At 35.8% G+C, this 248,345-nt stretch overlaps 5 protein-coding genes and 1 long non-coding RNA gene across 16 annotated transcripts; 5 read left to right on the top strand and 1 right to left on the bottom strand.

Moving 5' to 3' along the window:
- Positions 1-42,514: 42,514 nt before the first annotated feature.
- Positions 42,515-175,766, top strand: LOC106057104 (cysteinyl leukotriene receptor 1-like). 9 transcript variants are annotated; one of them, XM_056024171.1, is made up of 5 exons: positions 67,027-67,440; positions 76,526-76,754; positions 124,331-124,473; positions 172,692-173,114; positions 174,213-175,766. In XM_056024171.1, the coding sequence occupies exons 4-5, from the start codon at positions 172,902-172,904 to the stop codon at positions 175,290-175,292; spliced, it is 1,293 nt and encodes a 430-aa protein (XP_055880146.1). In that variant the 5' UTR covers positions 67,027-67,440; positions 76,526-76,754; positions 124,331-124,473; positions 172,692-172,901; the 3' UTR covers positions 175,293-175,766. The 9 variants fall into 9 exon arrangements, with proteins under 9 accessions (XP_055880142.1, XP_055880146.1, XP_055880139.1 ...); XM_056024167.1 differs by lacking the exons at positions 67,027-67,440; positions 124,331-124,473 and adding an exon at positions 42,515-42,650; XM_056024164.1 differs by lacking the exon at positions 124,331-124,473.
- On the top strand, positions 120,002-132,559 carry LOC129925057 (uncharacterized). Its single transcript, XM_056023391.1, has 3 exons — positions 120,002-120,038; positions 129,911-130,960; positions 132,468-132,559. The coding sequence occupies exons 1-3, from the start codon at positions 120,002-120,004 to the stop codon at positions 132,557-132,559; spliced, it is 1,179 nt and encodes a 392-aa protein (XP_055879366.1).
- Positions 175,767-188,682: 12,916 nt separating the features above from the next.
- On the bottom strand, positions 188,683-205,571 carry LOC106057105 (GRIP and coiled-coil domain-containing protein 1-like). Of its 2 annotated transcripts, XR_008776995.1 has the most exons (12): positions 205,454-205,571; positions 204,953-205,115; positions 203,829-204,010; positions 202,910-203,035; positions 202,589-202,678; positions 201,314-201,442; positions 200,684-200,881; positions 199,365-199,546; positions 199,049-199,242; positions 196,991-197,130; positions 191,200-195,778; positions 188,683-188,805 (listed from the first exon to the last, which is right to left on the bottom strand). XR_008776995.1 is itself a non-coding variant. In XM_056024161.1 (11 exons), exons 2-11 carry the CDS (start codon positions 205,035-205,037, stop codon positions 194,954-194,956), a joined length of 2,151 nt encoding a protein of 716 aa, XP_055880136.1. In that variant the 5' UTR covers positions 205,038-205,115; positions 205,454-205,571; the 3' UTR covers positions 191,167-194,953. The 2 variants fall into 2 exon arrangements, 1 of the variants encoding a protein (XP_055880136.1); XM_056024161.1 differs by lacking the exon at positions 188,683-188,805 and having other exon boundaries at positions 191,167-195,778.
- Positions 202,967-205,511, top strand: LOC106057107 (uncharacterized). Its single transcript, XR_001215796.2, has 3 exons — positions 202,967-203,067; positions 204,766-204,931; positions 205,448-205,511. It is a non-coding gene; the product is annotated as an uncharacterized LOC106057107 (long non-coding RNA).
- Positions 205,572-207,674: 2,103 nt separating the features above from the next.
- Positions 207,675-223,930, top strand: LOC106057106 (5'-3' exonuclease PLD3-like). Its single transcript, XM_056024162.1, has 11 exons — positions 207,675-207,806; positions 209,574-209,716; positions 210,758-210,941; positions 211,280-211,385; positions 211,475-211,608; positions 212,627-212,695; positions 213,572-213,703; positions 213,926-214,065; positions 214,883-215,051; positions 221,279-221,381; positions 222,040-223,930. Exons 2-11 carry the CDS (start codon positions 209,580-209,582, stop codon positions 222,189-222,191), a joined length of 1,326 nt encoding a protein of 441 aa, XP_055880137.1. The 5' UTR covers positions 207,675-207,806; positions 209,574-209,579; the 3' UTR covers positions 222,192-223,930.
- Positions 223,931-224,064: 134 nt separating this feature from the next.
- On the top strand, positions 224,065-246,371 carry LOC106057108 (5'-3' exonuclease PLD3-like). Of its 2 annotated transcripts, XM_056024163.1 has the most exons (11): positions 224,065-225,082; positions 225,756-225,908; positions 226,675-226,858; positions 227,462-227,567; positions 228,463-228,596; positions 229,383-229,451; positions 229,604-229,738; positions 235,437-235,576; positions 238,517-238,685; positions 238,913-239,015; positions 242,752-246,371. In XM_056024163.1, exons 2-11 carry the CDS (start codon positions 225,778-225,780, stop codon positions 242,904-242,906), a joined length of 1,326 nt encoding a protein of 441 aa, XP_055880138.1. In that variant the 5' UTR covers positions 224,065-225,082; positions 225,756-225,777; the 3' UTR covers positions 242,907-246,371. The 2 variants fall into 2 exon arrangements, with proteins under 2 accessions (XP_055880138.1, XP_013069627.2); XM_013214173.2 differs by having other exon boundaries at positions 224,065-225,908.
- Positions 246,372-248,345: the final 1,974 nt, after the last annotated feature.

The following is a 248,345-nucleotide window of genomic DNA, read 5'->3' as shown; positions in this document are numbered from 1 at the left end:
TTATCAGGAATATAACGGGTATAGCCAAAAAAACATGCACATTTAATTCTTTAGAAATATTGAAACACGTGAGGTTTTTTTTTTAACTTCACCGAAGAACGCTGTTTTGGACCCGTAAGGTTTTGTAACTTTAATGGATATTCACAGATAGTTAGCTTTTTGGTGTAACCGGTGCACTGAATGTAGGGAGTGCTTAGGAACTTGTAGTTTAAAATGTTTACGATATTTTACTTTTTGCACTTTTGAGCACAGTAAATTCAAAATTCTTAGATGTGTAACTTGCTGCGAAAACTAATTTATTGTTTACTTGACATAGTGATCTTTCAGTATGGCGTCCTTGACATTGTTGAAATGTTGAACCAACAGTTAAAAAGTAGAGTCTTTCGTATCTAATAAGTTTTTATAATCTTTTTTTTTTTTAATTGATCTACTTTTGATTTATTCAATAGGTGGATGCTGTGTGTACTAAAAAAAAAAAAAGTTCCATACACAAAGTACATAGAATGGCGACGGCGTATCCCTTCGTGGTGGGATGGGAAAGGTATAAGATAATTGCATTGGCGGCGTCTTTTTTTACGTTTCAATGAACCAATAGGAGGAAATGTCTACTCCCCATTCAGGAAACTCTCAGCGGGCTTCACGGATGTGAATGGAATTGGATCTCCAGATGTCCAATGACAAGTTGTTTACGCTTGCTTTTAAACATCTTTTTTTTTTGTTCTTTATCTTTTCGCTTTTACTTTCTTTGAAATGTTGCACTAATAGATTTATACAAGAGAAGAAGTCAGCTTCATAATGGAAGCAACTTAAAGAAATTCACAAAGAAGGCGGCATTCTGCTTGGACTTGTTGTACTTTGAGATTATTTACACCTTCGTGTAGGTTTGATCCTGTAAACGTGAGCTATTATATGTTAAAGTTGGCTTTTAATATCGAGTAATAAATTGTTGGCCAAAAGTTACTTAAATCGCTCTTTGAATAGATAGATGAATAGTGTCACACAACATCCATGGCATGAACCTGGGAACTTTACACTGCTTAGTAAATGGTGAACATAGCGTCGCTATGATATCACGGAGAAATCCTTCGTGGGGCTCGGCCTTCACGCTGGAAAGGCAGGAGGGACCGGGCTTGTTGAAAGAGTCGTCAACTTTCCAGAAACGGTTTTGATAAAAGGATAATCTAGATGGGGGTCCTCCAAACAGAGGGGTTAGTGAAGAACTAAACTATCATTCCTGGCTTCTGGGTATAATCTTTTTCTATGACCGAGAGTCATGGCTCATTTTAACTCTAAATTGACACCAAGTCACCATTAATTGATCATTAGACCGGATCTTTATGTCTGAGAAGAATAATAATAATACTAGGATTGATTGATACATTGTTAGTTCTAAGCAAACACGTTCAATCCCCAAAAGAACACGAAAGTATACATCCAAGAGACTAGACACATTGGGGTCAAAGATCCCCAACCTTTTAAAACTCGGAGAAAGAAATAATGCTGCTTCTCTGGCCCGGACTCTCAGATAGAACCACGGTAGATCATCAGATGAGTAATTAGTCTCCATTTACAAATTGCCAAAAGTCTGGGAAGACACAATGGCACGTGCCGGCGTATTGACACAAAATCACATGAGTGCAATTATGGAAAGGGACTAACAGAAGACTTCTTAACCCTTGAAACCCTGGGTTACTGGCCCTTGGATCTCCATTCTCCTAATCGACTGTAAAGACAAATGTCGTATTAATTTTTCTTTTCAATCTTAAAATGTAGAAATAAAAATGTCAGGGGCACAGTTCCTCCTCACCACAAGAGGCGCCACAGGTATTGATCCTAGGGAAAAGTCCAAGATCGAACTTTCATTCTTGGCTTTTTAAAAATATATTTTAGGTAGGGGCAGGGGAGAAAATGGAAAGGAGAAGGTGGAGGGGGTGAGCTTACAAACCATTAGTGGTGAAACATGGCCTATAGAAAAGTTTACAGAAGACATAAAAAAAAATCCAGTCTCGTTTAACCCAAAACGTCTAGGTTAATTATAGTCACGGAACTATTTTTATTATTAAAGATAGCTACTCAAAGCAGTGACTTTTGATTTTAAATATATTATTATTATTATTATTTTATTATATATATATATATATATATATATATATTGGGCTTAGCCAGGATCTTTTTCCCTCCCCCGTCAATATCTATACTATAAAGTAGAATGTAAGGCGTATGTATGTATGTATGTATGTATGTATGTATGTATGTATGTATGTATGTATGTATGTATGTATGTATGTATGTATGTATGTATGTATGTATGTTTGGAATAGAAATAAAAACCGCTTGACCAATCCTTATAAAACTTGGCAGAAATGTTCCTTGTTTTTACTTATACAGTAATGTATGTATTGTAGCCCTAAAAAAACTTAAGACCCTCAAACAAAATAAAGTTCTCCGACTAATTTAAAGCTATAGTATTTATGGATCTAGGCTTTGTTTACAATGTTGACATGAGAAAAGATCGAAAGGATTTAAATCTAGATATAATTTTCACAAATACACTTGGCGCAGATAGTTTTTTACTTTGACACATGAAAATACAAAAGAAGGTCCATTGATTTCATTATATAATAAAATTAACCTTTAAATTTGTGTTTCTTAAGCATATTTTACATAAATTAGTTCCTTATATCTGTGATTACAGATTTCCTGACAAACATTCTTTTATTAGACAATACCGTAATGTAACACATCTTTCCATTCCTAGGTCTAAAACTCTAATTCAACTTTAAGATGATATAACTTCTCTTCGCACAGATAGTTTTATACTTTAACACATGAACATACTAATTATAGTCCTTTCATTTCATATTTTGATCAAATTAGCATTCAATATAATATATAAATAATATATAAATATTGCTGGACTTATCTTCTTATCTTATAAAATATAGACGTCATCTTCCAAAAAAAGATTATTATGTCCTACGCGTGTTCCTAGGTCAATCTAGCCATGCATTTTAAGCAATGACTTAAATTCTGCCAAGTCATTGGTTTTGCTGGCTGGTTCAGGCAACCCATTTTATGCTCTAATAGCACTAATGAAGAAGAAGCGTTTGTACAAATTTTTCCTAGCATATGGAACGAGGAATGTGTCTTTATCTTTGTGTCTTTCTGAGTATTTTATTAGGTTTTGTTTTTGTATTTGAAGATTATGGTTCAGTGTTTTATGTATGATTGGTACTTCACTTTTAAGTCTTCTATCCTAAAGTCTCTCTAAATTTAGTGATTTTACTAAAGGTGTTACTCTAGTCAAATGTGAATATTCGTTTGTTATGAATCTCACTGCTCTACTGTGTGTCTGTTCTAGTTTCTTATTGTTTTCTTGAGTTGAGGGGTCCCAAACAGAGGATGCATACATTGCTTATTCTATTATTGGTCTAACCAACGTTAAATAACATTTTTAGTTTTATGTTCTTATTTGATTTGTAGAAATTTTTTAAAATAAATCTTAATGCTTTGTTTGATTTTTAAATATTTTCACCAATGTGGGGATTCCTTGACAGTTTTACCTTTACTATAACACCTAGGTATTTTGCGTTTTTAGTCTGTGTTACTGGGAGACTTAATGGTAAGTACATTAGGCCTATACCTATACCAAAAGTGGTAAGTAGATTAGGCCTATACCTATACCACACAAACATTTCTAAGCGTTGTGACAAAAGAATTTTCTAAACTAGTACTAACCGTTTCTTGAATACATAAACAAATGACGTCATACTACTTACAATATTCAATGCGTTTAAGTTTGAGATCCGCCGTCATTAGTAAACTGGAAACCATCAGTAAACCATCAGTAAACCATCAGTAAACCATCAGCCTCCCAGTAAAATTAAAACTTATCTTTCTTAGTATTCATCGTGCTCCTATTTGGTTATGAAAGCTGGACACTGATCGCTGTGTCTAAAGTCTAAAAGAAGAATTCAAGACTGTAAGAGTAATGCTACAGAAAAATTCTAGATATCAGATACCAGGAAGAGATGAGTGTGAACTTTCATACATTAACACTCCGGCGCCTAAACAAAAAGAACTCCTCAATAATGTGAAGAGACGAAAGCTGAGCTGATTTTTTCGTATTGTAAGACATGACTCACTGTTGAAAGTCATCCTCCAAGGTCCAGCAGAGTGAGCACGAAGAAGGTCGTCCAAAGAACAGCTGGCTGGACAACTAAAAGAATGGACAGGCCTCTCTCTTGATATTCTGCAGCTGCTGACTGGGACAAAAAGGGGAGGGATTTGGTTATACGAATCACGACGAAAGTCAAGGGACAGTTGAATTGAAATAGGAGATTATAGCACACAAATGAATGACGTCATCCTTTTTGTGTTGTTGTAAACTAGCTTTAACGTTAGGCTAATTGAGCACCGTTCTCTCTTAGTGTGAGTGCTAGCATGGAGTCAAGAATATTCAGTGTACTTCTTTTTTTTTATGGTTATTGGTTTATTAGTTGATAGCAAGTTGATGGTTGACTACACAGGCCGGAAATAGAAGCTAAGAGCAGGTCAGCAAACTTGCCAGTATCAAGATTGGAAACCAAAAAATAAATGCGATAGAATGAGATGGTACTACAGATAGGTCGGACTGGTCTCTCAGGCCAGATCAATGTAATCGAATTTAGGTCACGATGACCCTTACTCTGGGCATTTCACACATAAGTAGACAACGCGATATGTATGTGTGTATTTGTGTCTTGATTGTGTGTGTGTGTGTCTATTTGTGTGTGTGGGGGGAAGAGATAAAATACAATGCGTACAAAGAAGTTTTTTGAAGTTAGAAAATAGTTAAACTTCAGTTATGTGGTGACCGAGTGAGTTGTAATTTGCAGCTCTGTGGAGCTGACTTTAAAGATGAATGAACGATTTACTACTTCACTGTGGCCCAAGAGGTGTGGAAAACATGTTCTTCCGTCCACCATTTAATGATACATCATTCGTTAGATGTTTATAGTAGTATGTTATGCTATATCCTTTGAAACACTTTTGTATTCTCCCACTAGCCAGACTCTCCAGTCCTGAAGCTTTTGATGATGAATGAATTCCAAGAAATTTCTGTTCTTTTAAAACAAACTGCAAAAAAAAATGGTTATTAAATGATAAAAGAAGTAAAAGTAACCCATTACATTAAACATTGACATAGTGCTACCTAAAGCCTTGCGTTGTATGTAACTTTTCATGCAACGCTTCTGTCAACTTTTTCTATTTGTATGTGTGGAATCTTGCACACGTTATTCCTTCGAAGATTATGGATGAGTCAGTATTTCACGTGACCACGCAAAACCAGTTACGACCTCGTATATGTAGTTTGCGAAACTTATGTAGACAAAGCCGTTGTCCGCCGAAGGTCTAAATGCATACGCTGGCAATACTACCACACTGGCGGATCCAGGGGGGGGTCGTAGGGGCGATCGCCCCCCCCCCCCCCCCACTCGGCCGCTCGATTCTATTACTAATGTTAATAATATATACTTATTATTTATATTTCAACCTTTTTTTACATTATTTCGCCCCCCCTCTTCTAGTATGTTGGCCGATTTGGTAGGGTCGGGAGGGGCGATGGCATCAATCCGCCCCCCCCCAACCTTAAACTTTCGAGTGGGGGGGAGCGGTCCTATTTATTTGTAGAACTCACAGCTTGCTAACAGAATCAATTAAGTATATATATGATTAAAACGTGTTATTGGTATTTTAACCGGTCTTTATATTATGTCGTTCACCTGTTGGCCGGGGAGGAGCGAATACCTCTACTGCCCTTCCCATCTAAACCCTTTTAGTGGGGGGGGGGGGGGCGGTCCTACTTTTATGGAGAAATCATAGTATGTGAACAAAATTAGTCGAATATCTATATAATATAAACAGGTGGAAGTGCGATACATGCAATCACCTTCCCCCCATCGGACAAACCAATACTTTTTCTTTTTGTATTATAGTAAGAAATTACAAAATTTTAAAAATCTGTCACTAATATAATTTATATATGCTATAAAGTAAATTATTATATCGAGTCGCCCAACCCCTATTCTTTAATGCAAAATGCAATCTTTAGCAGAAATTATAAAAAGGAGCGAGGATTAATCGTTTTCATTTTACCGCCCTTCCCTTTTCCAGACAGAGTTTGTGTAATTTCACATGAATTTATCATAACTATTTTAAGAAAGACTTTGCTTTGGAAAAGTTATAATTCAAACGAAATTTTTCAATATAACAGTCACGGTTGAGATGAGTTCAAAAGCCAGATAATCTTTTCCTAGTCGACTTTTTCCAACCTTTACTCTATCTCACATTTTTCTAGTTAAATAAATTTAGGACTATAACTCACAATTTATGCTTAAGTTTTATTGAATATTATTTATCGAATAACTTTTTTTTCGGCGGCTATCCTCAAAGCCTTAATCTAAATATGTGGGGTATCTTATCTTTTCAAGGAACAAATCGGTTTTATTTGCAATGTATTAAAGGACTATAAATTCATATTAGAATATTTTTTCACATTTTTCAAAAGGTCCTTTATAATAGAATGAATAATGAGCTGTAGGTTAGGAGAATGCGTTACTGCAGTGAAGAATGCCAGAAAAAGCTTTTAGCGTCGAGGTTTCACCCCGAACCCCACTAATAAATAATGAGCTGAAGATGTCAGGAGAATGCGTTTCAGCCGTGAAAAATGCAAGAAAACGCTTTTGGCGTCGGGGCTTCGCCTCAGAACCCCACTGATAAATAATGAGCTGTAGATGTCAGGAGAATGCGTCGTTTCTGCAGTGAAAAATGCAAGACAACGCTTGTGGGTGTCTGGGCTTCGCCCCGAACCCCATTGAGGATGGCTGCCTGGTCGTGCGGTTTGTGCGCTGGACTGTCGTTCGGATTCATCGACGGTCGAGGGTTCAAACCCTGCCCGCTCCCATCCCCCGTCGTCCTGCGGGAGGTTTGGACTAGGAAGTAAACTATCTTCAACTCTGAAGGAACATCCGAAACATGTAAAACATTTTACAAACAAAGGAGGAAACTTACAGCGCTCTCCCAGACCTCCAAGCTTGCAAGAGAAATTCTTCAACATGACTGTTTTTTTTTTCCTTTTTTTTTTTTGTCGCCGAAGATTGAGAAACAGTCTTATTTTATTATCATATATCGAATATATATATATAATGTATATAGTATAAAGCATATAAGCTGTACGCACGTTTATGCATAGGGTTAGGGTCAAAGTTCTGGATCCGCCAGTGTGGCCACACTTTGTAATCAGTGTATCTACAATAAAGAAATGCCCTTGTACCTTAGCGAACTGATCACTCCATATGTCCCCTTGAGAGCCCTGCGCTCAATAGGCTCAACGCCTCTGGTGGTGCCACGTTTCTACCACAAAAGCTACGGTCTGCGGGCTTTTTCATTGCACGGACTAAAGGTTTGGAAGTCACTCCCCATTGATCTCAGACAAACAACATGCTTCACTACATTCAATTAGAACATTAAGACCTATCTGTTTAAAACTTTTTTAGATTTGTCATTTTAGCTCTGGTGATCTAAATTAAATATATAGGTCTATGGTCTGTCCATTATCAATCTTTTCATTTTCTTTCTGATTACTGTCTTTCTGTTGGTCGTCTGTCTAGTATGTTTGTCTTCTAAATCTTATGAATCACAGACGGTCCTTCAAAAGAGAAGTTACATACGTCCATTGCGTATTCTCGTGTCCTGGAGTGCGTGCTAGAATTGTTCAGTATTAGGGACCTAGTGATTTTGAGCCTAGTGTTCGGTCTATCTGTCTTACTATCAGTCTGCCAGTCCATTGTCTGTATTTATCTGTTTGTCTATCAATCGTCTGTAAGTCTTCTGTCAATATGTCTGTTTGTCAATTGTCTGTATGTCTTCTATCAGTCTGTTCATCGTCTGTATGTCTTCTATCTGTCTGTCTATCTGTCTGTCAGGTTATCGTCTGTCTGTCCATCTGTCTGTCAGTCCTTCGTCTGTATGTCTTCTATCTGCCTATCTGTCTGTCTAATCATCGTCTGTATGTCTTCTATCTGTCTTTATCGTCTGTATGTCTTCTATCTGTCTTTCTGTCCATCGTCTGTTTGTCTTTTGTCTGTCTATATGTCTGTCTATCGTCTGCATGTGTTCGATCTGTTTGTCTATCTGTCTGTCAATCGTCTGTATGTGTTCTATCTGTCTGTCTATCTGTCTGTCTATCTGTCTGTCAATCGTTTGTATTTTTTCTATCAGTCTGTCTGTCCATCGTCTGTATGTCTTCTATCTGTCTGTCTGTCAGTTTATCGTCTATATTTCTTCTATCTGTCTGTCTGTCTATCTATCTGTCTGTCTATCGTCTGTATGTGTTCTATCTATCTGTCTGTCTATCGTCTGTATGTGTTCTATCTATCTGTCTGTCTATCGTCTGTATGTGTTCTATCTATCTGTCTGTCTATCGTCTGTATGTGTTCTATCTATCTGTCTGTCTATCGTCTGTATGTGTTCTATCTATCTGTCTATCGTCTGTATGTGTTCTATCTATCTGTCTGTCTATCGTCTGTATGTGTTCTATCTATCTGTCTGTCTATCGTCTGTATGTGTTCTATCTGTCTGTCTATCCGTCTTTCTATCGTCTGTATGTCTCCTATCTTTCTGTCTTTTCATTGTCTATCTATCTACTATCTGTCTTTCATTTATTTGTCTGTCTGTGTGGTCATCACTTGTGTCTATCGTCGGTCTTTTTTTTTCTTTCTTCACTGTCCTAAAATTCTATCTGCCCTAAGTCTGAATAATGTTGTTGTGTATATGTTTGAGGTGCATGCGTCTGCGCTGTCTGCATCTGGTCTCTGTTTTGTCTTATGATTGCTACGTAGAATTGAGAGATGTCGTTGTAGTATACGGGTGGTGAATGTCAGTGTTGCCCGTCCCCCCTACACTTGACATTAATGTTTGGACTCAAATAGATTCGCGAGAACCTCCGAGAAAACGTTCATGAAATTAGAATGCTTCAAATTAACATTCACATTCTTCTCTGCCCAACCCTATGGTTAGTCACTTAGTGCGCTAAATAGGCCTAGCGAAAACTTTCTAGGTATATCGAGTAGGAGGTTTAGTGACACGATACACTGCATAGATTTTGTTCCCTTTGTCAGCGAAAACAAGATTACAAAGAGAGTTTGTGTTGACACACAAACTCAGAGGCGGCCCACGTGGGAGAATAACCCCTGTCGGATCCGCATATTCTCAAGGAATATTCAAGACGTGGATTTCGTTTTGATTGTTAAAAGTAATAATGTTTCAAAGATTCTTTTGGCGTTTTAAAAAAAATAATTTTTTAATGTAAAATCTCCCGCTGGTCGACGGAGGATGGCATCAAGCAGGGTATGAAACCGAGACCGTAGAGATAATCAGTCCTGCGCGCTTCTCAAGGGTTCATAGACAATGATGCACCGAGTGATTTCTTTTAGCATTTGATTTGATGAGCTAGTTAGACTTAATATATATTGTTGTAACTCTAGGTTAGGCACTCAACGAATAGGCATGCAACTCAACACAGTTTAACAGGAAATAAAGACAGGTGTTTATTCACTAGGACAAACACATAGCATCCTTCAGTTTCCTCAGAGTCTTTCTACTAATTTACCAGTCCTTTAGACAGCAACCCGAATGTGGACCAACGACAGCCTTCCCCGCTTCGCTCCAGGTCCCTTATGCAACCTTCAGGCAGCACCAAAAGCTGGCTTCTTAGTTTCCAAACATTCAGACTCTTCACAATCCCTGATGCACTGTTATTCTCTCTCTCCTAGTGTCTTCCTGTTTACGTTCACTAGTGCGCTAGTGCGCACCTCAAGCACTGGTGCAAGGCAGGGTTACAACACTACCCCCACCTTAGTCTTTTCGTCCCGAAAAGAAATATGTTCACGGTTGATCAATGCAGGTGGAGGTCGGTCAGTGGGAGTCACAGATTGCATGGAGCGTGCTCCCCACAAAGCGATCCACACTACTCTCTGCAGGTGCCGTTTTCTCCTTCTCCAGTTGACCAAGTTTCTTTCGACACGATGTCGCAAACGTGGCCTCTCCATCCTGGCGGTTGTCGCTGGCGTCAGCCACCTGACACATCGAGTGGTATTGACAGCTCTTGTTGTTGTTAATGCAGTTGATTCAGAACTGCGCTTCATCAGACCCTTTCTAAGGATGACTCGTGAAAGAGCTGTAGACCCACATGAAGCCACGCTGTTTAACAAACTGTCAGCCTCAGCCGTCTCAGGGAGAATTGTCTGTAAGGCACCTTTACAACTTTTCAGGTGCAAAAGTCCGTCAGCTGCAGGGTTCCTCTGACCACCTTCAGAGCCTCTCTCGCTGGTGAAAACAGAAATATCGAAGTCCACTGGTTTCAGACCCTGTTGATGGGTTTCTTGACATTTGCACTCCCTTCGTGAAGCACCGCATGTACAGTTGTTGCTTACCGCCTGAATGCAGCAATCAAAATTCAAGTTCCCCTCGTAGGCACTGGCAGATCGACAGGGGTCCATAAGGTCCAAAGTGACAGGCTCTAACGCAGGCTCAAAGTTTTCCTGCTCCGTCCAGGTCGTTGCTGCACTCAAAGCTGTTACATCAAAAGTTTCAGTCGCGTAGCAGACGTCTTCTATTGCTTCGACTGTCTCTTTCTGTTCATCTGCGTTTTTCTTGTTAAGATTGACGCATTCTTTGTAACTATCAGTACAGCCACAGTCTTGAATGAGTAACGGTTCATTGTTGTTGAATGATGTTAGATTCCTCTCTCTTACAGGATTGATCTGGCCTTGCACGTTACGTATCAGTTTGTCCATAGAATGATTCATCGAATCCTGGAAGGTACAAAGTTCACTTCTTAACCAGTTCTGCATGGTGTTCAGCACCTCACCAATATCTGGTTCTATCTCAAACAGGTATATTTCCGGATCCTCCCCTTCATCAACAAGAGCCTGCCAAAGACTGGCTCTCATTTTTTCTTTGGCACAGAAGATCCTCAGCTCCCTGGCTCGGAGCTCCTCTTTTAACTGTTTACAGCTAAGTTCATCTAGCTTCCTCAGCGTTGTCATTGTTTCCTTTCGTTGAGCTGCCTAGATCCCACTTCTGATACCAATTGTTGTAACTCTAGGTTAGGCACTCAACGAATAGGCATGCAACTCAACACAGTGTAACAGGAAATAAAGACAGGTGTTTATTCACTAGGACAAACACATAGCATCCTTCAGTTTCCTCAGAGTCTTTCTACTAATTTACCAGTCCTTTAGACAGCAACCCGAATGTGGACCAACGACAGCCTTCCCCGCTTCGCTCCAGGTCCCTTATGCAACCTTCAGGCAGCACCAAAAGCTGGCTTCTTAGTTTCCAAACATTCAGACTCTTCACAATCCCTGATGCACTGTTATTCTCTCTCTCCTAGTGTCTTCCTGTTTACGTTCACTAGTGCGCTAGTGCGCACCTCAAGCACTGGTGCAAGGCAGGGTTACAACAATATAAATATAAAAGGATTTTTTTGTTTTTTCTGTCAGTGTGTCTGTCCGTTATGTTAATAGCGAGAAAAAAAAAGCCTAAAAGCTATTGAAAATCTGATTTAAATTTAATTTCCCTTCGGAAACATCGCATTAGTTTTAAGTTTCTATAATAGATTGTTCCGGATGTTTATATATTTATAGTGAGCGAAAATAAGAATTCCAGATTAATCAAATGCCATTAATTAAATTTGTGGGATGGTCTGTTATGAAAATTAGATGTACCATAGCCTTATGGAGATTTTATCAAACCATACTTTGGTGTTCGGAAGTTGTTTTCCTTAAAAATCGGAGCATAATATTAAGGATAATTTGATTTTCTAACGTTTTAGCTAGAAAGTTAAATGTAGTGTAAGAGAGAAGTGCAATTTTACATAAATAGAGTTGAACTATTTTTCTTAAAAAATCCGGAACAACCAATGAGAAAATTATTTGTTTTATTTATTAGAAGAGGGATTTCAAACATTTATTAGCGTTATTAGATTTTTCATATAAAATTCGGATCATTTTTGGCGACGATTTGTAAGAAAATTAAGGTAATGTAGGTTGATTTCTTTTTTAAAACAAAATCCGGAACATTCTTTACCGATTAAACAACTTTTATTATGTTTCTGCAAGAAAATTAACTGTAAAATAAGTCTAAAAACTGATTTTCAATAATCGTTTCTAGTAAATTACTTTCTTATTTTAAAATCCTGAATAACTTATTGTCGATATTTTTGAAAAAAAATTAAATTATTTGACATAAATTTGTTTTAAGTTAAAAATTCGGAACAATTAATATTGATAAATAAACTATAGTGACGTAGTGTCAAAGAAAATAAGTGTAATATTAGTCAATTATGGGATTTCAAACAAACATTTGACATAATTTATTTTTTATAAAACAATATCCGAAAAAAAACTTTCTAGTTAATGAAATAATAATTAGCAGTCTTAAAGTCTAGTATTATTGAAAAATAATAATTAGCAGTCTTAAAGTCTAGTTTCTTTCGTAAAACAATAGACATTTAGGGACTATTTTCTTCTTCTTTTAACCCTAAACTCTAAACGTATCCAATAAATAGTTCGATATTTCCGATCAACTTTGGATATGGTACATAACGAGTTTTATATCCAAAAAATGAGACACATTGGAGAGATCGATAATAAGTCCTATAGATGAGTTGAAGTGAGCAGTGGTTTTAAGACCAAGGAGTTAGGCATATACATATTTGAGACTGAGTCAACAAAACGCTAGCTGTAGCATTCCTTCTCTCCCGCCTTGACTACTACAACGCCGTGCTAGCAGGCTTACCTGATGATGAAATGGCCAAATTGAAGCGAGTTCAGAACAACGCTGCACGAAAAGTCCTACGGAAAACATTCTGCTACTACTCTCTTGCGCACACTCCATTGGCTTCCTGGGAAAGCAAAAATTGATTACAAGGTGGCCACACTTTGTAATCAGTGTATCTACAATAAAGAAAAGCCCTTGTACCTTAGCGAACTGATCACTCCATATGTCCCTCAGAGAGCCCTGCGCTCAATAGGCTCAACGCCTCTGGTGGTGCCACGTTTCTACCACAAAAGCTTCGGTCTGCGGGCTTTTCCATTGCACGGACTAAAGGTTTGGAAGTCAGTCCCCATTGATCTCAGACAAACAACATGCTTCACTACATTCCAGTAGAACATTAAGACCTATCTGTTTAAAACTTTTTTTACATTAGATTGTCATTTTAGCTCTGGTGATTATGTTTGTAATATTTGTGATGTTATCACAGCACATTGAGTTTACATCATGTTTTTTAACAGCGCTCTATTAATTAAATTATTTTTTTATTGTTAATAAGTGTGTCTAACGAATTAAAAATAATAGTAATAGACAAAGCAAAAGAAAAACAAAACAAGAGAATATCTTGGGGGTCAATGTCTCGACAAAATTGTGAACCAAAAATATAATTCCCCTTGTCAGCATAACTACTGCTTAAGTCATTAACTTAACCATCTCACCGTATCGTTCTTCTAGTGTCAAGACTTTGTAGTGCATTATTAGATGCCCCAATCTTCCTCCAGCTGGTAATTTTATTACGAAACCTTACAACTTTCTCTCTCTATCCCCAAGGGTTCTCTCTCGAAACAGATTTTGTCCACTCTCGACCACATCAGTAGCCCCCAGACACAACTTATAGAGGAATTCTTCAAAAACAAAAATTATTTGCTTCAAAACTCGTTAAATATTTCTTCTCCCATCCCCTTTCAACAAAAAATAAAACCATATATATTTAAAGGCTTCCCTTTTAAAGTCTGGAACTATCTCGGCCAAGCTAAAATTCCAGTCTCACAATGGAAACCTAACGCAGCATGTTATGAGATTGTCTTTTATGTGGAACGTTTGAATTATAATAGTACATGTACTACTCTTCATACATTATCTGATCATTACAGAATATGTTTTTTGTGTGTTTCCTCTAAAACAACATATAAGTTTATTTTTTGTAAGAAGTTCAAAGGTGTATATATATCGGTAAGTGATTGGGAGCTTAGGCTAACAGGCGTTGAACTGAAATGATAACATTTTGATTTAAGCTTTTTTTTATTTGTTAATCACGGTAATCTGCCGATCTTTTTTTTTATTAGAGTTTTAAATTTTTCAAGATTCTGTTTAAATTCAACAAGAGAGAAAAATAAGACAAAGTGATATGTAGAAATGTGAAGGGCGACATGTGAGAACCATAGAAAAAAGATTTTAAAAAAAAGTACAGAACAAATAAAACGAAAAGGAACACATTACAGAGGCGTCCCTCATCAAATTCACCAATGGACGAGAAATATATTCAAGCCATATTCTTGTTTTGATCGTTAAAAGAAATGTTAAAAATTGGCGTTATTTTTCGCATAAACAGTGCAACACGTCGTCTTTGATAAGACTCTTCTAACTCTTCTGGAATAAGTAGAGTAGCGTTAAGTGATCACCTAAGCTCAGCATGTTGGTGACACCTAGTGAGGTAGCTTATGGTGTCACCCCTCCCCACCAACTTTCTTGAAATATGTTCCAATTTTTTTTTGTTTAACCAATACAGTGATCTGATTACCTACTTTTATTGATTTTTACTCAAATATGAAATCCCAATGTTTATCGCATTTATTAAATGTTATTGCAAATTTTACAATAATATCTAATTAATATTATAAACAGACTTAAAATCATATGAACAGGTTTCTTTTGTTATACTTTAAATGGTATAACGTTGTGCTGTATCATTTACACTTACGCTACCATCTAGATCTGTCAAGGCATATTTGGGCATATATCTAAATATTTTATAATTATCGTTTCGCCATGTGTCTGCTTTTACCAAGTTATAATTTTTCCAACTTGGTTGTCACCCCTAAAATGGTGTCGACCGGTGCGGACCCCACCCTCATCCCCCCTTCCCATGACGCCACTGCTCCAAGATACCTACTTCTTCCCAACAATTTCGATTAATATATTGGAGTAGACGTAGTAAGAAATTAAATATATGAGCCCGCACAACTGAACAAGTTTCCCTTGCGAACAGCATCGGCTAATACACTATTACCCACTAGTAGGCATACATATAACCAAATTCTGCTGGAAGTTTCTGTGGACAGTTCAGAACCATACTTACCTACCATTCAAAAGCTGAACTGGGTCGGACACCAATCCCGCATGGGGTATGTTTGCATACCAAAGGTTATTTCATCTTTGGCAAGCTCAAAGGATGAAGGTAAAACAGAGTTGCCCCTGAAGCGCTTTAAAGGCTCTATTCCGCACTTCGGTGGGTGACATATGAAAGCGACAGCTGGAGAGCTCTCACAAAGGTCTTGGAACACTCATTGAAGACCCAAAGAAAAGCCCTTGCGACTGACGCAGAGACGACAAGAAAACTGAAATAGTCAAAAAATAATTAAGAATTGAAATCACAATGCCATTGCAAACGAATGAAATGGGAACGACTTCCGTTTCGGATTTACAAGAATGTAAATTTATGTGTTATGAAAAATATGATAAACTTTCTTTTGTTAGTCTACTGACCCAGAAGAAATATCTAAGATAAAACCATACAACTAAAATAGGCTAAACTATTTAATTCAATCAAAATTTTCCATGAGACGATTCTTTTTGCGGACATTAGGTGATATCTGGGTTACTCGAAGTTATTGACCGACATATGACCACAGCTTCTAGAATCGAAGTTCCGTGATTCAGCTGATATTCGCACCAAGGCTTCCATTTGAAATTCTGTGTTTATATATATAAATTTATTGGTATTTTGGGTTTTTGGATTCCCAATGATAGGTCACGGTGTTCATTCGGGCACGCCTTAAGTTTCGAGAAAGTACCGTATTTTGTCATAACAAAATCATGACAAAACACATGAAAAACGAAGACTGACTACAATTTTGAAATATGTTGGAACATGTGCATATGTTTAGTGTCTGTTGGTCTTTGGTTCCGCTACATTACAATGTGTGTAACATTAACCAAGTATGACGTTGTCAGTTAAATGAAAAGTTTATGAATAACATACGCTAGTGTATTTGTGCATTTCAACAATTTTTTCACAAGTTACATCCTGTGCATTTATTATTTTCTCATTGGTAGAGCCCTCTACGCAGTCCTGACCCTTTCCATATACATTATGCCTTTGATTTATAAAAATAGTTGGTCTATTTTTGCATAAAGAATGTTCATCGACTCTCTCTCTTCTATACATATAATTATCTTCATGGCTCAACAGTCTGGACACCACCAAGAAGTCATAGAAAGATCACTCTTTTATTTCTGACTAGAGTTACCCCACATTGATTTAGAGGCGAAAAAAAAGGGGGGGGGGAGAGAACATGTTATCTACTCTGTATTGACCCGTCACTAAATAGCTGGGCCGGACCTAACCATTATGGGGCACTATGTGAAACGGATTGCGCGGGGCTAAGTTTGAGTAGAGATACGGATAATAAGTGAAAATTAAGAGTTTGTATTAGAAAATAAATTTGTCTTTGCGATTTATTCATTCTTTACTACGCACAGAATTACTTTAGGAGCCTTGCGTGTAGCGAAAACATACAGTACATTACCAAATATTTCAATCTATCTACCAGAATTGTTGACCTCAAGTAATCCTTCATTAGTTTGAGGCTGAGAGGCTTCTTTCAACAGATTCCACAATTACGGGTATAGCATAATGCTGTTTTTTTTTTAATCGCGCTTAGGATAGGCGTTTTCCATATTGAATGACACCCCAAAATGACAATTTTTGTCTAAATATTTCAGGAGTTTTGTGAGTTTTCAAAAGATTTTAATAATTTCTGAGATTTCCAGGACTTTTTCGTGTATTTTGCAATTTCGGGAGATTTCCAGGCGCTCCTGGTAAATCAGGGGGCCGCGGGAAATCTGTTATAAGTTGTAAGATGGTTTGAGTTAATAATTTATACCTAGAATTAGCGCGAGTCCTATGAAAGTGAAGGGCCCACTGCGGTGGCATAGGTTGCAGTGGCCTAAGGCCGGCTTTGCTACGGCGTGGGTCGAATAATGTATATATAATTCTCTTCCTGGCCCAACCATGCAGGACACCACCAAAACTCATAGAAAGCTAACTCTTTTATTTCTGCAAGTCGGACTAGAGTTACCGCACGTAAATTTCGCGGCGAAAAAAATAGAGGAAAATAAAAAGGGGACAAGTAATCTTCTATATATTCACCAGCCACTAAATAGCAGGGCCGGACTTAATCATTGCGGGTCCTATGCGAAACGGATTGCGCGTGCCCAGTTTGGGTAGTAGTAGTAATTCTTCATTAGTTTGAGGCAGGCTCGAGAAGCTTCTTTCAACAGATTCCAAATTACGTGTATTGTATAATGCAGTTGTTTTTTTTTAATCGCGCGTGGGATTTGCGTTTTCCATTTTGAATGACATCCCAAAATGACAATTTTTGTCTTTATTTCAGGAGATTTTTATGAGTTTTCAAAAGATTTTAATAATATCTTGAGATTTCCAGAACTGTTTCGTATATTTTGCAATTTCAAATTTCCAGGAGCTCCTGGTAATTCAAGAGGCCTCGGAAAATCTGTTATAAGTTATAAAATGGTTTAATTTAATAATTTATACCTAGAATTAGCGCAGAACCTATAAAAGTGCGAGGACCACTTAGGTTGCATAGGTTGCAGTGGCCTAAGGCCGGCTATAACCTAATAATTATTACACAATTATTTCTTTTACCTAACCAGACAAGAATCAATGAAAAACATAATAAAACCAGGTAATTAACTATTGGTAAATAATTGTCCTGTCCCCTTTATTGGTTGTAGATAGAAAAGTTTGTAAATAACTATAAAATCTATTTCCATAAGCGGCTCCCTGGCCCAGGGGCGTAACTAGGGATTTGGGGGCCCGGGGGGATTGACCTCTTTGGGGGCCCCTTGCATTTTGACATTCGACATATGACATGAGATAATGTACGCAAAAATAAATAAGCCCCAAATCAAATTGGTTCAGTATATCAGTAAACTTAACAAAAAGTAATCATCAAGACTCTTTTAATGAATAATACCGTTGTTTATTAGTTAAATAATGCACAAGTGACAAATCTAAATTGATATCGCTTCACGTCGTGCATTCTGTGCAGCAAAGACATCTATAACATCAACTACATCGATACTTTCTAGTATTTGTGACTTCACTGACATTAAAGCCATAATAAGCCTTTCTTGCGTCATTGTGCTCCTGACATAGTTTTTGATGAACTTGAGCTTTGAGAATGATCTCTCACATGACGTAATGGAAGTAGCCTGAGTTAGCAGTATTCGGAGGAGGTTGCAAAGTTTGAGCACACGTAATTCCCATATGAAGCCTGTTTCCTCAATATGACATCATTGAAAAAGCGATTTTCCATTTATTTCATCATACAAACAGGAAAAGTAGGACAGTTTGTCACAAGCGTGTCTTCATCTAACAGGTGTCTTGGTTTAAGAAGAAACCCAAAGGTATCCATTTTCTTTCCAGCCTTTGGAATCTGCCCTTCATCTCCATATGAAATCTGTCCAGCACTTCTGTCGCAACACGTTTGAATTGCAGTTCTTTTGACAGTCCTACATTAGAACTCAACTTCCAATCAAGTCTTTTCTTTCTTCTGGTTGTTTTGATTACAGGGAATCCATAGTATTCACTACCTTCTTTTGCTTTTTCGATGGATTTTTGGTTTTTGTCAGTTTCTCATCATTTTGCAGAAAGCATGAAAGGGTACTAATTTCTTTAGCAGCTTCCCGTATATGCAGTCCAGACTTTTGTAGCTTCTTCCGAACTATATTAATTGGGCGCAGGAGCTTTGACCAGAATTCAAGATAGGCAAAAAATTCTTAATTTTCCACTGCATGAAGAAGATTCTGTGCTATTATATGGTACCGGTATTACGTCATTGTTTGTTGTTTATGTTTTGTGCGAAAGCAAAAGGATTCAGAGCATACAAAAGTGGGAAAGATCCATATCTCGTTATGCTCGAGTATAGAAATACTTCGATAAGTGGACTGCCGTATTCACCATCAGAACTGCTGACGAGTAGAAGACTCAGGGAATCATTCCAACTGATCACAAACTATTGAAACCATCGGTAGCTGAAAATGCAGAGACATTACTCAACGAACGACAGATGAAAAGCTAAGTGAAATACGATGCAAAAGCAAGACTACCTAAAGATTATTCTGTCGGAGAGTTCGTCTAGGTCAAACATGGCAGAAAGCAGTTGTCATAAAAAACATTCAGCACCCAGATCTTACATTATAAAGACAAACGATGGAAAAACATACAGAAGAAATCAACGCTTTTTGAACAAGAGTTTCGATGAAGACATCTCTGGGTACTATGATACCGATGAAGACAATGAACTGCAAACTGTTGGAACAAACGAAACAGACAGTTATAGACCAACGTCTAGAGAACTTGTTGTGCCAGTCAAGACAACCAGAAATGGACGAATTGTTAAAGTTCCTAGTAGACAGGGCCGGCCTTAGGCCACTACAGCCTATGCGGTCGCAGTGGGCGCCGCGCTTTCATAGGCCCCGCGCTAATTCCAAGTGTACATTATTAAATTAAACCATTATAACGTATGTAAAATAACAGGGTTTTCGCGACCTCCTGATTTTCCAGGGCCTCCAGGAAATCTCATGAAAAGGCAAAATATAGCCTACGATAAAGTCCTGAAATTTTTTTAAATTTATTCAAATCTCCTGAAGAATAGACGAAATTGACATTTTGGGGTGCCAATATATAAAAAGTGGCATTGCAAGCTTTCATTTGATAAAAATGTATTGCAAAGACGAAAGTAGGCCTATTTTCTAATTCAAAAAAAAAAAATACCCAGACTAGGCCCCGCGCGATCCGTTTCGCATAGGGCCCAGCAAATGCTAGGGCCGGCCCTGCTAGTAGATATCACTCTTAAAAACTTTAAAAGGAAGGGTGTGATAATAACTTCAAAAGGAAGGATGTGCTAATATTATATGATATTACGTCATTATTTTTTGTTTATGTTTTGTGCGAAAGCAAAAGAATTAGATGGAAATAAAAAGGGAGTTTCTATTGGATTGAGGAAGATGAATAAAGGGGTAATAACTCGAGTGTGAAGTTTAATTCTGAAATTATAGACGCCAAACCCGAATAATGGACAATTTTAGCATTATTAAGAATAACTTTTAGATCTGTTATACTCGATTCTGTAAATTTTGCTTCAATGTTAATTAGTGTAGCCATATAATACTCGCCATTTAGATCTATTATTAGTAAAGGTAACAAGATACCTGGAATTCGCTGTATATCATGCAGTTTTATTCGTGGCAACAAAGTTTAAAATGTAAGACTTACTATTTTTAAAAACTTTGATCTCTGTGGGAAAAAATATTTTTAAAATGTCAACAGTCAACGTACTGATAGACCTAGATCTAGGTTTAGTCTTTGTGATAAATTTAATCCATAAATTTTGAAAAAAAGGACACCCGTTGACACTATTTGTCAATCAAATATATTAATTTATGTATTTACAAATAAATTTCGGAAACCCATTTGGGGGCCCCCCCAAGGTGGGGGCCCGGGGGGATTTTAAAATTCTCCCCCCCATCCCCCCCCCTTAGTTACGCCACTGCCCTGGCCCAGTAGTAGTTACGTATTGGCTTGAGGAGGCTGAATTCTGGTCGCTCACTTTTTTGTTTCTTTTAAATACATCTAAAAAGCGATAACCCAGATACATCCTTCTTTCGTATCCTAACCCCTTTCGAACTGATCCAGAAAATGATATGATCATATATAGCACTGAGAACGCTGAAAGCATGATATTGCTATAAACAAAAACAAATTGGTAAAAAAAAAAATCTAACCGCACAGATTTATTATTGTTAGTCTACATCAGTGATGCCCAAAATACGGCCCGCGGGCCACATCCGGCCCGCGACAAGCTTTTACCCGGCCCGCCTGACTTTTTCTCTGATGGATTGGTACCACGACCTTTAACATTCTTTGCTTTTATGAAAAGGGAATTAAGAATCTACCAGAACCATTGAACGGATTTTTACTTTTATTTGTGAAACATTATAATAAGTCACAACCGGTACGTGACGTTTTGGCGCCGCCGTTTAGGCGACGGGACGTTTTGGCGCGAGCCGTTTTGGCGACGGGACGTTTTGGCGCGAGATATCATTTGACGATAATTTAATAAGCACGTAGCTTTTTTTAAATGAACCCTTGGATTCCAGCGACTTAGGCAAATAACCATGGTGTCTATGTATACTTAACTTAAAGTATTTTGAGAAACATGGTACATGTATTATATTTTTACTTATCATTAGCAAGTGTTTGGTATGTATAGCTGGAGATACCTTACAGTCATTAAATAAACCAATGTTAATGTAAACAAATAATTGCATCAATTTTTAGTCTATCATCGTTTAATTTATTTATTTTTTTATTTTTTTTTATTTTAAAGTAATATCTTAAAAAACTTTTTTGAAAATAAAAGTGTGCCTCTTAATAAACACACATACACAAGCCAAAATGTTTATTAAAGAAACGGATGTGAAAAACAAACACACATTTACATTTAGTACGTGAAAAATATGTCTTAACACAAACACTCATGCAAAACATAGAAATGAATAATTCTTTTATATGAAATAATACAAAACGTACATAATGTATTTCGCGCCAAAACGTCCCGTCGCCAAAACGGCTTGCGCCAAAACGACCTTCGCGCCAAAACGGCGGGGCCAAAACGGCGGCGCCAAAACGGCGGCGCCAAAACGTCCTGCTTCGGTCACAACATTTGTTTTATGTAGACATCTGGCTGTTTCAAAAAATACAACATATAGATCTAGAAACAGCATAAAAAAAAAACAAATATGGTGGCATTTTTGGTTTGCGTCACGAATAAAAGATATTTAAACTGCGCTTAGAGATTGGAGGATCCATGGGAATATTTACCAAAAAGAGACGAGAAAATGGACTAGAGGTAAACCTAGCTACACTGTTGCTCACAATTTAAAACAGAAACGAAGCCATTTTCCGAATAAAAAAATAGATTAAAGATAAGCCTCAAATATCAATGTAAGTACTAGATCCACGGGTTTCAATTAAAATAGTTTCAGGTCAATTTCATTTTTTTTTTTTACCTTTTTTTTGATCATGTCGCCCGCGACACGAGTGTCGGAAATTAAAATGGCCCGTAGGTTGAATTAGGTTGGACATCACTGGTCTACATGCATTACAAATTTAATAACATGATTGGTCCCAACTGATTGATACAATTACACTTAATATAAGGTTTTTTTTTTTTTGTTTGTTTGTTGTTTTTTTTGCTTCATATTATGTAATTTTTTTTTTTCTTGTTGTAAATATTCCATCATAGTAAGTAACTCTGATGTGCCTTCACTATTTTTAGGAACAAGGGAGCTAATCACAGACATTCCATAAACATATAGTGAGCTATGATGTTAAACAACACACCTAAATAAAGAGAGATAAATCCATAAGCAGACGCCAATAAGCAGAATACATATATCAGTTCAGTTCTGTTTCAATTAAGAAAATGTCAAGGCCAGTTCCTTTTTCTTTTTCAAGGATACGCTCACTCTGTCTACTAGCTTCTCTCTTCTTTTTATTGCTTGGCTTTTCCAATTAATTAATACTTGCTTGGCTCATTAAGGGTTACTTAAGTAAGAACAATATACTTAACTCTAACTCCAGCTGTATTGCATAACGATAATACTTTACTATTTAATAATGCACACAATTATATCACTTTCAAGAAATAATACAAAACACCAGTCCAGGAAGCAACTAACCAACCTTCCTGGATTGGGTACAGGACCTCACTGATTAACACACTCTCTCGCACATTCAACGAAGACTAAACCATTCAGTTCATAACACGTGCAAGACTATTCACATTCATAACCTAGGACTACATTAAACAAGGGGATATGACTATCATACCAAAATATCAAGGTAACATATTCACACTCGCCATGCCATGCCTTCCCCCTGAGATGTATATAATTTTTCATTACACCCAATCTCTTCATGTTTTTTTTTTTTGGTGGACGTCTTTTGTACTTAAGAATTGGATCTTTCTGAAGGAACGACATTGGACACCCCTTCCTGAGCAGCTAGGGTTTTTTCAGGGAGCTTTATTCCCAGCGGGGTCTCGGACGGAGTCCCGGGAGCCATGCATTATTTCCTGTATTTGAGACGTTAAGGGATGTATATTCTGAGGTGTCTATAGTGCTACTCTTTTAAAAATTGTAGGTGAATTATTTGTACTATTGTTTCCTATGAGCGACAGAATGAAGTAAAAATAAATTTGTAAAATTATTTAAGTTAGGGTTGAACCTCAAATGGCTGAAGTTTTTCTTTATTTTATTTTATTAATTCTGTGGCTTGAATTCTCTCAGATTTATTTTATGAATGGGTTCAAGCGACTAGCAGAAAAAAAAACTAATTGCTAGGCTCAAATGGCAACTCAACGCTTTTTTTTTTTGTTTCTTTTGAGCTTTGGCTTTGTAAATATTGCATTACCGCCCTTTAAATCAATGTATTTCCTTTAGAATTTCTTTCCGTCCATTCTTCAGTTTGATGGTCGTAAAATGTTAATATTGGAGTCAGATGTTTTAATTGAAGTTTCGGGATTAATACCAGAGTGGCTACAGCATAATAGTGACAGGTAGATCGCACAGAGCATCGCTATACAAGGAAGTGCCGGTAAGAGTTTTAGATTTCAAAGTCAAGTTTCTTTTTTTTTTATCTACAAAATTAATTGCGCTTGAAAAAAAAAGAAAAACAAGTCTTCATCAATGCTTCGGTAGTAAACTTTTTTTTTTCGAAATTTTAGTTTCAATGTAAGTGTCTCGTGTATGTGTGTGTGTCGTGTGTGTATGTGTGACCTTATTTCGTAGCATACCTGTAAGTAATAGTCTGCAATCTGTTGAAACACATCCCTTACAAGCTTCATTTCCTGCTACACATTTTGTTTTGTTTAGTTTAAAAATTGTTTTAATGCATAGTCGCTTCTAGCATTTTTAGCTGGGCAAGTCCTACACTAAAATAGTAATGATGATCAAATGATTTGTTTGTGATATGTGTTCAAGCGAGCTCAAGCCTCTCTTAAAGACACGCATCCAAGTAAACTTGAAAAGTCCCTAAGCTATTTGAGATATAGAGACTTTTATTTATTAGTTCTGATATTATATGTCAGTGCTCAGTATTTGTGTGTGTGTGTCGGGGGGGGGGGGGCTATAGCTTGTGTTGCCTAAATGTAAATACGGTCCTGCATGCACCTTGAAACAAGGAGAGCTCGATCTAGTTGAATAATAAAGATTTGAAGTAAGGCTACCTGGTATTGTTTGAGACAAGATTACTTGGTTGTGAGTGGAACTAGGCTTCCTGTTTTACGCTTTGGGCTACATTGGTTGTAAGTAGATTTGCTACCTAGATAATGGAATAGCTAGTAGCAAGGCTACCTTGATTGTGAGTGGAGTCGTAAAGCTTTCTCAGCCCATCGTGTTGACATCGACACATCAAATTAAGCGAGGAACTTTATTTTTAAACAGTTTTTATTTTATTCTATTTGGCACAAATCACAATAGCTAAAAAAGCAGTCAAAATTACAAACAATAACAATATAAAAAATACATTAATAATAATGAAAGTGGTAATAACAAAATTCTAATATATAAAGTAGAATGTAATGAGTATGTATGTATGTATGTATGTATGTATGTATGTATGTATGTATGTATGTATGTATGTATGTATGTATGTATGTATGTATGTATGTCCCGCATAAAAATCAACACCGTTTGAACAATCATGACTAAGCTTGGCCTCCTTAGATTAGGGTGCAGACCTCTATGTTTAACGCACCTTCCACAACTGGAGTACCTTATAAATAATTTTTAAAAATCCTAAATTTATCTATATTAAATTTTTTTTTTAAACAAATCGGGTAAATCGTTTTCACAATATTTTGTGTTTGATATCAATATGTTGACTAAACTGGTAAACACGTTTTAACACTCTGCTTTTATTTTCAAGGCGAAATATTTTCAAAAATTCGCCATGTTTAACATACATCTAAATCCATTCTATTAGATCAGTGATACCTAAAGTAAGGCCCGATTGCCGCATGTCATATCCAGGTAGTTATTAATAAATTATAATTTTAAAAAATTATAATAAAAATAATTAACATCAGTACCGTAATTATAACATCACTTAATTCACAGTGACATGATTATCAAAGCAGCTAACTGCGCTCCGTGGTTTCAACACAGCAACACAAGATAGAAGTAAAATAATTACAGTGGTAATAAAGTTATATATTAAAATAATAATTACTAATTCTATAGTTTGTTGTAACTACTCCATACCTTCAAAAATAATAATAATAATAATTTTTGAATATATTTAGGTTTTTCAGCAATTTTATAGATCTAGAATTTAACAATTCAGTTTATTTTTCAACGTTCGGCCTGGAATAATAATAACTTTTTTTGTTAATCTTTTTCTGTATAATTTAACATGTATACACAGCCTCAACAATGAGAAGACATCCCCTATTTTCTGAATACAAAATGGACAGATTCTGTCTTCAAAAGTTCATTCTATTGTGACGACCGAGCCTCATTTGTTGGTCTAATTGTGCTTAAATGTAGGGCATCAAAGGATTGTTTATCTTTGCACTGCGTATTTGTCTGAACATATTTACAGACTTATCTATGAATGTATGTCTTCTGGATAAAGAGAGAGAAAGAAAAAGAATTGTTTTATTTTTTAAAAATGTCAGTACGGATATCTTACTTGTACGTATTCAAGTATCTCTGCACAATGTTGAATTTGTTAACAATGTGTATTATTAATTAATTACGTCTGTCTGTCTGTCTGTGTGGTACAAATTATGTACACGTTTTTTTCCTCCCAATTCCCATTCTTGGATCAAGTTTAAATTTTGCACGATTATTTAAAGTTAATGACAATAAAAGAAGGCAATTAATAAATTAATTACTAATGATTAATTAATTTTGTCTTATATAGAAAAAGGGAGTATCAAGAGAAATGGCAGTGATTTTTGCGTTTCTTTCCTTAGATAAGAATTTTTTAAAAATTATTTACAAAGCTGATATCAACTCATTCTGTCTGTCTGTCTGTATCGTACAAAATGTGTACACGTTATTTCTCCCACATCCAATCGCGGATTAAGCTGAAATTTTGCACTATTATTTCTTTCACCTGACAACACAATAATCAATACAAAAATTAACCAATTAGCTAATTAACTACTGGTAATTAATTATTTTCTTTGGTATCTTGAACAAGGGAAAGAAATCTTACTTGACAGATGTGGTGGTATAAGTTGAATTAGTCCCATTGAGAACTCTTGGGCCCTAAGTAAACCTTTTTTGATGCATTAAAAAAAACATTACCTAAGATATCCCCTTCATCCCTCTCCCAACTGGTCCAGACAAGTGATAAAATCGTAGCCATTGAGAAAGCAAAAACAATTGGTACAAATATTTCTCTATTGTACAGTTGTATTATGTCTTGGTCAATCGGATATATAATTACATGACTAATCCAAATTAATTGATACAATTACATTTATATAAGCTTTGGTTTTTTTTTTAAAGAATTTTTTTATAGTTCAGATAGCCTACTCAGATGTAATTTAGCTTGTCAGATCAACAACAAAAGGGCGATTCCATTTATCAAGATTTTTGCTACAGATTTGTTAAGATAACATTGTTTATTCTTTAGATAGAGCCAGTGAGTAAACAGAAGAGCGTTGTTTTGGTATTAGTTTCGCTGTTCTTAAATACTATCTTTTTAATGTGCTCGTTTACCAATACATCACATTGTGAGAAGAGAAAGATAACTCTATTTAGATAAGCACTTGTTGAAGCATTAATTTGTCTCCCTTGGCAATGGAATGGTCCATGGGGTCCTCACCTTTTAACAAAAAATCTGGTAGAAATTAAAGCCGGGATTGTAGCTCAAATGTCTTGATTTGGCATCCAGAAGATATAACTACTGCTTGGTTCTAGCTTGCGGAATATACAGAAACACCATTGTTTAATTGTGTAAACGTGTTCGTAAGATCTGACAATTTGATGATATTGTTAGTCACTGCACTCTGGGACAGATCACAAATGAGTTACAAAGTTCGCTAAGGCGCATGACTTGATAAAAGGGAGGAAGGGAGGTCGCTCTTCTATCAATGAAAACTTACGATTATTTATTTAAATAATAATATGCACAAAGGAGTTTTAAAAAGAGATAGCTATTGAAGAAAAAGAGAGGAAAGGAGAGTGAATGGACTTGCTTGTAAGAGAGAAAGAGAGAGAGAGAGAGAGAGAGAGAGAGGAAGGGTGAGAAAGGCGGAGGAGATGGTAAAATCTGGCTGATCATGTTCATCTAAAAAAGAATTACTTCAAGCCAAATCAAGTTATCGTTCTTTGACATGCAGACGCGATAACAAAGAGGTGAGTTCTTTTATTTCTTGCTTGGGGAGAGGGTGGGGCAATGCCCCCCAGGCGTGGAACTCACATTGCATTTTTCAATTTAAAAAATATATCTATATCCCTGCATCACGAAAAGAGAACTTCATCCTCCACCCCACCGCCACCCACACAGGGAGGTCTCTGGGGAACTTTTCACTAAATGTCGGTGTGACACAAGAACATCTAAGTATCTAATGATGCTTTATATAACAATCCCAGGTAACACGTTTTTAACTATTGGATTTGAATTACACTGGAACATTGGAGCAGGAAGATATTTGGCTGTTACCCATCAATATTTAGAGATGTATCACCTAGCGATAAAAATGAAAGTTGCTAAGTAAGTGAATCTTATAAGATTATATGGATTCTAGTGACCCGCCTTAAAAACTTTATGTTCAAAAGTGTCTGGGGCCGCGGGGAAAGGCCTCCATTGTCATGGGGCTCTGGGAAGTGTGCTTAATTAAAAACAATAAATTATTGAAATAATTTAGTTTTGGAGATATTAGGTCTAGGGCATTCTAACGCCACCATAGACCAGCGTGCATTACAGATCGGAAACAGGTAACACACAGGTAGTATACAATTGATAAAAGAATCATTTTTTGTCAACAAGATAAAATAGTTTAATGTAATTAGAATGAAAGGGGGAGGGAGTATACAAAGTGAGGAGTATAATCATACAACCTAAAGTAATATACAAAGTAATTTTAGATAAATGAAATGTTTAACTCATCATATTGACAGCTGGCTGTACAAATGTGTGAAGGCCCTTAGGTTCCTTGGATCAGTCGTTGTGTCAGAAGCTTATCCCTCTGCCTTGGTGCTGTAGACTGTTTTAGTCTGCTAGCATGAGCATCAGCTTAAGAGGTGCCAGCTCCAGCTGAAATGCTGCAGTTGGATTGAGAGTAGCCCGGCCTCTGTTCGGTGTCCTCGAAGAGGGAGTGACACGGCAGAGAGGATCAAAATCAATGATGATCAGGCAAGCTGTAAGTGCTGAGAATTGACTTCAGATGTGGAGCTTAGTACTCAGTGTTCGCAAGCTTTTGGGCTGTGACAGGGCTAAAAAAAACTTCACTGACAAACATGAGTATAATAGGTAGGTTAAAGTAAAGTGTCCCTTTCAGACTTATCACTATATAGGGCAGATTATGTAACAGTCCTGTATTTCTATGGCCAACGGTTAACAAGAGTGTTATCTGGCTAACAAAACGACCAACCGCTTTACTAACACTTTATTAACAGGCGCCCATTACAGTTGGTTAGACTTATATCTATAGGCGCCCTTATTGTCACGAAATTAAAAATCCCAGTCTTCACCAAAATTTTAATCCCGGGCACTCGGTTCGAAAGCCAAGCGCTTTAGCACTTAGCCACCATGTCACCATGAGTATTATGGTTGTCCTTTAAAGGTTAAATGTTTGCGTTTGATAAAAAACTACAACTAAATCCGATTATCTCATCATTGTGTTTTTAAAGAGATTCGTAGTGCTCACTTACATGGGGATTCATTCCAGAGATGTAAAGAAACATAACATAGTATTTATGTACAAAATATGCATTAAAATGAATCAATCTATGACAGCTGTACTGCATGTTCCTCCCTATACTTCTATGAACCATGACTAACGACAAAAATAGATCTCATTAGAACGATATACATATTCAACGAATCCACTTTCCATCAGATTCACTTCATTCTCTCCTAAACATTGCTGTATTTACTTGTTTGGACATTCACGATATACAAGAGTTATAAAAGTAAAGCTCCCCTTTTGGACCTTTCAATCTATAGGGCAGATGATGTTAAAGTCATCTGTTTCTTTGGCCTACGGTTAATGAGCAGGGCCTGAACTAAAGTCAGATACTTATTAGAATTTGGTACTCAGGAGCGTCCTAAAAATAACAAAACTCTAAATCCCATTCTACACCGAGATTCGAACCCAGGACCTCAGGTTCAGAAGCCAAACGCTTAATCACTCAGCCAAAAAAAAAGAGTTATAGACAGCATGTTTATAAAGTTCAGATGAACATTAAGCCACATCCATATTTTAAGGACTTTAAATACTGATAAAGATTTATAGATGTGATCTTATTTAAATCTCTATATCTAAATGTCAATGTCTTTTTTTTTTTTAATGTATGTTCGATGTGTATCCAAGTAATAACACTTCACAAATATCCTCAATGAGCTGGGAAGGGGCGAAGAGGGAATGAGGCAGCCATTGAGATACGGAAACAAATCAAAATACCTTCAGAGGCTTGAGGCTAGTAGCCAGTAGTCAATAATTTAAAGGCAATCAACTTGAAAAGTTTACAGATGGAGAGTACAGTAAAGCTTTTACCAGAGTTATAATGTGCACATTACTTTGTAGTCTTTTTTTTTTATTTATAATACCTCTTATCAGCTTGCAAATTCTTCATGGGTTTACAAAACAACAACAAAAAAACAAAGGAAAAACAAAGGAAAAAATACCTGGAGCCTGGACACGATTTTCCTAGAAATTTGACAGTAGATGTACATCTTTGAGAAAAGAATCCTAGCTGATTTGCCACACGGGGTAAACTATGGTTTGATCATTATAATTTCTTGTACCTGATAAAACAAGAACAAATAAAAAAAAGATCAGTTAATTAACTAAATTAGCCTAACCACTGTGCTAGCGAAGTGCTTATGAAAAGAGAAGGCCATATATTTTTGTCAAGGTCAAACTTGTAAGCGACAAAGTATAAAGGAGACTAGTTCAAATTATACCTCCACATCAGTCAAGTACAATTTCCTTCCCTTTTTCGATAAGAAAAACTACAAATTACCAATAATTAATTCACTACTCGTTTTTTTTTTAATTGTGTCTTTTGTCAGGCAAAAGAAATAATTTTGAAAATTTTTTATTGATCCAATAATGAGTGTAGGAGAAACAACGTGTTTTTTACTAGACAGACAGACAGACAGACAGACTGAGGGAAATGGTATATGTCATGACAGTATAAACCTATAAAGTAGAGAGTATAAGGAAAAATGGAATAAATTAAAATGTAGGTCAATATGTTTGTTTTATTCTAAACTTTGTCTCATTTATTTCTTATTTATATTAATTAAGCATGAGCTCAGCACGGCACTACTTTGAATAAAAATGGAACTTTTAAGTATAACTGTAAGAAAAACCTTTTCTGTGAGACAAATGAAGTCTGAAAGTAAACCCCGAAAAAAACAATGAGATTTAAAAAAAACAAGATTACAAAGAGAGTTTGTGTTACACAAACTCAGAGGCGGCCCCCGTCGAAGTCGGATCCCTGTCGGATCTGCATATTCGCAAATAATATTCAAGAGGTGATTTAATTTTGATGTAAAATGTTTTACACGTTTCAGATGTTCCTTCAGAGTTGAAGATAATTACTTCCTAGTCCAAACCCCCCGCAGGACGACGGGGGATGGGAGCGGGCAGGGTTTGAACCCTGGGCCATCCATAAATCTGAACAAAAGTCCAGCGCGCAAACCGCACGACCAGGCAGCCATCCGATGGTCAAAAGTAATAATGTTTCAAAGATTCATTTGCCGTAAATTTAAATTTAAATTTAATAAAAAAATAGTAGATTAGTTTTAGTATATTAAAACATTACAATATTGATCAAAACGTTTGGAAATGAAAATCTACACTTTTTTTTTACACTTTAAGTTTAGAAATTGAAATTCTACATCTTAATCTAGTCTATTTTAGTCTAAACTAGATCTAGAAATTCTAGATCTAGACTCTAAAATAATTTTAATTAGAATATAAATCCAGATCTAGATATACTGTAATAAAAATCTAGATCTAGTTTAAAAAATCTAGATTAGATCTAAATCAAGATATCATTCCTTTTTTAAACGCGAGTCACATAACGAGGCTTAATAAATATTACTATACCGAGTTCTTTTTTCATTTCATTTGAAGAATTAATTCCATATAACGTCAGAGGGAAAAAAAAACACTACGTCACACGGCCTAGCTAGACTAAAAATCGCCTTCATCTATAAGAGCCATTTATCCGAGTGTTCATAGACATTGGTGCACCGAGTGCGTTCTTTTAGCATTTCATTTAAAGAATTCATTCCATATGACGTCAAAGGAAAAAAAAAACACTACGTCACAAGGCCTAGCTAGGCTAAAAATCACCTTTATCAACACGAGCCATTTCTCGAGTGTTCATAGACATTGGTGCACCGAGTTGCGTTCTTTTAGCATTTCATTTAAAGAATTCATTCCATGTGACGTCAAAGGAAAAAAAAAACACTACGTCACACGGCTTAGTTAGACTAAAATATGTTTTCATTAATACAAGCAATTTTTTCGAGGGTTAATAGACATTGGTGCACCGAGTGCGTTCTTTTAACATTACATTTAAAGAGTCCATTCATATGACGTCAAAGAAAAAAAATTCCATTACCTCACAATAGGCTAGTACCGGTACCATAAAAAAAATGTCTTTATTTACACGAGATATTTAACGAGGGTTCATAGACATTGGTGCACTGAGTTCTAATAGATATTATTTAAAAAGGATCAAAGCCACATTGTTTTTGCGTTTTGTCTGTCAGTCGGTCTGTCCGTTATCTTGATATAAAAAAAACAACTAAAAGTTATTAAAAATTGATTAACCTTTTTTTTTTACGTTTCAAAACATCGCAATAATTTTTAGGTATGAACACAATTGAAAAGTTTATATAATAGATTGTTCCGGATGTTTGTATAAATAGTAAAAGAAAAAGAGAATTTCAGATAAATGTAATACCGTTAATTAAATTTTTTGGATGGTCTCGTATAAAAATTAGATGTACTACAGCCACGTGGAGAGATTTTCATACCTAACTTTGATGTTTGGATTCTGTTTTCCTTAAAAATCGGAACATAATATTAACGATAATTAGATTTTTTAATGTTTTAGGTAGAAAGTTAAATGTACTGTAAGAGAGTAGTGAGTTAAAATATTTTTCATAAAAATCCGTAAAAACATTATTTCGTAAATGAGAAGATTATTTGTTTATTAATTAGAAGAGGGAGTTCAAACAATTATTTGGCGTTAGTAGATTTTTAAATAAATTCGGAAATTTCTGGCGACGATTTGTAAGAAACAAAATCCGGAACTTTCTTTATCGATTACAAAACTTCTATGTTATGTTTTACAAGAAAATTAAATGTCTAAAAAGTAATTTTCAGTAATCAATTCTAGTAAATTACTTTTTTTAAAAGCCTTATGCGATTTCAAACAATCATTAGGCATAATTCATGTTTTATAAAACAATATCCGGAACATTTTTACACTTAATGAAATATAAGTCAGTATAGAGATTTTGATTTAGCATTAATATGCTATTTACATAAAAAACGGAACAACATATTATTGATAATGTGTTTTTGCAACGTTTAAGCATGGAAATGGAATGTAATATAAGTTAGAAGAGCAAACAAACATTTGTTGGCGTTGATTAGTTTTGCACAAAAAAATCCGGAACAATTAATTTTAGATACTTAAAACTATTGAGATGTTATGGGAGGAACATTAAAGGGTAAATCAGATTTTCAATAGCTTTTAGAGTTCTAGTTTTTTAAATCTAATCGTGACGGACAGACCGACCAACAGACAAAACGCACAAAAATAAGCTTCTTTTATTCGGATGGGGGCACTAAACAAAAAATAAATAAAATCTGATTTTTAAAAAAAGTTTAAGGAATTGGTTTAGCACCTGATCATGTTGCGACGTTACGCTACTGCACGAAAATCGCTGCATAAAAAGTCCATTAAAAAAATGTGCGTGATATTTACATACAAAGTGCATTATTAGCCTTTATAAACAAACAGAAATGTTTTCTTTTAATTTTAGCAGCTAGTTGACCAGAAAAAACGTCTTTAACTATTATTTATATTTGTTGTAAACATTTCCTGTACATTTTTAAAATATATTTGACTTAGTGATACTAAAAATACACAAAAATTGTCCATCTTTGTTAGCATATTGTAACATTGCCTCCCTTACATTTACGTAATTGTTTTAGAATTGGTGTATTTTTATGAAAAAATCGCTTGCATAATTAATTTTATAAATTAAACGGTTTGCTTTTAGAAAACCAAAAGTAGCCGTTGCACCTAAACTTTTCAAGCCGCATTTAATGATGAAATAATATTTTTCATATCTCTTCTAGTTTTCGAGATCTGAGTGTGACAGACGGACAGACGGACAGACGGACAGACGGACATTTTGCACAAACCTAATAGCGGCTTTTTCCCCTTACGGGGGCCGCTAAAAAGTGTTCAGTGCAATACTAGGCTACTTTCTTCTGTGTAAAAAAACAACTAGCAACTATATTTTCTGATTACGTCACTTTTATACTTTTTCTTTGTAAACTTTATAGACGGAATCTATATTACAAAGTAGAATGTGAGGTGTATGTATGTATGTATGTTACTTATAAACATCAAAACCGCTTGTCCAATCTTCATCAAACTTGGCAGGAATGTTTCTTGGGTACAAACTTAGACCTTAGTGTATGTATTGTAGCCCTAAAACAAACTTAGGACCCTAAAAAAAATAAAGTTGTCCGACTCTATTACAGCTATAGTATTTTATGGATCTAGGCCATGTCTACAATGTTGACATGAGAAAAAGTCGAAAGGATTTAGACCTAGATCTAATTTTAAGAAATACACTTTGCGCAGATAGTTTTTTACTTTAACACTTGAAAATACAAAAGAAGTCCATTGATTTCATTGTAAAATAAAATTAACCTTCAAATTTGTGTTTCAGAACCATATTTTTACATAAATTAGTTCCTTATATCTGTGACTACAGATTTCCTGACGAACATTCTATCATTAGACAATACCGTAATGAATCGCATACTAAAAATTAATTCGTTTAATTGTTTACTTTATAATCCCATCACTAGATCTAAAACTCTAATTCAACTCTAAGATGATAAAACTTCTCTTTGCACTGATAGTTTTATACTTCAACTCATGAACATACTGATTATAGTCCATTCATTTCATCTTTTGATCTAATAAACATTTAAATTTGGTTTTCTAAAGCATTTTTAAGAGACTACATTCGTTTACGAAAGCTACGAAGCCGAGTTGAGATAGGCCTAGATCTATATTCATTCATGAATCGCATACTAAAAAATATTTCGTTTAATTGTTCACTTTAATTTATCATTCATTCACATTCATTTCACAAAGCTATCGCTCTTTTCGTTTGTAATAGATATGTATGTATCGGCTTGTGGTAAACCCATTTTCGCAAAAATAATTTTATTTTCGTAGCGAAAGAGAAAAAACTTGAAAGGATCATTAGCTATGTTTAACATACATCTAAATCCAATCCACTAGATTAGTAAACACAAACTTAGACCCGCAGACCGCGGGTAATGTCAGGCTAGTAACCTATAAAAAACAAATGAGGTTTTAATTAACCTTTTTTGAGTTTATTTATTTATTCAATTTTGATTCTAGACACATGTTTCTGACGTAATTCACACTTTGGTCTTTTACACTTTGGTCTTCCTATTTTACCTTTCATACTTATGTTTTTCACTCTTTGGTCTTTCATATTTAGCCTTCCATAAATTTTGCCTAAAATCTTTTTTTTCATACTTTTTGAGGCATTAAATTATTCAATTTACGTGTTCTGTCAATCAAAAACATTTTTACTTGTTATTAACTATAAAAGCTAAAGTTGAAATGAAGGAATTTTACTACCCACAGCCCAAATTGACAAGAGGTACATCCGCCAAAAAAAAATAGCAACGAAACGAAAATACCATATATATATATATATATATATATATATATATATATATATATATATATATATATATATATATATATAAATGAATATATACACACGTTTTAATCGATACAGTGGAACTCAGCAAATTACATCCACAAGGGTTACCAAGGAAAGCTACCTCCAAAAATAGTGAAAACTGGAAAAGATTTTAAATCCCTCCCCCGGTACACAAAGACTGAAGATCCCAGCTTGACCTGCATATCTACGTGACGTACTCCTCTTTCGTAATCCCTTGTCACGAAGTGCTTTTTAGGATTGATCAACTAATCTAGATGCCAGTTATCATTCTATGAATCTAATTTATTTTACAGTTATTACTTTCCTTGTCACGAGCACCACATTCTACGAAACTTTCTTTAGTTGTTTTGAGATTATTAGCGCCACAGCAGTTTTTCATTTTAATTACTTTTTTTTAAATTCTGAGCACTAAAACTATGTTAACTCCCAGACACCTGACCAGCCAGATCTGACCGCATTTAAAACAACCGTAAGTCACATAACATTCACAAAAAAAAAATCTTGGACTTATCGATTTCAAACATACATTCTTTATGAAATAATACAAACGGTACACCTTTATACTAGGGATTTCAAAACATTCCAGCTTCATAATAATAATAATAATAATAAAGAGAAATATGGGAACCTAGGGTTGGAGATTAGCGTTTATGGAATTTATCTAAAATAGCAATATGCCCCAATGTTATATCAATCGAGGGGATAATGACAACTAACATCACAGACCCTTAACATTCCTAGGAACATTCTCGTTGCCTGTCAAAGGGCGGCACTGCTGCAGACCTGCCACATCACCAGAAAATTCTTCAGGGGACACTGATAAAGGGAGACTACAATGAATATTGTTTCTCGTTAAAGAAACCCGACCCTGGCAGTGCAGAAGAATGAATACTTGTTCGTTTCTAACATATTAATGTATGTTAGTGGAGACGATCTCAGGATTTGGTATTGTCATTCATGAAAACTAATTAAGAAACCATGTGAAACTTTATAGTTGAGAACTAAAAAAAAAACAGAAGCACTCTCGAATCTCTATCTACAGACCAAAATAGTTGTCAAAAACATGCCAAACTCATGACAGATAATTCAGATACGAATTATTGGAATACTACCGTCACCAAAATTGTGCTTTAAGAAAAAAAGCAATATTTCCCCATTTCAGACCTTGCGATCAATTGGGCAGGTGATAGCTATCTGTTTCTGCCCACGGTTAACAAGGGTGTCATGGTGATGTGACCAGTACAACGCCTTTACTTTTCCCTAGCTAATGCCAGGTACCCATTAGAGCTGGGTGGACTCAGCAGCGACTTAAGGATCCCAAAATTAAAAATTTCAGTCTTCACTAGAATATGAGCCGGGGCCCTTCGGTTTGGAAGCCAGGCGCTTTACAACTCAGCCACCGCACCTGCATATAGTGTTAAAAGGAATTAATATACAATCTGGTGTGATACTTGAAGACACTCTTACAAGGAACATTAAATATCGTTGATTGATTACAAAAATATACTTAATATCTTCTGTTGACAAAATATATTCTTTTTATTCAAAATCGTATCAGCCTTTTTTATTCTCGAAAGGATCCATATTAAATTTACATTCCTGATTAACCTCTACAATACACACAATCCACATCCGAACAACTTAAGAGATTGAGCAGTCTACAGACTTGACTTGAAAATACAGAATATACATTTTTCTAGGGGTTATGGTTGTGTTAGTGTTAGGGTTCGAAAATTTAGAGGTTACGTTGGTCTACAATTTTGTACTAGAATAAACATTTAAAACTCATAATGGAGATCGATCTTCATTATTTGTAGCTTTCTAATCTTATAAATTACAGATGCTAATTAAAAAAAGAAGATAGTTGCGTCCTACGCATTTTATATGTAAATCTTTTTCAATGCGTTGGACTGTTAATGTATACAGTATTTTGTACATGACTAAATCAGTGACATGAACAGGTCCGTAAAATCAGGTTTCAAGCTCAATTTTTCGTTACAACTTTGTCTGTCAGTGTGGTGAAATATTTGTACATGTTATTTCTCCCACACCCAATCTTGAACAAGGGAAAGAAATCTTACTTGACAGATGTGATGGTATTAGTTGAGGAATCTTGAGCCCCGAGAGAACATTTGTTTATGCATTTAGAAATGAATCATGTAAACCTTCACCAAGATACCCCCTTCTTCCCTTTGCCTTTCACTGGCCCAGACTAAATCTAAACAAAACATTTAGGAAAAATATTTCTATTGCCGAGGTTTATATGTCTAGGTGTATCGTTCATATAATGACATGACTGATCCAAACTAATTGATACAATTACACCTAATAGACGCTTTGTTTTTTTAAAGTATTTTTATGTTTTTCCTGTTTATTTATCAATAGCAGAAAACAATCTCCTATTAGTTGTGCCCACGAGTTCAGTTCTCCTACAAATAACTTGGGACCCACTGAAAAGTCAATAATCACTTGTTATTCAAAATTTAATTTGAAGTTAACTAATCTTAGGAAGAAGCAAGTTTTGCACAGTTAAAAAAATTGTCTAGTGTAGACGTTTTGACTCCTTTGCGGGATTTGCAAAGAAGAGGGCAAATCTTGAAGGTAATCAGTAAGTTCTTTTGCCTATTATGTATTATATATTAGAACTTTTTTTGTTGAAAACCTCAGCTTTTTGCTTGTCATCCAGCAGTTGTATTGGGTATCCTGGGATCTAGGCTACTTTTCAACTCTTTTTTATGACCTTGAAAGTAAAGACCACTAATGTGTTTATTGTTTAGAATTATTTTCCCCAATTGATATCTAACAACTAAAACTTATTTTTATAAGGGACAAGCAGGATATGATCCGCGTCCTGCCGCCTGCGGGCCTTAGTTTGGGTATTACTGATCTGATTACTGGAGTTAGATCTGGTCAAACATGGCGAAAGTGCCCTTAACACTTTTTATACAGTTTTGCCACGAGAATGAAGTTGTGGGGGCGATAGGTTTACCCGTTTAGCCGACGTATTGATATCAAATATACAATTATGTAAAAACGGGTTAACCTTATTTCTTTAAAAGTTTCGTTCTTTAATAGAAATAAATTTAGTTTTCCTTTTTAGTGATATAGAAGGTCACAATGTTGTGGAAGGGACATTAAACATACACTATTGTTCCCGCCAGGATCTAAGGAACATTAATGCCAAGTGTTATATCAAGATTGGTTACATCGTTGTCGTTTCCATTCAGGACATACCTATGCCTTGTTATCAATTATGGATGTAGTGATATTAATTTTCAAAATAGAATAAAATGTATATAATTAGCATTTAATTTTTAAAAATATAATTTTTAAACTGGTGCTAAGTTTTTGCATAATTTGTCATAATGCGATAGTTACATTTTGTTAACAGTCCATGATATCGAAAAGGCTCTATTAATTTTGTGTTGTTTGCACGTTCGCTCGTTCGGTAGTCGATCTTTTTCATCCGCCATATTTCTTCATGATGTCTTTTAAAATGTTGTAACAAATTTCTATTTTAGCAAACTAAAGTAACAGTCTTATATCTTAGAGTTTTATATTTACAAACTCAATTCAATAAAATTAATAATCCAGCGATGTACAAATTCATACCAAACAACAATCCATTGTACAAATGGCATATGTGGGCTGAAGGTAAAGGCGCTTTACAGCTCAGCCACCGCACCTCCATATAGTGTTTTAAACCCTTGAAACATTCGTGTAATGTTTTTCTACTTCCCAAATTCCAACATTCCGGCGTAGACACTTAGGAATTAGTAGCAAATATACACATTTTTACAATACCTCTATTCAAGTCATGGATGGAGGAACCTGGACGCTGATCTTAAAAACGGCTCTAACGATTTTTCTAGAAATATTATAGTTTATGTATATTTTCACTGAGAAAAGAATTACTAGCTTGCTGGCCACTTGGCCTCGTGGGGAAAATTCTAGTGCAACCGTTATAATGTTTCAAAGTAAAATAAATAAATAAATGTTAATTTGGCTTGAAAACTAGAAGTGAGATTAATATCAGTTTTGAAAGAACTATCGCGTTCTTGAAAGGAGTATTGCGTTCGGAAATTTCCGAAGGTAAGGTATTATAGATTCAAAAGTTTAATAAATTAATTTTCAGAAAAATTTTGCGCATCGTCTTCAAAGCCTATCGTTGGAATTCTTCAATAAAAAAAAGCATGGCGTAGTCAGCATAGTGTATCGCTAGCTTAGTTGTTTATTCAATTAAAAGTTGATTTAAGTTTATTGAAAGATTATTTAAGCTTTGCTTTATTACAACTATATTCTAGATCCAGTTAGCTCTAGATCTAGATATCCATACTATGAAAGTACCAATACATAATTGCACAAGTTTGCATTGCCCGCTGGCCGAACGGGTAACATCCTTCATTCAAGCAGCACACAGTATCACAAGCACGGTTATGATAAACGGTTTACACCAAACATTGTTCTAAATTCATTGTTTTAATATTTTATTATATTTCAAATTGTATAATGGAAGTATTGTCAGTATACAAAATTTATTTATAAATGTCTTATTGTTAAACTCATTTATAAACAAAAACATTTTGTATAAGCCTTCACTAAAACTTCTCTCAGCCTGCTGTCGTTATGTCCCATTTTCTTTCAAGATGGATTTGTTCTAAATGTTGATCTATGTTTCTTTATGGGCGAGGTTCTCATGATTGGAAGGGGGGGGGGGTTAATCATGGGGTTTAAATCCGATTTGAACTCAAGGCGTAGTAAGCACTATACTGTCGTCAACATTGTTTTGTTTTTCGTTTGAATCCTGCCTCACCCACCAGTCGTCATGCCAAAGGTTGGGGCTAAGGTATTAACACCATTTTTAACTTTTAAAACAAGAAAGAAAAACATTAAAATATACTATACGCCCCCCACTTCCATCTTCTTGCTTTACGCCCCCTACTTCTACCTTCTCGCCATACATCCCCCACTTCCATCTTCTCGCTTTACGCCCCGACTTCCATCTTCTCACTATACGCCCCCCACTTCCATCTTCTCGCCATACGCCCCCCACTTCCATCTTCTCGCTATACGCCCCCCACTTCCATCTTCTCGCTATACGCCCCCCACTTCCATCTTCTCGCCATACGCCCCCCACTTCCATCTTCTCGCTTTACGCCCCCCACTTCAGTCTTCTCGCTATACGCCCCCCACTTCCATCTTCTCGCTATACGCCCCCCCCACTTCCATCTTCTCGCTATACGCCCCCCCCCCCCCACTTCCATCTTCTCGCTATACGCCCCCCCCCACTTCCATCTTCTCGCTTTACGCCCCCCCCCCACTTCCATCTTCTCGCTATATGCCCCCCACTTCGATCTTCTCGCTTTACGCCCCCCACTTCCATCTTCTCGCTTTACGCCCCCCACTTCCATCTTCTCGCTATATGCCCCCCACTTCCATCTTCTCGCTATACGCCCCCCCCACTTCCATCTTCTCGCTTTACGCCTCCCACTTCCATCTTCTCGCTTTACGCCCCCCCCCACTTCAGTCTTCTCACTATATGCCCCCCACTTCCATCTTCTCGCTTTACGCCCCCCTCTTCCATCTTCTCGCTTTACGCCCCCCCCACTTCCATCTTCTCACTATATGCCCCCCACTTCCATCTTCTCGCTTTACGCCCCCCACTTCCATCTTCTTGCTTTATGCCCCCCACTTCCATCTTCTCGCTAAATGCCCCCACTTCCATCTTCTCGCTATACGCCCCCCCCCCACTTCCATCTTCTCGCTATACGCCCCCTTCTTCCATCTTCTCGCTTTATGCCCCCCACTTCCATCTTCTCGCTAAATGCCCCCACTTCCATCTTCTCACTATATGCCCCCCACTTCCATCTTCTCGCTATACGCCCCCCACTTCCATCTTCTCGCTTTACGCCCCCCCCCCCACTTCCATCTTCTCACTATATGCCCCCCACTTCCATCTTCTCGCTATACGCCCCCACTTCCATCTTCTCGCTATACGCCCCCACTTCCATCTTCTCGCTTTACGCCCCCCACTTCCATCTTCTCGCTTTACACCCCCCACTTCCATCTTCTCTCTTTACGCCCCCCCCACTTCCATCTTCTCGCTTTACGCTCCCCCCACTTCCATCTTCTCGCTTTACGCCCCCCACTTCCATCTTCTCGCTATACGCCCCCACTTCCATCTTCTCGCTTTACGCCCCCCCCCACTTCAGTCTTCTCACTATATGCCCCCCACTTCCATCTTCTCGCTATACGCCCCCCCCCCACTTCCATCTTCTCGCTTTACGCCCCCCACTTCCATCTTCTCGCTATATGCCCCCCACTTCCATCTTCTCGCTTTACGCCCCCCACTTCCATCTTCTCGCTATATGCCCCCCACTTCCATCTTCTCGCTATACGCCCCCCCCCACTTCAGTCTTCTCACTATATGCCCCCCACTTCCATCTTCTCGCTATACGCCCCCCCCCCACTTCAGTCTTCTCACTATATGCCCCCCCCCACTTCCATCTTCTCGCTATACGCCCCCCCCCCCACTTCCATCTTCTCGCTTTACGCCCCCCCCACTTCAGTCTTCTCACTATATGCCCCCCACTTCAGTCTTCTCACTATATGCCCCCCACTTCAGTCTTCTCACTATATGCCCCCCACTTCAGTCTTCTCACTATATGCCCCCCACTTCCATCTTCTCGCTATACGCCCCCCCCCACTTCCATCTTCTCACTATATGCCCCCCCCCCCCATTTCTATTTTCTTTGCGTCTTTACGTATTCTTCAATCGATATGAAAATCTCCTCCGACTTTCCAAACAATTCGCACCTGGCTTCAAAGAAATTTTGTTGCTGTATAATTTTAATTCCTAAAATAATGTTGGACATAAATGTCGAAACTAAAACAAATCAAAGAAAAAATTAAGTAGTAGGAATGTTATTACTTGACCGAAATGTTTGGATTATAAATTTTGAAAATGAAATATTTTGATTGAGTAACGTTTGAGTGAGAAAGTGGGCGACACAGTTGATAGTTCTTCCACCTCCTCCCCTCTTTCTCCTGCATACTGGACATTAGAGCAACCCAGCAATCGCCGCTCGCTGTAGGGCAAGGGGAGCTCATTCGTCCGTAGTCTCAGAGGAATAATAACAACTTTGAAAAAAAAAAGAACACCAGAGTTATCTCAAGACAAAGTGATTGCAGTGTTAGCCTGGGATTCTTGTATTTCTCTTTTACGGTAAAACTATATAAATATTTATTTTTTTTGTAATTTAAACAATATAGCTATTACATCACTCTGAACCCTACTGTTTTGTTTTAAAACCCCAAGATGCGACCCCAACCCTCATGGTATTGAGTTTCACATCTCATCCACTTGACCATTTTCTGAAAGTTCACGTTAATTATAGTTTTGACCTAATTAGCCATTACGATCACGCTTAGTGACAAAACATTGTTGTACTATTTTTTCATTGTGTATTAAAAATGGTTTATAAATGTGCATAAAGTATGTATTTGAAATATAGATGAGGACTAGCCAATGCATCTAATTCAAGCACGATAATGATAGCATCAGAACGTTATCTCGTTCTTCAAACCTTGTTAAAAAGTTTTAGAAGTTGATAGAATATGCCCAAGTCATCCTGATTGATAAAGTCTATAAAATATGTACGTACAATAGGCATACATGTAGTCTATTTTTAAACCAAAAGAACTCGCTCAAGGACAGACAGACTGACACACAAATATCTCAGCACAAAAATATTGTTGTTTTTTTATTTGCTAAAAAAAAAGGAGGGGGCATCTTACAAAATTTTTTTATGAGATTGTTGTCTTAATGGCGGGCAAAGAGTTAGTTAATATCCATAGAATCGAATACAGTCAAATTTGGTTCATTTATGGACATAAGGATGTAATCGCTTTGGTCCTAATAAAGTTTTTTTTCGATTTAACCGAATTCAATTGTATAATAGGATTCGTTTTGGTACTTTAGGATTCGACCCGAGTAATCAGGTGGCCCGATTAATCGGTTCTCCAATTAATTGGATTCGACTGTATGATAAGTTTGTTTAGGTATTTTAGAATGAATTCGATTTGAATAAGCAACTGATCCAATTGACCGATGGTTCGATTAACATCTGCCTACATTTTAAAGGCAATTATAAAGAAAATAAAAGAAACCCTGCGTTTTTTAAATTCTTTTGGTATCCAAGTAAAAGGAAAGCACTGATATTGCTTGAGTAATCGCCTGTGATATTGGTTCGGTATGTTAGGTCTTAGATATGTTTTCGGTATGTTAGGTCTTAGATATGTGTTCGGTATGTTAGGTCTTAGATATGTGTTCGGTATGTTAGGTCTTAGATATGTGTTCGGTATGTTAGGTCTTAGATGTGTATGAAAACTTTCACTAAGTAGGAAATGCACTTTTGTGAACATTTGTGAATATTTCTGAACTACAATACGAGATTCTGGTGTCTAGAAAAGCATTGACGACTTTTCAGCTGACAGTTTGGCAACAACGTAATTTGAGCCCAGGCTGCAATGAAACTTTCTGGATTTGGCCGGTCTTAAGATTTTCTTCTTAAGTCTTAGTCAAATGCTATCTTTTCACTTTTGCATGTAAAAAACACTTGCAGACCTTGCGATCTATAAGGCAGATGACACGGTCATTTGTTTCTATGGCCGACTGTTAACGAGAAATCATGTAGCCATCACAACGACCAACCGCCTTTACTTTCAGAGAATAGTGTCTGTTACCCTTTAGAATTGAGGTGTCCTAAAAAATCCCGAAACTTAAAATCTTAGTCTTCATCTAGATTCGCTTGACCACTCACCCAACACGCACCAGTCTTCATCTAGATTCGATTGACCACTCACCCAACACGCGCCAGTCTTCCTCTAGATTCGCTTGACCACTCACCCAACACGCCCCCTACTTGTACATTGAGTTGCATTGCAATCATTCTCCCAACGTCTTCAATCATTAACTATAAATCGCTTTCCAAAATGTAAGTAGTAGTAGTTCATACAGTTTGAAGTATCGCTTTTTACAAACATTATGGCAGGAAGAAGTCAGAGCTTGGAAGCTTTCTTGTACATTATTATTATTATTATTATATAGAACAAAGGTTTTAAATAACAAAACGTGCATCAGGCGATTGACCAGTTCATCAATTCCTTGACCTTTATTGCTATCAATTTATTTATTTAACTAAGGATGTTTTATCATTGTGTATAGTCTACTAAGAAATTAACTTTCGTTTATGAATTTTTAATTCGAAAAAAAAAAAAAGCGTAATAGGAAAATATACATGAATTTTCTAATAGAAGGAAAAATCTAATCTTCTGGGAAAACTACTAAAAAAAAACGTTTAATTCTTTTTTGAGAGTTAGTAAACACCATTTCGTGGAAGGCGGGGCCTGGTCGTGTTTGAAACACTTTGAACTGTCGTCTCAAGGGTCCCGGGTTTGACCTATGCCCTCCGCATTCCCCTCCCCCCGCCCTCCTGTGAGAAGGTTAGGATGTAATAATCTTCAATTCTGAAGGAACCTCCGAAACATGTCAAACAAACAGAATCTGAAAACATTTGTTGACTGCTGGACTTACAACCTGCTCATTTGTGCATTGAAATGAAAGTTGAAAGAAGATTCCACGAAAGAAGATTAACTTGATAGAGACATTTTACAACAAATCTTTGCACTTTTTAGAGAATGCTCTTTTTCTTTCTATAAAATATTTTTTTATATCCAAAATTAAGAGAGCAAGTGTTTCTTTTTTTTTTTTTTTTTATTATAATAGAAGTTGCAAAAAAAAAAGGCTAAAGCCAGAAATTATTACAGTGTTTTTAGCTGTGTCCAAAAATGTTTTGCGTCATAGGGTTTAATTTGGAAAAGTAACCATAATGACCTCATTAAAACATGAAAGCGGCAACAGTTAGTTGAACTTTTCGTTTTCTATCGTCACAGATTATCAGTTTGTTTTGGCTTCTGCTTGATTAATAATGTATCATTTCAAATTATTTTTTTTTAAAGTATATATATATTTCAAAAGTTAATGAAGAAAATGACCCTAATCCTACAAATTGACATTAATTGTGTACATGATTTACTCCTTTTTAGCGGCCCCCGAAAGGGGAGTAACCGCAATTATTTTTGTGTGGTCTGTCTGTTCGTCCGTCCGTCCGTCCTCAAAAATGTCTTTGTATCCTTTATTTTTAAACTTATAATTGACAACGAAATGTTAGATTTGGAATGTTAGAGTGAAAGGGAAATAGCATTATACCTGAGCAGGGATGCTATACTTTGTACAGATGGCACTTATTATTTAACATTATAGAATTTAGATTTGGTTGTAATGTGCTTGGTTAGAACTATGAAATATTTCAATATATTCAGTAACAGACTAGAAAGGCGTGTGACTTCATCTTATGAGACAAGGGGGGAAAACGAGAACAAAAAAGTTAGAGCGAGAAATAATGAACGAAAGCAAAAAGTTAAGAACTAGATCCAATCCACGTATTCAAACATCTGGGATGGAGGCCTCAAGGAAACTCAACTCTTCTCAGTATTACAATGTGTGTAGTCTCTCCTGATCTGACTTTATTGGAAGAGTGACCTATGTGGTCATTTCTCTATAGACAATGGTATTAAGCCGATGTGTGCACTTGCCTAACGATTTCCTTACTATTCTTTGGAGCAATGAGTCCCGCACCCACGGCACCGTATTGAAGTTACGATAATTACTCTCATAAACCAAAGAGATGTTTTTAAAACCAACAATACTAATGTCACACATAGCGTGATACCATGAGTACAACAATATTTCTTAATTCTCTATCTCTTTAAAACATTATCTTTTTCATTTATATTTCTATGTGTTCATGGCCGGGGCAGATTTATAGGGATTGGTATAATTAGTGCTGAACTTTGACCTTTTATTTGTATTGATACACTGCCAGTGAGGTAATTGGTGTGAAAGCAGCCAATATTGGCTCCATTGAACATTTCTCTTCATTCTATCTGGCACAAACTGCTGTTTAGTGTACATTGTAATGTTAAAACATATAAGAATAAAAGAATACTGTGTAAATTGTAATATTGTATTGTTAAAACATATAAAAATGAAAGAATACTGTGTAGCATATTATGTTTCACTCATCAGTTCGATTTGTATTGCCAACTACTGTATTCTTAGAAAAGACCCTCTTCGGATTTATATCACATTATGACGTAAGGCTATTAGACTTTCTACTGTTCTTAGATAAAAGGCTTTCTTTCCCGAACACCTCAGGCAACCACATGAAATTCTTTAACTATGCTTAAAAAAACAACAACACAAAAGTCTTTGCTGAGACAAGCTACAGGATCCTCTAACGCAGCGGTCCTCAATCTTTTATCTTTAATTACCCCTTACCGTTGATCTTAACTTTTCAAAGTACAAGTTTTTTCCCAATAACATTTACCACTTAAGACACATTGTCTGCTAGTCTTAATTCCCTTATCCAGAATTCACACTGGGTATCAGGCCTGGTTCTTTGGAATCATCCACTCCAGGTGGTAAGCGGCTCCAGTTTGAGAAGCGCTGCTGTTGTGTTTAAATAAAATTATCCCTGACTATTGTATTAGACTGAGTGACTTTCTGAGTGAGTTCAATTAAGTCTCCACTAAAAGCCTTGTCGTTTTGACATTTTATAATTGTATTAGTCCATCTCCTACGGTGCTGTGTGTAGCTTTTAGTTCAGTATAAACTATGTAGAGACGAATATGTTTTTAAAGGCACATCTACATGTGTTATTACTGATGATATAGAACACGAGTGTAACATAGGAAATCATTTGGTTTGAAATATTCTTTAAAGAAATAAAATTAAAGAAAAATTAAAATATTCATAAATATCCCTCCCCTACCCCAGCACAAGAGTTGATTATAGGTTAATCGTATATTTTTTTATGCGCTCTGGACTGTCGTTCGGTCGCCTCGATGGTTCCGGGTTCATACCCTGCACGATAGCATCCCGCGTCGTCTTGAGGGAAGTTTGGGCTAGGAGGAAATTATTTTTAATTTTGAAGGAACATCAGAAACATGTGAGAGATTTTACACAGTTTTACAAGCATACCTTTTAAAGGATCAATTGTTGTTGTTTTTTTATGATCAGTATGGTATAGAGTAACGATTGTTATATAAACAGTTATTCATATGTTGCTCTGACATCAAGAAAATACTTATTTTCTGGCGATGTTCCTAAAATAAAAACAAACATAACACATACAGAAATCTCATACAATTACGTCAACCAATATTCACATTTGACTAGAGCAGTGATGCCCAAAATACGGCCCTCGGGCCAGATCCGGCCCGCGATGTGGTTCCATCCGGCCCGCCGAAATGTCGACACAAAGTGTAGACAACACCATCGAAAAAAAAAAGCGGACTTATGTATCTTTACCTACGTTAGGGCCCTTAATTTTTCTTTAATTGATTGGTACCATGACCTTTAACATTAGTGTGTTTATGAAATGAGAATCTACCAGAAAAAGAGAACGGGTCTTACTTTTTTTTTGTGGATCATGATAATTAGCCTACATATGTGATCTATAAAAAAAAAGGTGGCTGTTTCCAAAAAGAACAAAATATAAACGTCATTATGAAAGAAATATTCTTGGTTTGAGCCGCGATTAAAAAGATTGTTAGACTACGCCTAGATATTGGAGGATTGTTGGAAATATTTACCAAAAAACGACAAGAAAATGAGTCGACGTCAAAGCTAGCTACAATGTTGTTCTTTTTTAAGTACAGAAATTAAGCCATTTTCTGACGCGTGAAAAAAAATCACTTCAGATATCCAGTTCCTTAATGTAAGTACTAGATCCACAGTTTTTCTAATCTAATTGTTTCAAATTCAGGTAAATTTCATTTTTTTTATGTGTACATTTTCGTTCATGTGGCCCGCAACACGAGTGTCAGAAATTAAAATGGCCCGCAGGTCGAATTAGGTTGGGCATCACTGGACTAGAGTAACCCACCAGTAAAATCACTAAATTTAGAAAGCCTTCAGGACAGAAGACTCAAAAGTAAAGTAGCAATATACATAAAACACTGAACCATAATCTTCAAATACAAAAACAAAATTTAATAAAATACTCTGAAAGACACAAAGATAAAGGCACATTCCTCGTCCCATATGCTAGGACAAATTTGTACAAATGCTCCTTCTTTCCTAGTGCTATCAGAGCATGGAATGGGTTGCCTGAGCTAGCAAGGAAAACCAGTGACTTGGCAGAATTTAAGTCATTGGTTAATATGCATGACTGAATGCATGACGTGTAGGACGTAATCATCTTCTTTTTTGAAGTAACGTCTGTATTATATAAGAAGAAGAAGAAGAAAATGTGCTTCTTTTTAAACTGATTATTTTGTTAGATATAGGTATAACCACGATTTAAATAGAATAAATGTTTATGCTGCACATCGTGTAGATCTATATCTTGTAAATCTGTTGACAAACAAAAAGTTGGTAAAGACGTTGAACATGTATGAGACATCTTCTGGATTTATGGATATTATAGATTTATCTCAGAATTCCTTGTGAAATCATCTTGTCATATATTTTTTGGATTTATCTGATCGTGAAAAATTCTCATATTAAAAAGGGATCTGAGCCAATTATGCATCCTTGGAATCTGACTGATCTTAGATTTATCAATACTTTTTTTTAATTCTTGTCTGACTCTATTATTAGTTTGTGTTTGTGTGTAATGTCTGTGTGTGTATGTTTGTGTGTGAAGTGCCTAAGTGTCACATGACCGTTTTTCCTTAAAGCAGCAAACATCATTAAAACATTACACGTCTGCCGCTTATCTGCTCCTGCAATTATCCCTAATGCTTGACACTCCTTAAAATCAAAATTGACAAAGTGTGAGAGAAGAATCAAATTAAAATTTGAAGTGTTCTAATCTGCGCTAGGAAAAAAAATAATTCTAAGCCAATGTATTTAGTGATGTCAGGTAGGCCTGAGTTCAAATCCCAAGCCCTGTCGTCACTACTTAGTATAGTTCTAAAAACAAGTGCAGGGACCAGACAATCATCTCTATCCACCCACCCCCACACACACCATTTTTTCGAAACTCCGTGCAAACAAGGCCAGTCAGTTGCATGTAAAAGTATATTTTTACTTGGTTAAAAAATTCAAATTGAGGGGGGGGGGCATTTTAACATAAAAAAATTATCAAAACACAAAAGTTTTTGATGTTTATAGGAAAACCGGTGAGAGAACTTTAAACTTAAATTTGGCACTGTTTTACTTGTGACTAAGCCCAGATGTGTTAATGCTTTAGTCCTCTGTTAGTGGGTTGTAGGGGTCCTGTTAATTTAGTCCTCTGTTAGTGGGTTGTAGGGGTCCTGTTAATGCTTTAGTCCTCCTGTTAGTGGGTTGTAGGGGTCCTGTTAATACTTAACTCCTCCTGTTAGTGGGTTGTAGGGGTCCTGTTAATGCTTTAGTCCTCCTGTTAGTGGGTTGTAGGGGTCCTGTTAATACTTAACTCCTCCTGTTAGTGGGTTGTAGGGGTCCTGTTTCAGTTCCCGTCCTAGCTAGAGGATCTGAGAACGATGTGAGATCCCTCAACGTAGTCTGGACCCTATCTGTAGCTAAGTAATAGTCTGCATGTTGAGCAGCCGACAGAACATCGCTGAGAATCAGTGTAATGAGCATAAGATATGCAAGTTGTGAGGTTTGAACTGTTAAATGCTGAATTCAGTTTCCTAGCATACATATAATTTACAAAGCTTGTATTATCTCACTTTGCGCATACTTCCCAGTGTAATACAAAATTTGTACACATTTTGCTCCCGCCTCCCATTCTTGGATCAAGTTGAAACTTTACACAATTATACATAATCATAATCATGATTAGACATGAAACAACCAATTAGCTAATCAATTTAAGGTATTTCATTAAATTTGTTTTATATAGAAAATGGGAGTTAGCCTTGTTGACTTCAGATATGGCAGGGATTATGCGGCCCTTCCCCTTATATGCTTTGCTTTAACTTTTTAAAAACATTTCCTTGTTTGAAAGTGGTTTGAGATTAATTCTAGGTCCCATTTCACTATTGCGCGATTTTAGCCGAGTACAGGCAGTTTTATTGTAACTTTTACCTGTGGCGGCCCCCCACATCCTAAGAAATATTTCGTTTAATAAATATTAGCCAACAGACCTTTTCTTTTGTTTCTGCATAATAATCGTCTCCATAAAGATGTACAACAGAAGAATTTACTATATTATTCTGTCACGTGAAATTTGCAAAGAATCCCGTTAGCGGAGACGCTGTGAAATGTTTTTCTTCCTGAAGTATACATTATAAAATGTCCTTCTTAGAAGGTGACACAACATCCTTTACTTAAAATATTCTAAATATATTTTATTTTTATGTCATTTTAATTTGTTAATAATATTGAACCATGGTGTGATAATTAATATAAAGCTCAAAGTACCCCCCCCCCCTCATTGAAAAATAAATTTACTGGCTTCGTTTCCCCTTTCTTTTGTCGCGCTCACCCCCTTTAAAAGACGTGGTGCGCCCCACAGTTTAAGAAACGCTGGTGTACCATGTGTGGCGACGCCTCTTAAACCTTTTACTTCATTAGAAGACCTCCCCCCCCCCCTTTTCCCAGAGACACAGACCGACACACTATTATGCGGGACGAAGCTTACTGAAGTGTAGCCCTAAGCACTCTTGGCTTAGTCTATCGCTTTACTTTGGCATGACTGTATCTCTTATTATTTAAAGAACAATCCTTAAGGTCCTGTGCAACATGTGCATGCCTTCAGTTCGAGAATGTCTATGCTAAAGCATGTCGCGTATGGTTGTATTATACCTCCCCCAACCCATGATGTAATTAAAATATTTCTATACATTAATTTTTTCTTAAGAGAAGTAATAATTTTTACATAATACAAATTCGTATTCATTTGATCAATTAAGTCGACATTTGTTTGAGATAGTTGGTCTAGTAGCCTCAAAAATACATTATTGGAATGGATTTCATAGATCTAGGTGTTTACTTGCAGTTTGAGAGACGCTCTTTGAAGTCGATATAAATACATAGGCCAAAAAATATATCCAAAGTGATAAATAATCCAGAGGCTAATCAAAGAAAATGTGTTCGCTTTGTTTCAATTCATTGTTTTTCTTGTTTGTATCAAGCTTATATGAAGTCCTCTGACTGTCTGTCTGTCTGTCTGTCTGATCCAAATCTTGAACACGATATTTCTCCCTTCTTTCCATTCTCGGATCAAGATGACAACAGGGAATCAATAAAACTTTTTAACCTATTAATTAATCAATTTGTCATAATTATTTAATTATCTTTCATATGAAAAATATACAAAATCAGCGAAGGCCGACCTGTGAAAATAATCCCAATAATGTAGAGAATTAGGTCGTTCTTTAACATTTGTAAACAACAATAGACTAATAAAACTTTCTATTTTAATAAATAAATACTTGAAAAGCTCAGTCGCAAAATACGTCGCACTTCTATCTTAGAGCCTAAAGTTCGAATTCTGACTCAACTTTTTTTTATTTTACTCACTTGTCTCTCAAGTTCGATTCATTAAGACTTTATTACATGATTGATTCCAAATAAATGATGCCACTTCACTCTATATAGCCAAAGTTCTTAACAAAGTAATTTTTTATTTTCACTTGTTTAGTTTTTCTATTTCATTTCATATTTCCAGTTAGATGTATTAACAATCAATACCTACTTTATGTTCAAATAATAGAATAAACGAAACATTCATATTTTAGTTGTCATTGAAAAACATAAAGAGAGAACAAAAATTCTAAGGTTACAAAGACAGTTTGTGTGGAAACACAAACTCAAAATCGGCCCCCGAAATGGTCCACCCAGGCAGGTAAAAAGGCAGGTAAAAAGGCAGGTTTCAATATTTTCAGAAAGAACGTCAGAATTAAATTCTATCAAAAACAAATGACAGAGAAAAATGGAGAAAAAGCGTTGACAGATCTTGTGTGGTGCCCCAGCGGTCCAGCAGACCAAAGGATAGGAGAAAGTGAATGTGAAGTTAGATGTGAACGTGACCTAACTGATGTTTTATAATGAATATCTAATTGATCTAATTGTTTTGTAAAGGGTCAATCTCTTATTCAAATCCTCAAGATAAGAACATTTCCGTAAAACCCAAAAAAAAAAAATAATAATAATTTCCCTTTGCTTAAGCGTACTGTGTATATAGAATGTGTGGTGGTGCTCCCGAAAGTTTACACGATAATATGAAAAACTACTTATTAATTGTTGTTTTAAATTCTGTCCAACTTATATGTATATTAAATAGATATTTTCTCTTTAAAAATAAATTTAACATTTTTTTTGTAAACGTAGTAGTTAGTGTGATATAACTACTTTAACTTTGCAATAGAAATGTAAAAAAAATAATTTTTAGACAAAAAATCTAAAAATTATTTGCATAAATGTGTTAAAGATTAGCTATATGGTTATCCCCCCTACTAAAGAGCCTTACGTGTTTGTTACTATTAATAGTGAATAGTTGCAAAAGTGTGTATTTTTTATGGAAAAACTGCTTGCATAGGTGATTTAAAATTAGATTTTTCGCTTTCAGAAAAGAAAGAGTAGCCGTGGCATTAGAACTTTAAATGTTCTAAAATATTATTTTTTATGAAAAATCTGCTTGCATAGACAATTTTTTTTTAATTAGATGGTTCAATTTCGGAAAAGAAAAAAAAGTAGCCGTTGCATCAGAACTTTGAATGATCTAAAATATCATATGTCCGACTTTCATTTTCTCTTCTAGTTTCTCAGATCTAAACTGGACGGACGGACGGACAGACAGGCCACACAGAACTAATAGCGCCTTTTCCCCTTTCGGGGGCCGCTAAAAATTGGTGACTAAATTTAGTAATGTTGCAGAGAATGTTACATAATAATGATGGTCATGCAGTTTGCGCGCTGGACTGTGGTTTAAACCCTGCCCGCTCCCATCCCTGTCGTCCTGAGGGAGGTTTGGACTAGGAAGTAAATTATCTTCAACTCTGAAAAAACAATCCGAAATCTGTAATACATTTTACAAACGATTTTACAAGCAAACATAATAATAATAAGGCTTGTCTTTGAGTCAGAAGATTAATAAGTAATTCAGTATTTCCCAGCTGTGACCTATATATTTTGCCACTTTGGATGCAGACAAATGACCGATGGTGGATTTAGATTTTCGTTTCGCCGTCTATATCTGTCCTCGGCAGCGTATTTTCTTTAGCTTTCAAATGTGTATCCCGCGACCTTTGTAAGTGACCTACAGCTGTCTCGCCCTGAAACAAACATAATACGATGGAAGGAAGAAAAAGGCGTAGCCAAGTGGTGGAGTGCCAAATAAAAAAAAGGATAACATATTGTATACAAGTTTTACGGTTTTCCAATGTTCCCTTTTGAACAACAAAACTTGTCGAGCCCCCCTATTCCCCCCTCGATATAGAGCTGAGCCTGTCCAGCTGGCTGACCCTCAGATAAGCAACGGAATAAAAGATTATTGATGCAGGTTGTAAGTTCATTAGACGTACTGCACGTGTCTACGTTCCACTTCTACAGCGTGTCAAGCCATTGACACATTCATTTGTTGTGCTGCTGTTATCCACGTGATCTATCTCAACCCTCACACACACACACACACACGCGTTCTCATAAAAAAAGAGAATCTACAAATTATAAACACGTTTAACGCGACACACACTCATATGGTTTAACACCCAGAAACAGACACACACATCTCACTCTGATGAAGTAAGCATTTTCGGCAGTGTGATGTATACATATAAGCAGATACATGTGCGTTTAATGCTACCCTTTCACATATCCCAAAAGTATGTCTGATTTAATGAGTATCCTTACAAACACGAAAGTGGTAATGTAAATTTAAATAAAGAAAATCAATAATTCAGCGATGTCTAGTTGAAAGTGCGGACACGTAGCCAATAAAGTAACAATAATGACACAGTATGTGTGTCTCAATAGGAAGTCAAATTTCTAGAACGAGACAATAACGCCATGAGAGAAAGTCAAACGAAATCTGTATCCGAAAAAAAGAAACTTAGATTTAATTACATTGTCTGCTATCCTGGTAAAGCGAGGAAAGCCTAAACCTGTGATGGGCAAACTACGGCTCGCGGGGCTACTTCGGTTCCCGGAAGGTTTTAATTCGGCCCGCTACATGTTTGGAAATAATAATTTTAAAAGTACAAACATATTGATATAACTGAACGTTTCTATCTTGTTAACTGAAACTTTACTTTCACAAATCATTCACTTCAAAGATATATAAGAAATTATGGACCTTCTACAACTCAAAAACTTTCAGAAACTCGAGGACGCACTACAACCACAGAACTTGTTACAACGCAAGGACAATGTCTAACCAACTTCCCCGCCTACCCCCCCCCCCCCCTATTTACACCTTTTTAAATCGTCTTTTCTAGAATCGTAGAAACTTCTGTTCCAAATATTTGTCTTAGCTATGACCTTCTAGAAACTGACGTATGCAACTTTTTTTTCCCTGACATATTTCCCAGACTCAGACTGGTACAATATAATGTACACTGCGACTTCTGTGAACTTGTTTTGACCTAACCCTAGATTCTAGAAAGAGGTCAAGTGATTCATGACAAGCCAAAATGTTGTAACAAGAAAAACGTAAGAATAGGAAAAGAAGAATGCTGGGAGACTAAAGGACGCCATATTGAAAGATCACTGTTGCCAACTAAAAATTATAAAAAAATTACTTTATGCTACAAGCTAAATAACTTCAAAATGTGACTCAGCTTAACAAAACTGCACAACATTTATTATATAGTCCACCAATTACTTCCCCTTTCAATATTCCCGTTGCTTTGTACACCGAAACTACCAGAAAGCTTGCTACTCATAGACTTGCCTCCATGTATGAAAATCCACAGTTAATAATTAAAAAAAAATAAATGAGGTTTAGAAAGTTTCGTGTTAATTATCATTTGACTTTGTTAATCATTGTTCATGTTCGTTCTCATTTAGCACATCTAGATTTACGTGAAGGCGATAACTCCTGATTGACAACTAGAGGCTCTGTACTAGATTAACTCAGTAAATAATTGTCTCTTACAATTACAAAATTAACTCTCTCCACCTCATCAAAGTGTCCGTTTGATTTACAATCAAGCAATTGAGAGTTACACTTTAATTATAGTAGTTGTTGGATTTACGTTTTAACATATATATACTCATACATATTATGTTATATATATAAACATATAGGCCTACCTACGCCCACTTATACCTATGTAATGTTATAATGAATGGGAGAATAGTGTGTGTGGGGGGAATATCAAAATCTTCATTATATTATCAGCCAGTGTAGGGTATTTTCATAACTTACTTCATCACAGTTATCTGTTCATTTTTTTAGGTTTGATTTTAAAGAACCGTCTGACGTTCTTCTGGCGATACATTGAGAGAGAAAAAGAAGAGAAAGTGATATGTTCAAAAATGGGGCGGGGCAACATAATGGAGCCCAATTGAAAGTAGGAAGATTCGGAGAGATTTTGATCTAAATAAACAAAGTCAGCAATAGCAAGTAGGCAAGAAAGCTTATAGAAATTGTATAATAATAATTGCTTTGGGTTACGAAGGGAACCGCTTAGAAATTTGATTAGTTATCTTTTAGTAATCTTTTAAGATACAGAGTGTAACGACTCTCACTACCCAGCACGACACTACCAGCTCGAAGAACTTGACAACTCCGGGCTCTGATGTAAGGCAATACGTTAATGTTCAATAAATCACAGTAAAAACTTTACAATTGGCAACAAGTAACATTGACAGTGCCAATGTTCTGCTGTGGATATCTGTACCGCTGTATAAACTCTGTACTATTGTAACAAGAACTCTACTGGCTCCTCTCTATTTTGTTGAGCTCTGTCGTACCGTATTGAATCGTAAATTTGGAAGTTGAGACTGACTCGACTCTGATACCTGCGCTCTTTATAGAGGGTCCCTAATGGCCTTCTAGAACAGGGCGGAACATCACTCGATCCTTCTGGGTGGTCACCTAACTATATCCGACGTGACTGGTCTGAGTACTGTTCACTTTAGATGTTTCTTGAACCTTGGCCAGTCATCGCGGTTGACTGTCGCCACTCGTCACGGTTGATCTATCTTCTAGCACTGGCCTGATACGATTTGTATCTGCTAAATACACACACACACTACAATCCCTATCCGCACTGATTGCGCACCACCACCAGAGTTATAACAATAGTTTATCAATACTTCCGTTATCTTTACATCGGATAAATCGGAGACTCCAGCCCACCAACCCACAATGTTGATGCCAAGTCTAGAGTTGATCTTTCTACGGCTGTTTTTTTTTGTTGTTTTTAGTTCGTTCACAATCCACGATGTAGACCACTTCCGTCATCCAGGGTTTCAGTGGGTCAAGCAATAACTTTCTGTGCTGGCGCCCGGTCTCTTCTTGTACGAACCTCCGACTTTGCTCAGAGAAAAGTTGTCAATGGCTGCCGTTTCCCTCTCTCCCCAGTATCGGCATGTCCTCCTATGGGGGGAGTACAATTTGCACAACCCTTCCTGGAAACCCGTAAACCCCCAAGTTGATTTCATGACCATTGATTAAGTAATGATCGATTTCGTAATGATTGATTTTATAATGACTTCTGTATTATTGATTCCACAGTGATTGATTTTATAATTGATTTTTTTTTGTGTGATCTATCTCAAATTTATTTCATTTCATAAAGATTGATTTTGTATGATTTCCTAATGCATGCTTGGTAATGATTTATTTCGAATTGATTGCTTTCATACTGAATGATTGTGTAGTTTGTAGCCTTGTATTTGAACACCACGCTGCAATGTCTTGTGCAGCCACCTTCTAGGATAAACGGATGCTAGACATTTAGCTCCTATTCTGGCAGGTTATCTAGCTAAATCTCTCCAAAAATCTATCCATTATTTCTGGATGTGACGTAATGCGCAAACATAATCTGTCTGCGTGTTGCGCATCAAAGGCGTACACCTAGACAACAACCAAAAAAAAATGCATTGATCAGGATTTTTGCATCAACGATCCCTCTCAAAGATAGCGTGACACCGATCTCCCTGGACAAAACAGTTCTTCGCCCTCTCAATTCCCCACCCCTCATATGCACACAACTGCCGGCGAATGTATGCAAGTGGGCAGGATTGGCTCTGGGGCCTTAATCACAAGACGGCCTGTTAATCATTACCGCATATCGAATACTTGATTCCATTTTTTTATATGTAATCTTCAATAAGGATTCCATTACAATGGCGGATACGTGTTTTTTTTTCCCTTTATATCCGGAAGTTGTATTCATTCTCGTTGCCTCTTAGGGAACATTCGTTTTTTTTTTTTTTTTTGTATGACATTTGCTTAAATGCAAGAGAGAAAAATATGTAGTTGATCTTTATACGCTGTGTTTAACGCATTTATTATACAGGGCTTGAGGTTAGAGCAATGAAGTTGTGGAATGTAAAATACAGATAAATTTTTTTTTATAAAGTCCAGCATTAGGAACTTGTGGGGAAAAAAAGAACATTTTTGAATTTTTTTTTCATAACTTCTGTGGCAAGAAAGAAATTAATTTTACTCGCAGTAATCTAGATCCATGTGTTATGGCATTTCGGGTTGAACATTTACATTTACAATATCTGGTTTGAGAAAGGAAAAGTGTTGTGTACATTTAGGATGACAGATTAGAAGAGAAGTCGTAGTTAGGTACAAGCAAGAGGCATCAAACTCTAAGAGAAATATGTTTGAGTATGTTTTATGTAATATGCGTGTCTATGTCTATTATATAATAAGCGTTATTTATGTTTAAGGATCGTAGCGGCTGAGTGGTAAAGCGCTCGAAGGTCTCGGGTTCGAATCCTAGGATTTTGAATTTCGGGATGATTATTGGGAAACTTTAGCAACCACACAAGAATGGATGCCTGACATAAGTTGTGGAAAGTAAAGGCGGTTGACACCTTTGTTAACAAACAAAAACAGATTTACATACTCGGTCCCATTATGCCCCAATAGATTCCAATGTTTGAAAAGGAATTATTCATACCTAACTAATAAACATAAATCTGACAACTTATGATTGTTTTGGTAGTGTTTCTACTATCTGATGATTGTTGGTACTGTCTCTACTATCTTATGATTGATGTTGGTACTTTCTCTACTATCTTATGATTGATTGTTGGTACTGTCTCTACTATCTTATGATTGATTGTTGGTACTGTCTCTACTATCTTATGATTGATGTTGGTACTTTCTCTACTATCTTATGATTGATTGTTGGTACTTTTTCTACTATCTTATGATTGATTGTTGGTACTTTCTCTACTATCTTATGATTGATGTTGGTACTTTCTCTACTATCTTATGATTGATTGTTGGTACTTTCTCTACTATCTTATGATTGATGTTGGTACTTTCTCTACTATCTTATGATTGATGTTGGTACTTTCTCTACTATCATATGATTGATTGTTGGTACTTTCTCTACTATCTTATGATTGATGTTGGTACTTTCTCTACTATCTTATGATTGATGTTGGTACTTTCTCTACTATCATATGATTGATTGTTGGTACTTTCTCTACTATCTTATGATTGATTGTTGGTACTGTCTCTTCTATATTCTATACAGTCGTTTTTTTTCCATCTTAGAAGATAGTCGAAATAAAATAGTACTTCAGATGCTAAAGACTTCATGCAGTAACACCCCCCCCCCCTCCAATCCGTTTTGAAGTCGGCTGGCCTTCCATTTGATACTGTAAATATAAAACAGTGTTTCAGAAACTTTGTTCCTGAATAGAAATTCAACGAACTACTGGAATAATTAACTAGTAGGCCACCACAAGAATTAATCTCTCAAAAAATTAGCAAAGTGTTCCGCTAAATGCTCAGAATGTGTGAAGTGTTCCGTTAAAAAAAAGTTTGGGAAACACTGATATAAAAGATGTAGGTCAGGTCCTGATGCGACTTGACCAGAGTTGTAATGTTATACAAACACGCTTGTTTAAAGGTACAGGGTGTGAGTACTATTTTTCACTATATGAATATATCCACGTCTTCTGAAAATTATGTGATGGGGGAGGAACTTCATTTATTATCCACTAATCGTGTTCTGGGCTACAAAATAGTTCACTTTAGTTTTTCGTTAAAAAATTTAAAACTTCGTCTCATTTTTAGCGGCCTCCGAAAGAGGAAAAGACGCTATTAGTTTTGTGTGGCCTGTCTGTCTGTCCGTCCGTCCCGTTTAGATCTCCGAAACTAGAAGAAAAAATGAAATTTGGACATCATGATACTTGATTCAAAGTTCTGATGCAACGGCTACTTTTTTCTTTTCCGAAAGTGAACCATCTAATTTTGAAAATTATCTCTGCAAGCAGATTTTTTCAAAAAAAAAAATACAACACTTTTCAATGAAAAACTTCAGTTGAGGTAAGTTTTTTAAAATGGTCACAGACTTTTTCAATAATAAATCAAGCTTCATTCATAGATTCTCGAAATGGTACAAAAAAATTACATCTAAGGTCACAATGGAAAAAGCATCAAAGGAACATTATAAAATAGATTTTCTAGATTTAGACTTAGATCTATTTCTAGATCTAGACCTAGATCTAGTTCCAGATCTAGACCTAGACTTAGATCTTGAATCTAGATTTAGTTTGTATGACAAATGACAATAGAGATCTATTAATTTTGATTATCATGTAGCTAGATCACTACGTAAAGTAATCTAAGTCAAGAATTTGTTTTTCGTGTTACCAATGTATCTAATTTTCTAAGAAGAATAAATCTAGTGTCTCTTTATTACATGTAACATGTTATTAATTTTGAATGTATGGATAAGGTTAATAATTATTTTTAAAAAATATAAGTGTACGATAAATAAATATATGAAGATGTTGTGGCAGAGGGGTAAAGCACTTGGAACCGAAAGTCTCGTGTTCAAATCCTGGTGAAGACTCTCGGTGGACCACTTCGGGGGCCGATTTTGAGTTTGTGTTTCGACACAAACTGTCTTTGTAACTTTGTTTTATTAAGTGAAGTTTTCTTTTAACTTTAATATTATACGTCAAAACGACGTCGCCTAAAAGTCGCGTATTTGCTTGATGCCTACTGCACGGTTTTGACAGGGCGTCAGAAAAATAATAAAATTGAAGTTTTCACCTTGAATTGGATTTTTTAAGTGTCCAATCAAAATATTAAACATATTTTATTTCAAATGTCGTAAGTTTTATCTGAAACGTTGACAATGAACTTGTTTGTGATTGGTTTATCTCATGGCTTTACGACTGCAAACTGACTAGTTGGAAAGCTCTTTAGTCACGTGGCCCAGAGTGCGCCCGGACTACGACAAATCGAGTCTATTTGCAAATTACTGCTGTTCCACTTCGCGCTACACCTCCCACAATTTAAAAAAATATTGCAATAAAGGAAATGTATCGGACTGCTATTGAATTTATTACCAAATATGTAATTACTTTCTCAATGTTTTATAAACTTAAATAATTTTTTTGAGCTCAACAGTAACTAGACCATCATATAACCTACATATAGGCCTACATGATTTGCATTTGTCTGATTTTGGTAGGAATTGTTGTAGTATGATTATCGAGCTGTTTTTGTGTTTACGAGAGAGACAGGGGGGGGGATAACATAAAGCGATACATTAAGAGAGAGATAATGTGAGAGAAAGGGAGAGTGAGGCAGAAAATGAGAAAAAAATAAGAATGAAAGAGAAAATGAGAGAGAGAGAGAATAGAAAATTAAGAGAGAATGAGAGAGAGAGAGAGAGGGGATAGAAGATTAAGAGAGAATGAGAGAAAAAGTGAGAAAGAAGGAGAGATTGTGAGAGATAAATTGAGTGAGAAAGAGAGATATTGAGAGAAAGAAAAAATGAGAGAGAGAATGTGAGATTTAGAAAGAGAAAATAAGAGCGAAATAGGGTGAGAAAAAAAAAAGAGAAACTGGTAGATTGGCAGAGAGAAAGTGAGAGAGAATGAGACAGAGAAATAAAAAGAAAGGAGAGAGAGGGAGCCAGAGAGGATGAGAGAAAGTGAATAAGAGAACGTCAATGAGAGAGTAAAGGATAGAGAATGTGAGAGAGAATGAGAGACAGAGGGTTGTTAGCTATTGTTTACAATGTAGTTTGTTCACAATACTTTTTTTGTCATGCCATCAGAGAAAAAAATAAATAAAGGTCAACCATTTTCCGTGACACGCAACTCTTTCTTAATAACATGTCTGTGTCTTGCTGAGTTCTTTATTAAACTCGAGTTTCTTGTCAGGCAACACCGCCAATACAATAGGACTCCTACAACACCAACGTAAGCACGGGAAAACTTTGTAGGGAATGTTGACCTGATTAACACTTAGGAAATAAAAGATGGCGATTATGTTACTTATAGCAACCTAAGACTCCTGGCAGTCGTTGTTTATGCACTTTATCGTCTCTAAGGATGTTCAAAGACCAGTATCTGGTTCCGGTTTCTCAATGAAGTATGCAGCTTTGAAGGACATTCTCGGCCCTATTTCTTATGACACTCCACATGGGCAGATTTCACTAGTTCCAATTTTCAGCCCCTGATGTGCCCTGTTAGGATGCGAAAGATTATTCATTGATGATTTCGGGATAATCTGTCTCATTGTCAGGCTTACATCGTCAAAGCTAGTATCACTTTGGGAAAATCCGATTCCACCAACACCTCCACGTTTCATCGGCTACTTTCGTTTTCTGGTTTTATCTTTGGTAGGCAAGTGAGCGGAAGTGTACACTCTTAGATCTATTACGCAAAAAAAAAAAAAAGAAACATACTTAACTTGACCTTTTTTTGTCCGTTTACTTTGTCTAGTTCTCATTTTTATTGCGTAGACTTTTTGTAGGCATTCTTGAACCAACATGTGACCAGGGATATCTCATAATGCAACTAAGTCGAGTTATCAAAACTCTATTTATTGCATGCCGCAGGCATAACAATGCCGTAACAAACGTACCAGTGCAGACCAAATCTTGCGATGTAATAAAAGCCGGAAGAACATCTCATTTTTTTGTGGGTTCATATTTTAGTGTCCCCAGATTTTATCTATTGACTCCAGGGACATCGTCTGACTAGGACATTTTACACCATCCAAATATCATTCTCCAAACTCTTTCTCTTCTTTATTTTATGACTATCTCGAGCAAATAGATTGCAATAGGATTCTAGATTTAAGCTCTATGGTCGTAGTTCTATATCTCAAAGAACCAGAGACGTCACAGACGTTCTAGGCGTAAGACAAAACATCAATCTCTAAAGAAAAGTCACGTTTTAATAAGACGACTTGTGACAAGCCGATCCCAAAAGAAGATCATTAGCTATAAACACTAACGCCCTAAATCTCATTTAATGATGATTAGTCGAAGTCATTTTCAGCGAAACATGAGAATTTTCTTCTTCTTCTTCCCATCCAAACGTACACTGAAGAGACGATGGCTGCCAACTTTGTTTCCTCACCAACGTTACTCCTCCAGTTCTCCAGCCCCTGATCTAGAGACTTAATGGAGGCGCTTTTATGGCGCTGAAATCGGCAGTAGAAATTATCAATAACACACGTCTGCTATGACGTTTGATGGTGGTTGTTTCCCTTGGACAACTGATTTATTTACTGTTCTAAATGCGACTCTGGCAATAAGATATGTATCTAGACGGGAAATCGAGAACTCGCTTCTTAGATGGGATAGAAATAGATGTTAGAGGTATAAGGGCATATTTTCATATTACAACAGGCCCAAAAGAGCTGTCTACAAGAGTTTTAACTCCTTGACTAATATTTCTAAATATTTTATGCTTATATATTAGAGGGAAAGTGAGAGGTCATCAAACATAAATTCACTTTATCGTATTAAATTTTTAAAATTTGATAAAAATCTATTTTACAAATATTAAGTTCCAGGTTTGAAGAGATTCAAAACCCCAAGAATATATCATTCTATAAGTGTTACAAGACTTTGTTATAATTGTATGAGTGAAGAGATTGACTTTTAATTATTAACTTCATTCACATTAACTGTAAAGTGTTCATTAAGTCATTATTATATAGGATTACGTGAAACAAGTAAACAGAAATGATTTTGAATAGTATTGATATAAAACTAGTTTCTGTACATTTTTTTTCAAACCTAAAACCAAGTATTAGATACTTTAGCTGTGTATTGTTCGAATTCGCTCATTGACATTCAATGTCCTAATATACAATCAAAGTTGAAGCATGAAGTTGAACAACGGAATGAGCTGATGTATAGCTCCAGCTGTGACAACTTTGATCCTGCCTGAGGAGTGAAAAGAAGGGGGCGTGGAGGCCGACAGAATACGATACAAATAAATAGAATGCTGCATTTGAAGCGCAACGCCATTTCTTAGAGCCGAGCTGACACGCCTGACTGATCAGGATGTTCGGGACATTGGCTCTGACATGTTATCTATTAAATATATATATATATATATTATAAAGTAGAATGTGTGGTGTATGTATGTATGTATGTTACTTATAGACATCAAAACCGCTTGACCAATCTTGATAAAACTAGGCAGGAATGTTCCTTGGGTACCAACTTAGACCGTAGTGTATGTATTGTAGCCCCAAAACAAACTTAAGACCCTCAAAAAAAAAAAGTTGTCCGACTCTATTACATCTATAGTATTTTATGGATCTAGGCCATGTCTACAATGTTGACATGAGAAAAGATAGAAAGGATTTAGACCTAGATCTAATTTTAAGAAATACACTTTGCGCAGATAGTTTTTTACCTTGACACATGAAAATACAAAAGAAGATCCATTGATTTCATTATATAATAAAATTAACCTTCAATTTTGTGTTTCAAAAGCATTTTTTACATAAATTAGTTCCTGACATCTGTGACTACAGATTTCCTGACGAACATTCTTTCATTAGACAATACCGTAATGAATCGCGTACTAAAAATTAATTCGTTTAATTGTTTACTTTATAATCCCATCCCTAGATCTAAAACTCTAATTCAACTCTAAGATGATAAAACTTCTCTTCGCACAGATAGTTTTATACTTAAACACATAAATATATTAATTAAAGTCCATTCATTTCATATTTTGATCAAATAAACATTCAAATTTGGTTTTCTAAAGCTAGGCCTACATTCGTTTACGAAAGCTGCGAAGCCGAGTTGAGATAGGCCTAGATCTATATTCATTCATGAATCGCGTACTAAAAATCATTTCGTTTAATTGTTCACTTTATAATCCCATCCCTAGATCTAAAACTCTAATCCAACTCTAAGAGGATAAAACTTCTCTTCGCACAGATAGTTTTATACTTTAACACATAAATATATTAATTAAAGTCCATTCATTTCATATTTTGATCAAATAAACATTCAAATTTGGTTTTCTAAAGCTACATTCGTTTACGAAAGCTGCGAAGCCGAGTTGAGATAGGCCTAGAGCTATATTCATTCATGACTCGCGTACTAAAAATTATTTCGTTTAATTGTTCACTTTATAATCCCATTTATTTAACAAAGCTATCGCTCTTTTCGTTTTTAATAGATAAGAATGTATCGACTTCGGGTAAACCATTTTCGCAAAACTAATTTTATTTTCGTAGCGAAAGAGAAATAACGTGAAAGGATCATTAGCTACGTTTAACATACATCTAAATCCAATCCACTAGATTATTCAAAAGCAAATGTTTTAATTTTAAAAAAAATGGATTTAAGCCTATTAGCTATTTTTACATTGACACATTCGCTTTACTTATTACATTATTATTTCGTTTAATTGTTTACAAAACACTCTCAGTGACTATATCGACAGTAATGCGCAAATAAAGACCCGCGGGTCGCGGGTAACATATGTCTAGTATATATATATATATATGTAATGTAAAGTCACGATTAGGAAATTGGCGCGACGAAAAGTTATTTGTTTTATCAAAAGGGTAAAGGTTTTGAAGTTTGCCTTAGCAACAGTGACTAGTAAAAACAAGGATTGGAAATATAACGAAAGTAAACACAGAAGACTTTTGGCAGCTTTAGAGAGAGGTCGGCTTTCGTTTCTGGAGTAGACATTTAACTTTCCGACATTCGATGGTTCCCTTCATTACGTATGCACATTCTTGTTCTACATCGTTCATCAGCGCCGAGCACCTTAGTAGTGTTGACCTTTCACCTGTGTTATTGGTTGTTTGAGTGTTACCTTCGGGGGAGAGCAGCGAATAAGTGCTACTAAAATTAACGGGCCCAAAATAGGAGAGCGTTTAAGTGTCGGGGCGCATTATGAAGCGGGTTTTTCCAAGTCAAGTCAAAAGTCTATCTGGGAGAAAATACGATGCGCGTTGCGTTCCTGAGATCGAAAAAAAAAGAGAAGAAATAGAGGACAGACCGTAAAATTTCATTGTAACAGATACTGCAATTAACGAGATAAACAAATAAGTTGGGTTGATCGTTAAAATATGGCTTGTTGCTTTTCCGGTCATTATAAACAATATAAAGCCTAGGAACAAATCAACAGGATTAGCCGGTGTATACTATTAGTATAAATTGTAAGCGAAACTAAAAATAAATGTAAACCATATTACTACATGGTGTAATCTTTAAAAGGGAAATAGCTCTAAAATTATCTACACATTTTCAGAAACAGGAAGATGTTATATTATTAAATGATAAAAAATAAAATAATTAATAAAAATAATAAAGTAAGCCATTTTAAAATACTTAAGTAGATAAAATTATGATATGTTTGATTTTAGATTGGTATGTTGTTATTTAATGTTACTGTATAGTTCAACATGTTACGATACATGAATTTGTACTATGAGTTGCGATTGCACTGCATCCGATTACACAGTACCACCTTAAAGCATGAGGAGATAACAAAAGGTGAACTCCTTAAAGATTATCCTTACTAGTTGTACTTTTATATACATACCCAACGCTGTCCTATTTGGTGCATATCGATTCACTACATCTCAATAGAGGAGAAATAGAAAATAGAGGAGAAATAGAAAATAGAGGAGAAATGGGAAATAGAGGAGAAGTAGAAAATAGAGGAGAAGTAGAGAAGAAAGAAAACATATGAGAAATCTAAGAGAAAGAGAAAACCTACGAGAAGAGAATGGGAAAGAGAACACACAGGACAGAGACCAGATAGACACAGGGACTCATATAGATAAATATATCATCGACTTTTGACGCGACCTAAGCGCGATGGGTAATGATTGATTTATTCAATCTACTCAGACATGAGTCACAGACCTCCTCCAACCGCCACCACCCCTAAAACCTTTGTTACCGTCACACCCTCCAGCCCACTTCTGCAACCTGCTGTGTTTCCAATCCCTAGTTCCAATTAGCGACACGTATCATTAAGCACCGCGTAAACCCCTGACAATGTCAGCGAGGCCCGAAGGAGGGGGAAAAAAAAAGGGGGGGGGGGGAGAACTAAATGCGAGACGGTGTCATCTTTTTTTCCCCCATAAAACATGTCGTCTGCATATATAATAGGCTTTGGCATGATGGTATACATTTGAACATCCATTGCTTCGGGTGTCTTGAGCTATTGTGCTCGCTCGGTCATTGGCTTAGATTGATCCTTCTTGCGGCTTCTAATAGTCGCCCGAGGAGATGAGAGAAGTATTGGCAAGGTTTAAGACTTCCGTCACCTACAGTTCTAATGTTACTCCAAAAACCCGGAAAATGTGAAGAATTTCCCTAGCCTTACTGCAACACCGAAGTGAATTTGACATATGGATTACTGCAATGTTATTCAAATTAAATAGTATACAATGTATATTGGTGTCTAAATCAACGTGCTCTAGATCACCAGAATTATAGACCCAGTCGTGGACATGTAAAAGACGGTACAGAGAAAAGCCATTTTTATGATTGCTGCTACAAGCAGAGATAAAGTATGTACACATTTTTACAAAGCTTATATCAACTCTGTCTGTCTGTCTGGTAAAAAAGTGTGTACACGTTATTTCTTCCACACCCATTCTCGGATCAAGCTGAAAATTCGCACAGATATTCCTTGACATAGACAAGACATGAATCAATTTAAAAAACTTACCAATTAGACAATAATGTACTGGTAATTCATTATTTTGTTTAAAAGCTACAAAGGAAACTAATGCTTTAGTATATGGCTAAATTTGTTGGGTTTAGACTCCTTAAATAAATGTTAACGCTTTTTCTCCCTCAGGCATTCTCCGATCATGTTGACACTGTTATGCCACGATTAGGAAATAATTATTTGTTTCGGAAATAGGGGACGTTTTGACTTTGAGACAATGACGTGACTAGTAAAACTAGTGACTAGTAAAAACAAGACTAGATTTTAGGCAGAGTGAAATATCAGCCGATGTAAACAGACTACTTCCAGGACGCATTAGAGTTAGGAATCCTTCTATAAACGTAGAGTTACATGACTTCGACGGATCTTTCATTGCTATTAAACTTGTTCGACATCCAGTATCAGTGTCGACTAGCTTGTATTGTTTGTTCGGGCCTTTCGCCGTTGTTATTGGATGACGTATTACGTTGAGTGTTACCTCCATTAGGTTCATTTGAATTCGATACCGCGGAAGCTCCTACATACTTCTTTAGCCATGTGGTCAGCACAGCGACGATCCACCTTTACTTTCCCCTACTAAAGTCAGGTACCCATTAAAGTTGGCTGGACTCAGTGGAGCACTAAAATCCTGATATTCAAAATCCCTGAGATGCGAACCAAGGACCACAGATTTGGAATCCGCTTAAACGCTCAGCCACCGCGCCCCCCAACTTTACTTCTAACATGGTCAGATTAGTAGGTAGACTACATGACTTCACAAAACTTATTGGCTAAATGGCTAAAAACTAACTTATTTGTTGCATGACTTTCCACTGACTTAAACAAATGACTAGAAACTTATTTAATTTCATCAAGTCATTTCATTGACTAAACTCTCATCTCTCATACAATCTTACTTCCGGCCATACCTAACTCGTGTTCACTATTTACATTCTCACATTCTGTATTCACAAAATTCACTACAGTAAAAGGATGTAACATGATGTAACTATTTCGCCTGTGACAAGGCAACAACGATCTTTCAATTTAGACTATTTGACATTGCTTATTTTATATGTCTAACTAGCAGTACGCACCGGCTGCGCACGTTGATTTTTTCCCAAGCTTTATATATATTGATAATTATGGCCGAACGCACCATTATTTTATTTTTTTTTTGAATCAACCTAACATACATTTCTAGCCCGTGAATTAGTGTATCTGTTGCAATGAAATTTTAAGGCCCGCTTTTTATATTTCTTTCTCTCTCTCTCTCTCTCTCTCTCTCTCTCTCTCTCTCTCTCTCTCTCTCTCTCTTCGCTCTCTTGAACCCCCATTTTGTTTTCTTTTAACTTGCGCATCGTAATTTCTCTGACATAGACGTTTGACTTGATTTGGAAACACACGCTCCATTACATACACGCACTCGTACGACTTAAAAGGTACCAAATTCAATGCGGATACGTACGACAGTTTAAGAGATCTCTTGATCAATGAATGAGTCAGACAGCGCTAGTTTACAACTATATAATAGATTTCAAAATAAACATTTTTTCTTTTTCTTACGTTTTTGTTTAAGCTCCTTTATGGCCTACACATTTCTCCACTCTGCTTTCTCTCCTTTTTTATTCTGCTGTACTTATAATCAACATTAACATTAGTACACATCTACGTCTATTTATGTTGTATTCATCTCGTGCAATTCGAGTAATGACCTGCTCTGTTGGTTTCTGCTGTAACAGACACTTCCAATGATATCAGTAAACCAAAGAGAAGGTTTCTATTACATTGAACTGGTTGCGTTAATTCTTTGTTGTCGCTCAGATTGTGTTTGTGTATGTCTGAAGTTTATTTAGATGTATATCTGCTTACAAAGAATGACGCTAATATATCAAATCTGTTTTCAAATTATCACATGACCTCCATCACGCGTGATGAAGGTGGGTGCTTATGGGAGGTGGGGGGGGGGGGGTTATAAGTAGCTTTAGCAGAGCCTTTTTAATTTGCACTTGAAGACAAAAATAGTGAAAATCTAATGCACAGTGTAGTTTACGTGGATCTGTGAAAAATAGTGTCAAAAAGAGACTGGATTACAAGGATACAAAGAACAGATACAATAGATGTGATTAAGATTATTTTGGGGAATGTTCTTTCATAATCACACGAATGTGTCGAGTGTTAGATAGTCATGGGATCTCCTTCACAGCATGATCATTGAAAGCACGCTAACTCTTCAAGAGTAAACGATATTGTGCAATGTGGAACCTATTCGCTTGCTTCTTGATCGTATTGATGTATCGGATCTAAACGAAAATTTGGTGTTCAGAAATGGATTCAAAATGTGTTTGTGACGCGTTCTCTGTGTTTTAAGTTGATCCGTAATATCACAGACTTTCGGTAGCTTGGGATTTCATAAAGGTGATTATTTTATTTCAATGCTTTCAATTCGATTTCATTTTCCTTTATAGATTTTCTTCGACTGTATAAAACAAAAATGTTGAATATTTTAAAATATATTTTTTTTTATTTAACAACTCTTTTCTGTGGATCCTAATCAGAGAGAGCTCTTTCTACAGTTATCGCATTTGATATATAGAGGATTTTTATTATGGTGTTTCTTAAATGTGTATCCCGTTGCCTTTGTGAGTGACCTTCAGCTGTCTCGTTCTGAGGCCACATGCAACCAGATGCCTCTTCTATGTCAGCTAAGGCAAGTTGGCGCCTAAGTATGTCTCTAAAGCGTTTCCGTGGGGCAACTCTTTTACGTCGACCACCTTTTAGCTCACCAAAAATGACTGCCTTTGGCATACGTTCGTCCCCCATACTGGATACGTGCCCTGCCCAACGTAACTGTTGAACCATTAGAATTCTAATTTTAAGTTTAATTTGGCAACAGTCATCTGTCAATATAGCGTCCTTGACATCTAATTAGTACGAAACTTTTCCCAAAATCTTTCTATTTCATTTTTTTTACATTTAGCGGCCCGCTATTAGTTTTGTGTGAAATGGCTGTCAGTCCGTCCGTCCGTCCCGTTTAGATCTCATAAACTAGAAAAGATAGTGAAAATTCGACATCAAAATATTTTAGAACATTTAAAGTTCTGATTATTTTAGAACATTTAAAGTTCTGATGCCACGGCTACTCTTTCTTTTCTTAAAGCGAAAAATTAATTTTTTAAATCACCTATGCAAGCAGTTTTTCCATAAAAAATACACCCTTTTACAACTATTCACTAATAGTAACAAACACGGGAGGCTCTTTAGTAGGGAAGATATCGAATTACCAAATTGTGAACACATTTATGCAAATGGTTTTAGATATTTGTCAAAAAAAATAATTGTTTTTACATTTGTATTGCTAAGTTATGTAAGTTCTGTCATACAAACTACTACATTTAGACAAAAAAATGTTTACTTTTTTTTTTATAAAGAAAAAAAATCAATTTAGTATGCATATAAGTTGGACATAATTTAAAACTACAATTAATAAGTAGTTTTTCATATTATTGTGTGAACTGCAGAATTCTTACATCGCCATATAACTTAATACAACACTCAACTAATTTTTTTTTGTTTTTAAGGAAATGTTTTTTTTTTTGAAGGTTTGAATAAGAGATGGACCCTTTACAAAACAATTAGATCAATTAGATATTCGTTATAAGACATCATTTAAGGCCAGGTTCACATCTAACTTCACATTTAGTTTCACCTATCCTGTAGTCTGCTGGACCGCTGGGGCACCACACAAGATCTGTCAATCTTCTTTATCCATTCTTCTCTGTCATTTGTCTTTGATAGAATTTTATTATGATGTTCTTTCTGAAAATATTGAAACCTGCCTTTTTACCTGCCTGGGTGGACCACTTCGGGGGCCGATTTTGAGTTTGTGTTTCCACACAAACTGTCTTTGTAACCTTGTTTTCTTTAGTTTTTTTTTTGCTCTATCACTTCCAAATCCTGCCTATGCGTTCTATCCTTCTGAAGATTTGTCTGTTGAATGCCACGGGAACTTTCGGTTCTTTGTCAATAATTGAATATCCTTATAGATGATACTTATTAAAATTACAGGTTTCGACTGTTCACTCAGAATTGAATATTATTACCAACAATCCAGCTGTATGGCGAGGGATGGTGGAGGGCAGGGGTTCAAACATGGGACCATTGAAACGACAGAGCAGAGTGCATACCACAGGACCAGGCAGTCCTTGTGGATAGTGTTCCTTAGTTGCACAACCTTGTTAACTAAATTTCTTAGTTGAACCTTTTTTTCATAGAGAGAGAGACAGAGGGAAACAGAGACAGAGACTAAGAGAGAGAGCGCAAGAGAGAGAAAGAGAGAAAGAGACAGAGAAAAAGAAAGAGAGAAGAGAGAGAGAACGAGAGAAAGATAGAGAGAGAACGAGAAAGAGAGACAGAGAGAAAGACAGAAAGAGGGAGAAACAGAGAGTATATTTATGGTGTTTTTGCCAGAGTTAGATTATTGACCATTTCTTTACTAGTTGATGTTTAATATTAATGGATGCTCGGAACTAATGAGATCATTTGTCAGTTATCGCCATTACCTACACCTGTTGCCTTGTATGGGCATCATTTCTTGAACATTAAATGCATTAGGTGACTCCCTCGTATCTCTAGCTGACACAGTGGCGGGGATGGGGGGGGGGGGGGGGGGGGGGGTTATGGGTGCATGTTACGTGGACAAACTGAACACTTTAGACAGCAGGAGATATACGACTCGTGGAAATGATTTCTGAAGTGAAGATTCTGTTTTCAATGTTCTCTGTAAATTATTGTATGTCCTAGTTAACTTTTGCATTTTCATTCGACCTCGCTCTCTTTTTCTCTCTATCTTTCTCTCTCTCTCTCTCTGTCTCTCTCTCCTTATCTATCTATCTATCTATCTATCTATCTATCTATCTATCTATCTATCTATCTATCTATCTATCTATCTATCTATCTATCTATCTATGTATCTATCTATCTATCTATCTATCTATCTATCTATCTATCTATGTTTTCTCACTCTTGTATCTCTACCGTTGATAGCCTACTGCGCTGTAGAGATCTATTTAACCACACATATATGTTTAGAAAGAAGTCGCAACACAAAACTTTGTCTTTTCTTCAACATATGCATAGGTCAGTGTCACAGAATGGTATTTTACTTAAAGGTTTGCTTGCTGCGACACCTCATTAGCACCTCGTGTCCGTGACCTGTTTAGTTTCACTGTTGAGACTTCAATTATTTACATACGTTTCATCCGGGCATTAATGCGTTTGATGTTTCCATCTGTCCATCGTGTCATGTGGTACAACGTTCACAAAACACAACAAGACCGTGAAATCAATACAACAGCAGCCGAACCTTCCCGGCTTGCATAGCGTCGGGTCTGTGGCTTTGGTTTTTGACTTCCGCCATTGGTTAGCGAGAATGTTAATTGAAATCACGGCATGAAAAAAAAAGGAACTTCTTCTGAGGGATTAACGACTATTGTGTGTGTGAGGTGTGTGCGTGTGTGGGTTGTGTTGGGTACGTGTGTGTATACGTGTGTGTGTGAGAGAGGGTATGTGTTTCATTTGGTTGTTGCTGTAGTTGTTGCGATGGACGCAGAGACATTCGCTCACAAGCTTGAGACTGTCTTCTGGGTTTATACAATAAATGTATTGGTTAGTTGACAAAACGTATATAAGTAAACTATCCAGGGTCAAAGTTGTCCAAGACAAAATGGAGGTGAGTTGTGTCTTCAGTGACACCCAAAATTTCCTAAAAATCAATGAGGTCTCACGAATAGGTAACATGATGCCATAGAAAGTGTTTTACATTAAATTGTAATAACTTGAATACAACCACTACCTGTCAAAGTCATGTCTTTTCTAGTTTACGAGATCTAAGCGGGACGGACAGACAGACCACTCAAAACTCATACATGCCGGCTTTTCCCAATGGCTCTATTAATTCTTGGTAATTATTTTTAATTCTACATTATTGAGAGATAGTTGTAAATGGATACTTCTTCCCCTTAGATAAGCTTTTTATTTAAAAAGTATTTTTACATTAGCTTTTTTTCAATGGCTGAATCGTAATCTGAGCCATTTATTTGTATGCTACAGATTCAAACAAAGTGCTATGTAGTGTTTCAATTGAATGAGTTTGTATGTTGGTGTCATGCCCAGATCTACGGTGAATCAAAAAGTTAATGGAGAGATAAAAGTTCATAGTTTCGCTTTGCACATTTTTTTTTCTAACATGATTTTAAAAAATCCTTATCGATTTTATTTCCAAATAATGCTGCATATTAAAATCAATAATAATTTTAACTGAGTGTTTAAGGTTACAGACAGATTTTTTAAAATTATGTATATATATAAAAGTGGGTATACATACATACATACATATATACACATATATACACATATACACACATATATACACATACATACATACATATATACACATATATACACATATACACACATATATACACATACATACATACATATATACACATATATACACATATACACACATATATACACATACATACATACATATATACACATACATACATACATATATACACATATATACACATATACACATATATATACACATACATACATACATATATACACATACATACATACACACATATATACACATATACACACATATATACACATACATACACATATATACACATACATACATACATATATACACATATATACATACATATATACACATATATACACATACATACATACATATATACACATATATACATACATATATACACATATATACACATACATACATACATATATACACATATATACATACAAATATACACATATATACACATACATACATACATATATACACATATATACATACATATATACACATATATACACATATATACATACATATATACACATATATACACATACATACATACATATATACACATATATACACATACATACACACATATATACACATCTATACCCACTTTTAAAATGAACATTTGACGTTTTAGGCGACCACCCGAAAGAGGAAAAGCCGCTTTTGGTTTCTGTGTCATCTGTCTGCCCGTCTGTCAGTCCATATATCACTTTGAGACCTAAAAAAAACTACTAGAAAATCATTTTAAAATCCGATTCCATGTTATTTTGTAGCTTTGTAAATGTAGATGTGAAGCCTATTCTCTGTGTTCTGAAAGCAAAACTTGTGTGTTTAAATTAAATATGTATCTAGTTTTAACATCATACTTTAAAGACATATTTATATGGTTTTTGCAAATAGTTGTAATATCACACACAGCCGTAACTGAGTACGAAATACAAGAAAATATAAAAATAGTTACACGAAAACCAAAGCTTATATAAAAGGAAAGAACCACACAATTACTACCACATATTGAGAGATTTATTTTTCTATCTAAAAAAATTAAGTAAGTACTGCTAATTAATTAAGTAATTATTTGTTATTGAATCATGTGTTGTCATCGACATTAAATAATTGTGCACAAGTTTCAGCTTGATCCGACAACGGAAAGTGGGAGAACTAACGCGTACAAGATTTGTACCAGACAGACAGAGTTGGTATCAGCTTTGTAATCATGTTGAGTAGCATTTATATATACAGTTGTTGTTTTTAAAGAGATATATGTTCATGCCCAGAGAATTTGTCCTATAGCAATATTCAATTTTTTGTTATGCTGCAATTATTCATTGACAAAAGATATGTGGTACTTTGATACGTGGAACATTGTGAAAGTGTAAACATTGGTATCTTATCTTATATAATACAGACGTTACTTCAAAAAAGAAGATGATTACGTTATGGTATTGTCATGGTTATCCATCAGAACAAAGGAGGAGGGGGCTATAAGGTGTGGGGTATAAACTTTTGTGTTTTATCTGAAACAAGCATATTTCCATGACTAGTTCGACTGCACCAATATAGTTTCAACGAACTGCACCAACTCAATATCAGCCTGCTAATAGGCCATTGCTTCATATCGAAATTTTTTTAATTCTATTTATTAATATTAGTTGTATTATTTTATTCATTTTTTAATATAAAGACAATGATAAAACCTTCTATTATATTCTTAATTGGCCTCGTTTTTTTAAAAATAAGCTGAGATTCAGCTTGGAAGCAATTTCTTCTGGCTGAACGAGAATCTTATGGAGGAACTTTCTTTTCAGATCCTATTCACTTCAGAAAACTGGGTTGGATTTCATTCTAGTTTTAGGGATTTTTTTTTTGTAAACAGAACGATTCAAAACATTAGGGGGGGGGATGATTTTGTCAGATGAATCTTTTCTTCTATTGGTGTACATGAAAACGACTACTTGAAATGTATGGCTTATATATATATATAGGGCTTTTTTTGTAAAAGAAAAATAGGTACCGGTACTCAGTGAATTAGTAATAAACGTTAAAATACAAGAAAAAGGTGCCGGTACGACGTACCAATGCGTACCGTCACAAAAAAGAACTATATAAATATATATAAAGTGAGAGAGAGAGAAAGAGAGAGAGAGAGGGGTATATATATATATATATATATAGAGAGAGAGAGATAATATATATATATATATATATATATATATATATATATATATATATATATATATAGATAGATAGATAGATAGATAGATAGATAGATAGATAGATAGATAGATAGATAGACAGGTAGATAGATAGATAGATAGATAGATAGATAGATAGATAGATAGATAGATAGATAGATAGATAGATAGAGAGATAGAGATAGAGTCATAGATATAGATTGTAAACGGATCGCTTGCTTGACCACTCATTGATGACAATTAGTCAATAAAAAAACTAGTGAAAGAGGAGGACTTCTATAATTGTTTATCCTAATGTTAAATACATTCGAAACTAAAATACTTTATTTCTTATGTTGCAGAGTATTTTCAAAGTTAAATTGTCGGTGTTCATACTTTCTTTACATAGATTTAACGGAAACACCTTGGAATAAAGGATTCAAACAATAATCTTCTAAATAATTAGCAATAAACTCTGATGCTACTAGTGAAACGTTTGTGAACTAGTGAAACGTAGTCAGTGAACTGACTGAGACCATTCAAGTGGAGTAATTTTCTGACAGCCATGTACAATAAGACATTTAGCTGAAGGTAAGGCCTTATACCTTTTTTTTTTTTTTACATATTTTTCACTCCGTCTGTCAGTTACAATGTTTACCCACGTGATTTCTCCCTTTTCCTCTTCTCGGGTCAAGATGAAACTTTGCACAATTATTCATTGTCCCTAACAAAACATGAATAAATGAAACAATTAACCAATTAATTAATTAATCGGTGGTAATTAATTAATTTTGATTAACATAGAAAAAAGGGAAACACATTTTTCATTATATAGATATATTTCTTTAAATGTGCAGTTACTTCTCTTATATAAACTTTGTAATTTTTAAGGCAATTTTTATAATTTCTTAAAACATTTCTATGAGACATTATATTAAGGTTAGAGGCGGAAATGTTTTTAAGAAAAACGTCATTGAGACTAAGAATATATAGAGTAGAATATATAGGTTGCTGTTTGAAATATTCGCCTTATGGGGCGTTTCTCAAGATAAACCCAGTTCAACCACGAAATAAAACCATTTGTCTCTCTCTGCGTGCCTCGTCCCTCTCAGCGCTTTCGCTTTACTCTTTATGTTGATGGACTTGTAATGAATAGTCCATAGTGATCTAACTGATGACATAAAGACTACAGCTAAAAGCCAATTGTTCGCTATTAAAGTACGCGCTACTGATGATGAAGATAATGCTTTGTCTTTTGTCTTACGAAGTTAATATTCAATAACTGTACACATTTAAACAAAGTTTAACACAGTTTATTATAATTAGTGGTATTTATATAATAACGTGTACACACCTTTTACCAGACAGACAGACGGAGTGACTTGATAAAAATGTATCTTAAGTTTCCAGACTTTAAAAGGTGTGCTGAAGTCATTAGAGTCTGAAATAAATTGATTCTGCTTTTGAAGTTACTTAATTTCGTTTCATGATTAAGCTCGGACTACTTTTAAGATTTCTAAAAGTTTCAGCCTCTCTATAGCCTAAGGCGAATGACGTTGCCGGCAAGGATCATAGGCCAAGCATCTCTGAAATATAAACCAATTTCCATAGTTTTAAAAAGGACTGAAAAGGCCGGGAGCCATCTTGGACATGACAACCGTTGTCATTGGTTACAGGGGGAAAATACTCACTAAAGAGTTGTAAATAAGCCTCTTTTAAAATTTATTTTTTTTTGGGGCCACATTTTAAATGACTTTGACCTACACCTGAATTTAGACCAGCATATTTAAGCTACAAATAAAGAGTTATATTTAATGATGTGTAACAATTACAGCTCAATCACCCTTTCATAATAATAATAATAATAACAATAATAATACTAATAATAATAACTGACCTCACAGATACCTTCAAGCCCTTAACATTCCTAGGAACATTCTCGTTGCTGTCAGGGAGCGGTACTGCTGCAGACCTGCCACATCACCTGAGAGGAACTCCTATTGGTAGCAAGGCTGGAAGGGTTAGTCCTCCCGTAGAGCCTTGGCGAGAAACTCTGCTGTTAGGCTGAGTGCCTTTAAGCTTCCATACAGGTAAACTGACTCTGCAGACACACTATCGCGCAAGATATGCGCCACTGTTTCCACCGACTCTCCACAATGTCAGCATCGGGCACCAAAGTTTGGCCGGAACCGGGCAAAATAAGCGCCAACAGGGCAGTGACCAGTCCTACACTGAGCAATAATGGATCGCTTCGGCCTTTTAAGCCTCCACCATAGGTCGCGGTCCGGGTGACGCAAATGCTGCCAGACTCCACGGGCTTTGTTTGGGCCATCCCAAGATTTCAAACACTTTTCATGTTTTAATGTCGTAACTTGGTGAAGCGTACTTGGGGCCTCGAAAGTGGGTACACATCACCAGAAAATTCCTTAGTGGAACCTGAGGGACTACGATGAATTTTGTTTCCCTTTAACGAGACTTGACCCTGGCTTTGCCAGAGAATGAATACTCGTTCGTTTCTAACATAATAATAATAACAATAATAATAAAATTTGGATAGCACTGTTAACAGAAATAATGTAGGCTCATGACGCTACGATAACATAACAAACATAAACACAAGAGTTAAAATGACAAACTAATCTAAAAATGTAATGAACAGATAGGTCTTAATGCTCTTCTTCAATGTAGTGAAGCAAGATGTTTGAGCTCAATAAGGACTGAGTTCCAACCTTTGGTCCGTGCACTGAAAAATGTCGCAGACCGTAACTTTTGAAGGAGAAACGTGGCACAACTAGAAGTGTCTATGCCAATGGCGGGCAGGGCTCGCTGAGGGACATATGGAGTGATCAGATACGAACCCATTTATTTATTGTTGTAGATGCCTCTTTAACAAAGTGTGGTAACCTTGTAGTCCATTCTAGCATTTACAAGAAGCCCATATACTGAAAATAGTGTACGCAAGAGATACGTTGCAGAACTGTATCTTGTTTGTTGTTCTGAATTCGCTGCAGCTTGGCCATTTGGTCATCGTTGTTGTCTCAACCAACAGTCTCACTAGAGTAACTAGAGTTCTCTTTTCTTTTGTTTTTAAAACTTCGAATTACGATCTAATTTTAATTAACTATGGTTATCACGTGACCGTTCGTTTTGGTGTATGAGGTCCATTTAGAAGCTATGTTGAAATTCTGTTCGCTACGAAGCTGGGTTCTCTGAAACTTTTATCATTCTTAAACTGGTTGTTCTCATTCTGCACGTTCTGAAAATGAACCTTCTCAAACTGGTCTTTCTCAAACGGATCATTCTGAAACAGAACCTTCTCAAACTGATCGATCTGTTTGTCGTTTCATTACAAAGCTGTGAGCTGGCTCACTTGAGTTTAATATTTACTTTGTCTTTTAAATGTAAGTGTTTTTATTGGCTTTTGAAGTTTTGACATTAAGATTTCTCATTACTACTATTGTTATTATCAATATCATTGTTATTATTATTATTATTGGTACCAGTAGTCCTACTACTATTACATTAACTATTAGATGTAGCCTGTGTTTTCTATTATACAGTATTTCATTATTATAATATTCACAAGATCTTGAAAATCAAAAAAACTTGAACATCCCAAAAGGCGTTTCGACTTACTAAAATAGCAACCAATGAACGGACTTAACATGCAGTAATGGGCTTAGCAGGCAATAATGGGCTTAGCATATCAGGCAGTAATAGGCTTAGCATATCAGGCAGTAATGGACTGAACATATCAGGCAGTAATGGACTTAGCAGGCAGTAATGGACTTAACATATCAGGCAGTAATGGACTTAGCAGGCAGCAATGGACTTAACATATCAGGCAGTAATGGACTTAGCAGGCAGTAATGGACTTAGCATATCAGGCAGTAATGGGCTTAGCATATCAGGCAGTAATGGGCTTAGCTTATCAGGCAGTAATGGACTTAATGTATTGTTCTAATTTGGGGCTGAGCGGTGAAGTGCTTGGCTTCCGAACCGAGAGGTCCCAGGTTCGAATCTCGGTGGACTGGGATTTTTCAATTTCGGTATTTTAAGGACGCCTTTGAGTCGTACCTGACTTAATTTGGGGAAAATAAAGGCATTTAGTGGTTTAGCTGGCTACATGACACCCTTGTTAACCGTCTGCCATAGAAACAGATGACGTTTACATCATTTCCCTATATATCTTACTTACGTGTATTGGGATGCAAGCTCTCTCTGTAAGGAACATCCGCAGCCTATTCCCAGCCAGTCCCTACGGATATTACTTCTTTGTTTCCATCTATTTGGCCTCCATGTTATGACTGTCTTTAGCCTCTAAAGAAAAGCCTCGCTAAGCTCAAACGACGTTCAGTGACCACTGTTAATAGTCAAATTGTTATTAGTATGGACTTAGAAATATTTTCAAACGGTTGAAAGTTTATTTGTTAAATACAGATGTAGTACAAAAACATCTAGAGTAAATGGACACGATTTATAACTGCCCCATACCATGAAATGTGTATGCCTGGCAATAAGACAACAGAAGGATTGACTGTGAGAGAAGTCCGCGGTTACTTTAGTATGGAACTTGGGCAGATGAGATTGAAGGGGGTAGTCTAAAGCGAGTTCCCGTTCCATGGATCTACTATTATAAATATGGCACCTAGGAAACGAATTTATGCTACAGAGATACTCTTTCAAACATGTTTCATGCCATTAAGAAGCTATACAAATATCATAAACATTCAATACTGGCGACTTGCCGGTTGACTCGCTAGACAAACACTCTAATAAAACGACAGAGGAGTTAACGTTACAATAAGCTACTCAGTATGTTCAATAAATCACCAACAGTGGCAGAAATGCTCAGAGTGGCATAATGATAAATGTACATTTCTTGTTCCAGATGCTAGGACAAATTTGTACAAATGCTCCTTCTTCCCTAGTGCTATTACAGCATGGAATGGGTCGCCTGAGCCAGCCAGGAAAACCAGTGACTTGGCATTTAAGGCATTAATTAACATGCACGACTAGATTGACCTAGAAATACGCGTAGGAAGTAATCATCTTCTTTCTTTCTTTCTTTTGGTTGAAGTATTTTATAAAACAGTAGCCGCCCCTAGTATATTGCTAAAAGAAATGAACGCGATGAATTGCGTCATTTGTTCGAGATTTTGTTTTAGAAATACTCTTGTAACTATGTAACATTGAATATCCAGCCCAAATTGTTTTACGAGAGTATCTGATTGAATTTCACAGCACGCGCTATGGTTCACAAACAGTATAGATCTTTTTGGTCGATTGAAAATTTCTAATCAATAGAATAGATTTTTGAACGACACGCATGATCGCTGCTTTTCATCGCTCCAAAAAGTAATAATGATTATAAATTAGAATTTTATTAGAAATTTAAAAATCTACTTAGGTTGAAATCATTTTGTGTTTTCTATACGAGTGGAAATGTGAGCAGGTTGCATCTTGCCCCCCCCCCCCCCACGCATACGCACACTTGAAATCAGGTAGGGGAGTTAAATTCTGTGATCTATACTTAATACAAATTTAGCTCCCTTAGGAGAAACTTTTGATCGTATAAAAGAAGACAAAAAAAAGGTCTGATAGAGAGATAAAAGAAATGAGCGCCAGACTAATATCGATCTGTCATTGAGCTATTGCATAGGTATGAACCTAATGACCAACATACTTATCCCAGCAATCAGGCTTGCAAAAGAAGAAAGTCTTCTCTTTCCTCTTCTCTTTCTCTCTCTCTCTCTCTCTCTCTCTCTCTCTCTCTCTCTCTCTCTTGTGTTGTTATGTGAATAAAAACAATCAATTAATGACATTTTTAAAGCAAATATATATTAGTCATGTCATTTAATTATCGGTATTAGGTTATTCCGGATTCTGAGTATAAATATATTGCTATTACATCGGCAAAAAAGGTTATAAGAACTCGTGCGCCAATGCCTATTAACCCTCGTCAACTCTCTTGTGTTGAAAAACAATCATTTTTCCCTCTACCTAGGCCGTGTGACGTAGTGGAAAGTTTTTTTTTTCACTTTGACATCATTCGGAATAATTTTATTAAATGAAATGCCGTAATAACTTGTGCGTCAATGTCTATAATCCTCATTAACTCAATAGTGTTGTAAATGTATTTTCTTTTTAGTCTAACTAGGTTGTGTGACGTAGTGGAATTTTGTTTTCATTTTGACTTTATTCGGAATAGTTTTATGAAATGAAATGCTATAACAACTCTTGCAAAAATCTTTATCAACCCTTGTCGACATTCTCATGTTAAAAAGACATTTTTAGTCTAACTAACTAACCAGTGTGACGTGAAAAGTTTTTTCCTTTTCGTCATTCGGAATTTTATTTATGGTCAGTTGAGGCTCGCCTCTGAGTTTGAGAGATAACACAAACTTTCTTTGTAGTCTTTTTAACAAATATTTTCATATTAATTCTTATTACGATAGAAGTACAATAGAAGTAAATTATTAATATTTTCATAATTATCTTGCCACGTACTGTTTATAGTTTTAAAACAGTTCTATCATCTGGAACCAAATCTCTCACTAACAGGCTTGATACAGTTGTAGCATTGTAAAAATTATTCTAAAGTAACAGGTTTTACAAATAAAAAAAGATAAATAGTAAATGAAACTAGAGGTTTTTAAACAAATATTACAACTAATTTTTAAAGTATTAAATTGTTACGTTTGAAACAAATAAGACCATGCTTTTTAACAGATGAAAAATGAAACTATGTGTTTTAAACGAATAAAACTTTTTTTTTAAATAAATAAAACTAGGTTTTTGAAAAAGGACCACAAATGCATATTTATAAGTCTTTAAAAAAAATATCTCAAGCAGTGGATGGTGTCCAAGTGGTTATTGTTGACATTCTGTTTCTCTAGAAATAACTATTTCGCCGCAGGGTGCATGGCTTCTCGAGCTCTCATTCACAAGGAGCTGATAATGATTTAATTGATCATAACACAGTTCATTGATACGCTCCGTGGAGTGCTGCAAGAAGACGCACAAGCAAGGCTCTCCACGCTCCCTGTCATAAGTCATCCGCATTTAGGCCTCGAGAGACAGACTTTAGTCCTACTTGGTATAAGTCTCTCCTGCGTGAGTGATACTGATTCCACTCGGTCTCCCGTTGGATCAGTTTATGAGGGCGTCTGGCGCCTACAAGACATACATTCTCATCAAAATTGAATAACAAAAAAAAGGAGCTTGTTTAAACAACTTTTTACAATCGTGAAATAAATAATGTTGTAAAAAATATTTTTTACGATCTCAGTATTATTTGGCTATTAAATATTACTGTATCATATATTTTTTTTTGTCCAATGTAAATTGTCTGAGTAAATATAAGCTTAAGAAGCTGGAAAAAGAACAATTATTATGTTAGGTAAATACTATGTAGTCAGTAGGCAGGGACGGCCTTAGGCAAGGCAACCTAGGCAGCCGTCTAGAGAATCAGATTGGTGGGGGCCTCGCAAACCCCCCCCCCCTTTTTTTCTCCACGCAGCTAATATATCCTCAGGAAAGGAGTACAAAACTAAAACAATGCTGATATTAGGATCTGGGGGTCAACTTGGGTGTCATTGTTGGGTTTGGTGTTGTTGTTGTTTTCTTTGCTATTTCCGTTGTTTTCTTTGATCTATTGATAATTTTGAAATCGTAAAAATGTAGCAGTTTAGAAAAAGACACTTGATTTTGTAAGAGCCCAACTTTCAACTAAGTAAGTAAGTCAACTTTCATTACGGTGTTAGGTTTAGAAATATTGGAGAGATATCTAGTATAATGTTAGAAGTATTAGTGGATATCTGGTATAATTTTAGACAAGGTTTAGAAATATTGGAGAGATATCTAGTATAATGTTAGAAGTATTAGTGGATATCTGGAATAATTTTAGACATATATATATGTATATAAAGATGTAGCAAAATGTTAGAAATATTGGTGGATATCTGGTATAATTGTGGATATCTGGTATAATTGTGGATATCTGGTATAATTGTGGATATCTTTTATAATTGTGGATATCTGGTATAATGTTTAAAGTATTGGTTGATATCTGACAGGCTATAATTAGAAACATGATGATTGAGTCGTGTTTGGGACGTACGGAGAGGGAAGGAAAGAGAAACAATATAAAATCAGCTGATCCAGCTTAAAATCTCACGCTCAAATTCTGAAGGTTTTTTTATTATAAATATCATAATGAGCTTGATTGAACAAGGTTAAGCGGCAAAGCACTTGGCTTCCTAACCGAGGATTCTCAGGCTCAAATCTCAATGAAAAATGGAATTTTGTCTGGTAAAAAGTTTGTACACTTTATTTCTCCCACACCTAATCTCGGATCAAGCTGAAATTTTGCACAATTATATTTTTTACCTGACAACACAAGAATCAATGAAAAATATTAACCAATTATTTAATGAACTGATGGTAACTAATTATTTTGTTTGGTATCTCCAACAAGAAAAAGAAATTGTACTTGACTGAATAGGTGGTATAAGCTGAATCAGTCCCCTTTATAGGTAGCGCTTTATAGTAAGTTTGTGTGTTTGTGTGTGTATATATATATATACAGATTTATTGTTGTTGGTCTAATGGTCTAGATGGCTGCCTGGTTGTGCGGTTTGCGCGCTGGACTGTCGTTCGGATTTATCGATGGTCGAGGGCTCAAATCCTGCCCGCTCCCATCCTCCGTCGTCCTGCGGGAGGTTTGGACTAGGAAGTAAACTATCTTCAACTCTGAAGGAACATCCGAAACATGTAAAACATTTTACAAAACATTTTAGACCTATTACGAATTGAATGACATGACTGATCTAAACTAATTGTTACAACTACACTTGGTGTTATAAGCTTTCTTCTTTGTTGTTGTTGTCCATTGTATTCATTGTGACTTTCTTAATTTCTAACTAGACATACTTCCTTAATATCAGTTAATATCCAAACGTTTTACATAACAATTACATCATCCAAGTGCATGCAAGTATCATTAGCGGTCCAATGCACGCGTCAATGTGTCCGAAAATTAAAAGTCGATATACGAATTTCGTATGTACCAATATACTTCTTTTTTCCCTTTCCTCAGCTTAAGATTGAGTGGCAGTATGTAACTGTGTGTTGCTTTTAGCGTGTATTTAAAGGTGTGTATGTATGATAGTCTATCGCTGTAAGCTTTCATTATGAGGGGGAGGGGGGGGTTGTAGTAAGCGTGTATGTAAGTTTGTGTGCCCCTGTATTCTACTCTCGTGTGTGTTGATGTAAGCGTGTAGGCTACATATGTATGTGTTGGTACCGTACAAGCGTTTTTTCTACGCTTGTAAGTGTATGATTTTGATAATACGATGGGATGAGCCTATCTGTCTTGTAGTTATTGATGCTTGTCTGACTTGGACAGATTACTCTGCAGATGTCTGAGTTTCTTGTATGGGTGTATTCACCATGGGCGTAGCCAGGGGGGGTTCTTGAGGTTCAACCTCCCCCCCGAAATGAAATTCCCCCCCCGAGGGGGGGGGGGATCGGAATTCAGTAATTGATTTTTTGCTTTGATTTTGTTTATTTTGGGTGACATTTTAATACTATACCATCACTTGCCCCAGCGCAACCAAAGGGTTTTGAGTTTAAAACCCCCTACCAGGGGGGTTTGAGTTCAAAACCCCTATCAGGGGGTTTTGAGTTTAAAACCCCTACCTGTTGGTTTTTAGTTTAAAATCCTACCAGGGGGTTTTGAGTTTAAAATCCTCTACCAGGGGGGTTTGAGTTCAATTGAGTTGAAAACTCTCTACCAGCGGGTTTTGAGTTTAAAACCCCCTACCAGGGTTTTTTTTGCAGTTAAATCCCTCTCTTCTAATTACAAAACAAAACAAAAAAAAAAGGAAACAACTATCCCCAAATTCCAAGAGCACAGTTAAGGAAGATTTTGATTTTATAACCCCCTATTCAATATAAACAAAGCAAATTACACACTCAAAATTCTATGAGAGTAGCCTAAGGGTTTTGAGTTGAACCCCCCCCTCCTCTTCAGTAGGGTTGAAAGCTAAAAAAAATACCTCTTCAATATAAAACAAGATTACAAAGAAGTCGAAGTCGGATCCCTGTCGGATCTGCATATTCGCAAATAATATTCAAGAGGTGATTTAATTTTCATGTTCAAAAGTAATAATGTTTCAAAGATTCATTTGCCGTAAATTTAAATTTAAATTAAATTAAAAATAGTAGATTAGTTTTAGTATATTATAACATTGCAATATTGATCAAAACGTTTGGAAATGAAAATCTACACTTTTTTTTTTACACTTTAAGTTTAGAAATTGAAATTCTACAACTTAATCTAGTCTATTTTAGTCTAAACTAGATCTAGAAATTCTAGATCTAGACTCTAAAATAATTTTAATTAGAATATAAATCCAGATCTAGATATACTGTAATAAAAATCTAGATCTAGTTTAAAAAATCTAGATTAGATCTAAATCAAGATATCATTCCTTTTTTAAACGCAAGTCACATAACGAGGCTTAATAAACATTACTATACCGAGTTCTTTTTTCATTTCATTTGAAGAATTAATTCCATATAACATCAGAGGGAAAAAAAACACTAGGTCATACGGCCTAGCTAGACTAAAAATCGCCTTCATCAATACCAGCCATTTATCGAGTGTTCATAGACTTTGGTGCACCGAGTGCGTTCTTTAAGCATTTCACTTAAAGAATTCATTCCATATGACGTCAAAGGAAAAAAAAACACTACGTCACACGGCCTAGCTAGAATAAAAATCACCTTCATCAATACGAGGCATTTATCGAGTGTTCATAGACATTGGTGCACCGAGTGCGTTCTTTTAGCTTTTCATTTAAAGAATTCATTCCAAATGACGTCAAAGGAAAAAAAAAGACTACGTCACACGGCTTAGACTAAAATATGTTTTCATCAATACGAGCAATTTTTCGAGGGTTAATAGACATTGGTGCACAGAGTGCGTTCTTTTAGCATTACATTCAAAGAGTCCATTCATATGACGTCAAAAGCTAGTATCGGTACTATAACAAAATGTCTTTATTTACACGAGATATTTAACGTAGACATTGTGTTCTAATAGAATTTATTTAAAGAGGATCAAAGCCGCATTGTTTTTGCGTTTTGTCTGTCAGTCGGTCTGTCCGTCATCTTGATATAAAAAAAAACAACAACTAAAAGTTATTAAAAATTGATTAACCTTTATTTTACGTTTCAAAACATCGCAATAATTTTTAGGTATGAACACAATTGAAAAGTTTATATAATAGATTGTTCCGGATGTTTGTATAAATAGTAAAAGAAAAAGAGAATTTCAGATAAATTTAATACCGTTAATTAAATTTTTTGGATGGTCTCGTATAAAAATTAGATGTACTACAGCCATGTGGAGAGATTTTCATACCTTACTTTAGTGTTTGGATTCTGTTTTCCTTAAAAATCGGAACATAATATTAACGATAATTAGATTTTTTTAATGTTTTAGGTAGAAAGTTAAATGTACTGTAAGAGAGAAGTGAGTTAAAATATTTTTCATAAAAATCCGTAAAAACATTATTTCGTAAATGAGAAGATTATTTTTTTATTAATTAGAAGAGGGAGTTCAAACAATTATTTGGCGTTAGTAGATTTTTAAATAAATTCGGAAATTTCTGGCGACGATTTGTAAGAAACAAAATCCGGAACATTCTTTATCGATTACAAAATTTCTATGTTATGTTTCAGCAAGAAAATTAAATGTCTAAAAAGTAATTTTAAGTAATCAATTCCAGTAAATTACTTTTTTTAAAACCCTGAACAACCTATTGTCAATATTTTTAAAATTTGTTTAAAGATGAAAATACGGAACAATTTGATATTGATAACCAAATTATAGTGACGCATTGTCAAATAATATAAGTTTAATATTAGTAAATTATGCGATTTCAAACAATCATTAGGCATAATTCATGTTTTGTAAAACAATATCCGGAACATTTTTACACTTAATGAAATATAAGTCAGTATAGAGATTTTGATTTAGCATTAATATGCTATTTACATAAAAAACGGAACAACACATTATTGATAATGTGTTTTTGCAACGTTTAAGCATGGAAATTGAATGTAATATAAGTTAGAAGAGCAAACAAACATTTATTGGCGTTGATTAGTTTTGCACTAAAAAATCCGGAACAATCAATTTTAGATACTTAAAACTATTGAGATTTTACGGGAGGAACATTAAAGGGTAAATCAGATTTTCAATAGCTTTTAGAGTTCTAGTTTTTTAAATCTAATCGTGACGGACAGACCGACCAACAGACAAAACGCACAAAAATAATCTTCTTTTATTCGGATGGGGGCACTAAACAAAAAATAAATAAAATCTGATTTTTTTAAAAAGTTTAAGGAATTGGTTTAGCACCTGATCATGTTGCGACGTTTCGCTACTGCACGAGAATCGCTGCATAAAAAGTCCATTTTAAAAAAATGTGCGTGATATTTACAAACAAAGTGCATTTTTAGCCTTTATAAACAAACAGAAATGTTTTCTTTTAATTTTAGCAGCTAGTTGACCAGAAAAAACATCTTTAACTATTATTTATATTTGTTGTAAACATTTCCTGTACATTTTAAAAATATATTTGACTTATTGATACTGAAAATACATAAAAATTGTCCATCTTTGTTAGCATATTGTAACATTGCCTCCCTTACATTTACGTAATTGTTTTAGAATTGGTGTATTTTTATGAAAAAATCGCTTGCATAATTAATTTTATAAATTAAACGGTTTGCTTTTAGAAAACCAAAAGTAGCCGTTGCACCTAAACTTTTCAAACCGCATTTAATGATGAAATAATATTTTTCATATCTCTTCTAGTTTTCGAGATCTGAGTGTGACTGACGGACAGACGGACAGACAGACAGACGGACAGACGGGCATTTTGCAAAAAAATCCCCCCACCCACCCCCACCCCCCGAAAAAAAAATCCTGGCTACGTCCATGGTATTCACTGTGACTAACCACCAAGACGTAGATACACACACACAGGTAACAAGTGAAAAGACTAAGTCCAAACTGCTAGACAAATTCAGATGATGATTTAATACAGAAAAAGGTCACAGTCGAGTGTCTGTCGATAAATACATGTTATCCCTAAGAAATCCTAACACCAACTGATTTTCTGTCTCTAAGTAGTCTCTAACCCAACTAAGTCATAACGTCACTAGTCGTAGTTGCCTTCAAATTCCGTCAGTTAAGTTGCGTCTCTATATAAATTAATAATACTAAATGTCTTACATTGACTAAATACATGATTGTACTATCTTATTAAGAAAACACAATATCACCTACATTCCAACGTTTTTTTTTTAATAAAGCTGACTTCCGGTTGAGCCTGACAACATCGTCTTGTGAACATTCTCTGACCAGCGGCCGATATGATAAAGAAAAAAGAAGCACAACGGAGCTATTGACCGCCCTGTTAATTAGCTGTCGGTTTTCAGCCGTGATTCTTATCAGACTGTTGCAACTTTGTTAATTGTGGCGTCTTAGTCTAAGGGGAGATAATCATTTTTCCCATCCGAGCAGACGCATACGGAATTATTAGTCTAATTTAATGACTATAAAATTCTGTATTGCTGGTTGTTTTAGGACATAAGTCAAGAAATAGACAAAAAATTCAATTTTTTAGCTATTTATTTTCAATTCCGAAACATCACGTGACTAAAATTTGGAAGTATTCGTCATAAGAATAGAATAGACCTCATTCACCAATCATAAACAAACAACATTTAGCCACGTGATTCACTATCTCTTCTATACAAGATACTATTTAATTCTTAATATACAATGGCTATCACGTGACAGTTTTTTCCGTTGTTTTATCAATATTACAACGTGACCAAATGTTGTTTGTTTACGATTGGTGAATGAGGTCCATTGAAGTGCCACCCCTCCCCTACACCAGAGCAATAGGAAGCTTTAGCCATACTTAGTATCTGTTTTCATTCCATTACTTTCTTTATCACAAGGGAAGTAAGAGTGTAACACTGAAATGCTCTCTCAAACGGCTCTTCCTAGCATCTTCACCGCCCTTTGACAACGCCGACTGCTTTGGGTTGGTCATGTTCGCGGATGAAGGATTAATAAATCCCGAAAGTTAACTCGCGATTGGCACGAGAAAAAAACTGGTCGCCACCCACCTCCGATATTTGTCTGTGATAAAACGGAACCTCAAAACATTAGACATTGATGTTGATTACTTGAAGACAAAGCCATAGACTGCACCCTGAGGAGAGATATGCTGGCAAAAAAATATGGACAGAAAAAACAACAACATCGGCTTCAGGTCTGGAAGAAAAACTTGCCAAACGAAACTTGACTGGTTTCTCTACCACCAAAGAAAATCTCACTTTAACTTGCGTTGTACGAAAGAATGGACTCTACAGTCACACGAACAAATGATAGACTCTAGTCGTTGTACGACAAAAGAAGTCCAACACCAACACACTAGGATATGATTTCCAAAATAGTCGCTACCAATAATACAAATATCTGCATCTTCATTGCATCTAATGTACATTTTTTTTTTCTAAATCTGTAAAGTGACCGTGAGCTCGGTGGTTCAGTGGTTAAGCACTTGGCTTTCGAACCTGGGGTCCTGGGTTCGAATCTCGATGAATACTGGGATTTCGCATTTCGGGAATTTTAGGGCGCCCCTGAGTCCAACCAACTCTAATGGGTACCTGACTTAAGATGGGGAAAGTAAAGGCGGTTGGTCGTTGGGCTGGCCGAATGACACCCTGCTCGTTTAACGTTGGCCAAAGAAACAGATGACCGTAACATCGTCTGTCTTTTAGATTGCAAGGTCTAAAACTATACATTTTTTACTTTAATAAAGTGACCGCTATCTAAAGAAGCATGACCATTAGACATTTGGATGAGACATGGAATTGAGCCCACCTAACTACCTCACAAACACGCCAACACACATGATACTTCAATATTCTAAAAGTATTTCTATTAGTTCTAGATGAAGAGATTCTAAGATTCAACCCAAAATCTGATGACGTAAAAGAATTGTGAAGCCATAATCGTGGACTTAACTAGGACTTAGGAACTCAACAAACACAGACAGTATTACAAAGTTAATTTCAGAAAGTTGTGCTTGGTTCATGAATCTCATTTCAGTTCCTGCTTTTAGCTCACTCGTTTGTCAGAGTAAAAAAAAAAAAATATTTTGACTACTTTCATTATTGGGACGACTTTGTTTTCATTTGTAATTCTGATACAACATGTCATCCCTTAAACACACTTAACTCAGTCATTTTTACTCTATTATTGGAACATAAAGTAAAAATTAATTTTTTAAATATATATATTACTTTTTTCTATTTCTGCGTGAATTTACAATTTGAACACTGTGGTGCAGTTAAAATCAATAGTAATCAACATAAGAAATTAAACAGTTTGTGTGGAAACACAAACTCAAAGTCGGCCCCCGAAGTGGTCCACCCAGGAAAGTAAAAATGCAGGTATCAATATCTTCAGAAAGAACATCATAATGAAATTCTATCAAAGACAAATGACAGAGAAGAATGGAGAAAGAAGGTTGACAGATCTTGTGTGGTGCCCCAGCGGTCCAGCAGACCAAGAGATATGTGAAAGTGAATATGAAGTGAAATGTGAACCTGGCCTAACTGATGTCTTGTAATGAATATCTAATTGATCTAATTGATCTAATTGTTTTTTAAAGGTCCAATCTCTTATTCAAATCCTAAAAAAAAAAAGAAATAAACATTTCCGTAAAAAAAAAAATCCTTTAGTTAAGTGTTCTATTGTGCTTCCGCCATATTGCAGTTCACGCGATAGTATGAAATACTACTTATTAATTGCTGTTTTAAATAATGTCCAACTTATATGCATACTAAATAGATTTATTTCTCTTTAAAAAAAAGGAAACATTATTTTGGGTAAATGTAGTAATTAGTAGGACAGAACTTACATAACGTAGCAATATAAATGTAAAAAAAAATCTAAAACCATTTGCATAAAGGTGATAAAAATATGGCAATTAGTCATCTCCCCAACTAAAGAGCCTCCCGTGTTTGTTACTATTAATAGTGAATAGTTGTACAAGTGGTGTATTTTTATGAAAAAAACTACTTGCATAAGTGATTTTAAAAATTAGATTTTTCGCTTTTAGAAAAGAAAAAAAGTAGCCATTGCATAGAACTTTGAAAGGACTAAAATATTATGATGTCGGATTTCCATTATCTTTTCTAGTTTACGAGACAGACGGACAGACGGACTGACAGACATTTCACACAAAACTAATTACGTCTTTTCCCTTTTCGGGGGCCTCTAAAAATTGAATGGATACCGAAGTGAATAAATAGAAGAAAAAACAGACTAGATAAACATTATTTAAATTTTCATTTCGAATATAAAACTGATGCTATGGAAAATCGCCTTGATCTTACAGAGACCAAGCCTGTGGACAGCTTAGACCAGTAACTCATTGACAAGTCATTGACGTGACAAAAATGTATTGGCCTAAATATTCCACAGGTTGTGACGTCGCAGGTCAGTATTCGGGCCTTCTATAACGATTGGTCTCAGTCCAGCTCGTCATATTTCTTGACCGATATTTGTTTTGGTCAGCGAATCATTCTGGTCGTAATATTTTGATATTTTCAAACATATCAAGAACTCAAGGCTTGACCTTGACTCGATTGAGCTCATAGATAGAACAGGAATCAAAAACAAAATAAAAAGATTGGAAATATTTTCAGAAATCTTATTTGTTTCGTTTATTGCCGCCATGACATCGTAGATTTGTCTTTTTATTATATCTTTTTTTTTTCGTTTTTTCTCTATTAGGATGACCTCATGATAAAAACCCACGAAAAACCCATGTGTGTGTGTGGGATGGAGAGGGGGAATTAAAGTAACAATTTATTTATTCGTCCTTGGCCTCCAGGAGTATCATTTCTAAGCAGCCAGTTTCGGATCTGATAAGACGTTATCTTGTTGAGGCTTGAGAAAGCTTTAGAAAGACTCTATTTATAGACGATTTGATGCGGGCAATTGTGTTCTTGACAAAACGAGGCCAAGGAAAAGTTTTCATGAAAAGAGATAAATACATAAACTGTTAGGAGGAGGACATTAACGTCAAATATTTCAATCAGTGTAGGATTGGGGGAGAAAATAAATATCCTTAGATTACATTAGTTATGACCAATAAGAGTATGTATGTCATTGTGTCTCTTATTTTATTATGATATTCCGAGAACGTTTATCCTTCATAACATTAAGACAAGATAATTACATACAGTGACGTAGCTAGGGGAGGGGCAGGGGGTCCAAATTCGAAAGTCCTCCCCCCGGGCCGCTACTTGTGCTATCCACGTTGTTACATAAGTTAGTGACCCTGTTGTATGAATTTCACACATTAGACATATATTTATTAAGTACATTATCTCATGACATGTTGTCGAATGTCAAAATGATAATAATAATAATAATAATAATCTTTATTATCCGTAAGGAAATTTGTCTTACAATTTGTGCATTACACCAAACAAAAAACATTATAACTATAAGAAACCAAAGTGTACATTCACACCAGACTCACTCATAATTTACTTGTGACAAAGTTTATACCAGATTGTTCTTATTTAATGATTTGATTGCTAGGGGAACAAAAGAGTGTTTGTGTCTGTCTTTGCTATCGGTGTCTTGTATCACTTTTGTGATGGTAAAATCACAAAATCCTGACACAAAGGGTGATTCTTTATTTCGAGGATCTTGTTAGCTTTTTTATAGATGTTTGTCTCAAACAACTGCCCAAATGGGGTTTGTTTTTTGCCAATGATTTTGCCAGCAACATTTAGGATTCTATAAAGTTTATTCCTATTTTTAATGCTCAGATTGCCATACCAGGCATGTTGTCGAATGTCAAAATGATGCAGCTACCTAAAGAGGCCCTCACAATGCCTAGCTACGCCTCTGATTAAGTACTACCAGTATCTATGTGTCAATCTAGTTGAGACTTAAGCTCTTTTAAGTCATTGGTTTTCCTGGTCGATGTGGGCAACCCGTCCATTCTCTACAGGAAAGAAAGAGCACGTGTAGGAATCTGACTACCAATCTAAAGATCTCTGGTTCAAGTTCTGGTGGTTACAGTTGAAATTTATTATGAATTATAAAATGTATAACGAACTTGAGTCCCTGATTTCACTCAGATCCTACTGGTTACATGCATCTAGACTTATGTAATGACAATAGCAAGACGCGTAGAAGTTGGGTTTAATTGGGTATTTCCTTAGTGACGTGACAGTACATCAAAAAGTAAAAACGGAAATAGGTCAGACGAAGAACGGACGAGAGACGAAGAGACGGCTTGTATTTAAACTTGACGACGTGGACTGTGCCTTTATTTCTGTAATAAAGTGATGTGTATTTAAAAAGGCTGAATTATCTCATTATTTATTGTTTATTCTTTGGTGAGTTGTACTTAAGAAACTCGCAGCTATAATTAACAAAACTTCAAGTAAATAGATTATTTAATATCATCTACACTACATTCAACTAACAACCACCAACACTTACAAAGTCAATCTCATTGTTTCGGCATCACAATATAATAATCAACTATCTGTCACAGAAGCTAAGACTCTAAGAGAAATTTGCATTCAAACATATTTTCCCAAAATTGTTGTTAAAACCTGAAATATAAAGTACGTTATACATAGGCGCGTCATGGCGCGTGTTTAGCAGTTTGCAAAGTGTTTGATCACATCATCGCACAAAGTCTCCAGACAAAGAGACGTCCCAATTGGCATTAGTCTTATACCAAGTCATTACAATGGCATGAGAAGCAAGAAGTGGGAGTGGTTAGGACTTCGCTTTTGGAGGGCAATAAATGTTCCTATAAGTGTGTGCATGAAAAACTGAAACATCATAAACGATAGAGGCAAAAGAGGCCTCGCTACAGAGGAAAGTTGTAACTTTATTGTAACTATATATATTTATTTATATTTCTATATATAATTCTCTTCGTCGCCCAACCATGCGGGACACCACTCACACACGCCAACTCTCTAACCCTCGATAAAAAAAGTCATGGAAAGATAACTCTTTTATTTCTGCAAGTCGGACTAGAGTTACCCCACATAACTTTCGCGGCGACAGAGAGCGAGGCTCAGAAAAAAAAAAGGGTCTGAGGGAGAACAAGAAATCTTTCTGTTTACATTCTATATTTGATTACATTTATTTGTATATTTTTTATACACGTCAATATCTGGCGCTGACAAATCCCTGTTAGATTAGCCTTTGACAGTTAATAAAGCACAGGGCTAAACGTTCAAAAAGATATGCCTATATCTTTCAAAACCTGTTTTCAGGCATGGGCAATTGTATGTTGCTCTCTCCAGAGTTCCTTCTTTTCATTCACTCACAGTCGTTTGCCCAAACCCACCCCATTTGGACAATTGTGTCTTTCAGGAAGTGTTCACCCGTCACTAAATAGCGGCGTATGCTACGCCGTGGGTCGACTAGTATAAATATATGTAAACTCCTTGTTACCAAAGCAGGTGTCAGAGCCGGAGTCTTTGCTAAATAGCGGCCTACCGAAATCACTTTTTTATAGCTACATAATAGCTGCAGAGCTGACATGGTTCAAAAGGCATCAATTAATTTTTATTTCATAGTATTCAGTGCATCAATGCTTAGTGCATTTCTTCATACCAGTGATACCCAAGCTAATTTTACATACAGGCCAGTTAAAGTACCGACACTCTAGTCGCGAGCCACAAAAAAACTAAACGAAATTGGCTTGAAAACAATTTTATTAGAAAATTCTGAATCTGGTACTTACATTAATTAATTCGAATTTTTTTCTTTTTTATGCGTCAGAGAATGGCTTCATCTCTCTACTAAAATGTGAGCAACATTTTAGCTAGCTTTACCACCAACTTATTTTCTTGTCTCTTTTGGTGAATATTCCCATCAATCCTCCAATCTCTAGGCATAGTTAAACAATCTTTTATTCGCGGATCAAAGCGAGAATGCCGTTATATTTGTTTTATGATGGCGTTTATATGTTGTTGTTATTTTTAAAACTGCCACACTTTCTTTGTAACAAACATGTTGACTTGTTATCGTGTTATCGTGTTATCGTGTTCCACAAAATAGAAAATGTCTGTTCACTTTTCCTGGAAGATACTTCATTTAGAGTCCCATTTCATAAACGCTGTTAAGGGTCTTGGTACAAATCCATCAGAGAAAAGCTGAGGGCCCTTACGTAGGAAAAGATGCATTTTACAACCTTTTTTATTTTTTGGAGTGGGATTTTCTACAATGGTACCGACGTTTCGGCGGGCCGGAGGTAACCACATGGCGGGTCGGAGTGGGCCCTCTGGCCTTATTTTGGGCATCACTGCAGTTCATACAGTCTAGTTGCTTAAAATAAAGAAAATGACTGACGAAGTTCTCCCCCTGAAGATCGCGGCGCTTCCCCAGACCCCCATTTTTTTTTTTGGACTGCTCACAACCGTATGGTTTTTATGCAAGATTTTTAGGAGAAATGATTTCAGCCTCTCAAGCCTCCACTCACAGGGATGAATGATAGCTGGGTAGGAGTTGAAATGGGAGACCTCTCTTAATAATGTGATTCTCTTTAAAAGAAGTCAAATCTTCAACACTCTAAATACCGAGTCTGTTGTACATTTTAATTTTGTCAGTAACTTAGTTTATCAAGCACTAAATATTTATATAGCTCTAGTTATTAAGTATCCAACAATTTCAACATAATGGGTTGAAGATTTTTTTTTTCCAAGGGGAGATTACTTTCCCAGTGTTCCGGAAACAATTATTTCCCTTGTCAGTATTTTTCACTTCTTTCTTTACTTGTCTCTTAATTATTTTTTTTTACTTATACTATCTCAATGATATCTGCATTTATTTTTTTTTCTTATTTCCTTTCATCTCTTTCTTCAATTACTCTAATAGGGCTGTAGATTGTTAAGCAGCGTTTTATAAGTTAACATTTGTTGTACATACTATTTTTAGAACTTATAATTTGGTTGGATTGAATACGATTCCTACCATGCATGCAAGTTTAATTTAAAATATTTTTTTTTTTTAAATGTTCTATGATGGTCAAGAATAATACAAACTAAGTGTAACATTTTTTTCCTTTACCAAAATCTATCCGTCCCGATCATTAGACTGACCAAAAAAAAAATACCATTAAATAAGCATTAAAAAATACGTTTTAAAAAACAAAAATTCCTGCAAGGGAAATAGCCGCACAATTACTGCCAAATCTCTCAATAAAGCAGGAATTATCGTCCTTTTATACAAAACACTTAATAAATTACCTTTAATTAATTAATTAATTGGTTTAATTTTTTAAAGATTCGTGTGTTGTCATAAAAAACAATAATTGTGCAGAAAAGTTTCTTTCCGAGAATGTAAAAGGAGAGATCACGTGTTCAAGATTAGTGTCTCATTGTCGAGGACAACACACAAATCAATAAAAATAAACATGTAATTTCATATATATTAGTCATAATTACTTAATTTAGTTTTATGAAGAAAATTTACTAAATTATGTGAGGTATTCTATTTTTTTAATAAGATAAGATAAGAAGATAAACCTTATGTAGAGAATTAGATTGTTGCAAAAAATTTTAAACTAATATTAATCTATAAACCTATTTATATAAGTACTTGAAAGCTTGTTGTATTTCATTAGAATGAAACCTTGTTGTGTTGCATTAGGTATTAAACCTTGTTGTATTTCATTTGTTATGAAACCTTCTTGTATTTCATTTGGTATGAAAATTGTGTCATATTTTTTTCTTCTTTCCGTTCAGTTGCTTGCCATAGAAATACATGTTTTGTTTCCTATAATATTTGTACATACAGTAGGAATTGGATTTTTTAATAGGAATTTATCTACTTCTTTAACTCTTTCTCTCCTAATTGACGATACCATAGTTAATTTGATCTCACTAAATTAAATTAATCTTTGATTAAATAAACTTGACTTTGTGTTCTATAAAAAGAGCCTGCATTCCCCTTTAATTCTAGACCAAATAAAACAGTTTCTGATAACAAACAACAATGTTATTGAAGCTTAATCATAACAAGGTAGTGAAATAGTATTGAGCTAAACTGAAGAAATCCGTCGAAACGTGGACAAATAATTACGGAGAGAAAGAGTTAAAGGAAAATCTTTCTATCAAATCTGTTTCTTGTTGCACTTTGTGTATCGCCCTTAGTGTTAATAACTGAATGCACTGAGTATACATCCTTCAATCAACTCAAACATCACATCACTGTGACATCACACATCAATGACATCGTAATGAATGAATCTGTTAGCACTTCTCTTCCTCCTTCTCGCTTTCAGATTTGAGTCGACCTGGGTTTTTTTTTGTTTGTTTGTTTGTTTGTGTTTGTATGTGGAGTAACGTCGTGCAAACATGGTAACGAGATGACTGTGAAGCAAGTTATTGTCTTAGGATCAAATGTCAACTATGATGCATGATCTCTCTAACTCTCTCTCTCTACCTCTCTCTATCGCTCTCTCTCTCACACACACACACACACACCGTCCCGACGCATCAATGGACGTCACAGTCAGCGCTTATGCTATTCTCAGGGACAGTTAATTACCTTTTTTTTTTCTCTATCGAAGACGACATCAATCAAAGCTAATGTTTTTTTTTTCTTTAGACATCAAATGTCAAAACGACCTTGAACTTTTTTTTCCTTAGTGATTCGTTAGATTAAAAAACAAAGTGTTTGCTGGCTTTCTGTGATTATAAAGATTATGTCAATGTCAACTGCCAAATACTTTTTTCTTTAGTTGTTGACATTTGAAGTTTAATGTCATTTTTAAAAGTTTGCTTGCCTAGGATTCTGATCATTAGGTATTCTGTTCATTAGTGGTGTATGCTTTATTGATGTTTTGTAATTTATTGATTAGCTAAGACACTAAGAGAAAGACTGATTTTTAAATTAGGGAAAGTTTGTTTAATTTCTTGAATCATAACTTGACGATAGTAATCTTTTTGTAATACGGTATCAATTTTATGGACAAGTAAATAACTTTACGGACATTTATTAAAGAGTTTATCCAATAGTCGAAAAAAAATAATTTATTATCTACTAGCCTGACATTACCCGCGGCCTGCGGGTTTAAGTTTGTGTTTACTAATGTAGTGGATTGGATTTAGATGTATGTTAAACTTAGCTAATGATCCTTTCACGTTATTTCTCTTTCGCTACGAAAATAAAATTAGTTTTGCGAAAATGGGTTTACCCGAAGCCGATACATTCATATCTATTAAAAACGAAAAGAGCGATAGCTTTGTTAAATGAATGGGATTATAAAGTGAACAATTAAACGAAATAATTTTTAGTACGCGATTCATGAATGAATATAGATCTAGGCCTATCTCAACTCGGCTTCGCAGCTTTCGTAAACGAATGTAGTCTCTAAAAAATAATGCTTTAGAAAACCAAATTTGAATGTTTATTTGATCAAAATATGAAATGAATGGACTATAATTAGTATGTTCATGTGTTAAAGTATAAAACTATCTGTGCGAAGAGAAGTTTCATCATCTTAGAGTTGAATTAGCGTTTTAGATCTAGGGATGGTATTATAAAGTAAACAGTTAAACGAATTAATATTTAGATCTAGTACGCGATTCATTACGGTATTGTCTAATGAAAGAATGTTCGTCAGGAAATCTGTAGTCACAGATATAAGGAACTAATTTATGTAAAAAATGCTTTTAAAACACAAAATTGAAGGTTAATTTTATTATATAATGAAATCAATGGATCTTCTTTTGTATTTTCATGTGTCAAAGTAAAAAACTATCTGCGCAAAGTGTATTTCTTAAAATTAGGAAAGAGTCTAAATCCTTTCAATCTTTTCTCATGTCAACATTGTAGACATGGCCTAGATCCATAAAATACTATAGCTGTAATAGAGTCGGACAACTTTATTTTTTTTTAGGGTCTTAAGTTTGTTTTAGGGCTACAATACATACACTAAGGTCTAAGTTGGTACCCAAGAAACATTCCTGCCAAGTTTTATCAAGATTGGTCAAGCGATTTTGATGTCTATAAGTAATATACATACACCTCACATTCTACTTCATAGTATAGAAGATATTTAAACACTATCTTGCTTTACTCTGATTCTGCACACGATCTATTTCTGCACACGATCTATCTCTGCACACGATCTACTTCTTCACAAGTTCTACATATATCTCTGCACAAGATCTATTTGCATATGATCTTTTTTTCTGCACACGATCTATTTCTGCACACGATCTATTTGACGCGATCCATGTATGCTAACCAACTACCTCTGCACACGATTTATTTCTGCCCACGATCTATACCTACACATGAGCTTTCTCTGAACACTAACTATCTGCACACAATCTACTTCTGCACAAGATATATCTCTGTACACGATATATCTATATACTGTATTTATTGCATATTTATTTCACTGTCTTTTCTTGCTATTAATTCATGTAATTCAACTAGTGAACATATTCTGTAATATTTTGAAAAGAAATAACAATTAAACAATGTAGTGTATTTTCAAATTGTTTACAAATTATTATTTTTATAACTATATTAAAAAGCTTTTAAATTCATTCTGTGGCACTGCCAGCATCAATTTGTATTTACTAGAATCGAAATTCATTATATTTCTTTTAACAGTCACTGAAAAATTTTCTCTAATTCGTGAAGCGTTCCATATTTTTTACCCGGGTACGCCGCTGTACTGTCTCAACGTGGCACTTGGGTGGAAACGACCATTAGAGGAAGTGGTTAGGCTAAATGAATAGCAAAACAAAACTCCTGTGGGAGTGTCCAAGGGAACACGAGAGCTTACCCATTGCACGGAGTGGAGTTGAAGGAGAGCTCCTACGGCCCTGTCGATAATCCATGCGCCGTTCCTCATGGGACCGTTACACAAATAGCGAGTCCTCCACGGTTAGCTTGGTACAACATAGGAAAATGGTGGAGGTCCCCGGTGCACTCGGCCTTCGGCCATGTCTAGCCTATGCGCCCGGGGGCCAGATGCATCGAAAATAGCAATGCTTTACATAGGCATTGACTTGGGTCTCTTCCAGACAGAACGGTGGTTCACGCAGGTTGTTTTTTTTTTTTTTTTACTGTTTGACGTTGAAACAGGTTTTTTTTCAAACTTAGAGCTCGAAGAGCCTTCGGCTCAGCTCTTAGACTATCAAACGGTCTGCAGCAGTAACGCCCTTTGACAAGCAACGAGACTCTTTTTATGGATTTATGGAATGTTGAGCGCCTTTAAAGTATCTGTGAGGTCAGTTGTCATTATATTATTATTATTATTATTATTATTATTATTAAACATCTCAACACATTAGATTTTAATGAAACGCTATGTTGACAATTTAAGAGTAACCTTCCCTTAATAGATTCCATACTACATTTTATTACTGTAATAAATGGATTAGTTATTTTGCTCGGACACCAGAAATAGAATTTAAGAAAGACACAATATACAATGATTGGAGTCAAATAATGTCATAATTTGAAACATTTCAATTCTTATAGTCAACACACTTTTCCCTTACAAGTGCCAATTTGGGCGGCATTTGGGCCCCTATTAGTGGTGGGCCTGGGCGCAATGAACCCCTTGGCATCATGCTTGCTACGCAACTGCACACTATTTATTTTTTGCACTCAGTCTATTACTGCCACGATCTCTATATTCAAACGATATATTTCTACGATATTTTCATTAGATCTAATTTATAAATCTCTCCGCGGTCTTGAAGGTAATATCAAAGTGAACACGAAAATAAACACATTTGTATCTTTCCTCTGTACATAAAGAGGAGCACAGTCTCATTTTCTGTGGACACGTCAAGTGCTGCAGAGACCAATCTTCGCTGGAAAAGTCAATGAAGGTCTAGACATGAGTCGGTTGGAAGTGATTCAGTATGGTTATCGATAAATCGGAGGCGGTTATGGAACCCTCTAATTAACGAAGGAGTTGAAATAAAAGCCCTAGACTTTACTAAAAGAGGTAATGAGAATAAGAATTTCATTATATGTAAAACAGATTAGAATATACAAACTCCTTCGTTGTTGAAGATGAGCATAATCTTAATTGATATGAGTTTGGAGATGCCTTTGGAGCTTGATCTTAGGATTAACTTTTATATAGATTCACTTTCATTCTTACAACTTGCTCAGAGCGTTATTGTTCACTAGGCCAGTGGGGAGATCTAGAAGAAGGTTGTCTGTGTTGCCTTTAGGCACTCAGTAACATCTGTGTGCGAGTCTGGTTTCGAACTTCGAGGTCTTTGATAGGTAGCCAAGTTAAGCTCAAGCGCACTTAGCCTATAAACCACATATCCAAAATCTTTGCCTTGAAAGTAGCCTAGATGTGTCTATTGGTCCTATTGATGAATAGTCCTGTAAGAGGTCCTGCGTTTTTTTTCTTTTTAAACTTATTTTATATTATTATTATTATTTTGATTTTATTTCTGTCTCGTTGCCTGAAACACAAACACTGACGGCTCCAAAACAGTAGAAATAATCATGGGATAGTTTCTTCCAGTCATGCGCATCCACAGCTTTGAATACTTCCACTGAAAAACGTAAGAAGTGTACAACTATGAAATGCTGCAAGATGAATCACAATCACAGTGAACAAAAGTAATGCTACAAGTAAGGTCACTATATGTAGAAAGAAAAAAAGACTACATAAAAAGAAAATGTGTAAAAAGTTATTAGAGATTTTCAATCGAAAAGTTAGTTACAGTAATTTGCTTTTTTTACTCGCTTTGATTTTTAGGATCCCGTTTACGTTTCTAAGAGAGAAAAAGAAGACGAAATGAGATGGAGAAATGAGGTGACAATATAATGGATCCTAAAGAAACATTAGAGAGAAGGAAAAGAATAAGATCGAGAGAGATTTTGAGATAAATAAACAATGGCAAGGACGCCATATTGAAAGATTGCTGTGCCAACGAGGGCCAAAGAGTCTGGAATTGTGTTGCCAGTCACACCTATGTGACTCGGTACCCAATGCATTATTACAGGGGTGCCATAGCGTTGTTTAATGTTATGTGAAGCCATGATGACAGTGTTGATATTGGGGGGGGGGCATGGTCCAGGGCTTTGCAAAGCCTGTAGTACAGATTTTGAGTCAGTGACCACAACAATCTGTGTTGCCCTCAAATGTCCCTCGCGGAGTTGAGAGTCAATGACTTTTAAGGCTTCACAGACTGCCATGGTCTCCGCATCAAAACTGCAAACATAGTAATGATAATACCAATAGCAACGTATACAATTAAATAACTAGATTGCATATAACAAAGCAAATGTTTAATGAAGTAATGATATGATGAGGCATAAATGACGAATACATATTGGTAGCATTTACAAAGGCAATTACAAGTTATACATTCTATGCAAAAGAACTATAGCACACCTTAATCTCAGTGCCACAGTCAAACAGGGCTCGCCACACCGACACCATGGACGTTAGTCAAATACCATAACAAAGCCTACAAATCAGACTTGACTCCGGCAGATTCCCAAGCCTGCGTCCCTAAACAAGAAAATACGCATTCCTTGAGACCGTCATTACAATATTATATTAATAACGATTTCAAAACTACCCGCGAAGAATAAGGCAAACCAAACAAACTTACCCAACAGTGCGGAAGTAAACACCAAAGTAAACTCCAACCAAAGATCCGCCATCAGCACAACCACAACAGAAGCAAAGAGGCAATGACATCAACAAAGCGCGACCTTAGGAACTAGAGCGCACAAACCATTATGGTGCACAAAAGAGACATCGCACAAGAAGCAACTCTAGATGGGCACGACATCGCGCTCTCGTAGGCGGCACCTGTGGGTCAGTAAAACTCAAGCTTTATGCAACACAAACATTTCTAGAGCATACATATAAGGTATTTTAAAAAATCGACTGTTATTACTGTTAACAATATAAAATCTAATTTTTGATAGCACATTAAGTTTGTTTGTTTTTTTAATCTAAACATGACAGACAAACGAACAGGTATATAGCCCAAAAACAATAACAAAAAAGGAGAATTTTTTCTTCGGAGTTCGCTTAAAAGATTTGATTAACATAAGCAAGCGTACATGTAATAATGTTCTTTAAAAAAAAATAAAACTATGTAAATGATAAGATAAATGTAAATGATAAGATAAGATCTCTGCGTCCACTAAAAACAAATGGACCAGCTCCACTTCCGATCACTTACTCTATTTGTCGGGGGAAATTTGTATTTCGTCCATCGACCCCCGTGTTGATAATATTACCCCAAGGATGACCAGTTATGACCAGACAAGGTTAATCTGGCCTGACTAGTCTCGGCCGTCCACCTGCTACCATCCCTATTTCTGATTGACCCTTATCGGGCTCTAACAGTTCCATTGGACCAGTCGTAGTGAATAGCTAATAAACTGAGTTCTCCAGATGACCGTTACAAAACCGAAAACAGGACTGAATTACAAATAAAACGGTCCCACGCCAGACTGATTATTCGACCAATAAACACGAAAATGTCCAGCTCGGAAAAGTGCAAAGAATCTGCATATGTTCCTTTTTGTATTATAGATTTTCATACATGGCGGTAAATCTATAAATAGCCATCTTTTTGGTGTATCCGGTGTACACAAGTGAAGTGTGGATAACATGTGTGTGTGTTTTAAGTTCTATGATTATTTTTGCGCACTTTCTAGCACTGCAGAGTCGATTTTCTACGACCTGAATATTGTATCACATCTAATGCAGAAAAAGTCCATTAGCTGCCTGGCGTCTAGTTCATATTTATTTTCGTCTTTTTGCGCCTGTCTTTGGCAAGGGATTTTCTTTGGGCCTCAAATGTGTGTCCGGCGAGAGAGCTCTCCAGCTGTCTCTATCAGAGGCTAACTGCTGCCAGCTTTTATCTGTCCCTTGCTGTGACAGCCAAGTCCCTCCACTTTTCCAGGCCAGCAGTTGTTCATACCAGGATATCAAGAGAGAGGACGGTCCATTCTTTTATGTTCTCCAGTCAGCTTTTTTTGGACGACCCTTCTTCGTGCTCCCTCAGTGCTGCAAGCTTCTTTGCTCTTTGCCATTGATGGCAAAATGGCGCCCAAGTTAACCTTAACAGCTCTTCCGGAAGGTACCTCTGTTACGTCGTCTTCCGTTAAGCTCGTCAAAAAAAGATAACAGATGTGACCTAATTAAAGGTCAATCCCTAGTAAAGTATAAATTACATGACCTCGACCATCAACAAAACTAGATATTTTATGTCCTAATAGTAATAATAATAATAAAATAATAAATGTTCCTTGGAACATTCTCGTTGCCTGTCAGAGGGCAGTACTGCTGTAGACCTGCCACATCCCCAGAAAATTCCTCAGTGGAAACTGATAAAGGGACTACGATGAATTTTGTTTCCCTTTAACGAAACTCGACCCTGGCAGCGCCAGAGAATGAATACTCGTTCGTTTCTGATATAATAATAATAATAATAGGCGCCTAACATCTCTAAATCCCTACGTAGATTCAGGTTGCCTGTCTTACTGTATAAGATGCAAGTTTTTAAAATGCGATCAAAACTGCATGCCTCCACCAATGAACTAGTTTCCTTCCTACTCAAATATGACCCCGAGGTGACCCCTCTGAACCTACTTAATGTTGATGTTAATGTCGGTTTGGGTGACTTAGGTCATGTGATTCGCCAATGGGAAGAAAAAACACTCCACGGAAAATTCCCGGCTATATTTGATGGGGACACCATTGACAAGACTGCTTCCTTAGCATGGCTCAAAGCAGGTCATCTCTACCCTGAAACTGAAGGCTTTGTCACAGCAATACAGGACAGAGTAATTAGAACAAAAAATTACGAGAAACATATCCTAAAACTCAATATTGTTGACAAATACCGAAAATGTGGAAATGTGGGTGAGTCAATTGAACATATAATGGCAGGATGTTCAGCCCTATCAGAATCTGCCTACCTAGGTCGCCATAACCAAGTTGCAAAGTTAATATACCAGCACTTGGCTTTGATACATAATTTGATCGGTAAGGATACACCTCCTTATCACAAATACTCGGTTCTAGAGTCTACTGATCATCTGCTGAACTGGGATAGGCCTATTTTGACCGACAAAACGGTAGATTTTAATCGCCCTGATCTGCTGCTCATCGATTAAAAAAAAAAAGAAAAAGCCTCTACCATTATTGACATCTCCCTACCACTGTCTCATAATTTAAGAAAAACTGAGCTGAAAAAACAACGAAAATTTGGGCACCTAGGCTTCGAGATTAAACGTTTATGGAAGTTATCTAAAACAAATATATACCCCATAGTTATATCGAGCGAGAGGATAATAGACCTCACAGATACATTGGCATTCCCAGGAACATTCTCGTTGCCTGTCAGAGGGCGGAATAGCTACAGACCTGCCACATCACCAGAAAATTCCTCAGTGGAAACTAATAAAGGGACTACGATGAATTGTGTTTCCCTTCAACGAACCTCGACCCTGGCAGCGCCAGAGAATGAATACTCGTTCTTTTCTAACATAATAATAATAATAGAAGTGAACTCTTGTGATATCAATCGAAGGCTTCCGCTTTGAGATACTTTTGTATTCACAGTGTTGCAAGAACGAGGCACGTACAAAAAGCTCATTAGAGAAATTGGAAAAGTCTCTCGCCAGCAAAAATTGTTCTATGGGAACGAAAAGACAACAAAAAATCCATTTTGGGATTAGCTTACATTTTGATGTTATAGATACAGCTGTATAAGCCGAGGAACTATTTTAAACTGCGTAAGCTTTTAGAAGTTGAAGCTTTCAAACGAATCGGATTTTCCCAAAGCGTGTGGTGTGTATGAGTGTGTGTGTTTGCCACAGTTTGTTTGAATGTGTATATTCGGGTGTGTTTTCAGAGACATAAGTTAAAAAAAAAACAACGTGAAAGTGAAAAGGAATATTTAAATTAAGACGCATAGTAAGTAGCTGTATGCTGTCAACTAGGTTTTATGTTTACATCTATTGTAATTAACTACAAACATTTTTTTGTCTATGACGTATGGTTATAAACATAGACTATATATAAACGTTAAATAAAGTCTATGGATATGAATAGCTTTTTATTTTGGTAAATCCGGTGTAATGTTGTTTTTTTCAATACAGGAAGTGTTGATCATTATTTATTTGACAAGGTTCGTCATTATTTCTGCCGCACTTTTTAACACTGTAAAATCAAATTGCCTGGCCCTTTCGCTTGTAGCAGAGGCGGCCTACTGTGGAGGTGAATAGGACTAACGTAGAAGATGTCTTATGGGGCTAAAAGGCTATCCAATCAAAATGCAAGAGATTACCGTGTTTCAAATCGGTGGTGAAAATGTCCACTTGGAGCTGAGTGGACTAGGGAGCGTCCTAAAAGTCAGGGCACAACAAGCAAAATAAAATAAAATCTTTAAAAAAAAAGCAGTGCCATATACAAACAAAACTTATTTATAATTAAAGAAGAATGGAACTCATTTTTTTCCTCTTTTTCGATACCAAACTAAGTAATTAAATACCATTACTTGATTAACTCATTGGTTATATTTTTTTTAATTGATTCATGATTTGCTAGGTAAAAAAAAAAATATTGTGTAAAGTTTCATCTGACAATGGTTGTGGGAGAACTAACGTGTACACAATGTATGCCACACAGACAGAATGTGTTGATAAGCTTTGTAACAAAAAGAAATATGGAAAGCATGATTCTTAACTAGAAGCGAGGTCATATAGTTTCAGAAAGACAGTCAGTGCTCCACAACTTACTTAGGCATGTAGCTAGCAGAAGCATTCAAACCGTTGCACTCTCTTGTTTGAGAACCATCCATTGAATACGCAAAGATGACGTTGCTTCACATCTGCCAATACATTAGGGATATAATGTGCGCTGGAGTGTGTGTGTGCTTATATAAATATGGGGGAGCGGGGAGAGGGAAGGACTCCAGGAAAGGAAAGACATTTAGGGGCAGTAACTTATGGGCTGAAAAAAAAACAACAACAACAACCTGAGAGGTTGGGTGAATACAGAAAAGTCTAGATGTTGGCTAAAGTCCCTAAGATTGATTTCAGGAACTACTCTATTTAAGGGTCAGGATTGTGTGTGGTATTAGTATCTGAGTGGGAGTTAGATCTATGGTCCTATTGGTCAGTAATGAGGAATTGATAATTTGTTTCCTTTGGGAAGGATAGTTTTATAAGTCTGGATTTGAATGTGTCTTTAGATTTGGTTTCAATTGTCGGAGTATTGTTTCACTTTTTTCTCTCCGCCTTACTTTCTCCCTCTCTCTCTCTCTCTTTCTCATTCACTCACTTCACCTCTTTCGTTCTCTCTTTCTCTCTTCTCCATTTCTCTCTCTCTTTTGTCTATTTGTGCCTTTTATCTCTCCACTTATCTCTTCTCTCTTTCTCTCTATCTTCACTCTTTCATTCTTATCTCTCCCCCCATCCCATTCACCATGTCTCTCTCTCTCTCTCTCTCTATACTCACTTTTGTCAATGTTATTCTCGCTATTTCTCTCTCTCTATACTCACTTTTGTCAATGTTATTCTCGCTATTTCTCTCTCTCTATACTCACTTTTGTCAATGTTATTCTCGCTATTTCTCTCTCTCTCTCTCTCTCTCTGCCTATCTCTCACATTCACTTTCTTCCTGTCCAATAAAGTAATCTATAACAAATCTATAAATATATTTATAACAAAAGTTATAAACATCCACCACACACCTACAGATTTGTGTTTCTGCATTTTGTTCACTATTTTCTCTCCTTATAAATGCAACTCTTTCTTTCTCTCTCCCTCACTGGTTCTCTCTCTCTCTCTCTCTCTCTCTCATTCATACTCACACACAGCCTCTATGTCTGAGTAGATCTGTGAGTTTCGCTCGATGTCATTGACATAACTTCTCTAAACCACATTTAATACAGTTAATTTGTTTTAAAAAGAGTTGGGTTTATTTTTTCTTGTATTCTCTTGTCTAAATTTCCTTTCCACGTCCACACTGATTGATGTGAGAGTCCAATGTTCAATTTCAAAGAGAATCAACGAAATTTAAAAATCCATCAAAAGAAACGGAAGAAGACAAAAGTAGCTGTAAGTAGCTGTAAGTAGCTGTAAGTAGCTCTGAGTTCATATAATCACCCAATTTATGTAATTGTGACATACTCGTTTCAAAACTAAAACACGTACGTGACCTCGCTTGCTTTTCAGAGCTCTAATCTTTACATAAAATGAAAGCATGGGGGCTAATCTATAAATAGAAAGCTATTTGGTGTATCCGGTCTACAGAATACGGAAGCATTGATAAACTATAAGTTTTTAAAACCCTGGAATAATTTATATGTACTACTTATTGCACAATAGAATCAAATAAAAAAAATCATATTTGTAAACAAAGAGAATATGTCACGTGATAGTATTGTTTACATTTATGGCCTCTTAGATGTTGTTGTTATTGTGAAAATGGTCTAGAAGACTCTAGATCTTTAATAAATAAATAAAATATATTACAATTATTCACTAAATGCCACGAATTGTTCAAGTAGATCTACTGCGACCACGTGACTTAGCTAAAAGTAGGTCAGAGATATGGAACTATCCCATTCAACACTGACAAGGCATGTACATTTTTTTATTCCAGTCAATTTTTGTTTTCTTTGGTAAATTGTATATATATATATATCTATATATACACATACAATGTGGTTTTATTTTTGACAAAAAAAAAAGAAAAAACTTAGATCGTAGGGTGGCGTTATTTCTTGTGACGTTATTTCTTCTGACGTTATTTCTTGTGACGTAAACTGAGCTTAGGGGTGCAGTTTGGTGAAAAGCTTGAACTAAGAGTTTCTGTGTTCGAATCCGTGCTTTTCTGTGCTCTTTTAGTACATCCCTTATCTACCCCCACCCTATCAACATTATTTAATGGTGGTTGTTGTGTAGCTACTGGAGAATTTTGTTACCAGTCGGCCATGAAAACAGATGATCTTTGACTTCACCTGCTCCAAAAACCACGTGGTCAGAAAAGGGAAATTTTTATTTTTTTTTAATTAATTTTTGTTGTACCTTAAATAGAAACTGGATAAGTGTGAGAAAGAAGGAGAGAGATATGAAGAGAGAGAGAGAAAGAGAAAGAGAGATAGAGAGAGAGAAGAGAAATAGAAAAGAGAGAAAGAAATAGGAAAGAGAGAAAGAGAAATATCAAGCAGCGAATCATCAACTAAGGTCTTCAATCTGAACACACTATTTCATGAAGACCTTATTGACGTACTAAAACAGCATGGCCAAGTAGACGTGTAAATTAGCTGAACATGTCCCCAAATAAGAATCTTCTTAATTGAACACATCATAGATGAACGACTCATGTCTCTATAAACTCACTAAACTGAAACAGCACATAATTGATGGAGATAATGTATAGAGATCTAGGCTACGGTGACAAACACAAAAAAAAAGTTTCTATTAGACTTTTTTTACTTCCGACTTTCGGGCTGCAGACGACAGACACTTTAAACAGTGACCAGACGATTGTCGTAGCACAGGAGGAACAATACATTAGAGCAGCATAAAGTCCATGAAATCTCCGTCTGACAAGGTCTTCTTGAAATGGTTCTTTGCCAGTGGTTCTGATCTCATTTCATTGACCCCCCCCCCACACACACACACAAAATGTTCAAAAATAACTTTAGAATTGTGTCTCTATGTATTTTTTTTCTCTTGGAGTTTTTCACACTAAACTAAACAATGGCTGGGACACTAAATTTTACGTCACTGTAACCAACTAAGTAATAAATGCAAAATACTTTTTTAGATAAAAGTTTATACTGAGTGACATTATTTAGAATCAATCACGTAATAAATTTTAACAGATCTTGACAAAATAATACATTTGTGCGATTGGAAATATTTGATTAATTGTTTTATTTTGGCGCAACCTTCTAGCATGTTCAGTGACCTATGGTCCAATCAGTGGACCAGTGCATGTTGGGTGGGGTAGGGTTTCTGTGCTTTTTTTCCCAAAACTTTTCTTTTTCAAGTTGCTGAGTCTGTATCTGAACCCTAGCCACTGAGTTATACAAATACTTATACAAAATAGAAGATCCTAGGGTTATCTTTTGATAGTTTCACATTTTTAGCCTACGACCTAATTCTCTACAAAAAAGGCTCATCTACCTTGGCTAGTAATATCTCATTGACAAAATAAATAATTACTTACGACTAATTGATCAAAGAAGTAGAAAATAATTGTTAACAATTTCAATTTGATCCGAGAATGGGAAGTGTGAGAAATAACGTGCACAAGACTTGTACCAGACACACAGACACAAAGACTTGTACCAGACACACAGACACAACGACTTGTACCAGACACACAGACACAAAGACTTGTACCAGACACACAGACACAACGACTTGTACCAGACACACAGACACAAAGACTTGTACCAGACACACAGACACAACGACTTGTACCAGACACACAGACACAAAGACTTGTTCCAGACACAGACACAAAGACTTGTACCAGACACACAGACACAAAGACTTGAACCAAACACACAGACACAAAGACTTGAACCAAACACACAGACACAAAGACATGTACCAGACACACAGACACAAGACTTGTACCAGACAAACAGATACAAGACTTGTAGTCTCTGATAGTGCACACCTTCTCAGTTTAGTCTCTGATAGTGCACACCTTCTCAGTTTAGTCTCTGATAGTGCACACCTTCTCAGTTTAGTCTCTGATAGTGCACACCTTCTCAGTTTAGTCTCTGATAGTGCACACCTTCTCAGTCTAGTCTCTGATAGTGCACACCTTCTCAGTCTAGTCTCTGATAGTGCACACCTTCTCAGTCTAGTCTCTGATAGTGCACACCTTCTCAGTCTAGTCTCTGATAGTGCACACCTTCTCAGTCTAGTCTCTGATAGTGCACACCTTCTCAGTCTAGTCTCTGATAGTGCACACCTTCTCAGTCTAGTCTCTGATAGTACACACCTTCTCAGTCTAGTCTCTGATAGTGCACACCTTCTCAGTCTAGTCTCTGATAGTGCACACCTTCTCAGTCTAGTCTTCTGCACTAGCTTGGATGGCGGTGTGCATGGCAAGGTTAAACCATTATGTTCCGCTATCAACGAATTGATTCTTCGGTGCTAAAAGACATAAACACAATTGCTCCTATACATTTTACAAAACAGTTCTTATTTACAACACTTCTTTTAGTTTGCACACCGGATACACCAAAAAACAAACAACTAATTATATTTTTTCCGCCATAGTATTTTTTTTTCTAGTTTATAAATTACAGGCAATGTTGAAACTATACAATGTCAAAGGACAAAATGAAAACATGTAAATTGCTTCTAGCCGTGGGGGTGAAAGGCCCGGTTGAGAACCGCTATTTTGAGAAAGTGAGTATCGATTTTAAAATCTCAGGCAGAACGCAACCTATTTTCAACTACTATTGAATGCTTAATATGGTCCCTGGAAGTAACTCTGAAATTGAATGACATCTTGTATTTCTGGCAAGTTATAACTCTTGCCAACCATGTGGGGATTATATGGAGCAACTACTTGAGCTGTACTACTTGATTTCAATCTTGAAAAAGAGAGATAAAAATGCTGAATTTAGACTTTGTAATTCGTAGAACTTTGACCTTTTCGGTCTGAGCTCATAATGGGAAGAACTTGACACTGTTGTAGTTCTTCAATGTTCTTCACCAGAGTTATCCTTCTTAAACTTATTTAAAATGCATCTCTCGGCACAGGAAATAAAGTCAGACTTTTTTGAAAATTTTCTTGTTAGGTTAAGATGTCCTGTCGTCAAAAGACCGAACTGGGACTTGGAATCGCTTCCCACTAATCCAACCCCCTAGACAATGAAAATCACAACCAGCCTGGGCATTCTCCATATATAGGAGGGTTTGTGACAGCTGGTTACTAACTTAGGATCCTCTACTCAGTTCACCAGCTTCTAAAAGTCATGTACGAGAAATGTTTCTCTGACCGCCAACTCACCAACACAAAGAAAAAAATGTCTTAAGCCCCCCCCCCCCCCGCACACTTACTCTCTCTCTCTCTCTCTCTCTCTCTCTCACACACACACACACAAGCTCAGTCTCTTCCAATTTGTTTCTTTGTTTACCCTCCTAGTTTTATAGTTTTGTTTCCTTCTTCCCGAAACAACAAAAGAATTTTTTTTAAAGTAAAAACAAACGAAAAACTGTTGACCATTTTTTTCTAATCATTCTTCCCTGGTCTCCATTTTTACATTCACATTCCTACAAAACATACGTTCATATTTCCAAAGTCTAAGTCTGTGTTCACACTGGCTCGTTGAAACAAATTAAAAATGTTGAAAATCAAAAACCTGTTCGAGGTGTGTTTATGTATGTTTATGTGTGTGTGTGTGTGTGTGTATAAAAGAGTGTAAGCCTGTGCATATAAAAATGTGTGTGTGTGTGTATGTCAAAGTAGATTTAGAACAATAGTGTGCCTTTATTTAGATTATGTACTTTGTAGACAGGGTTTAAATAAAATCAGACACGATTTTAAAAAAAAAACGAGATTACAAAGAGAGTTTGTGTGTCAGACAAACTCAGAGGCGGCCCCGTTGGAGTCGGATCCCTGTCGGATCCGCCTATTCGCAAGGAATATTCAAGACGTGATTTTGTTTTCATTGTCAAAAGTAATAATGTTTCAGAGATTCATTTGGCGTTGTAAAAAAAATTTTTTTTTCGTAAAATATTTTACATATTTTGGATGTTCCTTCAAAGTAAAAGATAATTTACTTCCTGATCCAAATCTCTCGCTGGATGACGGGGGAAGGCAGCGAGGAGGTTATGAAACCGGGACCGTAGAGATAATCAGTCCAGCGCGCTAACTGCACGACCAAGCATTGCTGTTAACTTAATAACAAAATAATAGCCTATTATTGATTAAGAGATATATTACACATTACGGCATGACAACTACCGGATATGTACATATGTCAGACGAGCGATTCTAGATAATCTTTTGGTATTGATTTGTAGTTGAAAAAAAAAAAGAAAAGAACAAATCATCGAGCTTGTATTTCGTCAACGTCTGCTCGATGTCCCAAAATTGTTGCACCGAGTGAGTTCTTTTAGCATTTCGTTTAAAGAATTAAAGAATCAACTCCATATGATGTCAAAGAAAACAAAATTCTGCCTAGTGAGACTAAAATGTCTTTATCAATACGAGCAGGCTATCTAGGGTTCATAGACATTGGTGCACCAAGTTATTTCAGTATTTCATTTAAAGAATTAACTACATATTACGTTAAAGGAAAAAAAAAATCCATTAAGTCACTATGGCCTAGTGAGACTAAAAAAAGTCATCAATACGAGCAGGTTGTCGAGGGTTTATAGACATTGGTGCACTGAGTGAGTTCTTTTTAGCATTTCATTTAAGGAATTAACTCCATATGACGTCAAAGGAAAAAAATCCACTACGTCACACTGCCTAGTTAGTGTCATGGGTGGGTTTTTTCCAGCTCGTGCTTTAGGGGTAGACATAAGTTCCTCGAACTTCTAGGTTCCCCACCTCGACAGTACAAACCAAAGCAAAGAGTAATGGCCTTTAGAACTACGGCTTACTGAACCTCGAATACATGTCATCCAAATGAACAACAATTGTTCAACGTAAACAGTATTAATACAACGATCGATAAGTTAACTTATATAAGTTGAATATCAAGAATGTAAATGCAACAATTTAATGAATAAATAATGTAACATGACCTGACAGGTGAATACGGGTTTGGTAACTAGTATTATACATGATCAAACACAAACAAGCAACTTATTCAAACTAACATAGCACACCTTAATCTCAGTGTCACAACTCGAAGCCCACAACCTAAAACCATAGAGGAAGAACCAAACCATACATCAGGCTTGGCTCTTACAGAGTCCCAAACCTGCGTCCCTAAACAAGAAAAATAAGCATTCCTTAAGATCGCAATTCACAAGATCGTAGGACCAACTAATTTAGAGCTACACCACCACGAAGAATAAAGTAAACTAAACTAACTTACCCAATACTGGGGAAAACAACACCAAAGAAAACAACTCCAACAAAAGACCCGCCATCGGCACTACCACAACAGAAACAAATGACATCAACGAAGCGCGTCCTTAGGAACGCACAAATCATTATATTGCACAAAAGAAAACACTCAGCAAGAAGCAACTCTAGATGCGCACGACAGTGAGACTAAAAATGTCTTTATCAATACGAGCAGGCTCTCGAGGGTTCATAGACTTTAGTGCACCGAGTTATTTAGCATTGTATTTTTAAAAATTAACTACATATTACGTCAAAGGAAAAAAATCCATTACGTCACAATGGACTAGTTAGACTAAATATGTATGTATGCATATCTATGTGCATATATAAGGATTGAAGACGCATTTTTTGTGCGTTTTGTCTGTCAGTCTGTCTGTCCGTCATGTTAATATCTTTAAAAAAAAAAAGACTAAAAGCTATTGAAAATCTGATTAAAATTTAATTTCCCTTCCAAAACATCGCAATAGTTTTAAGTTTCTATAATAAATTGTTCCGGGTGTTTTATATATAGTGAGAAAAAACAAGAATTCCAGATAAATCAAATACCGTTAATTAAATTTTTGGGATAGTCTCGTATGAAAATTAGATGTATCATAGTCTTGTGGAGAGATTTTCAAACCATACTTTGGTGTTAGGAAGTTGTTTTCCTTAAAAATCGGAACATGATATTAACGATAATTAGATTTTCCAACGTTTTAGCTAGAAAATTAAAGGCATTGTAAGAGAGAAGTGCGATTTTACATAAATAAAGTTAAAAAGATTTTCATAAGAAATCCGGAACAACCAATTTTCGTAAATGAGAAGAAGATTATCTGTTTATTTTTTTAGAAGAGGGATTTCAAACAGTTATTTGGCGTTAGTAGATTTTTCATATAAAATTCGGAACATTTTTGGCGACGATTTGTAAGAAAATTAAAGTAATGTAGGTCGATTTCTTTTTCAAAACAAAATCCGGAGCATACTTTACCGATTAAACAACTTTTGTTATGTTTCGGCAAGAAAATTAACTGTAAAATAAGTCTAAAAAGTAATTTTCAATAATCGTTTCTAGTAAATTACTTTCTTATTTTAAAATCCTGAACAACCTATTGTCGATATTTTGGAAAAAATAAAGTCATTTGACATAAATTTGTTTTAAGTTGAAAATACGGAACAATTTGATATTGATAATTCAACTATAGTGACGTATTTTCAGAGAATATAAGTGTAATTTTTGTCAATTATGCGATCTGAAACAATCATTTGACATAGTTTAATTTTTTATAAAACAATATCCGGAACAACTTTATAGTTAATGAAATATAAATCAGTATAGAGATTTTCATTTAGCATTTATATGCTATTTACATTAAAAAACCGGAACAACATATTATTGATCATGTGTTTTTGCAACTTTTAAGCATGGAAATTAAATGTAATATTAGTCAGAAGAGCAAATAAACATTGGTTGGCATTGATTTTTTTTTTCACAAAAACATTCGGAACAATCAATTATGTATACTTTAATTTTTGTTTATACGAACAAGGCAAATTAATCTTTCAGTATTCACAGATACGGCTAAATATGTTTCGTCACCTTAGATAATTGAACACGTTATATCTCCCACACCCATCTTGGATCAAGTTGAAACTTTAAACATGTATTAATTCTACCAAACAAAACAAGAATCAATTAAAAAATTAACCAGATTGTCACTTAATTATTGGTAATCAATTTTTTTTTTATATCGAATACGCAGCTGCTAGCTTGATGGTCTAGGGCTAGAAACCAGGCTATTAATAAAAATATACTTTCAGATTAAAACCTGTACGCCACATGAGTTCTTGACATCAGACCCCACGATTTGGGGTCATTTACACAACTGAACGCATACTACGTCACGTTTATTGCAATTGTGATTACGACTTAAATGTCACAAACTAAGATATTGCTTTACAAAGCTTATAAAATATTCCTCTGTCTGTGTGTCTGTCTGTCTGGATGTAGTTTTTTACACGTGTTGTCCTCCACTTCCCATTCTCGGATCAAGTTGAAAGTTTGCAGTTATTCGGAGTCGAAGACAAAACATGAATCCATTCAAAACTTTATCAATAAATTAATCAATTAGTGGTAATTGTACACATTTATGGAGGAAGAAGAATTACAAACTGGCGCTTCGCAGAAGAGGAACTAGCTGACCTGGTGATGCGCATTGACAAGACTTCCGCAGCATATGGTATGCAAATAAATGCAGAAAAAACACAAATTATGACCAATAGCGAACAGGGCTTTAAAAGAGGCATCAGTATTGGAGGTGAAAATCTGACTAGTGTTAACAGCTTCAAATACCTTGGAGCTAGTGTCTTAGATGAGGGAACGAAACCCGAACTATTGGCCCGAATAGCACAGTCCACTGCCGCCCTTTCTAAACTTACAATAATATAGAAAGACAAAGGCTTAGCCCTCGGCACCAAAATCAGACTGATGCGCTCCTTGGTCATGGCCACATTTTTATATGCTTATGAGTTTTGGATGCTGAATGCAGAGCTAGAGAGGAGGATCCTAGCAATGGAATTGAGATTCTACAGAAGGATCCTTGTTATCACGTTCAAAGACCGCATCACAAACCAAGTGATTAGAGACTGGGTTACTGCAGCGATCGGACCCCATGATGACCTGCTAACTAGAGTGAAAAAACGCAAGCTCAAAATCTATGGCCATATTACAAGATCTTCGGGGCTCGCAAAGACCTTATTTCAGGGAACAATACCAGGAAAAAGAAGAAGAGGCAGACAGAGAAAGCGATGGGAGGACAACATTAAAGAATGGACGGGCCTGCCATTGAAAGAGGTTCTAAACAAGGCAAAAGACAGGGAGGAATGGAGAAATTACGGTCGACGAGTCTTGCTTGGTGCCCCAATGGTCCAACAGACTAAGGGATAGGTAAATGTAATTAATGAATGTTGTTTTATATAGAAAAAGTCGAGATAAACCTTGCAGTATTGAGGGAGATGGCAGTGATAGTGTTATATTTCACTTGTTATGTAAATATATTCAGTAGATTTCGATAACGAAGGCTGGCCTTGTAAACAGGAACTCTAGTCAGCCTGTAATGGACAGGCCAGCAATTAATTACAAGATATAGATGTAGTCTTCGTAGACAAACGAATAATGTCAGGCGATAACAAGCCTCCTCTAGTCTCGATGTCAGGTCTGTGGCTCTTTTCATTGTCGACCTCCTTGCGTGCTAGTACACTACACTAGAGTCATGACATCATTAGTTGGCTTAGAATAAATAATGTACTTGTTTTTGTTTTAATTTGATATACGGGTATATACGGGTATATAACTTAACATTGTACAAGAAAGAGAAAAAAGAACATTGTTCTTGTGATGATTGATGATTGTATTAGTTGTACATTTACCAAATTTAAACGCAAGAATGATGTACATGAAAAATCTTCTGTTCAAAATTAGAATCCTGAACTATATAACAAACCAAAATCTAAATCAACAACAACATCGGAATCTCCCCCCCCCCCTTCTCTCTCACACACACACACACTCTTGCTTTCTTTATGTATGTATTTCTCTTTCCATCTCTCTCTCTTTTCATATTTTTATGTATCTCTTTCTTTCTATTTCTCTTCCAATTTTTCATTCTCTCTGTCTGTCTATCTGTCTGTCTGTCTCTTTCTCTGTCGTCATCCCCACTAACCCCCTTTCGCATCATGAAAACTTTCCCGCTAGGCTGTAACATTTGACCATAGGGAATGGAAATCAAGGGACACAACTTTCCCGTTAGGCTGTAACATTTGACCATAGGGAATGGGAATCAAGGGACACAACTTTCCCGTTAGGCTGTAACATTTGACCATAGGGAAAGGGAATCAAGGGACACAACTTTACCGTTAGGCTGTAACATTTGACCATAGGGAAAGGAAATCAAGGGACACAACTTTCCCGTTAGGCTGTAACATTTGACCATAGGGAAAGGGAATCAAGGGACACAACTTTCCCGCTAGGCTGTAACATTTGACCATAAGGAAAGGGAATCAAGGGACACAACTTTCCCGCTAGGCTGTAACATTTGACCATAGGGAATGGAAATCAAGGGACACAACTTTCCCGCTAGGCTGTAACATTTGACCATAGGGAATGGAAATCAAGGGACACAACTTTCCCGCTAGGCTGTAACATTTGACCATAGGGAATGGAAATCAAGGGACACAACTTTCCCGTTAGGCTGTAACATTTGACCATAGGGAATGGAAATCAAGGGACACAACTTGGGACTGAAGGGAAAAAACATACATGTATTCAACTTTAAAAAAAAGTATTTTAAAAAGTCTGTAAATTTTGTGGTTAGTCCGGAGCATTAGACAAAAAAAATAACACTTCATGAACGATTTTAAATGCTTGAAATGTGAACAAGGTCCTAAAAATTCGAATCAGAAACAGAATCTATACGTCATCTAGTACTAGGATTAGGCCATAAGACCATTGACTGCTGTACTGGCAAGTTAGCCCATTTGTATTTAGTGGTCTTTTGAGTGACAAGGTCAGAGCACATCAACAAAAATTATATCAACATTACATAGCTTAAAATAATGTACACTGGTCAGCCCAAAGACTCAACAGAAAATGGTAAGTGAGCACCATCAATAGAGACTTAATAACTCTTTTTGACATTAAAAGTAACTACTTTTATTATCCCTCTTGTCACACCGTGATTGGAGATTTTCAGAATAAACTAAGCAATGTCAAGGACACTAACAAATGTGTCTATATTGTGTACCCATTAAACGCTACCAATGAAAGAGCTTAAAAAATTTGACTCTGCGGTGTTAAAAAGGTCACGAAAGTTGTAATTTTCCTTTTAAAAACATATACTTATTGTCTTGTATGAAAATAGTCAATTCTAGAAATATTCGAAAGAGGAACGGACTGGGTATAAAAATCGGCCCGGGCCTTTCTATACAATTCGGCCCAGAAATTCTATATTGCATGATGGACATCCAATTCTAGGTCTACCTGTCCTCAAAATCATTCAGTTAAGTTTGATAATGTATTGATAAGTGAACGCATGCATACAAAGAACTCTGTATCTTTATAGGAAACATAGTAGGCCTTATGTTGGTTTTTAATCGCTAAGTGTGTAGGCCCTATAAGGATTTAGCCTTCTAGTAGCACTGTCTACAGTTGAAGGCTATTACATTTATTTCGTAAAATGTTCGATTAAAAAAGTATTACACTGTAGAGTCTATCTGGTAGTATTGTAATCACGACGACCAGAGGGCCTTTTATAAGAGAAATTATAAAACCTTTGTAAGGACACATAATGACAGTGCTGTTTAGTTTGTACCGCGGAAAAAAAAATTAAAAAAATAACTTTAAAAAAATACATTGATAATTTTTTAAGAAAAAAAAAACTTCATGAATTTTTAACTTTATGATTATAATAAGAATGTGGTTCGTTATTAACTGCCCTCCAGACATCTCTAGGGACTGCTAAAGATCCTAAAGTGAAAGTTAAGACACTGTCATGTTGCTCACAGCACTGGCGGATCCAGGGGGGGGGGGGCGGTAGGGGCGATCGCCCCCCCCCCCCCACTCGGCCGACTCCCCCCCCCCCGGAGGGGGGGGCGGGCGATTTTTATTACAGAATTCACACAATTTGTATACGAATTTATTACTAATGTTAAAAATAAATACTAATTATTTATATTTCAACCTATTTTTAGATTATTTCGCCCCCCCCCTCTAGTATGTTGGCCGATTGGTGGGGTCGGGAGGGGTCGATGGTATCAATCCCCCCCCCCATACACTTTCGAGTGGGGGGGGCGGTCCAATTTTTTTGTAGAAATCACAGCTTGCTAATAGAATCAATGTAATATCTATATTGTATAGACTTGTTATTGATTTTTTAACCGATCTTTATATTATGTCGTGCCCTGTTTGCCGATTGGTAGGGGGGGGGCGAATACCTCTACTGCCCTTCCCACCTAAACTCTTTGAGTGGGGGGGGCGGTCCGTTTTTATGGAGAAATCATAGTTTGTGAACAAAATTAGTTGAATTAATATATACATTTTATATTATGTCGCTCCCTTTCTGGTATTTTGGCCGATTCGGTGGGGTGAGGGGGGGGGGGCAATTGCATGTACTGCCCTCCCCACTCTATCTCTCTGAATGCTGGGGGGGGGCGGTCCTATTTTTGTGGAGAATCATAGTTTGTGAACAAAATTAGTTGAATATCTATATAATATAAACTACGTATTGATATGTGACCCATTGTATATTATGTCATACCACAATCTAATCTCAAATTGTATCATTAGTAAATTTAAATGAAAAAGGGTTGTACAATGAGGGAGGGGCGATACATGCAATCGCATTTCCCCCATCATAATTTATATACACTATAAATTAAATTCTTATATTGAGTCGCCCAACCCCTATTCTTTAATGCCAAATGCAATCTTTAGCAGAAATTATTAAAGGAGCGAGGATTAATCGTTTTCACTCTACCGCTCCTCTCATTTCCAGACAGAGTTTATTTAATTTCACATGAATTTATCATAATTATTTTAAGTAAGACTTTGCATTGGAAAAGCTAGAATTCAAACGAAATTTTTCAGTATTAGAGCCATGATTGAGATGAGTTATAAACTCAAATAATGTTTTCATAGTCGCCTTTTACCAACCTTTACTCAATCTGATAATTTTCTAATTAAATAAATTTGGGACTATAATTCACAATTTATACATTGATCGTATTGAATACTATTTATTGAATAATTTTTTTTTTCGGCGGCGATCCCCAAAGCCAAAATCTAAATATGTGGGGTATCTTATCTTTTCAAGGAACAAATCGGTTTTATTTGCAATGTATTAAGGGCCTATAAATTCATATTAAAATAATTTTCAAGTACAACATTATTCAAAAGGTCCTTTTTTAATAGTATGAATAATGAGCTTCGAACTCCATTGATGAATAATGAGCTGTAGATGTCAGGAGAATACGTTTCTGCAGTGAAAAAAGAAGAAAACGCTTTTGGCGTCGGGGCTTCGCCCCGAACTCCATTGATGAATAAAGAGCTGTACTTGTCAGGAGAATGCGTTTCTGCAATGAAGAATGCAAGAAAACGCTTTTGGCGTCGGGGCTTCGCCCCGAAATCCATTGATGAGTAATGAGCTGTAGAAGTCAGGAGAAGGCCCTTCTGCAATGAAGAATGCAAGAAAACGCTTTTGGCGTCGGGGCTTCGCCCCGAACTCCATTGATGAATAAAGAGCTGTACTTGTCAGGAGAATGCGTTTCTGCAATGAAGAATGCAAGAAAACGCTTTTGGCGTCGGGGCTTCGCCCCGAAATCCATTGATGAATAATGAGCTGTAGAAGTCAGGAGAATGCGTTTCTGCAATGAAGAATGCAAGAAAACGCTTTTGGCGTCGGGGCTTCGCCCCGAAATCCATTGATGAATAATGAGCTGTAGAAGTCAGGAGAAGGCCCTTCTGCAATGAAGAATGCAAGAAAACGCTTTTGGCGTCGGGGCTTCGCCCCGAACTCCATTGATGAATAAAGAGCTGTACTTGTCAGGAGAATGAGTTTCTGCAGTGAAGAATACAAGAAAACGCGTTTGGCGTCGGGGCTTCGCCCCGAAATCCATTGATGAATAATGAGCTGTAGAAGTCAGGAGATGTATGTATTTATATGTGTGTGTGTGTGTATGTGTGTGTGTGTACGCACGTTTATGCATAGGGTTAGGGTTTACTGGGCGTTAGGGTTAGGGTTTGGAAAAAAATCGCCCCCCCCCCCACTTCAAAGTTCTGGATCCGCTAGTGTCACAGACCGATAAAATAATGTGAGTGTAAGCTGATCTATTATTTGTGTTATGTTAGCTTAAAGAGGGGGAGTAATTCATGGTTCTTATTTACTCAGAGAAGCTCTGTCAACAGTAGAATTATGCCTTCTCAAAGAGCAGATAATTTGTGGAACATTGAAAGAAAAATGTAATTATGTATATAAGTGTATGTTGTCTTAGAGTTATTCCCCATGGCATGGGAGCTAAGTTTCGTATAGCCGTGTATTACTTCATATGAGCTTGAGTTGAGTGTCTTCTACTTTATATTGTAGCTATCAAAAGTGGAGCAACTGATCACGTGATTACTTGCAACAACTTCATATCGTCGCTGAACGTTCTGGTGCTGCCGGTTTGGCGCGATGGTCACTTTGGCATAGTCCATTTGGGCGGGGGACGATTGGGCGCAAAATGCTTTATCCACCTATGTGCTCATTTTATTACTACTTTAAAAGAATCTATGTTTTGTGTGTGTGTGTTTGTTTTTTAAACGTATTTTTTAATGCAAAGAACAAGAGTTATTTGTTTCCATTAGATTTGGGATTAGATTGTGTGTGTGTGTGTGAGTAATTATTTTTATATCGCTAACATTAGAATGTGTGTGTAGGTTTTAATTTTGTCCAAAAACAAAATGGAAACAATGTTAGGAAAATATCGAGACAATTTTTGTTCACTAGAATGGTTTATTTTTATTTAATTTATAGTAGATCTACCTCCAACTGAGAAAAGGGAAAACAAGACAACTAATGAATGTCCTCCTGTGTGTTTCGAATACCTCACCTATAATTTATGAGCAGGGGTGAAGCTAGGAATTTGCTATCTATTGGGGGCCCGTGGGGCTTGACCTCTTTGGGGGCCCCTGCATTTTGCGTAATGTTTAGTATTTTATGTAAAAAATAATCATTGAGGGCCCTCTCAAGTGGGGGCCCGGGGGGGATTTTCAAATTCTCCTCCCTCCTTCCCCCACCCTAGCTACGCCACTGTTTATGGCGTGGGAAAAGGAAGTCAATGTCATGGTCACAGGTAGAAATCTAAAATTCCACAGCTTGTATGTTTCACATGTTTCTGGTATTCCATCAGGATTGAAGCTATATCACATCCTAGCCCACATCGATAACGAGGGATTGCGGAGGCGAAGGTTTTGAACCCGGGACCATCGAAACGACAGGCACGACAAGCTCATGAAATAGTCAAAATTATTGGAACTATTGTCTCTGGGAGAGGTAGGAGAATGTATACTATTCACTTTAAAGTAAGGTGTATAAAGGATTAAGTATTTGATACAAAAAGTTTTGTGTTTCATACATTTTCTAGACTTTTATTTTCTTTTTAGAATAGGTAGTGAAATAATTTGCATATGCAGCATAGTAAATAAAGAGATGGAGCAATTCTATAATGAGAATGCAAATCTAGAAAATATATATCATTATTAAAAATGACTTTTAAAGAATTCTAAAGCTCATTGATGACTTTTATTTAATAGTGTAGTATTACTGGTGACAATGTCATATCATGTCGTAATATGATCAAAGTAATAGGTCGTACTATGTCCTACTAACTAGTTGTGTTGATAGGGTCTAGCCCATAGACTTAGATCTAGACTGAAAACCGGAAATAAATTCTTATCCACGATTGATCGATTCACAGACCTATATATATATATATAGATAGATTTTTATGTACGTAAATTCTTTTTTCAGGTTTAAGGGGAGTCGCCCAATCAATCTTTCTGTCTTAGAAAAGTAATGATCTTTAGTTTTCAAAGTTTAGAAATAATGCAAAATCATTTGTAGGATATTCATACAAATATATGAAACAAAGCCATTTCCTGTTTGTTTCCATTGAGATAATGTTTCAAAAATCCTATATAGAAATAATTCATGTTGATTTAAATCATCTTATGTACATTTAAATAGATTGATTACCTAGATCTTTATTTGATTGGCGGATACATTGTAATATATTTTTCAAACGTTAAGACAATTAATGACGATCTCATAATAAGGTTCTCACCGTAGAATAGTAGGCCATTCAAGCTAAAATATTGAATCATTAGTTAATTAATCCGTGGGTCTTAACTTGCGTATTGCTGATGTAGTCACCTATATAGTGCAATAGAGACAATTAAAGAAAATAATAATGTTATAAGTAAAGCGCAGGGGCGGACTGGGTATCAAAATCGGTCCGGGCATTACCATATAAACCGGCCCACAAATGGCATGTCATATATTTTCGGTGTTGGGGGGGGGGGAATTTTTACCCCACTCCGCAATTTATATATATATATATATATATATATATATATATATATATATATTTGTGTGTGTATATGTAATTAATCTTCATTACATTCTGATCTTTCATTCTTTCAAACGTTTTTTCTACCCTAGAATACTCTCTTCCTATAATTAGTGGAAAGACCGCCAAAGGGAAGCTAGGGAGTCTGGGGAACGCTGTGAGCTTCCCCAGTGGTGCCCCGGAACCAAGCATTATTTCAGCTATTTTACGCTTTAAAAATGCATATTCTGAGGTATCTACAGTGCAATTAGCCCGCTACTCTTCCGCTAAAAAAATTCAAAAACCAAATCTGCTATTCAGTGGAGTTCAGCGACTGGTAGACAATGGTAAAATGCTTTAGTTTTTGTATTGGAGGGGAAAGGAAACCACAAAACCCCTCATGAAATTTGGTGACTAGTTTGCTTAAGTTGGCTGCACTGGGGCAGTAAGTTAAGTTTCCCTTTCATACAATGAGGTCTGAGGCAAGTGATGGTTTGAAGACCCTCCCCTCCCGGCTACGCCCATTCCATTAAAAGATAAGAGAAAGCAGAACGGTTAGAGAGGCACTTACTTAATGTGAAAAGCTCTTGCTTCCTCCTAGTACATTCTCAAAAACGCGATTTGTATATGAATATACCATGACCCATTATTTAAATTATAAATCTCCTTTCATTAAATATCGGATGTGACAGCGCTATAAAAATTATTGTAATAATTTTCATAATTAATGACTTCATACTAAGCATAAGTTTGCCATTAATTATAATAGTATAAAAATTGATTTAGATCTAGATTTATTTTTAATTAAATAAATATTTTTTGTGTAAGCCTTAAGTGTAGTATTTTTAGATTTATGTTATTAAAAATAAACAAAAAGAAACTTACTATTTCTTTTCCAATCCCAGAATGTAGAGCTTTATACCCATTTTGAGCTGTGAATAAGTTGGGTGGTTTGCAATTTCGCGGCTGTGGGTGATGTGTATGTGTTAAAGTTAATTTCTATTAAGTATTGTAAATTTCATTGGAACCATTAAAAGACGGGGGAGGGAAGGAGCAAAAAAATGGGAGTGCCATCAAAGGCCCATGCCGACCAGCAAAATGATTAGGCCAACCTCGAAGACATCAGAGCAGTCCATGCCGCTCGTGCGGTCTAACGTTTTGCAAATGTTAATACGTACAGTGTAGGCCTATAGTGTATTTTTTAAAATTCTTGTTGAATTTCAAACAAAATTAATTGTAATAAGAATTTTATAAAAAAACAACAACAACAAGAAAACGTGTTCGGGCCTTTGTCTTGATGCTGTCACTTTTTTTTTAAGTTGTCTGCATGGACATTTTTTTTTCTTTGGTCGCGACCAGACCGGCCCATTTGGTACCGGCCCACCGAGCATTTGCCCGTTTGCCCATATAGCCAGTCCGCCCCTGGTAAAGTGAATACATGAATTTATGAATATAAAGATATTATTAATGGAGCTAAAAATAGATAATCGACCTAAATCCAATTTCATAATGAAAACAATGGCTTGTGTGTGTATAGATCTTTATTTCGAAGCGCGCGAAATCGAGAATAGAGTTGCACTCGTGGCGAAAGAATGTATGTAAAAATGTTTTAGAAACACAGATTGGAAGGGTAATTTGATTTAAATATGAAATGAATGGACTTATTTTGGATGTTCATGGATTAAAGTATAAAGTAGATCTTAGAATTAGATCAAGAGTTAATGTTAAGCCTAGGCATCGGATGTTTGTGTGCAAGTGTGGGACCTTCGCTCTGAGCATGCTTGACCTTTCCCTCTTGTCTCATGTTGACATGTCTATTTGGATTCTAAAGTACTTAGGTCAGGACGTCTACATTTGCAGATATAAAGAACACATTGATGTAAAAATGCTTTTGAAACACACTTTTGAAGATTAATTTTATTAAATGATGAAATCAATAGACTATATTTTGTATTTTCATGTGTCAAAGTAAAAAAGTAAAAAAACTATCTTTGTGAAGTGTAGTTCTTAAATTAGATCTAGCACGGGCGTAGCCAGGATTTTTTTTCTGGGAGGGTTTGGGGGGGTGGATTTTTTTCTCCCCCACCCCCCACCCCCACCCCAGCGAAAATTTTTTTAAAAATGTATTTTTATGTGTGTGTGTACATAATCTTTATTACATTCTGACCCTTCATTCTTTCGGAAGAAGTTTAATTTGCCTTAGAATAGGTTTTTCCAGGAGTTAGTGGAAAAGGTGTAGATTCTCCGCCATTACTATCAAGGGGGTCTGGGGGAGCGCCAGGAGCTCCCCGCCGCCAAGCACTATTTCTGGAATTGAAAGCCAACAAAATGCTTATTCTGACGTATCTGCAGTTTTTGTTTCAAAAACCTAATGTGTTTTTCTTACTGACCCTCTCGCGCCGTTCGGTGTGTTTGCCGTCAAGCTGTTTCTATAAAAATCTGTCACTGACTCACTGGTAATGTCTGAAGCCTGCTCTGAGGACCTCCATGAATGTGTGGCGTCAAATTGTACTAGGATGTCATCGCAACTCTTCTTATGCCTAATTCATTTTGTCGGAGAACATGTCCCGCAAACCTCATACGACGCTCTTTCACAATCTCACTAAGGGGTCGACTCCCAGTTCGGCAAAGGATTTCCTTGATTGAGACCCGATCTCTATAACTGACTCCTAAAATCTGTCTTAGCCATCTTTGTTGAGCCACATTTAGTGTTTTTCAATTTCGGCAGATGACTATTCACTGCACTTTATTAATGGAGCCCCGCCACTGGTAGAAATGTGTAACCTCTCTTGAATACGCTCTTGGAATTAAGTGACTGTAGTTTGCTTTAGATTTTATATCGAAAAGGGAACTTTTATCGTCAAAACCCCATTTAGCTACGATAACAGAATTTAGTAACTGTAGTTTGCTTTAGAATAATATTGAAGATAGAGGTTTTCCACCTCAAAACACTCTGTAGGGGGATTTTAAACTCAAAACCATCTGGAAGGATTTTAAACTTTAAAAAAAAAGCCATCTGTAGGAGAGGGGTTTAAACTCAAAACCCCCAATTGGATTGGCTACGCTCAAATAATTTTAGTTTATATTTTCTTTTTTTATATTGAAGAGGTATTTTTTAGCATCAAACCCCTCTGAAGGGGGGTTTAAACTCAAAACCCCTTTTGGCAACGCTCATCGCATTTTGAGTGCGTAATTTGCTTTTTTTCTTACACTGAAGATATATTTTTTAGATTCAAACCCCGCTGGAGGGGGATTAAACTCAAAACCCCTTTCGCTACGCTCATAGATTTTAGAGCGAGTAATTAGCTTTTTTTATATTGAAGAGGTAATTTTTAGCTTCAAACCCTACTGAAGAAACGTCACGGTTCCAGTTAGTACCCAAGGAACATGTAGGCCAAGTTTTATCAAGATTGGTCAAACGGTTGTGATTTCTATCCAGGACATGCACCCATACATACATACATACATACATACGCCTTACTTTATTCTTTATTGTATAAGGCTTGTCTTCGAGTCCGAAGATCTGTGAGGAATGCAGTATTTTTCGTTGCTGGCCAGACCCAACAGTGACCTACATATTTTGCCTCTACCAAGGCAAGCATAATCATTGTCCGCAGGTGGTCGATTTAGATTTTCTTTTCGCCGTCTGCATTTGTCCTCGGCAGCGGATTTTCTTTTGGTCTCAAATGTGTATTCCACGGCTTTTGTGAGTGACCTCCAGTTGTCTCATTTTGAGGCCGCATGCAACCAGGTGCTGATGTCAGCCAAGGCAAGTTGGCGCCTTATCTGGTCTTTTGAAATATTTCCGTGGGGCGCCTCTGTTACGTCGACCACCTTTTAGCTTACCACAAAAGACTGCTATTGGCATACGGGATACGTGCCCTGCCCAGCGTAACTGGAAGTCCGTCTATACTGTCCATACCAGCCTTCGCAAGGACATCGCTGTTTGTAGTGCGGTCTTGTCACCGTATGTTCATGATGGAGCGCAAGCATCTTAGGTGAAAGCGCTCAAGTAGTCTTAGTTTCTTAGGATTAGAACGTAGGTGGGCATCCCAGCCTGGCCAAAATCCTCCACAAGCCATTGCGAGTGACCGTATAGGTTTAGGTACTGCTCTTTGCATTTTTCTTTTAATTGTCGCAGAACAAATATCATGTCAGGTGTGCCTCAACCAGCTCTGAAGCCACATTGGCTCTCAGATAACACTTCGTCCACTAAAGAAAATACGAAAAACATGCATATATGTGACCCTGCCGGACCAAGTAAAACAAAGGACGTTTGGGCCACGAGGCCTTCATCAGCTACAAAAGATACCAACCACGCCCTGTTAACACTAGCAAAAGTCATACTACAACCTGACAAAGAATACCTACTCTTCCTCCTAGATGTCAGCTCCCTTTACACTTCCATTCCACATGCTGACGGCCTTAAAGCCATCCGTTACTTTTTTGATATACCAGAAAACAAACACAAATCTATATCCACTGACATTCTAGTTCGCCTCACGGAGCTTGTACTAAATCTCAACTCCTTCGAGTTTAATGGGCAATTTTTCGACCAAATCAGCGGAGTAGCTATGGGTACGGCATTCGGTCCATCTTATGCTTGCCTATTTATGGGCTTTTTAGAACTCAACATTTGTTCATCCTACACGGGCCCCATGCCCGAATTTTATAGGAGATACATTGATGATGGGCTAGGCATAACATCTCTGACAGAGAATGATCTTATCAAATTTATTGAGTTCACTAACAACTTCAACCCCGCCATTCGTTTCACTTACACCATTTCCAGAACTAGAGTGAACTTCTTAGACATAGAAATAAACGTAACCCAAAATTCTCTGTTTACATCCTGCCATTACAAAGACACTGACAGCCATAACTATCTTCTATACTCGTCATCCCATCCACCATCCTGTAAAGATTCTATCCCCTACTCCCAACTTCTACGTATCCGCCGCCTTTGCCAAGATGACAATGACTTCACGGAAAAAGCAACTGAAATGATAGAGTTTTTCTTGCGTCGTGGCTACCCTCAAGCTATTTTAGACAAAGCCTTATCGCGAGTGGAGAATCTTAAAAGAGAACAAGCTTTCAAGAAAAAAACGACATCTAGCAATGATGAGAGGCCCAAATTGATATTAACCTACCACCCTCACAATGTGAAAGCAAAAAACATCTTTCTCAAAAACCTGAACATTCTCCAAGCCGATGAACATACTCGCGACGTCTTTTCATCCCCACCTCTTGTAGTATTCAGGCGAGACCAAAACCTACAAGACATATTAGTACACACTAAACTCCACAACATTTCAAGTGAACCTGGCACTTGGCCATGTAAGCGACGTAATTGTCAGACCTGCAAACACACACTCGCCACCCCCACCGTCACCTGTCCTAAAATGACCATCAAGATCAGTGGCAAATTTAACTGTAATAGTAGAGGAGTCATATATGCTATAATATGCTCAAGGTGTCAGATGGTTTATATTGGAAATACAGGCAGGACCTTAAAAACACGACTCCAGGAACACCTTAGAGACATCCGTAACTTTGCTACTAAGCCCGTCTCTATCCATTTTAATAACCCACATCATAGGGGTACCACCGACCTCCTCGTCACTGCCATACAACAATGCAACGACAAAAACACCCGTCTGCAGATAGAAAACAAACTTATTTACATGTCAGGCACCCTCCAACCTAACGGGATCAACAACCAGCACACTTTTATTTAATACACGATGGGCACTAACACTACGGTACCCCCTTTCCCCATTCATCTTTGCCTGACATCTCCGCCCCCTTCCGTTTTCCCGCGCTTTTACACCAGCGGAGCTCATTTCTTTTCTGCCTCGATAGAGAACAACATCGGACAGATAAGTTAACTTAAGACTATTTTGTGTTAATTGTTTTTTATTTTTTGTTTGTTTTGTAGCTGATGAAGGCCTCGTGGCCCAAACGTCCTTTGTTTTACTTGGTCCGGCAGGGTCACATATATGCATGTTTTTCGTATTTTCTATACAGTCGTTTACCCCTGCAGCAGTAAATCTTCGTCCACTAAAGAGTGGGTTAGTCGGTCGAGCAATACTCGAGCAAATATCTTTCCTGATACTGACAAAAGTGTAATGCCTCGATAGTTGGAGCAGTTAGACTTGTCACCCTTTTTGTATAGCGATATGATTACGGAATCTCGAAGTTCAGGTGGGACCACGCACGTCGAACAAGTCTATTAGCCACTCGGGTAGGGCGACACCACCCATTTTAAATATTTCTGGCGGAAGTCCATCAGAGCCAGGTGCTTTGTGTTTTTTGTGTTTATGAATTGCTGTTTCAACTTCCTCAAATATATACATATATGTATATATGTATATATTGATTGATTGATTGATTGATTTATATTGTCCCTATCCATTTTCCTTTCTCTTATACTCTCTTACTGTTTTTAATGTTTTTTTTCCTTTGTCTCTCTCCTTTTTCTCTCTCTTTCTCACATTCTCTCTATTCACTCTCCCTCTTTTCTCTCACTATGTCTCTCTTTCCGCTCTCTCTCTCTCTCTCTCTCTCTCTCTCTTTACCTCTGCTCTCAATTTTTTAATTTCTCATTTCCTGACTTTCTCTGTTCCTCTAAGGACAAAAACTAACAATCCCGCTGCTAGTATCAGATTTCATGTTCAGAGGAAAGTAGGTCAAACCAATTTTTTATTTGGTATGGCTTCCATTTTTTTAGGGATGATTTTTAATCTTTTTTTGTAACATCCAGTAAGTCACAAATATATCAGTAACATCCCTGTCTTCTTGTTGTTTCAATCAAACTGTTTTGTTTGTTGATCAAGACAGTTATGTAGATCTTAAAGCCGTGATATGCTCTACATCTCACTACAGACAAGATGTACGAGCTTTTACTTATTTCTCTATTTTGTAATAAAATATTTGCCAGGTTTCTCTGTCAACTTCAAGTGGTTAAATGTTGCGTATACATGGCTGTGTGGTATGCGCTTCAAGCTGTCGTCACGGCGGTTCTGGATTTGAACCATGTCTGCATTCATTCAGAAGATTTGGGCCAGAACCTAACTCAAAAAATATAGAATCAACATTTTGTAAAATTAATACCACCTCAACATCCCTAATAATAGGCAGCATTTACAGACCACCAAATTCTAGTTTAGAATACATGCAGGAACTATGTAATCAGATTACTACACTTAAAGAGACAAATAAAAATGCAGTTTTTTGGATTATGGGTGATTTCAACCTACCTGATATAAATTGGAAAACACTAACCATAGATAAACACCAAAACCTTAAGGACATAAATGAGCTTTTCATAGAAACTTTACACAACCTAAGTTTAGATCAAATCATTAAAAAGCCAACTAGATTAAACAACACATTAGATCTCTTCTTAACCAACAGACCTGGATTAGTAGTTGATTATGATATTATCCCTGGTCTATCAGACCATGAGATAATAAAAATACACAGTCAGATAAAAGCAGTAGCCAATACAAAACCCAATAGAAAAATCTTACTCTGGAATAAATGTAACCTAACACAACTACACCAAGCTGCATTAAACTTTCAACAAACATTCTTATTAGAAAAAGACATTAACCAACCAGTCGATGACCTCTGGAATTTCATTAAAAACCATCTTAAAAGCATTATAGAAAATCATATACCAACTAAATACACATGAAACAAAATAAATAAATGCTGGTTTAATAATAGACTAAAGAAGCTTTGTAAACAGAAGGAAAACCTATATAGAAAATTTAAAGAAACTAATGCAGAAAGAGTTTACAAAAAGTATATAAAAATTAAACACTTAACCCAAAAAGTAAGCAGACAGCTGCAGAGTGAATACATAAACAATGTAATATCTAAAGATAACAACAAAAACCTATGGTCATACATTAAGTCTAAGAAAATGGAAACAACAGGCATAGCGCCATTAAAAGATGAACATAACATAATACATAATGATAATGAAACTAAAGCAAACATTCTAAACAAATACTTTGCATCAGCATTCTCAGCCCCAGGAGACAAAGACATATTACTGAATTTGAACCAAGTAGAAAACATAGAAGATATAGTAGTACAAGAAAATGGAATTCAAAAACTATTAGCCAACACCAAACCAAATAAAGCTTCTGGACCTGATGGTATTCCAGCTACATTACTCAAAGAACTAAGTAATGAGCTAGCCCCAGTGTTCAAAATACTCTTTCAGGCTTCACTTAACCAGGGCAGAGTACCAAAGGACTGGAAAGAAGCTAATGTCACCCCCCTATTTAAAAAAGGAGAAAAATCTGACCCAGGAAACTACAGACCAGTATCACTTACCAGCATCACATGTAAAATCCTAGAACACATAATATGTAGCAACATCATAAACCACTTAGACAAACATAATGTCCTCACACCACACCAACATGGCTTTAGGAAATATAGATCATGTGAAACACAACTAATAGGACTAATTGATGATTTTTCAAAAGGTTTAGATAATAGTGAACAAATAGATGCTATCTTACTAGATTTTTCTAAGGCTTTTGACAAAGTTCACCACCATAGTTTGCTTAAAAAATTAAAATATTTCGGCATTAATGGTCCACTGCATCAGTGGATTAAAGACTTTCTGATAGGGAGAGAACAAACTGTAATAATAAATGGCTCTAAATCAACACCGATAACAGTAAACTCAGGTGTACCTCAAGGAACAGTCTTGGGTCCACTACTATTTTTAATTTACATAAATGATTTACCAAATTGCATTACTTCAGGAACAAAAGTCAGATTATTTGCAGACGATTGCATAATATATAGAACAATAAAAACAACACAAGACACAGATATTTTACAAAGAGAATTAGATGAATTATAGAAATGGGAATCAAATTGGAGCATGTCTTTCCACCCAGAAAAATGTCAGTTGTTAAGAGTACCAAAAAACTAAAACAAATTAATTCCACTTATCTTATTCATGGCAAACCAGTAACACAGACTAAAAACGCAAAATACCTAGGTGTTATAATAAATGAAAAACTGTCATGGAATCCACATATTGATGAAACTACAAAAAAATCAAACAAAGCATTAGGATTTATTAAAAGAAATTTCTATAAATCAAATAAGAAAATAAAACTAAAATGTTATTTAACCTTGGTTAGGCCAATAATAGAATATGCATCCTCTGTTTGGGACCCCTCAACTCAAGAAAACATTAAGAAACTAGAACAGACACAAAATAGAGTAGTGCGATTCATAACAAACGAATATTCACATTTGACTAGAGTAACACCTTTAGTAAAATCACTAAATTTAGAAAGCCTTCAGGACAGAAGGCTAAAAAGTAAAGTAGCAATAATACATAAAACACTGAACCATAATCTTCAAATACAAAAACAAAATTTAATAAAATACTCTGAAAGACACAAAGATAAAGGCACATTCCTCGTCCCATATGCTAGGACAAATTTGTACAAATACTCCTTCTTCCCTAGTGCTATTAGAGCATGGAATGGGTTGCCTGAGCTAGCCAGGAAAACCAGTGACTTGGCAGAATTTAAGTCATTGGTTAATATGCATGACTAAATGCATGACGCGTAGGACGTAATCATCTTCTTTTTTGAAGTAACGTCTGTATTATATAAGATAAGAAGATAAGAACGTCTTGAGTCTTTATTTCTAGAAGCTACTTTAAAACAAATAACATTTTGAATTTCTAAACATATGAGAGATCATAGCTTTTTAACAGCAAACATGAATTTCATCTTGTGTATAGAGACCTCCATATGTAGGTTGTACGCTTTGAAATATATAATAATTTGTCGATTACATAAGGTTTGTAAAATGAGTAAATTAATTGGAAATAACATAGAATTATTTTACTCTATTTCATAAAAGTATAATTGTTAATAAGAAAAATATTCAACTTTATATTTTTATTTAAACTTTTTTTTAGTAGTAATTTATAAAATCATTTCATCATGTATTGAATAGGGTGCTTCATATTCAGATTTGTAAACTATGTCCCTCTATAATATTATCCCATCAAATTGTGGTTTAGATTAGTATAAACAGTATATGAATCATTGGTTTCTAAAAATAGACACAGTTAATACTCTTTTATATTTGAAACACTGAAGCTTTTGATTCTCGTGGAGGTAGACAAGAATTCTCAAAAAACAAGATTATCTTCGAAAGGTGTTAAAACTGAGATTGCACAAATTTAGAATTGAGGAATACCGTGAACGTGAGCACAGAAGTTCAACAGAAAGCTTTTGGAAACATGGAGGAAGTGGCGTGGTTGTTGTGGTTTTCGCTGTTATCTAGAAATATAACATTCAAATAAAAAATAGTCTCTATTTTAGATCAAGACCATGTAAATAGGGTCAACGGCCAGTAAGCATGATGAAACTCCATCAGAGTCAAAATTAGGCCAGGGCTCAGGAGCCAACCTCTCCACCAGACAGGGAGATCAACGACAATCCTGGTCCAGGTCATGGTGATCTACTAGATGGACAAGGTGGGCTTACAGAGATGTTATCGTACCAGCTTTGACCAGTGGAGTGTTAGGTCGTCTAGGCGCCCCACCATCGCCATCATTTTAAACATCCGTACTAAAGATTTTAATGACTAAAACTGTTTTGAAGAAAGAAACATTGCAATATAAAAAATACTTACCATTTGACACCTAATAGTCCATAGGAGGTGCGGTGGCTGAGCGGTAAGGCGCTTGGCTTCCGACCGGGTTCCCGGGTTCGAGTCCTGGTGAAGATTGGGATTTCTCAATTTAGGGATCTTTGGGCACCTCTGAGTCCCCCCCCCCAGCTCTAATGGGTACCTGACATTAGTTGGGGAAACTTAAAGGCGGTTGGTCATTGTGCTGGCCACATGACACCCTCGTTAACAGTAGGCCACAAAAAACAGATGACCTTTACATCATCTGGCTTATAGACCACATGGTCTGAAAGGGGAACTTTACTTTGAGTTCATAGGGCAAAGACAGTACAGAAGTCTGGTGCTAGAAGCATACGGAGTTATTGTGTGTCAGAGCAATTTCCAAATGTCTTGACATTGACACGCAATGTCAGGAACTTCTCTAAGGCGGATGGTCTCACAGGAGAAATGTTCCCAAATTAAAGATACAATTCTAAAACTGACGGACCAGCACGCTGGAACTATTTCAGCCGTCAAGTACTCTACTAGGCGTCATTAACAAATCTTACTGACAGATGAGATACACATGAAAACTTGAGGCTTTACTGTTATTGCTAGACCATTAAGCTAGCATCTGACCTGCAGACTGCCCTCCCAATAATAACGAGAAGAATGCAAAAACATCCTTCAAAAAAATACAAAGCTTACTTAAGGGGAAAACTTCCGCTCTTAGAAATATATTTCTCAATAATGTTGAAGTTTTTTCTTTATTCGATGTTAAACAAAATAATAAATTACCAAAAAAATGTATTAATTGGTCAATCTTTTTATTGATTCATGTTTTGTAAAGTATAGTGAATAATTGTTTGAAGTTTCAACTTGACCTGAGAATATGTCTGGGGAAAACAACGTATATAATTATTAAAGGGAGCCAATTCCGATCTATTGAACTATATCTTTGAATACTTAAGGATTATTTCCCTTGTTGGTATAAAAAAAAAGGTTAGTTACCATTAATAAATTGATTACTTGGTTACTTTTTTATTGATTTATGTGTTGTCTATGTTAATGTCTAATTGTGCAAAGTTTCAACTTGATCCGAGAATGGGTGTGGGAGAAATAACGTGTTCAAACTCTTTACCAGACAGACAGAGTGAGTTGATATAAGATTTGTAATAAACTTATAACTCGCTTATAAAATAAATAAAATGTGTTGTAACATCCTAATGTTAAATCGTATATCTAACCCACACACTGGATTGTGCGTTATACTTAACGGACTGTCATTCCGTTGTCTCAATGATCCCGGGTTCAAACCCTGTCCGCTGCCATCCACCGTCGTCCTGCTGGTCATTTGGGCTAGGAACATCCGAAACATATAAAACATTTACACAAATTAAAATTAAAACTACCCCTAAAACTAACTTGAAAACTTGGGGAAATTTTCATAAAAAAACAACCTCAAAATCTCTTTTAACTCTAAAACTAATCATAGAACTATGTAAAACAAAAACAACTCTCAACACTCATATAATACAAAATATAAAGCAAACATTCAACTTATAAAAGTCAATTGAGAACTGAAACTAAATAAAAGACGCCTATTGAAAAAGTCAAACCCTAAACCTGAATCATGTGGACATTATCCAAATAATATAACTGGAACAAAGTCAAGCTGCACGCCTATTCGTAAATCTAAACTTAAAATTGTAAACATAAGTCATATGGCATCCTTTCAGTAGCGAAGCGACTATGGATTATTTCATGGAAATGAGATGAATGCCTGGGCATTAGCTGTGGTCGGAACGATGTCGCCCACACATCAGTTCCCCCCATTCCACGCAGCTGATGTATCCAAAGGAACGGCAGTGCCGATACAGTGCTACACTCTGGCAGAACCTGCGACGCCGGTGACCCCAATATATATATATATATATAGGAAAGGTACTCACGCTTGGCAAGGCAGAAGAATATTCTGTGCAGTACTGTGCGCTATCAATGGCATAAGCGGAATGGTTATGTGCAATATATCATGTATGGCAGTCACAGAGATAGTCAGAGATAACAGGGTCATTGACAAAGTGAGTGTAAATTGTCTTGCACAGACTTTATTGCATACAATGAATGTGGAGGTATAGTAAAGGTTCCATTGTGGTATTAGGGCAGTTTAAGTGAACTCACTTTCTGTGACTAACATTGTTTAGTTTTTCACTCTATCGCATAATGTTTTCTTTATTTATCTTTATTGCTACGAGAATTACTTTGATAGAAAGGTTATCTGCCTTTGGTTATTTATAACTTTACAAATTAAAAACATGAGAAGATTTAAAAGAAAATGTGTTTTCCTGCATAGATCAGATCAATGATCAGATCATTGAAAACTATTTGACTGTAAATCAGGAAAAGTATGTGTGATCAAGACTGAGGGCTGAACGCTAATTGTGAGATCTGATAGGGGTGCGAGCTCAGAACAGTTTATCGAAAATAGAGCCCACACAATCACGTGATCAAGTGTCAATAAAAGTTGAGCGTTGACGTCACAAGCTATGATTGGAAAGTGAAAAAAAAAGCTAAAAACTACCTGCTTCCTTTGTGTGGACATTTCAAATATGATTTTTTTATATTTTTTTTCCTTTAGACTACTTCAAAGATACAAATGAAATCTTAGCTCCTGAACTGTTTCTAGGCCTATATGTTTTATTTAGTTTAAATAATAGCACACATCTACAATTATTTCGTATGGACAGATTATATGACGAATTTAACTGGACAATAAACTGGCTCTTAATTATAACGTTAACCCGATGTAAAGTGAATGTATCTTAAAAGACTCAGAAAGCTTACTTAACTTTAGTTGCTACGAATCTTGTTTTTAGAATTGTATGCTCTCAAAACTATGTAACATTTGAACTTTAGAATTTTAAAATTTCTCCGTTTTGTGGACCAATCCACGGAAATAGGAGCACGTACGAAAGTCTTTGCTTTTACAAAGCTTATATCAACTCTGTCTGGTAAAAGTGTGTGCACGTTTATTCTCCTGCATCCAAAATCGGATCATGTACAATTATTTCTTTCACCAGACAAAACAAGAATGAATAAAAAAAATTAGCTAATAAACTATTGGTAATTAATTAGTTTTTTTGGTATCAAGAACAAGGGAAAGAAATTGTACTTGGCATAAGATGATATAAGGACGACAGGTGATGGCAGTGTGCAGGGTTCAAACTCTTGACTGTCGCTTTAGCACAGAGCATATACCACACGACCAGACTAAAATGTAAAGAAATCGGTCACAAATTATGAAAGTCGAAACCAACGAATTATTGCAGTTAAAAATGTAGTTTTAAAAACATACTAAGTCGGGAGCATTGGCCTCCCCTACACCTAGGCATATCACAAGAACAGACTAAATAGAAATAAAAAATATGAAACTGGTTTGATGTATGAGTTAGTAATACGACTCAAGTCTAAAAGTTGGCTCCATATACTTTGAGACGTCTGTTGCCTGGGCCTATGACTTTTCACAGGGGCAACAATGGAGGAAGATGGGGGAGGGGGTGGCGTTAAGCTCAGACCATCCACAATCTGATGGAGCAGCGTAGAGTGGAAGTCAAGACTGGGCCCTTGATTGGTAGACACGAATTACGTTACCCACGTAGACCAGAGCTTTGAAGTCACTGACCTCATTTGACTTGCTAATGTGTCCCCCCCCCCTCACACACAGATGTAATCAACGGGCCAGGTCTAAATGTCTCCTGTTACGAAGGTCACGTTGTTCCAGTTGAATGTGTGACACTATTATGTCTTGGTGTGACTATATGTTTGTGTGGACATCTAAGTGTCTGTTCATTTGCTTGCTGCTTTGTTTGTTAGTGTTTCTAATTGATTGTGGTAGCACGGTCTTTGGGTTGTACGCTCCAGATAGTCTACGAAACGTTGTAGGCTGTAGCTCCAGATAGTCTAAGAAACGTTGTAGGCTGTAGCTCCAGATAGTCTAAGAAACGTTGTAGGCTGTAGCTCCAGATAGTGCATGAAAACGTTGTAGGCTGTAGCTCCAGATAGTGCATGAAAACGTTGTAGGCTGTAACTCCAGATAGTCCATGAAAACGTTGTAGGCTTTAGCTCCAGATAGTCCATGAAAACGTTGTAGGCTTTAGCTCCAGATAGTGCATGAAAACGTTGTAGGCTGTAGCTCCAGATAGTGCATGAAAACGTTGTAGGCTGTAGCTCCAGATAGTCCATGAAAACGTTGTAGGCTGTAGCTCCACATAGTCCATGAAAAAGTTGTAGGCTGTAGCTCCAGATAGTCTACGAAACGTTATAGGCTGTAGCTCCAGATAGTCTACGAAACGTTCTAGGCTGTAGCTCCAGATAGTCTAAGAAACGTTGTAGGCTGTAGCTCCAGATAGTCTAAGAAACGTTGTAGGCTGTAGCTCCAGATAGTCTAAGAAACGTTGTAGGCTGTAGCTCCAGATAGTCTAAGAAACGTTGTAGGCTGTAGCTCCAGATAGTCTAAGAAATGTTGTAGAAATGCTCCAGATAGTGCATGAAAACGTTGTAGGCTGTAGCTCCAGATAGTCTAAAAAACGTTGTAGGCTGTAGCTCCAGATAGTCTAAGAAACGTTGTAGGCTGTAGCTCCAGATAGTGCATGAAAACGTTGTAGGCTGTGGCTCCAGATAGTGCATGAAAACGTTGTAGGCTGTGGCTCCAGATAGTGCATGAAAACGTTGTAGGCTGTAGCTCCAGATAGTGCATGAAAACGTTGTAGGCTGTAGCTCCAGATAGTCTAAGAAACGTTGTAGGCTGTAGCTCCAGATAGTCTAAGAAACGTTGTAGGCTGTAGCTCCAGATAGTCTAAGAAATGTTGTAGAAATGCTCCAGATAGTGCATGAAAACGTTGTAGGCTGTAGCTCCAGATAGTCTAAAAAACGTTGTAGGCTGTAGCTCCAGATAGTCTAAGAAACGTTGTAGGCTGTAGCTCCAGATAGTGCATGAAAACGTTGTAGGCTGTGGCTCCAGATAGTGCATGAAAACGTTGTAGGCTGTGGCTCCAGATAGTGCATGAAAACGTTGTAGGCTGTAGCTCTAGATAGTCCATGAAAACGTTGTAGGCTGTAGCTCCAGATAGTCCATGAAAACGTTGTAGGCTGTGGCTCCAGATAGTGCATGAAAACGTTGTAGGCTGTGGCTCCAGATAGTGCATGAAAACGTTGTAGGCTGTAGCTCCAGATAGTCCATGAAAACGTTGTAGACTGTAGCTCCAGATAGTGCATGAAAACGTTGTAGGCTGTGGCTCCAGATAGTGCATGAAAACGTTGTAGGCTGTAGCTCCAGATAGTCCATGAAAACGTTGTAGGCTGTAGCTCTAGATAGTCCATGAAAACGTTGTAGGCTGTAGCTCCAGATAGTGCATGAAAACGTTGTAGGCTGTAGCTCCAGATAGTGCATGAAAACGTTGTAGGCTGTAGCTCCAGATAGTCCATGAAAACGTTGTAGGCTGTAGCTCCAGATAGTGCATGAAAACGTTGTAGGCTGTAGCTCCAGATAGTCTAAGAAACGTTGTAGGCTGTAGCTCCAGATAGTCCATGAAAACGTTGTAGGCTGTAGCTCCAGATAGTGCATGAAAACGTTGTAGGCTGTAGCTCCAGATAGTCCATGAAAACGTTGTAGGCTGTAGCTCCAGATAGTGCATGAAAACGTTGTAGGCTGTAGCTCCAGATAGTGCATGAAAACGTTGTAGGCTGTAGCTCCAGATAGTCCATGAAAACGTTGTAGGCTGTAGCTCTAGATAGTCCATGAAAACGTTGTAGGCTGTAGCTCCAGATAGTCCATGAAAACGTTGTAGGCTGTAGCTCCAGATAGTGCATGAAAACGTTGTAGGCTGTAGCTCCAGATAGTGCATGAAAACGTTGTAGGCTGTAGCTCCAGATAGTGCATGAAAACGTTGTAGGCTGTAGCTCCAGACAGATTGTCCATGAAACGTTGTCAGCTGTAGCTCCAAATAATAAAACATCATTGAAAGTAAAGTTCCCTTTCAGACCTTGCGATCTAAAGGGCAGATGATGTAAAGAGCAATAGTTTTAATCAAGCCTTAGCAAAAAAAATTCTTCAAAAATGTTCTATTCTGATGTTAAATATTTCTATATGATTCGATCCCACGACTCTTCTATGGACATCATAGTTGTACACCAATGAGCCATCTAATGAGGCATCCACGATATCAGAGAGTCTTTAGATATGCTTCAAAATGCTTGGCTTCTCATTCATTGGCAGACGTAGAGAGCTCTCTTAGGGCTTTGTTTGGTATCTCAAACAAGGGAAATAAATACTACTTAATTGGAAATGTTTTTAAAGCTGAATTAGTCCCTTTATAATGTTTTTTGTTTGGTGTAATGCACAAATTGTAAGACAAATTTCCATATGGACAATAAAGATTATTATTATTATGTTAGAAATGAACGAGTAGTCATTCTCTGGCGCTGCCAGGGTCGAGTTTCGCTAAAGAGAAACAAAATTCATCGTAGTCCCTTTAACAGTTTCCACTGAGGAATTTTCTGGTGATGTGGCAGGTCTGCAGCAGTACCGCCCTCTGACAGGCAACGAAGATGTTCCTAGGAATGTTAAGGGCCTTGAAAGTGTCTGTGAGGTCAGTTGTTATTATCCCCCTCGGTTGATATAACAATGGGGTATATTGTTATTTTGGACAGTTTCCATAGACGCTTAATCTCCAAGCCTAGGTTCCCATATTTTCTTTGTTTTTCTATCTCAGTTTTTCTTAAATTATGAGACAGTGGTACGGCGATATCGATAATGGTAGCGGTTTTTTCTTTTTTATCGATGAACAGCAGATCCGGGCGATTGAAATCTACCGTTTTGTCGGTCAGAATAAGCCTATCCCAGTACAGCAGATGTTCAGTAGACTCGAGAACCTCTTGCGGAGAGTATTTATAATAAGGTGGAGTGTCCTTACCGATCAATTTGTACATCAAAGCCAGGTGTTGGTGTATTAACTTTGCAACTTGGTTATGGCGACCTAGGTAGGCTGATTCTGATAGGGCTGGACATCCTGCCATAATGTGTTCAATCGACTCCCCCACATTTCCACATTTTCGGCATTTGTCGACAACTTTGAGTTTCAGGATATGCTTCTCGTAATTTTTTGTCCTGATTACTCTGTCCTGTATTGCTGTAACAAAGCCTTCTGTTTCAGGGTAGAGATGACCTGCTTTGAGCCATGTTAAGGAAGCAGCCTTGTCGATGTTGTCCCCATGTAATGAAGCCGGAAATTTTCCGAGGATTGTTTTTTCTTCCCATTGGCGTCGTCCAAACCGACATTGACATCAGCATTGTGTAGGTTCAGAGGGGTTGCATCAGAGTCGTATTTCCGTAGGAAGGAAACTAATTTGTTGCTGGAGGCGAGCAGTTTTGATCGTATTTTTAAAACTTGCATCTTACACAATTTGAAGATGTTCTGCAATCCCCGACCCCCATCCTTCCTGGGCAGGTATAACCTTATGGTGGAGGACTTGGGGTGTAGGCATCGAAACTTGGTTAGTAATTTTCTAGTGAGTCTGTCAATGTCATTATTATTATTATTATTATTATTATAGATTGTCGTTTGAGGCTTATTACAAATTCAATTACAAGAGTAATCCAAACTAATTGATACACTTAATATAAGCTTTGTTTTTTGTTTTTTAAGTTGTTGTTTTTTTTGTCTGTTTTAATTGAAAATGAGTTCATGTACTGCATAATGTAATGTCATAACACTTTTCCTATTAGTAAAGTTTAAGATCATTACAGACATTTTTGTCATACTCTTACGTCAGTGAAAGTCCAGCTTTGGTATTGTCATCAAGAGAATCTTGGCAGACATTTTATTATCCTGTTACCCCAGACCAGTGTTGTGAACTTAGTGAGTAGTGAAAGTTTCCAGATTTAGCGCTGTGCCTTGTTTCTCTAAACTAGCAAACAGAACTTGACCCCTGGCATTTCTGTTGTGTCTGAATTTGATTTCATTGTCGTGAAGAGCTTCGCACTTTGAGCGTCTCAAGTGATAACACAAAAACTTTTATGTCGTCTGCTGTTTTAGTTCCGACCAGAAAGGAGGGAAACGATCCAGACAAACATTATATCTATAGATTATGTTGTTGTTAACCTTTGACCCCCTTTTTTTACCATATAATATTAATTGCTTTTACTTGTATTTGGGGTAAAAATGCTGTCAGAAACTGGTGACGATGATTTGTGGACATTTTAAAGGAAAGGATTAGATTCTAGCTCTAGATCTTCATAAGACATGGTCTAGAACTGGCTGTCAGCACAGGAGTATAAAACAAAAAGGTGAGAAGATGAACGAAGACTGTAAAGCATCTATTCTTTCTTTAACACTAAGATATAGGATCAGTTTCAAGTTTATAGGACTACAGCGAGTTGGAAGCTTGAATAAAATATAAGTTACTGGTTTAATTATAAATTGTTGTGTGCATAATGGTCTGTATGTCATTATTACATAAAATATCTTTTTAATCTTTTACCCAATTCATCATCATCCTCCATGCATCCTTTGTGTTCTTCATGGAACATAGGGAATCCCTAAAAACACGGTATCTTGCTAGTCGTTTAATGATTTATCATCGCTTTGATGGAAGAAAGGGCCTCAGTAAAGACATGTCACCCTCCTTGGTCTCTTGCTAGTCTTGTAATGGCTTCTAGGTGCTTTGTTGTACTCTCATGGAACAAAGGGCCTCAGTAAAGACATGTCACTCTCCTTGGTCTCTTAATAATAATAATAATAATAATAATAATAATCTTTATTATCCGTAAGGAAATTTGTCTTACAATTTGTGCATTACACCAAACAAAAAACATTATAACTATAAGAAACCAAAGTGTACATTCACACCAGACTCACTCATAATTTACATGTGACAAAGTTTATACCAGATTGTTCTTATTTAATGATTTGATTGCCAGGGAAACAAAAGAGTGTTTGTGTCTGTTTGTCTTTGCTATCGGTGTCTTGTATCTCTTTTGTGATGGTAAAATCACAAAATCCTGACACAAAGGGTGATTCTTTATTTCGAGGATCTTGTTAGCTTTTTTAGAGATGTTTGTCTCAAACAACTGCCCAAATGGGGTTTGTTTTTTGCCAATGATTTTGCAAGCAGCATTTAGGATTCTATAAAGTTTATTTTTATTTTTAATGTTCAGATTGCCATACCAGGCAGTGATATTGAAACTTAAAATATTGCAGATGTGAGCGTGATAAAACATAGCCAAGGCCTTTTCGCTAACATTAAACGAGGACAGTTTTCTTAGTAATCGTAATCTTTGCTGCCCTTTTTTGCTGATATAATCAGTATTTGCAGTAAAATTTAGTTTATTGTCTAGGATAGTACCCAGGTATTTAGAGGTTTGCACAATTTCAATAGTCTCTCCAGCTACAGAAACAATATCATTTTCCTTTTTGTCCCTACGAAAATCGATTATCATTTCTTTGGGGTTTTTTTTACATTTAATAATAAAAAATTATCTTTACAGTATTTTTCAATGTGCTCTATTTCTTTGAAATACTCTTGCTAGTCTTGTAATGGCTTCTAGGCGCTTTGATGTACTCTCGTGGAACAAAGGGCCTCAGTAAAGACATGTCACTCCTTGGTCTCTTGCTAGTCTTGTAATGGCTTCTAGGCGCTTTGATGTACTCTCGTGGAACAAAGGGCCTCAGTAAAGACATGTCACTCCTTGGTCTCTTGCTAGTCTTGTAATGGCTTCTAGGCGCTTTGATGTACTCTCGTGGAACAAAGGGCCTCAGTAAAGACATGTCACTCTCCTTGGTCTCTTGCTAGTCTTGTAATGGCTTCTCGGCGCTTTGATGTACTCTCATGGAACAAAGGGCCTCAGTAAAGATATGTCACTCTCCTTGGTCTCTTACTAGTCTTGTAATGGCTTCTAGGCGCTTTGATGTACTCTCATGGAACAAAGGGCCTCAGTAAAGATATGTCACTCTCCTTGGTCTCTTACTAGTCTTGTAATGGCTTCTAGGCGCTTTGATGTACTCTCATGGAACAAAGGGCCTCAGTAAAGACATGTCACTCTCCTTGGTCTCTTGCTAGTCTTGTAATGGCTTCTAGGCGCTTTGATGTACTCTCATGGAACAAAGGGCCTCAGTAAAGACATGTCACTCTCCTTGGTCTCTTGCTAGTCTTGTAATAGCTTCTTAACTCTTTTCTGTCATAACAGCTTCTTCTAGTACACTGAGTCTTCATGTCCTTTTTTTTTTTGGTCTTCCTCAGCGACTTGTGCCCTTGAGGATCAAATCAAGGGCGTGTCTAGTTTTGTTGTTGGCATCTTTCTCTCTAAGACCTGCACCTCTATATTTCTTTGTCCGCCCAGACTTTGGTGTTGCACGTCGTCATACCACTCTCTCTCTCTCTCTATTAGGGGCATCAAAACAAGAGTGGAGATATTTCCAAGATCTGTCTGCAAAAATAAAATATAAATTTCTGTATCAGTTTTCGATATTTGAAAAGTAAAATAATAATTATTATATTGTATTTTTCTTTCTTCTGAGAATCGGTAATAGTCCTATTACATATTGCCACCCCCAAGAAAAGTAATAAAAAAATATTTTATTTGTGTTGATTAGAATTGTTATAAAATTAGAAAAATATAATATGAATGTTAAGTGAACTCCATTTTTTTAGTGCTTTTCTAATCATTATATCTTTTAATTTCATTTTCGTACGTGCTCAGAGAGAGAGAGAAAAAAAAAAGAGAGAGAGAGAGTGTGTGTATGATAGAAAGAGCGAGAGAGAGATAGCGAGCGACTTGATCAAGGGAGCTAATTAGGATAAGTTAACTTTATAGCATTGAACTCTGATTTTGTGCCAGACCTTCATATTATTGATATGATCTATCATTGAGACCTAGATGTATTTTTAAAATCAGTATTGTAGAATTAAAAACATTCGAGAGTTTTCAGCAGAACTGAAGTAATGTCGGGCATAACTTCGCATCAGAAGTACATTCAATGACACACATAACTTTCTGTTAGTAGGGACCCAAAACCGAGCAAAAATCGCGCCTTTTTAAAAATGGCGTAACATTTTTTTAAGTTTTAGGCGTTCTTCACCCTACCATATCTTAAAGTATGAATATACGATTACAGTAAAAATGGTACCGTTAGAACAATTATTCTAAGCCCTTTAATAATATATATAACGTTTTTCCTTTAGGTAAAAAAATAAGGGTAATAATACCTTACGCGTAACATCACCGTACCGAACAATCGTGCTAGCGGCTGTGATCGTTTTAGGCCTTGTCTGTTCGTAAAATGTGGCGTAGGCCTAAGTCAACAAATGAATATTTTTTTTAACATATGTATTTTTTAGAAAAATGAACGAGCTTTACAATGGTACTAATAACTAATCGATTAACATTGTTTTTATATACATAAATTTAAAAAATCAAAAATAAAATTAAATTTCTTTACGATAAAGACACGTACTTGTTTAGTTAATTTCACCATTGAAAACCCTATCCATTTTTCTTTAAGAGTGTGTAAATTTAAAAAAAACAAAACAAGCGTAGATATGCTATCAATTTTAAACCGAAGAAGACACGTAAAATAGCGATTTCGCAAAAATGCTTCTTAGCAACACAGGGAGTCGTTATAGAAAAATGATTTGTTAAATCTACATCGTATAATTTGTAAGAAAAATGTCTGTGATGGGTCAATAAAATGTTAACCATTTAGATATTTATTTGTTGTTATTTTTTTAATCTTCTTTTATTCTGAATTTCAAAAAATAATTGATATCCCTACGTAACTACGTTAATGAAATGTTAATGTGTAACAAATCTGTAAGTATTTTTGTTTCTAAGGGGTCATGTCTTCAAAAGTAAACACAATTTGTTTAAAAACGTATTCTGTAAAAGTGATTGGTACAAATTAAAGAGGAGGATTTATAGTTCATAAAAAAGTAACGGTTCAAGATATTTAATTAATAATTATAAGTGTAATAAATGTATAGAAAGTCATCACTTATTGGCTTTATTCGTTGCTAATATCAACAAAATGTGGCATCGATTGGATCTATCGAAATCTATAGTAGATCTGGTCTTTTAACTAGATCTACTTTATATATACAAAATAGGTAAAATATAAGACTAAATAAAATCTATTGACATCATTACGTAAAGATAAAGTCTTACACTAGATTTAAGCCTATATCTCGAGTTCTAGACCTAGGGACATAGATCTAGAGTTTTGATTAATCTATCTTCTCATCTCATCTCATCTCTGCCTGTGGTCCCTTCTGGGGCATAGGCTACCAACCAGCTTCCTCCAGGCATCTCGCTCATCTGCTTGGCATCTCCATCCAAATCACGGCGCCATGTATTCCTGGGCCGTCCCCTCTTCCTCTTTCCTTGGGGGTTCCAGGTTACCTAAAAGGTTGATCATGTTGAAGAAAAGAAGTGACTAAGCTGGATGTTTTGAAAGTTAAAATCAAAATGAAATCTTAAATTGAGAAGAATATATGAAAACTAATGAAAAGTAGCTAACTAAAAATAAATCTTTAAATTTTGATCAACATGTCATTGAGATATTTGCTCTGATGCAAGATTATAAATACTAATGTGTCTCTATATATGTTGAGCAAACTTCTCACAGCTTGATGGCTGACATTGTAAAAACAGCACATTGAAAGAGTTACTTTTGGTTAATAATTTATGAATTTTACAAAAAAAAAGTTCAAACTTCACACTATAGCTGATATAGAGAAACATTAGTATTTATCTAGTTCAAGCAACCACATAAGTGTAAATTTGTTAAATAAAGATTATGAAATTGATGACAAATATATGTGAATAATGTTTCTATGGTACACTTTAGTAGCCTGAGGAATTACAGTTTATATTCCATATGTTTATGCAGACTTCTTTGTTGTATAACTGAATATATATATATATATATATATATATATATATCATGGGCGTAGCCAGGGGGGGAGGTTGGGGGGGATCGGAATCAAGTTACTGATTTTTTCCTTTGATTTTGTTTATTTTAGTTGAGATTTTAATACTAAACCATTTCTTGCCCCAGCACAGTAAGTGGTTTTTTAGTTTAAAACCCCCTACCAGCGGGTTTTGAGTTTAAAACCCCTTACCTGGGGGTTTTGAGTTTAAAACCCCTTCCAGGGGGTTTTGAGTTTAAAACCCCCTACCAGGGGTTTTTGCAGTTAAATCCCCCTCTTCTATAAAACAAAACAAAAAAAAAATGCAAACGACAATCCCCTAATTCCAACAGCACAGTTAAGGAAGATTTTGATTTTAAAACCCCCTCCAAAAATTACGATAAACCTCTCTTCGATATGAAAAAGCAAATTACGCACTCAAAATATTATGAGCGTAGCTAAATGGGTTTCGACTCAGTCCAAACCCTCATTCAGCGGGGTTTGAAGCTAAAAATACCTCTTCAATATGAAAAAGAAAAGCAAATTATGCACTCAAAATGTTATGAGCGTAGCTAAATGGGTTTTGACTTCAAACCCCCTTTCAGCTGGGTTATAGGTAAAAATACCTCTTCAATATTACAAAAAAAAAAAAAAAAAAAATTTATGAGTGTAGTCAAAGGGGTCTTGAGTTTAAACTCCTCTCCAGCGGAGTTTGAAGCTAAAAAATACCTTTTCAATATAAAAAAAAGCCAATTACACACTCTAAAATCTATGAGCTTAGCCAAAGGGGGTTTGAGTTTAAACCCCCCGCCAGCGGGTTTGAAGCTAAAAAAATACACCTTCATTTTTTAAAAACCACAAACTACGCACTCAAAATGCTATGAGCGTTCCCAAAAGGGGTTTTGAGTTTAAACCCCCTTCAGATGGGTTTGGTGCTAAAAAATACCTCTTCAATATAAAAAAAAAGCAAATTACACAATAAAATTATTTGAGCGGAGCCAAGCCAATTGGGGGTTTTGAGTTTAAACCCCTCTCCAATAGATGACTTTTTTTTTAAATTTTAAAACCCCTCCAGATGGTTTTGAGTTTAAAATCCCGTTACAGAACGTTTTGAGGTGGAAAACCTCTATCTTCAATATTATTCTAAAGCAAACTACAGTTACCAAATTCTATGACCATAGCTAAATGGGATTTTTTAAAAATACAATAACTCCATAGATTTTTTAGTTTAAAACCCCCAGCAGATGATTTTGACGATAAAACATCTCTTTTCGATATAAAATCTAAAACAAACTACAGTCACCTAATTCCAAGAGCGTATTCAAGAGAGGCTACACATTTCTACCAGTGGCGGGGCTCCATTAATAAACTGCAGTGAATAGTCATCTGTCGAAATTGAAAAACACTAAATGTGGCTCAACAAAGATGGCTAAGACAGATTTTAGGAGTCAGTTATAGAGATCGGGTCTAAATCAAGGGCATCCTATGACGAACTGGGAGTCGACCCCTTGATAATTGTGACAGAGCGTCGCATGAGGTTTGAGGGACATGTTCTCTGACAAAATGAATTATGCATAAGAAGAGTTGCGAAGACATCCTAGTACAACTTAACTTCACACATTCATGGAGGTCCTCAGAGCAGGTCGGAAGAGGCTTCAGACATTACCTGTGACAGATTTTTGTGGAGAAAGCATGACGGCAAATGCGCCGAACGGCGCGGGAGGGTCTAAGCCAGTAAGAATAGCACATTAAGTTTTTGCAATAAAACTTTCTTATAGAAGGAAAATGCACTATAGATACCTCAGAATATGCATTTTGTTGGCTTTTAATACCAGAAATAGTGTTTGGCGGCGGGGCTTCGCCCCGCGCTAGGAGAGCTCCTAACGCTCCCCCAGACCCCCTTGCTAGCAATGGCGGAGAGTCCAAAATTTTTCCACTAACTACAGGAAGAACCTATTCTAGGGCACAATAAACGTACGTCTTACAAAAGAATGAAAGGTCAGAATGTAATAACGTTTATGTACACACACACATACATACATACATATAAATTTTTTTTTTCGCCGGGGGGGGGAGGGGGGGAGAAAAAAAAACCCCTCCTAACCCCCCCCCCCCGAAAAAATATCCTGGCTACGCCCATGATATGTATATATATATATATATATATATTTCTATAGTGTTTTTCATAATAGTCCATTCAAGGATTCATGTAAAACGAAAAAAACTTAAAAATGTGATTTAAATCACTCAGATTTCAGACTTAATGCAATCGTGCAAACAGCAAACTGGTTCATTAGTGAAGTAAAAGTGTAAACTTGGATAAATGATTCCTCTCTGCATCACAACTCGCATCTAGTAACTGAGACTCAACTCTATATCACCGCGGCACCGCCACTCAAACAAAATGAAAGGATAAATTAGCTTTAGTAGGTATTAAAAGTGCTAAAATAGGGTGCTATTGATACTAGTAATAAAATGTATTTTTTTTTTAATTAGAAAGTGTTTTTTTATCTTGAGTTCTAATCACGAAGTCTGCCACTAGTCTGCTTTTAAGCCCTCGATACGTTTTCAATCACTGAAGCCTGATTGGATAATTTGTTGCGTTCTTATGGTGATGAATGAAAAAAAAATCTGGTGAAATATGAAATACAGGATAAATCGAAAGGAGATTGTGAAATTAAATAGGCTTACTAACCGGAAGTTGTCCAGTCAAGCTGAGGCAGGCAGCTATATCAAAGTGATATTGACTTTTGTATTCAGTTTTAGCATTCATCCCATGAATTTCAGTTTCGAAATGGTCTACTGTCTGTCTTTATATAATCACTGAAATGTGTAAATCGAATGGGGGCTTGTCAGAGACAGTTTGGATTCTCTCATGTTGTCACTTTACAGGTAGAAGTTTATTTTGAGATCCTAAAGGGAGAAAATGCTGGGTTTAATTGAGGACATAGGGTTGACTACCAAAATCTATGTTAAATAGTTCAGGGAAATATATATATATATACCAGGGGCCGCATAAGACTATCGAAACTATACATTTGTGTTTGTCTATTCTAACGTGGTAAATTTGACTTTGTACAAAATTTAAAATTGAGGATTGATGTTGTAGACAAGAGAAATAAGAATGATTTGAAACATTTTAATACAGAAATAGACTTGATGCAAAGATGACATTCATTGTAATCTTGCACTGACTTTCTCTTGATATTCTGCTAAGAACAGCTACCGACCTGAAAAAAGTGAAGGAATTCGGTTACGTGAACTGTCACAGCACCCCTTAACATCAAGGGACAGATGAGATGAGATTGTTTATTCACCATAATCATGCTGTCAATTTGATAGAATATTGGAGCATGGATAACAATGTGAACAAGAGGAAACTACTATTTCACTCCATTGTTGCAATAAAAGTCAGTGTTATGGCTGAGAGTGTTTCTGTTTCACTAATCTATTCATAAAGTTATTTAGACACTGCAAACACGTATTATTGTAGAAACTTAAGTTGTGGAGAAGAAACACAAAATTACTGTTTATTAATCTGTTGTTTATTAAGCTGTTGTTTATTAAGCTGTTGTTTATTAAGCTGTTGGTGTTTATTAATCTGTTGTTTATTAAGCTGTTGTTTATTACTCTGTTTTATTTTTTTGTTCTTGAAGATTTTATTTGTTTGTATGTTTTACATGTTTCGAATGTTCTTCCAGAATTGAAGATAGCGGCAGGCTAGGTTCGAGCCTCGGACTATCGAAACAATTGTGTACAGCCTATATCATACGACAAGGCAGCAATAGTTTGTAACTTTTAGTGTTACAATTGAGTTGCATGAATGTGAGTATGAATAACAAAATGAAATTTTGAAGAACTTCTATAACATGAAAATGGGTCTATTCTGGAGGACGATGATTTAAGACACTTCTGTGAAGTGTTGTCAACTTTGTTGCCAAAAATAGCGTATTAACTAAGTGATTTGAGACCGTCACCTTGGAAACCAAGCAGGAGACAGCATGTTAATTCTTTTATTGGGTGTTAGGTTGGGGCTGTACCCCTTGTTTCCATTATTCAAGCTTTCAGCTCCGTTGAGAATTTCGTCCCCTTGATTTGGCGGTATCAATTCTCTTGCAAGTATTGTAGACTCTTTAATTCAAGCTAAAATTCTACGTTCTTTTTTTTTCTCCTTTTTTGGTCCTAAACGCCCCCGCAACTTATCCTTGGACGTGGTCAATAATATTAAATACGTTTAGAATTGTTTAATTTCAAATGAGAATATAGAGATAATTGCAATGTCTTCTATTCCGAAGATTAAGGATGAGTGCAAGTTTTTACATGACTACCCAAACCCAGTTGCGACTAGAATATTTTTTCGCACCTCCTGTAGACAAAGCCGATGTCCGCCGGCGATCTTAAGTTTTCTTTTCGTCTTCTGTTATAGTCTTCAACAAGGAACTTTCTTTGGGTCTCAAATGTGACCATTCTGAAAGCTTTCCAACTATCTCTTTCAGAGGCCACCCGCATTCAGCTGCTTTTCTCTGTGCCAGTGAGGGCAAAATGGCGCCGGAGCTGATCTTTATAGCACTTTTGGAGAGCACTTCTGTTACGCCATCCTTCTTCAAACTCGCCAAAGACGATGCTTGACATGCTGTCGACTCCCATGCGAGATTTGTGTCCGACCCAGCGCAGCTGTTGAATGGTAATTAGTACTCTTATACAGTCCACACCGGCCTCCAGCAGGACATTGTTGTTTGCAATGTAGTCTTGCCAGCGTATGCCCGCTATGGAGCGAAGTCCCCCCACCTTTGATGGAAGCGTTCGATGAACCTTAAATGCCTTCAGATAAAGCACCCAGATTTAGAGGTATACAAACATGTGATGAGAACCACTGCTTTACAAACATTGATTTTTTCTCTAGATGAAAATACCTATTCCGCTATTCTCTCAGATTGAGACGATCAAAAGGTATATCTTTAAAGTAATAAAGAAACATGTTCGTATCTAGCGCTATTCGACATTAACGGGTTATAGCCACCAGTGTTCTGAATCCTAAGGCAAAGACTTAAAATTTCTCAGAGCCAGATAAACTAAAATGGCCAAAGAAGACAGCAGTAACCCGATAAGCAACTGGAACAATATTTGAAAGACTGACTTGCAAACGTATCCTTCACATGAGCTTTACTTGTTGCAGAATAAACTCGCAGACTTTGACTTGGACGATACTGAGGTGGTTACATCAGACAGACAACTTTGGAAAATGATGAATGCCCATTGCAAAATACGACTTCATAACGAACTAACTACTAGCAACATATCTTAGAAGTACATGAGGAACTCAATACATAAACACAACATAAAATAGTCTCAAACTAGACGGTATCTGGAAGTAGTTGAAGAGAATCTAGAGTAGTTCACGGGAGAGAATCTAGCAGTAGTTCACGGGAGAGAATCTAAAGTAGTTCACGGGAGAGAATCTAGAGTAGTTCACGGGAGAGAATCTAAAGTAGTTCACGGGAGAGAATCTAGAGTAGTTCACGGGAGAGAATCTAGAGTAGTTCACGGGAGAGAATCTAGAGTAGTTCACGGGAGAAAATCTAAAGTAGTTCACGGGAGAGAATCTAGAGTAGTTCACGGGAGAGAATCTAGAGTAGTTCACGGGAGAGAATCTAGAGTAGTTCACGGGAGAGAATCTAGAGTAGTTCACGGGAGAGAATCTAAAGTAGTTCACGGGAGAGAATCTAGAGTAGTTCACGGGAGAGAATCTAGAGTAGTTCACGGGAGAGAATCTAGAGTAGTTCACGGGAGAGAATCTAAAGTAGTTCACGGGAGAGAATCTAGAGTAGTTCACGGGAGAGAATCTAAAGTAGTTCACGGGAGAGAATCTAAAGTAGTTCACGGGAGAGAATCTAAAGTAGTTCACGGGAGAGAATCTAGAGTAGTTCACGGGAGAGAATCTAGAGTAGTTCACGGGAGAGAATCTAGAGTAGTTCACGGGAGAGAATCTAGAGTAGTTCACGGGAGAGAATCTAAAGTAGTTCACGGGAGAGAATCTAGAGTAGTTCACGAGAGAGAATCTAGAGTAGTTCACGGGAGAGAATCTAAAGTAGTTCACGGGAGAGAATCTAGAGTAGTTCACGGGAGAGAATCTAGAGTAGTTCACGGGAGAGAATCTAGCAGTAGTTCACGGGAGAGAATCTAGAGTAGTTCACGAGAGAGAATCTAGCGGTAGTTCACGTGAGAGAATGTAGAGTAGTTCACGGGAGAGAATCTAGCAGTTTTTCACGGGAGAGAATCTAGCAGTTTTTCACGGGAGAGAATCTAGAGTAGTTCACGGGAGAGAATCTAGCAGTAGTTCACGGGAGAGAATCTAGAGTAGTTCACGGGAGAGAATCTAGAGTAGTTCACGGGAGAGAATCTAGAGTAGTTCACGGGAGAGAATCTAGAGTAGTTCACGGGAGAGAATCTAGAGTAGTTCACGGGAGAGAATCTAGAGTAGTTCACGGGAGAGAATCTAGAGTAGTTCACGGGAGAGAATCTAGCAGTAGTTCACGAGAGAGAATCTAGAGTAGTTCACGGGAGAGAATCTAAAGTAGTTCACGGGAGAGAATCTAGAGTAGTTCACGGGAGAGAATCTAAAGTAGTTCACGGGAGAGAATCTAGAGTAGTTCACGGGAGAGAATCTAGAGTAGTTCACGGGAGAGAATCTAGAGTAGTTCACGGGAGAGAATCTAGAGTAGTTCACGGGAGAGAATCTAGAGTAGTTCACGGGGGAGAATCTAAAGTAGTTCACGGGAGAGAATCTAGAGTAGTTCACGGGAGAGAATCTAAAGTAGTTCACTGGAGAGAATCTAAAGTAGTTCACGGGAGAGAATCTAGAGTAGTTCACGGGAGAGAATCTAGAGTAGTTCACGGGAGAGAATCTAGAGTAGTTCACGGGAGAGAATCTAGAGTAGTTCACGGGAGAGAATCTATAGTAGTTCACGGGAGAGACTCTAGCAGTAGTTCACGGGAGAGAATCTAGAGTAGTTCACGGGAGAGAATCTAGAGTAGTTCACGGGAGAGAATCTAGAGTATTTCACGGGAGAGAATCTAGCAGTAGTTCACGGGAGAGAATCTAGGTATTTCACGGGAGAGAATCTAGCAGTAGTTCACGGGAGAGAATCTAGCAGTAGTTCACGGGAGAGAATCTAGGTATTTCACGGGAGAGAATCTAGGTATTTCACGGGAGAGAATCTAGCAGTAGTTCACGGGAGAGAATCTAGGTATTTCACGGGAGAGAATCTAGCAGTAGTTCACGGGAGAGAATCTAGGTATTTCACGGGAGATAATCTAGCAGTAGTTCACGGGAGAGAATCTAGCAGTAGTTCACGGGAGAGAATCTAGCAGTAGTTCACGGCAGAGAATCTAGAGTAGTTCACGGGAGAGAATCTAGAGTAGTTCACGGGAGAGAATCTAGCAGTAGTTCACGGGAGAGAATCTAGAGTAGTTCACGAGAGAGAATCTAGCGGTAGTTCACGTGAGAGAATGTAGAGTAGTTCACGGGAGAGAATCTAGCAGTTTTTCACGGGAGAGAATCTAGCAGTAGTTCACGGGAGAGAATCTAGCAGTAGTTCACGGGAGAGAATCTAGCAGTAGTTCACGGGAGAGAATCTAGAGTAGTTCACGGGAGAGAATCTAGAGTAGTTCACGGGAGAGAATCTAGAGTAGTTCACGGGAGAGAATCTAGCAGTAGTTCACGGGAGAGAATCTAGAGTAGTTCACGGGAGAGAATCTAGCAGTAGTTCACGGGAGAGAATCTAGCAGTAGTTCACGGGAGAGAATCTAGAGTAGTTCACGGGAGAGAATCTAGCAGTAGTTCACGGGAGAGAATCTAGAGTAGTTCAAAAGAGAGAGAGAGAGAATCTAGAGTAGTTCACGGGAGAGAATCTAGCAGTAGTTCACGGGAGAGAATCTAGAGTAGTTCAAAAGAGAGAGAGAGATAATCTAGTAATAGCTCACAGGAAAGAATATAGAAAGTTCAAGAGTGAGAATCTAATGTTGTTAAGAGAGAGAATACTGTAATAGTTTAAGGGAGAGAATCTACAAGGTTCGAGGGAGAGAATCCAAAAGTAGTCCAAGAGAAAACATCTAGAAGTAGTGTAAATAAGAGAAGGTAGCAGTAGTTTTAAGATTTAAACAACTCAGTAGCTTTAGTATTTAACTTAAATTTCAACACTAACACACACCCACACACACTATCTAGTTAGTGTATAAAATTCTCTCTCATGGGCTGAGATTATAATGTATTTAGTTTGACAAGTCAGAACTTCATGGAACTTAGAATCAGAAACCTGAAACGCTGATCTCAAAAACAACATGTAACATCTTGGTATAATATGTACTATTGCAAACTAGCGCGTCAGTGCAACACCGCTATTATTTTCGTAATAATTTGGCTTGAGAACTTGACTTAGATCTAGAGCCAACATCGGTTTTGAAAGGACTATTGCATTTGGGAATTTTCGAATGTAAGGCATTATTGATTCAAGAGTTGAATCAATTAAAAATGTTCCATTGTTTTTAATCTAGCATTTATTATTTATGACAAAAACAAACAAAAAAAAACATGGCGTAGTGGAATCAGTCGTAGTGTACCGATAATTGAGTTGTTGTTTTTTTAACTAAATTTAGAGTTACTTAAAGTTTAATGAATATTATGTAAGCTTTGCTTATGTTTTTACTTAAATCTGATATAGATTAGATCTAGAGAGTTCTAAGTCTACCTATAGATCTCTAGATCCCAGGGTTCTGCTCAAACTACTCCTATTTTAAACAAATTTTCCTTGATTGTTCATGCCATTTCCTGTTCCATTAAAATTGAATTAGAAAAAGGGACGCGAGCTGCCATGGGACTGTTGAACAGACTACAGAGAGAATTATAAGTGTGAGAAAATGAGAACTTGCTATTTTGGGCTGATTTTTTCCTTTCACAGCACTCAGGCAGACGTCTCACAATCTGGTGGGATGAATCTATTTTTTTTTTTACATATTTTGATGGTGTCAGTAGCACTTTGTAAAGTTCTGATACTGAGTTATATACAAGTACATTTTTAGTATTTATAGACTGAAAAAAGGTTATAAAATCGAAACACCAATAGAATGCTAAAATCAAGAATGAAAATATAACCCTTGTGGTTATACATTGTTAAAATATTATAATATATTGGCATATACATTTATTGCAAGAAAGGGGGAAAACGCCATTATTATTATGTGGTTTGTCCGTCCGTCAATTTAGATCTAAAAAAAAAAAACAGAAAAAAGATACTGAAAATCCGTATACCTGATATCTTAGAACTTACAATGTTTAGTGCAGTACCCTTTTTTATCTTCTGAATTCAAACAGTTTTTTTGTTTTAAAATTAAATGAATAATCCGTTTGTAAGTAAAAATACACCTTTTTTTTTTAAATATATGGGCCTACTATTAATTGTAAAATAAAAGGTAATCCATATGAAGTAGGGGAAATACTTCCCTTTACAAAAGTTATATAAACACTCTCTCTGTCTGCCTGTCTGTTTCCCTAGTGCTAATCTTGTACGTTATTAGTGTTAATTTTTTTAATTTTAATTATATAAAAAATATAGATAAATCGTGCAGTATTGAGATTTGTCAGTATTTGTGCTTTTCTTTCGCTAAAATAAGCTTTTTTAAAAGTATTTTTTTTTATATTTTGATTGTTCACATTTTTTAACAATAATGCAAGTTAAGATAGGGACATCCTAGATATCATGAAATTCATAATTTTGATTTTAGAACCTTTTCAATATCGTAAAATTAATTTTGGCTAAAACTTTTTTCCGAATGACGTCAAAGGGAAAAAATACTCAGCACCGTGGTCTTTCCGCTTACGTCACACGGCTTACAGCACTACACTAAACCATTTCTTGGCAAACATGAACAAATATTTATGAATCTATTGGCTTCATTAAGCCTACTCTAATTCAGGGAAAGGAATTCAATGGACTCTCACACAAAAGCTGGAAGATCTGGAATTCTCTGATGACATAGCCTTATTATAACATGGACTACAAGATATGCAAGAAAATGTCAGAGCTTTAAGCGAAGTAAGAAAAAGAGTAGGCCTCAAAATAAACCACCAAAAAACAAAAGTACTTAAAGTAAACAACAAACAAATTGGAGACATACAACTGGATTCTCAGGCCATAGACCAAGTAGAAAATTTTATATACCTTGGTAGTGTAGTCAGTGTATCAGGTGGAACAGATGAAGATATTAGACACCGTATAAATCTAGCACGTCAGACATTTACACAGCTAAGACCACATCTCAAACAAGACTAAACTAAGAAACTTTAACTCTAATGTCAAGGATGTCCTACTGTATGGTTCTGAAACATGGATAACAACTGAAGCGACAACAAAAAAAGTACAGACCTTCATCAACAGATGCCTGAGAAATATCCGTTAGATCGTCTAAGAGCTGAGCCGAAGGCTCTTCGAGCTCTAAGTTTGAAAAAAAAAACTATTTGAACGTCAAACAGTAAAAAACGCCACCGTTCTGTCTGGAAGAGACCCAAATCAATGGCTATGTAAAATATTGCTATTTCCGATGTTTCTGGCCCCCAACGCATGGGCTATACACGGCCGAAGGCCGAGTGCACCGGGAACCTCCTCTATTTTCCTATGTTGTACCAAGCTAACCGTGGAGGACTCGCCATTAGTGTAGACGGTTCCTTGAGGAACGGCGCATGGATTATCGACAGGGTCGTGAGGGCTCTCTTTCAACTCCGCTCCGTGCATTGCACGGGTAAGCTCTCGTCTACCCGAGGACACCCCCACGGGAGTTTTGTTTCGCCATTCATTTAGCCTACTAACCACTTTCTCTAATGGTCGTTTCCACCCGGGTGCCACTATGAGGCAGAACAGCGTACCCGGGTGAGAAATATCCTAAAAATACACTGGTACAACAAAGTAGAAAACACCAAACTGTGGGAGATGAGTGGGCAGAAAAATATAGAAGTGCAGATCCTAGGAAGTGGAGATGGATTGGTCACACCCTTAGAAAAGATAACAACAACAGAGCTAGACAGGCCTTAGAGTGGAACCCCCAGGGACCAAAAACCAAAGAAGACCAAAAAGAACATGGCAACGCAGTATACTAGAGGAACCGGAAAGAGCTCGGAAGCCATCAAAAAACTAGCAAGAGACCGTGGAGAGTGGCGTGTTTTTTGTCGAGGCCCTATGTTTCATGAGGAACTAGCAAGAGACCGTGGAGAGTGGCGTGTTTTTGTCGAGGCCCTATGTTTCATGAGGAACTAGCAAGAGACCGTGGAGAGTGGCGTGTTTTTGTCGAGGCCCTATGTTCCATGAGGAACCCAAAGGAATGATGATGATGATGATGACTTCATTAAACATTTGCGCACTATCTTAGTGTAGGCTGTAAAAACTTTTTCACCAAAGTCATTCAAATCTTCTTTTTTTTTAACATTTTAAGTACAAATTAAAAGCAACGAATATTTGTTAATTGAATTGTAATATTGAAATCGTGAAGACACTTTTTATATTGCAACTTTCATCCTAGTTCTAGCAGAGCGTTACGGTCCAATCTCCTCTACAGCACAATAGTAGAAGGGGATATCTGGGAGCAGGTCGCCGTGCTTATAATTCTTTGACGTCCAGATGGAAGATGTTTTAGTGATGTAACTTCCAGTAAATAAAGAACTCACACATCAAAGTAACTGTAGCCTTTTTTATTATTTCAAAGCTTATATCAACTTACTCTGTATGTCTGTCTTTCTGTTTGTCTGTCTTGTAAAAAGTTTCGGATCAAGCTGAAATTTGCACAATTATTTCTTTTACCTGACAACACAAGAATAAAAAAAAAAAACAATTTATTTAATTAGTTTGTTTCTAGAACATCGGAAAGACATTGTACTTGACTGAAGTGGTGTTATAAGCTGAAATAGTCCCCTTTTATAAGTGGCCGCTTTAAATTGAAATAAACTATATATACAATCTTCAATAGCTAGCACGTCGGCCCTAGGTGGTGTAAGCCACGTCTTTGAATTCAGGTCGTTCTTTTTTTTTGTTGGTAAATGCTTTTAAAAACCAAATACGGTAAAATCCACCCAGATATCCCCTTCTTTCTCTCCCCCCCCCCCCCCAAATGGTCTAGATAAGTGATAGGATTATAGCGTATTGAGAAAGTGATAGGATTATAGCGTATTGAGAAAGTGATAGGATCATAGCGTATTGAGAAAGTGATAGGATTTTAGCGTATTGAGAAAGTGATAGGATCATAGCGCATTGAGACAAGTGATAGGATCATAGCGTATTGAGACAAGTGATAGGATCATAGCGTATTGAGAAAGTGATAGGATTATAGCGTATTGAGAAAGTGATAGGATCATAGCGTATTGAGAAAGTGATAGGATTATAGCGCATTGAGAAAGTGATAGAATCATAGCGTATTGAGAAAGTGATAGGATTATAGCGTATTGAGAAAGTGATAGGATTATAGCGTATTGAGAAAGTGATAGGATCATAGCGTATTGAGAAAGTGATAGGATTTTATCGTATTGAGAAAGTGATAGGATCATAGCGCATTGAGACAAGTGATAGGATCATAGCGTATTGAGACAAGTGATAGGATCATATCGTATTGAGAAAGTGATAAGATCATAGCGTATTGAGAAAGTGATAGGATTATAGCGTATTGAGAAAGTGATAGGATCATAGCGTATTGAGAAAGTGATAGGATTTTAGCGTATTGAGAAAGTGATAGGATCATAGCGCATTGAGACAAGTGATAGGATCATAGCGTATTGAGACAAGTGATAGGATCATAGCGTATTGAGAAAGTGATAGGATTATAGCGTATTGAGAAAGTGATAGGATCATAGCGTATTGAGAAAGTGATAGGATTATAGCGCATTGAGAAAGTGATAGAATCATAGCGTATTGAGAAAGTGATAGGATTATAGCGTATTGAGAAAGTGATAGGATTATAGCGTATTGAGAAAGTGATAGGATCATAGCGTATTGAGAAAGTGATAGGATTTTATCGTATTGAGAAAGTGATAGGATCATAGCGCATTGAGACAAGTGATAGGATCATAGCGTATTGAGACAAGTGATAGGATCATATCGTATTGAGAAAGTGATAAGATCATAGCGCATTGAGAAAGTGATAGGATTATAGCGTATTGAGAAAGTGATAGGATCATAGCGTATTGAGAAAGTGATAGGATCATAGCGTATCGAGAAAGTGATAGGATTATAGCGTACTGAGAAAGTGATAGGATCATAGCGTATTGAGAAAGTGATAGGATTATAGCGTATTGAGAAAGTGATAGGATTTCCCTCTTTCTCTATCTTCCTTTCCCTCTCTTTTTCTCTCTATGTCTTTCCTTTCTTCATCTGTCTCTTTCCCTCTCTCTCTCCCTCTTTCTATATCTTGCCTTCTTTTCTCACTCTCTCTCTTTACCTCACTTTCGCTCTATCTCATCGTGTTTCTTTTGTTTCCTCGACCAAAGTCAACTCTTATCCAAATGTGAAGCTCATTTCTTCTGACACTTTCCAACTGCTCTGACCTGGCAGTTCTTAATCTGACATTGTCAAAGCTTTCTCTTTCTCACCATGCTGTCTTCAGGGTACATGCAAACATTTAGCCAGGTGTAGTGTGTGTGTGTGTGAATGTTCAACAGTTTGAAGAGTAACATGTCTTACCCCATTAGTTCTTTCATTGTTATTTGTTGAGGTGATAATGTGAAGCTATATAGGTCTCCTGAAGGTACATTCTCTTAGTGCAGGTGTCTTTTTTTTTATTCTGTCTCACTCTCTCTCTCTTTCTCTTTCTATCAATTCGTCTTTTTAACTGTAAAGACTCAATTTCATCTCTATTCTTTTTTGTTGGTTTTTTCATTTGTTATGTCTCTCTTTCTCTCACTCTCTCTATCTCTATGTTATAATCGTGTTTTTCCTTTTTTTTCTCTTTCTGTCTATCTTTCTTTCTTTCTGTCTTTCTTTCTTTCTGTCTTTCTTTCTGTCTTTCTTTCTTTCTTTCTGTCTTTCTTTCTTTCTTTCTTTCTGTCTTTCTTTCTATCTTTCTTTCTTTCTTTCTGTCTTTCTTTCTTTCTTTCTGTCTTTCTTTCTGTCTTTCTTTCTTTCTGTTTTTCTTTCTATCTTTCTTTCTGTCTGTCGTTCTTTCTTTCTATCTTTATTTCTGTCTTTCTATCTTTCTTTCTGTCTTTCTTTCTATCTTTCTTTCTGTCTTTCTTTCTATCTTTCTTTCTGTCTTTCTTTCTTTCTTTCTGTCTTTCTTTCTTTCTGTCTTTCTTTCTTTCTTTCTGTCTGTCGTTCTTTCTTTCTATCTTTCTTTCTGTCTTTCTTTCTGTCTTTCTTTCTATCTTTCTTTCTGTCTTTCTTTCTTTCTTTCTTTCTATCTTTCTTTCTGTCTTTCTTTCTGTCTTTCTTTCTATCTTTCTTTCTATCTTTCTTTCTGTCTTTCTTTCTGTCTTTCTTTCTATCTTTCTTTCTGTCTTTCTTTCTGTCTGTCTTTCTTTCTTTCTTTCTGTCTTTCTTTCTATCTTTCTTTCTATCTTTCTTTCTGTCTTTCTTTCTATCTTTCTTTCTGTCTTTCTTTCTGTCGTTCTTTCTTTCTATCTTTCTTATTACCGTTCTGTCTTTTTTCTGTCTGTTGTTCTTTCTGTCGTTCTTTCTGGCTTTCTTTCTATCTATCTTTCTTGTAAAGGGCTGAAGTTATTTTTGAGCATTAAGAATTTACCGCTAGGGTCTCAATGGAGGCGCTATGATGTCCTCTAATTTTGTTGGTAAATGATGGTGGTCTTTCGTTTTGTTGGCCACACCGATTCCTTGTTAGCTGACGGCTTGAGAAGCAAGTGAATGTCACTCTTCTCTCTCGTGAATCTCTATAAATCCTTTTTGTATATTAAAAAAAATATAATGAGTATTCCCCTAACTGACATAATAACCCATCGGGTAAATCTAATATTCTCTTCCAGGAAATGAATTGTAAATAGAAAAATGCACTTTTTTTTCCACACTTCTTGCACATAGCCAAAAAGTTTGTATTTTTTATGAAAACTTTAATTGATCTCCGTTCCTATGCCAGGATGTTAACCCTAAAATTTGTATGAAGTGTTGAAGTATTCCCACACTCCTTTGTGTGTGTGTGTGTGTGAGAGAGAGAGAGAAAGAAGGCATCTGACAGTGTATGAAAAAGGAGTACTCTCAACAGTTGAGCGTGAGGTCAGAGAGAGAGAGAAAAAAGAGGGGGGGGGGTAGGTGCCTGACAGTAATGGATCCCTAACTAGCGTTAGTTTCAAAAGACGACTGTCCAATTAAATGTTACAGTTTTATGTTCTCTGGGGAAGTTTAATTATCAAATCTAAATGTGGTTGAGAAAAAACAGAACTTTTCGTTTTGAATAAAAAAATTGTTTACTAGTAGATCTGTTTGCTATCTGTACATTTGGAATAATAATAAAAAATATTTTAAATTGTTAATTCTTTGAACTAGGTAATTTACTGTGGTATATGTGGAAATCTTTCCATGATAAGCAAAGTGTCTAAAACATGCATCTCAAAATTGTATCTTATTTTTGGTTAGAGAAAAAAAAAAAGAGAGATAACTCTCTGTGACAGTAATCTTAACCTGTCTATGTTAGCAGTCTACTTCCCCTCACACGCCCACCTGTTATTGTGTATGGCTCAAATATTCCTTGAACCAATAAGATTGCAAGAACCAAAGAATGAACCTCAATTTGTCTCATTAATGTCTCCTATAACCATGAGACTGCACGCGCTTCTATTGCATCCTTAACTAGTACTATAATATAACCATATCTTTTATCATTATTATCTTACGATTGATGGTTCTCTACAAACAAAATGCCCAACAACGCCTTCGTCTGTGTGAAACGTAACAAAATATATAGGTCTCAGCATGGCCGGCGTCGCCCCTTGAAATAGTGCACTCTTCGGACACACAAACAATGCCTTAGTATTAGTATGACAGACAAAAAAAAAGTTTTCCGTTCAATACAGGGCTGAATACAGGACTTAACTTAATGTATTTGTTTTTAAACATTGAATCGTTGACCTTAATATTATAATGTCCTAATATTTGAGTATAGGCTCTCAAATTAGAGTCACCGTTAGACAAGTCAGAGGGAGCATCAAGGTCTATTTTATAGTCGTAAGGAGGGGAGCATCAAGGTCTACTTTATAGTCGTAAGGAGGGGAGCATCAAGGTCTATTTTATAGTTGTAAGGAGGGGAGCATCAAGGTCTATTTTATAGTCGTAAGGAGGGGAGCATCAAGGTCTATTTTATAGTCGTAAGGAGGGGAGCATCAAGGTCTATTTTATAGTCGTAAGGAGGGAGCATCAAGGTCTATTTTATAGTCGTAAGGAGGGAGCATCAAGGTCTATTTTATAGTCGTAAGGAGGGGAGCATCAAGGTCTATTTTATAGTCGTAAGGAGGGGAGCATCAAGGTCTATTTTATAGTCGTAAGGAGGGGAGCATCAAGGTCTATTTTATAGTCGTAAGGAGGGGAGCATCAAGGTCTATTTTATAGTCGTAAGGAGGGGAGCATCAAGGTCTATTTTATAGTCGTAAGGAGGGGAGCATCAAGGTCTATTTTATAGTCGTAAGGAGGGGAGCATCAAGGTCTATTTTATAGTCGTAAGGAGGGGAGCATCAAGGTCTATTTTATATTTGTAAGGAGGGGAGCATCAAGGTCTATTTTATATTTGTAAGGAGGGGAGCATCAAGGTCTATTTTATAGTCGTAAGGAGGGGAGCATCAAGGTCTATTTTATATTTGTAAGGAGGGGAGCATCAAGGTCTATTTTATATTTGTAAGGAGGGGAGCATCAAGGTCTATTTTATATTTGTAAGGAGGGGAGCATCAAGGTCTATTTTATATTTGTAAGGAGGGGAGCATCAAGGTCTATTTTATAGTCGTAAGGAGGGGAGCATCAAGGTCTATTTTATATTTGTAAGGAGGGGAGCATCAAGGTCTATTTTATATTTGTAAGGAGGGGAGCATCAAGGTCTATTTTATAGTCGTAAGGAGGGGAGCATCAAGGTCTATTTTATATTTGTAAGGAGGGGAGCATCAAGGTCTATTTTATATTTGTAAGGAGGGGAGCATCAAGGTCTATTTTATAGTCGTAAGGAGGGGAGCATCAAGGTCTATTTTATATTTGTAAGGAGGGGAGCATCAAGGTCTATTTTATAGTCGTAAGGAGGGGAGCATCAAGGTCTATTTTATAGTCGTAAGGAGGGGAGCATCAAGGTCTATTTTATAGTCGTAAGGAGGGGAGCATCAAGGTCTATTTTATATTTGTAAGGAGGGGAGCATCAAGGTCTATTTTATATTTGTAAGGAGGGGAGCATCAAGGTCTATTTTATATTTGTAAGGAGGGGAGCATCAAGGTCTATTTTATATTTGTAAGGAGGGGAGCATCAAGGTCTATTTTATAGTCGTAAGGAGGGGAGCATCAAGGTCTATTTTATAGTCGTAAGGAGGGGAGCATCAAGGTCTATTTTATAGTCGTAAGGAGGGGAGCATCAAGGTCTATTTTATAGTCGTAAGGAGGGGAGCATCAAGGTCTATTTTATAGTCGTAAGGAGGGGAGCATCAAGGTCTATTTTATAGTCGTAAGGAGGGGAGCATCAAGGTCTATTTTATAGTCGTAAGGAGGGAGCATCAAGGTCTATTTTATAGTCGTAAGGAGGGGAGCATCAAGGTCTATTTTATAGTCGTAAGGAGGGGAGCATCAAGGTCTATTTTATAGTCGTAAGGAGGGGAGCATCAAGGTCTATTTTATAGTCGTAAGGAGGGGAGCATCAAGGTCTATTTTATAGTCGTAAGGAGGGGAGCATCAAGGTCTATTTTATATTTGTAAGGAGGGGAGCATCAAGGTCTATTTTATAGTCGTAAGGAGGGGAGCATCAAGGTCTATTTTATATTTGTAAGGAGGGGAGCATCAAGGTCTATTTTATATTTGTAAGGAGGGGAGCATCAAGGTCTATTTTATATTTGTAAGGAGGGGAGCATCAAGGTCTATTTTATATTTGTAAGGAGGGGAGCATCAAGGTCTATTTTATAGTCGTAAGGAGGGGAGCATCAAGGTCTATTTTATATTTGTAAGGAGGGGAGCATCAAGGTCTATTTTATAGTCGTAAGGAGGGGAGCATCAAGGTCTATTTTATAGTCGTAAGGAGGGGAGCATCAAGGTCTATTTTATAGTCGTAAGGAGGGGAGCATCAAGGTCTATTTTATAGTCGTAAGGAGGGGAGCATCAAGGTCTATTTTATAGTCGTAAGGAGGGGAGCATCAAGGTCTATTTTATAGTCGTAAGGAGGGGAGCATCAAGGTCTATTTTATAGTCGTAAGGAGGGAGCATCAAGGTCTATTTTATAGTCGTAAGGAGGGGAGCATCAAGGTCTATTTTATAGTCGTAAGGAGGGGAGCATCAAGGTCTATTTTATAGTCGTAAGGAGGGGAGCATCAAGGTCTATTTTATAGTCGTAAGGAGGGGAGCATCAAGGTCTATTTTATAGTCGTAAGGAGGGGAGCATCAAGGTCTATTTTATAGTCGTAAGGAGGGGAGCATCAAGGTCTATTTTATAGTCGTAAGGAGGGGAGCATCAAGGTCTATTTTATATTTGTAAGGAGGGGAGCATCAAGGTCTATTTTATAGTCGTAAGGAGGGGAGCATCAAGGTCTATTTTATAGTCGTAAGGAAGCGTGGTGGCTAAGTGATCAAGCGCTTGGCTTCCGAACAGGGGCACTGGCGGATCCAGGGGGGGGGGCGGTAGGGGCGATCGCACCCCCACCCTCGGCCGACCCCTCCCCCGAGGGGGGTCGGGGGAGGGGGAGGACGAATTTTAGATTAGAATTCACACAATTTGTATACGAGTTTATTACTTATGTTAATAATATATACTAATTATTTATATTTTAAACATATTTGTAGATTATTTCGCCCCCCCCCTATTATGTTGGCCGATTTGGCGGGGTCGGGAGGGGGCGATGACATCAATCCGCCCTCCCCCCCCCCAATAAACTTTTGAGTGGTGGGCGGTCCAATTTATTTGTAGAAATCACAGCTTGCTAACAGAATCAATTAAATATCTATATGATTAAAACTTGTTATTGATATTTTAACCGATCTTTATATTATGTCGTTCCCCTGTTGACCGATTGGGGGGGGGGGGGGGGGGGGCGAATACCTCTACTGCCCTTCCCACCTAAACCATTTGAGTGGGGGGGGGCGGTCCTACGTTTATGGACAAGTCATAGTTTGTGAACAAAATTAGTTGAATTAATATATAAATTTTATATTATGTCGGTATTTTGGCCGATTCGGTGGGGTAGAGGGTATGCGATTGCCTGTACTGCCCTCCCCACTCTAATCCTCTTAGTGGGGGGCGGTCCTATTTTTATAGAGAAGTCATAGTTTGTGAACACAATTAGTTGAATATCTATATAATATAAACAACGTATTGAAATGTGAATCCATTGTATATTATTTCGCACCAAACTGTAATATCAAATTTTATAATTATTAAATATAAAATGAAAAAGGGTTGTACCATGTGGGAGGGGCGATACATGCAATCGCCTCCCCCCCCCCGCCCCCCCCCCCCCAATCGACAAACAAATACTTTTTCTTTTTGTATTATGGTTAAGAAATTACAAAATAAAAAAAATCTGTCACTGATATAATTTATATATGCTATAAATTAAATTCTTATATCGAGTCGCCCCACCCCTATTCTTGAATGCTAAATGCAATCATTAGCAGAAATTATAAAAAGGAGCAAGGATTAATCGTTTTCACTCTATCGCCCCTCTCCTTTCCAGACAGAGTTTATGTAATTTCACATGAATTTATCATAAGTATTTTAAGAAAGACTTTGGTTTGGAAAAGCTAGAATTCAAACGAATTTTTTCAGTACAAGAGTCACGATTGAGATGAGTTCTAAACCAAAATAGTTGTTGCCTAGTCGCCTGTTCCCAACCTTGACTCAATCTGATATCTTCTAGTTACATACATTTGGGACTATAACTCACAATTTACGCTTGAATTTTATTGAATATTATTTATCGAATATTTTTTTCTTCGGCGGCGATCCTCAAAGCTTTAATCTAAATATGTGGGGTATCGTATCTTTTCAAGGAACAAATCGGTTTTATTTGCAATGTATTAAGGGCCTATAAATTCATATTAGAATAGTTTACAACACTATTCAAAAGGTCTTTTTTAATAGGGAGCTTTAGGTCAGGAGAATGCGTTTCTTCAGTGAAGAATGCAAGAAAACACTTATGTCGTCGGGGCTTCGCCCCGAACACCATTGATTAATAATGAGCTGTAGATGTCAGAAGAATACGTTTCTGCAGTGGAGAATGCAAGAAAACACTTTAGGCGTCGGGGCTTCGCCCCGAACACCATTGATTAATAATGAGCTGTAGACGTCAGGAGAATGGGTTTCTGCAGTGAAGATTGTAAGAAAACGCTTTTGGCGTCAGGGCTTCGCCCCGAACTCGATTGATTAATAATGAGCTGTAGATGTCAGGAGAATGCATTTCTGTAGTGAAGATTGGAAGAAAACGCTTTTGGAGTCGTGGCTTCGCCCCGAACTCCATTGATTAATAATGTGCTGTAGATGTCAGGAAAATACCTTTCTTCAGTGAAGAATGCACTTCGCCCCGAACCTCACAGGAGAAGTATGCAGCGTTCCCCCAGACCCCCAAGTTTGCAAGAGAAAGGCCTCAACATGACTGTTTTTTTTTTTTCGCCGAAGGTTGAGAAACACTGCTTTTTAATTGTATTTATATATATATATATATATATATATATATATATATATATATATATATATATATATATATATATATATATATATATATAAATATATATATAAATATATATATATATATATATAAATATATATTTGCTGTACGTACGTTTATGCATAGGGTTAGGGTTTACTGGGCGAAAGGGTTAGGGTTTGAAAAAAAATCGCCCCCCCCCCCCACTCCAAAGTTCTGGATCCGCTAGTGCAGAGGGGTCCAGGCATGGCCGGACTTAAGTACGTGGAGCCCCTGGGTCAGAATTTTCGTGTAGGCCCCCAACATTGTTTTGAAAGCTTGAATAAAGATCCACTTCTGACTGGAAATACTTCTATCTCAAAGCAGGCTATATGTTAGACGAAAGAAAGAGAGTACTTTTAAATTAAATCTCACTTGCCTTAAAAAATATTTAATATGTATATTATAGTTTAAAAAGTGTATAGTTTTTAGTTTGAGAAGGTAAGGCTTTTGGTAGACGCACTGACGTAAATCTGGAGCTGTATTTACTTTTTCCGAACATGCTACAAGCATACGTTTCGTAATCACATTTTAGCCAGACATAAAAAAAAAGAGAAAAAAATGTTTGGAAAAAAATAAATGTTTCTGACCCTTCGAAATTCGGATATATTGGTATGTATTTTGTGGAGGCCGTTTTATTGCGGAGGCCCAAAGGGCTGTAGTCCCGCCTGTCCTCCCTTAAATCCGGCCATGGGTTCCGGGTTCGAATCCTGGTTAAGACTTGGATTTTTAATTTCGGGATATTTAGGGCGCCTCTGAGTCCACCCAGCTCTAATGGGTACCTGACATTAGTTGGGGAAAAGTAAAGCCGTTTGGTCGTTTTTCTGGCCACATGACACCCTAGTTAACCGTGGGCCACAGAAACAGATGACCTTTACATCATCTGCCCCATAGGTCTCAAAAGGGTACTTTACTAACGGTAGCATGATCCTATTGTGTGTGTCCAGTTCAAACAAGGTTGAAATGGCAGTTGAATGACACATGCACGTGCCAGATTAGGCATTAAATGAATTAATGGCAAATTTTGGGGAATATAGTTTTTGGAATTTTCTGCTCCTAAATCTTTTGTATTTAAACAAATGGCTTTTTTTTTCTTTACACAAATATATACAAGCAAACTTCGTTTTGTTTTTTTTTAAATCCATTTCTCTCATCATAAAGGTCAATATAGTTCTAGCCGAGCCATTGGCGAACTGCTTTATAAGAAAGGAAATATAAGTTTGTGGCCTCCTCTTTGGGAAGGACACATCAAAAGTCTCGTGTCATTTCATGGATTTTGGACAGCAACCGGAAGTGAGATTATTTCAACTATTGAGCATACGGAAGCGTCATGGCGGAGTCTGCACAAATTATGGTGTCAGTATATTAGACAGCTGTTTAATGAGCCTTTGACAAGTAAATTATACTTTTGTTAGGAGAATGATTTTGTAAGATAAATCTTTGTTGCTGTGAGTGAAAGGAATATCACAGTGAAGAAAAAAAAAAGAATACAGCATCAACAGCGACAACTCATTTCTCAAATGTATTTTATCTTATTTAGTTTTGACTTTTTTTTTATTTCTTTCACCTACATAATTGTGAAAGTAAAGCAAAAAAAAAAAGACCACTTTCAGACCTTGTGATCTATGGGGCAGGTCATCTGAAAATGACCACTTTCAGACCTTGTGATCTATGGGGCAGGTCATCTGAAAATGACCACTTTCAGACCTTGTGATCTATGGGGCAGGTCATCTGAAAATGACCACTTTCAGACCTTGTGATCTATGGGGCAGGTCATCTGAAAATGACCACTTTCAGACCTTGTGATCTATGGGGCAGATGATCGGTTTCCACGGACGACCGTTAACAAGGGTGTTATGTGGCCAGCACAACGACCAACCGCCTTTACCTTCCTCAATTAAATACTCTACTATTATCTATTAGAGTTGGCTGGACTCTAGGGCGACCTAAAAGAAAAACGAATATCTAAATTCCAGTTTTCACCAAGATTCGAACCCGGGAATGTTTTGTTTTTTTTAAATTAACAGTTTTATAAACGTTAGTAGCTTTGAGACCTCGAGCACTTTTGTGACGTCTTCCGTTCGTTCGTGTGACACGATGAGATCTTCAAATCTGAAAATGACTTTTTATAATCCTATAACTATACAATCTATTTAGTTTCCTATATGCGTGCTTTTCTTTTTATAATCCTTCTACTAGAATTTAAAACAGATTCTTTAGCTCTCAGATGGTAAAGGTTTTCAGAAAAGTCTGCTTTTGGTTCTAACAATTACATATGTATATATACACAGTGTAAGTACTTCAAGAAATTATAGAGGCTAGTGCAATTCGAAAGCTGAATGAGATCAACATTATTCGCAACTTTAAACGAAATCCCCAAAAATTGACGAAACTTTTTTTTTCCAACAAAGTCTTCTAAAGGTACCTTTAATATTATATTCGTTAATTCTCGGCTTTGTTTTGAATGTCATATATGTGTATGTTTGCTGGTAACATAATCATCATAATGCATGAATATAACCGACCCACATGGGCCTTTTTTCACAATTTATTTTATAAGTTCATTTTTTATTCTTTTGATTTGTTTTTAAAGTTGTTTTATACATTTTCATACGTTTTAAACGGTTTTTGTTTGTCTTACAGATTCCACAAAGAGAACGGGGAAACACACACTACAAGATGTCATTTGTTCCATGGAAACATTGAAATATAATACAAGATAATGTGATACAAACTTTCATGGTACAACTCAACTAGTTGATACTTTGTTTTGCAAGAGATAAGACCTTGCTTCATGCAGCGGCTAGACACGTAGAGGACATGGCTCTCACGGGGTGACGTCTGTGGGCCACCATGCAGAAGACGATCCAGGTTATCATGCCACTCGACAACAGCTACCACTGGAATAACGTCAGCTACGACCCGCATCAGTACTCCAGGCAGAACGACCACCAGATCAGAGACCAGGATGGTGGGGTCCAACCCAGCGAGGCTGCCGAAGTGTCCACCTCAGTTACGATGTTGAAGAACGAGACAGAGTACAAAGTGGCGGAAATCATCTGGCAGGTGGGTTGCACTGAACTATGTAGAACAGAAGACATTCTAATGAAAACTGAACACTATTATTGCGACTATAGTTTTTATCATTTTCAATATGTGTGAAGATTTTCACTCTAAATGTGAATCACAGTAATCTTCTCTTTGTTAACACTTTGATTTGTAAGTTACGTTTATTTAGCAACAAACTTCAGTTCGAGAGAAAAAGAAGAAAAAGCGATGTAAAGAAATGTGGTGGTATCTAAAGAACAGCGTACTAACATGAAAAGATCAAATACTTCGGAGAGATTTAACTTAAATAGTTGAAATTAACAATGTCAAAGACGCCATATTGAAAGATCACTGTCGCCAACTAAAAAGCAAAAATTACTTTCCACCACGGTGGATAGAACTTGCAAATGTGATTCTGCAGTGCTATTTGATCCAAAATATAATTATTTTATTGGTTTTTATATACGGTTTGAAATAATTTTAAAATGTCATAGTCAATACTGTTGAAGTATTGACACCAGATACTTAAAAATAAAAACGTGCTAGCTGTTGGTAAATCACCCTGAATGAAAATCTGCAATGTAGGCTAGCTTTAAATAAGTTTTTTTGTTATTGTTGTTATCAATCATAAACTATTTTTAAATAGAACTGAAATACATAGAGTTACTGCCACTGGAGTGAACAATTTCATAGGAAACTACAAAAGTCAAAACTAAAATAAACCCTGCTTAACTTTTGACTTATGTCCACTGGGACTTTGTATAGACATTAATTAATAGTTCTACTGTATATAGTATAGTGTGTTGTTGTTTTTTTTGAGTAAACCAACAAGTCTCCACCGAAATTTGAACCCAACACCCTCGTTTCAGAAGCCAATCACTTAACCACTCAGCCATCACGCCCCTTATAAATGTTATAGATATGTAAATGTAAGCTCATTGGATTCGTCATCTCTGGTAGATTTCCCAGACCCTCAGTTTGGCCTTTCTGGCCTACTTTCTGTTAATAAAGTTCTACTCTTCGAGCGTAGATAATATTTTAAACCTTTCAGCATAAAAATGCGAAGTTATTAAAAGATAATTGAAATCAATAGCTTTCTTCTTACTTTTCCAACAGGTATGTCCCGTTCTACTTTTTATCTTTGGCACTTTGGGAAACGTCTTAATTATTATGATGATGAGGACACTGCGACTTGGGAGGACATCTATGCACATTTACCTTCGAGCATTGGCCATCTCCGACATGTGTGTCTTATACAGCGGCCTGCTTCGTCAGTGGATAGTTTACACATTCGATGTGGACCTGAGGAACCTGAACGATATCGTCTGCAAGATCCATACGTGGATGGTGTACGTCTCCATCTACTCGTCTGCTTGGCTGTTGGTCGTCATGACCCTGGAACGCACCTGCTCGGCCTGCCTTCCGCATCGGGTCAGCACGTTCTGCACGAAGCGCCGGGCTTTCATCGTCATTCTCTTTATCGTGCTGTTCCAGGCGGTGATGCAGGGACACTTTCTGGTTGGGCTAAGTGTCTCCGTGTCCGATGATGGCAAAAATGAAACTGCTTGCCGACCTTGCTATGGTAGGTATGACTCATTTGTGCATAGCATCTACCCGGTCATAGACATGGTTCTTCTCTCCCTTCTGCCCTTTATCTTCGTCATTGTCGGCAACGCCGTCATCGTATGGAAAACGTTTCTTTCTCTCAAAACAGCGGCGGAGCTGAACTTGACGTCCGGGAAGAACGCCCTGCTCAGAAGGCGCCGCGCCTCCTCCATGACAATAATACTACTAGGGCTCAGCGCCATATTTCTGTTGACCACTTCGCCGACCTGCGTCTACAACATCTGGGAGCTGAGCGGAGGGTTAGAAAAAATAAAGAATTCCTCCAAGCTGGCTTCTAAGGCGGAGCTCGCCTGGGCGTTGGTCAACATTATCATGTACTGCAACAACACCTTCAACTTCTATCTCTACTGCCTTAGCGGAAGAAAGTTTCGGAACGAATTGCATAGGCAGTTTTCAAAGCGCCGGACGGACTCACAGTCTAACGCTATGTCCGCGCCTTCCATTCAGATTCATCGGTTCCACCAGAACGATTCCAAGTCCAAGTCTTTGCCCGAGCACCCAAACGGTCTGACTCGTCAGCTGAGCTATCAATCTTCCATCTATGGACGAACTAGTAATGCATATTTGTGATAAGTGCTTGCTCCTTGGCGAGAATTCAATGTTACATTCTGAAGTCTGTTTCCAATTGTGTGCGCCATTGTCTATATGCTATTAAACTTGTACTTAAGGCGCCTTTTTACACCTACATTTTAAATGGAACCACTCATTAAAATGTTTGGAAATAACTTCCAGCAAAGAACTCAGACTTCGTAGTATACTTAGCAGAACTCTCAATTCAACTTAAGTTTAATACGATGAAAAAAGGTACTTATTAGTACTTAATGATGCTAATTATATTGCTTACTATACATACTATTATGTTGAGGTTTGATACTATTTCCAGCACTCTAAAAATCTTCCACAATCATCAAATATCATTTCTTAATGCTCAAAAAAGTTATTTCAATCGAAAATGTGTATTTTGTAAATATATTTTTTATAATAACTTTATCAAAGATCATGTTTTGTTGCTTAATGTTTTAAAAATAAACTTTTCGTGGGGTTTTTTTTTCTTAATTTTTTGTCCCTAAAATAGTCGTAATATTGACAAAAGCTAACACAGCCCAAATCTTCTTTCGCCCAAAGAAATCAATGCAAGCGATCAATTTATTACGACGATAGCACAATAAGCTGTAATTTAATTTCTGTGATAATATTCACTTGCGCTGTGTACAAAGAAAAGACGATATAATTTGTCCTTTTTTAAAGTATAGTAATTAAGGTTAGGTTGGAAAGGTGTAAAAGAATGTACCGCCCCAGTTGTCACAATCATCATTCCTTTTCTTTTCTACATTGAGAGTCAAGAACTTTTTAAAAGAGAGAAGTGTATAGATCTAGACTTTTGTGTTTACTCATTTCTACTATATGTTCAAATAATATTGCAAGCTAACTATTTATATTTCCCATTTCATAGACTGATATAATGTAGACAGTTGGTGTATATCGTTGGGAAATGAATTACTAGCTCATTGGCCACACTGGGAAAATTCTAGTTGGACCGTTATAACTTTTCGAAGTAAAAACAAGGATACAAACACAGTTTTTGTGGAAACACAAACTCAAAATCGGCCCCCGAAGTGGTCCACCCAAGCAGGTAAAAAGGCTGCTTTCAATATTTTTCAGAAAGAACATCTGAATGAATGTTTCGTTTCTATTTTTAAATCTAACATTCATCTGTTATTAAGATTAAAATAATCGCTCTATAAGTTGTATAAAGGAGGTATTGTTTTATTTTTAAAATATTTTTTACAAGATTTTCTTGTTACGCCTGGAAACAACGAAACTAATTATTGGAGAAAGAGTTGGATCAGTTGATAGAGATTTCATAATTCGCGTTAAGAGTTGGAAAAGGGGAAGTAATCATTGCTTAAAATTAAGTTTTATTTCAAAGTCATGGCTTCATTGCCCTTGCTCAAACATTTTTCTAGAAATGTAAAGTAATTGTTCTCACGAAGCTTCTCTCCTTGCCGCCAGATTTGAATCCCAGGAATTGTATTCTCTTCACTTTGTTATCTGCTTTGTCCGGGCTTGGATCAAAGCGCTCAGTGTTAGTCTGTTTAGTTTGGTTGTGGATGTTTATCAGTTCTCCATAATTAGGATGTCCAACTGGCCGTGAAGTATGCGCTTCGGACTGTCGACACGATGGTCCAGAGATTGAATCCTGCCCGATAGCTAGCATTCACTGCCATCTTGCCGAAAGTTTGAGTTCTGACTTCATAATATTCCTTTCTGAAGAAACGTACGAAACTTATAAAATAAAATACAAACTTACTTTTAATACTTGAGTACTTGAGTGGTAAAGGGGGTCCCGAGTTCGAATCCTGGTGAAGAGTGGAATTTTTTGTTTTGGGATCTTTAGGGCGCCTTTGAGTCCACCCAGCTCTGATGGATACCTAACCTTAGCTGTGGAACATTAAAGTCGGTTGGTCGTTGTAATAGCCACATGACACCCTCGTTAACCGTGGGCCACAGAAACAGATGACCTAAACATAATCTGCCCTATCTCATGGACTCAGAGGCGCCCAAAGATCACGAAATTAAAAATCCCAGTCCAGGATCCCAGGATTCGAACCCGGGGCTCCCGGTTCGGAAGCCAGCGCTTTACCGCTCAGCCACCGAATAGTCCTATGAATGCTGGGATATTTTAACACATTTTATTTTAAACAAAAGTTATAATTTCAATAAACACTCCTTCAACAAATTGTGGGATGTTTTACGTTTTACTTATATAATATGTAGGCCTATAATTTGTATTTTTTTCACTTAGGGGTCCGTGGGCAAGTTATGACTATATAAAGCTGTTTCCACGTCAAAAAAGGTTTAGAACCTCTGCTCTAGCCATATCTAAATTGATTCTTTTTCAAAAAAAAAATTATAAAGATCAAAGGAGAGTTTTCACACTGTGGCCAACTTGCAGTAATTCATTCCCAACGGTATACAGCAACTGTAAAATTTCTTGGAAAATCATTAGAGCCGTTTTCGAGAATCGCGTCCTAGAAGTTTCTACGAAGTTACGAATATATTGAAAAGAGGTGTTGTAAAAACAATATTTATAACTTTGTGTTTGGTTGTTCTTTTGTTGCTGTTGGTTTTTAAAGTTTCAGTATGAAAACGTAACAGAGAAAAACGATTTCAAAATAAACTGACATCTAGGAAGTTGTTTTGTAATGGACTTTGAAAAGAGAATTGTGTTGTTGTTTCTTTGTTGTTGTTGTTGTCTTTTGTGTGTTTTCTTTTACATACATCATATAATTTCAATACAATTTTTATTGTGAATTTATGTATCAGCATCCTTTGAAGAGTGTCCATAAGGGTCGACCCTTGATTCAGGGGAAGGATTTTACCAAGAGGCTTGGACAGAGGTCTCCCATCATTCATAAGATGATCTTACGTCCGTAAGAGTTGCTTGAGCTACACCGGTGTTCCTCTTGCTCAACGAGGAAGGAGGCCGAACTCACGAGGGATTCCCCCGTATTTCTGAAATGTTCTACTACGAACCCTGATTGGAAAGTTTAGAGGCTCTTTTCTTTCATCCTCCCCCCTTGCAATGCTTGTTCGCTAGAGCGTGCTGCTGGGGCCCCACTGAAGGAAATCTTTCACTTCCATGTTAACCTGTCTTTCATTCAGACGTTTCCACTACTTAACCAGACTTCATAGTGTCCTGTTAGCTGCATAAACTGCTTAATTGACCTGAAAATGTTGAGCTCAAATCTCGATGAAAACTAATTCGCCTTTAAAAGGTTTCCTTTCCCAAATACCGCTCTACCAGATACCCTATCCCAGATACCATCTAACGGGAAGTCTTCTCCCAGATACCCACAAAATAAAATTTTCAACAAACAGTAATGGGCATTCATAAAATGTTTGTAAAATGTTTGACATGTTTCGGATGTTCCTTCAGAATTAAAGATAATCTACTTCCTAGTCCAAACGTCCCCCAGGACGACGAGGGATGGGAGCGGGCAGGGTGTGAACCCAAGACTATCGAGACGACCGACGACAGTCGAGCGCATACCGCACGACTCGACAGACTCATGTAAGTGATAATAGGTATTGCTTACTATATTTTTTGAAAGCCGTTTAATTAGAAACTCTCAAAGACAGAATATATTGTAGTAATGAGATTAATTTGAAAACCTCTAACTTATTAAGGAATGCCCCTGGAGACCCAATGTGAAGTTTTAATTTAATTTGTGTCTAGAGAAAATTGGAGATATTGAATCTGTGTCATCGGCCTCCTTGTGACGAAGAGGAAATGAGTGTATAACATGTATAAGCCAATATCGAAGTGTGTAGGGCCTAAATATATTTGGCAGTTGACAGATTTAGTGTTAATTTACAGACCTGCCATCAAACTTCACTATTAAAACTAAACACTCTCTAAAGTCTGCATAACGACATTAAGGTCTGTTAAGCACTTTTTTTTTACGCTGACCACATTAGGCTCAAATGTCTCTTTGGGAGAGTGGTATCTCTCTCTCTCTCTCTCTGTCTGCCTTTCGTTCTTTCTCTCGTTCTCTCAAATCTTTCTCCTTTGCTCTCCCTCATTCTCTCCCTCCTCTACATTCTCTAGTCCTCCCAATTTCTATTGTTCTATCGTTCTCTCTCTCTCTCTCTCTGTCTCTCTCTGTCTCCCTGTCTCTCTCTGTCTCTCTCTCTGTCTCTCTCTCTGTCTCTGTCTCTCTGTCTCTCTCTCTGTCTCTCTCTCTCTCTCTCTCTCTCTCTCTCATTCTCTCACGTTCACAGAAACACATTCACCTATATCCAGACATTAGCAGTCAAACTGAATTTCCATTTGTTTGGACCAACAAAATCATATATCTTATCTTATCTAATAACACATCTATTTAAGACTTTAATAGTTGAACATTCAATTTAGAAACAGGAGTGAATGTGACAACGTACATTGTTAAATTGTTAACACACATGATTAAGTTAACTAGTTTGGTTAGTGTGTGGATGTATGGCTATTCTATTCTATGTTTAAACTACGATATATGGCTATGCTAACATGATACATGCCTATGCTTACGTGGTGAATGGCTGTGCTAGCATGGTGTATTGCTATAAACTATAAACATAATGTGAGGTTATACTAACATGATGTGAGACTATGCTAATATGATTTATGTTAAAACTACACTATAGGCCTATGGCAAAGACCACCCTATAAAAGAAAAGATAATTACGTCCTACGCGTATCCATATGTTAATCTAGTCATGCATGCTTATTAGAGACTTATACTTTGATAAATCATTGGTTTTCCTGGCTGATTCAAGCAACCCGATCCATGCTCTCCCTTTACTGGCACTAGAGCTAGAGCAGAAAGAGCTTGCATATCGAATGAGAGATGTGCAATGCTCCTGCACACACCCAAACAAAAACCTGAACAATTTGTCCGACATATTATACTAATAAAAAATTATTTTGATTTAATTGATCATCTTACAACAAAGACTTTTGAAATGTCGCTTTCAAATAACGTAGATTAACAAAATTACAACGACAGTATAGCGAGACTTTTGGATTGGCCTTTGGAACAAAGAAATTGGGTTGGACATTTTTTTAAAAGCACGTTCTATTTCACATTGTTATGACAATTACTTTTCAAACTAGAATGGCCTAAAAAAAAAAAAAAAAGGCCCACCCTGTATCCTCTTCATCTAATTATTATTGATGGGAAAAACAGGACAAGACAGGATGTTGCTCTGAGAGAGTCGTCTGGATAACTAGAAAGGGGGGGGGGGGAATGTATTGGTTTGATTGGTTTCTCCAGCAACGGTTCTTAAACTGTTTGACAGTAAGACAACTGCTACATTAAAAAAAAAAAAAGATCTAAATAGATTACAGTTAGCTGTGTTTTATTTTATATTAGCTATCAGATTAGAATGTATTGGTTCGCTTGGAGTGGCACTAACGCCACTATAATATTTACAAAAGGCGTCCACGGAGAGTTGTGATTAGGCAGTGGCGTAGCTAGCCGGGTGGTGCGGGCCGCACAGGGCATCAAGTGATGAGGGGCATCAAACTGAGCACAAAATTTCTTAGCAAAAATTTCACATATTGTACATACATGAACAAACATAAACTACTGTATTTCATTAAAAAAATATACTTATTTTGCCACTTTGTTAATATTATGGGCGCTGCTCTAGATTGATAAGTCTGGCTAGCGCTCATAGTGGTTAAAATGGTTGACGGTAGAGATCAAATGGTCCTAAAGTAAAAAATCTGAAAATGAAAAAAATCTTGGATATCATTCATTTTTTCTCATAGCAGAATATGGCCCTCAATGGGCATCACGAACGTTGAAGAAAAATTGTAAAGAAAAAATCTCTTTTTTTTCCTCTTCTTGATTCTCATTTTTATGTTGGAGCGTTCAGATGACTAGACCAATACATGAGATGAACTGCGCAGTGGTTTTCAAATCAGGGAGCTCTCCATATAGTTTTCTTTCTATTGGGGCCAGTGTCTTGTACGGGCCTCTTGGTAAAGAGAGCAGTTTTGGAGGACATTATCAGCATTCTCTGGTGACAGACACTCCACATGGGCAGATTTCACTGGTTCCAATTTTGAGCTTGCGGTACATATGTTGTCTCATTCTGTTGTGTCCGGTCCTGAGTTGAAAGATTAGACGTTGATCTTGTCGGGATAGCTTATAATGGGCATCCTCTTTCTTGTGATTCGGATGAGAGCTTGTCTATTTCTCATTTATTTTATTTACTATTTATTTAGTTTCTTCATTTCTTCTGAATAGAGTGTTATGTTTAATTGTGAGATTGTTCTCCCTTTCTTGGCGAGTGTATCAGCCTTCTCATTTCCTTCTAATTCAATATGTGCTGGTATTCATTGAATAACAGTGGGTTTGTTTTTGGTTTTTTTTTTGCTGTTGTAGTTTAGCTTTATAAGTGCTGTCCTGAGTCGTTTTATATAGGAGGAATCAGGGTTTTCCAAGCTTTGGATGGTTATTTTTGAATCGGTTTGAAAGACAATCTGACTGTGTGGGGTACTTGTATGATTTGCTAGCATGGTGGCAGCTAGTTCTGATGCTTCCCTTTCTGCTTTGTGGCTGTCAGAGAGCACTCCAGTTGCAATGGATTTTTTTCTAGTTTTCTCCATCGGGTCATTCGATGAGTATTCCAGCTTCTCCATTTGTGTCGGCTTTATGGGATGAGCCCTCCGTGTAAACTCTGATCCACTGATTGCTAGGATAACGAGTTCACCATTTCCTTGATCTCTGTTGGAATGTAGTCAGAATTTTTTTTTGGTTATATTTTCAATATGATCTCTTATAGTAGGAAGAGAGCTTTCGTCCCAGGGTGGAGATACATTACCTGTTAAGTAGGCAGATTGTTATTTGCCTAGTTAGTGAAAAGCATCGCTGATTGGTATTAATTCAACTTAATTAAGCCTGAAAAACTTCGCTCCCATATAGCCACACATACCGCAATTGTCAGAAATATGTAAAAATGTGATAATGCTACCTGAAGAGAATTTTGGACATGATTCTTTTACTCTCAAAACAGAATCTGGCATTCAATAGGCATCACGAATAATTAGCATATTTAGACAATATTTAGAACTGAATCATCTAGTGGATCATCTTATGGCATTCTAGCTGATATCTTTTCATTTATTTATTTATTTTTAAACTCAAGATTTTAAAAAGGTCCTTGTTTAAGATTAAGAGCAAAACCTTGTGAAAAAATTGCGCCAAATTGGTGAGGACTCTTTTGCTCCAAACGAAATTTGTTTTGCTAGGCAATTTTTGGAAAACAGATTTCGATAAAATTATTGATAGTTTTGAGACCAAGAAAGCTCGTAATCTTTATTTATAGTATACTAGACATATGTTACCCGCGACCCGCGGGTCTTTATTTGCGCATTACTTTCGATATAGTCACTGAGAGTGTTTTGTAAACAATTAAACGAAATAATAATGTAATAAGTAAAGCGAATGTGTCAATGTAAAAATAGTGTGAATAATGCTATCAAATCAAAATAGCTAATAGGCTTAAATCCATTTTTGCTTTTGAATAATCTAGTGGATTGGATTTAGATGTATGTTAAACGTAGCTAATGATCCTTTCACGTTATTTCAGTTTCGCTACGAAAATAAAATTAGTTTTGCGAAAATGGTTTACCCAAAGTCGATACATTCTTATCTATTAAAAACGAAAAGAGCGATAGCTTTGTTAAATAAATGGGACTATAAAGTGAACAATTAAACGACATAATTTTTAGTACGCGATTCATGAATGAATATAGATCTAGGCCTATCTCAACTCGGCTTCGCAGCTTTCGTAAACGAATGTAGCTTTAGAAAACCAATTTTGAATGTTTATTTGATCAAAATATGAAATGAATGGACTTTAATTAATATATTTATGTGTTAAAGTATAAAACTATCTGTGCGAAGAGAAGTTTTATCATCTTAGAGTTGGATTAGAGTTTTAGATCTAGGGATGGGATTATAAAGTAAACAATAAAACGAAATAATTTTTAGTACGCGATTCATGAATGAATATAGATCTAGGCCTTTAACTCGGCTTCGCAGCTTTCGTAGATGAATGTAGCTTTAGAAAACCAATTTTGAATGTTTATTTGATCAAAATATGAAATGAATGGACTTTAATTAATATGTTTATGTGTTAAAGTATAAAACTATCTGTGCGAAGAGAAGTTTTATCATCTTAGAGTTGAATTAGAGTTTTAGATCGAGGGATGGGATTATAAAGTAAACAATTAAACGAATTAATATTTAGTACGCGATTCATTACTGAATTGTCTAATGAAAGAATGTTCGTCAGGAAATCTGTAATCACAGATATAAGGAACTAATTAATGTAAAAAATGCTTTTGAAACACAAAATTGAAGTTTAATTTTATTATATAATGAAATCAATGGATCTTCTTTTGTCTTTTCATGTGTCAAAGTAAAAAACTATCTACGCTGTGATTAGGCCTAACTTACCTTTTATACTTTAACAGACTTTACTAAGGCTAAGACTGCTTTATTGATCCTTATGGAAATGTATTGTGATTACAAGGACTCTTTTCTCATATACAGACAATGCTAGCCTGTATTCAGATTCCGTTCTTCTGATTCATTATACACACTAATACAGACTATGCGCAAACACTTTTTAGGCCCATCAGTTATAACCTTCTGGTCTGCATGTATTATAACGCCCCTAAACACACACTAAACATAAACTACTTTAAAATGAATAGCCTCTCCACCAGCAATACACCGTTTTGGCCCTTGTATATTCAAGACATCGCATAATTTTTTTGGCAGCGTCCAATAGAAAGCCCTCATTCTCAAACACGAACTTTTTAGGCTGCTCCACTTTTATTAACATCCCTCAAATGAAAGACCAGTAGAACACTCTTCACAAACTATGATTTCTAAATAAAAGTAGGACCGCCCCCCTCTCAAAGGGTTAAGGTTGGAAGGGCAGTAGATACATTCGCCCCCCACCCAATTGACTAACATAATATAAAGATCGGTTAAAATATCAATAACAAGTTTTATTTATATATATATTTAATTGATCCATTAACAAGCTGTGATTTCTACAAATAAATTGGACCGCCCCTCCCCACACTCGAAAGGTTTTGGTTGGGGGGGGGGCGGGATTGATGCCATCGCCACCTCCCCATCCCACCAAATCGGCCAACATACTAGAGGGGGGGGGACGAAGCAATGTAAAAATAGGTTGAAAATATAAATAATTAGTACATATTAATTAAAATAACTAAATAAATTCGTATGCGAATTGTGTGATTTCTTTACTAAAATTCGTCCGCCGCCCCCTTCTTCGGGGGGAAGGCGATCACCCCTACCGCCCCCCCCCCCCTCCTGATCCGCCAGTGTCCTCGGTTCAGCAGGCATAGCCTTAAAATATAAAAATGTTCGGTGTGTGAACTGTGTGTGTGTTGAGTGTTTGATGTAGCTTTTAGGACAATTGTTTTAGTTTTATAGCGTTCCTTCAAAATAGATAATTAGCCTACGTCTTACGCGTTTCTAATCTAATCGTGCATTCTAATTCATTGGTTGGCTGAATCAGGCAATCAAACCCATTCCATGCTCATATGGCACTTGGGAAGGAGCCCTTGACGATAAGAAATGTACCTTTATCCTTGAGTCTTTCTGAGTATTTTATTATAAGGCTTTGCCCTGCTTCCTGTCCTCTTTTAAGCGTTAAGGTGTCGAGTAACCCTAGGTTAGTATCTTAAACAGTTACTGATATTGACTTGTGAAATAGATGGCGTGATAATGTACATATATATTGCATTATTGGGTTGTTCGATTCGCCTCATTCACAAGTCACAATTACTATCTTAAACAGTTCAACATGGATTGTTGTCAAAGTTCAACAGAATCGAGAAAAAAAATAGAGAGGGTAGGAAAAGCAGATAATTTAGAAAACTGATAAATCAACCAGAGCAACGAGACACGCTACAAACAGCCCCATCGCATGTCTATGATTATTGTGGATGATGATTTGACATAAAGGAAAGTTCCCCTTTTAGACCTTGCGATGTATAGGATCAGATGATGTAAGGGTCATCTGTTTCTGTGGCTCAAGTTTAATGAGGGTATCATACGGCCAGTACAACGACCAGCTGGCTTTACGTTTCCCCAGTCTTAACCAGGATTTGAACCCTAGACCACCCAATTCAGGGGCTAAGTGCTTTACCACTTAGTCACCGCGCATCTTTGTTGATCAGATCTGAACGAAGTGGTCGTCTCCTTTCCATTAGGACTAAAACAGAAAGATTTAAGAACTCCTTCATCCCACTTTCGGTGAGAGTGTTACAAGGTCGTCTGTCGTCATCGAGAAGTTCATAGAAGTCTAATTCATAAAGCGCTGGTTGTGAGTGTGTAAGTGTTTAGCGTGTGAATGTTGTTCGTATTTGCATCTATATTATTAATGTTACAGTAGTTACGCTGAGGTTGTCGATTGTATTCAAACTGAATTTCTATTTGATTGGACCAATAAAAATTGTCTTACCTTATATAGATAAGAAAGTTGAGAGCAAAATGTGTCTAGTACTAACTGTGTAAACAGCTGTTACAGAATTATTAAGAGATATACTTTATTGGCAGGGGCGTACCCTTATTTTACATATTATTGTACTTGCACATTCTTGAACGCAAGTAGCTATTGAATTAAGCTTCTGCTCTTTGAAGAATGAGTTGAGAAGCACCATGATATACAAACACTTCGCAAAGAGATTCTGCAAGAAATTTATTTCAATACATGGAGCAGCTAGTAGTTCGTAAGTGCATCACGGCTATGGCCTTGTATTTCTATTGTCAAGTCTGCTTCTCAGGTTTCAGGGAGAAAAGAATAGAGGCTGATAAAAGAACAAGACTACATGCAACTGGTGGATAGAACATTAGATCAAATTTCTGTGACCAATACGTTGAGTTGATTTCAAGAGCAATAAAGGAGCCATAAGTTACATCGGCAACTACTGGTTGTGAAAATATTTTGACAAAGCTGTATCAACTCACTCGGTCTGTCGGATACAAATTTTGAACACGTTATTTCTCCCACACTCATTCTCTGATCAAATTGAAACTTTGTACAAATATTCAATACATGTAGCCATTTTTTTAAAATAACTAATTAGTCAATTAATTACTGGCATTTAATTTTTTATACCGAGGAGGGAAATTAATTTTTCAATATTCAAATATTTGGCAAAATATTTAGGGTTTTGTCCCCTTAGGAAATTGTACACCTTTTTTTTTCTCCTAAACCCATTCTCGGGTCAAGTTGAAACTTTAAAGAATTATTTATTATGGTACCTAACAAAATATGAATCAATAAAAAAAAGTAGTCAATTAATTATTTGGTAAGTAATTATTTTGTTTGATATCGAAGAATGAAAATAGAAGGAAAATAACGTCTCCATTATTGAGAGAGATGTAGATGTGGAGTTCTTCCTCTTAGATAAGCTTTGCTGTTTTTTATATTTTTCTTTTGATATTATATATTAAATGCAGAGACTTGGGATTAATACTGTGTTATCTTATCATATAATACACTTTTATACACAGTTATACCATAATGTTGTGAGATGTTGCGTACAAGTTTCTAGTACACTCAAGAATAATGTTTTAAGAGTATTTTATTGTCTGTTGTTTTTTTTTTCAATGTCGAAATATACATTTTAAAAAATTATTGTAGACCTACAGATATAGGCCTTTAGAATTTGTTTTTTAAAAAAGGCTAGATATAGATCTTTCACCAAACAGTATACTGGCCTGATTAGTTTGACCCATAACGTGAAGCTGCAGTTTAAACCTTAGCACAATTTAGAGTTCGAGAAATGCTTAGTATAGGTTGGATCTATAATGGTTAATCCTCTGTATTTATTGGCTTGACAGAACTTGGTTTCTATTGGGACGTCCACGTGAGACGTTCAATAGGCTTCCTTTAGTTAACTGCTTCGAACGGAGTGACCAGTCCCTCTAATTTGAGAACAACGAACTGCCCCTAAAATGTTCGCACTGGATACACTCAGGACTAAATGTAGCACTTAGTACACGTTTTACTTCGTCTCGTGCGAGATTATGGAGAATTATTTCCCCTATACACTCTTATCAAAAAGGGGGGACAAATGATGTACTGCAGAAGTGAGATCGGCTGCGAATATAGACTCTAAATGACTTTCGAAAAATGAATAAAGTATAAAGATTAAAAACATTTTTTTTTTTTTAAATCGACATATTATTTAGTTGTAATGGGGATAACTTTAACTAATTCATTTTCATATTTGGCTTACATCTAAAAGATGTGCCTGAATCAGCCAGGAAAACTTAAGACTTCGCAGAGCTTACATCTTTTACAAATACACGGACACACGTTATAATTTATTTCATTCCGAAGGAATGTCTTTATTCTATAATATATAAGATAAGAATCAGGGTCGTACTTATGTCGCAGTGGGCTCCGCGCTAATTTTAGGTGTATATAATGGAATAAAAACATTGTAATTTATATATAATACATGGTTTCCGCGGCTTCCTGATTTTCCAGGGGCAGGTGTGACCTTGTATTATGGTTAGGTCATAAGACCTGTGACTTCTGCTATACTGGCAAGTTAGTCCAGTGGTATTTCGTTATCCCAAATTATAGTACCTAGGCTCTTTATTATAACCTCTAGATATATAACTCACTGAGGCGTACAAGTAAGAACAATGAGATTTCAGTTACAACTAATAAAAAGTTTATTTAGGAACAAAAGAAAAAGATCATTAAAAGAAAACGGACATAAAAAAAACTCATACAGGAAAGGATAAGAGACCAAGTAGACATAATATTTACATAGACCAACTTATTAACAACAAATAAATAAAGTCTATTTAGCTCATTATTGAAAAATACATTCCCATAAAGTGGCACACTCCTCTTGAGTAACACAGTCAGAGCATAACAACAAAACTATTATATAAATATTATGGAGAATTTAGTTAAAAATAGTGTACACAGGTTAGCTCAAAGGCTCTAGAGGAAGTGGCAATTGCATACAGTTAACAGGGACTTCAATAATGTATTAAGGGTTAGGGTATTAAGGGGGACTAACTCTTATTGAAATTAAAAGTAGCTAGCCTTATTGTCCCTCTTGTCACAGCAGGTAAGTCTGGAGAGGCAGCTGAGGTAGAAGGTACAGGATGTCTTGCAGGCTTCTCTGAGCAGGTAAGTCTGGAGAGGCAGCTGAGGTAGAAGGTACAGGATGTCTTGCAGGCTTCTCTGGGCAGGTAAGTCTGGAGAGGCAGCTGAGGTAGAAGGTACAGGATGTCTTGCAGGCTTCTCTGGGAAGGTAAGTCTGGAGAGGCAGCTGAGGTAAAAGGTACAGGATGTCTTGCAGGCTTCTCTGGGCAGGTAAGTCTGGAGAGGCAGCTGAGGTAAAAGGTACAGGATGTCTTGCAGGCTTCTCTGGGCAGGTAAGTCTGGAGAGGCAGCTGAGGTAGAAGGTACAGGATGTCTTCTCTATCTTCATCAAATACTGCTGCAGGTTAGTCTGAAAGGAGTTTGCGTTCTCGACGTAAAACCACTTAAGTCAAAACATGGCTTTATATAGTATACTAGCCGACCTACGGCGTAGCATACGCCGCTATTTTGCAGGATCAGCCTTAGGCCACTGCTATCTGTCTATGCGACCACAGTGGGTCCCGCACTTTCATAGGACCCGCGCTAATTCTATGTGTAAATTATTAAATTAAACCATTTTATAACTCCTGATTTACCAGGAACTCCTGGAAATCTCCTGAAATTGCAAAATATACAAAAAAGTCTAGAAAATCTCCGGAAATTATATAAATCGTTTGAAAACTCATACAAATCTTCTAAAATATATAAGGAAAAAATGTCATTTTGGTGTGTCATATAATATGAAAAACGCCAATCCTAAGTGCGATTAAAAAAAAAAAATAATTGTGGAATCTGGTGAAAGAAGCTTCTCGCGCTTCAAACTAATAATTACTGAGGTCAACAATTCTCGAAGATAGATTGAAACATTTGGTAATTCTTGCTATTGAGCGTGATCTATGTAGAAAATATAATTTTTATGATAAACTGTATGACTTCGCTACACGCAAGGCTGCTAAAGTAATTCTGTAAAGACGAATTTATTTTCTAATACAAACTCTTAATTTTTACTTATTATCCATATCCCTACTCAAACTTGGCCCTGCAAAATCCGTTTCGCATAGGGCCCCACAATGGTTAATTCCGGCACTGCTATTTAGTGACGGGTGCATACAAAGTAGATTACTTAGTCTGCCCCCCCCCCTCACTTTTTCCCGCCGCTTAAGTTACGTGGGGTAACTATGGTCCGACTTGCCGAAATAAAAGAGTGATCTTTCCATGATTTCTTTGTCACAATGGTTAAGACCGGCCCTGCTATTTAGTGACGGGTGAATACTTTTTGTTCTCCTCCCCCCTCTCTTTTGATAAATAACATTTTTTTCCTCTTTTCCAGCTGATCATGACACACAGAGAGGAAGTATTACTAGAGCCTAGTGATTAAAGACGATGTGACTTTACACAGCCTATAACTTCCTTTCTACAGTGACAAGGTAATGGACTTTGTTTGACCTACAACACAGTTGAACAACTATTGTCGTGTTTAGTTGGTGCTCTCTTAATATAGATCTACTCACTAACTGAAATAGAAGCACAATATATTCAATTAATGTAAAGGATTACCTATTTATTTTTTTGTGTATAAATTATCTGATCTTTTACTGGGACTGCTACTGAAACTATACATCCTACTAGGACTAACACTCGTTACAAGTGATGTAAGTAGTGCGTTAAGTTTTAAAACTACACTGTCAAGTCGGGATTGCCATTCTACTGTATCTTCCTTGTGTAGCACTCTTTGAAAAAAAAAAAAAAAAGCTTATACAAAGAAAAGAACCGCGAAAAATATAACTATTATAGCTCGCAATACTGCAAAGTTTATCTCCCTTTATATATATATAACAAAATTAATTATTTATTGGTTAATTATTTTTATTGTTTCGTGTATTGTCATAGATAAACTTTGAATAATTTTGAAATATTTAAACTTGATCCGAGAATGGGCAGTGAGAGAAAACAAAACACGTAGACAATGTATACCAGACAGACTGATGGGTGGAGTTGAAGCTTTGTCAAGTGTACGAGCACTACATTTAGCTCAAACGTACCTCGCCTAAAAGTAGTGGAGACTGCTGCCAACTTTTTTTTACCATACTTAATTATCCGTCTCACCGAATTTAATACAACCTTTTGACTATGACTTAAAAGTATTTAAAAATGTGCGCTGTAGAAGCCATTGGGATTTTCTGGTCAGTATGCAGGAAAATGTTTTGTCGCGGGGCTTCAAGGCTAAACGGACTAGCTTTAATGAGCAATTCGTTACGTACATTCGGCAATCCAAACATATTCTGAAGAAAAACTGGAAAATTGTGTTATAATGGTTTGTTAGTTTCTTTTTCATTATAACTTTAAAACCATTCCTGACCCCAATTACTTGCAGCGCTCCACAAGGCCCCAGCTGGCTAAGGAGGGCGCGAACGATTATTTTTCGTTTCGGAGGGGGGGGGGGAGTAGCCTACTATAAAAGTTTGAGAAACACTATACTCCAATGTTTATCTCCTCTGAAATAATTACTTCAAAAAGTACTGTACTCTAGAAGACAATAATGCTGGAGTTAAAAAGTGTATTCAATCTTTAGCAGTGTGCCGGGAGTAGGGCGACATGACATACTCTCTATGCCATGTCACACTTGTAGACCTAAATATATATATAGTATTATGTAGGTCTGTGATCACGCTCTCTTCAATTTGAAATAAAAACACAGCTACGCTTAACGAAAAAAAAAACAACTCAAAACAATGGTAATAAATATATTTTGAAAATACTTTACTTTTTAAAACCAATCTTGTGAAACACGGATGGTGGATATAGTAGGCCTAATAATGATAACAATCTTTATTATCCTCGAGGAAATTTTTCTTACAATTGTGCATTACCCAAAAACAATACATTATAAGCACACAAAATATACGTTCATACCACAGTTTCACTTAACTTGTGAAGTTTACATCAGAGAGTTGGATTGGAGAGTTCTTGTATCTGTGTCACGCATAGTTTACACACGCACACACTTTTGCCAAATATAAGTGGTGACTCTAAGATTTAGGTCATAACACTTAAGAATTCAATAATAGCGCATTTCAAGTAGACTTGCGGATACACCTGTCAGTACAAAGTTAACCATAAACATGTTATACAAATTAGAACATACGTCTTTTTTTTAAATAAAAAAAATATTCTAAAGTTCGGAAGTAATTCAAATGTAATCAGAAATGAGAACATTTGCATTTGGTTCAATGGAAGAACAAAATGGAAGAGACGAGAAAGCCTTGGGTACCGAGTACTTGTTCAATTGTAGTAGATGATAGGCTTCATGATCAAACAGAATTCTGAAAACTGTTTTATCTTGCATCTCTTCACTTCTAAAAGCTATAACAGTTTCTTGAGGGTAGAAGACGTTCTTTACAAAGATGTACATCGAACTCCCTGCTCAGTGTCTTTTTGTCCAATCTCTTTTGTAAACATGCTGCTTTAAGTTGCTGAGCAAGCACAACTCAGCTGAGTTAAATCTAAAAATAACAAGGTTACAAAGACAGTTTGTGTGGAAACACAAACTGAAAATCGGCCCCCGAAGTGGTCCACCCAGGCAGGTAAAAAGGCAGGTTTCAACATTATCAGAATGAAATTCTATCACAGACAAATGACAGAAAATAAAGGAGAAAAAAAGGTTAACAGATTTCGTGTGGTGCCCCAGCGGTCCAGCAGACCAAAGGATAGGTGAAAGTGAATGTGAAGTTAGATGTGAACCTGGCCTAACTGATGTCTTATAATGAATATCTAATTGATCTACTTGTTTTGTAAAGGGCCAATTTCTTATTCCTCAAGAATAAAACATTTCAGTATAAAAAAAAATTAAAATAATTTTTTTTTTCTTCGATTACCTCTACTATGCTCCTGCAGTTCACGCGATAATATGAAAAACTACTTATTAATTGTTGTTTAAAATTATGTCTGACTTATATGCATACTAAATAGATTTTTTTCTCTTTAAAAAAATAATAAACATTTGTTTGTGTGTAAATATAAACTTAGTATAACAGAACTTACATAACTTAACAACACAACCGTTGGCATAAATGTGTTAAAATTATGGTAAATAGTAGTCTCCCCTAATAAAGAGCGTCCCGTGTTTGTTACTATTAATAGTGAATAGTTGTAAAAGTGGTATATTTTTATGCAAAAACTGCTTGAATAAGTGATTTAAAAAATTAGATTTTTAGCTTTCAGAAAAGAAAAAAGTAGCTGTTGCATTGCATCAGAACTTTGTATGGTCTAAAATATTATGATGTCAGATTTTCATTTTCTCTTCTAGTTTCTGAGATCTAAACGGGACGGACAGACAGGCCACACAAAACTAATAGTCTTTTCCCCTTTTGAGGGCCGCTAAAAATAAAAACATCTGGACTGGGATTGAAACATAAACATCCCCCCCCCTCCCAAGTGAATTAGCCAAGCACTTAATTTCAGTCAGCCACATGCAGTTTTAAGACATTTTTTCCCCCAATAAGTCAGTCCAACTAATGCAGTGATGCACACAAACTCTGTCAATCAGATCATGACTTCAACAATCGACCAATAAAATGTGTCTGTAAAAAAAAGGAAGCCTATTACAAGCTATCACGGCATGACCAACGCATCATTTTTTGACTCAGAACTAGACACAACAGAATGAGACAACATATGTTTTCAAAGTTTAAAGTCTGGACTAGTGAAACTTGCCCTTGTGAAGCATCACCAGAGAATGCTGACCCTGCCCTTCAAAGCTGAATACTTTATCAAGAGGCCTGAACAAGACTCTGGCCTCAAAACCCTCCTATAGAAGAAAAAAATATAAAGAGAAATGCCTGATCTGGAAACGCAGTTCATCTCAGATATAGGATTACTGATTTGAACACTCTGACATGAAAAATGAGAACGATGAAGAAGAAGAAGACAAAAATGTCCAAAGTGAATAAACCCAATACCTCGGAATAAATATAATTTTATGTCTAAAAGCAAATTTTATTTTAAAGCTTATTACTAAGCTCATAGCAACTCCCTCTGTCTGTCTGTTTGGTAAAAAGTTTATAAGAGTTATTTTTCCCTCACCCATTCTCAGATCAAGTTTCAAACAATTATTTATTGTACCTAACAAAACATAGATCAATTTAAAAATTTACCAATTAGTTAATTAATTATTGGTATTAATTATTTTGTTTGTTATTGAATGAGGGAAATAAATGCTGAGATATCATTGTAAATGCAGTTTTTTTCCTTTAGATAAACCGTTTTAATAAAACGTACTTTTTATATTTTGCTTGTTTTTTAAAACTGAATTTTAAACAAATAAAATAGGTACTGAGTTGGTAACCTTGTATTGAACTGGTTTACACAAACATCAGCACCTGGAATGTTACATTATACACTATTAGTAATAAAAATAAAAAAACATCCCAGGGCCCTTGAGAAGGCCATAAACTATTTGATATGAGATCCTTACAAGTCCAGATATTATTTGTCAGTGCTAAATATTTCTTGAGGGTCCTAAGATATAGATCTAGCTTGTGCTGCCCATTTGGTAAATCCTGCTATGTCAGAAGATTATGTAAATATTATAAAAGGGAAGCAACCAAGCAGAAGTGGTGTTCAGTCCCATTATGAAATTCTTGAGAAAAGTTTTGTTTACAAAATATAATTCAATATTGTGATACAAGTTAACGTGATTATTCTAGTTGAATTAATTATAGTATTTTGGAATTTCATATTCTTCCATTTCTTCTGGGCTTTATTTTAAAGAAGATATTGCAACTGAAGGAAAACACTACTTGATAATAATAAATAATAATTTAAAAAAAAAAAGAAAGAGAAAAAAACATCTCCAGCATCAAATTTTTTACACAAAGTAAAGAAAAAAAAAGTGAAAATGATTAATTTATATCTTACATCACAGATTATTCTATCAATGTCTTAGGCTTTTGTAGTTAAATAATATGCTCACTATAACTTTATTATTGAGAAATAAAAAAGAATCAAGAATAAAGATAGCATGAGTAAGCTAATTTTTTTCTATCTGAGATGGTGACCAAAAAAAGTTGAAGTATATAAAAGTTTTTGTCTGATTAAAGGTTTCCAGCCCAAGGCTTAAAGTCTGTGACCCCATGTAGTACACATTTTACTGAGTGCTTGGGGCTGTTGGTACATCAGACAGTTTTATATAATAAGACTTGGATTAGGTTGGGACCACTGGTGTAGACAAAAATAAGATCCAACTTTTAAATTACCCACATTTATAAAGAAATCTAGATCTTAGTGGACATTTTTCTTCAAAAAGTAACAGGAGAGAATGCATGGTCTGTAAGGCTCAAAAGTTGTTGTTTTTTTTCATGTTACCAGGACCAACAATCTTTTACTCATGAAATGACAAAGATTTGGCACTATCAATGCACAAAATGCAGTAGACTCTAACTTATGTGCCCAGGTCCGCAAGCCACTATCCATTCTGTTCAGCATATTTTGTGGATACAACTAGTCAGATGAATCAGTCATCATGCTGGCCACCAACCTCTGGCATGAGCATTCTTTATCATCTCTTTCTCAGAGGGACTAAACTGCAAGATGGTCATTACTGCCTTCAGCATTTGCTTCTTGCCTTCAGAGTCTGTGGATGTCAAGAACTTCACCATGACATTCTTCAGATACTCAACATTGGCGCTTTCTCTGTGTGTGTGGCGATCCACCTCCGCTAGTCTCTCCTGCAGGGCACTGATCTCATCCCTCAGCTTCTCTTCTTTTTGACTCATTGAGAGCTGGAGATCTCGAATAGCCGACTCCAGCTGCCTCTTCTGTTTCCTGAGGCCGTTAAGTTCTACCTCCATTCTACCCTTCTCTTGAGCAAAGTGTAGGAACATGGCCTCATTTTGAAGACTTTTAGGAAGGTCAAGCAACTGTGCTACAGCTTCATGCTCTTCAGAATGTTTTGTTTTAGAATCCTCGGCAGGCAAAGTACCTTCGAAAAACTGTTGCCCTGAGCTCCAGTGTCTCAGCATATCACTGTCCAAACCTTGACCAGTCAAGGCCTTCAGCTTTTGAATCTCAGAGTCCTTTTCAGCTAGCATGGCTATGGTTCTCTCTCTCTGTTTCTTGGACTCTGTCTCCAGCTGAACTACTTCCTTTTGGTGGCTGGCCTTGACCAGAGCCAAGTCAGCCTTAAATTTTTCTTCATGGCTCAGAAGAGCTTTGCTGAGGTTGTCAATCTTATTCTGGTACTCTGCTATCTCTTCCTGGTGGTGGAAGTTGCTCATCCGAAACTTGTCTCTAAGCTCAGCCACCTGCTCTTTTAACAGTTCACACTCTTTGGATGGTCCAGTTTCCTAAAGAATGAAATTTAAAAATATATATTATATAGTACTGAACATGAATAAGAGGTTAAGCACTGCATTGTCAAACTGAGAGTCTCAAGTTCAAATCCTGGCCAAGATTAACAAATTTTAATTGGGATTCAGAAGGGTTCACATTATTAGAGGTTTTAATGTGGGGAAATCAATAGACTTTTCTCTGTGCTAACCACATGACACTCTTTTTAACTTAACCCCTTTACAGACTTAACCCTTTTACAGGCTGTATTCTTTGACTTTGTCTATTCATATGATAAAATCTTGAGAGGAACAGTCCCTTCCATTATGATGACATAAATTACATATTTCTTTGGCCTCATGGATGTGCAGTGGCTGAGCGGAAAAGCACTTGGCTTCCAAACCGGGGTCCGGGTTCAAATCTTGGTGAAGACTGGGATTTTTAATTTTGGGATCTTTGGGTGCCTCTGAGTCCACACATCTCTAAGGAGTAACTGACATTAGTTGGGGAAAATTAAAGGCAGATGGTTGTTGTGCTGGCCACATGACACCCTTGTTAGCCATGGGCCACAGAAACAGATGATCTTTACATCATCTGCCCCATAGATTGCATGGTCTAAAAGGGGGACTTTACTTTACTTTGGCCACATTAAACAGTCTAACAGGCATAAGTTTAAGGTCAAATGTAGTTCATCTTCAATGTAAGCAACACACAAACAAATAATTGCATTGTATTATATCACTGAGACTGACAAAGTAATCACCTATCATTGACTAACCAACCAAAACAAAATAAACATTTTAAGCAGCAGAAGTCCATCAGATTTCTATTTAAAAACTAACATCAAAGTCATTTTGCAATACATTCAATTCCATTTTAAATTCATGGAGACATCAGAATTTGTGTCCAAATGCAATGAAAAAACTGTTCATTTGGTCAAGCGTTGAAATCCTTATTTATAAACATAGATATGTATCTAAATTTTATACATATTTTAAATTTCATGTCCATAACCTCTCCATTCAAATCTTTTTTTTTTTAAACAATTTTTTCAACAGCACTTACTACAAAAAAAAACAAAAACAATTTTGTTTGACTGAATTTAAAGTTTATATTATCTAAACTACATTCAGTCAAAATCTGTTTCCAAAGGACTCTCCTATATATTACAAACAAAAAAGATGAACAAAACATTTAATGTGTTCAGTTATTCTATATTATTAGAGTACCTTATTTTTGTTCTTCAGTACAGATTGTGCTCTAAGTTTGTATCTCTCAAAATCTTCTTTCACTTGCTCAAGCTCTTCTTTGTACTTTCTGCACTGGTCTGATTCTTCATCTGCTTTATTCATATCTTCAACAAATATACCTAGAATAACAGGAACAAATATACCTAGAACTGATTCTTCATCTGCTTTATTCATATCTTCAACAAATATACCTAGAATAACAGGAACAAATATACCTAGAACTGATTCTTCATCTGCTTTATTCATATCTTCAACAAATATACCTAGAATAACAGGAACAAATATACCTAGAACTGATTCTTCATCTGCTTTATTCATATCTTCAACAAATATACCTAGAATAACAGGAACAAATATACCTAGAACTGATTCTTCATCTGATTTATTCATATCTTCAACAAATCTATATATATAATTCTCTACATGGCTCAACAGTTTGGACACCAAGAAGTGAAGGGAGGATCACTCTTTTATTTCTGCAAGTTGGACTAGAGTTACATCACGTAACTTAAGGGGTGAAAAAAAAAGGGGGGAGAGGAGAACAAGTAATATTCACCCATCAATAAATAGTGGGCCGGACTTAACCATTGTGACAAAGAAGTCATGGAAAGATCACTCTTTTATTTCTGAAAGTAAGACTAGAGTTACCCCACGTTAAAAAAAAGAGGGGGGGGAGAACAAGTAATCTACTCCGTATTCACCCGTCACTAAATAGCAGGGCCAAACTTAACCATTGTGGGGCCCTATGCGAAACGGATTTGGCAGAGTTAAGTTTGGGTAGGGATACAGATAATACGTGAAAATTAAGAGTTTGTATTAGAAAATAAATTTGTCTTAGTATTTATTCATTTTTTACTACATACAGAATTACTTTACGAGCCTTGCATGTAGCAAAGTCATACAGTATATCATAAAAATTCTATTTCCTACCTAGATCATGCTCAATAGCAAGAATTAACAAATGTTTCAATCTATCTACGAGTATTGTTCACCTCAAGTAATTCTTCATTAGTTTGAGGCCTGAGAAGTTTCTTTCACCAGATTGCACAGGTATTGCATAATGTGGTTTTTTTTATCGCATGTACATTTGGTGTTTTCCATATTGAATAACACCCCAAAATGACAATTTTTGTCTATATATTTCAGGAGAATTGTATGAGTTTTCAAAAGATTTTTATAATTTCCGGAGATTTATAGGACTTTTTCGTATATTTTACAATTTCAGGAGATTTCCAGAGCTCCTGGTCAATCATGAGGCAGCAGGAAATCTGTTATAAATTATAAAATGGTTTAATTTAATAATTTTACAATTTCAGGAGATTTCCAGGAGCTCTTGGTGAATCATGAGGCCGCTGGAAATCTGTTAAGTTATAAAATGGTTTAATTTAATAATTTACACTTAGAGTTAGCGCGGGTCCTATGAAAGTTCGGGGCCCACTGTGGTCGCATAGGTTAGCCCTGCAAAATAGCGCTAATGCTATGCCTTGGGTCAACAGGTATACCTAGAATAACAGGGAAAAAATAGACCTAGGACATTCTTTATCTGCTTTATTCAACAAATATACCTAGAATAACAGGAACAAATAGACCTAGGACTAAAAGTGCATTCAGCTAATTAAAACAAATGTGTAGACTAAAAAGTTGGATGCTGGTAAAAAATCATAAAGAATGTGTTAGGGAGAAAGAAATGTTGGTTGTTATATAATGATTATTAATGGATAGTTCAGTTAAACACGGGAAATGGAAATCCAGGGTTCAAATTTAAATGAAAATTCAGGATTCAAATGTTCAATCTCTTTAAATTGCCAAATCTTCTCTTGTAAATTACAGATCTTCCTTCAAAATAGAATAGAAATACATCTCATGTGTTAATCTAGTCCTGCATATTAATTAGAGACTTAAAGTCTGCTAAGTCTTTGGTTTTCCATCTATAATCAGGCAACCCATAAAGGATAAAGCCAGAAGTTGTTCAAGAGCTAGTGACAATGTGTATGGAACAAACAAAAGAAGAAAAAGAATTCTCTTTTAAATACTTACTTGACAGTTTAACAGGAGTTTCTGATTTTTCAGCAACATTTTTGAGAATTGTTCTTAACTGGAATATTTTCTCCACAATTTTCTCTGCTTCCATTGTGTCCAAATCGTTTTCTTTTTTCTCAGGTGTCAAGTTAGCAGCATGAACCAATGCAGTGTTTTCCAAATCTAATTGAGTCACACGTTCACGGAGTTTGCTTTAGAAAAAATTCAACATGTCTATATGAAGTGATTTTGAGTTTTATACATTGTTTTTATCATCTCATACTACAAGTATATATACTTATATCAATAACTTTGAGCCATAACAAGTAATTACCTAATGGCCTGCTGGTCTTGAAACCTCAGACGTTCGTAGTTCCCCACCACTTCCGACAAATCTGACAGTTTCGCTTCTAGGCTTGAAATTCTCTCCTCACTTTGTTTAGCTTGAGCCTTCAGACGATGTTTAGCCTCTGTTGCTTTCTGCTGTTCTTTCTCAACCTGTCTTTGGTAATCAGCCTGAAAATATCCAAAAAGAATCTACATAACCTCTCATTTGGTTTCTATAAGATTTAAATGTAAAAAGAATCTAAATATGTTGCAGTTGTTTTTTTTTGAAGACTTAAGCTACATGGTTCAATAAAAATCAAACAAAGTATACAGAATGGGCTTTCCAATAGACCCAAGTCCATAATTACTAGTCTTTCAAAAATCAACACAGACAAAAAATCATGCAATCATATTTTAAAAAGAAATTAAGTTCCCCTTTCAAAACTTGCGATCTATAGAGAAGATGATGTATAGGTCATCATTTTCTGTAGTCACGGGTTGATGAGGGTGTCATGTGGCCAGCACAACAACCAACCACCTTTACTTCTCCCCAACTCATGTCAGGTACCCATAAGCTGGGTGGTCTCAGAGGCCCCCTAAGTATTCCTAAATTAAAAATTCAAGTCTTCACCAGGATTCAAACCCACGATCCCAGGTTTGGATGCCAAGCGCTGTACCACTCAACCTTCTATTTTGAAGCATAGGTATAATTTCTTGATTGACTTATTTAAAGCTTCTTACAGAGTAACAAGAAGCCAATAAGACATTAGATATATATTCTACTCTACTCAAATATATTAAATAAATATTCTACTCAACTCAGACATAAGGTCTTTTTCTGTTTGTTGACATGTTTATAAGCCCAATAAAAATTCTACTACTGACAGGGTGTGATATGTAGGTTAAGCTAATACTATACATACATACTCAGTGATTCAGATGTGGTAAACTGGGTCAAAACACATTTGTAATCAACAAAAGATCATGCTCAGTAAAGGCAATGCATTTATTGATATATTGACCAAATGTGCAACACACAGGTCAGGTGGATAAATACTCCAGATATTCAAAAAATATAAGCTGTACCATGTACACTTATTGAGGACTGTAAAGCTTCTATCAGATGACAAGGAACTTAAGAATCTCTTATAGTCATTAAATCATGCATGTACCACTTGTCAATGTTTCAACATCAATATCATCAAAATATCACAAACTGAAGAAACTATTCCCTTCAAAAGATGCTCAGCTGATAGTAGAAGTGTAGCAGAAAAAAAATGCTGTTATCCAAAATTTAAAATCAATGAAGACATAGTGAGAGGGTACCTGCATGTTGGCCATATCTTTCTGCAACTCAATTATAAAAGGTGATGGTTGGTTGGCTTTGTTCTCAGCAGACTTTAGTCTGTCTCTCACAATCTGCAGCTCATTCTGAAGTTGTTGAATCTGCTTCTCATACACCTCTGAGACCACAGGGGTACTCTGAGGTCTTTGATCTTTTAATGCAAACTGGTATTCATCAATCTTGATAAAACAGAGTAAAATAACAACATGGGATTTGATTATACAAGAGGTACCTATCTTTATAATCAACACTTTAAAATCTCATATACTCAAAAAGAAAAAAAATTACTTCACTTTATTTTCAAATATTAAAAAAAAAATTAAAACTATCACTGTTTCTATGATTGACAATTAGTCTAAAGATAAGTTGCAACATAATTTTTCCATAAATTTTCACATAAAGACTATCATAAATCATTCCAGGATAGGATGTTTATTAGATCAATTTTTTTTATTATTTATTTACGAAGTTATTGGCCTGACAAATTTTCAACAATGGGAATGAAATTTCAGGTTCAAAGGTTCAATTTTTTTTAATTTCTAGAAAAGTTTCACGGCCTTAGTTCACAGTTTTATTTCTTTATAATGAATGTTGCTATGATGTTACGTTACTTGAGCTTCTAATGCTTCTTTGGTGCTTCTCTCTTTGGATAATAAAGTCTGCAGTTCTTTTAACATCAGAGCATGATCTGTTTGCTCTCGCTCTCGTTCTAACTGTTGAGTGCGAAGACGACTTTTCATCTGGAAAAATAAATGGAAGCAGTCTTGTAACACATGCTATACTACAATCAAGTGTTATTAATCAAACAGTACTACAATCAATGGGCAGTGGCTGAGTGGTTAAGAGCTTGGCTTCTAGACCTGAGGTTCTGGGTTCAGTCTTGATGAAGATTGGGATTTTGAATTTCATGATTTTTAGGGCGCCCTGAGTCCACCCAATTCTAAAGGATAGCTGACTTAAGTTGGGAAAATAAAAGTCTGTTTGCTGGTTGTGCTGGCCACATAACACCCTGCTCCTTAACTGTTGGCCAAAGAAACATCATTTGCCCTATAGATCACAAGGTCTGAAAGGGGAACTAAACTTTTCTACAAAACAGTGTTGTTACATCAGACTTAAACAAAATTTTTTAATGAGTTCCAAAACACATCAATATTTGAAATATATCTAAAAAGTGCAGTAATATATTCTCTTTTGGTAGTTTATAATTATAAGATATTCAAACCACAATTTTATTGTTAATTGTAAATTGCTATTCATTATTTCTTATGTGCTGTGTCTTATGTATTTTTGAGCTCATTGTACTGGAATAGATCAGCAGCCAATTTCCCATCTTTCCATTCATATTGTGTTTTTTAACTTGGTGGTGATATACCAGTGAAATCTGTACCTACACAAAATTTTATTCACATTTTTTTTTTGTTTTTCTGTATTAATGAAAAGAGATCTGAAGAAGGTAAAGCCAATAAGTGCTTTACTAATTTTAGTGAATAATGGTGGGTAGGTCCACTTGAAAGCATGTCAGAGAACAGAGCAGCAAAAATTGTATACTGACAAATACAGAAATGCAGGCGACCCAAATGCAGGCCTTTAATATGATGGATTGACGATGTGGAGACAGATCTACAACAGCCTGGGGCTGGAGAATGGAAATGAAAGGAAAAGGAGAGATCTGGAAGGAGGGGTATGCTGAGGCCTCCATGTGCTGTAGCGCCACTGGGATGGATGGATTAAAGCATTCAGCTTAACAAAGAAAATGCTTCAAATTAAATCTCTTGAACATGACTTACACAGACAATATAAGCATACAGACTTAACCTAGCAGTAAGAAAAAGAACTATACATTTAGACATTTATACATAAGGGAAAAAAAAAGAGAAAAACTTTACATCTGAAATTTGAAGTTCAAAACCTTCAGCCTGTTTTGAGGTCCTCCTCTTTTCTTCCAACAGCTGAGCTTGGAGCTCTTCAATCTCATGCTTAAACATAGCAGACGGATTCATCAGTAATAGTCCAGAATGGATAAATAATATTTTTTTTTACTATTATTAATATTAATCAAACTAAATATTTTCAAAGATATAACATTTCAAAAATTCATAAAAACGAACCTTTTTTTTTAATATATTAAAGCTATACATATTTTTATTTTCCAATTTAAAAAACTTACAAAACAATTACTATTGAAATCTGCTTTTCTAAATACTTACCTTCACTTGTTTCCTTTCTGCAAAAAATTTGGCATCATTTTTATTTTTCTCTTGTGTAAGAGTGGCGAGAGAATGACTTAAAGTTTTCACCTGCTCTCGAAGTGCTAGACTTTCATCCTTGGGTTCCTGTAGTGGCCAGAGTGAGAAATGTGGACCAGGTGAGTGTCAATGCCTCTGTCTTATATTTTCAACCATTTTATTTTTATATTAATGTATTTTATTCATATCTAAGGGAATGAATTATCCTGCAGCTACATATTTTTAAAAATTAACATGAAATAAATCCTTCAATGCAGGTTATAGATTGACTTATTTTTTAAATATACTCATATATTATAATCTGTTGCAAATGATGTGTCAGTAGGACTATACATTTTAGCATTGTTCAGTTGCTGCTTTTCCCATAATTCCTTTATATAAGTTTTTTGCAACAAAAATATAATTTGTGTTCATTAGTTTTACTTTGTTAATTCATTATAAACAAACTTTAGATTGTCACAGAACTTCTTCTTTAAAAAACATAATATAACAAAATGTCCAATTTGGTATTAAATTTTCTAAACCTACAAGCCTTAAGGTTCAGTAGATGGGGGGAAAAAAAACCTTGGATAGCAAACATCATTTTAAGTCATCTGATTGCATTTGTTTAAATTCTTAGTTAAGATCTTTTTAAAGCTTGTTTAAGATCAAGAAAAAAAAAAAGCTTTTCCTGTAACCATTGGAATAGTTTAAATGATATTCACTTCCCTGTGCTGCTCCCAACAGATAACAACAGATGCTATTAAAATTCAGACTGAGACAAGAAACCTAAGATGCATGATTCAGCAACCATAAGTGTCTCATAGAGTCAGATGAAAGAGATATTCAATGAAAAGCAACAAATACATTAAAAGAATAGTCAATAACATATTAGACCAACCTGCTTAGTAGCTCCCAAAGGGTCAGATGTGTTAATCTCCTCTTCATTGGTTTCAACTGTATTCTCTGAGACAATATCTGCCTTGTTTAGGCTGGAGGAGCTATTACATGCACTTAATGCTGTTAAGCTGGCCTCCAGGGCCTCTTTCTCTTTCACAACACTCTTATAAGCAGCCACAACATCTAGTTTAGAAAGATTTTTTTACTATGCTGGTTACTTAAACAATAACTTTTTAACATGAAAAACCTAACTTTGACTCAAAGTTTCCCTTTTTTAACTATGATGCCAACTAAAGTGGGAACTTGGGGTAGAGTTAAAATAATTTTAAAACAAAGAACATTTATAAATTAACAAGAACAGGACTTTGTTATAATGAAGCAGCATAGGGCAGGCTTCTTCTTCTTCATCATTCTCATTTTTCATGTTAGAGGGTTCCAATTAGTAGTTCTATATGAACAGTGGAGTGATTTCCAGATCCAACAGTTCTCCATATAGGGCAGGCTGAGAGCTGACATTGTAAGCAGCTGTGGCATTGAGAGAGGAATGATGACAGCAAGCCACGCAAACTTTGCTGATAACGAGTTAAGTTCTAGATCCTTTAATTCACAGTGGTTAAAGCTATTTGATCCTATTTTCTAGTCTTTACAAAAAAGGCTGAATAAAGCTCTGAAAACTCCAACACTAATTATTCAGAAAATAGCGAATGGATATTGACTTTACGACTTTAGTATAAAAGGGAAGAGAACAGATTTGGCACTTGTTAATTTTTTTGGTTTGATGAATTACTTAATGTTGAGTTCTTTTTATTAAAGGAATCAATTTTCAATTCAAAGATTGTGTTTCTTGTGAATTCGTATTATGTTTGTAATGTAATATAGTCATCGCAACTTGAAATCTTCACAACACCAATGTAATATTTCATAACTTAATGACACAGAGGATAACCAGCATGACGCTGGACAGCTGAGGTGAAAGTGAAGAAGCTGAGAGCCTTATAGGTTAAACAGAAGAGGAGATGTCCTCATGAAACAACAGAAGGTTGCCTCAGTGAAGCAGCAGGTTACACAAAGGAACAATAGAGGGTTGCCACAGTCAAGCAGCAGGTGAGTGACACAAAAACTAACCCCTTAATTTAGATTTATACTGCTGCAATTGTTCCTTTTGCTGGTTGACAGTGTCAATCAATTCAGCTCTGGATAGTTTCTCCATTTACTTCAATGTCTTCAAAACTCTTCTAATCTGTCTCTTGTCAACGTTTATATATATATATATATATATGAATATTCACTGTGGATACATGATAGTATTGAACAGGTCAGCATTACATTAGAATTTAAAGCTCTACATTTTAAAATTTTGCATTCTAGCCTATAGGACTATAAGAACTTGCCCTGACAAAATAAAATGCATTTTAAATAAATTTCCATTATAGATTTTTATTGTAACTGAATGCTTTAATAGCTTTTTCTTGTTTTTATGTGAGATAGTGCTACTCAAACAGTTTAAAGGGTAACTCTGATTATTTTAGCAATTTTTATAAGAGTTTTAATTTACAGATAATGAATATCTCAATCTTTTTATTTTATTTTCAATAATAACTTAGTAATTGATGTTTTCAGACATACTTTTTCTGAGTCAAAAATTGCCAGATTTTCACAGGGTTTCTATGTGACGTAAGAGCAGGTGATTACAATTTACAAATCTAGTCCACTAGGTACTGCAAATCTAAAGCAAGTACCAGATCTGAAAGAAGTAGATATCATTGTTTAAAAAAAATAGTACTAGAATATATAGCCTACTATATTCTAGATCTAAAATACAATTCTGAAATGAAATAGGGAAATACAAAATTTTGAACTAAACTTGTAGGTAAGGCTACAAGTCACATGTATGGAATTTTCCTTTTAATTATTGAATAGAGAAGTTGGTCCAGCCTTTTTCACAGGCAACATATCACATCAGTCAGTAGGCCTAGATTTAAAATCTAGGTTAATCGAATGAAACAAGTAAATAGTAGATCTAGATTATCAAGAAAATCTACAATCTAGAGTCTAGTTCTAACTATTTGATATTTTTATTTTTTAATAATATTTATATTCATAGATCTAGGAATCTAGGCTCTAGATAGATCTAGATCTAGTACAAGTTTACTGTTTAACTATGACTAGTATGACTAAGACGTGAGTATAGTTCAGTATAGTTATAGAATACAGATTGACTGTCATGACTGTCAGTATTACACTCACACATGAGTTGAGTGACTGTGGACTGTCACTAGATCTATGTCTATGTGCAGGGCCGCCGCTACCTACTGTGCAATGTGTGCATTGCACGCAGACAGCCGAATGTAGTGGGTGGCCAAATCATTAATCCAGGCTACCTTTATTTTTTTTATTTTTTGTTTAGTATAAAAAAATTACTCGAATATTTTAATATTTTATATAAATTCTAATTATTTCATTATCCTTTGAGAACTATTTGTAAAAAAACGATATTCGTACACAAGAAGCTATTTTGGAAACTTTTAATGAGAAAAAATGGAGCGGCGTGCGAGGGATTCCCACAGGTTTTTCCATAGGCGCCTAATCATTTCTAACCTAGCCACAAACTGTTTAGAGCTACTAGCCAAAAATTGACCACAACAACAACCCGGGGAGGGGGGGAGGAGGCGTGGCGAAAATATGTTTTATTTTCACTGTAGTTATTATTAATCCATGTGTGAATATTATCAATGTTTACAAATTAAAATATCTTAAAAAAGAGATGTCGTTTCATCTTCTAATAAGACCTTATCAAATGTAGACTGTTTTCACGAGAAGCATATGCAACAATATGGGTTGAAACTTTTTGAAGAAAATGTTTCAAAATGTTTCCGCTAGTGTGATTCTTCTGAATTTTCTTATCTGAGATTGGTCGAATTTTTTCCGACTATTGCACTTCATTATAGTGACAATTTTTTTATGAAAAAAAAGTTAGCGACAGAGATGTCTTACTTAGTACTAAGAAGATCTGCAAAAAGATCATGCCCATTAGTACAGATGACCTTATGTTATATAAACCTAGATTGTCCCTCAAATAATACTATTGACCAGGGATGTCTCTTTATATTTAGACTTTTTTTTACTAGGATGAATTGTGTGTTGTAAAAGAAAACTCATTAATATCGGCCTTTTTTATATTCTTCCTTCTTACTATCTATCTAGATCTACTCATAAATTATTATTATTATATTAGTTAGACTATAGATTATTAATTTTTTATTTATTTATAAAGTTAAGTTATAGAATCTAGATCCCAGATCTACTATGTACTATTCTAGATTCTATAAAAGTCTGGTCACTAAGTATAACTATCTAAGTCACTTAGTCTAAGTCTATACTAATACTATACTATAGACTATAGAAATAATGTATACTATATATATAGTTTATATAGTATAAAGTCAGTATATTACTATATTAATACTCTAATATACTTATACTATCTAGATCTATACGCTATAGCCTGCTATATAGTTAATACAGTAATACACTCTATACAATACTGTCTATTATTACTATTACTCTAGATCTAGATCTAGATCTAGTCCTAGTCCTAGTCTAGTCTAGAGTCTAGATAAGATAATCATCATCAGATAATGATATAGAATATAGATCTAGATCTACTATAGATTAGATTCCTTTACTTTATTTTAGATGATTTTTATATTTATATATCTCTATATTTAGACTCTAGACTTAGACTAGATCATACACTGATACACATAGAGTAGACATTTAAATTTATAATAAATATTTTGTCTATGATCTTACATCAAATCACAATTGACCTACTTTAGAAAGATAAAACTCCGGAGTGACTTCCCATTGGTAATGTTTATAAATATTTTTTTACTTCAGTAAAAAAAAAAAAAAAAACCAATTGAAGGAAAGGCGGAAATATAAACAACGTCTTACTCAGTCTCAGCGTCTTGTCTAAGTAAGTCAAATCTAATTTAAGGTCTTAATTAGATCTAGATCTAGATTTTATTTAAACAAAATATCCAATCTAGATCTAGGTAATGCCACTGTCACTCAACTCTGTGTGTGTGACTGCCTGTGCCTGTCCTGTATCAACTGTAGTGTAGTGTATGATAATGATTATTATCAATGTAATCTGTAATATGTTACTACTATGTAGATCTAGTCTAGATCTAATTATTTATTGTAATATCAATAATATCATTACTAGATCTATTACTAATAATGATATCAGTTATCACTAACAGTATCACCATGTGACCATTGTTACCATCATAATTTAACGGGGGTCTACGATAATAGATATCATTTAAATTTAGGCAGGTCGAGGCTCAAGAGCAACAGTTTTGTCGATTACATTTTTCCAGAAATATGCGACTGATAGAAATAAAGAGTTACCTGATGCATCGAAGACCCTGTTGAGTCCACGAAATATATGTGAAGCGGTGGCCATGGCCATGGTTTGGAAAGGAAAGGCAGTGTGAAGGGGCAAAATCAAAACAAAGCTGCATAAAAAACATGCAACTATTTTAATGACATCAGATATTGACGTGTGTAAAAAATACACACATAAAAGTAGTCAAATATAGAATGTAAAGAGAAAGATTACTTGTTCTCCCCCCCCCCCCTTCCCCTCTTTTTTTTTCTGAGTCCTGCTCTCTGTTGCCACGAACATAACATGGGGTAACTCTAGTCCGACTTGCAGAAATAAAAGAGTTATCTTTCCATGACTTATGGCATGGTGTCCCGCATGGTTGGGCCATGAAGAGAATTATATAGAGAGATTATTATATATATAGTATAGATCCTTGTCTTTACACTAATAGTCACTAATTATTTACTGGCTGAGTAAAAATACTTATAAATTCTATTATACAGTAACAGTTACTGATTATTAGATCTAACTTAAGTACAGATCTATCATCTAGATCTAGTAATCTAGTCTGTATCTAGATTTTAGATGAGTATATCTATTGTTTCTTCATACATCTTAGCTAATATATCTAGTAGATCTATGTCTAAATTATCTAGATCTATAATAAACATATTAATTATTATTTATATATATAGATCTAGATCTAATATTAGTATAAATAAATATATATGGCTCATTCTGTCTTGGAAGACAATGGATGCACCCAGGTGAATCACTGGCTTCGGTTTCGTCTTGAGACGGGGCAGAATCTGGAGTGACTGATCAAGCCAATTCTGGAGCGGCAGAGTTTGCCACAGTTCGTGCATGTATATGCATCTGTCCTAAGGCTGACTGACAGGACAGCTTTCTTTTTCCTTCTCTTGACTGATGCAGCTTCATTTCTTTAATCATGAATCAAGCAACAAATTAACCAATTAGTCAGTTAATTATTGGTAATTAAATATTTTGTTTTGATATTGAATAAGGGAAACAACTTCTACATTTTTAGAGATATAGTTGTAAGGTTTTGTCTTCATAGATAATTGTTCACACTATTTCTCCCACACGCATTATCGGATCAGGTTGATACATTAAACAATTATGTATTGTACCTAACAAAACAAGAATGAAGCAACAAATTAGTCAATTAATTATTGGTAATTAAATAGTTTGTTTGGTATTAAGTATGGGAAATAACTTCTACATTATTTATATATATATCTGTAAGTGTTGAGTTCTTCTTCTTAGATAAGCTTTGTTTTGTTGTTGTTTTTTATATTTTGCTTGTTTGTATTCATGTATTTCTTGCAGGGCACCATGAAGAAATACAAGAGTGTTTATTTCATTGGACTTGCCTTGTATATCATATTTTATGTTCAGATGTCTCCTTCATCTTCAAACTCTTACAATGCTTCATGGACAGCTGCAAAAGAAAATTGGGGTGACTCTTGCAAGTAAGCTTAGTTTTTTTTTACAGCTTTTGTTCCTTTTATTTGTAATACTTCTTTGAACTATTTAACAACTTTATTTTTTTCTTCACCTCACCTGTTCCTAAGTTTGTTAGATCTTTGTTTTGGGGCACCACACATCATCTGTCAACTATCTTTCTCTATCTCTCTCACTTCCATGACTAGGATCCTCCTCTTTAATTCTAAAGTTTAGTGCCCAAGATTTGCAAGCATACAGGAATATTTTCATGACTAAGAAGTGAATCAGAGGCGCTGTGGCTGAGCGGTAAAGCACTTGGCTTCCGAACCGGGGACCGGAGTTCAAATCCTGGTGAAGTCTGGGATTTTTAATTTCGGGACTCTTCGGGCGCCTCTGAGTCCACCCAGCTCTAATGGGTACCTGATATTAGTTAGGGAAAAGTAAAGGCGGTTGGTCGTTGTGCTGGCCACATGGCACCCTTGTTAACCGTAGGCCACAGAAACAGATGACCTTTACATCATCTGCCCTATAGACCTCAAGGTCTGAAAGGGGAACTTTTACTTTACTTTTTAAGAAGTGAATCAGTCTGGTATTATACTAAGTCTAAATCTTTGAAAAATTTATTTTATTCCCTTTATTCAGCAATAAATAAAGTTTTTGTGTTATCTGTGTTAAAGATAGCTGAGGCTAGGCTTTCATAGGAGCAATATCTTTGTTATAGTGACTCAGACTACACCGTTCCTGTTCTGAATTAACATTCATATTTGATCTACGCCTGTTACTTCATAGTATATGTCTTGATCTGTAAATCTGTTAGTAATAATATGTGTACAGAAACAATCAATCTTCTGATGAACACAAACTCTACAGACTCAGATATTATAATGCATTCCGAAATATTGCCATGACTAAGAAGGGAATTAGTCTATTTTTTTGCCAAGTATCTTGCTGAGTCTAAATCTTTGAAATATTTATTTTATTCCCTTTTTTCAGCAATTAATGAAGTTTTCATGTTTTCTGTGTTAAATTAAATTTAGACCTAAATTTAAAATATTTCCTATCTTTAGATTCACATTAGTTGAGAGCATTCCTGAAAATTTAACCTACCCTGCTGGTAGCCCAATGCTTATGTCCACATATGATGCCCACCTGAGATTATTGTCACTGGTTCAAGAGAGTTTATATTTCTCAACATTTTACTGGACATTGCGAGGCAGTGATGTTGAATTTCATGACAACAGCAGTGTACAGGCAAGAAGCTCATTTAATATTAGTTTTAACATAACATTTCAAACAATAAAGCAAATAAATATATTTAATTTCTATTAAAAAGTTTAAAAATTTAGTGGGTTTTTGTTTTCATTATTTATCTCTATAACATTTTTTAAAATTGAATTATAAATTTATGCAGGATATGTGTTACATTGGGTATGTTTTTTTTTTAATGTTAAAGTTTTATTTAAGTAAATTTATGTTTACATGTGAATAAATTGTGTGTCTGGTTTTTCATATTAAGAAATCAGATGATTAATATTTTTTTGAATAACTAATGAGTAAAATGATTGATGTTTACATTTTGTCACTTTTAGGGTGAAAATATTTACAAGTTAATTTACAATATTGTAAAGTCGGGCAAAGTTGATGTGAAAATTGCTCAAAACAATACTAATAGTGACACAGATGAACTTGCATCAAGTGAGTTATACAAAATAAAACAAGTTTTTTTTTTTAATGTTATGTACATTTTGTTAAGTCTAATTTGTAATCTTGCTTATGTTTTTCAGTTGGTGCACAAGTCAGAACTTTGGATTTTGTCAAAATAATGAATGCTGGAGTCTTGCATACAAAAATGTGGATTGTAGACCAAAAGCATGTGTATATAGGTAGTTCAAACCTGGACTGGCGATCTTACACACAAGTAAGTATTAAAATATGACTAGTGATTGTACTTGTTTAAATTATAAGCCTAAAGAAATGGAAAAAATAGATAAAAAAAATAATTTTAGTATTTTATCTGAATGTCAATGTACTATTCTGAACCAAACAAATAGTTTTTTCCAATAGAAGCAGTACATTAGGTACAAGGGTATTTAAAAACAATTTGATCAATATAATTTTTTTTAAAATGAATAGTTGTTTTTTTTCTTTAACATATATGTCTACATTGTCTTTATTTATGTATTTATGAACATTTTTTTTATAAAACTCTTCATATATGTATGGGCCTTAGTTTGGGTGTTACTAATCTACTGGACTGTATTTAAATCTGTCAAATTTGGCTAATGCTCCTCTCAAGTTTTTTCTTTCGCCACAAAAATAAAAGTAGATTAGGAAAATGGGTTTACCCATTAATCCGATACATTCATATCAAATATAAAATACAGTGGGAAAGGGTTTACCTGATTTGTTAAAAGTTTCATACTTTAATAGAGATACAATTAGGTAATTTTTGTCTATTTTTAAGGGCCCTTCGATTGTTGTAGGGACATTAAACATTCACAATGATCTCCACCATGATCTAAGAAATATTTATGCCAAGTTTTATCAAGATTGATCAAACGGTTTTAGGTTTTGTTTGGGACATACATAAATACAGATGCCTTACTTTCTGCTTTATATAATAAATAAATATATAATCTGATTTTAACAAATAATTATTTTAAGGTAAAATTTTAAAATTCATTTGTAAAGAACATATATCTACCATGTTTTCTCAAAAAGTTTTGATAAATATTGTTTAAAAGCTGTAAGAAAAGTGGGCAATTGAATAGATTTATACATAAATATTTATTATGTCTGATAATGGTTATATATTTCAACTAAGTTTTGTCTGTAGCCCCTTACTCAATAAAAACTCATTTATTTGTCAACTTGTACATTTTATTATTTTGAACATTAGACAGTAACAGTCAAACTTTCTGGTCATATTTTCTCAGACAAAAGAAACTGGAGTTCTTATAGAAAACTGTCCTTCTCTTGGATTGGATGTCAGCAAAATTTTTGAGGTAACTAAAGTCTTATCATTTTTTTTTTAAATATAATTTTTTTTTTATTCGTAAGAAGAATTAAGATATTTCTCAGATGTCTTAAAAATACACTGTTACGACAAAATAGAAAACACCAAACTGTGGGAGATGAGTGGATTGAAATATAGAGGTGTAGATCTTAGAGAGAAAGTGGAGATGGATTGTTCACACCATTAGAAAAGATACCAACAACAGTGCTAGACAGGCACAAGACGTAGAGGAAGACAAAATGAACATGGCAACACAGTGTACTAGATGAAGGAAGCCAAGAGGACAGGAAAGAGCTGGGAAGCCATTAAAAAACTAGCAAGGAACCATGGAGAACGGCTTGTTATTACTGAGGCTCTACGTTCCATGAGGAACATAAAAGGAAAGATGATGATGAAGAAGAAGAATTAAACAATTTTTTTTTCATAAAGATTACAGTGCTTATAATTTTTTTAACCAACAATTTACTTATTGAAATATTTAAGATTAAACTATAAATGTATTACTGATAATTAGCATAAGAATTTCCCTAGTTAGCTGTATAATTCACGCTATCTATTTCATCTAGTTAATTGTACATTGGTTGAAGTCTAATGAAGTTTTTAATTTAACACTTTGAAAAGAAAGATAATTTTCTCTTTGCTTCATCTGTATGCTTATAATAGATAACCAACAATTAAACAGTAAAGTTAAACAGGATTAGTATGCTTCATAATGTGAATTATTCTGCTATGCAAGATTTACATATAAATTGTTTTACTTGAAAAATCTATGTGTATTAAAACATTTTTAGAATGAAGAAGAGAATGAGAATGAAGATCCATTCATTAACATTGCTGTTATTGTTGTTTTTTTCTTCCTGTCCAGGTTTATTGGTATCTAGGCAACAAGAACATTCTACCCTCACAATGGCCATCCAACTTGAGTACAGCTGTAAACAGTCAATCACCAGCAGTCATTACATACAATCAAACTAAGAATGCATTAATTTATATATCAGTAAGTTGATCCCAACGTCTATAATACAACTATCAAAGTATAGAAAAGAAATTTGGAAATCTTTTTTTTTTAATATACCAAAGCAAGTTTGTTTACATCCTTGATTATTGCCAGTGCTAGTGATTTAGAGTACTTTTTTTGCGATATTGGGTCACATTTGTTTTGTAGCATTTATTCCAAGTAGTAAATGTTTTAAAGCAGCTCTTTTATGTGTACTTTCAGAGTTCCCCACAACCATTTTGTCCTTTTGGACGAACAGTTGACATCGATGCTATCATAAATGTGATTAACTCGGCAAAGAAATACATCTATATCTCAGTGATGGAATATGTGCCAATTATTTTGTACAAATCTCCTCAAATGTAATCCTTAACTTTCATTTTTAAATTTAAATACAATAACATTTCTCTACATGGTATCTATTTACACCTCCTTAGACATTATTGACATAGAAACAAACATTATGATGGTATAAACATGTGCCCTTACAATACCATGAATAGAATACTGCATTATTGAAAGTGAAGAAGCACTCGAACTAGTAGTGACAATAGCCCTGTTAAACTGTCTTTCTAATTAACATGATAGTAAGACAACAGAAATTTACTATGCGTAACAGCTTCAGTAAGGTATTAGTTTTAAACTGTAATATGAATGAGATTTCAAAAGCTTGGTTTTATCTTATTCTGACCTGTTGTAATTGAAGGTGTAGAAAAAAAAGTTTTATAAGGGTGAGTGTGACCTTTATGTGGTAAGTGCTGGGCCTGTTATTGTCACCAATAAGAAAGATTCTTTTATGTATGGTTTTGTGAGAACTTGATCAGTTCATTGGATGGCTGCCTGTTTGTGTGTTATGCTGTCTGGACTGTTGTCTTAAAGGTCCTGGGTTTGAACACTGCTTACTTCCAGGATATTTGGGCTAGGATGTAATAATCTTCAATGCTGAAGGAACATTCAAAAGATGTAATACAAAACAAAAATGCCAGGTAGTGTAACCAAGGAGATTCATGGGTCACCCGAGTTAGAGCTTGTCATTATTTTACTTTATTTTCTTCAGAATTTTATATTCTGTTGCTGCGGAGATATGTTTATGTCATTGTTATTTTGTTTGAGCACTGAACTTCTTAAATGTTATTCAGAAACAATAACTTTTTTAAAATTTCTATTATTTGTATTTAGATATTGGCCTGTTATTGATGATGCTCTTCGACGAGCTGCCTTTGATCGTAATGTGGAAGTGTTTCTAATGGCAAGCCATTGGGCCCATTCTGAGAAGGACATGTATTCTTTCCTCAGGTCTCTTAGAGATTTGCATGGAACAAAAGACAGAACAGTCAATATTGAAGTGGTAAACTAAAGCCTGTTAATTTTTTTTTTTTTTAAATATAATCTTAACACATTATCTTAATGCTTTTAAGCCTTAATCTACGGGTTCTAAAGGACTGTCAATGCCGGGGGTGAAAGTGGGGATAAGCACCCACTTTCCAAGAAATGCTCCCATGGCTTGCTTCTCTAAATGCCTCTGACAGTCAAATCCAGCTTCTGGCCTTCACATGTGATTTTCCCAAAAATCCGGCGGAACCTGTTCTTACAAACTGACAGGAGAAGGGATGAAAGGCGGAACACTGGCGCCTCAAATCCAGTTTAGCTTCATGTTGATGGGGCACGTCAGCCTAATAACGCAACCCATCTAGGAGAAGGAAAACTCTGACTCCAAACCTCCACTCTGTGGCGATACTCCCCTGTGTGGGTATCGGGGCTTGGAAATGACCAAGAGAAATAAATAACCCCACTGCCTTTCCACTTGCATTTCACTAAGTGAATAATTGTAGACCTTCCCCCCCTCTAGGTGCTTTTTGACGGAGGTCTGGATTGCACTACACCAGACGAAGGTCCTTGTCTCACTACATTCTAATACTAGATATAAATCCATCATGAAATGTTTTTTTTTCTGGATCTGGTGAATGTGATATCGTGAAGGGGCCTGGATCCAGGATGTGACCATTCCACAGGGCATACCCAGGGCACAGTCCACTTTAAGCTTTCTACTGCAGAAAAGTTCCATTTGGAGAGCTCTATGGATGACGGAGAATGGACCATTGGACCTTGTCCCATGGATATTCCTGTTACAGTCTTCAGACCTAGATGTTTCCTTTTATGTCAGTATTGGAGAAAATTGCCAAGACCGAAAACTCCCTTAAAATGCGGGGACTATATATTTATATATTTTTTAAAAAGCCTGAGGAAACTCCCAGCCTACACTAAATGCCAAGGAATTTAACGAAAAATCCATACGAGCTCAGACGTCGCCTCGTAAAAGGTCTGCGCATGGCAGTTTCTTCCAGGACTGTGATAAGTCAGCTACTGGAAATAAAAAACAGACTAGCAGCAAACACCTAAACCTTTTGCAACTCAACATCTTAGGCCTACAAAACAAGACAACAGAACTCCAACACATACTCAAGAGGCATGATATACACATAGCGCTACTGCAAGAAACACTACTGCCCAAGAAAAAAATAAACATCACAGGCTACACACAGTACAGATGCCTTGGCACCAAATGCCAGGGAATTATGACCCTCATAAGAAACGACACACAAGCCATAGTAAAACAAATACAGAACAATACAGACATCGACACGCAGGAAAAACTTCTTTGGAGAGGAGGAACAAAGTACACCATCAAAAACTACTATTGCCCACCATCATCAACAGCAGAAATAGACATCCAACTACCACACTACACAAGGACAATAATAGCTGGCGACTTCAATGCACACACACCTTCCCTAGGCTACCCACACTACAACAAGCGTGGCAAAGAAATAGAGGATGTAACAAATGCCTCTAACCTACAACTTCTGCAAAACAAAACTTCACCTCCAACTTTCCTACACAGAGCACACAACACAACTAGCAGACCTGACCTAACTTTTATCTCTACAGACATTACTGACTCTTCTAAAATAACAGTATTTGAAGACATAGGTAGTGACCACAGGCCTATACTCCTCAATATTGGAACGCCAGGTAGATACCAATCCAGCAAAACAACTAGATGGAACTATAAAAAAGCTAACTGGGCAGCTTTTTCACAAGAAACAGACACAAGACTATCAAGCATAATGGAGACAGACGTCAATTCAACCTACACAACTATAGTCTCCAACATCTTACAAGCAGCAAAAAAACACATCCCTCGAGGCCAAGTTAAGAAATACAAACCTTTTTGGACACCTGAATTAGATAAATTAGTAAAAGAAAGAAACATGGCCAGGAAGACTATAGAAAAAAACCCTACTAGAGAGAACAAGACAACGTACAACAAATTGACAGGGCTTATAAGATACAAAATTAAAACAGAAAAAAAGAAAAAGTGGACCACAACATGCGGACAACTAGATATAAACAAGGATGGTCGAAAGGCCTGGACCCTTCTGCACCGGCTAGCAGGAAAGAAACAAATAACAAACCCCCAACCTATAAAAGGCACTGACGACATAATAACAGAAAACCTTAAAAAGGCTGAAACCTTCAATAAATATTTTGCCAGCATTAACAAGTCAAAGCCAAGAAAACAACTGGACCAGGCCTTCAGTAATATCTTAAAGAAAGAAGAAAAGCTCCAACAGTCAACTGTCAGATCTTTGACACTCCCTTCACTCAACATGAGCTCAAAACTGCCCTAAAAAGCCTCAAGTCAAGAAAATCCCCTGGACCCGATAAAATAACAAATGAAATGATTCGGGGACTAGGACCACAGGCCCAAAACTGTATACTTAACTTTATCAACCATACATGGATAACTGGAGACATACCACAGGAATGGAGAACTGCAAACATAATACCCATTTTAAAGAAAAATAAACCACCTGGAGACCCAAAAAGTTATAGACCAATATCTCTAACATCCAACATTGGCAAAATGGCAGAAAAAATGATCAATAACCGACTTTATTGGTGGCTAGAAAGTACTTGCTCACTCCACAATGCACAAGCTGGCTTCAGGAAAGCAAGTAGAACAGAAGACCACCTCTTTCATTTGATCCAGGACACAGTAGAAGGGGTTCATGACAACAAGCACACTACAGCAGTATTTATAGATTTGCAACAATCCTATGATAGTGTGTGGAGAAAAGGTCTATTTTTGAAGATGAAAAAAATGGGCATCCATGGAAAAATGTACAGCTGGATCAGGGCATTCTTAAAAAACAGAACCATCCAAACCCGATTCGAAGGTGCCATCTCTAGTAAAAAAAAGTTTGGAAGAAGGACTACCATAAGGTTCAGCCCTTAGCTGCACTCTCTTTCTAATCTTCATGAACGACCTCCCGGACCTCATTTCGGTCAATAAGGCACTTTATGCAGATGACCTTTTAATTTGGACTACAGAGAAATATCCAGTGCTGACTAGATCCAAACTAAATAGAGCCCTCACAACTATCTCCACATATTCAAAATTATGGAAGATGGAAATAAACAAAGAAAAGTCAGTTTATTCAATCTTTAGCCACAGCAACAAAACAGCAAAAAGAAACTACATCCTAAAAATAGACTCTCAGCCAATAAATAAAGAAGAAAATCCAACATATCTTGGTGTAAAACTAGACCAAAAACCTTCTCTAAAACACTTTATGGCAGATTTAAAAGAAAAGGCAGCACAAAGATTAAACATAATAAAACACCTAGCAGGAACATCCTGGGGAGCTGAAAAGAAAACCTTAAGACAGTTATACACTGGATATGTCAGATCTGTAATGGATAACTGTCTCTCCATACAAGTAGCTGCCAACAAAACCTATCAATCATCATTAGATTCCAAAACCAAGCCTTGTGGCTAATTAGTGGAGGTATGAGAACTAATCCCACAGCAGCCTGTGAAATAGACTCCAATATTGAACCTCTTAAGTTAAGGCGCAACAGAGCAGCATTAGAAGCTATTGAGAGATACAGAAGGTTGGAGGACGATCATCCAAATAAATTACTAACACAAAGAAATAGGAAAAACAACCAAAAAAAGCAAAGGACTCTGATCCAACTTACTGACGAACTAGCCCTAAAACACCACCTACCCAATAACAGAAAAAATTACCAGGTTTTCAAACATTACACCCGGACTAAACTACAAACAACCAACCATCATAACACTTTTACTAAATAACACCTTAACAAAAGAATCTAATCCACTGGAGCTCAAAGTAGCTTGAAACAATTGAAAGCTATAAAAAAACAGCTATCATATTTATACAGACGGATCGGCTTTCAAAGCTACCATCAATGCTGGTCTTGGTGCCTTCCTGGTCTTACCTAAAAATAAACACTTTGGGATAAGCGCACCCTGTGGCGATTACTGCTCAAACTTCCAAGCCGAAATTGAGGCAATTACCATAGCACTAAAGACAGTGGAAAACAAAGTATATGAAGGAGTGCAACCACCATCAGATATTGTTGTCTTTACAGACTTCCAATCTACTCTGCAAGCACTTAACAGCAGCACCTCAAACAGCCCAAGAGAGTTGACAACACTCATTGTGATAATCCATCAGATGATATCAAAATTAAATATCAATATCAAACTACAGTGGATCCCTGGACACATTGGCATCATGGGAAATGAAAAGGCAGATAAGCTATCAAAGACAGGTTCATCTATGGAACAACCAGATAGACCTGTTAACTACCTCACCCTAAGGTCAATGTTAGTCAACAATCACAAAGATGAGTGGCTCAACGATTGGGCATCAGGAAACACAGGCAGAGCCATGTACAAAGAAATGACTACGCCTAACAAACTGGACAGTATTAACTTCCTCCCCCGCAAAGAACAATCTACAATCTTCCAACTAAGAACAGGACACACACCACTATTAAATTACCACCTGAACAAAATAAACTCCACACAACTCCCCCTTTGCAGTCACTGCGCCCACCCCTTTGAAACCGTAAACCATATCCTCTTTGAATGCCCCTCCCTAATCCACCTTAGGCAGACCCTACTTCCACTACAGCCCAGCATAACCAACACCCTGTACGGCAGTGCTGAACAACTGAAGAGAAAACAGCACACTTTTTTTCCTTGGCACAGTCTGCAAAAGAGCTCACAGCTCAGCAGCAATAAAGCTGGCTAGAAGAAGAAGAAGCCTTAATCTACACAATGCTTTCAATAACTTTCTTTATCTTAAAATGTAATTCTTACTTTTGAAGATGCATATAAATATCACTTATATTTTCAAATTTGCTTATTTTTTTAATGCAGGCCCATGCTCACATCTGGAGTGTTTCCATATCACTGTCTGGTCGGACAATCTGAACATGAAAAATAGAAATAAACTTATTAAAATCCCAAATGCTGCTAGTAATGTCATTAGTAATAAACAACCCCAATGTACACTTTGGTTTCTTATAGTTATAATGTTTTTTGTTTGGTGTAATGCACAAATTGTAAGACAAATTTCCTTACGGATAATAAAGATGATTATTATTATTATTATTATTATTATTATTATTATTATTATTAGGGCATCTGTTTGAGAAAGGCATTCATAAGAAAGTAAAAATATTTGTAAAATAAGAAAACACCTTTTGGGTCAGGATTTTGAGATTTTACCATCGCATGCATTACAAAAACAAATAGACACAAAACTCCTATGTTCTGTTTGCAATCAAATTATTAAGTATGATTTCCCTATCTCAGAGGTTCTCAAACTTTTTTTTTACCTGGGAACCCTTTAAATAGTCAAAATAAGATTCCTAAGGGAAAATGTTACATAAATGCATAGAATATAATCCTTATTTGTGGATATTTCAAAAAGCTGCCCCTGTATTAGTATGGATTAATCTGTGATAGGGAACTTAGTCTTTTTTTAAAATCTAGTCGAGAATATCCAGTTGAAGAAGGTGTTCAAATCTTTGGTTTAGGTCATCTTAGAATACTATGTTATAGACATACTAAACAGTAGTGAGTAGCAAGTTTATTATTATTAAAATTATCCAATTGAAATAACTGGCTTTAGCGAAAGAGTTCATTTAAGCTATATATAATTTTCATCTTTCTGCGGACCCCCTATGTTTGTCATCCGGACCCCTGAGGGATCGCTTACCACAGTTTGAAAACCACTGCCCTTTCTGATATAAACATTTCACATGTAATGTTTGAACGAAACTGGTGTGAACATGTATTTCATTTTCTGTAGTTATAATATTTTGATTGGTAATGCACAAATTGTAAGACTAAGTTCCATATGGATAATAATTATAAGCTTAATAACTATAGAAACTTTTTTTGTTTTTCGTCATAGCCTAGAAGTTTTCATAAGAACATATAATCATAAAATAAGGCATTGTCCTTGATTCTGAAAATTAAGGATGAGTGCAGTACATATAATTATTTAAAAGAAAACAACAGCTAAATTGAATTTTTCCAATTATGATTCATATTTCGATATTTTTTCAAAATGTAATTATTTTTTATTTTGGCTATTGAACATTGAAGTCTCAGTAACCACTGTCTTACAAGAACTTTGAATGGGCATAATGTTGTTTTATTAATTATTTCTTTATTACATTTTACAGAAACTCTTCACAGTAAAGCCAAATACACCTATACAGAGTCACATACCTTATGCTAGAGTTAATCACAACAAATATATGATTACAGACCAGCATGCTTATATAGGTAAAAAAAAACTATTTAAAAAAAAAAAAAATAATTATAAATGTTTTGTTAGAAGGCTGCTTTCTTATAAGCATAAAAAAAATGTTGCTTTCTATAATCAATTACACAAAAATTTGTTATGGTGGGTATCAATTATAGTATATCTGACAAGTTAACCTGACACCATATCTTTCAGTTATAAAATCTTTTTAATTCTTGAAATCTATGTCCTTTTATATATTCGATCCTGTAACTCTTTTTATTGAAGTTTTAATATATAAATGTTTATAAACAGTTTATTGAGAATTCAAAGTTTTTAAGCAACTTGAAAAAAATAATGATTGCACTGTGCTTTGATATATGGTTACACAAAGTATTGTCACTATGAAGCACAATGTGGCCATAGAATCCTAAGAGTTGAACAAGTCTCTAATTTGTAATTGTGTAAGAGACAAATATTTGGCACTTGGACAAGAAATCAGGACACCCATCTTTTCCCTTCAAGTATTTTCAAATATATTTATTACTTTTTTTATCATTAAGATTTATTTATCATAGGTACTTCCAATATTGTTTTTAAAATTGTATATTTAGTTTTATTATGTAGAAATATTTATTATTGTTACTTCCAATATTTTCTAAAATTTTAGTTTTGATCATTTAAATATATTTATTCTAGGTACTTCCAATTGGGCCGGTGACTACTTTGTGAGTACTGGGGGTGTAGGCTTTGTGCTGGAAGAAGCTGAAGAAGGCGGCACTTTAAAAGGACAACTCTTACAAGTTTTTTTAAGGGACTGGCACTCTGTCTATGCAGCAAATGTTTTTTAAAGCAATAAAAGTAGAGCAATAAAAGTTAGAGTGTGACTGACTTATTTCTTACAGACATGTTCTATGGGACTGGTTGTTTGATTCATGAAATTGTGGTTTCAACTTTTTTTTTTTACTATTTCACAGAGGCAGCATATAAATTTTTTTTTTATACAGTTAGCAATGTGTTTATATATTGAGCTTGTATAGTCATTTAGTGCTAATTTACTTTTATTGTTGTTGGTTTTTTTTTTTTACCTTTATTATTGGTTTGTTGTTTGTATTATATTTTGTATAATTTATTTAGCATTAAATGTACAATTTTCTTTAATTCATAAAAAAAAGAGCAAAGTAAGTCATATAATTTTTTTTTTGTTAATATGACCTTTTTAAATTGGACTTTTGCGTTCCCTTAATTTACTTTATGAATTAATCATCCGTCCTAGTGGCACTACAGCCCATGGAGGGCTCTAGCCTGCTTCAACACATCCCTCCATTCAGATCTCTCTTGGGCCTTTCATCTCCACGTCCTAACCCCAAGCTGTTGCAGATCTGCCTCCACATCATCAATCCATCGCAATCGGGGTCTGCCTTTGGATCGCCTGCCTTTTGGCTTTTGCCTGTATGCAATTTTCGCTCCTCTGTTCTCTGACATTCTTTCAAGGTGACCTGCCCAATGTAGTCTGTTGTTTTTTATTTCTGTTACTATCGGTGGGTCTTCTTACAATTGATATATCTCATGGTTGCTTAGTGTGTGTCTTTTACCATATTTTATCTTATATAGCACCAGAAATTTTCCTAAGAATTGTTCGTTCCCAAGTATTTAGTAGATTTTCAGTTGTCTTTGTCAGTGTCCAGGTCTCACTTGCATATATTGCTGATGGTCTTAAGCTTTTGTATATCATTTTCTTGGTTTTCCTTGATATTGTTTTGCTCTTAAGTAAATGATGGGTACTATAAAATGCTCTGTTGTTTCCTGCTGTTATTTCCTTTATGAATTATTCATCAGAAGCAAATTTGAGTGACTCGACATGTCTCAACATTAACTCACATTTTTGTATAAGCTTTATAAATATCAAAAAGCGTCATTGTTTTCTAAACTTTGATTTACTATATATTTCATAAAAGAGGTTGTTCCGAATCTCTGACCTACTTTATAAAAAGTCACATGACTGTGGTCTTATACATGGCAATAATGGCAATATCTTCCTTTGATAAGATGTAGATGTAGATTTAGTCCTAGCCTAGATCTAGTAGACCTACTAAATAATCATAAAAATTAGTGAATTATTGTAACATACTTTTTATTACTTAAAGATATCTAGATATAGACTATTTTCATGTTTAAATTACAATTAAATCAATGAGGTCGTTAATGTAAACAACACACCCACGTGACTGAGAAGAGATCAGGAACTACCCCCATTGTCTGCATGGGCATGCTTCAGGTGTTATAAGTTCTTGGTATGTTTTTTATCCCACTTTTGGACTAACAAGACATAGTAATGAAATTAATCCATTGATAAAAGTTTTAACTACAACTGAACCTATTATCTTATTTTTAAGCACCATTGCAAAAGACTTAACTAACTCCATTGATAAATTAACCCAATTGCTAGAATATGAAAGATGTTTTGAAATGATTTTTTTAAAGTTATTATTTTGAATGAAAATTATATTTGTTCTAAAGTTGATATGTCAACACTGTAAACATTATTTGTTAACTTCTGGAAAAGAAAATAAATTTAACATAATTGTAATTGATTTTCTTTACTTTGTTATAGATATATTTAGAGCAGCCAGATAGGGAAAAGCTGCCATTTGTGCTGTCGCCTCTTTCTGTCATGTTTCATCTTGAAAATATTTGAAAATGATATTTCACAATCACCTGTATATTGCACAAAAAAGATGCAATGGCTACTTTTAAACTTCTGAAAGCAAATTCTTTTATTTAAAACATTCAATATCATAACTATTTCTTTTTATAGACATACATCATTTTAAACTCAATTTTTCTTAAATTATACTACTTTATAGTGTGTAATAAATAGATAGATAGATAATATTATTGAAAAAGTTTGGTATATGTTCCTGCTCCTTTATGGCATGCACTTTTATTTGTTTAAAATTATATACATTTTTTTAAAAACCAGGTTTAAAAAATAGTTTATATTAATCTGCAACTGTCTATATGATGTGGGCATTAATGTGTGCATACATAATGAAATAGAGCTACTGACCCTACAACTTGATGTAACAGATATCTGCTGTTATCTTCTTTTTTAGTTCACTATTAAGTACAAATTTAATAATAATAATAATTTAATACTTGAATGTTTTGCACAGTCAACACATTTATTTTTTCATGTTTCTATAATTTAAAGTTGTTTGTCTTGAATGCCCTTTCCATAGCTCTCAGCTTTAAGCCATGACTGAAGAGCTCTAAAGAAGGGCTACATCATATTAACTTATTTAAAGTCTATTTTTTCTATTATTAATTGAAAATGAATATTTATTTTTTTCATTATGTATTTTAAAATTTTGCGAAATCTGGTGTCAGAAGTGGTGAAGTACTTCAAAGCTTAATTTCATGTACTTTGGGGACTTCCTTACTTATTCAGCTCTTATAAGCAGCTGACATCTGTTGGAAAACATAAAGATATCTTGCTGTACAAGATATTTGCTATCATGAAAAAAGTTGAAACCCTGCAACTTTAGTTCTGGGGATAATTTTTTACTTCTACTGCTTTTATATTAGTGTTGTTGTCTTTTTTTAACCTCTGAAGTTGTATCAACCATTCAAGAAGTCTGTACATGTTGCACATACCATTATGAGAAAATCTGCTGGGAACAAAAAGAAAAACACTTCTTTAATGTGACTTAACTTGGCCCTGTTGTACAAACAGCTACTGGTACTCCATTTGATGTGGTTTCATCTTCATATTAAAATTTACTTGATTGCTCATTTCCTTGGCTATCCCACAGTGGATCTCATTCACCAATCTTAAACAAACAACATTTAGCCACGTGATAATATTGATAAAACAATGAAAAAAAACTTTCACGGGACAGCCTGTCTGTATTATGTAATTCGCATAGAAGAGATAGAGAACCACATGGCTAAATGTTGTTTGTTTATGATTGGTGAATGAGGTCATTATGTTAAGAAAAAAGAGAGTTGGGATAGTTGGATTACAACTGCTTTCTCTTTCCCAAACTCTTTGTATCATTGTCACAGTTCTTTAATGTTCCCTGAAAATCTTAAGGATTAGCTTATCTTATTTGTCTTGTTTTCCAAACATCTTTTTAAGACAGTAATGTCTATGTAGGATAGTTTTTGTTTTGTTTTTTTTGCTTATTTTTGACACTGACAATTCTGAGTTAGTTCTGTTATGAATATCTTTAACATCTCAGAAAGACATAGTGTTTTTCTCACAATATTGTCAATTTTCTAATTCCTAAAAAAAAAAAGAAGTTTAATATTTGTTTGTCTTATCACTTAATGTTTTTTTTCTTATATTATTTATTTATTTATTACTTCTTAAAATTAACTTTGCCAAAAATGTGTTTTCTTTTTTTTTTCAGACATATGTCAGGGTCATAGAAAATGTTTCATAAAGCATTCATTGGTGCCTTGGTGTTAATCATATACCAAATATGTTTTAGTAAAATAATCAATATGAAAATTACAAAAGAAAATAACTTCATAACAACATTTAGCAGTGATATCAACTGTATGTAAGTAGAAGATTTAAATTAAATTCATCTTATCCTAAAAATTGTATAGTTTTGAAGACTTGTGTTGTTTTTTTAAGAAAATATATGTATGTTTATTTTTCCATTTTTGTCTTTTAATTGTGTTGAAATATTGATGAAATGATTTAGTGGGAAACATTGGGGTTGAAAATAGTAATATTTAGAGTTATGGTATTACAGTGAGCCAGTGTCATACTTATTTTTCTTTTTCATATAGATAAGATAGATATACATTTTTTATGGGTTATTAGCTTATGCGTAGGACGTAATCATCTTCCTTTTAGAAGTAACGTCTGTATTATATAAGATGTGTAGATTTTTGCATACTCATCCACCCACTTCTTAAGAATTCTCTAGAAGTGTGTGTATTAAGATAGATCAACATGTGTATCAAGCGATTAATCAGCTATTGCCACAAAGTTTGATCAACCCCTTATCCATTTACATGTTTTTCTTGTTATCAAAACCATCTATATTGTCATTATATTGGGTATTAAATCAAGATACCCCTGGGACATTAGTAGCATATTTTTTTTTAATCATTGGGTCTTCACAAATTTTAAAGATGATTCACCAAATCTGAAATTTTCTTTGTTTTTTTTTTTTATATTTTAAGCTTTGCTTTTTTTTTTTCATTAAAAAAATCAAACTCTGGGGACTTGAAAGTCAAAGCTTTTAGTTTCTTAGTTGCATTGAGAAATAAAAATTTTTATTTTGTGAGAAAAAAAAATATATGTTCAATCTTTAGATTTACACTAGTTGAAAGTATGGCAGAAAATCTGACTTATTCACCTGGCAAAATATCATTGTTGTCAACTTACATGGCTCAGAAGCGTCTGCTTATCAGGGCTCAGAAAACTGTTCATTTGGCATCATTTTATTGGACGTTATTAGCTCGTGACACGTCCTATTTTGACTCAAGTGATGCTGAGGTATAGTTGTATTATTAGTAAACTATAACATCTTTGTGCAAATCATTTTATGCTTAACCGATTATACAAGTTTTCATATCTATATGCATGTCTTGTCAAATATTTTATTGAAATGATTACTTTAAAAGGAAAACTATGAGAGTATAATATTCTCTTCTGAAGTTTATATATTATTTTTGTGTCATTTTTTTAAGAAAAAACACAGTTTCTTAATTTTTTGTAAATCAATAAAAACCTTCTTATTTTACTTAATAAGACTTGCAATGAGGAATATATCAGATTGAATACTATTTGATTATAGATATCAGCTTTAGTTAGAATGATCAAAGCTGTCAAAAGTTTGACCATTGGATTGTAACTGACATCCCTAACTTCACCTAGCTCCATATAGATACATTACAGAATGCATTAACATTTACAAACAAATATTGACTTGTAGCTGTGCTCTCCAAGCTTTTGATCATAGCAGCTAATGAGCACCTTAAAGCAACCACATTAAACATTACTAAGGTAATGGTAACAGCTTGAATAACCATTCCTTCTAATATACGTCAGTCACTTATGAGATGTAGTTGTTGATCTAAAGAAACACATTTTTTTCAGGGTGAAGATATTTTCACAACTTTAATGGGAATAGCCTCCAATACTTCTATAGAGTTGAAAATAGTACAGAATATCACATCATATGACACAGATAAACTAGCCTCAGGTATTGGCCTACTATAATTGTCCTCTACAAAATATGTAGGCATTTAGTTAAAAGAAAAACCTATAAAACTGTCATTAAATAACTTGTACTGAAGGAGATTTTAAGACTGCAAATAGCTTTTTACAGCTTAAGGAAATTTTGATTGACTTAAAATGTTTTAAGTTCAGGAAATGCTTCACTGTCAACTTCAAGAGAAGCAGTCTGCCATTTCCATAAAGCCACAATATTGATAGCAGTACTTGGTCTATGATAAGACTTAAGTAGCATTATAAAGATATGATGGGGGCTCAGTGGTGAAGTAGCTTCTGAACCTGGGGTCCTGGGCTCAAATCTCAATGAAGACTGAATTTAGAACTTCTGGATTTTTAAGGCGCCCCCTGAGTCCACCCAATTCTAATCAGTACCTGACTTTAGTTGGGGAAAGTAAAGGTGGTTGGTCATTATGCTTGCCACATCTTATTAACTTCTTATTAACTGTTGGTCAAAGAAAAGGGAACTTTTTGTAAAATGTTGCATTATACAAAAAATAGACATCACTATAGCAAGATTTTTATAGATGTCTAGTTTGTAGCATGTTTAAAAACCCAACCCGATATAACTGATTTAAATGGTCACTTCTATACATGCTGTGTTATAACTATTAAAGCATTACATACAGTGACATTGATTTTACCATTAAAAAATGATTATGTTCTGAATATTAAGAAAATATTTTGCAATATTCCTTTTGTTTATAGAAATTGGGAAGTTAAATTCTTGTGTTCCTATTCTAACTATTTATAGAAACAAATTAGTTACTTTCAATATGTTTATAAAACATAGGAATTGACATTTCTTGTGTGTACAGAACATAGTTACTTCCCTTACTTTTTGTTAATGTTTCTCTTGATTAAAGCTGGAGCAGACGTAAGAACTTTAAATATAAACAAACTTCTGAATGCTGGAGTCATGCACACCAAAATGTGGGTGATTGATGGCCAGCATGTTTATATAGGTAGTGCTAACCTAGACTGGCGTTCTTATACACAGGTAATAATTGCTGATTTATTTCTTTGTTAAAACAAATATTTTCCTAATTTGTATGCAGCTTTTATTTGGAAACAAAAAATTTTGTTTATGTTTTTTCAACATTTTTGATCCAAATTTTGTATGATATGAGGCTTTGGGTGACTTAAGTGAAAGAATGCAAAGGTCTATCATAAAAATCCTAAGATCAATTAGAGATATGTAATAAGTGGCTTACAATATCATGGATTAAACATCTATACCACTGTCAATGCATAGTGGATCACCAATAAGATAAATAAAATATAATAATTAGAAAAGAAATTTTTTTTTAAACACAGATATGTCATGTTTTATATGAACAAACTTTCCAGAGTGAGTTGAAATAAACTCAGTTCAAGTAAAAACAAGACATGATTCTAAAAATAAATGTATATTTAAAGTAGGTCAAACACTCACTGATGACTCAAAATTATAATTCTGACTAGGATAAGTTGTTTTATAAACTCATTTACCTATAGGTCTAAAAATTTATCCTCATAACATCACACATGAACTGTACTGACTTAAATCTTAATATTGCTTACTCTTGTTAGCTTTGTACAATTGTAAATTACTGGCAAATATTTTACCATTTCAAGTTAACAATTGCCTTTGTTGGTGATTGGTTGTATGAATTACACTCTACATGCACAAATATTGTCAAACAATATTCCAAAAGGCTTTATGGTATATACTTTTTAAAGTGACATTGTAAACGAAAGGAAATCATTAACTTTATACAATAAAAAGAAAAACAATAATCTTCAGATAAAAGAAATTGGTGTTCTCATTGAAAACTGTCCAGTCCTTGCAATAGATGCTGAGAAACTTTTTCAGGTGAGATTTATGACTTAAAAAATGGCAGTTTTTTATTTTTAAATCTGATGTTAATGTCACTGTAACAGTTTGATAAAATTATCTTCTCTCTTGTCAAAACACATTTTGTTCTGAAACTTACCTCCCTTGTACTCATTGTGCGTCTTCATAAGGTTTACTGGTATTTGGCAAGTGACTCAAACCCAGGCATCCCTGCCCATTGGCCACCAGAATACAGCACAAATATCAACTTGGCAGATCCAAAACTGCTCAAGTACAACCAAACACAAGCCTATGTTTACTTATCGGTAAGTGTCATTCAAAGGTTAAACTTATTATCATGGTCACAACTTTCCTAGGAAATGATTTTTTAATGACAAAATACTTAAATCTTACTAATATGTATATATTTTATTTGAATAACATTTTTTAAAATATATAAAGCCTATATGTAATTCTAATATAAAGTTGATTTCCTGCCCAAAGAGTGTATAAAGGATGCTGTCTGATCATGTATGCTCTTCAATCTGTTGCCATGATGGTCCAGAATTTGGACCCTGCCCATTACTATATATATCTCTTGCTGTCCTGAAGGAACATCCAAAACACATAAAAGAAAAAACAATGTACATGTAAAGTTTAACTTTGATGTGGCTGACTGTCATGGGGCAGAGCAAATACCCTTCATTGTTATGACAAGTATATAAATAGTTCGTTCATCATGGTTAGTATTAAACACCATCCATACTGCTGTGGATCAGACGATTTAATTCATAGCAGGTGCATATGGCTTCTTGAAGCCTGTTGCACTGAACTTTCAACTGCATTCTGGCCATGCTTCAGTAGCAGATGTGTTTAGAGATATGTTGTTTTGTATCACATTCTTGTGGCTATATTTCAGCTTCAGTTCTTAGTGAGTCTTGCACCAATGCATACTGCAAGGTTTTTTTGGCTGCAGATTTTCAGTTGGCAATGTTTTAAATGAGAGCATCATTTCATAGACAAACCTAAAGGACTAGGAGACAAACCTTAAGGACTAGCAAACAAACCTAAAGGACTAGCAAACAAACCTAAAGGACTAGGAGACAAACCTAAAGGACTAGCAAACAAACCTAAAGGACTAGGAGATAAACCTAAAGGACTAGGAGACAAACCTAAAGGACTAGCAAACACACCTAAAGGACTAGCAAACAAACCTAAAGGACTAGGAGACAAACCTAAAAGACTAGCAAACAAACCTAAAGGACTAGGAGACAAACCTAAAGGACTAGGAGACAAACCTAAAGGACTAGCAAACAAACCTAAAGGACTAGGAGACAAACCTAAAGGACTAGCAAACAAACCTAAAGAACTAGAAGACGAATCTAAAGGACTAGGAGACAAACCTAAAGGACTAGGAGACAAGCCTAAAGGACTAGGAGACAAACCTAAAGGACTAGGGGACAAACCTAAAGGACTAGCAAACAAACCTAAATGACTAGAAGACGAATCTAAAGGACTAGGAGACAAACCTAAAGGACTAGGAGACAAGCCTAAAGGACTAGGAGACAAACCTAAAGGACTAGGGGACAAACCTAAAGGACTAGCAAACAAACCTAAATGACTAGGAGACAAGCCTAAAGGACTAGGAGACAAAACTTAAGGAATAGGAGACAAACCTAAAGGACTAGAAGAGGAATCTAAAGGACTAGGAGACAAACCTAAAGGACTAGGAGACAAACCTAAAGGACTAGGAGACAAACCTAAAGGACTAGGAGACAAACCTAAAGGACTAGGAGACAAACTAAAGGACTAGGAGACAAACCTAAAGGACTAGGAGACAAACCTAAAGGACTAGAAGAGGAATCTAAAGGACTAGGAGACAAACCTAAAGGACTAGGAGACAAACCTAAAGGACTAGGAGACAAACCTAAAGGACTAGGAGACAAACCTTAAGGACTAGGAGACAAACTAAAGGACTAGGAGACAAACCTAAAGGACTAGGAGACAAACAAACCTAAAGGACTAGGAGACAAACCTAAAGGACTAGGAGACAAACCTAAAGGACTAAAAAAACAAACATAAAGGACTAGGAGACAAACCTAAAGGACTAGGAAACAAACCTAAAGGACTAGGAGACAAACCTAAAGGACTAGGAAACAAACCTAAAGGACTAGGAGACAAACCTAAAGGACTAGGAAACAAACCTAAAGGACTAGGAGACAAACCTAAAGGACTAGGAAACAAACCTAAAGGACTAGGAGACAAACCTAAAGGACTAGGAGACAAACCTAAAGGACTAGGAGACAAACCTAAAGGACTAGGAGACAAACTTAAAGGACTAGGAAACAAACCTAAAGGACTAGGAGACAAACCTAAAGGACTAGGAGACAAACCTAAAGGACTAGCAAACACACCTAAAGGACTAGCAAACAAACCTAAAGGACTAGGAGACAAACCTAAAAGACTAGCAAACAAACCTAAAGGACTAGGAGACAAACCTAAAGGACTAGGAGACAAACCTAAAGGACTAGAAGACGAATCTAAAGGACTAGGAGACAAACCTAAAGGACTAGGAGACAAGCCTAAAGGACTAGGAGACAAACCTAAAGGACTAGGGGACAAACCTAAAGGACTAGCAAACAAACCTAAATGACTAGAAGACGAATCTAAAGGACTAGGAGACAAACCTAAAGGACTAGGAGACAAGCCTAAAGGACTAGGAGACAAACCTAAAGGACTAGGGGACAAACCTAAAGGACTAGCAAACAAACCTAAATGACTAGGAGACAAGCCTAAAGGACTAGGAGACAAAACTTAAGGAATAGGAGACAAACCTAAAGGACTAGAAGAGGAATCTAAAGGACTAGGAGACAAACCTAAAGGACTAGGAGACAAACCTAAAGGACTAGGAGACAAACCTAAAGGACTAGGAGACAAACCTAAAGGACTAGGAGACAAACTAAAGGACTAGGAGACAAACCTAAAGGACTAGGAGACAAACCTAAAGGACTAGAAGAGGAATCTAAAGGACTAGGAGACAAACCTAAAGGACTAGGAGACAAACCTAAAGGACTAGGAGACAAACCTAAAGGACTAGGAGACAAACCTAAAGGACTAGGAGACAAACCTAAAGGACTAGCAAACAAACCTAAAGGACTAGGAGACAAACCTAAAGGACTAGCAAACAAACCTAAAGAACTAGAAGACGAATCTAAAGGACTAGGAGACAAACCTAAAGGACTAGGAGACAAGCCTAAAGGACTAGGAGACAAACCTAAAGGACTAGGGGACAAACCTAAAGGACTAGCAAACAAACCTAAATGACTAGAAGACGAATCTAAAGGACTAGGAGACAAACCTAAAGGACTAGGAGACAAGCCTAAAGGACTAGGAGACAAACCTAAAGGACTAGGGGACAAACCTAAAGGACTAGCAAACAAACCTAAATGACTAGGAGACAAGCCTAAAGGACTAGGAGACAAAACTTAAGGAATAGGAGACAAACCTAAAGGACTAGAAGAGGAATCTAAAGGACTAGGAGACAAACCTAAAGGACTAGGAGACAAACCTAAAGGACTAGGAGACAAACCTAAAGGACTAGGAGACAAACCTAAAGGACTAGGAGACAAACTAAAGGACTAGGAGACAAACCTAAAGGACTAGGAGACAAACCTAAAGGACTAGAAGAGGAATCTAAAGGACTAGGAGACAAACCTAAAGGACTAGGAGACAAACCTAAAGGACTAGGAGACAAACCTAAAGGACTAGGAGACAAACCTTAAGGACTAGGAGACAAACTAAAGGACTAGGAGACAAACCTAAAGGACTAGGAGACAAACAAACCTAAAGGACTAGGAGACAAACCTAAAGGACTAGGAGACAAACCTAAAGGACTAAAAAAACAAACATAAAGGACTAGGAGACAAACCTAAAGGACTAGGAAACAAACCTAAAGGACTAGGAGACAAACCTAAAGGACTAGGAAACAAACCTAAAGGACTAGGAAACAAACCTAAAGGACTAGGAGACAAACCTAAAGGACTAGGAAACAAACCTAAAGGACTAGGAGACAAACCTAAAGGACTAGGAGACAAACCTAAAGGACTAGGAGACAAACTTAAAGGACTAGGAAACAAACCTAAAGGACTAGGAGACAAACCTAAAGGACTAGGAGACAAACCTAAAGGACTAGCAAACACACCTAAAGGACTAGCAAACAAACCTAAAGGACTAGGAGACAAACCTAAAAGACTAGCAAACAAACCTAAAGGACTAGGAGACAAACCTAAAGGACTAGGAGACAAACCTAAAGGACTAGCAAACAAACCTAAAGGACTAGGAGACAAACCTAAAGGACTAGCAAACAAACCTAAAGAACTAGAAGACGAATCTAAAGGACTAGGAGACAAACCTAAAGGACTAGGAGACAAGCCTAAAGGACTAGGAGACAAACCTAAAGGACTAGGGGACAAACCTAAAGGACTAGCAAACAAACCTAAATGACTAGAAGACGAATCTAAAGGACTAGGAGACAAGCCTAAAGGACTAGGAGACAAACCTAAAGGACTAGGGGACAAACCTAAAGGACTAGCAAACAAACCTAAATGACTAGGAGACAAGCCTAAAGGACTAGGAGACAAAACTTAAGGAATAGGAGACAAACCTAAAGGACTAGAAGAGGAATCTAAAGGACTAGGAGACAAACCTAAAGGACTAGGAGACAAACCTAAAGGACTAGGAGACAAACCTAAAGGACTAGGAGACAAACCTAAAGGACTAGGAGACAAACTAAAGGACTAGGAGACAAACCTAAAGGACTAGGAGACAAACCTAAAGGACTAGAAGAGGAATCTAAAGGACTAGGAGACAAACCTAAAGGACTAGGAGACAAACCTAAAGGACTAGGAGACAAACCTAAAGGACTAGGAGACAAACCTTAAGGACTAGGAGACAAACTAAAGGACTAGGAGACAAACCTAAAGGACTAGGAGACAAACAAACCTAAAGGACTAGGAGACAAACCTAAAGGACTAGGAGACAAACCTAAAGGACTAAAAAAACAAACATAAAGGACTAGGAGACAAACCTAAAGGACTAGGAAACAAACCTAAAGGACTAGGAGACAAACCTAAAGGACTAGGAAACAAACCTAAAGGACTAGGAGACAAACCTAAAGGACTAGGAAACAAACCTAAAGGACTAGGAGACAAACCTAAAGGACTAGGAGACAAACCTAAAGGACTAGGAGACAAACCTAAAGGACTAGGGGACAAACCTAAAGGACTAGGAGACAAACTTAAAGGACTAGGAAACAAACCTAAAGGACTAGGAGACAAACCAAAAGGACTAGGAGACAAACCTAAAGGACTAGGAAACAAACCTAAAGGACTAGGAGACAAACTTAAAGGACTAGGAAACAAACCTAAAGGACTAGGAGACAAACCTAAAGGACTAGGAGACAAACCTAAAGGACTAGCAAACAAACCTTAAGGACTAGGAGACAAACCTTAAGGACTAGGAGACAAACCTAAAGGACTAGCAAACAAACCTAAAGGACTAGGAGACAAACCTAAAGGACTAGAAGACTTTAATTTTTCCCACACTGCTTAATATCTCAGAAACATGGACAATGTACAGAAGACATGGCACCTAACCCTAAGCTCTATTGAAAAAATATTAACATTGAATGATAAAAAAGATACCTGACTTGAAGGAGCATATAAGAGCAGATGTACCATCTTTACCATTCTGATGCAGTCACAGCTTCAAAGGGCAGGTCTCCAGAATGGATGGCTCCTTTATTCCAAAAATGATTCTTTTTGGCCAAAGTTTTTCTAGGTTGTTTTTTTTTAAACGTGTTAAATTATACATTTAAAGCACTTTAGAAATATTTTGTTGTTGTTTTTTTACGTAGAAATAGCTGTTACTAACGATACTGTTCATGAACTATAATTTTATATTCATATTCATCAGTAAATATTGACTTATGTTTGCAAAAAAAAAAATAATATTTTCTTTGTTCAGAGCTCCCCAAAGGCTTTCTGTCCTGATGGCCGTACAAATGATATTGATGCATTGGTGAATGTGATCAGGAATGCCAGAGAGTTTATCTACATCTCTGTCATGGACTATTTGCCTATATACATGTACACCACACCAAGGAGGTCAGTAACTGTATAATTCTAGGCTTTATCTTTTCTACTCAAATAGTATGGTTAAGTTTTGAGTTTTGTTTTAGACTAAAAGTGAGGGAATAAGCTAAAGAAAAGTCCCAAACACACATTTGTTTTCTAAGTTCTGTGAAAGCATTGTGTGGAAAACAATGTAATCAACTGATTTAATGTTTTTCAACTGGTTCCATATACTTCAAATAGGTTCCACACACTTAGTTGACTTTGTCACTTTATATAGGTTCCATATACTTAGTTGACTTTGTCACTTCAAATAGGTTCCACATACTTAGTTGACTTTGTCACTTCAAATAGGTTCCACATACTTAGTTGACTTTGTCACTTCAAATAGGTTTCACATACTTAGTTGACTTTGTCACTTCATATAGGTTTTACATACTTAGTTGACTTTGTCACTTCAAATAGGTTTCACATACTTAGTTGACTTTGTCACTTCAAATAGGTTCCACATACTTAGTTGACTTTGTCACTTCAAATAGGTTCCACATACTTAGTTGACTTTGTCACTTCAAATAGGTTCCACATACTTAGTTGACTTTGTCACTTCAAATAGGTTTCACATACTTAGTTGACTTTGTCACTTCATATAGGTTCCACATACTTAGTTGACTTTGTCACTTCAAATAGGTTTCACATACTTAGTTGACTTTGTCACTTCAAATAGGTTCCACATACTTAGTTGACTTTGTCACTTCAAATAGGTTCCATATACTTAGTTGACTTTGTCACTTCATATAGGTTCCATATACTTAGTTGACTTTGTCACTTCAAATAGGTTCCACATACTTAGTTGACTTTGTCACTTCATATAGGTTCCATATACTTAGTTGACTTTGTCACTTCAAATAGGTTCCATATACTTAGTTGACTTTGTCACTTCAAATAGGTTTCACATACTTAGTTGACTTTGTCACTTCATATAGGTTCCATATACTTAGTTGACTTTGTCACTTCAAATAGGTTCCACATACTTAGTTGACTTTGTCACTTCAAATAGGTTCCACATACTTAGTTGACTTTGTCACTTCAAATAGGTTCCACATACTTAGTTGACTTTGTCACTTCAAATAGGTTTCACATACTTAGTTGACTTTGTCACTTCATATAGGTTCCACATACTTAGTTGACTTTGTCACTTCAAATAGGTTTCACATACTTAGTTGACTTTGTCACTTCAAATAGGTTCCACATACTTAGTTGACTTTGTCACTTCAAATAGGTTCCACATACTTAGTTGACTTTGTCACTTCAAATAGGTTCCATATACTTAGTTGACTTTGTCACTTCAAATAGGTTTCACATACTTAGTTGACTTTGTCACTTCATATAGGTTCCATATACTTAGTTGACTTTGTCACTTCAAATAGGTTCCACATACTTAGTTGACTTTGTCACTTCAAATAGGTTCCATATACTTAGTTGACTTTGTCACTTCAAATAGGTTCCACATACTTAGTTGACTTTGTCACTTCAAATAGGTTCCACATACTTAGTTGACTTTGTCACTTCAAATAGGTTCCACATACTTAGTTGACTTTGTCACTTCATATAGGTTCCATATACTTAGTTGACTTTGTCACTTCAAATAGGTTCCACATACTTAGTTGACTTTGTCACTTCAAATAGGTTCCACATACTTAGTTGACTTTGTCACTTCAAATAGGTTCCACATACTTAGTTGACTTTGTCACTTCAAATAGGTTTCACATACTTAGTTGACTTTGTCACTTCATATAGGTTTTACATACTTAGTTGACTTTGTCACTTCAAATAGGTTTCACATACTTAGTTGACTTTGTCACTTCAAATAGGTTCCACATACTTAGTTGACTTTGTCACTTCAAATAGGTTCCACATACTTAGTTGACGTTGTCACTTCAAATAGGTTCCACATACTTAGTTGACTTTGTCACTTCAAATAGGTTCCATATACTTAGTTGACATTGTCACTTCAAATAGGTTCCACATACTTAGTTGACTTTGTCACTTCAAATAGGTTCAACATGCTTAGTTGACTTTGTCACTTCAAATAGGTTCCACATACTTAGTTGACTTTGTCACTTCAAATAGGCTCCACATACTTAGTTGACTTTGTCACTTCAAATAGGTTCCACATACTTTGTTGACTTTGTCACTTCAAATAGGTTTCACATACTTAGTTGACTTTGTCACTTCAAATAGGTTCCACATACTTAGTTGACTTTGTCACTTCATATAGGTTCCACATACTTGACTTAAATTTGTCACTTCAAATGAAAAAACTGCTATTGTTTTTGTGCTTTCTTTTTGTTACAATTAGATTAGGTCAGAAAATCTTATTTTACGATCATCTTCACCAATCTTGATATAGGTGCAATAGCTATTTTGGTTCATCTAAAAGTAAAATTATTTTTTTTAATTAATAATGCTTATTGAATGCATATATGTACCATTTTTAAAACAAGGTGGAATTAGGTTTTACATGTATGTTTTCTCACCAACTCTAAACCTTTTGAAAAAAAAATCAATTTTCCCTATCTTACTCTCCTCAAAAGTATGCTTGGTTCCATTATTGAGAGCTGGCTTGAACCTCCACCTTTCTCCTCCCCTCCTCTGTTGTCTTTTTTGCAGAAAAATTTCAGCTAGAAATTTTTTATTGCATCTTTTATGCAGCAGCGTGCTTTTTTTGTGGACTCAAGCCCCCTTGATTGGTAGCCTAGTGGTTTAAGCCACTCAGCCCCACTATGTTATAGTTCACACTTTATTAGGATAAGACATTTAGTACTGGGATTTAAAGTTTGGAAATATGATTGTTTCATTTCTTTTTGGTGGGAGTGTGTGTAATTGACTGGACCTTAGCCATCATGTTCTTGTACTGGTTTTGGTGGGAGTGGGTGTAATTAACTAGACTTTAGCCATTGTGTATTTGTACAGGTTTTGGCCAGTGATAGATGATGAGCTCAGACAAGCTGCTTTCAATAAGAAGGTTGACCTGCGACTGTTGGCTAGTAGATGGAACCATTCTGACCCTGATATGTACGCATTTCTGAAATCATTGAATGATTTAAGTAAATTGTATCGTACAAAAGTCAATATTACAGTGGTAAGTTTTTGAATCTATATGTAAATGTTTCTTCCTTTATATAAATGCAGAAGTATGAAAGTATATTTACTTATACATATAGAAATAACTTTTCATCTATGTTTTTTTTCTTATAATCACTAGATATCTACACATTCAAATCTTGATTTTTCTTCTTTCTCGTTATACTTTATAGTCATAAATATCTTTTAAGCTTTTTTATATATTACCTAACTTTTTTTTTTCAGAGATTGTTTAAAGTTCCTGCTTTCACTCCATCCCAAGCTCAAATTGAATATGCTCGGGTTCAACATAGCAAATACATGGTCACTGACCAACATGCTTACATTGGTAGGCTATAAACATTGTCTCTATTATCAGTCATTTGTTTCTTTTTAGTTCCTTTCTCTTTTAACTGATCTCTGCATGCTTCTGAAAACTGCTCTGTGAGTTCTATGATCTAGATCAGGGGTGGGCAAATTACAACCCGCGGGCCACATGCGGCCCGCCAGAGTGTTTTATGTCGCCCGCTGACACCTAAAGAAATCAGGTTATAAGATTAAATATATATATAAAAAATTCTAATATATTTAAATTAAATAATTTTAATTATCTTATCACTTATGATGAAGAGGCTAAAGAAACATTGTCTCCACTTGTCATTCTAAAAAGTCTAAAGCAAATGAAGATTATGTTATTGACAATATTTCGAAACATTCAGTCAAAGACACAAACTCAGGTCAGTATTTATTCAATGCTATGAAGGATTGCGTAGAAAGTTTTATGTTGGCTTGGAATAAGATGACAAGTGTAACAACTGATGGAGTCCGTGCTTTGACTCAGTAAAACAGGTTTTCTAATAAATTAAAGAACAATATCCCATCTATACACTCTATACCGGAAAGTTTGCACCAAACTGCATTGAATATCAACATGTTATTGACCCAATTATCTCAGTGATCAAACTTATCAGAGCTAATGGTCTTAACCACAGGCAGTTTCGATAAGTACTTGAAGATGTGAAAATATATCATTCCGATGTTCGGTACCACAGTTTTCTACAGACAAGCAAGTGAAAACATTTTTTATCTTTTTCCTTTGCTGAAAGGTGAAACTATTTCTTGAAAAATGGTTGAAAAGTAGAAAACTTGTGGAATTGGAAAGCAAATTTTAAGAAGTCAAGAACTTGAAACCAGTTTTCAATATCCGCACTTCACCATCTAATACAGCAGCTGATTCAGCTCCAGAGGAAATACCTCCAAGCAAATTATGACCTGAAAGAAAAGTTCCAGTCAGTTCTTCTGCTGGAGTTTTATGGGTACCAGAAGCTGTATTTTCACACTTAAAAAACTTATGCTAAAATTTTTTTAATTATTTGGGACTGCATACAACTGTGAACAAGCATTTTTTTTTTGTTTGAAAATAAACAAGTTTAGAAACAGGTCGATGCTGACTGGCTGTAATTTGACAGCTGTCACAAGGATAAGAACTAGTTTAAGCTAGTTCCACCACAGTTACGGAACATTATGTATGAGTGTAAACACTTAAATACTCCACAAATAGACAACTGTACGGCTGAATGAATTGTCATGAAGAATTATTGTGATGTAAAAAGACTATAAGAAAATACCGGCATTCGTAATATTGGTTTCAGAAATTCCTAAAACTTGTATTTCCTCAATTGGTACTGTAAAAAAGTTGTAAATGTTAAATACAGAATGCATGTAAATTAAAAGACAGCTAGCACATTTTTCTATGTTGTAAATATATATATATATATGCAGCCCCCCATTCCTAAATTTTTATAAATGCGGCCCTTGATAGAAAAAGGTTGCCCACCCCTTATCTAGATACATACAGCTTTCAAATGGTGTCAATCTAATAACTCTTCCTGCATCAATTAGGCCTCTTTGCCTTCTTTTGCTCTCAAGTCGTTTTTATCATATGAGTCAGTTTTTTCATGCCCCTGCTACAAGTTTAACTCATTAATGCAATTTGATCATTTGTACCATTTCATATTAGAAATCTAAACAGTTTTGAGGCTATTTTTAACAATGAACTTTTAAGCAATACAAAACATAATAGAAAAGGGGAAATATGAAAAAAAAAATTCAAGTGAATAAAATAATGTTAGAAGGAACCTAATATAGTTATTGATTGAAATTTAACCTATCCTAATGTAAAGTGGCTTATCATTTCCTCTGATTACTAAATTTTTCTATTTGTTTATCTTTGTAAAGAAATTGAAAATTATCTCTTGAGTCCAACAGCTATGGGACTGGGATGGTGTCTGATTATCGAAAACATTGGATTACCAATTTAAATTACCAATGAATTTAACTGTATATGTCAAGAAAATTATATTTATGATGTACAGTAATAAGGGTTTTCCTGACATTTTAGCGCTGACAAAATAGCGCAGAAAAATATTTTTCAGTATTGCAAGACGTCTAATATGTTGAAGGTACTTTAATTGTCTTGCTTGCAGCTTTACTTTGTTCTTCAGCATTGTACCTTAGAATCTTGTTCTCCTGTTCGCTTAGGAAGTGAGAGATTAACTTGTAGATATTAGGGTGATGACCACCAATAGACAGCTGAAATGCATGATGTCATCCTTCCACTGGATTGTTTTTTGGTGGGAGATTGTCCTGTGCCCAATTTCTAACATTCCTTAATGCTATCCAAAATATAGTTGTCCTTCCAAAAGTCATACAAATTCCCTAAATTTGGCCGAGCATCATCTCGTTCTTCAAAGGCCATATTTACAGATAAGCTTAACTAATTCTTACAATGCCAATGTTGTGACTTCTGGTTTGATCAAAGAGAGATATGCTACAGATAATCAAGATTTCTGATTATACTATAAAACACATGTGTAACACACATTATCATATACCAAACCCTTGAACAGGGTCACCACATTTCAAAAAATTTTTTTTATTAAGTTATATATTTTAAAACATTGGTGAAAAAGGAGAATGAGACAAAGTACTCTCTTTCTCTACTAATATGGCATACTTTTAGATTTATTAATATCGAAGAAGATAGAGACCCCAACAAAAAATGCTGCCCAGGACCTTTATACACATCATATATAATTCTGCACTATTTTGTTGGGAAATTTAACACTATTTTGTCTCCGCTATTTTGTCGGGTCACTGTATTAAGATATTCTTCTTATACTTGCAATGGTATAAAATAAACAAGAAAAACATTAAAAAATACTTTTTAAAACAACAAAGCTTAAATAAACCATTTGTATCAATTAGTTTGGATAAGTCATGTAATTATATGCATGATTGACCTATATAAATCTGCAATAGAAATATTTTTACCAATTATTTTTGTTTAGCTTTCTCAATGCACTATAATCGTATCACTTGTATGGACAGTTGTGAATGTAGGAAATGTCAAAGTTTTACATGATCATTTTTTTAAATGCATAAAAAAAATTATTCACTCAAGGCTCGAGTCCTCTAGGGGACTAATACAACTTATACCACCACATCTGTCAAGTATGATTTTTATATTGATTATTGTGTTGTCATGTCAAAGAAATAATTTTGCAAAATTTCAGTTCAATCCGAGATTGGGTGTGGGAGAAATAACGTAGAAATTTTTAACATAGACATAAGATATAAGCTTTATAACAATAGATGAAAAAGAAAAATTTATTGATCTTAAAATTTTCTCTTCAATGGATTTCCCAACTTTCCTCCCCATCATACAAGACATAACAAAAACTTCCTTGTCGGATTACTGAGTGTGTCAGAGTAAAAATTGTCTGACTGTCAAGAGTCAGCTGTATTATCTTTCCCCAACTTGTAAAATGTTTGTTTTACATGTTTCGGATGTTCCTTCAGAGTTGAAGATAATTACTTCCTAGTCCAAACCTCCCGCAGGACGACGGGGGATGGGAGCGGGCAGGGTTTGAACCCTCGACCATTGATAAATGTGAACGACAGTCCAGCGCGCAAACCGCACGACCAGGCAGCCATCCTTAGGTATTTCTAGTATTCACCCTAATAATAAAACTGCCCAGATGTGATAAACTATAAAAACAAAACTTTTTTTTTCCTAACAACAGGAACTTCCAACTGGTCTGGTGACTACTTCAACAACACTGCAGGTGTTGCATTCATTCTACAAGATGCAGATGGAAGCAGTAACAGTTTAAGGAAGCAGCTAGTGGAAGTTTTTCTGAGGGACTGGGACTCCAACTATACACAACCTATATATTAACCAAAATGTTCTACAGTTTTCTCTTCTTCTCCTTATCTTATTTTTTTTTTTTTAGAATATATATCATTTCAATTAGTCCTGAACCTTTAGGGTCTAAAGGATAGTTGAAGTAGCTCACATTGTCAGCAGATGGTTGACATACAGCAGATTGACTAACTGCCTTTGCTTTTTTCAACTGGTAATCCAGTCAATCAGTGTTGACTCTGCAATCCCTTTTGGTCTGCATGAAAACATCTAGAAGAACTCAGGACCTATGAATGATATATGGTGTTCTAACCATGTAGCCACCAAGTCTCAAGGACTGATTTTAGTGTAATTAATAAAAAAAAAATGGGGGCAAGTAAATTACAAAATCAAGACTGGAATTTCTCACACTAATACTGTAGAGCGTCAATGTTTGTCATTAATCTGTTCCATATCAAAATGAACCAACTATTAAAATTAAGTTCAATCAGTTCCCAGCCCTGAATTTTTTTTTTTTTTTGGCTATTTTATTTCTCTTCTCAAAAATTTATTTTAAAGAGATGATTTTTTTCAAAGCATAATTTCTATTATACATTAACTAACTACTTGTACAATTATTGGTAGGATTATAGAGCAATAAAAAAATTAGTTTAAGGTCTATCACAGGTAATGTCTCTTATGGAGACTGAGGTCCCAATTATTCACAAGCATTAATTTCTGGCATTGATTACTAAGACGTTAACCTTTTCTTGTTTTGTTTCTTAATTCTTCAGACACATTAAATGGATTGATAACTGATATGAGATAGAAAGAAAGAAGATTTGAATTTAAAATACATAGCAATCCAAAATTTTATGGAACAGAATGGTTGATTTATATATATATTAACCATATTGAGACTCTATTTAGGGTTCAGCCACTGAAACCATTCATGAATAATTATTGGCTCTTTATGAATTCTCATATTGCAGGAAAATACAAAAAAATATTTCAAATTAGTTTTTATTCCTTAAAAAAAAATTCAACAATCAATAATGCAACTTATAGTGTCTTAAAATTATCATATACAAAGCAACATTTCCCAGTCACTTCATCTCCGGTCATTTCATCTTTGGTCACTTCATTCCCAGTCACTTCATTCCCAGTCACTTCATCCCCTGGTCTTTTCATCCCCTGGTCATTTCATACTCAACATAAGTTTAAAAAGTATGATATTAACAATACTTTTTTTTTATTTATTTACATCTATAGACATAGAGCTAATGTAAAAATTAATTTTGCGTCTTAATCTAAATCAATATGATAGACAGTACACAAGTACAGAAGACGATCCATTGATTCTTATTGCTTTACATGGTTTGTAATTTCTTACCCAGTGTCGCATATTTCTTGCTTTTGGAATATTCTTCAGTGCCACAATTAATAATGTTTATGTTACCGGTATAACAGGGGATTTAAACAAAGCATTTAGGGGTAATATAAATCCGCTCCAGAGAATGGTTGAAGTCAGCGTTTAATGGGGAAAAAAATGACGCGCTCATGATTAATTAAAGATAAATTGAAGAATGGTCATCAGGAGATAAGTTATCAGTGACAAGATCATAAGTATTCTAATTGTTCTCATCTCTCAAAAGATTTCCACTACTTCCACCACACATTGGCCTTTGATCATTACATTATGCGAGAGATGATACTGACATCGCCTAAATCAAATAGAAACAATCCAAATACAAACCCATCTTTACAATATATCTACTTTTACATATATTATTTCATTTCTCAACAAGTATGAAGAGAGGAGAGAAACACTATAAAAACTCAAAAATATCAAAAAGCATTCTAAATAATAATCTCTATATATAATTCTCTTCATGGCTCAAGAGTTTGAACACCAAGTAATGGAAAGATCACTCTTTTATTTCTGCAAGTAGGACGGACTAGAGTTACCCCACGTAATTTTAGAGGCAAAAAAAAAAGGGGGGGGGGAGAACAAGTAGTATTCATCTGTCACTAAATAGCAGAGCTGTACTTAACCATTGTGACCAAGAAATCATAGAAAGAGAACAAGTGATCTATTCTGTATTCACCCATCACTAAATAGCAGGGCCGGACTAAACCATTGTGGGGCCCAATGCGAAACGGATTTTGCAGGGCCCAGTTTGGGTAGGGATACAGATAAAAAGTGAAAATTAAGAGTTTGTATTAGAAAATATATTCGTCTTTGCATTTTATTCATTCTTTACTACGCACAGAATTACTACACGAGCCTTGTGTGTAGCGAAGTCATACAGTATATCATTAGAATTCTGTTTCATACATAGATCACGCTCAATAGCAAGAATTACCAAATGTTTCAATCTATCTTCGAGAATAGTTGATTGGCGTAGGATTGGCGTTTTCCATATTGAATGTCACCCAAAAATGACAATTTTTGTCTATATATTTCTGGAGATTTGTATGAGTTTTCAAAAGATTTTAATAATTTTTGGAGATTTCCAGGACTTTTTCGTATATTTTGCAATTTCAGGAAATTTCCAGGAGCTCCTGGTAAATCAGGAGGCCGCGGAAAATCTGTTATGTTATAAAATGGTTTAATTTAATAATTTATTCCTAGAATTAGCGCGGGTCCTATGAAAGTGCGGGCCCACTGCGGTCACATAGTTTGCAGTGGCCTAGGGCCGGCCCTGCAAAATAGTGGCATATGCTACAAGTATTTATATACCGGTATTAGATATAAATAAAGAGGGCTTAATGGCAAAGTCTTAACAGCACAACTACACAATGACTAAGAAAACAAATATTTAATTGGGGATGCAATGACCTGTCACCAAAGCAACACATTGTCACGCTATATAAATCATTGTGAATATCACACAGAGAATTCTATTTCAAAGATCTGTTGATCTCATTACTATTGCCTTTTCTGACTAACAAAACCAGTATTTTGCTTTTGTCAAATCATTGTATATGTCCTCCATATTTTATTCTTCGTTTTTGAAGATGATCACTTCCCCTTAACATTAATAAATAGGACAGCCTATTTCAAGAGTTCAGTTATATACCGCATTTAAACTTTTGTTTTAATCATGCTTATGTAATTTGACATTGCCATATCATGCAATTATAAAATTTAAAAAAAGGTCATAACACTGAGATTTTTTTATTTTCTTTTTTATAAAATCAAAGTAAAATGAAGATATGTTTCCTTATTAAGAAAAAAATATTTTTTGACTGATTTTTTAAATATTTAATTTTTTTGTTTGTCTGTGCTGATATTTAATCAGAGGTTAGGGTTATCGTTTGTGCTTTAAATGTTCAATACCACAACCATTCCCTATGTATTCTCTTTTACTTGGGTAATATTATCGCATTATTGAAAAAAACATACGGTAATTTTATTTTTTTCTATTTTAAAAATTTTTTTTTAAAACTTCCTCTTTAGTATATAACAGAGTGTTATTAGTTAATGTCTAAAAATGAAATAAATCTGTTCTAAATTTGGTTTTTGATTTTGTTTTTTTTTATTCATTATAATTTATTACTGTTGTTTAAAAAAAAAGAAATGTACATGTATTTTGAAAAACAACTTCCAGCCTGTTATAAAAAAAAACAACTTTTTGCTGGTATTAAAAAAACTATATTGTCAGTACTAAAGTAAAAAAAACTGTATGTATTAAATTTTAACACATGAAACTTATATTGAAAAACTCAATTCCCTCTTGTTGAATATAAAGAATTTTTTTTTGTAGTTTAAAATTATTTCATAAGTTCCTAAGTTTTCTACACATATTAAAACTGTACTACCATACCCATTCTCAGATCATGTTGAACCTTTACACAATTAAAACAAAAACTAACCATTTGTTAATTATATATTGGTAATTAGTTATTTTGTTTGGTATCAAATAAGGGAAATAAATTATACTTTTTTGAGATGTGGATGTATATATGAAGTTATTCACCTTACTTTGTTTTGAACAAATTTTTGTCCCATTTTCCATTCTCTGATCAAGTTGAAATTTTGCAAAATTATTCATAGTTGATGACAATACATACATAAATCAATAAAAAAAAAATTAACCAATTAGTTATTAACATTAGTGGTAATAATTTTTGTTTAATCTAGAAAAAAAGGGAGCTTATTTTCTGCATGTATTGAGATATATGGTAGTGATTTGAGATTCTTCCCCTAAGATAAGCTTTAATGTTGTTTTTTTTAAGTTATTTTTTTTTATTTCGTTTTTCAACATTCTCTTTAATACTGACCGTAAAATCATTTGCTTTTAAGTAAAAAAAAAAAGTAAGGTTTTCCAATCAGTTCTTGTAATCCATGAGGCAGAAGATGTAAAGGCCATCTATTTCTGTGACAATGACTATCTGCCTTTACTGTCGGGCATCTGTTATAGTTGGATGGACTCATATGTGTCCTAAAATTCATACTTCCAGCCTTTACCTGGATTTGAACCCAAGACCACTCAGTTTGCCACCATGCCCCATGCTAATATATAACATACCAATGTTAGCATTCTATAACGATTCGTATCAAAGTAATAATTGGTATAAAATACAATAGTTGCTTTGAATGCTCATTATAATCAATTCATAGTCAAAGGACAATCTTGAAAACGTTGGTTCTCCCACATTCCAGTCTCAGATTAATTTTATTAGAATGTGAGAAACCAGACATAATTGCAGGAACAGAAACTTGGCTACATCCTGAAATTTATAATGCAGAAATTTTCAATAGTAATTATGAAATTTTTAGAAAAGATAGGGCTGATAATCATGGAGGAGTTCTTTTACCTTACCTAACTCAAAAAATATAGAATCAACATTTTGTAAAATTAATACCACCTCAACATCCCTAATAATAGGAAGCATTTACAGACCACCAAATTCTAGTTTAGAATACATGCAGGAACTACGTAATCAGATTACTACACTTAAAGAGACAAATAAAAATGCAGTTTTTGGATTATGGGTGATTTCAACCTACCTGATATAAATTGGAAAACACTAACCATATTAGATAAACACCAAAACCTTAAGGACATAAATGAGCTTTTCATAGAAACTTTACACAACCTTAGTTTAGATCAAATCATTAAAAAGCCAACTAGATTAAACAGCACATTAGATCTCTTCTTAACCAACATTCTCAGCCCCAGGAGACATATTACTGAATTTGAACCAAGTAGACAACATAGAAGATATGGTAGTACAAGAAAATGGAATTCAAAAACTATTAGCCAATACCAAACCAAATAAAGCGTCTGGACCTGATGGTAATCCAGCTAGATTACTCAAAGAACTAAGCAATGAGCTAGCCCCAGTGTTCAAAATACTCTTTCAGGCTTCACTTAACCAGGGCAGAGTACCAAAGGACTGGAAAGAAGCTAATGTCACCCCCTATTTAAAAAAGGAGAAAAATCTGACCCAGGAAACTACAGACCAGTATCACTTACCAGCATCACA

The sequence above is a fragment of the Biomphalaria glabrata genome, chromosome 3 (genome assembly GCF_947242115.1).
Source record: "Biomphalaria glabrata chromosome 3, xgBioGlab47.1, whole genome shotgun sequence".
In the NCBI taxonomy this organism is placed as follows: Eukaryota; Metazoa; Mollusca; class Gastropoda; family Planorbidae; genus Biomphalaria; species Biomphalaria glabrata.
This window is presented reverse-complemented; position numbering and strand designations above follow the sequence as displayed.

Coding starts and splice junctions, on each gene's coding strand:
- LOC129925057 (XM_056023391.1), top strand. CDS start 120,002: ATGTACACTGGTCAGCCCAAAGACTCAACAGAAAATG. Junction 120,039..129,910: donor CAAAGACTCAACAGAAAATG/GTAAGTGAGCAC, acceptor TCTTCCTCCTAG/ATGTCAGCTCCCTTTACACT. Junction 130,961..132,467: donor GATCAGTGGCAAATTTAACT/GTAATAGTAGAG, acceptor AATATTTGCCAG/GTTTCTCTGTCAACTTCAAG.
- LOC106057104 (XM_056024167.1), top strand. CDS start 172,902: ATGCAGAAGACGATCCAGGTTATCATGCCACTCGACAACAGCTACCAC. Junction 173,115..174,212: donor TGGCGGAAATCATCTGGCAG/GTGGGTTGCACT, acceptor CTTTTCCAACAG/GTATGTCCCGTTCTACTTTT.
- LOC106057105 (XM_056024161.1), bottom strand. CDS start 205,037: ATGGAGAAACTATCCAGAGCTGAATTGATTGACACTGTCAACCAGCAA. Junction 204,011..204,952: donor GTATAAATCTAAATTAAGGG/GTTAGTTTTTGT, acceptor TTTCTAAACTAG/ATGTTGTGGCTGCTTATAAG. Junction 195,779..196,990: donor TACTGAAGAACAAAAATAAG/GTACTCTAATAA, acceptor TTCATTCTTTAG/GAAACTGGACCATCCAAAGA.
- LOC106057106 (XM_056024162.1), top strand. CDS start 209,580: ATGAAGAAATACAAGAGTGTTTATTTCATTGGACTTGCCTTGTATATC. Junction 212,696..213,571: donor ATGTCAGCAAAATTTTTGAG/GTAACTAAAGTC, acceptor CTTCCTGTCCAG/GTTTATTGGTATCTAGGCAA. Junction 215,052..221,278: donor GAACAGTCAATATTGAAGTG/GTAAACTAAAGC, acceptor TACATTTTACAG/AAACTCTTCACAGTAAAGCC.
- LOC106057108 (XM_056024163.1), top strand. CDS start 225,778: ATGTTTCATAAAGCATTCATTGGTGCCTTGGTGTTAATCATATACCAA. Junction 229,452..229,603: donor ATGCTGAGAAACTTTTTCAG/GTGAGATTTATG, acceptor CGTCTTCATAAG/GTTTACTGGTATTTGGCAAG. Junction 238,686..238,912: donor CAAAAGTCAATATTACAGTG/GTAAGTTTTTGA, acceptor TTTTTTTTTCAG/AGATTGTTTAAAGTTCCTGC.